This window comes from Saimiri boliviensis, chromosome 8 (assembly GCF_048565385.1).
Source record: "Saimiri boliviensis isolate mSaiBol1 chromosome 8, mSaiBol1.pri, whole genome shotgun sequence".
In the NCBI taxonomy this organism is placed as follows: domain Eukaryota; kingdom Metazoa; phylum Chordata; class Mammalia; order Primates; family Cebidae; genus Saimiri; species Saimiri boliviensis.
Window position 1 is genome coordinate 26,515,474 of NC_133456.1, and position 288,358 is coordinate 26,803,831.

Below are 288,358 nucleotides of genomic sequence, written 5' to 3' on the forward strand. Positions count from 1 at the left end.
GATTGTGGTGATGGTGGTTATAGAATGGTATATGCCAAAACTCACTGAATGTACACTTTAAAAGGATAAATTATATTCTGTGTAAATTATACTTTAATAAACCTGACTTTTTTTTTTTTTTTTTTTTTTTTTTTTTTGACACAGAGTCTTGCTCTGTCACTCAGGCTGGAGTACAGTGGCATAATCTTGTCTCACTGCAAACTCTGCCTTCCAGGTTCAAACGATTCTTATACCTCAGCCTTCTGAGTAGCTGGGACTACAGGCACGTGCCACCATGCCCTGCTAATTTTTGTATTTTTAGTACAGATGGTGTTTTGCCATGTTGGCCAGCCTGGTTTCGAACTCCTGACCTCAAGTGATCCACACAGCTTGGCCTCCCAAAATGTTGGGATTACAGGCACGAGCCACCACGCCCAGCCAATAAACCTAATGCAAAAAAAAAAAACAAAACAAAAAACAAAACTAAGGGATTACTTATTTGAGACAGGGTCTTGCTGTGTTGCCCAGGCTGGAGTGCAGCGATGCAATCATAGCTCACTGCAGCCTCAATCTCCCCAGCTCCAACAATCCTCCCACCTTCCATGTAGCTGGGACTACAAGTTTATGCCACCATGCCTGGCAAATATTTTTTATTTTTAGCGGAGATGGGGTCTCACTATTTTGCTCAGATTGGTCTTGAACTCCTGAGCTCAAGCAATCCTCCTGCCTTAGTCTCCTAAAGTGCTGGGATTTCAGGTGTGACCTACCCTGCCTGGCCCTAAGAGGTTATTTTTTATCACAATATTGCTATTGCCTATATTAATATCAGTTAATATTCACTGAGTATTTAATATGTACTAGTCATTGGTCAGCATATAATACACACACACATGTGTATTAATATATAAGATGATGATTTAAAATCTGTTAGATGATTATTATGTATATTAGATTATTTTATATACACATGGATAGATATTAGCATGATTAGCAGATGAAACTAAGACTCAGAAAGGTAGAGGAACAGGTCACAGAGGCAGAAAGGTAGAGGAACAGGTCTGCTCCAGGTCACAGAGGCAATAAGTGATAGAGCTGGGATTTGAGCCCAGTCTAATTCTAGAGCCATCACAGCTTGCTGCCTTTGCTCAAGGTCTAACTATAGACAACGCACATATAGCTAGTCAGGGTTTCTTAATCTTGGCACCATTGACACTTAGGGCTGGATAATTTTTTGTATGGAGGGTATCCTGTGCATTGTAGGATGTGTAGCAGCATCCCTGGCCTCTACCCACTAGATGCCAGTAATGCCCTTTCAGATGTAACAACCAGAAATATCTCCAGACTTTGCCAAGTATACGATGGGGCAAAGCAGTCTCCATGTCCAATTGAAAACACTGAGATTTTAACGTTTCTCTTGTGCGAGATTGCCCAGGAGAAGACTTGCATGGAACCACTGCGAATACCGAAGTTCCAGAGAATAAATATGGTATATTTGGGTAGCTGGGTCAATGACTTAATTGTGGCACTTGTGTCCTGGGTGAATCCCTGGAAGTTAATTAATTCTGCATAAAGCTTCTCTGAATAACTATATATGGACATGGACATAGAAACACAAAGACGAAACTATAATGTTTCATGAAAAATATCCATGCCAAAATTTATATTTTTTTCCTCTTATGAAGTCACGCTGGGAGGCTTTATGCTTCTGCCAGAGGTGCCTCATTGCTCAGGATGGTGCCAGGCCTACCTTTGGAACCAGCCTCTGCTTTGAGTTCTCTACCTGTGGCAAGTCTTCATCCTTCAGGAAACAACTAGAAGTTACTAAGGATGAAGAGCAAGGTGGACAATCAAATTAGGTGATCATGTTATGCTTTTTCACCCGGAGAAGACATGACGACGAAGAAATAAGATGGATCTTTCTGTGCGGTTTATTCAATGATTATTGTACATTGACAATTTCTTTTTTCTTTTTTTTTTTTTTTCTTTGAGACAGTGTCTCACTCTGTCGCCTAGGCTGGAGTGCAGTGGTGTGATTTTGGCTCACTGCAAACGCCGCCTCCCAGGTTCAAGAGATTCTTCTGCCTCAACCTCCTGAGTAGCTGGAATTACAGGCGTGCGCCACTACACCCAGATAATTTTTGTGTTTTTTGATGTAGAGATGGGTTTTCACTATATTGGCCAGGCTGGTCTTGTGACCTCATGATCCACTCGCCTTGGCCTCCCAAAGTGCTGGGGTTACAGGTGTGAGCCACCCTGCCTGGCCCACATTGGTGATTTCTTTAAATAAATCATACAGTAACAATTCTAGCTACCAATCACTGAGTGCCTACAATGTGCCTTGTAGTCTGCAATATTCATCTCATGGAATCATAAGAATTGTCTGGGCCGGGCCCAGTGGCTCACGCCTGTAATCCCAAGACTTGGGGAGGCCAAGGCAGGCAGATCATGGGGTCAAGAGATCGAAACCATCCTGGCCAACATGGTGAAACCCGGTCTCTACTAAAAAATACAAAAATTAGCTGGGCGTGGTGGCGCACACCTGTAATCCCAGCTACTCAGGAGGCTGAGGCAGGAGAATTGCTTGAACCCGGGAGGTGGAGGTTGCAGTGAGCCGAGATTGTGCCACTGCACTCCAGCCTGGCGCCTGGTGACAGGGTGACAGAGCAAGACTCTGTCTCAGAAAAAAAAAAAAAAATCATCTGACCTATCACCGTATAGAAAACTTAACTCAAAATCATCAACTACCTAAATGTAAGAGCCAAAATCATAAAACTCTTAGAAGAAAACATTAGTGTAGATCTTTCCACCTTGAATTAGGCAATGATTTCTTTTTTTTTTTTTTTTTTTTTTTTTTGAGATGGAGTTTCGCTCTTGTTACCCAGGCTGGAGTGCAATGGCGCGATCTCGGCTCACTGCAACCTCCGCCTCCTGGGTTCAAGCAATTCTCCTGCCTCAGCCTCCTGAGTAGCTGGGATTACAGGCACGTGCCACCATGCCCAGCTAATTTTTTATATTTTTAGTAGAGACGGGGTTTCACCATGTTGACCAGGATGGTCTCGATCTCTCGACCTCGTGATCCACCCGCCTCGGCCTCCCAAAGTGCTGGGATTACAGGCTTGAGCCACCGCGCCCGGCCCTGAGGCAATGATTTCTTAGATATGACACTCAAAGCGTACACAATTAAAAATACATAAATTGGGGCCAGGAGTGGTGGCTCGCACCTGTGATCTCAACACTTTGGGAGGCCAAGATGGAGGAGATCACCTGAGGTCAGGAGTTCAAGACCAGACTGGCCAACATGGTGAAACCTCATCTCTACTAAAAATACAAAAATTAGCCAGGTGTGGTGGTAGACGCCTGTAATCTCAGGTACTTGGGAGGCTGAGGCAGGGAGAATTGCTTGAACCCGGGAAGTGGAGGTTACAGTGAGCCAGACAGTGCCGCTACACTCCAGCATGGGTGACAGAGTGAGACTCTGTCTCAAAAAAAAAAAAGCAACTACGTAACTTGCTCAAGGTCATATAGTAAATAAGAGGGATAACATTTGAAATCAACCTCTAGGCCACTGGGTCTCAACCAGCAGCACCAACAACACCTGGAAATTTGACAGAAATGCACTTTATCAGATCCTCCCCAAGACCTACTGAATCAGATATTCTGGAGTTCTCAAATTGGGGTGGGGCCTAGTAATTTGTGTTTCAATTTGCCTTGCAGATAACTGAAGCAGCTAAAGTTTGAGAAGTACTGTGCTGTGCTAGGTGATACTGCCACTCAGAGCCCAAGCTAAGGCAGGTGTGTTAAAGATGAAAGCAGAAGACAGATTGGAGAATTATCTAGAAAGTTAAGAATTCTGGGGCCAGGTGCAGTGGCTCACACCTGTAGTCCCAGGACTTTGGGAGGCTGAGGCAGGTGGATAATCTGAGGTCAGGAGTTCGAGACCAGCCTGGCTAACATGGTAAAACCCCATCTCTACAAAAACCCCATCTAATACAAAAATTAATCAGGCATGGTGGTGGGCACCTGTAATCCCAGCTACTTGGGAGGCTTAGGCAAGAGAATTGCTTAAACCCAGGAGATGGAGGTTGCAGTGAACCAAGACTGCACTACCATATTCCGGCCTTGGCAACAGAGCTAAACTTCATCTCAAGAAAAGAAAGTTAAGGGTTCTGTTTAAAAGGCAGCTGAATAGGGATGTGTCACCATGCCCAGCTAATTTTTGTATTTTTAGTAGAGATGGGCTTTCACCATATTGGCCAGGCTGGTCTCGAACTGCTGACCTCAAGTGATCTGGCTGCCTTTGCCTCCCAAAGCGCTGGGATTACAGACTGTGAGCCACTGTGCCTGGCCAAGTTATATAGTTTCTTTTGGCCTGTTTCCTCTTCTATATAATGCTGATGCAAGCCTTACCTTTGAGAGTTGTATCAAATGACACTATACAGGTAAAGCTTTTAGCATGTTAAGCCTGGACAAGTAGGGGCTTAATAAAGAATGGTTTTTTAAAGCCGGGCGCTGTGGCTCAAGCCTGTAATCCCAGCACTTTGGGAGGCTGAGGCGGGCGGATCACGAGGTCAAGAGATCGAGACCATCCTGGTCAACATGGTGAAACCCCGTCTCTACTAAAATTACAAAAAATTAGCTGGGCATCATGGCGCATGCCTGTAATCCCAGCTACTCAGGAGGCTGAGGCAGGAGAATTGCCTGAACCCAGGAGGCGGAGGTTGCAGTGAGCCGAGATCGCGCCATTGCACTCCAGCCTGGGTAACAACAGCGAAACTCCGTCTCAAAAAAAAAAAAAAAAAAAAAAAAAAAAAGAATAGTTTTTTAGGCCCACATCATCTTTCTGGACTCACCACTGGTCTTCTCCATCTCTGATCACCCCACCCAAGTGATTCGTCTCTTACCCCAGCTATCTAACTTCCAGCTCTCTTACTCCATTATGCTCACCGTGCCTGGTTTTCGGTTGTATTGAGGGTTTGGCCCGTTTATATTCTCCTGTTAGCCCCATTCACTCCCGCACTCTGGATAGGATCTGTCTCCTATCTGGCTAGACCGCAGGTCTGTCCCACTTGCCAGTGCCATTGATTTCCTTGACCCATATTCTTTGCAGTGCTCACCTTAGGAAACCTTGACTCTCAGCTCATTGCGATTATTTGTTGGCCTTCCCACATTCCACCGGAGCTGCTGGATGCTGCTGGAGAAAGTGACATAAGCTGCCCCTTATGGGTCGAATCTCAGAGTCCTTAAGCTGCTCTTAATCTCCTTTTCCCCCCTTTGAATGCAGCCATTTCACATCTTCTCCAAACTCCTCCAACTTCCTACCACAGCACCTTCCTGCTTCCTCTCAGCAGGTGATCTCGTGGTTTACAGAGGAAATAAAACTGTCTATTGACTTCCTGCCACTCCTTCCACAGCTTGACCTCCATCTACCCTTGTCCTCTCCCCTTTGCCTAATACCTCTACAGTGCTTGGAGCCCCTTTCTTCAGGCCTACGACCACCCCACATACCTTTGTGAGTTTTTTTGAAACAAGGTCTCACTCTGTCACCCAGGCTACAGTGCAGTGGCGTGATCATAGCCCACTGCAGCCTTGACCTCTTGGGCTCAAGCAATCCTCCCACCTCAGCCTCTCAAGCAATCCTCCCACCTCAGCCTCTCAAGCAGCTGGAACTACTGGCTCATGTCACCATTCCCCACTAATTTTCTATTGTTTTGTGAAAATGGGATCCCATTATATTGCCAGGCTGGTCTTGAACTCCAGAGCTCAAGTGATCCTCCCTTCTCAGCCTCCTAAAGTGCTGGGATTATGAGTATGAGCCACCACACCCAGCCGGGCCTAGTAGGTGCTCTGCTAATCTTTTCTGTATCATTCTGATTTTAGGATATGTGCTGCTGAAGCGCACACCCTACTGCCTTTTGAAAATCTTTCTTTAATCTCTTTCTTTCTATGCATGCCTATACAATAACTTTTATTTATTTTTATTTTTACTAGTTTCTTTAGGGATAGGGTCTCACTCTGTCTCCCAGGCTGGAGTGCAGTGGTACAATCTTGGCTCACTGCAACCTCCACTTCCCAGGCTCAACTGATCCTCCCACCTCAGCCTCCCAAGTAGCTGGGACTACAGGTATGCACCACTATGGCTGGCTAATTTTTTAACTTTTTATAGAGACAGCATTCTTGCTAAATTGCCCAGGCAGGTTCTCAAACTCCTGGCCTCAAGCGATCCTCCCTCCCTGGCCTCCCAAAGTGCTGGGAGGCATGAGCCACCATGCCCAGCCCCCCATAACTTTTAAATGCATCTAAATCTCTTTCAAATTAAAAAAAAAAAATCCACCATCTGGCTTCAACTCCATTCCTTCCTACAACCACCCTATCGTTATCCATCCCTTCACATCTAAGCCTCTTGAAACAATTGTCTGTGCTGCTTCCATTCTGATTCACCCTTCAGACCTTCATCATCTGGCTTTGCCTCCACACTCTGCTAAGCCAGCTCTCTCTAAAATAACAAATGGTAGCTCCTCATTGCCAAATGTCTGGACCCTTGACCACTCTATGACTTTTAGCACTGCCGACACATTCTCTGTAGGAGGCTGTTTCGAAAGTGGCTCCCAGTGATCCCCATCTCCTGGTATTTGCTCCCTTTTTAATCCCTTCCTTTTGTGTGGGCTGAGCCTAGTATCTTGCTTCTAATGACTAGAATAAGACAAAAGGGAGATGGAATGACATAGCGCTTCCAAGATGAGGTTACAAAAGACACACACCCTTTCTCAGATTCTTCTTTTAGGTTTGCTTTGGTGAATGAAGCAAGCTCCCATGTGGTGAGGTGCCCTATAGAGAGATCCCCATAAGAAACATCTGAGACCCCCAGTCTAACAGTTCTTAGAACTCTGAATCCTGTCAACAATTGAAATAGTTTGCCAACAGTTTGGAAGAGGATCACTTTCTACAGAAGCCTGCAGATGAAACCACAGCCTTGACCTACACTTTCATTACAGCCTTTTAAGAGACCCTAAAATAGAGGACCCAGTCAGGTAGTGCAGGACCCAGTACCCACAGAAATAGCATGTGGTGTAACAAGAAATGTATTTGGTTTTGATCTCTGGTTCTTGGCACAGAGCTCCTAAAGCCCTTGGAGTTTCATGAGTTTCTTTTGTTATTCATAATGAACCCCTTTCAGTCACATCTGAGTTTACGTTAATGAGGTAAACCTGCCCCTAGATAGCCTCAGGATGGGGCTGGTCACCAGAAAGACCGAGTGATTATAAGGTCAGAACTGTCAGGCCTACCCACAGACTTCCTGGAAGGGGCTAGAGATTAAGCTCTTCGAAAACTCTTGCACAATGATAATAGTATGATCACAGGAGGGTGATGAACCCCAAATCCACAGGGACAGAGCTCCTGTTCTTGGGATCCTTTCAGACTACACCCCATGTATCCCTTTATCTGGCTGTTTACCTGTTCTGATAAAGAAACAAAACAAAACAAAACTTCATGCAGTGAGCCAAAAAAAAAAAAAGAAAGAAAGAACCTTTAGCCAAATTAAATTTTAAGGAATTTAATTGAACAATGAATGATTTGTGAATTGGGCAGCCCTCAGAATCACAGCAGATTCACAGAGACTCCAGTACAGCCACATGGTGGAAGAAGATTTATAGACAAAAAAAAAGAAAGGACATACAGAAATCGGCAGTGAGGTACGGAAACAGCTGTACTGGTTACGGGTTGGGATTTGCCCTGTTTGAACACTTAGTGGTCTATGAGTGGTTGAAGTATGGCTGCTGGGATTGGCCAAGACTCAGTTATTGTAACAGTCACATACTCCTCAGTTTTTCTTTCTTTCTTCTTTCTTTCCTTTTCTTTCTTTCTCTTTCTTTTTCTTCTTTCTTTCTCTCTCTTTCTCCTTCCTTCCTTCCTTTCTTTCTTTCGTTCTTTTGAGACAGAGTCTCACTGTGATGCCCAAGCCAAAGTGCAATGGCACAATCTTAGCTCACTGCAGTCTCCACCTCCCAGGTTCAAACAATTCTGTCTCAGTCTCCGAGTAGCTGGGATTACAGGTGCATACCACCATGCCTGGCTAATTTGTGTATTTTTAGTAGAGATGGTGTTTTTCTGAGTTCTGTGCCCCATTTTAGCAAATTATCACACATGAGGAGAGGGTCATGGGAAACCCCAATTTATGGTGGATCAGAAGTACAAGAGGCCTGGACTTGAGATTGGCATCTCAGATGGAAGCAGTCTTGTGGGACTGAGCCCTTCAGTAGTGGATCTGACCCAAACTCCAGGTAGATAGTGTCAGAATTGAATTGTAGGACATCCAACTGCTGTCAGAGAATTTTCAGTGTGGAAAAAATTCCTGTACATCTGGCAATAGAAGTGTTCTGTGTGACAATGTGGAGAGACAGAGCGTGTTTTATCAGTGAGATAATAAGTATGTTTTGCTTTCAGCCACTAAATTTTGGAGTAATTATTTTAAATTTATTTATTTTTGAGACAGAGTCTTGCTCTGTTGCCCAGGCTGGAGTGTAGTGGCACGATCTCAGCTCACTGAAACATCTGCCTCCTGGGTTGAAGCGATTCTCCTGCCTCCTGAGTAGCTGGGATTACAGATGCCTGCCACCACGCTCAGCTAATTTTTGTGTTTTGGTTTTTTTTTGAGATGGAGTTTCGCTCTTGTTACCCAGGCTGGAGTGCAATGGCGTGATCTCGGCTCACCGCAACCTCTGCCTCCTGGGTTCAGGCAATTCTCCTGTCTCAGCCTCCTGAGTAGCTGGGATTACAGGCACGCACCACCATGCCCAGCTAACTTTTTGTATTTTTAGTAGAGACGGGGTTTCACCATGTTGACCAGGATGGTCTCGATCTCTTGACCTCGTGATCCACCCACCTCAGCCTCCCAAAGTGCTGGGATTACAGGCTTGAGCCACCATGCCCGGCAATTTTTGTGTTTTTAGAAGAGATGGGGTTTCACCATCTTGGCCAGGCTGGTCTCAAACTCCTGACCTCAAATGATCCTCCTGCCTCAGCCTCCCAAAGTGCTGGGATTATAAGCATGAGTCATCACACCCAGCCTTAAAATGTATTTTTAACTGACACTTAATTATATGTAGTTATGAGGCTGGAATAAGTTTTATACAGGAATAGATAATGAATATACCTTCCTTCTTAAAACTACTCTCCCATGAACTTCCACAACTGCTTTTCTTCCTAACTCCCTGTCTCTTGCTCTCTTTCCTTCGTGAGCTCCTCTGCTGTTGGTGGTTTTCAGCTCCTGCTGTTTCTTCAAGGTCTTCTCTTCATCTTTCTAAACATTTTCTTGCCGATCTTCTCCATTCAAATGCCATCTATAAGCCAGTGATCCCTCCAGTTTATATCGGTGGCTCCTTGGAGAACCAGACCCATATATTCAACTGCCTAAAGGGAATTCCCACCTGGACATTGATCTCACAAGACACAGACTCAGCACATCCAAAAAGGAACTTGTCACTTCCCATTGCACCCTATCTCCTTCTGTGTTTCCTGCCTCATTGAGCCACAATTACCTGGTTGCTCAAACCAGAAATCTGAGAGTTGTCTTTGTTTCTTCAACAAATATTGATGGAGCACGTACAATGTTCTAAACTTCTCTAGGCTCATGGATAGTGACATTCTGTGGAAAAGAGACAATGAGGATAATCTATTCTAATAGTACATTAGAGTGCCACACACACTTACACACAAACACACACCCATACACACGTCTCACAATAAGTGTCGTGGGGGAAAAAATTGAACAAGCAGAAGAAGGCATGTCACGGTACATGAGTTGTAACATTAGGTGGTGAGAATAAACCTCTCCAAGGAGACACTTGAAGAAAGAGAGGTCTATGCTATGTGAATATTTGGGAGAAGAGCATTTCAAGAGGGGACAGTGAGGGCAAAGGCCTTGACCAGAGCCTTAACTGAGAATTTGGGGAACAGCAAGGTGGCCAGTGCGACTGGAACAGAGAGACACAGAGGGAGATTTTTAGAGATGAGGTTAGTGAGGTACCCAAGCCCCGGTCATGGGCAGCATTCTTGGCTGTTGTAAGGAGTCTGGGCTTTACTCTGAGTACAATAGCAAGCTGTGGGATGGTTTGCAGGGGAGAAATCACATGCTCACTCTGGTTACTATCTTTAGAGTAGGTTGAAGAGAAACCATTTCCCTTATTTTTTATTTCATAACCCCCAAATCCTACTTTTCTCACTAAATCCCATTGATTTTACCTCTTAAATATGTCTTGAACCCATCTACTTCTCTTAATTTCTATTGTAACTACCTAAGGCAAGCCAGCAGCGTCCCTCATTCATTCATTCAGTCATTCAACAAATACTTATTGAGCAGCTACTGTGTTCCAAGCACTATTCCTATACTCAGTGCTTGGAATACAGCAATGAATGAAAAAAGAATGGCCTGTGTGAAGCCTACATTTCTTCCTTGCATTGATTACTTTTTAGAGAACTTGACTTCTCATAAGTTGCCTTAGGAACTTATTTGGTTACTTGCTCATTGTGTCCTCTCCTCACCAAAGTGTAAATTTTGTGAGATCAGGCACATTATCAGTTTTGTTCACCAGCCGTATTCTCAGTGCTTAGAATAGCAACTGTTACATAATATGTACTCAATAAACACTAACTGAATGAACAAAATGCTGCAACAGCCTCCTAACTGGTCTGTTTCCTGTGACTCTTTTTTTTTTTTTTTTTTTTTTTTTTTTGAGACGGAGTTTCGCTCTTGTTACCCAGGCTGGAGTGCAATGGCGCGATCTCGGCTCACCGCAACCTCCGCCTCCCGGGTTCAGGCAATTCTCCTGCCTCAGCCTCCTGAGTAGCTGGGATTATAGGCACGCACCACCATGCCCAGCTAATTTTTTGTATTTTTAGTAGAGACGGGGTTTCACCATGTTGACCAGGTTGGTCTCGATCTCTCAACCTCGTGATCCACCCGCCTCGGCCTCCCAAAGTGCTGGGATTACAGGCTTGAGCCACCGCGCCCGGCCCGCTGTTTCCTGTGACTCTTAATCTTTCTTTGACTTTGACCCACAGTAAGAAAAATATTTTATGCTGTAACCTAGTAACATTTATATACATGCATACATGCTTACATGTATGTAAAATTAAAAGTATTGTTATGCATGATGCCATTTGACTGTATGTGAAGCTGTTTGATAATATTTATTGTATTCTATTATGTTTTACTGAAAAAACTCTGCCAGTTACAACTTTAAGAAAATTTAAAAAGAAATTTTTTTTGAGATGGGGTCTCACTATGTTACCCAGGCTTCTCTTGAACACCTGGCTCAACCAATCTCCCACCTCAGCCTTCCCAGCACAACTTTTAAGTTTGATTTCAGAATCCAATAATACGACTTAACCAGAAGTTTGGCAAGTATTATCCTTATCTATTCTCCACAACCAGAGTGTTCTTTCTAACCTAGAAGTATTGTTGTGTGACTTCCCTACATAAAACCGTTCCATGGCAATCTGTTGGCCTCAGGCATTTTTGTCCAAACATCAGTCATTCATGGTTTTTTGTGTACCAACTATAATATAGTTACTATTTTGTCTGTCAGTTGAATTACTTTTATCACTCGGCCTCATCCTAAGCAATAAAATAAGATAATTAATGTATTGGGTGTATGAAATACATATATATTTTCTATGCATGTTCACACCATTAACTACGAAAATAAAAAAAATAGTGTTCTGTGTCTCATCTCAGATCTTCTTGCTTATCATCCAGCCACACTTTGGAAAAGCCTGTTCTTGGGATAAAGGAAGGTCAGATGCCTCAACTGAGTCCACAAGGCACTCTGGAGCTTGCTGGTGCTTTTCACTGCAGTAGCAGTTTTGTCTTTTAACCACGTCCTGCACACATTCATTTGGAACGACTGGCAGGTCCCTGAACACACTGAGCTCTCTTTGGCACTAGGACTCTGCACATGCCATCTCCTTCCTCTGCTCAGGACTCCATCGGTACCACTCCCTTTCATGTCTCAGCTAAAATGTCATGTTGGGGAAGCTGTCCTGGCCTGGGGCCATCCAGCTCCCTCCTCCAGAGTCAGGTGCTCATCCCTACGTTAGAGTGTATCACCCTGCAGCCAAGCAGCGTATTCATCTGTTCTACTCCACCAACTGATTGTTGCAAGCTTCTGGGCTAGGAGAGTATTTTATTTACCGTAGTATTTCTGGTATTTAGTAGTACCAGACATTCGATAACAATTTGTTTGATGAATAGAAGAACAAATGTACAGATTTCTCAATGAACTGAATATCCCTGACGCTCAGCTAATTGACTGACACATACTAAATAAACAAAAAATACGACTGAGCAGTTGAAAGAAGTGAGGGCTCATCCTCACCCTAGCAACATTATATATTTACCTATTTATTTATTTATTTATTTATTTATTTATTTATTTATTTAATTTATTGAGCCAGAGTCTTGCTGTGTCACCTAGGCTAGAGTGCAGTGGTGATCAGAACTCACTGCAGTCTCTATTGCTTAGGCCCAAGCGACCCTCCCACCTCAGCCCACCAAGTAGCTGAGACCACAGGAATGCACCACCATACCTGGCTAATTTTTTTGTAGAGATGGAGGTCTCCCTATGTTGCCCAGGCTGATCTTGAACTTCTGGGCTCAAGTGATACTCCTGCCTTGGCCTCCTGAAGTGCTGGAATTACAGGTATGAGCCATTGCACCTGGCCATATTATCTTTTTAAGAAAATTATTTGAGAGGTGGTCTCAAGTTCTAATGTCTTTGCTTTTGTGATATTATTGTATCCTTTCTCCAGGTAAGAAGGCAGAAGTGAGATCAAAATATGTATCTGTGGCATAAGAGACTTTTGGTCCCTCCATAAACAAGACTGCTGTGACAGAAGACAGAGTCTGTAAGAAAAATCACAGCCCAGGTGGGATTATATCTGTTCTTGTTTTTCTTAATGTGCAGTTGCTATGAAGAGCCTTAAACATCTGAATTAACATTAAAATCCATACTTCATGTATGTTTTCAGTATTTTATTGTTACCATGTATTCAGATTTTGATGCCATTATCTTCCTTTTCTGAGGTTCTAGAATGCAACTTACGTGATTTTTAAAGACTGATGGGAACACTGTTTCTTGCAATGGTCTGTGCCATAGGTATAGATAATAAAGGTTTTACAGCAATTAATTTGTACTCAAAGACTTTTATTTTTCTTTTTTATAATAGCTCTCCTATCTGGCATTTTAGGGAATGTGGTATTTGGGATAAATGGAGCTTCCAGGATTAACTGACGTGTAATCTTGTTAACATCAAAACATTAAGAGGCTGGGTGTGGTGGCTCATATCTGGAATCCCAGCACTTTGGGAGGCCAAGACAGGCAGATTACTAAGGTCGGGAGTTTGAGACCAGCCTGACCAACATGGAGAAACCCCATCTCTACTAAAAATACAAAATTAGATGGGCATGGTGGTGCATGCCTGTAATCCCAGCTACTCAGGAGGCTGAGGCAGAAGAATCACTTGAACCCGGAGGCAGAGGTTGCAGTTAGCTGAGATTGTACCATTGTACTCCAGCCTGGGCAATAAGCAAAACTCCGTCTCAGAAAAACAAAAACAAACAAATAAAAAACCTTAAAAAACAAAAAAGATGGAAACTTTCTCAATATACTACACAATTCCCTGGCTTTTAAAACAAAATGCCCCCAATATGAACAGTCTTTGCCTACTTAGGGCTCTCCCTCAGGACATCAGTTATTTGGGTATCCTCTGTTTGTGCAGGAAGTTTAGGGGTGGGCACTGGCAGACTTAGATGATGTGTGCCCTGAGGCCAGATGGGTAATGACTAGCAGTGACAGTGAAACTTATTTTCCTACAAACAAAATGAAACCCCAAAACAGCTATTTTATGAGCTGTCTCCTATGCCTCCCCACTCTCCTCCCCCCCCTTTTTTTTAATAAGGGAAGAATGAAGCTTATGTAGCTGCCTAATTTTCTTTGACAAAGTGCAAAATGGTTGCCTTTAAGAAATACCAACTAGCGAAAGAAAAGGTAAAATGGCCTCCTCCCACCAGAAAATTATTGATTTTTATCACTAAATGCTATCATTTCATTCATTACCACTGCTGCAGACCATTTCACCTGATTTTCAACTTGCCTTCCTTTTCAACCTTACTTGCTTATATTTTGTTAATGGACTGTGGAGATTATTCTGCAATCATTTCAAGATATGTGTGTTTTGGAAAGGATTTGCCTCAAAGCTTACACATTTTTAAATAATCAGTAGATAAATGCTTCTTTCAATATGAAAGTCCTGTATAATATTTGATGTTTGTATAGAATTTCATGAGTAGATTTTTAGATGCATAAACATGCTGGAAAGTATTATTTTGGTATCAAAAAGATACACCAGTCTGTAGGCTACATCAGTGTGGGAGCTCAATGCACCCTTGATATCCTTCTATGGAATCACAGCACATCATGCTAAAATTGTCTCAATTTTTATCTGCCTCCTCCATTGTTTATGTTATTTCATTTCATTTTTAAAATTTTTCTTGAGCCAGGGTCTCACTCTGCATGCCCAGGCTGGAGTGCAGTGGTGTGATCATAGCTCACTGCAGCCTCAACCTCCCAGGCCCAGGTGATCTCCCACCTCAGCCTCCCAAATAGCTGGGACTACAGGCATGTGCCATGATGCCCAGCTAATTTATTTTATTTTATGTTATTTTTTTTTGAGACGGAGTTTCACTCTTGTCCAGGCTGGAGTGCAATGGCGCGATCTCGGCTCACTGCAACCTCCGCCTCCTGGGTTCAAGCAATTCTCCTGCCTCAGCCTCTTGAGTAGCTGGGATTACAGGCACATGCCACCATGCCCAGCTAATTTTTTGTATTTTTAGTAGAGACAGGGTTTCACCATGTTGACCAGGTTGGTCTCGATCTCTCGACCTCGTGATCCACCCGCCTTGGCCTCCCAAAGTGCTGGGATTACAGGCTTGAGCCACCGTGCCCGGCCCATTTTTTTGATTTTTAATCGAGATGGAGTCTCACTATGTTGCCCAGGCTGGCCTGAGACTCCTGGGCTCAAGTGATCCTCCCACCTCCCAAGGTGCTGGGATTACAGGCATGAGCTACTGTGTCCGGCCTCCTCCATTGGTTTACAGCTTCTCACGAGCTTAGAACATGTCTTAGTCTTCTTTGAACCCTACTGCTGTGTTCTTACATAGCTATACACTTTTCTTTAGGAAGTGTAAATGTTTGCCTTCCTGAAAAATCAAGTAGGAAAGAAAAGGTGAAAAACCTTAACCCCAGTACTTAATTGTTGTGTCTTTGCCTGTTTTGACATTTTCCTCATATCTTCACCTGAGTCCCTCCAAACCATAGTTATTTCACAGCTGATGGGCTTTAGGGCAACTATGTGTCTGTTTTACCCCTTTTGTAGTGCCATTTGTAGCAACTGATGTGAGTTTTACATAAATATTTAAGCCAAATATTGGCAAGTTAGAAAGAGCAATGTTGGGGGTGGGTGGGCAATGAACCCTCTTTCTCTGTGTTGAATTACTACATGTAACAGGGTAGTTCTGATATACTCTGATGAGTCCAGAATTCTCATATGCTTTTAAATTCATATCATATGAGGACAGTAAAAACAAGAAAGAAAAAAGTCATTTCTGCATTATATTGCACCATCTTGGCAATAAGCAAATTGTGAGATCTCTGAAAGCTCTGGGATGATAAAAAATTATCATTATCTTACGAAAACCATAGCTTTAATACATGAATAGTTGTCTTCATTCTGGTTAAACTTTGGAAAGAAGAGGTAGGTACTTGATTCGTTGGTGTTGGCTGGATAGAAAGTAGCAAGCATCCTTACAATAGACCAATGTCATCAGCCTTAAAAATTGTTCAGGCAAAGATTATGCTTACAAATAATATTTCTGAATAATGGCACATTTTTTTGTAGCTTAATTTTTTTCCTAGAGCCATCTACCTATTGTATACCATTTTCATTCCCCATGGTAAACATTCCGAGAGGTATTTTCCCACCTAAATCATATCTCTCATCATGTTCTTTTTTTTTTTTTTTTTGTCCTCATACAGTTTCTATTCTTTTCCTCACCCCAATCCACTTGTAGAAACTGATGCTTTTTCTCTATTGAATTTTATTTTTAGGAAATTTGGTTCAGTATTATCTTTAGGTTATAGAAATAATAGCAACTACAATATCAACACCATATATATCATTTAACTATGTGCCAGATATTGTTCTTACTACTTTACATTGCCAGGTTCATGCCTGTATTCCCAGTATTTAGGGAGGCTGAGGTGGGAGGCTCACTTTGAGGCCAGGAGTTCAAGATTAGCCTGGGCAACATTGCCAGATCCTATTGCTACAAAAAATACAAAAATAGTCAGGTATGATGGTGCACACCTGCAGTCCCAGGTACGCAGGAGGCTGAGGTGAACAGGATCACTTGAGCTTAGGAGTTCAAGGCTGCAGTGAACTATGAGTGTGCCACTGCCTTCCAGTCTGGGTGACAGAGACCCTGTCTCTAAAATTAATTAATTAATAAACACGAAACTACTCTATGTTACTAACATTTAATGGCCATAATATCCCTAAAAAGAAGATACTATTCTTATCTCCATTTGCTAGATGGGGCACTTGACACCAGAGAGAGATTAAATAACTAAGATTGCAAAGCCAGTAAGTGGTAGGGTAGGGATTCAAACCTTGTCTTTAGTTGGCTTTAGCTGCAGAATCTGTGGACTTAATCACCAGACTAACCTCTAGGCACTAGTAGATATTAGCAGATATTATCCTCATATTATTTTAGCTTTTCCTTACCCACTAATATCATCCTGGCCCAAGACCTCATTTTCATTCATTCTTATGTATCTTGACCTTTCAGTGGTGTCTTCCCTTGTGTCCCTCTAAACCTTAATTATCTTACAGCTGATGAACTTTAGTGCAACCCAGTACCTTCTTCAGATGCTTCCGAGAGGTGCAGGGTTATTTATTGTCCCAAACTCAAGAATTTATCTATACTCTGCATCCTAAATAGGAGACAGAAGGCTATTCATTAGTTTTGTGATTGGGATGCCGTTTGCACTCCAGCGGAGGGCTAGGTAAGAGAGAATAAACAAAAAAGCTAAGAAATTTCTGGCACATAACCCTTCCCCTAGGTCCCTAACCTTTCCATTTCCCCAGGCCTGAAGCATATCTGCAGCAGGAACTCATGGGGGAGATGTCCCAGGAAAAGAACTCCTTTAGCTACAGGAAGAGCTGTGTTTTTCTGGGTACAGTAGCAGTGATGCAGTAGAGGCAGGCTTTTGTGGATTAATTTGTAGCAAGGCTATGAATTTAGAGCTTTGCAAAGAAAAGGACAAGTTTATCCTTAAGGAAGAACCAGCTTGGACAAACGGCTAGTGCTGCAGGGAGCCGCAAGGATAGAGAAGACAGAACTTTAGTCCTGAGTCTGAGAATACTAGAAAAAAGAAAGAGGTTACTAGAGGACGGTCTGAAGACCTGATGAAGTCTTTGCAGGCAAGAGATGGAAGTACGTTCTTCTCCTGATGGAGGGCAAAGACCAAGACTCAGAACTAATTCCAGAGCCATAAGGAAGAAAAGAGGCCCTGGGAGTCCCTGAGAATCTCACCCATCACAACAGCGGTGCCAGCCTTGATGGATTAGGCCACATCAGAGAAGATGTACTGGGACTATGGGCTTAATCTGGCCTACAGGCATGTTTTGTTGACATGCTTTTGTGTTCTTAAAAACAAATGAAATGAGCTGTCAACATTTAATATTTGGGAGATTTCACCCCAAAACTCAGATTCCTGACTTCTCTTGATTTCCTGATGATCACATTCCCACTTGGAAACCATCAGCTGGAAGGGGCTGTGCTCTTTAGATTTGCTTGAGCTGTGGGCCTTTATGCTTAGGCTAAAACAGCAATCTCAATAGTTTACATGCTGTATGATTCCACTTACAACATTTTTGAAATTACAAAAGTATAGAGATGGAGAATAGATTAGTAGTTACTAGAGGACAGGCATGGAGTTGGGAGAGTAGTTGTAGTGGGGAGGGGGATTTGTGAATATAAAAAGGTAGTATGAGGGAGTTCATCTGTGGTGATGGTACAGTTCTATGTCTTGATTGTAGGCGTAGTTATAAGGATCTGTAAGTGAGGTTAAGTTGCATTGAACTACACACACACACACACACACACTCAGAACACAGGTTAAAAAAATGGCATATAATGAGTAAGTTCTGTAGTCTAGTAAACAGTAATGTACCATTGTTGATTTCCTGGTGTGAAAGTTGTCACAATCAAAATGGAGTCATTAATGTTAAGAAATCCTGACAAATAAGAGCTAGGGAAGGCTACGAAGAGGGGGTTCTTACATTTGTATGCCTGATAACAAAAACTATCAAAAAGGACTACAAAAACCACAACCTTGCACAAAGGCCATCACAACCTTACACAAAAAATACTTCTGTATAGACATCTGCCCAGCAAATGCCTGTCCAACCTTGGACTGGCGTCACCCTTGTTATTGATCTTTGTAGTCAAGGATAATTATTTCAAAACAATTATGTAATCCTTTCCATGTTTTCTTTTAAACACCTTTGTTTTCCTTTACCTCCCTGAATATGCAGACAGTTAACTATGATGTGTATATTTTCAGTGCAATAATCTATTCCCAAATAAACATTATTTTCTTTTAGAAAGCCTCTCTGTTATTTAGGTTGACACTGGCTTTGATGTCTTACTGAAGGTTTATAAGATGTCACCATTGGGGGAAGCATAGGACTCTGTACTATTTTTGCAACTTCTTGTGAGTCTATAATTATTTCAAAATAAAAAGTGAAAAAAAAAAAAAAAAGGAAAAGTAAGTAGGCTGAGTACCTACGGGTGGTGTTTGGGGAAGTGAACAAGAGGAGCATGGAGAGTCAACCTGAGGGTGAGGAGTTTTTCCAGTTTAACTTATAAAGAACCTAAACTTGCTCCTCACCATCACTTCTCTGTTACTATCCCTGTAGTGCTCTTTATTCTGCCCATTTTAGACAGCTGTTTCTCAATTGCTTCTTCGTTAGGCTGCTGAGCAGAGAACTACATCTATTTCTAACGGCAAACCAATCAATCCTAGCCCATTGGGTGTAACCTCCAGGCCTTGAGCCTGGAGGTTGTTAGTTTTCTCACTGCCTAATACTGAGAGTCTGCTTCCTTACAGTCAGAGGCGTTTTTTATTATGACATCTGGATTTGATGCCATTGTAGGTGCTAGAATTTGCTAGAAGGCTGTCTTCCAGATAATTGTCCCTTGGCTCTAACTTGTATCATTGTTTTGTTGCAATTAACATTCAGAATATGCTCAGTCATCTTATTAAAATTTATATTTTTTAATGGAGAAAGCACACAGAGAGAGTTGATTGTGGAGCTGCGTGGCTTATTCTTGCTCTTAGTTACCTGTGTCTAAATTAAGCTGAACCTATGGGCCTTAGCAATTTCTAAACAGGCATCACGATTTACTAAGGTTAATGCCTGAGGGAACATTAACCTTGCAGACACTAGTCTAATTCAGTGTCATCACAAGTGCATAATGCGGGAGTTTGGAGTTTTGCCAAAAAGCACTATTCAAATGAACATTCGGTTGGCAAGGGGTGGGAAGGTGCGTGTGGACAAGGAAAGAACACCAGAAATGGTTTTCTAGATATTTTCGTGCATTTTCTTTTCCCTTTACATTAAGTACTGCAGAGAGGTGCTAAATGGAATCTTCAGATTATTATGAAGAAATTGCAATGAAGGCGTTTTATCCCACGGCAAGTTCCGGATGCTCACAATTACTCAACATTCACTGAGCATCTTATGGCTGACCTTGTGCTAGGGTGAGTACACAAAGATGAGTAACTGTAAACGATGGCAGTATGCACAAGCACGTCTGGGTGCCTAACGTTAGTTGATGAAGGCACCATTAAGGAGGTCACAATCTGGCTAACGTTACCTAAAGGGCCCCCAAAGGATGAGACAACTGTGTAATTCTAGCTTTATAGGGATTATGACCAAGTTTTTGCCATACAAAGTTTGGGCTTCAGGTGAAATGAGGAGAAGGTTCTGCTCTAGAGGGTCCGGGGCAGGATCTCTTGATCTGTCTCTACGCCCACACCCTCCACCCAACTCAGCTTGCAGACACTAACGGGGTTTGCCAGTTTCAAGGACGCAGGGCTACATCTTCCGGGAAAGGTGGCATTTTAAGATGGTAGAGGCCAACGACTGGGGATGGCGGCGGACAGCTAGGTAAGAGAGAATAAATGAAAAAGCCAAGGAATTTCTGGCAAATAACCTTTCACCTAGGTCCCCGACCCTTCCATTTCGCCAGGCCTGAAACGCTCCCTAACCCCCGAGTCCTCCACTTCTCCGAGCGCTGGCACTGATTAAGGCTGAAGGAACGGGGGATTCCCCCCGCTCTAAGAGAGGTCGTCGGTTCCCATCTTTTTCAAACCACTTTCCTCCCGGGCCCAGCCTGGGGGGCCTGCGGCTCGGGTCCAGCTTCCACGGCCACCCTGGGCTGGTGACACGCAGGCGCCGGAATGGAAGCCACGCTGTGTCTTCCCAGCCAGGTCTCCGCGCCAAGCGAGGGCTGGCGGCGCGGGGCGCTTCCCGAGTACGGGGCTTCCCACAATGCACCGGGCCGGCAGTGGCGGCGACCGCGGCGGCGCTCTAGCTGCGGCATGTCTGCGTCTCTACTGCTCTGGGAGGAGGAAGAGAAGGAGGAAGAGGAGGAGGAGGAGGAGGGGGAGGAAGAGGAGAAAGGCGCAGGGGTGGGAGCTGTTGCCGAAGCTGCTACAGCAAAAGTTATCCCCCCTCCCCCCTTCCCCTCCTCTCAAGGTCCCTAGAAAGGTTGGAGCTGCCGCCGCCTGCAGTCGGTGACCGTGCGACTCGGCGCTCGCCCGCGGTAAAGCGCTCGGCCTGGCAGGCCCGGGCCCGGGGGAGGGCGGGGGAGGGGGAGGGGGCGGCGCGCGGGGGGAGCGCGCGGCGGTAACGGCCTGACCCCGGGGGGAGCGAGCCGTAGCGAGGCTGGGGGTGGCCTGGGTGCCGGCAGAGGCCGAGGGAATCGCTGGGGCTGGCCGGGGGACGTGAGGAAGCAGGGCGCGGAGGGTGGGTTGGGGGGTTGAGAAAGGATAATGACGGGGGTGGCGGAGGCGAGAAGGCGGCCTCCGAGGCTGGAGGGGGGTGTCAGAGGTAGGGGAGGAGGTGGGAGGTTTGCACGGGAAGGCCGGAGGGTGCTGGGTGTGGGTGTGAAAAGGCTAGGGAGACACCGGGGCTCTGTCCACCGTGCCTGGTGCAGTGCTTTATGCACCGCAGGCCTCAGTCTCTGTTGCTGCCGGAGTGTGCTCTTTGGGAGAAGGGAAGGGCAGGGGCTGGAGAAAAGGGAATGCTTGCAGGAAACGTAGTGGGAGTGCGAACAGGGAGAGGGGCCGGAGGAAAGATGCCGGAGAGGTGGAGGAATTCAGGGGGTGGCGGTGGAGGAGCCTTGAGGATCCTGGAGGGTGTTCATTGTGCAGATACGTTAGGTATTTCATTATGGAAAGAACTGAAGCGTTTCTCAGGAAAGGAATGAAGGGAGATAGGAGGTCCCGTGAATAGAAACGATCGCGTCTGAAGCAAGAGGGAGTGCTAAATAGTAGAGAAGATGCAGGGAATGCATAATAGAATAGACAGATGTAGTATAATTAATAAATATTGGCCTAAGGACTGAAGAGTTATTCCAGATGGGCCGGGATGGCCTAGTTCCGAACCCGTGTGGGCCCTTCAGTAGATGACAGCTGGTAAGTGTGGGTCTGGGCTGTGGTTGGGGTCACTGAGAATTAGATTTTAGTCTGTAGTTTGGTCTGTGACATTTTAGACATGCATCAATGAATACGAGAACCGCTGAAGCAGACCTTGAGAAAGGGCCTGGCCTGTGGGGATTCCTTAGACCATGGAGTTTCGATTTTAGAAAATTTGAAGTATTAACACTTACAGGGGTTGGGTGAATTCTATCCTGGCAAATGCTGGAATGGAAATTAATTGACTTGGTAGTTTTCTTCATTGCCCAGTATCTGGTCCAGAAGAATTGGTGCCATGTTATTCAGGCTGGATTGCAGTATACAAGATTATAATTAATGGTGGGGGGAGTACGTTTGGTGGCCCTTCTTTGGATACTTCATTTGTAGGTCAAATTAGTCTAGTTGGCTGGATTGGTTCCATAAGTCTGTAGCTGCTGAGAGATCTTCTGCCATTCACAGTTCCTGATGTGAACTGTGAGGGAGTTCTCCAGTGAGAGAATACTCTCTCATTCAGGCATGGAGGCATTGAAGAGAATTTATCAGCCAGCAAAGTGTGGGCCTGCAGAATGGAGGATCTGGAATATCTATTCTGGTTTTAGGTTGCAAGGAAGTCAGGACTAGTTATCTTAAGGTCTAGGGGAACCTAGGAGACTGGATGATTCTAGAGCCAGGTTGGAGGGAGGAGTAGCATCTCTGTATCAGGAAATGAACCAAGCTCTCTCTGGATTTGCTGAGCTCACACTAGACCAGATTTCCAAGAGGGAACTCTGGGCTAGAACCATACTCTTAAAATCTACCCGGATATTATTCACCTTTTATTAAGAAAAAACTATTTGTACATTACATGGTAGTAGTTCTTCAACTGAAGAGAGGTTAATAAACATGTTAAGTATGAAAAATGTTTTTATGGAGGTAGAGGTTGAAGGGATTAATGGGGAAGATGGAATGAAGTTTGGGAGAGGGAAAGAAAAATCCAATTGTTTATTCCTTTAGCAGATATTTCAAAGGAGAGTAATAATTTAGCGTTAGAATGGAGAGTGCTTTCTTTAATTATATATTTTCTTAATAGAAATAATCCAAAATTACTATTATTTTTTTGAGATGGAATTTCACTCTTGTGGCCCAGGCTAGAGTACAATGGTGCAATCTTGGCTCACCGCAACCTCCACCTCCCAGGTTCAAATGATTCTCCTGCCTCAGCCTCCTGAGTAGCTGGGATTACAGGTGTCCGCCACCATACCCGGCTAATTTGTGTATTTTTAGTAGAGATGGGATTTCACCATGTTGGCCAGGCTGGTCTCCTGACTTCAGGTGATCTGCCTGCCTCGGCCTCCCAGAGTGCTGGGATTACAGGCTTGAGCCACTGTGGTGGCCAGATTCACTCATTCTTTTTTTTTTGGGGATGGAGTTTTGCTCTGGTTGCCTAGGCTGCAGTGCAGTGGTGCTGTCTTGGCTTACTGCAATCTGCCTCCCAGGTTCAAGTGATTCTCCTTCTTCAGCCTCCCAAATAGTTGGGATTACTGGCTAATTGTGTATTTTTAGTAGAGACAAGGTTTCTCCATGTTGGTCACAGGCTGCTCTCAAACTTCTGACCTCAGGTGATCTGCGTGCTTCAGCCACCAAAAATTCTGGGATTACAGGTGTGAGCCACCGTGCCTGGCCCTTTTTTTTTTTTTTTTTTTTTTTGAGACGGGGTCTCCCTTTGTCCCCTAGGCTGGAATACAGTGGCTTGGATCATATCTCACTGCAGCCTTCACCTCCTGGGTTCAAGGGATCCTCCTACCTCAGCCTCTTGAGTAGGTAGAACTATAGGCATACATCACCATGCCCAGATAATTTTTTAGTTCTTTTGTAGGGAAGAGATCTCCCTATGCTCCCTGGGCTAGTCTCCAGCTCCTGGCCTCAAGCAGTCCTTTTGTCTAGGCCTTCCAAAGTACTGGGATTACAGGTGTGACATCATACCTGGCTACTCATTCTTTTTAGGACTTTTTTTTGCCCCTTCTCCTGGAGTCTCGCTTTGTCAACCAGGCTGGAGTGCAGTGGCGTGATTTCAGCTCACTGCAACCTCTGCTTCTTGAGTTCAAGTGATTCCTCTGCCTCAGCCTCTCAGAGTAGCTGGGATTACAGGCGTGCACCACCAAGTCCAGCTAATTTTTGTATTTTTAGTAGAGATGGAGTTTTGCCATGTTTGTCAGGCTGGTCTCGAACTCTTGGCCTCAAGTGATCTGCCTGCCTTGACCTCCCAAAGTGTTGGGATTACAGGTGTGAGCCACAGTGCCCGGCCAGTGCTTTTTTTTTTTTTTTAATCACAGTATGCTGTACTGATTTTATTATGATCATAACATGACAGGGCTAGTTTTCCTTCCCTTTTCTCTCACCAGCACTGTATATTATGTGTTTTTTTATTTTTGTAAGCAGAATGCACTTAAATATTGTCTTTCTATCCTTATATTGTCTTTATTATATTGTAATTACATTGTCTTTCTACGCTTTTTTTATAAAATTTCTCTGAGGGAACTTATTATGAAAAACAGTAGCCCCTGTCTCACCTGTCTGTTGCAATTCCACTTTACTGAGGCTGCTGTTTCTAAGCATTAATTTTTTATTTCTTAACCATGCTTTTTTCCATGTCTCCAAGTAATAGGCATATAATATCATTTCTTGATTTATGAAAATGACATTATCAGGAGTCAGAAGACTTCTATGAATGTGTCATTGACATTATCCCCTTTCTTCTCCTTTCTGACCTTTGGTAGTTAATTTAATTATTTTATTCAGTGTGTTTATGTTTTTTAATAATATGCATAAACCTTGATTTTGGAGTCCAACAGTCTTAGGCTTTATATCTTGACTTCCCCACTATATTAGATAAGAAATTAGCCTAGATAAGGCTTTCCTGAAGTATAAGGAGCATTGACAATTACAATAAAAATGCTGGATGAGATGATAAAGGGAAGTTTGGATGGACCTATCAAAAAGACCATGTTGTAGGAAATATCTAAGCATAAGATTTGCTTGTTAGCGTTGAAGAGGAGTTGCTTAATGATGATAATTGTTCATCCTCGAATTAGTTACCAGTTTGCAGTATTCTTTGACAGTCTTCTGGAGAGTTTTAGTGTGGGAAATCTGGAAATGCATTAAAATGGCCTTTGAATGTTCTTTCTAGGCTTCTATGGCAATTCTTTTTTTTTGTTTTTTTGAGGCAGGATCTTACTTTGTTACCTAGACCGTAGTGCAGTGGCGTGATTTTGGCTCACTGCAGCCTCCACTTCCTGGGCTCAAGCAATCCTCCCACCTTAGCTCCCCAGGTAGCTGGGAATACAGACGTGTGCCACCACTTCCAGCTGATTTTTTTTTGTATTTTTTTGTAAAGATGGGGTTTTGCCATGTTGACCAGGCTGGTCTTGAACTCTTGGGCTCAAGTGCTCTGCTTGCCTCAGCCTCCCAAAGTGCTAGGATTACAGGTGTGGGTCAGTGTGCCTGGCCACAGTTCTTACGTTTTTATTTTTAGGAGGGAATGGATTGATGTGGACACATGTTTTTTTCGGGGATGGGGGAAGGAGAGATGGGAAAATGTGATAGGAGGAGGAGAATGGGGAACTGGGTTTGATGGAGGTGGTGATACATTTTGAGGAGGCTAAAGAAAAGGTAAAGTATTTTGAGGGGATTTGGATATAGTTATTGTGATGGAATTTTACCTTATGGTGATGAGACTAGAATTTTTGTCATGTTTAAGGAAATTAGCATGTTTAAATTACTAATATGTTGGGAATGTGGTAGGAAAAAACTATACTGGGCTTGATCTCATATGTTAGGATAGAGTTGTAAAATATTAGTGTTTTTGAAATTTGTGTAGGAGATGCAAATCATTGTGGTGGATATTGGGAAAATAGAAAGATACTGTTATACTTTTTTTTTAGGAGCCTTTAAATAATGGCACCTCTTGAAAGTCTTTCTTACTTTCTTTTTTTTTTGAGACAGTCTCTTGCACCATTGGCCAGATTGTAGTGAGTGCAGTGGCGCAATCTCAGCTCACTGCAATCTCTGCCTCCTGGGTTCAAGCAATTCTCCTGCCTCAGCCTCCTGAGTAGCTGGGACAACAGGCAGGCGCCACCATGCCCAGCTGATTTTTTTTGTATATTTAGTAGAGATGGGGTTTCACCATGTTAGCCAGGATGGTCTCAGTCTTCTGACCTTGTGATCTACCCACCTTGGCCTCCCAAAGTGCTGGGATTACAGCATGAGCCACTGCGCCGGGCTAAAAGTCTTCCGTACTTTGAGTAGCAACACTATTCACATGTAGGTTATGTGCTGCTAAATTTTGTATTTGTGACAATTTTTCTCTTTGTTTTGCAAATGGTAGATGGTAACCTGTTCTAGAGCAGAAACTTCCTGTAGTCTCTAGGGAAACTCACAACAGGCTGATTCTGTTTTCTTTTTTTGAGATGGAGTTTTGCTCTTGTTGCCCAGGATGGAGTGCAATGACGAGATCTTGGCTCAACGCAACCTCTGCCTCTTGGGATCAAGTGAGTCTCCTGCTTCAGCCTCCCGGGTAGCTGGGACTACAGGCACGTGCCACCATGTCCAGCTAATTTTGTATTTTTAGCAGAGACGGGGTTTCTCCATGTTGGTCAGGCTGGTCTTGAACTCCTGACCTCAGATGGTCTACCTGCCTCAGCCTCCCAAAGTGCTGGGATTACAGGCGTGAGCCAACAGGTTGATTCTTAAGTGTTTAATAAATACCTGTTGAATGACTGATGGAAAGTAGGGTTCACTGTTAGCGATAATAGTGGGATTGTATGAAATTGCTGAGTACTGTGGGGGTATTAAAGACAAAAGTGTATGTGTGTGTGTTTGACAGCATGAAGGACAAAAGGGATATCTGACTGGAGAGGACCTTTAGATTTAAGGGAAGAAGGCAGACTGGGTTAGAATGGAACTGCAAGAGTTCTGCAACAACATTGAAGACCAAGGGGTCTCTTCTAAATTTGAGACTAGTTTAATCTGGAGTAAAATCTGGTCTGTAGCAGGGTGCTGTTTTAATTTAGATTTTTTTTTTTTTTCTTTAGGCATAAATGACTGTTTTAAGACTGTCTGATTTAATTCATTTTTAGGATAGTAAACAGGTAAGCTTCTTCCTCAAGAAATTTATAGCATTTACATCCTTTTTTTTTTTTTTTGGGATGGGGTCTCGCCCTGTTGCTTAGGATGGAGAGCTGTGGAACAATCTCGGCTCACTGCAACCTCCGCCTCCTGGGTTCAAACAATTCTCCTGCTTCAGCCTCCTGAGTAGCTGAGATTACAGCAGCATGCCACCATGCCTGGCTAATTTTTGCTAATTTTTGCAGTTTTAGTAGAGACAGGGTTTCACCATGTTGGCCAGGCTGGTCTCAAACTTCTGACCTCAGGTGATCTGCCTACCTTGGCCTCCTAAAGTAGTATTTACATTCTTTTGAGAGAGAAAGATAGTTGGAAAATAATTCAGTAGCAGTGTAAGATTTCAGAAGATTGATTTTTAAAAACAAATATCAAAATTATATCTCCAGGTAAGGATTTTTATGTTTGGGTGGTCATTTTCAGTAGCAGTGTTCAGAATATTTTTAGAACACCTTTTCTGAATTAATTTCTGAGTATAACTATGTAATTTACCTAAATTTATTGAGTACCTGTTGTGTGCTGTTGGAAGGGGTCTATAAAGTTAAGTAAAACATGGTCCCTATCTGCCAGGAGTTTATAATCCCTCCAAGAGGCACACTTTTTTTTTTTTTTTTTTTTTGAGATTCCAGTATTCTTTGTCTTCTGGAGAGTTTTAGTGTGGGAAATCTGGAAATGTATTAAAATTACCCTGGAATGTTCTTTTCAGGCTTCTATGGCAACTTTTATTTTTATTTTTGAGACAGGGTCTCATCTTACTCTGTCACCCAGGCTGGAGTCCAATGGCATGATCTTGGCTCACTGCAACCTCCGCCTCCCGGGTTCAAGTGATTCTCCTGCCCTAGCCTACCAACTAGCTGGGACTATAGGCACGCACACTACCACCCGTGGCTAATTTTTGTATTTTTATTAGAGACAGGGTTTCACCATGTTGGCCAGACTGGTCTCGAACTCCTGGCATCAGGTGATCTGCCTGCTTCGGCCTATCAAAGTGCTGGGATTAACAGGTGTGAGCCACTGCACCTAGCTTAAGGGGCATACGTTTGTTTGTTTGTTTGTTTTTTGAGACAGAGCCTCTCCCTGTTGCTTAGGCTGGAGTGCAGTGACGCGATCCTGGCTCACTGCTACCTCTGCCTCCCAGGTTCAAGCAGTTCTCCTGCCTAAGCCATAGCTGGGACTACAGGCATGCACCACCACATCCAGTGTATTTTTTAGCAGAGATGGGGTTTCACCATGTTGGCTAGGCTGGTCTTGAACTCCTGGCCTCAAGTGATCACTCACCTGAGCCTCCTAGTGCTGGGATTTCAGGCATGAGCCACCATGCCTGGCTAAGAGGCACACTTTTAAATAATACCTGGCATAAGCTTATTTTGAATGATCTCATTGATGACAAATCTTTTTACTCTGAAATTTTGATTTTTAGAAATGCTGAAGGTCAGTCAATATCAAATAGAGTGAATAAAGAATAGTTTTGCCTTAAATTCAGTTAATCACAGAAATGGGAATAATTTTCTTGGTTGACTTACTAGCTGATTTTGAAAACACTCCCAAGGAGGAAGTTGGAAATATTTTGAACAGGGATGATAGCTTCACATGTAGTTAGTTAGACACTAGATAAATGTTGGTTGAGTGCATGAGTAAGTGGTAGCCTTCCAAAGTAACTTAAAGAGGACCATACTGAATTGAATGTGTAAACAAATTCTTATTTAAAAAAAATTCAGTTTTCTCAGATGAAATAAATTCTGAGTGTATTTGTTAACAATTTTATTACCTGGAGCAAGATAGTTTTAAGTCCACAGATGAGTTTTACAGACAGTAAGTGCTGCAGGAGTTCAGGGAATGAAGAAATGAACATTGGCTAAGGTTTGGTGAAATTATTTAGGTGAACCCTACTTCAGCTTGATATTTGGAAAGATTCCTTAGGGACCTCAGAGAAGAACTAAATGACTCCAAATTTCTCTTGCAGCCCTAAAGTGAACCTAGAAGCTGGATCTATTTTTGTCTGAATGCTTTCTGCCTGTTTCATTTTAGCTACTCCTACTGGTTTGTTCCTTTTAAATTCACATTTGTTTGGTAGATGTTGAGCCCCCTGAAACAACTGTGGGACCTGTTTTCCATCGTTGTAGAGTGTAACTTTTAGTTGTTCTTTTATGAGCCTGTACCCCACAAATTACTTGGCCTTCATGAGTGAAGAGCATGAGTCAACTTGGCCCTGTTATCCTGGCATTTTCCTGCATGCTTTTCTCAAAGCTGCTTTCTGAATTACAGAATAGAATAGACAGAACTGAGGGCATGTGTCCAGTAGGCACAAGCTTGTTGAATGAATGAATGAATGATTGAGATATTTGAGATAATTTAGGAGATCTGAATTATCTATATGTTTTATGTTTCTTTTCATTTATTCATAACCTGCCTTTTTCTACAAAGGACTTAATGGGGCTGCCAGAATGTATGCACTAGCAATGAATTGAAATAATTCAAGAAGTCTGGTTAAAAAGATGGTGAAGAAAAGAAAGATTTGTTTAAAGAATATAGAGCAGTATGTATGGATGTTAGAGAACTAGGAATAAGGAAGATAAGCAGATGGGGAAGGAAAGGTGGTATCTGATGGAAAGGCTGATTTTGAAGGGAGGAAAAGATTACTGAAATATGACAGGCTGTGTTTAGGGGAGAGCATGAGAAGATGGAAGGTAAAGAGGATTATTTGAAAGGGCAATTTTGAGGAGGAAGATGGTAAAGCTCTTTGAAGGAAGAGTCAACAAGTTTGGAATATAGTAGAAGTTATTAAATTATGTTGATTTATAACTGAGGGTTTCAGAAAATGATGGGATAAGTTTGTTTAACAGATAATGCACATTTGTTATATGCAAAAGTATATAATGCTTTGCAGTCAGGAAAAAGTCCTCTGGGATTTATATTTTGGTAGGGGAGCTGGAGTTGTACACAAATACCTGTATTATAATCACAAATATATCTGTGATTCACAAATACACCAAATATTACTGAATTTAAAAGGCAGAAAATGCATTTGATAAGGAGAAAACATGGGGCAGCATTTTAATGGCATAAAAGGGGAATTTTAGTTAGTCTTTGAAGGGATTGATAGGGTGTTTTTTTTTTTTTTTTTTTAAGTTTTAGATTGATAGGATTCTGATCCGCAAAGATTACTGAAAGAGAGCATTCCAGCCTGAAAGATTAGCATAAGCAAAGGCTTGGAGGTGAGAAGCCCAGGAGATGTGGGGAATGGTGAGTTAGATTTTAAGTTTTAAACTATGACCTATAGTAAGAAATACATGTCACACTTCATCTGATATATGCATGTGTAAATGTTTATGTGTGTGGGAAAAACAAAAAGTTTCATAATACAGTAACTATCCTTACCATAGTAGATGCACTTGGATGTTATCTATTTCGTTTGATTAAAAAGAAAAAAAGCTGGCTATGGGGAAAGAAATAAAAGGTGGTTGTTACTCCTTAAACTGATTTTATGACCAACAAAATAATTGATCACAATCTGTAGTTTGGAACACAGAGAGTTCATGAATAAGGTATAACATAAGGTAGGAGAGTCAGTTGGGGTTGAGTTGAAAATGGATGGCCTTGAAAGCTAAGCGAAGTAGTTCGTATTTGATATTATGTAGTATTGTGCTTGGTAAGCAAACAGAAGCTAGGTTTTAGTCTGGGCTCTTCTGTTTGCCCACTGTATGATTATGGAGAATTATTTCCTTTCTGAGATTCCGTTTTCTCATCAAGTTGATAATCATACCTTCCTGGCAAGGGTTGTGGTGAGAATGTGAGAATTAAAGTATGTTAACATAGGATTAAAGTATGTTAGCATGCATTATTAGTGTCTATAGCTGTTGAACTTTTCTGAGTAGGGAATTGAGCCAAGGACTGCATATTAGATAGCTTCATCTGGCAGTAGCTATACCTTACCAGATAGATTGTGGATAATGTGGTGGTAGAGTAACATTGTATGTGAAAAGACCAGTTAGGAAAAAAAAAAAAAAAGACCAGTTAGGTGGCTCCTGGATAAATTAAAAAGGGCTTGAATTAGTTTGATAGCAGTAGGATTAGAATATGGGAGTGGGATGCAGTTGGAGATAGGGAAGAGGGGAAGATGAGTGGAAATGCACTATTTATTTGTTATTAATGAATGAATGAGTGAATGACAGGCTCTTGATCTGTTGCCCAGGCTGGAGTGCAGTTGTGTGAACACAGCAGCTCACTGCAGCCTCTACCTCCTGGGCTCAAGTGTTCCTCTTGCCTCAGCCTTCTGAGTATCTGGAACCACAGGCATGTGCCACCACGCCTGGCTAATTTTTAATTTTTTTCTAGAGATGTGATCTCACCATGTTGCCTGGGCTGATCTCAAACACTTGGGCTCCAGTGATCCCTTCCCTTGGCTTCCCAGAGTGTTGGGATTACAGGTGTTAGCCGCCCCATGCCTGGCTGACTGGAAATTTAGAGTTGTAGAAATATTCAAATGGCAGCAGCTGAAATTGGATTATATTTTTGGGTAGTTTAGTGGAGTATGTTAGAGTTTCAGTTTCTTTCATGTAGTAGGTGCTCAATTATTTGTTGAATGATAGAAGCTAAATATGTGAACTGTGGGATGAATTGTGAGTAGAGGCAGTGATGGATGAATATGAGAAGGAGGGTTAGGCTGAAGGATACATTGATGGACTGCCAGAATTTATTCATTCAGGGTATATTTTTATATTTACTGTGCACAAGGATCTATGGCAGGCAGTGTGAAGGATACATGTTTATATATGACACAGTCCATGTTCTTCAGGGATTTATCCAGGGACAAAATAAACGCATCTGCCCATGACACCAGTACTATGGCAAGTTTGATCAGGATTGGCTATGTGGAGAAATTGTTGTGTAGCTTAGACCTTGAGGGATAAATAAGGTAATAGTAGGCAAGATGGTGTTGGTTAGCTGTTCAAGAAGAAAGGGTGATATAAGTGACAGTAAGCCAAGTTCAGGGTATGTTTAGGGGTTGGTGGTCTAGGTTAGCTATAATTTAGGGTTCGTGTTGAGGAATGGCAGGCAATAAAGCTGAAAAGTAGGCAGACTCTCTCAAAATTCAGGCTAACCTGGTTTTTGAAAATTTATTAAGATATGTAGTAAAGTGCCCCAATCTTAAGGGTACAGATTAATGAGTTTTTCTTAGGTATAAATATATGTAGCCACCACCCAGTTCAATATACAGGACATTTCCAGCATCCAGAAGGCTGCCTTGTGTGTCATTTCCAAGCTGATAACTCATCCAACCAAAAATAACTATTATTCTGACTTCCCTCATAACAGAGTAGTGTTGTGTGTTTTTGAATTTTGTATAAGTGGAACCCTACTTCTTGTCTAGTTTCTTTTCTCAAGGAGCCTGTCTGAGTTTTATCCATGTTGTGTTTTTCATTGTGTGGTATTCCATCATATGAATATACCACAGTGTGTTTATCTATTCCATGATTGTTGGTCAGTTGGATGGTTTCAATTTTTTTGAAGTCTGAGGAGTTTTTTTTTTCTTTTTCATTTTCTTTTTTTTTTTTTGAGGCAGAGTCTCACTCTGTCAACCAGGCTGGAGTGGTGCAATGTCTGCCCACTACAATCTCCACCTTCTGAATTCAAGCAATTTTCCTACCTCAGCCTCCTGAGTAGCCAGGATTACAGGCAGGCAACACCATGCCCAGATAATTTTGTGTTTTTAGTAGAGATAGGGTTTCGCTGTCTTGGCCAGGCTGGTCTCGAACTCCTCACCTCACGTGATCCACCCACGTTGATCTCCCAGATTGCTGGGATTATAGGCGTGAGCCATGTACCTGGCTGAAGTCTGAGGGGTTTTAACTTAAAGTCAGTATGCAATGGAGAACCATTGTTGATTTTTGAATTGGTAAATAAGAGACTATTTAAGAATATTAATCCGGTGACCTTTTTTTGTAATGAAGAGAATCTGGTGACTGGGAGACAAAGTTAGGAAGACTATGGCAAAAGTGTGGAGTAGGCTGGACATGGTGGCTCACACCTGTAATCTCAGCATTTTGGGAGGCTGAGGCGGGCAGATCGCTTGAGCTCAGAAGTTCGAGGCCAGCCTGGGCAACATGGCAAAACTTCATCTCTGCAAAAGATAAAACAATTAGCCAGATGTGGTGGCACATGCCTGTAGTTCTAGCCACATGGGAGGCTGAGGCAGGAGAATTGCTTGAACCCAGGAGGCAGAGATTGCAGTGAGCTGAAATCTGCACTCCAGCCTGGGTGACAGAGGGAGACTCTGTCTCAAAAAAAAAAAAAAAAAAAAAAAAGTGTGAAGTATTGAGGATGTAAGTTGGGTAGTGGTAGTGGGAATAAAAGGAAAGGGATAGATACAAGAAATACCTCAAAGAAAGAATCGGTAGGTTTGATGGCATTTAGCGTTTTGGGAACCAGTAGAGAAAAAGAAAACTGAAGAAAAGCTCCAGGGCTTTTAATCGGGGTGACTGAGATTGATGGTGCCATTAACAGAAATTATTAGATCACTTAGCAGAACTGTTTTGGGGTTTTAAGACACATTGGCCTGTGTGTGAGGCACCAGGACTGGATTGGAGCTAAGAAAAGAAGTCTAGTATAGAGTTGAGAATACATACATAGAGCTGATAATTGCAGCTACTAATTCTGGATTTAGTTAGGACACTGATGGTTATGAAATTATTTGGACTGATAATTCAATTGTTAATTGAAGTAATAGTTGAAGAATCTAGTTAAAAAGAAATCATTATATATTTCAATTCTAGTTAAAAAGAAATCATTATATATTCTAATTCCTCAGGAGTAAATTGGATTGTAGGTGAGGATGATGGTTTAAAGATTATTTTGGGGAGCTGGGGGAAGACAGCCATATGAAGAATGAAAATGTTGAAGTAGTGGTGAGGGATGAAACCCTTAGTGGCTGAGAATAATAGGAGGCTCCAGGTCAGAACTTGGGTAGGAATTTGGGTAGGAAGAGGAGCAGCAGTGATTTCAGATAGAAGAAACAACCAGAGAAGTCACAGTAGAATCATGTGCTACAGTGTCATTAAGCAAGGTGGGTAGTTTAAGTGTCACTGCCAAAAAGAGGGTAAGGACTGGTCAGGAGTGGTGGCTCATACCTGTTATGTCAGCACTTGGGAGGCTGAGGTGGGCCTCCCACCTCAGATATTGCTTGATCTCAGGAGTTTGAGACCATCCTGGGCAACATGATGAAACCTCATCTCTACAAAAAATAACAAACTTTGCTGGGTATGGTGGCATGCGCCTGTAGTCCCAGCTACTTGAGGGAGCTGAGGTCAGAGAATCACTTGAGCTTGGGAGGTGGAAGTTGCAGTGAGCTGATACCGTGCCACTGCACTCCAGCCTGGGTTACAGAGTAAAAGCCTGTCTCAAAAAAAAAAAAAAAAAAAAAAGAGGGTAAAGACTTCGGTGGGGGATCACAGATGTTTTATTTATTTTATTTTTTTTGTGGTCTTCAAGAGAGCAGTTCAGAGACCAGAGTGCATGGTGCATGGGGGTTTACTGAGTGGGTTGGAAGAATATGGAAGCAATAAATATAGGAATTGAATTAAGTTTAGTTTGAGAAGGAAGAACAACAACTCTTATTCTCAAACCGGAGGCCAGAAGTAACAGATGGAAGAAGATACAGCATTTTAGAAGCTGTGAAGAGGATTTGATTACAGGTGGAGAAGGTGTGATTTGAGGGAATTTTATAGAAGAGTTTGAGTATTTGATGGGATTAGGGATTTAATATGAAAATGATTTGTATTAGTCAATGAGGCAGAGAGTTGTATTTAGAATAAATCTGTTGTGGAAGATTTCATAGCTTTCCGGTGGTGCTTAACACCCAGTGCGTGGGTGTGGAGAAAACAGATGGTGAGGATTGTCTATCACTGGGGAGATGCATAGTGAGAATGATGGAAGGTCATGGAATTCTGGAGAGGGCAGTGTTAAAATGGTTGATGGACAGGTTTAAATTATGTAGGGAGACAATAAAGCCAAGTGGAGTTAAAGTATAGGTCTACAACTAGAATATAAAGTGGTTGTGGGTAGAAAAGGGAGGCAGTCTCTGAAGTTACAATCCTAGTGATACAGCCCTTTTTTTTTTTTTTTTTTCCGAGACAGTCTGGCTCTGTTGCCCAGGCTGGAGTATAGTGGCACAATCTCGGCTCACTGCAGCCTCTACCTCCAGGTTTCAAGTGATTCTCCTGCCTCAACCTCCTGAGTAGCTGGGATTACAAGCATGAACCACCACACCTGGCTAATTTTTTGTATTTTTAATGAAGACAGGGTTTCACGATGTTGGCCAGGCTGGTGTCGAACTCCTGACCTCAAGTGATTCACCTGCTTTGGCCTCCCAAAATGTTAGGATTATAGGTGTGAGCCGTTGCAGTCGGCCTAGCACTTTTCAGTTGATGGCTCTGTTTTCAGTTTCTTTGTGGCTATCTTAAGTGCAGATGAAGGTTTTAGGAGCTTATGAAGGTCACGGTATAGAAAGTTCTTCAGCATCATTGTTGAAGTCATTGAGAATAATGGTTGAATTTGGGACCAAGTAGAATTGGAGTCATTGGGTAGGGAAAATAGGAGGGTCTTCTGGAGGTTGGTAGATGTTGCAGGATTGGTTTCAGTGAGTAATGTGACTCCCAAGCTATTTTTTAGTGATAGGATAATGGGGAGTGGTCCTGGGAAGCAAGAAGCAGCAAGTCCTTTTTTATCAAGCTGAAGAAGTAGGACAATGATATAGCTAGTCATGAGAGAAGCAGATTGTCCAGGAAAAACCAGGCTTGAGGTAAGACAAGGAGGCAGATGGTCACAATAATTGGGCAAGAATTGACAGTGATTGGAATTGTTGAGCCACGGGGATTGAGAATAGTAGCTAGATTTATTACATTTACCAGTTCTTTCAATTTTTTTTTTTCTTTTTGTGACAGGGTCTTCTCTCTTACCCAGGTTGGAGTGCAGTGGTCTAATCTTGGCTTACTGCAGCCTTTCCTCCTGGACTCAAGCGATTCTCTTGCCTCAGCCTCCTGAGTAGTTGAGATTACAGATTTGCACCACCATACCTTGCTTGGCTCCCCTCCCCTCCCTTCCCCTCCGTTCCCCTTCCTTCCTCTCTTTTTCTTCTTTTCTTTTCCCGTCTCTTCTCTTCTCTCCTCTCTCCTCTCTTTTCTCTTCTCTTCTTTGAGATGTGGTCTTCCTATTCGCCGAGGCTGGTCTTGAACTCCTGGTCTGAAGCGATCTTCCGTCCTTGGCCTCCCAACAGTTCGTTTATAAAATAAATGATACTTGCAAAATTATAACTGTTCATGTATAATATACTGATACAAATTTAGCTGAACGATAATTATGGGTTAGAAATGAGACATTGGAAACAAAAGAGGAGGTAGAGGTGTATTAAAGATAAGCTGAGCTGGGTTTGGTGGCTCATATCTATAATCCCAGCAATTTGGGAGGCAGAGGCAGGAGGATCGCTTGAGCTCAGGAGTTCGAGAACAGCTTGGACAACATAAGGAAACCTTGTCTCTACACAGAAATAAAAAATTAGCTGGGCATGGTAGTGCACACCTATAGTCCCAGTGACTCAGGAGGCTGAGGTGGGAGAATCACTTGAGCCCTGGAAGTCAAGCCTGCAGTGAGCCATGATTGTATCACTGCACTCAGCCTGGGCAACAGAGTAAGACTCTGTGTTTTTTAAAAAAAAAAAAAAAAAAAAAAATGAAGGTAAAAGATAAAAGTTGTTCTATTGTTGTTGACAGTAGAACATGGACAAGCTGAAAGGATCTGGTAAATAGATGGACTGGAAATGAATGAGGAGGCTGAAGTTGTAGGCATAGAAAAGAGGAGGGAGTAGCTTGCAGCCGAGAAAACATGGAGAGAACATATGGAAAGGGATTTAACCAGGCTGTGATTTGTAGGGGTGAGGATATTGGCAAGCATCACTAAGTATAATATTTTTATTAAAGAAACTGGGAAGTAGGGAGCCCCATATTCCCTGGGTTTTTGCAGTCCAGGCCCAATTGGGCCAGCTGTGCAGGCAGGTCTGTGCTGCTGCTGCACTGGGCAACTGGTGGAGCAGCAGCCTGGAGCTGCGTGGTGGTGGGTGTGCTGCTGCCTGCCTGGGTCTGTGCGCTCTTGGCCAGTGGTGGGGCGGGACGGTGGGCGCTCCCTGAAGTGAGCAGGAAATAACTGATGTCAGGAGTCTCTGCAAATAAGAACGGTTTATGCCACCCATAATAAAAGGTGGCAGTATGTCATGCCAGCTTTTAAAAAAATATTGTCAGTGATAGAGACATTGAGATGTCCCTTTGTGTCCTTCAAAACCACGTCACATCTTCTGTTTGCAAAAACTGGGAAGAACTTGCATAGGTAAAGAGGTTTAGGTAAAAAGTGGAAAGAATGGGGTACAGGTTAAGAATGAGATGTCTTAACGGAACTAAAATGGATTCTTTACTTTCTTTTTTGTCTGTAATGACTTTAATAATGCTGAAGTGCTGGAATTACAAGCATGAGCCACTGCACATGGCCCATATCAGAGTTTTTGATGTTCATGTTTCAGAGAGAGAGCGTATTTAATGTAGACACATGAAATGGCAGTGAGAAAAATATGACAAGGCACAAAATATTTAGTATTGGTGTTCCCTCCTACTGTAGCTTTGCCTCAGGATTAGTTCCAGCATGTAGCCCTGGGCTTTCATCACTTTCTTCCTGCCTTTACTGCCACGTCTATTTAGCCATCAAATTTAATAATGAAAGCTCTCTGGAGACTCAGAGTGTTGAAGGCCTAAGAGGGTCCAGGGTTCTCACTTTGCTCAACTCACAAAACTTGGCCGTACCATCATATAACAGCCCTGCCTGATTCAATCTAGAATTGTTTTTAGGATGTGCCTCAGACTGGACCTTGTCAAGGGGGAGCAATTCTGAGTATTTAGGTGGATTATGTGGGGTAGGCTAATGATGGATATCTTAAAGAAGGTGATGAGAGGGATTATAGTAGACATGGAGAGAGGTGTGTTTTAAATGGTAACTGTATTAATTTACATAGATAAATGACTTCACAATACAGGGATTGATCGACTTACGACCTGTGCAACTTACGACCATTCGACTTTACGACCACAATCACTAGCCACGACTGCTCTGCGTCCGGCAGCGCAAATGTTGCCCAGCTGAGCGTAGGACAGTGCGGACCAGCTTCTGGCAGCAGTACCATCTCCGCGTGCACCATTTCAACTGTACATATAGCCTACTCAACTTATGACCAAATCGTGTTACTACCGCTCCGTGGTCCCCACCGTGGTCGTAAGTCGAGCACTGCCTGTGTAGGGGTTTGACCTTTGAACATCTAGGATGGCATGGAGAAGTTTTCCTTGTAAATTTGAGAAGAGCCAATATCCAAGAGATTAGAATGAAATGTACACTTGGGGTTCTGCAGGCTGCTGTATATGTGTGCTCATGTACACACCTGTATGTGTAGATACATATTAGAATTTGTTCGTTTGATTAGGTTATGTCTTTAGGGAAGTGGGACTAATAGTCCAACTAGTTTTGAGTTATGAATGATTTAAGGGAATTGTTACAGAATATTTGGAAAGATCATTTCAAGGTTTTGAGGACAAGCCTAGAAATAGATTTTTCTGTAACTGTGAGGGCTTCTGGAATAGATGCACAAGCTTTGATGGCAGCTTGGGGCAAAGTTGTTTAAGTTGGAGAGTTTTAGCTTTGAGAAAATCAGAACAGACAAGAAAAATGTAGTGTTTGAGAAAGTTATTTATGAATTGATTTGGTAAGAACTGATAATTATAAAAGTTGCGGAGAGATTTTGAATAGTTAGGTGGGAGATATGGAAGTGATTTGTGAAGGTTTTTTTTTTCTTTTCTTTTTGAGATGGCATCTTGCTCTGTTGCCCAGGCTGGAGTGCAGTGGTGTGATCATGCCTCACTGCAGCCTCTGTCTGCCGGGTTCAAGCAGTTCTCCTTCCTCAGCCTCCTGAGTAGCTGGGATTACAGGTGCCCGCCACCATACCTGGCTAATTTTTTGTATTTTTAGTAGAGATGGGGTTTCACCATGTTGGATAGCCTGGTCTTGAACTCCTGACCTCAAGTGATCCACCCGCCTCAGCCTCTCAAAGTTCTGGGATTACAGGCGTGAGTCACCATGCCTGTCTGATTTATGAAGCTTGTTACTTACAAGTATTAGAAAAGTAAAATTCAAAAGTAAAATGGAAAGATAGTTTAGAGAAGACTTGTTTTGAGAACAGTACAAAACAGCAAGGCAAGGAAAAACTAAAATGAGTAAATTGGGGTGTGGAAAATTTAGAGTAAGGGGGAGGATTAAAGTAGCGGCTACTAAAAGATTTCTTACTGTCAGGCTGTGCGATAATACAAAGCTGTGTTCTGTGATGTTTTGTTGGATACCGTTGATAGGTTCATTAAAAAAAGGGGTTTAAACAGGCCCTGGTTTGTAGGGGTGAGGATTGTGACAAGCATCATTAAGTGTAATATTTTTATTAGAGAAACTGGGAAGTAGGGAGCCCTCATATTCCCTGTGCTTTTGCAGCGCAAGCCCAATTGGGCCAGCTACGCGGGCGGTACTGTCCTGGCGCTGTGTTGGGCGGCTGCGGAGCAGCAGCGTGGAGCTGCGTGATGGCGGGTGGGCTGCCGCCTGCCTGAGTCCCTGCGCTCTTGACTCGTTGAGGTTGTGGGTGTGCGCTTCCTGAAGTGAGCAGGCCTTGGGGCGGGAAGGACGAGCTTTTGCCTATCATCTGGAGAACCCCTGCACGCGGCCCCCATGGCTTCCTTTTGGATGTATGTGTTGGCGCATGAGTGTGCCTGTTTTAAGGGACCAGCACCTTACATGACTTCCTTTTGTGTGTACGTGCGTGCGTGTGTCCGCCCCTCTGCAGGGAGGAGGTGGAAGGGCCCGGAGAAGCTGGCGCATTTGGGGCCTCGGTGGGGTCGTCTGCCGCGTCGGGACCCTCTGGGTTTGCCTGGCTGGTGCAGTCAGGGCTCCTTCCCTCAGCGGGATGGGAAACTTTGTAAGTGGCTTCTTTGCAGCCATTAACAAGTGTCCGACAGATAGCGGGGCGGGCGGGGCGGGGCGGGGTGGGGGGGGAGGTGGGTGGGACGGTGGGCCGCCGAAGGCTGATAATGAATGGACACCCCGTTTTTCCTCTTATTCCTGTTTTACAAATTTTCTGTTGAACTGTGTTGTGTTTACAGTTTCATGTCTGCGAAAAGGTCAACAGGTAACTTGGTTTACTAGACAGCTTTTTACTGGGTATTAGGAGCAAAAAGTGTACATCTGTATCCTTATATTAGAAAACCCTTCATATTTAGTGGTAAGAATAATCCTAAGGCTTTTCCAGAGTTGGGATTTGGGGCAAACTTTTGCTCTCCAGACTTTGTGAAGCACCTTTTACTATGCCAGGAAAAAACTGCTTGTGCAGTAGACTGAAAGCTAGAGTTGCACATGCAAAAGTTGAAGCTCTTTCCAACAGCTTGAATTTAAAACAGCTTTTTGTTTTACATAATAATTGTGATTAGTTTACATACAGAATTCTGCAAAATTAGGCATGGTGTGATTTAAAAAGTGTTTCTTAATTTTACAGAGGGTAGTGGTAAAGGCACCACTTAGTTTGGAAGTTTCAAGTATGTTAAATGTTGCTATAAGTAAAATTCTATTCAGATTTTTAGATTTAACAAATCTAAAAATATGTGTGCAGTTGTCCTTTGGGTGCAGGAGGGAGTCCTGAGTTTCTCTGTACTTGTTTCTGGGCAGATTTTGAGTATTGTCAGCATGATATGGGTATAGAACCTTAATCTGAGCGAATAATTTGCTTGAGATTACCAGTCTGTTTTGGAGCTGGGAATAGACTCTGGGTCTCTTATGTTCAGTCTGGTGACCAATCCAAGAATAGACTAAGGAAACTGGGTATTTGTTTGGTGGAAAATATGGCTGAGCCAAAAAGTGAACGTGTGAACGTTAACTTTTCTGATATAACATTTAAATGTAATTTATCCATATTGGATTTCTTTGGCCTTTCTTTAAAAACAGAGGACTTGAGGATATTCCACAGTGTTACTTCTAGTGGAATTCGAGCCACATTTACATTTGATTAAAACAGATAGATGCTTATGGTATTTAACTGGGGGTAGATGCGTTTTTCATGTGAATATTCTCAGGGGTTAGAATAGGTAGTAACTAGAACTTTAAGCCTCCTTGAAATGCTAGGGAGAAGAGGAATTAAGTTAATGTCATTAATCTGTGTTAACCTTTGGACCTCTTTATTGAGAATTCTTAACAAGGTATGAATGGAATACCTATGGATTTCCCCACAGCTTATGTACTTTTATTTTCATTATTACTATATTAACCACACACAACAATATTTAATTCATGTTTTTCAGTAGGCCTCATGCAAGAGGGTACCTTTTTATAGTATATGAGTTGCAGTTGGCTCTTTTTAAAAAAAAAAAAAAAAGAAGAGAGAGACTAGGGTCTCACTGACCAGGCTGGTCTTGATCTCTTGGCCTCAAGCTGTCTTCCTGCCTGAGCCTCCTAAAGTCAAGTGTGAGCCACTGTGCCGAGCCCTACCTTTTGTTTTGCTGGTAAACATTCCTGTCCTTTCTTATGCCATTCCTCCTATATCACCAAACAAAAACAGCCTTTTTCCTTTTTCCCTTCTCCAAAAACCTCTGGATATTTTAAATCGAATACAGTAGTTCTCAAACCAGAGGTGATTTTGTCAAATGTCTGGAGACATATTTGGTCAGCACGCTGTTGGGGGTTCTACTAGCATCTACTGGAAAGATAAACCTCCTGCAATGCATATGACAGTCTCCATGACAAAGAAATAATCCAGTGCAAAATATCAGTAGTGCCGATGTTGACAAAACCCTGATCGGATTTATTGAGAATAACATTCTCCCAAGTGATTTAAACCTATGAAAGTTATTCGTCATGTAATTGATACTTCTATATCTGTAAATTATAAATCTTTTTCCAGTGTTGTCATTAGAATGATCATGAGTCAAAGGTTATGAAGTATATATTAGAACATTAGAATACAGGCTTGTGGAGCTAGAAGACTTAACAGCTATAACTCCTTCAGTACGTAGATGAAGAAACTGAGTTTTGGAGAGATGACGACTTACCAAGGATGGACAGATAATGCAGAGGTCTCTTGTTACTTCTATTTCTATTCTAATCAGGTCTCTTGTTACTTCTGTTTCTTAGTTTAAATCATTACTGAAGGAAAGAGTGTGATATCATTTTGCTTGATACAGTTAAATTTAATCAAATTAAAATTTTAAATAATCGAATTGTAAGAAATACTCTTTCAGTGAATTTCTGTTGCTTTTTCAGATTCACAGATATTTTTGAATTATTCAGCTTGGTGTTGTTACCACTGTAAACTTTTCAGTGGCTGCTTTTTAAGAAAATGTCTGAAAAATTTAAAAAGACCACATACAAATTTTAAAACAAAACAATTAACGTTAGTTATGATAGCTTAGGCAAAATTTTGAATGAAAACTCAACCCAGAATTATTGAAACCTTTTAGGGTATCCTGAACTTAACATATTTGTTCTGTTGTGTGAGGATCACTAAAGTAGTGAGTTATTGTGCTAATTGTAAAACCAGGTAAATCACTTGTAGCAAGTCCCCTTAGTTAATTTTAGAAAAAGATACTGGAACTTTCAGGTGAAATGTAATTAGGGAAATATAAATTGGATATTTAGATGAAATATTTTCAGATTACTGAAGCAGTGTATTGTCAAAAGAAGTATCAACAGGGTTCTTTTAAAAATCAATTTTTTAAAAATTGGGCAACACTTAATTCCATAAAATAGAATGTGTTCCCTCAGTGGGGTTCTTTCATATTTATTTATTTTTTTCTAAAAACCAAAAAGAAAAAAAGGTGAACTTTGTTTTCCAGGGTATGAATGTCTGAGTGTGATATGTCTGGCCCCAGGAGCATGGACATCTCCAAAAAGACGATTATGAGCAAAGATTACCTTAAAAATTTGTATAAGAAATTTAAATTAAAAAATTATTTTAAATTTAAATTTTATATAAGAAATTTATTTCACAGAAAAAACTTAAAATGTGTATTAGCATAAAGAAAAATGAAATCAAGAGAAACTGCTTTTAATATTTGGTATATGGCCTTCTTATATTTTTATTAACCTTTTATTATGGAAAAATTTAAATAATGAAAAACAATAATATTATGAACTCTCATAGAGCAATTAATGGCTAATCTTATGTCATCTGTACCTCTACCTTATGCCTCACTCCTCTCTCTTTTTTAGTTTTTATAGAGAGATGGGCTCTTGCTGTGTTGCCCAGGCTGACCTCAAATTACTAGGCTCACATGGTCTTCTCACCTTGGCCTCCCAAAATGTTGGGATTACAAGCATGAACCACTAAACTTGGCCTCACATATTAATTTTTTTTTTTTTTAACTTATTTTGGGCCTTGCACAGTGGCTCACGCCTGTAATCTCTACACTTTGGGAGACCAGGGTGGGTGAAATCTCTTGAACTCAGGAGTTCAAGAACATCCTGGGAAACATGGCGAAATTCTGTCTTTACTATGGAAAAGGAAAAAACCTTTATGTTGAAAAAGTTACAGACACACAGGAAGTGGCAAAATTAGTACAGAGTCCTATGTACCCTTTACCCAGTCATCTTAATAAAGTTCTAGTAAGACATCAAAACTAGGAAGTTGACATTAGTATATTACTGTTAACTACACTACTGAATTTACATCTTTTTAACTATTTTTTAAACCTGTGCTTATTTTTGTGTATGTATAGTTCTAGTAATTTTATCCCATATGTAAATTAACGTAACTACCAGGATGACCAAGATACACAATGCTATCCCTTTATATTCCCACCCATTCCAACACTTCTCCTTGTACCCTGGCAAACTGTTTACTAGCTGTAGTTTTGTTCTTTACAGAATGACATACTTTGTTTATGTATGTATACTTTGTATACATACTTTGTTTAGCCATTCACTTGTTGAAGAACTTTTCATATGTTGCAGTATTTTGTTATTATGAATAAAGAGGTTATGGAGATTTGTGTACAGGGTTTTTTTTGTAAATGAAAGTTTTCATTTATCTGAGATAAATGCCCAAGAGTGGGATTGCTGGGTTGTATGGCAAGTACATGTTGAGTTACTTAAGAAACTCCAAACTGTCCAAAAATCAGTTGAACATAGTTGTGTTGGTCTGTTTTGGGGTTTTCTAGTCTCTTCCATTGATGTGTGTCTCTCTTCCCTTTTGTACCACACTGTCTTGATTATTACAGCTTTATAGTAAGTCTTACCAAGTAGAGTGCCTCCTCTTACTTCATTCTTCTGTCAAGATTGTTTTAGCTCTTCTGTTTTTTTTTTTGCCTTTCCACACAATTTTAGAATAATTACGTCTTTATCTACAAAAAAAATCTTGCTGGGAGTTTGATAGGAATTGAATAAAACTATAGTTCAATTAGAGAAGATTTTTTTGTTTTTGTTATATAGAGGCATTCAAGCCATGACCACAGGATATTTCTCCATTTACTTAAATCTTCCATATTATTTTGAAGCAAATTCCAGCCATCATACAGTTTTTCTTAAATGGTGTTATTGAGGTATAACTTATATACCATACAATTTACCCACTTAAACTGTACAGTTCAGTTGTTTTCAGTATATTTACAGCGTTGTACAGCCATCACCATAATCTAAAATTGATTATGGTGACATTTTCATCATTCTATCTAGAAACTACCCATTAGTAGTGAATTTCTTTTCCCTCTTTCTCCCAGTCCCTGGCAACTACTAGTCTACTTTCAGTCTCTAGGACTTTCCCTATTCTGGACATTTTGTGTGAATGGAATAATAAAGTAGATTGGCTTTATGTCTGGCTTCTTTAACTTAGTGTAATGTTACATGATGTAGCATGTGTCAGCAGTTCATTCCTTTTTATTGCTGAATAGTAATCTATTATATGGACTTACATTTTTTTGTATCCATTCATCAGTTATTGGGTTTCCACTTTGTTTTTTTTTTTTTTTTTTTGCCATTATGAATAATGCTGCTGTGAACATCCATTTTTTTTTTTTTCTTCTTTTCTTATTCCTGAGACAGAGGGTCGCTCTTACTGCCCAGGCTGGAGTGCAATGACATGATCTCGGCTCACCGCAATCTCCGCCTCCTGGCTTCAAGCAATTCTCCTGCCTCAGCCTCCTGAGTAGCTGGGATTACAGGCACCCGTCACCACGCCCAGCTAATTTTTTGTGTTTTTGGTAGAAACAGGGTTTCACCATGTTGGTCGGGCTGGTCTTGAACTCCTGACCTCAGGTAATATTGGCCTCCCAAAGTGCTGGGATTACAGGCATGAGTCATCACGCTTGGCCCATGTGCAAGTTTTTATGTAGACATTTGTTTTCATTTCTTTTGTGTATATGTGTATGTGTCTAGGAGTGAAAAATTGCTGAGTCATATGGTACCTCTATGTTTAGCCATTTGAGGAACTTCCAAACTACATTCCAAAGCAGGCTTACCAGTTTACATTTCTATCAGCAGTATATGAGGGTTCCAGTTTCTCCATGTCTTCAGTAACACTTCATACTGTCTTTTTGATTGTAGCTATGCTGGTGGGTGTGAAGCAGTGCTTCATGGTTTAATTCATATGTCTGTTGGCTAATGATGTTGAGCATCATTTCATCTGCTTATTGGCCATTTGTATATATTTTTTGGAGAAATGTCTTCAGATCTTTTGCCTGATTTTTAGTTGAGTTGTCTTTTTATTGTTGGGTTTTAAGAGTTTTTTTTAATATGTTCTGGATATTAGACTTTTATCAGTTAGATAATTTGCAAATATTTTCTCCAATACTGTGGGTTGTTTTCACTTTCTTGATAGTGTCTTTTGAAGCATAACAGTTAAAATTTTTTTATTGTAATAAAAAAACATAATATGAGATCTACCTTTTTAACAAATTTCTAAGTGTACAGTACAGTATTGTTAACTGTAAGCACAATGTTGTACAGATCTCTGGAACATTTTCATTTCAGATAGCTTAAACAATACCCATTGAATAGCAACTGCTTTTTTTTTTTTTTTTTTTTTTTTTTTTTTTAAGACAAGGTCTCGCTTTGTGGCCCAGGCTGGAATACAGCAACACATTGATGGCCCACTAAATGAGCTTCTCACCTCAGCTTTTTGAGTAGCTAGGACTACAGCATCTGCCACTACTCCTGGCTAATTTTAAAATTTTGTATTATTTTTGTAGAGACTGGGTCTCATTCTGTTGCTCAGGCTGGAGTGCAATGTTGTGATCACAGATCACTACAGTCTTGACCTCTTAGCCTCAAGCAGTCCTACCACTTTGGCCTTGCAAAGTGCTGGGATTACAGGTGTGGGCCACCGCACCCAGCCTCAACTCCTCATTTCTACCTCTTCTCATCCCCTGGCAACCGTTGTTTTTTTTCCTGCTTCTATGAGATTGACTACTTTATCTTAGATCCTTCATAAAAGTGGAATCATACAGTATTTGGCCTCTTGTGACTGCATTATTTCACTTACGGTGTTCTTAAGGTTCATCCATGTTGTCAGCATTATAGAATTTCCTTCTTTAAGGGTGAATAACGTCCCTCTGTGTGTGTGTATGTGTGTGTGTGTGTGTGTGTGTGTGTGTGTGTGTGTGTGTGTGTAGAGAGAGAGAGATCATATTTTCTTTACCCATTCATCTGTTGATGGACATTTAGGTTGTTTCCACATCTTGGCTATTGTACAAAATGCTGTAATGCGGGGGGTCCCTAACATCTGGGCCATGGACCACTGTCAGTCCGAGGCCTGTTACAAATTGGGCTGCACAGCAGCAAGTGAGTGGCAGGTGAACAAGCATTATTGCCTGAGCTCTGCCTCCTGTCAAATCAGCAGTGGCATTAGATTTTCTTAGGAACATGAACCCTGTTGTTAACTGTGTATGTGAGGGATCTAGTTTACATGCTCCTTATGAAAATCTAATGTCTGATTATCTAAGGTGGAACAGTTTCATCTTGAAACCATCCCATCACTCATTGAAAAATTGTCTTCCATGAAACCAGTTCCTGCTGCCAAAAAGGTTGTCACCACTGCTGTAGTGAACATGAGTGCAAATATTTCCTCAGAAATCCATGGTGGTGGCTCAATGCCTGTAATGCCAGCACTTTGGGAGGCCGAGGCAAGTGGATCATTTAGTGGATCATTTGAGGTCAGGCGTTTGAGACCAGCCTGGCTAACATGGTGAAACACCATCTCTACTGAAAATATAAAAAAAAATTACCCGGGTCTGGTGGCGCATGTCTGTAGTTCCTGCTACTTTGGAGGCTGAGGTGGGAGAATCGCTTCAACCTGCAAGATGAAGGTGGCAGTGAGCCAAGATTGTGCCATTCCACTGTAGACTGGGTGACAGAGTAAGACTCTGTCTCAAAACAAACAAACAAACAAACAAAACCTATTATCAGTTCTTTTGGATAAAGATGCAGAAGTGGGATTTCTGGAACATACAGTAGTTACATTTTTAGTTTTGTGAGGAATCTCCAAACTTTTTTTTTAAAATAGTGCCTGCACCATTTTGCATTCCTGTGAACAGTGTGCAGGGTTTATAGTATCTCCATCCTTGTCAACACTTGTTATTCTTATTTTTGGATAATGGTCATTCATACAAGTGCATGTATCTTTTTGGTACAATGATTTATTTCTTTTGGATATATACCCAGTAATGGGATTGTGGGGTCGAATAGTACCTCTGTTTTAAGTTTGTTTTTTGAGACCGGTGTGGCTCTGTCACCTGAGCTGTAGTGCAGTGGTGAGATCATAGCTCACTGCAGCCTCAAACTCCTAGACTCAAGTGAGCCTCCCACCTCAGCCTCCAAAAGTGCTGGGATTACAGCTGTGAACCACCACATCTGGCCTGTTTTAAGTTTTTTGAGAAATCTCCAAGCTGTTTTCCATAGTGGCTGAACTAATTTATATTTCCACCAACAATATTTAAGTGTTCCCTTAAATAGCCATTCTTACTGGTATGAGATGGTATCCTGTTGTGATTTTGATTTGCATATTCCTGATGATTACTGAGGGTAAGCATCTGCTTATATACCTTTTGGCCTTTTATATGTTGTCTTTGAATAAATGTCTTTTTAGGTCCTTTGCCCATTTAAAGGCAGGTTATTTATTTATTTATTTTTGCTATTGAGTTATAGGAGTCATTATATATTGTGGATTTTAGCCCCTTAGCAGATGTATAGTTTGCAGATACTTTTTCCTATTCCATAAGTTGCCTGTTTCCTCTGTTGATTGTTCTCTTTGCTCTGCAGAAGCTTTTTAGCTTGATGTAGTCTCACTTGTCTGTTTTTGTGCTTGTTGCATGTGCTTTTGGTTTCAAGTCCTAGAAATCATGTCTGTGTTTTGAAGCTTTTCTCTCATGTTCTCTTCTTGGAGTTTTACAGTTTCAGGTCTTATTAAAGTTTCTAATCTTATTTTGAGTTGACTTCTATGTATGGTGTAAAATGAGGGTCACATTTGAATTCTTTTTCATATAGCTGCCCAGATTTTCCAGTACCATTTATTGAAGAGACTGTTCTTTTCCCATTGTGAATTCTTGGCACCTTTCTTGATGATCAGTTGCCTTTGTATGTTTGGGTTTATTTCTGGGCTTTCTGTTCTGTCCTATTGGTCTGTATGTCTGTTTTTATGCCAGTACCATATTGTTTTGATATGTTTTGAAATGAGGAAGTTTGAGATCTTCAGCTTTGCTGTTCTTTCTCGAGATTGTTTTGGCTACATTCAGGGGCTTTTTTGGTTCTGTTTGGGTTTTAGGATTGTTTTTGTGTTCCTGTAAAAAATGCTGTTGGGATTTTCATTGAGATTGTATTGATCTGTACATCACTGTGGGTAGTGTGGACATTTTAACATTAAGTCTTCTAATCCATGAACATGGATGTCTTTCCCTTTATTTGTGTCTTTAATTTCTTTTAACAGTGCTTTGTAGTTTTCAGTGTACAAATCTTTTGCCTCCTTGGTGAAGTTTATTCTTAAGTATTCTTTTTGATGCTGTTGCTGTTGTATAGCGCTTTTTTTTTTTTTTTTTTTTTTTTTTAAATTGAGATGGAGTCTTGCTTTTTTGCCTGGGCTGGAGTGCAGTGGTGCTGTCACAGCCCACTGCAACCTTGATCTCCCAGGTTCAAGCAATCCTCCAGCTGCAGCCTCCTGAGCTGTTGGGACGATGGCACATGCCACCACTCCCAGCTGATTTTTGTATTTTTTTTTTTTTTTTTTGGTAGAAACAAGGTCTTTCCATGTGGCCCAAGCTGGTCTCAAACTCCTGGGCTCAAATGATCCACCTGCATTTGTTGGGATTACAGGTATGAGCCACTGGACCAGGATTTTAATCTATTTAATGTTTGTATATGGAATGATGAAGATATCCAGTTTCATTCTTTTGCATGTAGATGTTCTTTTGTTCTAGCGCTGGTTTGTTGAAAAGGCTTCTTTCTCTATTGAATTGTCCTGGCATCAAAAAGTTGGTTGACTTAGCCTGGTGTAGTGGCACACTCCTATAGTCTCAGCTGTTTTCGAGGCTGAGATGGGAGGATCTTTGAGCCCAGGAGTTGGAGTCCAGCCTGGGTAACATCATAAGACCCCCACTTCTAAAAAAAGAATGCATAAAATTTAACAGAAAAGATTGACCATAAATGTAGGTATTTATGTCTGGACTCTAAATTCTATTCCTTGAAGATAGAATGAAGATGTGTTTATCTTCATTCCAGTACCACAGTGTCTTGATTACTATAGCTTTAAATGTAGGTATTTATGTCTGGGCTCTGAATTCTTTTCCTTGATCTATATATTTATCTTCATTCTAGTATCACAGTGTCTTGATTACTGTAGCTTTGTTAGATTTAAAATCAGAATGTATGGATCCTCTAACTTTGTTCTTCTCTTTCAAGATTGTTTTGGATTTTCTCTGTCCTTTGCAATTCCGTATGAATTTTAGCATTAGATTGTCCATTTCTGCAAGAAAAGATTCTGGGGTTTTGATATGAATTGCATTGAATAAGTAGGTTATTTGATGAAGTATTTTCATCTTAATATGAAGTTTTTCAATCCATGAACACTACTAGATGTTTGTTTCGGTCTTTATTAATTTCTTCCGGGGATGTTTTGTAGTTTTCAGTGTACAATTGTACTTGTTTTGTTAAATTTATTACAAAGCACTTTATTTATTTATTTTTTGCTGCTATTATAAATACTATTTTCTTAATTTTATTTTTGAATTGTTCATTGCTAGTGTATAGAAATATAACTGATTTTTGTAAACTGTTCTTGTACTTTGCATCCTTGCCAAACTTGTTTATTCTAGTAGCTTTTAGTGGATTCTGTAGGGTTTTCTATGTATATGATCATGTCATCTGCAAATAGAGTTTTTTTTTTTTTTATATTAATGCCATTTAATTCAGTTTCTCACTTAATTTACTGTATTAGTCCATTCTCACATTGCTGTAAACCAATATCCAAGACTGGGTAATTTATAAAGGAAAGAGGTTTAATTGACTCATAGTTGCACATGGCTGGGGAGGCCGCAAGAAACTTACAAATATGGCAGAAGGCAAAGTGGGAGTAAGGATCTTTTTCACATGTTGGCAGGAGAGAGAAGTGCAAGTAGTGGAAATTCCAGATGCTTATACAACCATCACATCTGTGAGAACTCATTCACTGTCATGAGAACAGCATGGGTGAACTGCCCTATGATCCAGTCATCTCTCTCCCTTGACATGTGGGAATTATAATTTGAGATCAAATTTGGGTGGGAACACAGAGCCAAACCATATCATTTACCTTGCTAGTACCTCTGCTACAGTGTTGAATAGAAGTAGTAGCAAGAGCAGACATCCTTGTCTTATTTCTGATCTTAGTAGGGAGCACTTATTACTTTACTTTTAAATATGATATTAGCTTTGGGTTTTTCATAGATAGCCTTTATCAGGTTGAAGAAGTTTCCTTTCCTAGTTTGTTGGGTGTTTTTATTGTGTAAGGGTATTGTATTTTGTCAGATGTTTTTCTTCATCTAAGATGATTTGCCAAAAATAAAGGTTTTTGGCCTTCGTTCTTTTGATGTGGTGTATTATACTGATTTTCAGATGTTAAGCCAACCTTGCATTTCTGAGATGAATCCTACATGGTCATGCATAATCCTTTCTATGTGTTGATAGATCTGGCTTGTTAGTATTTTGTTGAGGATTTTTGCGCTATTGGCTTGTCATTTTCTTTTCTTGTGATGTCTTTTTCTTGTGTTGGTAATAGTAATACTGATCTTATAAAATGAGTTGAAGAATATTCTCCCCAATTTTTGGGAAGAGTTTGTGAACAGTTGGTATTGATTTTTCATTAACTGTTTGGTAGAATTCACCAGTGAAGCCATCTGAGCCTGCAGGGTTTTTTTTTGTTTGTTTTTGGCAACAGCTAGGGGGACTTTTAAATTAAGAAGTCAATTTTATTTAATGGTTATGGGGGTTATTTATATTCTCTGTTTCATCTTGGTTTTGTTTTGCTAGTGTGGTTTTGAGAATTCGGTGTCAAATTTAAGACATAAAATTGTTTGTAGTATTCCCTTATATTCTTTTAAAATTGCTGTAGGATCTGTGCTGATGTCCTCTGTTAAATACCTGATGTTTTCTGTCTCCTGTTTGTCTTTTGTTGTTGTTGTTAGTTTTGCTAGAGGCTTGTAAACTTTTTGCTTAATTGATTTTCTCTATTTTCCTCTTTTTTATTAATTTCTCCTCTTTATTATTTCCTTCTTGCTTTGGCTTCATTTTGCTCTCTTTTAGTTTCTTTTGGTAATTTGGTTACTAGTTTGAGATCTTTTCCTTGTGTCTAAAGTAAGTATTTAGTACTTCTGATTGTTGTTAACTGCATCCCATGTATTTTGATGTGTGTTACGTTTTCATTTTCATTTATTTTTATGTATATTTTAAAATTTTATTTGAGGCTTCCATTTTGATCCATGGACTTTTTAGAAGTGTGTTGTTTATTTCTCTGTTTAGAGATGTTCCTGTTGTCTTTCTATTACTGATTTCTGGTTTGAGTAGATTATGGTCAGAGAATATACTGTTACTGCTTTCTGTTCTTTTAAGGTTTTTGAGGTTTGTTTTACGGCTTTGGTGAATGTTCCAGGAGTACTTGAAAAAAATGTATGTTCTGCTGTTATTGAGTGGAATATTCTCTATATAAGTTAATAGGACTCTGTCGGTTGATTGTGTTGTTAATGTAGCCACTCTGCTTAAAACAGTTTATTTTTATATCTTTCTCTTCTTGTGCTTTCAACTTGCTATGTTGCTGAATTTGAATTTCTTGCAAGCAACATATAATTGGGCCATTAAAAAGAAAAATCTACTCAGGCTGTTGTTACTGCCACCAGCACAGCTGTGCCAGAGCTGAGAGGAGATCCAGAGCGCAGAGCATCCAGGCCACTGCCCCACCTCCACTTGTGTTCCATCACCTGCCACCTGTATCCTCGGTCCTCTTCCAATAATCTGTTAAAACATAATGGATTACTATGAAGTTCTAGGTGTGTAGAGACATACTTCACCCAAGGATATTAAAAAAGCATATTGGAAACTGGCACTGATGTGGCACCTAGATTAAATTCCTGAGAATAAACAAGAAGCAGAGAGAAAATTCAAACAAGTGGCTGAAGCATGTGAGGTGCTATAAGATGCTAAAAGATGGTACATCTATGACAGATGTGGCAAAGAAGGATTAAATAGTGGAGGAGGAGGTGGAAGTCATTCCATTTGAGTTTTGTTTCACATTTTGTAACCCATATGATATCTTCAGGGAATTTTTTGGTGGAAGGGACCCATTTTCATTTGACTTCTTTGAAGACCCCCTTGAGGACTTTTTTTGCAATCAAAGGGGTACCTGAGGAAGCCAAGGGACAGAGTCATTTTTTCTACATTCAGTGGATTTCCATCTTTTAGAAGTGGATTTTCTTCTTTTGATACAAGATTTATTTCATTCAGGTCACTAGGTCATGGGGCTTCACTTCGTTCTCTTCCATGTCATTTGGTGGTAGTGGGATGGACAATTCCAAATTGATACCAGCTTCTACTAAAATGGCTAATGACAGAAAAATCACTACAAAGAGAATTGGTGAGAATGGTCAAGAAAGAATAGAATTTGAGGAATATGGCCAGTTAAAGTCCTGAATGATACATGGTAAGGAGCAGCTGCTGCACATGGGTAACAAGTAATTCCGTGCATACATTTAAAAGAAATGTTAAACTATATCAAGCACCATTTGAGGATTAACAGGACCTTTTTTTTGAACATTTCAAATGAACTCAACTTTCAGTAATTGTACCAAATCGAAACTATTTATAAACAGCTCAACAGAGCCCCCATTTGTCGTGGACTTACGAGTTTATTGTTGAGACCACATAATAGGACTGTTTTTTTTAATTGTATTTAAAATTGTAAATCTCTATATGGACTTTGCGTTTTTATTTAAGTGTACTCCAAGGTGAGCCTTGACACTTTAGTGGTTGGAAAAGATTGCACACTAAAAAACAAACAAACAAACAAAACACACATATAAAGGTGTGGATCCGCTTTTGCATCGTGGTTTTAAATGTGAGCCATATAGTGTTAGCCTGCTCTGAAGTTATGCCAGGATGAATCTTCTGCAGAAATAGTTACACTTCTGGTTTAATGTAAATTAAGAATTTTTCTGGTAGTGCATGATTCTTTTTCTTTGTATTCCTGCAGATTACTAGAACCTTTATTTAGGATTCCATCTTGACTTATTTACAGTGTTGTTTTGAGTCTATCTCTTGGTTTTGTAGTGGCTGTTTTGGTTATTGTAATATGCATACCTGGCTTAGTCTGTGGTATCAATATTTATACTTCAACAGAAGTGTGGAAACCTCACTTTAATTTACCTTTCATCTTCTCCAATTTGAAATATAATTGTCTTGAGTATCAGATAGTGTTATAACTTTTGTTTAAATCATGAAATGCTATTTATAAAACTAACGAAGAAAAAGATAGTCTTGTTTATACCTCTATTTCTATTCTTTTTGTTGTTTCTTCTTTTTTGATATATCGTCATTCCTTTAAAAAAAGTTTTCTTTCTGTTTAGAACATTTTCTTTAGCCATTCTTTATGGATTGGTGTGCTAGAGACATTTTTTTTTTAAACTTTTCTTCTTTTGAGAATATACTTTTATTTCCTCATTATTTTGGAAGGGCAGTTTAACTGGATATAGAATTCCCAGTTGGCAGTTATCTTTTTTCCAATATTTGAAAAATACTGTACCACTTTTATTTTTGGCCTCTGTGGTTTGAAATGAGAAATCTGGTGTCATTTGAATTGGCATTCCCTTATGGGTAATGTGTTTTTCTCAGGGTGCTTTCAAGGTGTTTTTATTTTATTTTTTTGTCTTTAGGTTTTGAATGTTTAATTATGCTGTTAGTGTAAATTTCATTAGGTTTATTTTCTTTGGATTTGCTTGGCTATTTGGATCTGCAAGTTAGTGTTCCTTAAATTTGAGAATGTTTCAGTCATCGTTTCTTCAGGTAGTGTTTGAGCCCCACTCCCTTTCTTCCTTCTTTATGGGATTTTGATGGTGTGAGTGTTGAATCTTTTTTGGTTTTTGGCCCTATGGTTTCCTAAAGCTATTACTTTTTTCAGTTTACTTTCCTCTCTTGTTCACATTGGGTGAAAGTCAACAAGAGAGGAAAGTAAATTGAAAAAAGTATTCTCTTCCCTGTCATTTTCTTTTTTTTTTCTCCTCTGAATCAGAGTGTGACTCGGTCCCCCAGGCTGGAGTTAGTGACACAGTTTTGGCTCACTGCAGCCTCCACCTCCCAGGCTCAAGTCATCCTCCTACCTTAGCATCCTGAGTAGCTGGGACTACAGGTGTAAGCCACCATGACTGTCTTATGTAGAGATGGGATTTCACTCTGTTGGCCAGGATGGTCTTGAGCTCCTGAGCTCAAGTGATCTACCTGCCTTGACTTTCTAAACTGCTGGGATTATAGGCATGAGCCACCATGCCCCGCCCATCTCTATGTTTTAATTGAGCCCCTCTTAAAAATGTTTTGTACTTTTTAGTTCTCTTAATTTTTTCTTCTTATTTATTTGCTTATTTATTTAATTTTTTGTTGTTGGCAGGAGTACAGTGGTGTGATCGCAGCTTACTGCCACTTTGACCTCACAGGCTCAAGTGATCTTCATACTTTAGCTTGGTGAGTAGTTGGGACTACAGGCATGTGCCATCATGCCCAGTTAATTTATAAAAATTTTTTGTATAGATGGGGTCTCACTGTGTTGCCCATGGTGATCTCACCCTCCCGAGCAGCAGTGATCCTCCTGCTTCATCTTCCCAAAGTGCTGAGATTATAGGTGTGAGCTACTGCAGCTGGCTTTGCTGCCTTTTTTTTTTTTTTTTTTTTTGAGACGGAGTTTCGCACTGTCACTCAGCTGGAGTACAGTGGTGCAGTCTCAGCTTACTGCAACCTCTTCTGCCCAGGTTCAAGTGATTCTCCTGCCTCAGCCTCCTGAGTAGCCAGGACTACAGGTGCGCACCACCACGCCCAGCTAGTTTTTGTGTTTTTGGTAGAAATGGGGTTTCACCAAATTGGCCAGAATGGTCTCAATCTTCTAACCTCTTGATCTCCCTGCCTCAGCCTCCCAGAGTTCTTTGATTACAGGTGTGAGCCACTGCACCTGGCCTTTTTTTTTTTTTTTCTTTTTCTGCAGTAGGTATCTGAAGACGATGCTTCTTTTTTATAACTTCTGTTTCTTTGCTGAGATTTTCCATTTTTCACTTGTTTCTGGGTAATACGTAATTGCTGAAACATTTTTGTTATGGCTGTTTGTGTTTTTTTCACTTGTTGCAGTAGAATTTGTTAATACATTGTTGAAACTTTGGCTTTAAAATTCTTGTCAAATTCCAACATTGGATTTATCTCTATTTTGACCTTGGTTGATTGTCTTTTCTCATTTATGGTATGATTATCTTAGGTGTTTTTTGTTATATCATGAACATTTTATCTGTTATCTTAGGAGGCTCTGGGCCCTATTTAAATTTTTATTTTAGGAGTGGGCTGTGATTCCAGTGGCAGTTTAATTTTTAGAGACTTTGCAGTCTATTTGGTTTGTTTGATCCTACTGGAGGTCCCACTGGAAGGGGTTTCCTCATGCTGGGTTTCTGATTGTCTACAGATGGGAGAGGATTATGGTGGGACCCACGTACTGGTCTCTTCTTTGTTTTCTCCCCTGTCCCGGTACCTTTGGGCAAGTGAAGAGGTTCTTGGCCCAACATGAGCCACTTCTTATGGCTGGGTCCCTGAATTTCACCTACTTGCCTCTGTATCTCTGGGTGGAAAACAGTCTCAGGCCAAGTAGGGAAGAAGAGTGCTTCCTGTGGTCTTTATTGTCATTTGGGCTTCCAGTTGATCTCCTCCTCCTGATATTTTCAGGACAACATCAGAGAGTTGTTGCCATTTGTTTTGGGAGAGGAATGTGACTATTGAGCTGCTTTCTGTTGCTAGATTGGTGCTTGGGAAGTGCCAGGTCTGGGTTGTCTTCTTCTGTTGGGTGTGAGGACATGAAACACTCTGCTGCTCTTTTGTTTCTCCAGTCCTGGGGTCTCAAATTGGTTTACTGCCTTTTTACCACCTTTGATTTTCCTTTGCTTGTTATGTCAGTGGTTTACAGTTGTGCTTCCTGAGCAGGGGCAGTAGGAGTACAGACCTAGGCCATTTTATCTGAACTGGAAGTTGCAGTCCTTGTATCATCTCAGTCTGGGGGGCTATTTCAGCACTGAAAATAATGGTATATAATTATGTGCTTTGTGAACTTAAAATTAATTTTTAATTTTTGTGGATCCATAGAGGTTGTATATATTTATGAGGTACATGAGATACTTGATACAGGCGTGCAATGCATAATAATCGCATCATGGAAAATGGGATATCCATCTCCTCCAGCATTTATACTTTGTGTTACAAATAATCCAATTATATTATTTTAGTTATTTTAAAATGTAAAGCCTTGTATACTTCTAAGCATTATATAAATTCTGCACTTCACTTATAAGCCACGCTATCTGACTCTCAGTAAGTTTTTGTGAGGTCAGTCATATCCAGCTGAAGATGTTGCTAGGGAATAGATGCATACTATTTTACTGTGCATCTACCCATAAACAGAAGTTTGTTACTCAGTTAATCTCAGTTTCCTAATCAGATTAAAAATGATTTCCTTAGCTCAGGGACTGTATGATTTCTTTTATGTTTAGGCACACCTCTACATTGTGTTCAGAGTAGAGGTGTGCCTAAACATAGAAGAAATCATACATTCCCTAGTGTATTTACAGTGTAAATACACTGTGAATTTCTGGGCATGTATTCTAGGCAGAGTATATTAGATTGGTTCTGGCATTGAATAAGGTGAAAAGTATCATTGAAATAGTATAATTATGGGCATGTATTCTAGGCAGAGTAGATCATACTGGTTCTGGCATTGAATAAGGTGAAAAATATCAAAAGATGGACTGGAAATGTATGGCTTTTTGTGGCTAACTTACAAGTTTTTAAATTACCATATTTAATTATATTTCCTATTAAAACCAGTAATTCCAATTCCTTCTTGTTATCTTTGACTTGTGATAGTATTTTTTTTTTTTTTTTTTTTTTTTTTTTGAGGCAGTCTCCCTTTGTCGTCCAATCTGGAGTGCAGTGGCATGATGTTGGCTCACTGCAGCATTTGCCTCCCAGGCCGAAGCAATTTTTGTGCCTCAGCCTCTGGAGTATCTGGGATTACAGGTGTGTATCACCACACCCAGATAATTACTTGTAATAGTATTTTAACATTTTTTTGTTCACAAAGAATTGACATTTTAAAAATCAAAGTTAAATGAAGTGTTAAACTTTATTTTTTAAATGGGCATTTCTATATTCTTTCTAGAGTTCCCTTCATTATTATGTTACAATAATTTTACGTAATAAAAGGGATGAGTTTTCTGATTATATACATGTGTACTTATCATTGTAGATACAGCATTTTTGTTTCGTAATTTATGTCTGTTGGTGTTACACTTAACTTTGAAGATGTTTGCTTTTTTCCTGACTCCTAGAAGATGGCTGAGAATAATGTTAAATGTATCTTAATTTGAAAATTATTTTTCCTGTGGTGTTATGTTAGAGTAGACATTTATTAGGAGGTGGAGGATCTGGTGGATGGCTTTTTTTTTTTTGGAACCAGAGTCTCGTTCTGTTGCTCGGGCTGGAGTGCAGTGGTGCAGTCCTAGCTCACTGTAGCCTCAAACTCCTGAGCTCAGGTGTTCCTCACACCTCAGCCTCCCTAGTGTCTGGGTAGCCGGCATTAATTAGCCATGCCTGGCTAATTAAAAAAAAAAACAAAAAACCATTTTTTGTAAAGTCTCACTATGTTGCCCAAGCTGGTCTAAAGTTCCTGGACTTAAGTGATCCTCCCACCTCAGCCTTCTAGAGTGTTGGGATTATAGGCATCAACTGTTGAAGTCTTTGTCTTGCCACTGAGTTGGTGTGTAATCTTGGGTTAACTTAACCTCTTGAACCTGTTTTATCATCTAAAGAACTGAGACAAACAATAATACTTGTCCAGGTAGTTGTGTGTGAGTGTTCAGGGGTTGAGGAATGAAATATCACATGTGAAAGCTCTTTGTAAACTCTAAAGTACTTTATCCGCATATGGTTGTATCATCTTTGAGAAGATTGTTTCAGAATTTGCCTGGGTGATCTTGATCGTCATAGTACAAACTTACGTACTATGCCCAGGAGTTTGAGGTTGCAGTAAGCCAAGATTGCACCACGGCACTCCAGCCTGAGCAACATTATCATGATTATTTACAAAATCAATGTTTATTCAGTAAAAATTTATGTAAAAATGCCAGGCACGGTGGCTCACGCTTGTAATCCCGGCACTTTGGGAAGCCGAGGTGGGTGGATATTGAGGCCAAGAGATTGAGACCATCCTGGCCAACATGTTGAAACCCCGTCTGTATTAAAAATACAAAAGTTAGCTGGGTGTGGTGGCGCACACCTATAGTCCCAGCTACTCAGGAGGCTGAGGCAGGACGATCACTTGAACCCAGTGGAGGTTGCAGAGAGCTGAGATGGCGCCACTGCACTCCAGCCTGCTGATAGAATGAGACTCTGTCTCCAAAATAAATAAATAAATATATAAATAAATAAACAGCTTTTTCTTAAGTTTGGTGGCTTACTAACCTTAAAAACTAATTTACATTACCTGGGGAAGGATTGCATAGTTGTTTGTTAGTGCAGCATCCTCACTGTGATAGGGTTAGTTTTGGAATGTTTATTCTAAAAGCAGGTGATTTAGATTTAAAGGTTCTATCTCTTCAGTGGTTTATAGTCTAAAGTTTATTAAAAAATGCTTTTGTGTTTTCTGATGTGGATGGACAGTTTCTTCAACAAATGTTTATTGATTAGTTGATTTGAAAAGGTCAAGGGCAGGTGAAAATTTTCACTTGATGGCTTTATTTTACTCCCTTTGCTCAGCCAACTTCTGTGTATCTGAGTGCTCCTTTGTAGGGTTTTTTTCCTCAGCTGAGTGCAATAACTACACTAATTGTAAAGTTTTAAAGATTTAGGCTTGGTTTTTTTGTGTGTGAGAGTGGAAATGGAAAGTGGTTTAAGAAAGGTGATTTTTGGGGTGGTTGATTTGAATTTATTTGGCTATTATTCCTCTTTGGGATAGATGTGGTTATGAAAAACATACTGTTAGGCTATTCAGATATTATTTAGTTAAAAATATATGAATTATAACTCCTTAGAGGGAGTCTTTATAACTTGAATTTTCAAAGCAGTTATTAAATTTAAAGAACACATATGTCCATTCTTTGCATTGTCATTATAGAGATTCAAGCCAAATTCACAGACATCTCTTGCCTGGAACAAATTTTTATTCTTTTTAAAACATCATTCAGAAAGCCTCATTAAATCATAAAAGTACAACTAATTTAAAAATATAACTTGACTAATATAATGTGTTAAATGTGCTCTAGTTAAAAGATGCTAAAGGACTGTAAGCATTTTTAGTTTCAGATTTTATGCCATGTGTGCTGTAATTTATCCTTACATTGCTTTGGGCTTTTGATTTTATTTAAAGGGCAGAGGTAGCCTTTTTATTTGGTAATGCTCATGGGAGCATAACTAGTTAAAAATGTGTAGGCATTACACATTTCTGTGAAACTTTAAAAGTGAATTTTTAGAAAGATAACCTCAATTAACCAAGAACTTTGTTCTTTATCAATGAATAGCTTTTCTGGGATGATCATGCTTAGGAGTAACGTTAAGATTTTATTTATTGCCTTAGAAATTTATATTCTTGACAGAATTTTTGTGGGAGTTTCTTCTAACACATCTTTTATCTGGATCTTGCTACGTTAATTCATAAAAACTTCATCTTTAGCAATCTTACTTTTCTAGGCAAAGATGACAGTTAAAACATAATTTGGTGGGCTAAAAGTATGCTCTGCAAACAACATAAAGATATACTTTGAAAATACTGTATCAGTGGAAACTGTCTACATGAAATGTGAAATATTTGAAAACATGAAATGTGAAATATTTGAAAATACAGAAGAAGCTCTTCCTATCTGTTGCAACATATATGCCATTTTTGTAGCTTTTCTGAGAGGATTACCTCTGAAATTTGTTATAAGCATTACTTTTAAACAAAGAATGGAAATTAAGTTAGATTGGACAAACCTTTATGTTGCTAAGAATTACCATGGTGCATTTGATAGAGTGTTTCATGAAGTTCATTGTAGACTTATCCGGAGGTTGAATCTCTTTATTATTAAGACAGTCAGGTCTTTTTCCGTAAAGTTTAAGGGTAATGTAATGTTGTCATACCCTGCTTAGGCTGGTTTTGAGACCAAGTTTCATCATTTTATTAGGTTAATGTGACCTTGGGTGACTTTTCTGCATGCCTGAGTTTTGTTATCTATGATTCCATAATTAGAGAGGGTTGTATGGTGGTTAAGTTTCTAGAGCCTGACTTTCTGGGGTGAAATTCCAGTTTTAATAACAATTAAAAAATATTGTGTCTGTTATGTGCAAGGCACTGTTTTAGGCACTTGGCGATATATCAGTGAATAAAACAGACAAAATTCTTTCTCTTTTGGAGCAAATCGTTGGGGGAAAAACATGAATAAGTCGGTTGTATATGTTAAGAGGAGGGCAGTGCTGTGCAAAAATGTATAATGGGATAAAAAGGGGATTGGTAAGTGTATATGGTGGGATGTTGCAATTTTAAATGGTGTGGCTGGAAGAGGGCTCAGTAACAAGACTTGAGCAAGACTTGAAGTAGGTAAAGGATTTAGTTACAAGGATCTCTCGAGGAAGAGTGTTCTAGATAGAGAAACAGCCAGTGCAGTAGATTCTGCTGCATGCTGAAGATTCTGGGAAAATATGGAGGTCAGGTCACTGCAGCTGGAGTGGAGTGAACAAGGGGGAGAGTATAGGAAATGAGGTCTGAAAGATGAGGAGTGGTGGTGGTGGTTGCTGATGGGTGGGGGATAAGCACAGCAGTGCGTGTAAGGCCTTGTAGACCCTTAAAAGGAGTTCGGTTCTGCCACTTACTAGTTTTGTATTCTTTGGTAAATTATATAACCTGTTAGTTTTCTTATCTGAAAAATGAGATGAGAAAATAACAATCTCACAGATTTCTTGTTTTAAGTGAGTTAATACCTATAGTGTCCTAGGAACACTACTGCATATAGTCCAAAGCATATATTCATTGCATTCTTACATGTGTAATCAACATTAAGAGATCACCTTCTAGGCCGGGCGCGGTGGCTCACGCCTGTAATCCCAGCACTTTGGGAGGCCGAGGCGGGTGGATCACGAGGTCAGGAGATCGAGACCATCCTGGTCAACATGGTGAAACCCCGTCTCTACTACAAATACAAAAAATTAGCTGGGCATGGTGGTGCGTGCCTGTAATCCCAGCTACTCAGGAGGCTGAGGCAGGAGAATTACCTGAACCCAGGAGGTGGAGGTTGCGGTGAGCCGAGATCGCGCCATTGCACTCCAGCAAAAAAAAAAAAAAAAAAAAAGAGATCACCTTCTTCCTTTTCTTTTCGTGAAAAGTAGCAAAGGGAGAGTTAATTGCTCCCTGCTTTGACTTTTCTATGATAAATTGCTCACGCTTCTAATTATATCACTTATATTACCATTTTTATCATAAATATTTACTGTATCTGTGCTTATCATCCTTGCTAAATTATGAACTCCTTTGGACAGAGACCAGGTTATTTTATTGTGTCTTAAGAAGCTTGATGTGTTTTAAATATATATCATGTGATTAAAAAAAGTTGACTGAATTAATAACAGAAATATTGGCTTAATAAATTGGACCACCTGCTAGTAAGTATATTGGAACATTGCCAGTCTGTCAAAACTAAGTAATGGAAAGGTGGTAGCTAATGGCCTCTGTAAAATATTTATGTATTTTATTTTTGTGTCATAATTATTTAAATTGGTATTAGCAGAAAATTTCCTTAAGTATTATGTAGGTATAAAAGTTTATACCATGTACAATGAAAAGTCTTTATGTGTATTATTGTATATCTATTAACATTTGCTGTCATTGGTTGATAAAAAAATGCCATCTTGATTGATAACACAGATATAATAAAACTCCTGCCTTAAAATACAATCTCTACTTACAGTGGTTTGATTTAGGATTTTTTGACTTTATAATGATGCAGAAGGCATAGGCATTTAGCATTAGTCATAAACTTGTGGTTTATTGGGGCATAACCTCATTGTAAGTCAAGGAGCATCTGTATGTTTTTAGTCTTAATCTGTTTATATCTGCCCAAGTGTTTATAATCAAAGGTTATTTAGCCAGCAAAATGTTAAAAGAAATTGCTAAGCAGGGATATCCACTGACTGCTGAAATGGGGGAGTAGGGCAAGGAAAGAGGAACATCTTAACTGACTGCTGGGTGAATGTCCAAGTAATTTTATATCTGTTTTTGTATTTGCATGGTTTTAGTTTCCAACTTAGTAGGTTCTCTTCTCTCCATTTTTGGTTGAGAGGAGTGGAAGAGGAGAAAGAAGGATAGAGGCTTGAAGAAGAAATGAAATCAGTAGATGATACTAAATGAATTAGGGCTCCAGAGACAGACTATGTGGCAGGTGACTTGGGGGAAATTGTGGGTTTACATGGTAGAGGAATGGTTGTGTGGGAAAGACATTCCACAATTTCTGTTTATAGATTTATACTTTGAGGTTATATTATTTTGTGTGTATGCATGTTTCCTTTTCCTTCTTGCTTCACTATTTTATTTTCATTTTCCTTTTACATATCTAAGTTACATTCTTTGATGTATGACAGCAATAATTTAGTGCTTTCAATAAAAAGTGATGCAAGAAGGTGAGTATTCTTTTTGTGAAAATATTTTCAACTGAATATTAAGATTACAAAGACATTTGTCCAATCTGCACATGTTACTGTCTCGTGATGAGATATGTAATAATATCCTGATTATGGAGTAGATACATCACATCAATTTTTAAAAAGACTCCTAATGTTAAAATATATAATTTGAAGACTTTTTCCCCTGTATATAGGCTTTGCAGTGTCAGTTTTATTCTTGTAATTAGCAATTCTAAAAGTTAAATATAGTAATGCATGTAGCAATGTATGTACAGAGTATATAATATTCTAATAGAATAGTGAACAGCATTGAAATGCAGATACAGTTAAAAAAGGAACTTCAGACAAATTAAATTTATCAGAGTGTATCTGTGCAAAGAACTATTCATAAATTGGGCAGCACTCTGAACCAGAAGAGTTTTGAAGAGCTCCACCCAGCAACATGGGCAGGCAGTATTTATACACAGAAAAAGCAAGTGACAAGCAGCACTAACTTGATTAGTTACCACTTGGCATTTGCCATATTATATGGACATAGTCTTATCAGGTGCCAGTCTGTGATTGGCTGAGGCTCGGCTACTGTGATTTCCTGAGACTCAGCTACTTGTTACAAGAATTTACTCTTAAATTGGGTAGTTTATTTACATAGTAAGTTATGTTTAGTTTGCCACCTACAGAGGCAGCTTTAGACCTAATTTAATTTCACATAATTTTGCTTTACCCATTTTTAATAGTATCTAACATAGTAATATAGTTTTATAAAGCTTTTATTATCCTTTTGGTACTATTGGTATAGAGGTATGTACTTAAAATAACTTTGCATAATTGCCGGGCGCTGTGGTTCACGCCTATAATCCCAGCTCTTAGGGAGGCAAAGGCGGGAGGATAGGTTGAACCCAGGAGTTCGAGACCTGCCTGGGCAATATAGCGAGACCCCATTCTCCACAAAAAGGAAAAAAACCAAAAAGACAAAAAAGAAAACTTTGCATAATTGAGAGGAATGACATATATATGCTTTTCAATGCTTGGCTACAAAATATTGAGGCAGACAATTAGGAGCTTAGTAGAAATAAAGTATTTTAAAATAGATTTTTTTGTTTAAAACTAGCTCAATAACAAAGCTACTGACTAGCTAAGGACTGGAAAGTGCTAAATTATCAAAAAGGCTGTACTCTTTGTAATTCCTTGATAAAGTATATATAAATACAAATTTGAATTGATGTACTTGGTTATTTTCTAGAGATTTTCAATTTCTAGAAAATATTCTGCTTTTACATTTATGGCTTTTATTGAGGTACAAGGTATTTATAGATCCTTAAACATGTATTAGGACTGTTACATAAAATGCTTTATCTGTTGTTTCTGAATGAAGTAATATTTGGCTTGTTCTTTGTTTCTGATAATTCAATTTTCAGTCTTCATTATCTTCATTTAAGGTAGTGAATTAAAAAATTCAGTTACATGAATAAAATGATCTGTGGTTGGTTATCAATGCAATACCAACTTAAAGTGTTAATTTTCTGTATTAGTCACAGCTAAAAAGTTGATTATAGCATGATGTTTCAAAAATATTTATGGACCATTTTAGCATATTAAATACCTTTTGCTTTGAAATTTTGAAATGCTTATTGTTTATATTTTCAAAAACTGCATCCTTAATATGTTTAGATTTTTCAGCTGAGGGAAATGTTACCGTTAAGAGCTTATCAAGAATTATTGCTGTTTGAGTGATGGAGAGTATCAAAATATGATTTTAATGAAACACATTTGTGCTTTCCTTCCTATTTTAGGATATTTAAGATGATTGTCAAGGTTATTATCCTGACTTTAAAGAAACCTTAATCCTTCACTAGAAGTTAAGTTTGAAAAAGTCCAGTTTGTGTCTCAGTCATTGTTGTGATATCATTCCGCATTGATGGGTCATTGCACTCGGACTAAGTGTTAGTTGTTACTGATTTTATTTACTCTAACAGTATCTACCATGGAAAGAATTTTGTTAGATTTAGCACACTTAAATATAACAATTTTATCTGACTTTAAGACTATGTTTAATCCTGATTCTTTTGGGGGATAATGTTTATTTGTGTATTTTTGCAGGATAGCGGGAGGAATCAGCAGCTTGGAAATTCAAGCAAGTGATCGGGTGGGATGGCCATTTGCCTGACGTATTTTATGGAGGTAATTCAGCATTGTTTGACTCAATCTTTAATTTTTACCTGTGGTAGATGCCCATCTTACTACACATACTTACAATAACTCTGCATTTACTGGCCAATCCCTTTTCCTTTTATACTCATATAAATAACATCACTATTATAAATATTATAAATAATGTGTATATATGGACATATGTACATGGAAAAGAATATTATTAATTTTGTAAGATGGAGTTCATTATCTTCTCTCAAGATTACTTGCATATCTTCCTTTAGGCTTCATTTCCTTTATGTTAGGAAGATAAATGACCCTCTCCTTTCTGGTTGGCCTGTGTTGGTGCATATATTAAACTTATGCTTTTATCTTTCACACAACATGAAAGAAAATATTTAACAGTTTTCAAGGAGTTTACATATCTGTTGGTGGCACATACTCATGTCAATTATTAATGATCATAAAAATTCTTCTATTTGTTGTATTTTAAATGGGACAGGGACTTAGTTATGTTGCCCAGGCTAGTCCTGAGCTCCTGAGCTCAAGTAGTCTCCCTGCCTTAGCCTCCCAAGGTGCTGGGATTATAGGTGTGAGCCACTGCTCCGGGCCTGATCATTAAAATTCTAAAGTTTCTCTGTGCATTCTAAAATTTGTTTGAGAATTCTTTTTTTGTTTTTTTTTTGTTTGAGCTAGGGTTTTGCTCTGTCACCCAGGCTGGAGTGCAGTGGCATAATCTTGGCTCACTGCAACGTCTACCTACAGGGCTCAAGTAATCTACATACTTCAGGCCTCCCAAATACCTGGGGCCATAGACACATGCCACCACACCTGGCTAACTTTTTGGTTTTTGCTTTGAGATAAGAGTTTTGCCATGTTGCCCAGGGGGGTCTTGAACTCCTGAGCTCAACCAATCTGTCTGCCTTGGACTCCCAGAGTGCTGGGATTATAGACTTGAGCCACTGTGCTTGGCCTGAGAATTCTTTTAAACCTTGTGGATTGAAATTATTTGGAGTTTTAGCTGCTATATTTTAGGATTTTCCTGTTTTTTCCATGTCTTTTGATAATTGTCATGTTCAGCATTTTCACTTCTTTACTCATGTTTATTACAATAGGTATATACATTTAGGCAATAATGTTATAACATCAAAAAACAAGGCTTTTCAACCCTTCCCCATTCAGTGTAATCATTGTATATCCTTCCATACAATTTCTATAGATATACAGGCATTTATATGTGTGCTTACATTTACACATTTTTTACACAAGTGATATCACCCCATACATATTATTCAGTAGTATTGAAAAATAAACTTCCACATTTTTGCAAATCATTCCTTATCACTTTATGCTGTGTAGTATTCTAATATTGTGACATATAATTTTTTAAACTAGTCATCTACTTGCAGATATTTAAGCGTTTAGTTTTTTTGCTGTTGTAAATAATGATAGAGTGAATATTCTTGGGTACATCTTTGTACATATTTAAAATTATATCTTGCCAGGCATGTTAGCTCACGCGTGTAATCCCAGAACTTTGGGAGGCCGAGGTGGGTGGATCGCTTGAGGTCAGGAGTTCGATACTAGCTTGGTCAACATGGTGAAACCCCACCTCTACTAAAATTATTAAAGTTAGCCAAGGTGGTGGTGGGTGCCTGTAATTCCAGCTATTCAGGAGGCTGAGATAGAAGAATCACTTGAACCCAGGAGGCAGAGGTTGCAGTGAGTCAAGATGGCACTACTGCACTCTAGCCTGCGCGACAGAGTGAGACTGTCTCAAAAAAAAAAAAAAAAATGACACACATACACACACACACACACACACACACACACACACACACACACACACATATTATGTATCTGTAGTATAAATTCCGAAGGGAAAAGTTGTTGAACTAAAGAGTATGTACATTTAACAGTTTGGTAGATAAATTGCCTAACTTAAAAACAATGCCAAACATCGGTAGTCTGTGAGTGAGGGGATCTCTGTATCTCTTTGACAGCATTAGCTAGTGTCATACTTCTTAAATATTTTTCAGCTTTTTGTTGATTAGCTTTTCTTTTATGAGTGCATTTGAGGATTTTCACCATTATTATTGGCCATAATGTATGTTTTTAGTTACTGATTTGGTCATGTGCTTTGCCCTTTTATGGATTTGTATATTAAGGAAAGGAGCCTCTTGTCATTTTTTAAAAAGTTGTTCCAGTTGACAATTATATACACTTATGAGGATATGTTTTTTATTTTTCCTTGATACATACATAGTGTGTGTTTATGGTAACATAATATAGTGTATATTTAAGTTTTATGCATTATATATATGCATAAATTTTATGCATATATACTATATATTCAAAACACACTTTTTATATATTTTGATACATGTTTTGATATATGTTTACATTGTGTAATGATCAAATCAGGGTAATTAAAGTATTTTCATTACCTCTTACCATTTCTTTGTGAGTTTCTTTTGTTAGACAAATTATTTTTGCTCATTTTTTGGTTTTATTATTTTGCCCTTTAGAAGTTTTCATTTTTGTTGTTGAATATAGTCTTTTCATCTTCCATGGCTGAGGTGGGCAGTGGAGAACAGTTCTGTGTTAGATTTAACAGGCCTTATCATTGATTGTAGGGCTCATTTTTTCCTCCAGATTTTAGCATCTCTGACATAAATCTCTAACTTATCATACTTTAACTTTTTTTCTTTTTCTTTTTTTCTTAAATTAGTTTGACCAGGTGTCTTTAGGAAGAAAATGAATATACATAAATAATTTATCTTTTAAAATACAAATAATAGGTATTAGGACTCATGACAGAAGAAGAGGTGTATCTTAATGATGACAGCTAAAAAGATAAAATGGGCAGGGTGCTCATGACTGTAATCCCAGCACTTTGGTAGGCTGAGGCAGGTGGATCACAGGGTCAGGAGATTGAGATCATCCTGGCTAACATGTAAAACCCCATCTCTACTAAAAATATAAAGAATTAGCTGAGCGTGGTGGCATGTGCCTGTAGTCCCAGCTATTCGGGAGGCTAAAGGCTGAGGCAGGAGAATTGCTTGAACCTGGGAGGCGGAGGTTACAGTGAGCTGAGATTGCGCCGCTGCACTCCAGCCTGGGTGACAGAGTGACACTTGGTCTAAAAAATAAAAAAGGTCTGGGAGCAAATTACTCAAAAAATTTTTGAAACTCTGTAGAAGAATAAGAAAGAGTATTTGAATCAGTTCACATTTTTTGATAGGAAGATATATATGAGACTCTTCTTCAAATATACATTTAAAGCTATACCTTTTAAGTATTACTTTAGCTGCATCCTGTTTTTCGTTTTCATTCAGTTAAAAATCTTCTAATTTCCCTTTACATTCCTTTTTTGTTTTTTAAAGGTTTGAAGTTTAATTTCCAAATGTTTGTGGATTTTTCAGTTTTTAACTTAATTGATATCAAATTTATCAAATTCAATTCTGGTATGGTTAGAGAACATATAAATGCATTTTTTTAAAGACAGGGTCTTGCTGTGTTGCCCAGGCTCGTCTTAAACTTCTGGGCTTAAGCAGTCCATCCACCTCAGACTCCCAAAGTGCTGGGATTACAGGCATGAGCACCTTGTCTGGCCTAGACAACATATTTTTATGACTTCAACCTATTTAAATTTAGTGAGATGTATTTTATGGCTCAGTATGTGGTCTGTCCTAGAGAATGTTTTAAAACAGTATGTATCCTACCCCACCTCAACTAAAAATACAAAAATTAGCTGGGCATGGTGTTGCACGCCTAGAGTCCCAGCTACTTGGGAGGCTGAGGCAGGAGAATGGCTTGAATCCAGGAGACAGAGGTTACGGTGAGCCGAGATCGCACCATTGTGCTCCAGCCTGGGTAACAAGAGCAAAACTCCGTCTCAAAAAAAAAAAAAATAGTATGTGTCCTAGTATTGTTTGGTAGTGTTTTCTGTATATGCCACTTAGGTATAGTTGGTTGATAGTGTGGTTCACGTCTTCTCTGTCTTTGCTGATTTTCTTTGTAACTATTCTATCACTTATTTAGAGTGAGACATTGAAATCTCCAAATATAATTATTGAATTTTTAATTTTTCCTTTCAGTAATGTTAGTTACTACTTCATTATTTGGGGACTCTTTTTAAGTACATATACAAGTACTATATCTTCCTGATAGTTTGACTGTTTATATTATGAAATGTCTTTCTTTGTCTCTATAGTCTTAAAGTTTGTTTTATCTGATGTTAATATAGCCACTTTATCTCTCTCATGGTTACTGCTTCTATAGTATATTCTTTTTTTTCCCATCTTTTTACTTTCAGTTTTGAATGTAAGATATATCTTTTGTTGACAGCTTATAGTTGGAATTTGTGTTTTCGTTCTTTCTGGCAGTTACTACCATTCCATTGGATTATTTACACCATTCATTTTTAATTAGGGATACGGTTGGATTTACATTTGCCATTTTGGTATCTGCTACACATATACACACTATATATATCTTTATATACATACATAAAAAGATATATATACATATATAAAGCAAGTATATATGTATATATGCACACATAAATAGTGTCATTTCACTATGGCTTATATATATCATCCTTTGTATATATACATGCATATCTTTATGTAGCTAGATAGATATCTCCTATCTTTTTGTTCCTCTGTGTGTCCTCTGCTGCCTTTTGTGTTAAATAATTTTTAGTGTGCCATTTTAATTACTCCATTGATTTTTTTTTTTTTACTGTATATTTTTAAAGATATTTTCTTTGTGGTTGCTCTCAGGATTATGCATTTTAACAGGCCGCTTATTATCAGTAAAATGAAGAAACTTCTTCCAGTGTGGGTCCATTTTCTCTTCTTTATTGTATCACTATTATAATATACATCTATATATGTTATAAATCCAGTAGTACAGTGTTGTGATCACTGCTTTATACATTCTTAGGTCTTTTAAAGGAGGGAAGAAATGAGAAAAACATGTTTATAGAGTCTTTTTAAAATTAACACACATATTTACCATTTCTGATGCTCTTCAATTCTTTCTGTGTAGTTAAGTCTGATGTCTTTTCCTTTCAGCTTGATGGACTTCCTTTAGTGTTTCATGTTTAAAGGCAGATCTTCTAGCAAAAAAAGATTGTCTCAATTTTGTGGTTGTATGGGAATGTTTTTTCATTTTTGAAGGAAAGTTTTGCTGCCTTCTTGGTTGACAGATACATCTTTTGGCTTTTTGAATATGTGATTTCACTGTCTTCTTGCCGCTATTGTTTCTTTTTCTTTTTTCTTTTCTTTTTTTTTTTTTTGAGGCGGAGTTTCGCTCTTGTTACCCAGGCTGGAGTGCAATGGCGCGATCTCGGCTCACCGCAACCTCCGCCTCCTGGGTTCAGGCAATTCTCCTGTCTCAGCCTCCTGAGTAGCTGGGATTACAGGCACGCACCACCATGCCCAGCTAACTTTTTGTATTTTTAGTAGAGACGGGGTTTCACCATGTTGACCAGGATGGTCTCGATCTCTCGACCTCGTGATCCACCCACCTCGGCCTCCCAAAGTGCTGGGATTACAGGCTTGAGCCACCGCGCCCGGCCCACCGCTATTGTTTCTAACTGGAAGTTAGCCACTAATTTCTGCATATGCTGAATCATGATTCTTTTCCTGCTTTCAAGATTTTTCTCCTTGTGTTTGCTTTCGACAATCTGACTGTGATGTATCCAGGTGTAGGTTGCTTTATATTTTCCTACTTGGAATTCATCATGGTTCTTAGATCTGTAGATTTATTTTCCTTAAAAAAATTAAATTTGGGTCCTGGCACGATGGCTCATGCCTATAATCCCAGCACTTTGAGAGGCCAAGGCAGGTGGATCACTTGAGATGAGGAGTTTGAGACAGCCTGGCCAACATGATGAAACCCCATCTCTAAAAAAATACAAAAATTAGGCATAATGGTGGTGCATGTAATCCCAGCCACTCTCCCGAGGCTGAGGGAGGCTGAGGCAGGAAAATCCCTTGAACCCATGAGGCAGAGATTGCAGTGAGCTGAGATCGCACTGTTGCCCTCCAGCCTGGGTGGAGGGCAACAGAGCAAGACTCCATCTCAAAACAGAAGTAAATTTGGGAAGTTTTTGGCTAATATTTTATTAATTTTTTTTTCTGGTCTTTCTCTTCTGTCCTGATACCCAAAATGTGGGTTAACTGAATGTTGTTCCACACGTCTTTGAGGCTACATATTTGTTTTACTTCCATCTTTTTCTCCTGTTTTTCGGAGGGGATGGTTTCTATTGATTTATCTTAAAAGTCACTGTTCTTCTTTTGCCATAAATCTGTTGAGCCCTTCTGATGAATTTTTTTTTTTTTTTTTTTTTTTTGAGACAGAGTTTCACCCTTGTTACCCAGGCTGGAGTGCAATGGTGCGATCTCGGCTCACTGCAACCTCCGCCTCCTGGGTTCAGGCAATTCTCCTGCCTCAGCCTCCTGAGTAGCTGGGATTACAGGCACGTGCCACCATGCCCAGCTAATTTTTTTTGTATCTTTAGTAGAGACGGGGTTTCACCATGTTGACCAGGATGGTCTCGATCTCTTGACCTCGTGATCCACCCGCCTCAGCCTCCCAAAGTGCTGGGATTACAGGCTTGAGCCACCGCGCCCGGCTCTGATGAATTTTTTATTTCTGCTACTGTATTGTTAAACTTCAGGATTTCCATTTGGTTCTTTTACATAATTTCTGCATCTTTGTTGAGAATCTCTTTGATTGCAGTTTTTCATAATTAAAAATCTTTAAAACATGAGTTTTTTATTTTACATATTTAACATGTGTATAATAGATACTTTACATAATATATTGCAACAACTCTGGATTGTGATGATTCCCTCCCCTCTTATTTTTACTGTTGTCATTTCACTATAGTTTATATATGATACAATCCTATTGCGAAAAAGAAATTTTATTTTGCACAAAAGATTATCTGGAAAGAGAGATATGCATGAATATCCAGGAAAATTCTGAAATGAAAGAGTATTGAGAGGTGAATAGCTCTGCAAGAAGTTTAACTTTTAAAAAAATATGTAAACTGTTGAAATGTTTTTTAAAAAATGAATTTATACTTTCAGAAGTTCAAAGAGGAAATTATTACTGATATGGCTATAGGTGGAAAAGACAGTTCTTTTTGCCTTTGTACCGTCATAAGCTGATGTAAAATCATAGGATCTTTCATGTATCATCTGTTGTCCACACTTCTTGTGAAGGAGTGTGTGCAAACTATTCTTAATAGATAGGAATCCAGTATTTTAAGAACCTTCAGAGTAGGAAATTCCAAACAGTCTTTAATCTGTTAACTATGCTCAGAATACTTACTATTGGGAAGTTTTCTTCTTGTGTATAGTCTATACTCTGTTTTTGTTTTCCATATGATTATATCTTTTTTGTTAGCTTTTCCCTGTCAATGGTAATCATGCTGATAATATTTAATCTGATTTTATACCCGTAATTGTTTCTATTGTAAATACCATATACACTCAGTACATGAGTATTTACAGTACGCATTGTTGTTGGCCACTAGAATTTTATGTTGAATTTATAAAATAGTTTCTTTAAGTTTTGGCATACCACTAGTTGTTCGTTTGTAAGGACCGCCATTGTGTTTCTTCTCTCTTCGCTTCATAGACTTTTAACAAAGCCGGTATGATTAGTGTTTGTAAGTAGTCTCTTAAGTTTTGTTTTTTCTAATCTTTTAGGTCTGTAATTTTCTGAATTTCCTTGAACATCCTGAATCTTTGAGGCTGTAGACTCCACATCTAGGCAATTATTCTTTATAAGGCCAAGGTTATTTCTCGTTTACTACCTACTTACCACTATTGTATTTTCCCCGTTTTAAATGTAAAAACAAGTCAGTATGTTGGTCATTCAGTCATAACTTACTGTATTTAGAAAGAATTTTCACTTCAATATTCATACCAATTTGCACATATTATATTTGTGTAGTATCTTTTCCTACCATAAATAATGTTTTGTTGTGTGTGTGTTTTATTGTAGGAATTGGATGGCATAAGTGATTAAGGTGGTATTGAGGGTTTCTGAAGCCTATGAAAGGTAGAAACTCAACCATGATTTCTTTTTCAACTCTGCAGCATTCCCTTCCTTGAAGTCTTCATTTTTACCTTAGTCTCAGGTAATTTTATTACTTATTGTTCATAATCTTGAATAAATAAGTTTTTTCAAATATGAAGTCCAGTTTTTTAGCAGCTGGAATTTTATATTGAATTTATATAATAGCTTCTTTAAGTTTTGGTATTCATATTTGGAAACTAGTTTTTTTCCTTGAGAAAACAATTTTAAGAGATGTATAATGATGTCGTTATTAGACTCTAGTTTCACACACACAAAAATGTATAATCTTATGTGAAATTTATCTGAGGGTTATTTTCTTGGTTTAACACTTTTTCCCTTATAGCATTTTTACCCCCCATCCTCAACACATATACACTCACATTAAATATCCTATAATTTTTCAGAGAAGCTCTTTTAATACTGGGGAACGTAAGACATGTTAGTCCAGTTTAATGGTGTTTGCTATATAATTTTTAAAATGTGAAAAAACGTATCAGTTTCTGTACATCTGTACATGTTGCATGTTTGCCTGCACTGATATAAGGAAGTAGTCTTATAGATAATTCAGTAGTCACTTAAATTGGATATGTTAGTATATAGACTTGGCTACTATGACAGAGGCTTTTAAAGGTAGAAATATATTTATATTTACTTGAAAGGTCCATGTAAACTATCTTGAGATTATATGGAGGCTGCAGAATCATTATGTCCCAGGGCTCCTTTGTCTTGCTCTTCTGTTCTTGTATGTGATTTCTATATTGTGGGCCAGGATGGTTACCATTGTGTCTTCTAATAAGAAGAAAAAGAAAAGGGCATTCTCTTTACCTTTAAGAGGAGTTTTGTGTGTATCACTTTCACTCATATCTCTTTGGCTCTAACTTTGTCACATGTCACAGCCAGCTGCAAAGGAGGCTGGGAAATAGCTCTTAGCTAGGCAGCCATATGTTGTGCTTAATATTTATTAGTGGATAAGAAGGAGAGAACAGATTCTGGAGAGAAAGCCAGCTATCTGTCACATGAAGATTTGAGTCATATTTATTTTCATTAAAAACAAAGTGCTGTTGACTTAAACAGTTAACCCTTTTGTTGTTGCTGTTCTGGAATGAGCCTTGGTTACTATACAGTACATATTAAAAATAACCGTTAGCAATCTAGCCATAGTGGTATGTGCCCAACCCTGTCTCATTTAATTAAAAAAAAAAATTTGGTGTTTAACATTTGTTCATAAGTATACAAGGAAATTTGTTTTAAGAAGTTTTTTTTTTTTAAATATTTCTTTTATTATATAAGACTATAGAAACATCATTTAAATATTAATGTTTGAATAATTGATACTGGCATAAAATGTAATGGATGCAACAACTAGATCTAACAGAATGTAGGATTCTGCTTTGTGTGGACTCTTTTTTTTTCAACCGTTTCCCTCCACCTTCCTTGTTAAGATAAATTATAGCTGTTTCTTAAACTGTTTGAATTTCCATAAATTTGAGTTTTGGTATTTCTAAATACGGCTGCCTTCTTGATGTTACATTGTTTTACAAAATTGGTAATAAATATTTGGAATGCAGAATATGACTAGATTCTGTTTTATTTGAGAGCGACTTTAGTGTTGTATAGAAATGCTTATTAACTTTGCCTTATTCAGAAACTTACAAATTATTTTTCTGTGGTGAAAAATAGTTTTTCAAAGTTTTTAGATTTTTAAAGTTGTATTGCAGAAAATGATTATTGTTAGCGTGTAAATTTTCTGATTATTGTGTTAGCAGCTGTTGAAATAGATATTTGTTTTAACATCCTTTATTCTTTTTAGCACTGATCAGAGAGACCATTTTGTCCCGTTACCATGATTATAAATGATGTAGGATATTTTGAAATAGTAGTACTTTAAAAAATAATGTGGTTTACAAGATATGTTTTATAGATACAAAATGGTAGTTATATAGAGGTATATCTGAAGAGGTCTTTGTACCTAGACAAAAAATATATTTTGTTTTTTAATAAGAGATGAAGTAGTTTCTGGTTAGATCAAACTATACTTTTCAAAGATGAAAACAAACACAAAACTTCTTCAGAGAAACAAATAGCAAATTTTAAAGGTTCTGGTATTGATTATGTGTTTCATCTTACCAAATGATCCAGAGGCTGCTTGGTATTTATATTTCTTTTTTTTTTTTTGAGACGGAGTTTTTGCTCTTGTTACCCAGGCTGTAGTGCAATGGCGCAATCTCGGCTCACCGCAACTCCGCCTCCTGGGTTCAGGCAATTCTCCTGCCTCAGCCTCCTGAGCAGCTGGGACTACAGGCATGCGCCACCATGCCCAGCTAATTTTTTGTATTTTTAGTAGAGACGGGGTTTCACCACGTTGACCAGGATGGTCTCGATCTGTTGACCTCGTGATCCACCTGCCTCGGCCTCCCAAAGCGCTGGGATTACAGGCGTGAGCCACCGCGCCCGGCCGGTATTTATATTTCTAATGCTGATATTTTTAAGGTATAATTTCTTACAGGCTGATACATAGGTTACAAATCTTAATATCCAAGTTAATGTAACTGGCCTCCTCCAAAAAGCAAAGTGCTTTGGATCAGAAGTAATTTGTGAATCTAGCTTTTTTCTTTTACCTGTTTTCTGGACGGGTTCCTTTGAGTGCTTCTCTTTTGGCTTACAAGTGAAGTTTCATTTTAGATTGAGTGGGTTCTGTTACAAAGTTGGGGAAAGAGGTATTATTGAATTTGTGAGAATATTTTAAGTTGGAAATTACTCTTTTTATACAAAAGACAATGATGATAAGATTCCAAAGCTTGCCTGTTAAAATCTGCTTTGACTCATATAGTTGAAGTTCTGCATTATTCAAAAAAATTTATGGAAAATAATATTACTACCAAGCTCAATACATAAAACAGAAACACAGATTCTCTAAGTGAGAAATATTTCTTTCATGCTTGAATGCAGATTAATTAAAGGTAATAAGTGGCACATGGATGTTCATGTACATTCTGAAAGGGAATTTGGTGCTTTAAAAAATTTTAAGAGTGTATAGCACAAGTCTTCAAATCTGTTTTCCTTTTAAAACTTACAGTCCTCTTTTTTGATGCAGGTGTATCATTAGCACTGACTGGTTTTACATTTATTAGCCATATTTAGGATTATTTTAAAATCTTCTGTTGGAAATGGGAAAGTAGAGAGATTTTCCTGGTAAGGCTTTCAGAAAATGGAGGAAAGAAGATAGTTTAGGAAGATATATTTCAACCGATGATAAAAAAGAATGGATGAGGAGAGATTCACTGAGATACGAGTAACAGATAGAGATTGGAAAATAGAAAACGTGGAAAGTGTCGGATCCTTCCACGGGAGAAAAGGGGATTCTGTGTCAGAAACTTCTCCCATGGTAGCCATGAGATGGAGTAGTCAGCTAAGGAGAGTTTGATTGCTTTGCCAAGCCAAGCAATGATAGAGAGGCCTTACAAGGTGAGAGGCGAATTCAGTGACTTAGGAAGTTCAATGACTTTCTAACGTGTCCAGGGTCTTTTTAAGTCAGAAAATAGTATGATAAGGCAAAAAGTGCATTGAGTCTGGTAAGTCTGGTTTGAAACCCCAGTTTACTTCTTAGCTATGCATCCTTGTGTAAGCTCCAATTTGTCTGTTAAATGGGGCTATGCTGTTACTGTCTTGAGGGTTATTGTAAATACTAAGTAGGGTAATGTATTTAAAGGTGCCCAGCACAGTGTCTTATATCTAATAGATTTCAGCACACATTAGTTGTCTTTCCTTTCCAGGTTTTCGTAATGTTTGGATTTTAGAATACAGACATAAACCTATTAATTTGGAAAGACTTAATTAATTGTATAAAACTTCCATAGAAAACCTCAACAAGCATTTTCCCCCAATTTTTATTTTATTTTTTTTAAATTTTAAAAATGTATGTAATTTATTTTTGAGACGGAGTCTCATTCATTCTGTTGCCCAGGCTGGAGTACAGTGGCAGGATCTCGGCTCACTGCAACTTCTGCCCCCTGGGTTCAAGCAATTCTCCTGCCTCAGCCTCTTGAGTAGCTGGGATTACAAGCACCTGCCACTGTGCCTGGCTAATTTTTGTGTTTTTAGTAGAGATAGGGTTTCACCATGTTGATCAGGCTGGTCTTGAACTCCTGACCTCATGATCTACCTTCCTCAGCCTCCCAAAGTGCTGGGATTACAGGTGTGAGCCACCATGCCCAGCGGTTTCCCAGTTTTTAATTGGACCTGACCTTGTAGAACAAGCAAGCATTTTTAAGAGCCTTGTATATTTGATTAAAAATGAGTAGTAGTACCCAACTTGTCCATTTGTGATGCTTCTGTTAACTTTGTCCTCTGAGGACAAGCCCAAACAGTTCCCCAAGTTTGGGAAATAATTGTCAAAAATGTTTGTGTTAAAAGCCTGTGTGTTTAATTCCTTATTAAAAGCCATGACCCAAAGCTGTTTACTCTGTTTCACCTTATAAATCTGTACAGCTTAGTTTTTAATTACTTACACATAGTTGATTAGAAACATTAAATTAGAAGATAACCACAGGAAGAGTCAGCTATTTCTTCTGGTAGACAGGAGAAAAGTTATGGCAGATAATTTACCTTCTTTTTAAGTACCCCCTCTGCCACTGGGCTTAAATGACTAGGGGTTACTTAAGGCACTACAGTTAGGCATTCACACAGCTGAAATGAACGTGTGTCGACAGGAAAGGATAGTAGATGTGTGTGGGGTTGGGAGTGGGAGTGGGGAGGGAAAATTTAATGGAAATGGAAGTTGTGTTGTGCCCCCCTAGATAACCCTGTAGCCAGTTTCTCTTGCAGAGGGTTGGTGATGAGGGAAGAAAAAAAACCATGGAAGCGGGGGTAAGAATGCAGAATTTGAAGTGATCTGTGAAAGGGACATTCAGGAGAAATTTGGCCCGAGTTGGTCGTCTCCTTCCTTTCTCGTTCCCGCTCTGTTCTAGTTGTCAGCATTCTCTGCTCTGCGTAACTTGAAGTACACAGGAAGGATTGCTTCCCATTCTTAGCTAAATTAGCCCTAGGACATCATTGTCCAGCCTGTCTTGGTTCTTAACAGTTCTGTCATTTTGTACCCTGTGGTGTCAGCTGCCTAAGGTCTCTTCACCTACAAGATAAAGGGTCTTCACAGGGAGCTCAGAGTGGCTTATTACTCCACGTATTTTCTTTTCTCTCCAGTTGGACAGAGGTTCCTTGGAGCTGAAATTGTTTAGTTTTGCTTTTTTTTCCCCTTCCAGATCAGTTTTCCATGTGAGTAGTATGGTTTAAAGGAAGCATTCTTTCTTTCTTCCTCACTTCCGTATGATATCCCTAACCCCTGACTTTCCATTAATTGTACACACATTTGGATCAGAAAAGCAGTTGGCTTTTCGAGGAGTTGACAAGAAGAGACAGTTAATGATTCACATTTTAGTGTGGCTTGATTACCTCAGTTTTCTCTCTTTACACTTGGCTGATTCTTCCAAAAAATACTGAAATTAGAGGGAGGGATATGGCGTGTGTTAGCTTTTGAGCATGGGACCATTGGTTGTATTTGGATTTTTGAATATGCAGTGAAGCACATGAGAGCTTTGACAGAGACCACTTGAGTTTAAGTGGGAAAGGTTAAAGCCGTAATGGCCTAGGAGGGAGGTGCAAGGACAATAAAAATGTATTTTTCCTACTTAATCTTTTTTTTATTATTAAGTGTAGCTTTGTCCTGTTCCCTTTTTCCGTGGGCCTGGTAAAATTTCCTGGCCAAAGACAGGTTGAGGTATATGATAGAGGTATGACTCACTTTGTCTTTGGAACATATTTTAAAATAACACTAAGTCTTTGTTTTAAAATAAGGAAGAAAAACAAGACCAAGAGTCATTTCTGTTACTCATACCCTGTTAGCTTGCTGTAACATTAAAGAAAGAAAAAATGTTGGTACATGAAAAAAGGAATAATGTAAAGTCGAAATTAGTCTTCTTTGTGAAGATCCTTCTTATTTTATTTTCCAAATTCCAGTTAAGTTTCTTTGCAGGAAAAAAAAATGTGTGTGTGTGTGTGTGTGTGTGTGTGTGTGTGTATTTCTGTACATACATCTGTCTATATATAGATAGATATATTTCTCTTTTTCTCTCTCTCTATATCTATATAGATATAGCTATTATGTATTAGAAACATTAAATTAGAAGATAACCACAGAAGAGATATAGCTATATATCGATAGATCTATATAGATATATATATATAGAGAGAGGTATCTATAGAGATCGATGTAGATAGATAGATATATAGAGAGAGAGAAAAAAGAGAGAGAAAAAAAAATATATATATATATAGAGAGAGAGAGAGAGAAAGGATCCTACTATTTACCTAGTTCTCCTTGATTTTTTTCACTTAACGTATCTTGGAGAACCAGCACATAAAGCTAACATCATTCCTTTTAATGGCTGCATGTATTCCATTGTATGGCTGGCTTATGATTAGTCTAACAAGTCCCCTGTCTATGGATGCTCTAGCTTGTTTCCAGTCTTTTGTCATTGAAGGGTTGTATCAAACATCCTTATACGTACTTACTTCTTTGGTGAACATCTGTGAATAGGCCATAAGGTTGTGTACTATATATCCCTAGCAGTGAAATTGCTGGATCAAGAGTACATACAGTTTTCATTTTGATAGATATTTCCAAAGATCGGTTTAAAACTTTGTCTTATTTAAAACCTTGTCTTATTTAAAACCTTGTCTTCATTGATACTGGAGTCTGTTCTGGTATTCTGGGGAAATTTCAGGCTATTTCAAAAACAGTTTCCAGGCCAGACGGTTTAACTCCAAGTATATGCCTTAATTTAGGGCCATAGGAATAAGGAAGAGAGATTTATTTTTCTTTGCATGTGGCCTGTTTATAGGAATATATTTGAAGAGGTCATTTGTTTTTCATTTGGAGTATTTCCACTTTCTCTTCAGTTTACAACTTCTATATTTACTACTTCTGTATCGAGGTGTGTTATCTTCCTGTTCCAAGTCTCTCGCTCTAGCACTTTATGCCTCTTTTCCAAAATATTATCTGTCCCCAGAGTACTACTACTTCCTCAGTACTTATTGTTTTGGCTTGATGCCAGCCATAAGATTAGTTAAAAAACAAGTTACATAAAGTTATGGCAAAGGATACAGTCAACAAAGTTGAAGAGACAACCCACAGAATAGGGGAAAATAGTTGCAAACTACCCATCTAATGAGGGATTAATAACCAGAATATATAAAGAGTTCAAACAGCTCTATAGGGAAAAAAATTGAATAATTCAATCAAAAAGTGAGCAAAAGATTTGAATAGACATTTCTCAAAAGAAGACATATTTGGCAGACAGGCATATGAAAAGGTGCTCAACATCATTGATCATCAGAGAAATGCAGATCAAAACTACCATGAGATGTTGTCTCACCCCAGTTAAAATGGCTTACATCCAAAAGACAGGCAATAACCAATGCTGGTGAGGATGTGGAGAAAAGGGAATTCTTGTATGCTGTTGGTGGGAATATAAATTAGTACAACTGCGATGGAGAAAAGTTTGGAGGTTCCTCAAAAAACTAAAAATTGAGCTACCATGCGATCTAGCAATCCCACTGCTGGATATATACCCCCCAAAAAGGAAATCAGTGTATTAAAGAGATACTTGCACTCCTATGTTTGTTGCAGCACTGTTTACAATAGCTGAGAATTGGAAGCCACCTAAGTGTCAGCAGATGAGTGGATGAAGAAAATGTGATACATACACACAATGGAGTAGCATTCAGCCATAAAAAAGGAATGGGATCCAGTCATTTGCAACAACATGGATGAAACTGGAGAGCATTATGTTAAATGAAAGAAGCCAGGCACAGAAAGACAAATGCATGTTCTCACTTACTTGTGGGATATAAAAATCAAAACAATTGAACTCATGGGCATAGAGAGTAGAAGGATAGTTACAAGAGGCTGAGAAGGGGGAGGTGGGGATGGTTAATGGGCACAAAAATAATAGAAAAAATGAAGAACTACTATTTGATAGCACAATAGGATGACTGTAGTCAATAATAACTTGATTGTACATTTAAAAATAAAGTGTAATTGGGTTGTTTGTAACTCAAGGGGTAAATTCTTGAGGGGATGGATACCCCATTCTCCATGATTTGCTTATTTCACATTGCATGTCTGTTTCAGAACATCTCATGTACCTCATAAATATATATACTTATGTATATATGTACTCCCGCAAATTAAAAAATGTTTAGCATGACCTAATATGTACATAATAGTTAAAACTATATTCCTATTGCATTGTGTCAATATATTATATATAAAAAACATAAAAATACAGTTATTTTATATATTAAATGATTGTTTCTAAGTTTTCTTTAGTGATTTGCCTGATAGTGTTCTCTGTCAATTTATTCTTTATTGAATTCATCTCTTTATTTTTAAGGTATTTTAATATATTAAGGATAGGGAGTCTTTGATGTTACAGATTTAAGGATTTCCAAAGAAATGGTCAGAATAATCAAATTTTAGCTTTAAGAGACTTGTTTCATTTAGTTTTAGAAGAGCTTATTTTCTAAGAAATGTAATAAATGAAACTTTTGAAGAAAGCAGTTATTTGGTGATATATTTAAGATCTTTGACCTTTATTTTTATTTATTTATTTTTGAGACAGGGTCTTGTTCTGTCACCCAGGTGAGTTGCAGGGGTACGATCACAGCTCACTGCAGCCCTGACCTCCAGGGCTCAAGGCATCCTCCTGCTTCAGCCTCCCAAGTAGCTGGGACCACAGGTGTGCACCACCATGCCCAGCTAATTACTGTGTTTTTATTTTGCAGAGATGGGGTTTTGCCATGTTGCCCTGGCTGGTGTCAAAACTTCTGGGCTCAAGCAATACGCCTGCCTTGGCCTCCTAAAGTGTTGGAATTACAAGCGTGAGCTACCACACCCAGCAGTCTTTGTAGATTTTAAGTTTGCTACCTTAAGATTTTGAAAAGTATTTTGTACAGATATGTATTCTAGGCTGATAATACCTGGTACCAGAGAAGACAAGATTAGCAAGTGTGAATTATACTTTTGTGTATTTCGCTGTTTATAAGGTTTTTTGAGCTGTTCATTTTAGTAAAAGTTTCTCTGTTAATGATAACCTTAGCAAGTGAAAGAGTATTCTGATTTCGGTAGTGTCTTGGAATTTAACTTAGGTATTTTACTGCTGAAAACTATGATCATAGTTGGTCATTGCTTATGTGATTAATTTGGGAAAGAAGTGACTAAACTGAAATATATGTAATATTTTCGTTATGATAATCACTGCTGTAGTGACTTTCTAGTATACCTTTGTTTACATTTTTTATTTCATCAAGATAAACTCCAAAATGTAGAATTCCTGGTTCAAAGATTATGTACATTTTTATGGCTTTTGATACACACTACCAAATTGCTTTTGAAAATAGTTGGTCTAATATGTACTTTTATTATCAGTAGATGAGTGGTTTTTTTTTTTAATACTAAAACATTGGATGTATTTTTTTTTTTTTTTTTTTTTTTTTGAGATAGAGTTTCACTCTTGTTACCCAGGCTGGAGTGCAATGGCGCGATCTCGGCTCACCGCAACCTCCGCCTCCTGGGTTCAAGCAATTCTCCTGCCTCAGCCTCCTGAGTAGCTGGGATTACAGGCACGCGCCACCATGCCCAGCTAATTTTTTGTATTTTTAGTAGAGACGGGGTTTCACCATGTTGATGAGGATGGTCTCGATCTCTCGACCTCGTGATCCACCCGCCTCGGCCTCCCAAAGTGCTGAGATTACAGGCTTGAGCCACCGCGCCCGGCCGGATGTATTTTTTAAGAGTCATCAGTTTGGTAGATGAAATATGATAGTGCTGTTTAATAGTAATTTCTTAGATTACTACTGTGACTTTTATATGTTGAATGACTATTTCTAAATTTTCTTTAATGATTTGCTTGATAATGTTCTCTGTCAGTTTATTCCTTATTGAATTCATCTATATATTTTATTTTTAAGACATTTTAATATTAATATATTAAAGAATATGGATCCCTTGACTGATGTTACAAATACTTTTCCTCAATTTGCTTTTATGTCAGGTTTATTTTTCAATAATAAAGTAGTTAGGATTTTATGCCTTTATATCAAGATGAAAATTTGTGTTTTATTCTACCAGCCTTTGGAAACAGATCTTGGTATTACAGTTTTAAAATTGGAGGCAGTTCCAAAGTACATGAATAAAATCTTTCTATTTGAATGTTCAAATTCTTAATTTGAAAATTAAAAAAAATCAAGTAGTCATATAAAACTGATTTAATATGTTTTGTTGCCAAACTTGGTCTTTCTAGGCAGTTATACTTAAGCATGAACATTGACGACAAACTGGAAGGATTGTTTCTTAAATGTGGCGGCATAGACGAAATGCAGTCTTCCAGGACAATGGTTGTAATGGGTGGAGTGTCTGGCCAGTCTACTGTGTCTGGAGAGCTACAGGATTCAGTACTTCAAGATCGGACTATGCCTCACCAGGAGATCCTTGCTGCAGATGAGGTGTTACAAGAAAGTGAAATGAGACAGCAGGATATGATATCACATGATGAACTCATGGTCCATGAGGAAACAGTGAAAAATGATGAAGAGCAGATGGAAACACATGAAAGACTTCCTCAAGGACTACAATATGCACTTAATGTCCCTGTAAGTAATTCCTTTATAAGATACTAAACTTAGAAACATAATTTTTTGTTAAGTAATACTGCAGGTTATCAAATTTCAGAAAATGTTTTAGGGCTAGTGTTCTTGAATAGATATACTAAAATATTGACATAAATCATATTTGAAAGGCAAAATTAAGTTCTTGTATTATTTTGGAAGCTTATCTCTTTCAGGATAACAATATTTCTCTGTCGGGATTACTTTAGTGTTAAATTTTATGTGCTTAATTTTTAAAGATATTTTATTTCTAGTTTTTTCTTAAAGAGTAAAACATTTGGATGTTCAACATAAGTAGAAAAAGATCACACATTCAAGGGTTTTTCCTTCAAATTCTGTAATTCCTGGGAATTTCTGCCTTCTTAAAGTTTTCTAATATGCTCCTATTCTCCTTTCTTTCTGTATTCTCCACTTGCTTGATCTGTTTATCTTTTTAAAGTATATTAGCTCTTTACTCCTTTCATCTACCCTAGACATCATTTAAGATGTTTTTAAGCACCTATATCTTTTTCCTTCTTCTACCTTTATTTTCACCCAGTAATCAATGAAACCACAACCATCATGTAATTCTTGTGTCTTCTTTCTATGATATTAAACCTGGGTTCCTTTCAGTTCATGTAACACATACTTTTTCTTTTGGTTTAGGACTTTAATATATTCTGCCTGAAATACTACCCTTGCCAAAATTAAACAGTACAGCACAAATGTTTTCCTCAATAATACTCCACACCTGTTTTATAACGTCTAAGATAGTGCTCCATCATCATCAGCCTGTCGCTTCTCTTGACTCTGTTGAGTCCCTCTGATAAGGACTTGTGATTACTTGTACAGTGTTTCTCTGATAGATTGTAGACTCTGTGAGGGCAGGAGTTTTATCTTATTTTTCACTGTAGTCCAGGTGTTGGCACATGGTGTGAATGAATGGATAACTACTTATAGTTGTGCTCTGATAAATATGTTCACCAGCTTTTACCTAGCCCATTGCAATCTTTTTTCTCTTTAGCCTGTTGATGTGATGGGTTACATTAATTGATTTTTGAATGTGAAAGCAACTTTCATATTAGAGTAAATCCTACTTATTGTTGGTGTATAGTTCTTTTTACACATGGTTGGATTTGATTTGATAACATTTTGAGAATTTTTACATTTGTGTTCATGGGAAATATTATTGGTCTGTAGTTTTCTTGATGTCTTTGTTTTTGGTATTAGGGTAATGCTGATCTCATAGAATGAATTAGCAAGTATTCTCTCTGCTTATATTTTCTGAAAGAGATTGTAGAGAATTGATACAAATTCTTTTTAAAATGTTTGGTGGAATGCACCAGTGAACCCTTTTGGGTCTGGTACTTTCTTTTTTGGAAGGTTATTGTTGATTCAGTTTCTTTTCTAAATACAGGTCTCTTCAGATTATCTAATTCTTCTTGTGTGAGTTTTGACAGATTGTGTCTTCCAAGGAATCGGTCCATTTGATACAGTTGTCAAATTTGTGGAAACAAAGTTTATAGTATTCTTTTATTATCCCTTTTAATGTCTAAGGGTTTATGGTGATGTCCCCTGTTTCATTTCTGATAATTACTAATTTGTGTTTTCTCTTTTTTCTTAGCATTTTCTTTTTTTAAAAAATTACTCTCTTAACAATTACTTTTATTTTTGGTGAAGCGGTGTTATTTATTGAGTTAAATAATACAGGTTTTGTGTGTGTGTCTGTAATTGATGTTGCATTTTGATTTTTAAAAAGACACTGTTTGCCTTATATCATGACAAAGCAGATTTACATACAACTATCGGTTGCAGAAAAAGTTTCTATGTGATCTAAACAGAGGTACTCTTCCTTGATCGTAAGAAAATGCAGTCTTTTTAGAAGGTAAAGCTATTAAGATTACAGAAGCTTTACCAGAATTCTTTAAGCAAAAACTCTTTAAGAAAAAGATATGAGTTCTCATTTTCTATTCTTGGCATAAATTTTAATTCTTTGTAGTAGAACCTAAATCTTCTGAATGCCTTTTAGCATCATCGAAAGCTTGAACTTCTTCTATTTCTGGATTAAAAATTCATTCACAAATGATCTGTGCAATACGATCACTTTTTCTGACTTTAAACTTTTCTTTGCCAAAATTAAACAGTACAGCACCAACATTTCCTCAGTAATCTTCATCTGTGACACCAGCTCCTATATCAGTAAAGTGTTTTGCAGCCAAGCCAGACCATGGAGCTAGTCTTCTGTAACATGCAGAAGGAAGAGCTATCTAAATGTCCATTTTCACTAGAGCTTTCTCCATAGGTGGTATTGTATCATAATAGGCAGCATCGAGGTCATAGCCTGCGATGGGCTGTGGCCTGCTCAAGAGAGCAGGGCAAAACAGAACTGCATGCTGCCCTCTTCCGCAAGCCAGACCTGTTTGCTGGTGGTAATGGTGGATGTCTCCTCAGAGTAGGGCATGGCAGAGCGAGAATGTGAGCAGAGGAAAGAGCAGTTTTTAAGTGTCCATTTTAATAGTGTAAACCAGGCATCCCCAAACTTTTTACGCAGGGGGCCAGTTCACTGTCCCTCAGACCGTTGGAGGGCCGCCACATACTGTGCTCCTCTCACTGACCACCAATGAAAGAGGTGCCCCTTCCTGAAGTGCTGCGGGGGGCCGGATAAATGGCCTCAGGGGGCCGCATGCGGCCCATAGTTTGGGGACGCCTGGTGTAAACCATAGTGACATTGTCACACAACAGATCTCTAGAACTTTTTCGTCTTGCAAAACTGAAACTGAAACTCACGTTTGAGCACCTCTGCATTTTCCCATGCCCAGTGGTAGAGGCTTGCTTATTTTATTGATATTTTCAAAGAAACAGCTTTTGGTTTCTTTGATTTTTTTTTTTTTTCTATGTATCCTATTTTGAGTCTCATTTATTTCTGCTTTAATTTTTATTAATTTTTTTTCTGCTTGTTTTGGATTTAAGTTGCCCTTCCTAAATTCTAGTTTCCCAAATTCCTTCGTAAATTCTTCCTAAATTCTAGTTTCCTAAAGTGGAAGCATATTCATTTTATATTTATTTCTAATATATGCATTCATGCTATAACTTTTCCTCTAAGTGCTGCTTTAGCTACATTGCACAGATTTTTATAGTTGTGTTTTTATTTTCATTTAGTTCAATATATTTTAAATTTTCTGTTAAGATTTCTTCTTTGAACTAGGTGTGGTGGCTCATGCCTGTAATCTCAGCACTTTGGGAGGCTAAGGTGGGCAGATCACTTGAGGTCAGAAGTTTGAGACCAGCCTGGGCAACATGACAAAACCTCATCTCTTATAAAAATACAAAAATTAGCCGGGCAAGGTGGTGCATGCCTGTAATCCCAGCTACGCGGGAGGCTGAGGCACGAGAATCACTTGAACTCAGGAGGCAGATGTTGCAGTGAGTTGAGGTTGCACTACTGCACTCCAGCCTGGGTGACAGAGTAAAACTCTGTCTTCAAAAAAAAAAAAAAAAAAAAGTATGAGCTTGAAAAGAATGTGGGTTCTGTTTTTGTTTGATGAAGTAGTCTATAAATTGCAATAGACTGACATTTTTATTGGACTGACAGTAACCTGAGCCTTCTCCAGTCTATCTTTCAGATAGTTTCTACAGTGATCTTTCTAAACGAGAGGTATGCATGCCATTCCCTTACTAAAACTTCTCCAGCGGTTCCTCATGACTAAACAGCTAAAATGTACTTTTTTTGCATGAGTGGAAATAGTCATCATAATCCAGTCCCTTCTTATGTAACTTTTTTTTTTTAACTGCAGTTCAGCCCCTTTCCCCACCATTTTAGGCTTTAGGCATGTCAAATTAGTTTAGTTGCCTAGGTCCACTGTGGTTTTTTTCTGTTACTTTTGTTCATGTCGTATATGCCTATAATATTATTTATTTGGCAATTTACTGTTGTTCACTTTTCACATTAAAAGATTTCTCTTTCTTGTGATTTTCATTATGGTAACTGTAATAACTCTGCATTTCTTTGCTTGCAAAACTGTCTTGCCATTATATTTTAAGGTCTGTTTTTCTGTGTCCTGCCTTTAAATTTTGTGTTCTCAATACCTGGGCTATAGTAGGCAGTCAGATTTTTTGAGTGAAAATATACATTCTGTTTTTAATGAGGAAAAGTTTGAAGTGAAATGCTCAGATTCTGAATTTGTAGTTCAGAGTTTTGACAACTGCATAAACTTGTATAATCCACAATCCATCAAGATACCATATATTTTCATCATCCTAGGAAGTTTTTTTTTTTTTGTGAATCTTCCCAGTCAGTTCCCTCCACAACAATTGTTCTGATTCTTTTTCTTCATAGATTGTCATTGTTCCCTGAGAAGTTCATGTAGATGGAATTATATGTATGTAACTCTTGTGTCTGGCTGCTTTTGCACAACATGTTTTTGGGATTCATCCATGTTGTTTGAATGTATTAACAGTTCATTCTTTTTCCCTGTTGATTAATGTTCAGTCATTTTAATTAATATCTTTAAAATTTGTTTATCCATTTTCCTTTTGTGGTTGTGGTGTTTCCTTTTAATTACTATAAATAAAGGGGTTAGGAAAATTTTTGTACAAGTCTTTTTTCATTTCTCTTGGTACATGTTTGTGTAAGTCTTATTTCTTTTGGGTTTTCATTGATGGATATCTTTAAATCAGCATCACACCAATCAGAATCTGTCTTTAAATCAGTATCACACTGTTTCGTTTGCTGTATCTTTTATAGTAAATCCTGAAATCAAGTTGTGCAAGTCCTCCAATTTTGTTGTTCTTTTGCAAGACTGTAGTGACTATGTTAGGCCCTTTGCACTTTCATATAAAGTATAGAATCAGCCTTTCAGGGTTTTTTTGTTTATTTGTTTGTTTGTTTTTTGCCAGCTGATTCTGATTGGGATTGCATTGATTCTATATATTGACTTGATACAAACCAATATCTAAACAATTATGGCTCCCAGTCCATGAACATAGTATACCTTTACTTTTATTTAGGTTTTCTTTATTTCAGCATTCTTTTGTAGTTTTAATTGTAAAGTTATGGGGCACATTTTATTTTATTTTTAAGTATTTCTTCGTTTTGGATGCTATTGTAAATGGTATGTTTTAAAATGTCCAATTCTAATTGTTGCTTTCTAGAATATAGAAACGCAGTTGGTTCTTTTTATATTGATTATGTATTCTGTGACTTTGTTATCTTTATTGATTATAGTAGTTATGTTGCAGGTACTTTAGGTTTCTTCACTATCATATTGTTCATATGTTTTACTTCTTCCTTTCCCATCTGTATTTCTTTTTTTTTTTTCCCCCTTCCTTATTGCACTGACTGGCCTACAAAACAATGATGAATAGAAGTGGTGCAAGTAGATATCTGCTTTGTTCCAGATCTTAAGGGGACTGCATTTACTCTTTCATCAGGAATTATGTTAAGGGCCAGGTGCAGTGGTTGATGCCTGTAATCTCAGCACTTTAGGAGGCCAAGGCAGGTAGGGAGATGGCTTAAACTAAGGAGTTCAAGACCAGCCTGTGCAACATGGGGAAACCCCATCTCTGTGGGGTGGGGGCGAATCTGGGCATGGTGGCATGCACCTGTAGTCTCAGCTACTTGGGAGGCTGAGTTGGGAGGATCATCAGAGCCCAGGAAGTGGAAATTGCATTGAGCTGAGATCACACCACTGTACTCCAGCCTGGGTGACAAAGTGAGACCCTGTTTAAAAAAAAGAAAAAATAATAATTAGGTGTAGGTTTTTCATAGATTACTTTTATTAGGTTGAAGCATTCTTCCTAGTTTGTGCTGACACTTTTTTAAGCGAATGGATATTTAACTTCATCAAGTACTTCTTCTGCATCTATTGAAATGATCATATGAATATTCTCTCATTCTCTTAATACAATGAATTGTGTTATTTTCAAATATTAAACAGCTCTTGCATTCCTGGGATAAATCACACTTGGTCATGATGTGTCATTCTTTTATCTTGTTGAATTCAGTTTACTAATTTAAAATTTTTTATGTTTATGAGAGATACTATTCAGTTTTCTTTTTCTTTTTTTTTTGGAATAGCTATGTCATTTTTAGGTATATTGGCTTCATTGTAAATGGGTTAGGAAGTATTTCCTTCTCTATTTTCTGAAAGAGTTTGTGTAAGATTGATATTTTTATCATACATATTTGATAGGCTTTACCAGTAAAGCTAATCTTGGGAAAGTTTTTTTTGTGGGAAGGGATTTTTGTTTTTCTTTGGAGACAAGTTTTTCTCTGTTGCCCAGGCCAGAGCACAGAGTGCAGGGGCGCCGTCACACTTCACTGTGACCTCAACCTCTTGGGCTTAAATGGCCCTCCCACTTTAGCCTCCCAAGTAGTTGGGACTGCAGGCACATGCCATCACACCAGGCTAATTAAAAAAATTTTTTTTTGTAGAGACAGGGTCTTGCTATGTTGCCCAGAGTTGTCTTGTCTCAAACTCCTGGGCTCAAGTGGCCTCCTACCTCAGCTTGTGAGAAAGTTTTAAATTACATATTTTATTTAAAAAACATAAATAGGCTATTCATACTAAATATTTTTTTCTTGAATAAATTTTGGTAAGTTGTATTTTTAAAGGAATTTGTCTATTTCTTAATTGTTTAATTGACCAAGACTCTTAAGATTTTCTTTTGTTGTTTTAAGGATCTGTGGTGATTTCTTTTTTCTCATTCCTGACATTGGTATAATAATTTTTCTTTTTTTAAATTAATCTGGGTATATATTTATTAGTTTTCTTTGTCTCTTCAAATAATGACGTTTTGGCTTTATTGACTTTCACTATTCACTGTAACTTTTGTTCATTTTTACTCTTTATTTACTTCTACTACTTTGGTTTTAATTTGCTCTTCTTTTCTTAGCTTTTTAAAGTAGAAAGTTTGGTGACTGATTTTAGATCTTCATTTTTTATCTAAATATGTGAAGCTCTAAACTTTTTTCTCAACATTGCCTTTGATATGTTTTTATCATTTTAATTCAATTAAACATACTGTTTTAACCTCCTTATTTCTTTTTGATTCATGAGTTAATTAGAAGTGTTTTGCTTAATTTCTGAATATTTTGAAAATTTCTGTATATCTTTTCATCATTGACACCTAATCAGTGTGGTTAGAAAATACATGCTGTATGATTTCTGCCCTTTTTAATTTATTTATTGAGACTTGCTTTAGTGCCTGGCATATGATCTATTTGGTGAGTGTTCTATGTATATTTGAAAAGAATGTGTATTCTGGCTATTGTTGGTTGGGTTATTTTATAAATATCAGTTAGGTCAAATTGTTTAGTTGTAATCACCTTTTCTTTCTTTTTTCTTTTTCTTTTTCTTTTTTTTTTGAGACAGGGCCTAACTCTGTTGCCCATGCTGGAGTGCAGTGGTGTGATCATGACTTAATGTAGCCTTCACCTCCTGAGCTCAGGTTGTCCTCACTCCTCAGTCTCCTGAGTTGCCTGGACTATGGGTGCACACCACCATACCAGGCCTAATTTTAAAATTTTTTTGTAGAGACAGTCTCACTATGTTCTCCAGGCTAGTCTCATACTTCTGGGCTCAAGCCATCCTCTTGCCTTCACCTCCTAAAGTACTGGGATTACAGGTGTGAGCCACAAAGCCCAGCCATTAATTGTATTCTTTAACTCTTATGTACTTACTGATTTACACGTTCTTTTAGTTACTGGGAGAGAACTGCTAAAGTCCAACAGTTAAAGTTTGTTAGCCAATAAGACTCAATTCAAAATTATATGTTGCATTTGATTGTCATGTTCTTCAGTTTTTGTTAGTTTGGGTTGGTTCATCACTTTTGGAATTTACATTTTATATTTATTTAGTAGAATGTCCCTCAGGCCTTACCTGATTTTTTTTCTCCTTATGAGATTTAAGTTAAGCATCTTTGGCAAGAATGTCATAGAAGTAATGCTCTGTTTTCTCCCCACTGTGTTCTGACAGGCAGCACCTGATTTTTATTTGCCTCATTTAGGTGATGGTTTTTGATTGACTTTGATCAATTTATACCTTCCAGGCTATCATAAAACTTGCTACTATGAAGTTACTCCTTATCACAATTTATTTATATGCATCAATATGAAAGTACGGTTTAAAAAAATTTGCTGGGTTAAAATCTATTTCTGTGATATTCTAATGGTCAGTTTGTTTAAGATTTGGCTAACAGGAGCCTTTTCAAGCTGGTTTTATGTTCTTTGACATATCTCTTCAGTCACTGAGTACTTCTTTGCTTTTTGGCATATGATGTCCTCAGCTTATCTTGCAGTTTTCTTGCTTCAGTTCTGGAGTCAGCCATTTCTCCAAGGATCCCGTAGTTCGTTTTAGTGGAGAATGGTATTTAGAAGTCAAGGCCTGGGTGCTCAACATGCTGCTCCTTGCAGTTGGGGTATATCTGCTTCCAGGCCTGTCAATGGACAGAGCTAGAGAATGTATGTATGTATGTATATAATTATATACATTTATATGTATATGTATGTCCATATTCCTTTCTATAATAATTTCCATATCAATATTGAAAACCATAAGTTCCTACTGATACCTCCCTTTACGGTCCAACAAACAGAGAGTACGTTAGACAGTGAGAAATCTGGCTTCGTTATCTCAGCATATTTACTTATTATCCTAACCCCCAGTGCAGATGCTCTTAGGCTTCTAAGGCTCACGGCAGTACTTGCTACCCCTGCCCTGCATGGATACCTTTCTCCTCCTGCGTGTGCTTTGACAACTTGAACTGGACCTTAGTGCCACTTGGACCCCCTCCTTATGGCACTCTTACTTAAATACACTGCACTGGTCCACACCCACTCTTTGATACCTTCTTCACCTCACTTCACCCCACATTGTACTCCAGGCTGCCCTTTTCCCACAATGTAGACTCTTCCTTGTGCTGCTTTGTCTCCAACACCTCATGTTGATCTGCCCTTAAATACGAAGAGCCACAGCCACCTCACCCTAGTTGGGCTTTGACATCCTATATTGGGCAATCCTCCCACGTAGATGCCCTCTTCCTTCTGTCTTGTACCTGACACCTTGTTCAGCCACAACTTATGGCTTTACAACTGACTGATTCATGAAAGATAAGAGACTAGGCAAGAGCAGGAAGGGCAACAGGACAAAATCTGTCTTTTTATTTAAAATATTGTAAAATTATGTAGATTTATGGAAGGTGGCAAAAATGGTACAGAGAAGACCCCTTGCATCCCTCACCCAGTTTTTTCCAGTTGTTACATCTTATATAAATATGCTGCAATGTCAAAATCAAGAAATTCACATTGCTACAGTATATGCCATGTTGAGTACTTTATGCAGCAACCCCTAACTGTTTTTGGCACCAGGGACCAGTTTCCTGGATGACAGTTTTTCCACGGATGGGGTGGAGGTGGAGATGGTTTCAGGATGATTCAAGAGCATTACATGTATTGTTTATTTCTATTATTATTATAATATATAATGGAGTAATTATATAACTCGCCATAATGTAGAATCAGTAGGAGCCCTGAGCTTGTTTTCCTGCAAGTAGACCGTCCCATTTGGGGGTGATTGGAGACAGTGATAGATCGTCATCAGGCATTAGATTCTTATAAGGAACAGGCAACCTAGATCCCTTGCATGTACAGTTCACAATAGGGTTTGAGCTCCTATGAGTTTTTAATGCTGATGGTGATCTAACAGGAGGTGGAGCTCAGGCGCTAATGCAAGCAATGGGGAGAGGCTGTGAATACAGATGAAGCTTGGCTCACTCACAGGCCACTCATCTCCTGCTGTGCAGCCAGGTTCCTAACAAGTCAGTCTGGTACTGGTCCATGGTCTGGGGGTTGGGGACCCCTGCTTTATTGCATGTGTAGATTTGTGTAACCACCAAAGCAATCAAGATACAGAACTAAACCAGGATAACAGATCTTCCTGTGCTACCCCTGTTGCCACACCTCTTTTCTTCCTTCCACCATTCCTAACCCCTGAATATCTCTAATTTGTTGTTTATCTCTAGAACTTTGTCATTTTTGAGAATGTTGTATCATTGGAATCCTATAGGATGTGAACTTTTGAAATTGACTTTTTTTTTCACTCAACATAATGCTCTTGAGAGTCATCCAGGTTGTTGCATATGTTAATAATTTGTTACTGTTTGTTTTGTAGTAGTATGGCATAGCATGATGTACCACAGTTTACCATTCATTTACTGAGGGACATTTTCGTTGTTTCCAGGTTTTGGTTATTAAAAGTAAATCTGCTGTGTACATTTGTGTGCAGGTTTCTCTGTGAAAATAGGTGTTCATATCTCTAGAATAAATACCTTACCCTACCCCTATCACCCAGATAAAGTTGCTCATAATATTTTGGTATATGTCCTTTATGCTTTTTTGATAAGCATGCCATACATAAGATCATATTGCCTTTTATCTAGTCTTTTCACTAAACAGCATATTTTGAACTTTTCTCAACTCTATTCTTCTAAAACAACTTCAGTGTCTGCTTGATAATTTTATTGTTATGATAGCAAATAGTTCAATTCTTACCTGACAGATAATGATAAATTTGAGTCCATTCTAAAAATGAATCAGTGAAAAGCTGTATCATGCCATATACCAGATGGGCAGAAATTAGGGATTGCATTAACATTTCTTTATAGTAGAACATAAGAGACATGAGAAATTCTATCCCTTACTTCTTATTTATGGGTTCCTGTTGATAAAGCAGGGAGGTAAAGGACAGATGTTGGTTTCGTGAATGTAATTTTTTTTTTTTGAGGCAGCATCTCATTCTGTCACCCAGGCTGGAGTGTAGTGGCATGGTCATGGCCCATGGCAGACTCAATCTCCTTGGCTCAAGTGATCCTCTCACGTTTGCCTCCACAGTAACTGGCACCACAGCTGTGTGCCATCTTGCCTGGCTAATGTTTATAATTTCTTTTAGAGATGGGATATCACTATGTTGTTCAGACTATTGAATTCCTGGGCTCAAGCGATCTTCCCACCTTGGCTTCCCAAAGAGCTGGGATTACTGGTGTAAGCCACCACACTCGGCCAAGAACATAGTGGTTTTCTTTTTGAGATGGAGTCTCACTGTGTCACCCAGGTTGGAGTACAGTGGTACAATCTCAGCTCACTGCAACTTCCTGGGTTCAAGCAATTCTCCCTGCCTCAGTCTTTCGAGTAGCTGGGATTACAGACACCCAGCACCATGCCTGGCTTATTGTTGTATTTTTAAGTAGAGACACAGTTTCGCTATGTTGGCCAATCTGGTCTTGAACTTTTGACCTCAGGTGATTTGCCCATGTCGACCTCCCAAAGTGCTGGGATTACAGGTGTAAGCCACTGCACCTGGCAGAATGTACATTTTTGAATTGAAGAGAGAACGTTGATCTAGAATAATATGATCCAGGTCCCCAAAACTGTAGAAACTTAAGTTAACAGTACTTTTACTCTAGTGTTTTACTAGATTGTGCTAAAGCCTTTTAATAATTGTTATTGAACATTTTAATGATTTTCTTCTTTCATTTGCTCATTTATGTGGAAGGTACAAAGAACTTCATTTTATATTAACCTTTTCGGTTACTTCGAAGCAAAATACTGAGTTTTTAGTGTTTTAAAATTGTTTTAAGTTTTGTAGCCTGTATAAACTTCCTAGTGTCTTGTGACAGTTGAAGTATAAGTAAGCATTCATGATAACTGCCAGTTTTCAGGATTTATGTTGGCTGTCTACTCTAAATCAGTTACTCAGATTTAGCTCAGTGGCCCTATTTTTTCAATAGCAAAGTGTAGGTCAACTGTTTCTTATTTTAATAAACTTTGTCAATGATGATGGGGTCTTGCTGTGTTGCTCAGGCTGTCCTCAAACTCCTGGCCTCAAGCAGTCCTGCTGGGATTGATTACAGGCATGAGCTACCATACCTGGCCTACACCAACTTTTGAATGTCTACATCTTTCTCATTCAAACTTTGTTTTCTAATAATTGAAATACTTAAATTTTAATAAAATTAATTTTTTAGTTTTTTGGTGACACTAGTCACATTTCACGTGTTCAGTAGTCACATGTAGCTCATGGCTTCTGTATTGGATAGTGTAAAGTATATTTTCATCATTTCAGAATATTTTATTAGATAGCACTATATTAGAAAACCTCTCAACTCAGAAACTAAGTTTTAAGTTAAAAAAAAAAAAGCGATTTGTCTTATCCTCTTTGCACTTCTCAAACCCATTCAGGAGGATTTAGCAAATCATAAATTTTTATGGTCTTTATTTTTTCAGTTTGGTGGCAAGCATGTTAAGAGGAAAGACATATTCTGTATTAGCAAGATAGAGCAAATTGTAATTTACAGTGATATATGCTTACACTGTAAGCATAATAATTTACAGTGATATATGTCTTCTAGAAAACGGTTGCATTGTGTCACTTGAGTGAAAGGATATTATAAATTAGAAACTATCTAAAAATCATGCTCTAGTTATATAATGATATAATAAAATATAAAATGTTGCAGGCATATATAATTCCTAAAAAAATGCTTCAGCATTCATGTAGCATTCATGTAGCATTGCTAGTCATGAATTTTTGTGCTGTAAAGCAGCGTGTATAAAATTGCAGGTATACTGTTATGCATTTTTGTGTTTATGATTTGTTTAATGGCCAGGAAACTCAAAATATATTTGGCCATTAGTATGAGACCTCTGTTTTGGTTTTTAGTTTTTAAATTTCCTTAAATCCTATCATTAGTTTAGGGAGGCTGGTATAGCTAATTCTCCCAAATATTTCATGCTCTAGTCAATAAAAACTTAATATACAGATGCTAGGGATTGGTGAATTTTTTCCTCCTAGAAAAAAAGAATTATTTTACCCGTTTCACTGGCTTTATATTTATTATTTTGCCAGATATTTTGTGTTTTTCTTTAATTGAATGGATTGCCTTTATTGGTGACAAATGATCTTCAGAATCATTCTGAAAGGTGACAAATCAGTTTGCCTTTCTATTTGTTGGCTTAAATAACCGTTGATAGGATATGTTTCTTTTTCTCTCTGGCTAGCTTCCAAATTGTTATTTATTACATTATGTACTTTTTCAAAGTCGTTTATAAGTTATACCCAATTCTTAGTTCCATTGCATTTCTTTAAAAGTTAATTTGAGGGATTCAGTAGTAGTTTTGTTTTTTTGCACTGGCTGTTGGATCCTTGTTTTTTGAAGTGATTGCATTGGTTTTTATTGGGGATATTATATTTCAAGAGGTGCTTCAAAAAATATATTCAGGCCAGGCATGGTGGCTCACGGCTCTAATCCCACCACTTTGGGAGGCTGAGGCGGGCACATCTTGAGGTCAGGAGTTCGATACCAGCTTGGCTAATGTGGTAAAACCCTGTCTGTACTAAAAATACAAAAATTAACCAGGGATGATGGCAGGCATCTGTAATCCCAGCTACTCAGGAGGCTAAGGCATGCGAATCGCTTGAACCCAGGAGGTGAATGTTGCAGTGAGCTGAGATCATACCCCTGCCCTCCAGCCTGGGCAAAGACAGCAACGACAAAACAAACATTCAAATCCATATTACTTCAGCATATTCTTTGAATATCATTTTCATAAGTAATTTAATATAGCTTGTTTTAAGGAGAATAGTTGGTAGCTAACTTCAACTCTAGTTTTTTTCCTATAAGATTTCACTCTCATACTACATGGTTCTTTAAAAAAGTATATTATCTACTAGCAATCAGTATTTGAGCAGAAAGCCTGGACTGAGTACCATTCTTCTGTAGTCTTTCCTAGTGAGAGTCATGTTTATTGGTTATTATTAATGATTCCAACTTAACAGGCAAGTAGATGAATCAGAGTATCTCTTCTAGTAGATTGATTTAGGGAGTTGACCCACCATGGTCTATTTTTCAGTATCCTCACTTGCTCTTAGGGTTGTTTGACCCAGTTTATATCTTTTTTCCCCTTAAGTGGACATAAATTGTTGGCAGAATATTTCTTTCTAGATGATTTTATTATTTTTATTTTTAAATTTTTTATAGAGATGGAAACTTGCTAGGTTACCCAGTCTGGCCTCGAACTTCCTGGCTTCAAATGAACCTTGTACCTCAGCCTCTCAGTGTTGGGATTACAGGTGTAAGCTACCACAGCCAGTTTCCGCTGACTTTAATAACATAACCAGTGCCCTAACACTCTTAGTATATTTCTCTCTGATCTTTGATGTCTAATTGCTATATCTGGAATTGTGAGACAGTGGTACTGAAGGAGAGTTATGCTCTTAGACTAGTAGTGCACAAATTGAAAATTGTTTAGGACGGGGTGTGTAGAGTCATCCTAGCTACACATCAGTTTCAGAGAGGTCCACTTTGGTGTTTTTATATTTGTATTTTATTATAAAAGAACTACATAGTCATTGTAAAAATTAAAACAAGGTAGAAGAAATGATAAAGTGAAAAGTAAAATTTCCTTGCCAATGTCTGTCTACTACTCTAATTCCAAAGAAATAATTACTAATATTGATACCTTTTTAGAAGTTTTGAATTTATAAAGAAACATTGTGTGTGGGTATTTATGTCTATATAATATGTTTTAGATATGTAATACATATATTTAATATAAATATACAATATTTTGTTTTACATAAATTGGGTAATGCTATGTGTATGCATTTGAAATTTACATTATTCAATTAATGACATGTCCTGTAGAGATTTCCATGTTATTGTATATAAACTGCCCTATTTTAATGAATGATTAAAGGGCATACCATAATTTATTTAATCACACTCCTCTGTTGATTAACATTTGTTATTACTGGGTTTGTTTGAATGAAATAATTGGAAAGGAGCATGTGTATGTGTGTGTGTATGCATGTTTATAGCATTATTGCTCTAGGTATATGTCTTTTTATTGAAATATAACATTTATACAGAAAAGTGCACAAATCATAAGAGTACATCTTAGTTAAATTTCTCTGAAGAGAACATCTCATGGAACCACTATCAAGATCAAGATATAGAATCCCTTTTGGTCACAGCGCTCCTCTAGTTCCTAAAGATTACTGCTTTCCCAACACTTTCATCAGAGTCTATTAGTTTTACCTGACTTTGAATTCAAAATAAGTAGAATCATAGATACTATATACTAAGCATTTGGTTTCTTTATTTTTATTGTTTATGAGATATACCCATGTTATTGCATGTAATTTCTGTAGAATCAGTTGTGTGAATTTCATTTATTCTAGTCTAATAGGTATTTAGATTGTTTCTAGATGTTTGCTATTGTGAAGAGTGCTGCTGTGAATATTCTTGGATGTCACTTGTGCATGTCTGTACTCATTTCTGTTCATTATATACTTAGAATTGAATTTACTGGATGTGCGTATGTTCCACTTTGCTACATACTGACAGACGTTTTTTAAATTGGTTTGCCAAGTTATAATAATTGCTCCTGTATCCTTGCAGTTTGGTCTTGTCAGTCCTTTTAATTTTAGCCATTTTGGTGGTATCGTAGTGGAATTGCAATATGACTTAATGTTTTATTTCACTGATAACTAATGAAATTGAGTACCTTTTCATGTTTATTGACAATTGGAATATTATTTTTTAGTAAGGTAGATATTCATCTTTTGCCAAATTTTCTATTAGGTTGTTTCTTTTTCTTAAAGATTTGTAGTCGTTTTTTATCCACTTGTTGGATATATGTATTGCAGTTAGCATTTCTGACTCTGGCTGGTCTTTTTATTCTTTTGATAAACAGGAGTTAATGAGGTTCAATTTATGGTGTAAGTCTGTTCCTTTTGCTATTTTTTTGTGTCCCTCTTTAGAAATTTTTGCATATCCCAACATTGTGAAGGTATTTTCCTTTTTTATTTTCTGGAGGCTTTATGGTTTTCTTTTCCCATTTAGGTCAGTATTCCACTGGGAATTGATTTTTGCTGGTGGTGTCACATGTGGAGATTAAGATTTATTTGATAGCTGTGGTTTTTTTTTTTTTCAAACATACCCATAGAGATTTTCTTTCACTTTGCTGGGTTAATGTTTCAGTTTTTAGAACAACTTAGTATATTAAGATAATAATGTATTTTTAAAATTAATGGTAAGGATTTATACTAGGACTGGATTTAATATCTTTTTAAGATTGAAAATGTAAAAATTTTAAAACTATAAAGAAGTGAATAAAAATTGTTATTACTCTAGGATAACTGCTCTTAACATTCCATTGCTAGCATTTTAATGTTTCTTTTTCTTTTTCCTTTGTAGGTATTTGTTTGCATAAAATTTGCTGTGTCTATATTTGTGTTTGTGTAAAGTTGTGAAAATGTATTAGCTACATACTTATTTACATTTATTACTTTAAACCGTGAGCATTTCTCTGTGTCATTAGTATTAATCAAAAGTCAGATTTCTAGTATCTGTATTATTGGTTATTAGGCATTTGCACCCTTTTCTTACTGTTATAAATAATATTGTGATGTTATATATGTGCTTTGTTCTCATGTGAAAGTATTTCTTCAGTATAGGTCTCTTAAGGCTTTTAATATATATTGGCCAAATTGTAAGTCTACCAAAGATGACCAATTTAGTTTCCCTCTAGTAGTGTATGAGAGTCCCAACTTAGTATCATAAATGATCTAAAGAAGGAAATACGAAATATAACTTCTAGATTTGTATATTATATTTAGGAAGAACAGCAACAACTAGACTTGGTCCCGGGTGGAAGGTAGAGAAGAAAACTAAAAGAATCAGCTGGGTATATGGTGGCTCATGCCTGTAATCCCAGCACTTTGGGTGGCTGAGGTGGGTGTATCACTTGAGGCAAGGAGTTTGAGACCAGCTTGGCCAGCATGGCGAACCCCATCTTTACTAAAAATACGAAAAACTTAGCTGGGCATGGTGGCACATGCCTGTAGTCCCGGCTTCTCGAAAGGCTGAGAAGACTGATAGCTTGAACCTGGGAGGCAGAGGTTGCAGTGAGGTGAGATCGCACTAGTGTACTCCAGTCTAGGTGACAGAGTGAGACTCCGTCTCAAAAAAAAAAAAAAATCAAAAGAATCTTTAGATAGGATACTGGGATAATATATTGAAAGGCAGGGAATTTGGAAGGAGGATCTAATATGAAAGGAAAGATTATTTTTTAGGCATATTGACTTTTAGATATCAAGATGTCTAAGTAGAGATATTCTATAGAAATTGCTAATCCTTTGTATATCCAAGCAATTACATACCTATTGTATGATAATTAATAACTATATATATTCATTTAGTGCTTTAAGGTTTTTAAGGTGCTTTTTATGTAATCTCATTTGATTTTCTGATGTAAGATGGATATCATTACTACTAGCAATTAACAGATGAGGAATTAATTATGATACTAAGTAGCATCAAGAACTGTTAAATACTGGTCTGTAATGTAGTTGGTACTTTACAGAGTTATCTTATTTAATTCTGTAAAAATCCTGTAAGATTTTGCCCTCCAGGTTATAGGTTAGCAATGTTATGCATGATTGAGTTTTAGTTGTTCAACTCACACTATTAGTATTCCTATCTGGAACTGGATTTTATTTTTTTGAATTCCCAAGCCTGTGCTTTTCTTGTTTTGCCATATTACCTCTGGAAGCCAAGTTCATCTAGCTAGTAATTGGAAGAGATGATATTAAAACCCAAGTCTTCTAAAGTTTCATCAAAATATTGTTGGCATTTTGTCCACTCTTTTTTTTTTTGACATGGAGTCTCACTCTGTCGCCCAGACTGGAGTGCAGTAGTGTGATCTCAGCTCACTGCAACCTCTGCTGCTCGGGTTCAAGCAATTCTCCTGCCTCAGCCTCCTGAGTTGCTAGGATTACAGGCACCTGGCTAATTTTTGTGGTTTTAGTAGAGACGGGATTTCGCCATATTGACCAGCTGGGCTTGAACTCCTGACCTCTTGATCCACCCACCTCGGCCTCCCAAAGTGCTGGGATTACAGGTGTGAGCCACTGTGCCTGGTTTATTTTTTTGTTTTTTATTTTTTTTAAGCATTTTGTTTTCCTATAGTAATAATCACTAGGTGTTCTAAAACCACTAGAAGTTTTTTTCTTACTTTGGAAGCAACCAAACTATGGTTCGTATATGGAAAAATACAGTATGTTTGTATAAAAAGCATTTTTAAATATGTTTGAATAATTTAGTTTTATTAAAAAGCAGTCCTGGACTGAAAGGTGTTTGATCTTGATGTAAGTCCTCGTTTTACAACTTATTAACTTGGGTAAGACACTTACTTCCCTGATATTTTAGTTTGTTTATTGGTAACACAAGGATAAGAAAGAATTCACAGATCCTGATAGTTAGGATCTTAGTCACTGGATTCAAAAGACTTTGGTTTAAATTTTGTCTTTCACTCTTAAATACTGTAATGTGTTTTTAGGCAAGTAACTCAACCTTCTTGGGCCTTAGTTTTCTATTTTTTTAATGAAAATTCTTAACATAGTGTCACTATAGGATTCAGTGCAATGGACTATTCAGGCCAGAGACTGCGTCTTCTCCATCTATTGTATTAATATCTTCAGCACCTAGGGTAGTGTGTGGCATATAGTAAATGTTTGATAAATCTTAGTTCACTATGCCGAGGAAGCAGAATCACAAACTCTTAAAAATGCCATGTAAATGCTGAGTATTTTTGGAGTTAGAAAAATCAGAGTCTAGTTTAACTTTTCATTTTGATAATTTTATACTTAAAGTTGCATAAGTAGTAGAGTTTGCATAAACCTTTCGCCCAGATTCCACTAATGTTAAAGCTTATGCAACCATATGGTACAGTTGTCAAGGTCAGGAATTTAACATCATTGAAATACTGTGAAGCTACAGACCTTGTTTGAATTTTATGTTTCCCTCCAAATGCCCTTTTTCTGTCGAAGATTCAGGCCAGGACCAACATTTCATTGAGTTATCCTGTTTTTTAGTCACCTCCAGTCTGTGGCAGTTGAACACAGACTTTTCCTTGTCTTTTATGACCTTGATACTTTGATGAGTGTTGGTGTGTTTTGTTGTGGTTTGTTTCTTAATTTGAGTTTCTCTGGTGTTTTCTCATGGTTAGATTGATGCCCTGCATTTTTGACAACCCCGCAGAAGTGATGTTGTGTCCCCCTCTGTGCATCATGTCAAGGATACATAACGTGGATAGGTCTTAAAACTGGTGATAGTAACCTTGATCCTTCCTTATTATGGTTATCTGCCAGGTTTTCCCACTGTAAAGGCACTATTTTTTTCTTGATAATTGACAGATATCTTGGAGTAGATACTTTGAGACTGTTTAAATATGCTGTTTCTCAACAATTTGCCCACTTAACTTTAGCATCTGTTGGTGGAGACCTTGCCTGTAATAGTTTTTTACCATAATGTTTACCTAATTGTGATTTTGTCTTTTCCTCATTCCTTCTTTCTATGTTTATGTTCCTTGTAGCTGTCCCATCTCCTCCTCTATTTATGTGTTGTTGTTTTTACTATTTCAGTTTGTATCTGTGGATATTTATTTTATTCTGTGGTTTATAATCCAGTACTGTTGTTGCTTACCTTCTTGCTCAGATCATTCCATCTTTGGCTGTTAGGAGCTCTTTCAGTCTGGGTCTTATGTCCTTTTGACATCCTCTGATCCTTTTTTGAACACTTGAGCTTTTGACATTATGATTTTCTAGAGTCATCTTATATTTTTCTCTGACCCAGCTCTGGGCTCAACAAAGATCTCTGATTCTTTTTTATTTGAATAACGGTATTTAGAAACTACATTAGAATTAATGGCATTAGAATGGGTGCTCGGTGTGTTGGGTGTCATTGCTTCTCAGTGACCTTAGCAGGCAAGCTAGGAAATACATGTATGTCTGCTAACCCACACATGCACACAACATCTATAGTAGTTTCTTTATATGAGTGGGGTCCAGGCATCTGTATTGAAAGAGACTGAGTAGAGGAGAGAAAGGGATTGTATAGTTCAGATATATCCAGATTAGCACCTCTCAAATGTTCTGATCTTGGGGCCCCTTTGTGCTCTTAAAAAATACTGAGGACTCCTAAGAACATTTGTTTATGTTGGTGATATTTATCAGTATTTACCGTATTAGAAATTAAAGCTGAGAAATTTAGAGTTTTATATATTAATTCATAACAATAAAACTATTTGTTAGCAAGTAACATTTGTAAATAAAAAATAACTATTTCTAAAACAAAACATTTAGTGAGAAGAAGGAAATTGTTTTTTTTAAATATCTGTTTATTGTCTGGCTTAATTTAACTAGATATAATGCATATCTGTGGTGTCTGTGGTGATATCACATTTTAATTAGCCTCTGAAATATGCCACTCTATGAGAGAAATAGAGTTTTAAAAAGTAGGTGCTATTATGAAAGTAGTTTTGATGTCATGAATGACCTAAAAGGGTATCAGAAACCTTCTCGAGTCCCTGCACTATGCTGGTTCTTTCTTGCGAGTTCTAAAACATCTCTTAATCACCCTGACCTTTTTCTTATTTTCAACCTTTCCCTTTTTATTCTCCCAACTTTAAACATAAAGAGTTAAGAACCACTGATGTAGATTTACTGAAACTGTTACAAAATACAGGCACATATTACTGGAAGGATGGATCCAGAAGAACTGCTATGAAGAGAAGGAGAGAACTTAAATTATGTGATTTTATGGAACTTGGAAGACTAGAATTTACAAGTAGGATAGGGATGGTCAGCACTGTTTCAGGTAAGGTAACTTGATTTGATCAGTTCATCTGGTTCATCTTTAGTTATATAAACTGTAAGATACTGATACAGTAACCAGAATTTACATTTATAGTGAAAAATGTAATAGGGAAATAGATCAGAATGTTTGTTTCCAACTGTGCTCTCTGAACCTTTTCAGAATCAAAGGATAGCTCTGGACTTTGTCCTCTGACAAATGTAGCTCCTTTCAAAATTTTGCATGCAATCATGGGTCAGGCAGAGGGGAGGGATATGGTTCTTGACTCAAAAAGGCCTGTCCATCAGTGTACTGCGTCACTTCTCTGTCCTTTTCTGGGGCTTTGTGAGCTTGGAATTTGAAGTCTTCCTGTTGACTAGTTACATTTAACTGTTCTTGCAGTTCTATCCTGGAAATATACATGCAAATTAAACTTAAATCTTAAATTTCTCCTTTTCTGGACTCCATAAATACTCCCAAATATTGCTAACATTCTTTCTTGTTACAGTGTATTTACAATACAGTAAATTGTGTTACATCTTTCTTTTAACATTTAAACTTGTTATACTTTTAGTCACCTTGATTCAACTTGGGTGTTTCCTAGGCAATATTTTGGAATAGGTTCCTTCTAGTGATAGTTAAACACATCTTTTTTTATACGGCTGTGTACTACTTTTACTCTCAGAACAACCATTTCTCTAAATTTGGGCACAGTTATTTTATCTCTGCATGCTGACTACAGATTATTTTTTCAAAATGTTTGGCCAAAAGAAGGAGTATAGTAGCTGGAAAAATTTTGGTCCACAAGAACTTATAGGGGAAATTTCAGTCTGCTTTTAAGAAGAGAAGAAGTAGCTGATGGTGTCAGGGAGACTATAAAATAGATAGTGAAGCAGCAGAGCTTTGGAAATGGGTGGGAACGGAATTAGTAGTAAAGAGTATAGGGGAAAACAGACCACCTTCCTTTTAGCTCCAGTGGGTTGGAAGGTGAATGAGAATACCAAAATTTGAAATTGAAAATTCATAGGAATATATGACTCCAGAAATGGAGAGGAGTGATGGTAAGGTCATAGTCTTCTGCCAAGTTCCTTACGTCTTTTCTGTAGAGTAGATCGTATAGAATCTTAAAAGCTGAGCTGGGGAGCTGATAATGGATACTAAAGGCAACGGGGCACTATTGCAGATTCCTCATTGAGGAAATGATAAGGGAATAGTTTTATATTAATTTATTTGTAGAAAAATGCATTGGGAGATGATAATGCTCTAAGTCAGTGAAGTTGATACAGTTAATTGGAAGTGGGTGTCACTGAATATGGGTATGGGATGTTGAGAATAAAGAGAAGGAAGAGTCTAAAATGTTTCAGAGGAGTCAGACAGCTTGTTTGGAAGGTGAAAAGAGGGACCAAATTTTGTATTTGTAATGAAATATTTATTCATTATATTATGTCTGGCAACATTAGTTTAGGTATATTTATACTTGTTATATCACTTACTACCATTATTGAGAATAGACAAAGTTGAGAAGAGTAGCAGCTTTGGAAGAAAAAATAAAAAGGGGGGATATATGTGATAAACTTGCAGTTCTCATGGTCTGTTGTTTTATCCCTAAAGCCTGTTGCAGTTATTTCACAGTGTCTTTATTTCTCCCTTTGAATTTATGTGCTTATTCTCGGTTACATTCAGTTAGAGTATGACATGTGCTGTTTGTATTAGGAGTTTTTTTGGTAATATATCAGAACTCTGCTTCTACATTTTAAGACCTTTGAAAAGGAAATCTCATATTTAGAATGGGCTCAGTATCTAGAATGGCACTTTGCACATATTAAAATCTCAGTAAATGTTTTTTTTTTTTTTTATAGTATTTTAGCCTGACAGAGCAGGCACTTAATAGCCATTGAATGAGAAAATTAATGACAGCTATTATAAGAAATAACAACAAAGAGTATCACACTTTAAAGTATCAAGACAGTATACATATACACAAAATAAATATAAAAGTGAGACTTCATTTTCGGGTGAAAAGTAAGTCTTGGTAAAGCAAGTCATTCTGGAGTTAATGATTAGAATTGAAGGATGTTTTTGGTATAGGGAGGACTCTTATGTTTAAAGTCAGGAGAATAAAGAGGGAAAGATTGAAAATGAGAAAAAGGTAATTAAGAGATGTTGTAGAACTTGCAAGAAAGAACTAGCGTAGGGAGTGGCAAGAGGAGAGGAAGCATGACGCTATAGGACTCTACTTCTCTCAACTTGGGGAAGAAGTCAGATGAGTGTAGAAGGGAGATAGGAAAAGGAAGTCATGTCTGACGGATTGTGTAGTTTCAAAGTGGGAAGCCCAGAGGGAGGTTGGTTTAGGATGAGCAGGGGCCTTAGAGTTTTAGGAGGAGAAGTGTCTGAGTTTAGTCAAATCTGAAGAAAGAAGGGCAGGTAGGGTGGTGGGGGGTGGTGGTGGTAGTGATGGCGGCGACGTTTCTGGACTGGTAGTAAGAACAGCATTGAAATTCAGGCCTGCACATAGGCATGAGGGTACTAATGGGACTAGGTGAAAATCATAGTATGAATGTAATCACTTTCCATGTATGTGGAAATAACAGGTTCATATATATGTATTAATCTTTTTATTGTTTGCACTTATAAAGGCTCTTCTTTGGTTTGTGAATTGCATTTAACAGAAGAACTTATTTATGAATTTATCTTACACTCTTCTTGACACTTTTGCTAAAAAGAGTTTCTCTTTTTTATTGCCGCGTGCTACATTTCCATGGTTTATTTGCAATTTACGTGCTGACAGAAGTGTTTGCACTACTTTTTGGTGCTCCTTCAAAATAGGGCAGCGAAATTCCACAGCTGCTTACATAGTCTGTTATCTCTCCTTGTCTCCTACACATTCCCAGTAATTGTTTTTCAGTAAATATCACTTCAGAGGTGATACAAGGTCTGTATTCCCAAGTCTTGTAGGTGGTGATTTTACCTTCCTATTTTGTATTCAAAATAATTGATACCAGTGAAGCCAGAAGAGTGATCACTGTACCGGTCTGTAACTTGATAGACTTACTAGCAAAGTAAATAATCGTTTACATCATGTTTTTGTGCCAAGGTTCTTCATTTGTGATTCTCACAGGGTCTGCATTTTAGGAATTCATGAGAACTTCCATTTCTTATTTCATCAGTCTGAATCCCTGGCTTAGATTGCATTTTTCTCATGAACCCCTTCTACACAGCTCTTTTGCACCTTTACACTGTGACTCTGTTAAGATGTTCATCATCTTTTGTACCATGCTTTTGAAAATGTAGCCATTAACACGTTGTACTTACTGAATTGTTCTCAAGGATCTTTACTGTATTTTGTAGCCTGAGTTGAAAGTTTCTTAGTTTTCAGGTTCTTGATTTACTTCAAGGTTAGATTAAAAATGTGGCAGTAAGGAGGGGATGATTGAACACCATCAAATCTGATGAGAACTGATGGCAGTACTTTTAATGATCTTAGAACCTTGGTTTTTCTTTTCTTTTTTAAAGGCCAGGTAACTCTGAGAATTGAGATCTGAAGATGGAAGAACATTGTTGAAATCTTAATGTTTCTTTTAATATTTCTCTGTTACGTAGTTAACATCATGTCCTGTACAGTGTAGCAGCCTAAAACTGTACTTATTTCTGTAAATACGTATTTGGTGATGGTTTGTTGTAGAGCCCAGGGACGTACTGTCAAAGAACTTGAGTCATATGACATAAGTGTTGAGCATGAAGATAGTTAGATTTTCACTGTTAATTTGTCTTATCTTTCTTTTGATATGATTATCTTTTAGATTTTGCGTGGTTCACTTGATTTTTTTGTAAATACAAAACCCATCAAGAAGTCTAAATTAAATGTCTTTTATTCTCCAATATTGCATTGGCTTTTGGAACTTAACTTTTCTGCTTTTAACTTTAGCATCAGTTTCTTTAAATGTGGGAATGAAATTGATATTATGCTTTCCTGACTTTTGCTAGATCTTATGACCATCTTTTTCCAGGACATTTTAAATCTTTTTTCTCAGGAAGACTTTTAAAAAATCTGTTTATCCCTCAGTTTATGTACTCTCAATTCTTATTTCTCACTACCTATTAATAAATTCTGTAGCACTGTATAGTTAGCACACACATACACGTAGATCATCATTCTGGGAGCACGTATATGTGGGTTTAGCAAAGGATTAAACATAAAATGGCTTTTTGTCACAATGAACTTTTTATTCATGTCTAAAATTGGCTTTTCTTTTTTTAAACAGATAAGTGTAAAGCAGGAAATCACTTTTACTGATGTATCTGAGCAACTGATGAGAGACAAAAAACAAATTAGAGAGCCAGTAGACTTACAGAAAAAGAAGAAGCGGAAACAACGTTCTCCCGCAAAAGTAAGACAATATGTTATGGTGGTAATCACAACCTCTTAATCCAAACTGCTGGTTAATCTTATAGGCAAGAACCTGGCTGGACCTTAAGGCAGATGTAAAAGTCTTGTGTGGTTTAGTAGGAAGGGGTGCATGCCTGCATGGTGGTGGTAGGCCTTGCTTTCAATTTTTGTGCTTCTTTTTAACCATGTTCCTTATTTTTCTAAAAATGAACTTTTCTTTTTCCATGTCTGTAACAGATGGCATGCATTACCCTTTCTTCTCATTTGTATTAGTTTTCCTTATCTTTATATTAAGGCTTCAGGAAAACGTAATACCAGTTATTCATCAGGAAAAGGTACAGGATCCATGTTAATAAGATGTAAACTTCATGAGGACAGGGACTTCATTTTGTTCACAGCTATATCCTAAGAACCTGGAATAGGAGACATAATTGATCCTCAATAAATATTTTATGGGTGAATGAATGGGTTAGTAAATAAACAAGTGACCCAGGCTGGAGTGCAGTAGCATGATCATGGCTCACTACAGCCTCAGTCTCCCAGGCTCCAGGGATTCTCCTGCCTCAGCCTTCTGAGTAGCTGGGACCACAGGCATGTGCCACCATAGCTGGCTAATTTTTGAATTTCTTATAAAAATGGGGTCTGGCTATGCTGGCCAGGTTAGTCTCAAACTCCTGGCCTCAGGCAGTCCTCCCACCTCAGCCTCCCAAAGTACTGGGATTACAGACGTGAACCACCACTCCTGGCCTGCTTGTTTCTCTTTAATATAGTGATAGCTGAATTTATGCAGCATTTTTGGTTATTAGAAATTATCTGAACTCTCTGCAGTGTATTTCCATTTTTATATTTAAGTCTTATTTTTTTCTTCCCTCATGTGGTGAGAAAGTCTTTTTTAAAAAGATCATACAGTAATATGATTTTTTAATGACTTTTTTAAAATTTGTGATTTGGAATCATAATAATCATTAGTATTTGTATATTTGTATACTTTTGGACTTATTGGTATGTTGGAGCCAGCCCTAGCTGGCTTGCAAGATTTGATTTGCAAACCAATTGCCGAAATCATTGGTAGCTTATAATTAGCTATGGTGGGAATATTTATACCCTGGACATCAGCAAATGCTTCTTTACCCCTTGATTCCTTAGCTGGTTGTTAAATATTTGCTAGCATACCACTATTGGGGATATATAAGTATGCCTACAATAGCAAATTTTGAAACCATAAAGACTAAAATAACACATAGTTGCATTTCCTAGAGATAACTACTTTGATTTTCTGCGACATTCCCTTTCTTTTTTCAAATTTGTATGGATAGATGTGGAGGCGTAATACAGATTTAATTAGCTGATTTTTAACACTTAAAGTATATGTAACCAATTTTTGTGCTTCAAGTGTTTAATGGTTTTTGCAAACATTAGCTACATATTTTTTCATAGATCATGTTGTATTTAATGATTGCTTGATTGGACATTATTATGTTGTTGGAAAGTTTTATTCCTTTTGTTTCTTTTTTAAATCATACTGCAGTTAAAATTTTTGTGTATGTATTTTGTGCACTATTGATCAAAGGTTGTGAACTTTTAGAAAGGTTTCTTGATAATATTACTCTTTCCAGAAATGTTATACCAGTTACATTTCTACCTGCACTGGACCTGAGGTATATCTATCTGCATTCTCACTGGTCTTGAGTATCAGACTTTGCTTAAGATGGGAGCCTCGTTATGGTTTAAATTTGAATTTTTTTAGTTTCTGGTCACATGAAACTTCTAAAATTTTTGTTGGTATTTTATATTTCATGTTTTGTGAAATTCTCCCTTTTCTTTCCTCTGATTCACTTATTTTCTTGGGGTTTTAATGTTTTTCTCAGTAAGTAATGGGATTTTTTTGGGTTCTTTACATTAATGAACAAATCAAGTTCTTCAACTATAGAATAATACCAGGTTTTAAGAAATTATTTCTAAAATTGTTTATAATAGTGATTGTGTTACTTTGGGTTCACTCTTGATCTATGGGGGATCTATTTCAAATATAATCTGTTAGAAATTCTGACTAAACCCCAGATTATCTTCTCATTGAGTGTTGGACTCTCTATTTGGTGATATGTTCTAGGTATTTGTAAATATAGATTAGATATTTATAGCCTTTAAGCTATTTTGCTCATCTAATTTGAGGTAAACTCATTTATAATGTATCATTTTAGAATGTTTCTAAAGGTATTATTTATTTATATACCATGACATAGGTAATAGTATTTTAATAGTAATTTAAGTATTTATATACCACTACATAGGTATATGAATATTTATAGGTAGAAAATTTCTAAAGGTATTATTTAAGTATTTATATACCTATGTAGTGGTATATTTATATATATAATTGGTAGTTTATAATTTGCTGTGATGGGAATATTTATACCATGGAAATCAGCAAATGCTTTTTTACCCCCCGATTCCTTAGCTGGTTGTTAAATATATACCTATGTAGTGGTATATTTATATATATTTATAAATTTATATATATTTATAAATATATATATATTTATATAAATATATATAAATATACCACTACATAGGTATATAAATAAATAATGCCTTTGGAAATATTCTAAAATGATAAGCCAATAGATAATAGGGTTGGCTTATTTTAAATCTAGTATATATAAGAAAATATTTTAGGATAGTCCTTTAGAGAAATTCTTAGGAAGATGAAGTGACTAGAAATAATATACAGCAGAGACAAGTGTAAGAATAACAAACAGACCAGGTGCAGTGACTCACACTTGTAATCCTAGCACTTTGGGAGGTTGACACAGAAGAATTGCTTGACCCCAGGAGTTCAAGACCAGCCTGGGCAAGATTGTGGAACTCTATCTCTGTTTTCTTCTTTTTTGTTTTAATAAAGAACAAACAATATATATATATTTTTTCAGTTGTCCTGGCATGTTACATGTAGTGGGACAGGGAATGGTTGCGGACTGTTTTTAACCACTGGTCTGCCATCTCCAGATGAATGGGTTTTTTGTGTATGGAGTCTTAGAACTTTAAGGTATAACCAATAAGTAATTTTACATTTTCTCAGGAGTGTGTATAAAAATTTATGCTTCAGAGCTTTTGTTGATTTGTTCTGCTCTTTGGTATGAAGAGAGAGATACTTACCCATGCTTATAAATCAGTAAGTGTTGCTCATTTTAAATTCCTTAAAAATAATTTCAAGTTCTTCAAATACTTATGATTTATTATGCCTAGAGGACTCCACTGTCCCCCAACACCTTTTCCAAATCTTAAAATCTTGCCATTTTGAATATTTCGAGTATGTGTCATCGTTGTATAGTATTAGATTGGAGATTTGCACAAGAAATATAAGGAATGTGATAGAGTTTTAGTAAAAATATCAGAGCTTATAAACATTCATATAACTGTGGCTCCCTTCATGATAAGTTTTGTGGGAAGAGGTACTGTGTTGTTATGCCATCTTTACCTGCCATGGATTTTAAGCAGTAATTGCCTTCTGAACCTTTCTCATATGGCAAAGCTGAGTCTTTTTTTTTTTTTTTTTTAAACTTAATCTTAAGGTAGGTTTTGATACTCGAAAATTGCCGAAATACACTTGGCAGCATGTCTGATGAGCTAGGGAACATCATCTAGGTCAGGCTATTTGTATCTGTTGTAGAGTTAGCTGTTTTATTAAAGTAAGTTTTCTACATAATAGAAACTTAGACCTTTTAAACATAAAATTTCATTTTGTTTTCACCCCTTTTGGGAAATCTTTAACGTATTGTTTTGCTTTTGAATATAGTGTATTTGAACATAATTCATCTTTTAATGTCTTGAGGCTGACATAAACATATAAAAAAAATCATGTATTTCAATTGAAGCCCTCTAGGAGAACAGAGATTTTAGGGCTCCCCCCCACCCACTGTACCCTGAAAATCCTCACTGCTAGACTTTAAGTGCTTATAATCAGTCACTTCACTTCTTATTCCTTGGTGACGTGCTTTTCATTTTTACATTGCTGTATATCAGTGTGGCCACTTCACATCGCTTTCCTTTACCCCTTTGAGTCTGTTTTCGGTGATTGTTATACTCTTAAGCTTGAAAACCTCAAATGTTGATGATGCTAGAAGTTTCTGAATAAATGGGGTATTACTCCTGGACTTTGGTATTCACTTGTTACATGAATTAGAAGGTAACATTTTCCATCTCAGAAGGGTTTTAGGAGGACTGTGGTTAACATGAACGAATTCTAAGATTTTTCAGTAAAATATAACAATATTAACTAAATCCCATGTTGTATATATTTTATAGGTCTTTTCAAACTTTTTAGTAACTGAATGAGAGGATATTTTTAGTAACATCTCTTTATTCTGAAATACATCTCTCTTTTCATTTATTCAGCAAATAATTTGAGTGCCTGTTACATGCCAGGATCTCTCATCAGGTACTGAAGAAAGGAACTGGATTTTTTGTTGTAACACGTTAGGTGATCTGAATAAAAAATTGATTATTCAAAGTTATGCTGAAATGAGGAAGAGCACTTTCCATACATCAAGTAGATACTAAATTATATAGAGAATCATTTCCTGGCAATTTATTATATGTTGTTGGTTCCCAGAAAAGATTTTAAATTTTGGTATCAAAAAGATTTAAGATTGAATGATGTAAAATAAGGAAAATTTAATTAAAAGAAACAGACAAATAGATGTACCAGACATTTTTCATGCTTTCTTCTCCATGTTACCTTGACTTAGGAACAAGTAGCTATAAAGATGAACTGATTATAAGACTGAGGATGAAAACAAAGTATGGAATAGTAAGAAAATGAAGGAAGAAGATTAGCAAAAAATAGGAATTGATTTATCTAATTTTCCCAGGTAATTATGTGTCTTGGGCAAATTGTTTTTCTATGGAACTGAACCCTAACTTTGAAAAAAAATCTGATGTAAACATTTCTTTAGAAAATCTCATATATTTCTTTGCCTAATATTCAGGTAACAGGAAAGAACCTTTTCTAAAACCCAGGATCATTACGCTGATCGTATTTGTTGTACCATGGTTATGATACATTGAATTTCTTGTTCTGGTGCTGTCAGAAGCTTGCCATTTAAAAATGGAATTTGGTAATGAGAAAAATGTAGTACCGAGAAACAATAAAAAATCTTGATGATAAAAGAAAGTGACGGCCGGGCGTGGTGTTTCAAGCCTGTAATCCCAGCACTTTGGGAGGCCGAGACGGGTGGATTACGAGGTCAAGAGATCGAGACCATCCTGGTCAACATGGTGAAACCCCGTCTCTACTAAAAATACTAAAAATTAGCTGGGCATGGTGGCGTGTGCCTGTAATCCCAGCTACTCAGGAGGCTGAGGCAGGAGAATTGCCTGAACCCAGGAGGCGGAGGTTGCGGTGAGCCGAGATGGTGCCATTGCACTCCAGCCTGGGCAACAAGAGCGAAACTCCGTCTCAAAAAAAAAAAAGAAAGTGACAACTCAAGAGTGGGTTATTAGCGATGACCAGGACAGTCAAGATGCCATAATGGGTATTGCTCTGGGTGACTTTTTTATTTGTATATCTTTGGATTTGTGCTATTTTCCGTTTCTCACTGGATTTGGAGAGTAAAGAGAATTGTCGCAGCTGTCATTCTCCATCCCCAGTTGCAGTAGAACATCTTATAATAGGTGGGAAATGTAAACTCTCTAAGTTGTCTTTTGGGTTTTGGTGGCTTCAGAGTTATTTTGATTGATTCAGGAATATATGATAAAAACCTGTAGTCTTTAGTTTAAAATGTGCTTTAATAATTTTAGTAGTACATATATGAATGTTAAAAATCATGTCTGCCTTTTAAGAAAACAGAACTTTTTCTCATTGAGGGATGTCAGGTTTCATTTATTCAGTGGCAGTGATCCTTACGGAGTGAAAACAGTCTCTGAATTTGAATAGGCAGACCTTATGGCTTTGCCTGTTGAAAATGGGCATATTTTTTAGGATAACCTTCACCATATGTGTATATTTAGGTAGCCAAACTGGGAATAGATTTGTCTTAAAACAGAAAATATATCTGCAATGGATATGAGATTAAGAAAGCAGATTAACTGAGAAATCCTATTTGATATTCAAATTTTTGTCTATAAAATCTTGTTTTAAATTTACTAAACAATACAAAAATCTAGTGTATGAGAATTATTTAGAGTATTACTAATTTCTCCACTTGCTAAAGCCTGATCACTTGGTCTATATAATATATCATATTTTCTACTGAAGTAGGAATAACAAGAGGCACCTGAAGCTGCTATAGCCAGGCATCTTAGAATTTAAAATTTTAAACTTCAAATTCTTCAATTATAATGGTGTTCATATGTTGGGGGAAAAAAGAAAAGTAAAAATATTTTATGATGCCAGTTGCAGGTAAGACTGCTAATCTCTAAAGCAAACAGTCTCAACTGATAGATCATAGTCTACTAAAAGATCTTGAAAAGGTGTGAGCAAGAAAAGAAGGCAAGTTATACTGGGGAAGAAAATTTTGCCTGCAATAATGTGCTATTTTTGTTCTGCTAAGGGAATCATTTTTTTTTTTTTTTTTTTTTTTGAGATGGAGTTCCGCTCTTGTTACCCAGGCTGGAGTGCAATGGCACGATCTCGGCTCACCGCAACCTCCGCCTCCTGGGTTCAGGCAATTCTCCTGCCTCAGCCTCCTGAGTAGCTGGAATTACAGGCACGCGCCACCATGCCTAGCTAATTTTTGTATTTTTAGTAGAGATGGGGTTTCACCATGTTGACCAGTATGGTCTCGATCTCTTGACCTCGTGATTCACCCGCCTCGGGCTCCCAAAGTGCTGGGATTACAGGCGTAAGCCACCGCGCCCGGCCCGGGGAATTACTCTTTGCCTTCCGACTTCTCTATGGCACTACTCAGTTATCTGAAGACTGAAAAATTGAAAAGCCAAACCACCATGGCACCACCTGTGTGTAACAAACCTGCCCGATCTACACATATAACCTAGAACTTACAAGTATAATAAAAAATTAAAAATTACAAAATGGAAAAGTATTGCTTTTTGCAACAAATTTGATAAAACAATGAAGTGGTAAGCTGGGAGGAGTATTTGATATGGACAGCAGGTGCCAGGTCAGTTGACAAGTACGGAGTCTCCTCTATGCTCCAGATACTATTTTGGATACTGAGATTATAGAGATGAATTAAAAAAAATCAATTGGGTATATTTAAAACAGGTTACAAATTGGAAGGGCCATTGGTGCTCATCTGCGTCAAGATGAGTTTACTCTGTGTCCTTTAAACAAAGATGTTTGTTACTCTGGCCTAAGGAAAGAAAGGAAAATATAAAATATCCAAGAATTTAGTGTTTCTGTCTTTGAACTTTAAAAAGCTAGATTTTCCTGTTTGTTTATCCACAAGGCAGTGGTAGCTGTTTCATCCACCAAGTTCACCTTGAATTAAGGCTTGAATCTACAATGAAAGGCAGCAGTACCTCCAGTGCCAGAAAACAATGACCTAGAACTCCTTAACTCTTCATAAAAGGGCTTTGTACAGTCAAGGATTACATCCGTTTCACATTAAGCAACTTGGGCCAGATTTGTTCCTTACAAAGCCTTTCCTTGCAATTGCTATGCCACAGAAAGCTATTGAAGTGCCATGTTTTTTGGCAGTTGGATTTTCTTACTTTTAGCAACATACATGAAAAAAATACCTGGTGCTGTCTTGTTTTTAGTTCCATTTTATGTAAGTATTTAACATCTTTTTGTTTGTTTTATGTTGAAAATATTTTGAGTCATGTTTTAAAAGATTTTGTGTGTTTTCCTTTTACACAGTGTTAACTTGCTTATTATTATGTGACTTGGAGGGGATGAAAAAATTTAAAAGTGACTGGCCCCAGGATGAAGCTTTCCACTCTCATTGACTCTCTTCAGGAAGCTGTGGCACCCACTTCCATTCTCCTGCCAAATGTTTCCCTTCTATGACTTTGGTGCACAGACTTTGAAGCATTGTTAACCACATTGGGCGGTTTGCCCAGAATCCAAATGCCCTGTATAATTTGCATAATAATTACCATTTATTTGCATATAGTATAGGCCGAACTGTCTTCTTGAATTTAAAGTAAAAGTGTTTTAAGGATTAAAGCCTTTTTCCCTTACCTACTACCCTTTCCTAGGTTTGGGAAAGGGTCAAAGCTGTGTGTTTGCAGGCCCTAATCAGTTTCCACAGTTCTTTGTATTTGTTTTGCAGATTTCTCTCTGTTGGACAGTTTCTCAGCTCCCATTCTGTATGCTCACACCTAGAGCATTGTTTTCCCTTTCCCTGGCCATACCCCACCTGATCAGATCTTCTAGTTTTCTTTGCTGCTTTAACATATTCTGCCTTTTTTTCCCCTTTCTTTCCTCAGTAATGAAAAAGGAATCATTATTTTTACTCTTCCACATGTCTGATGAAAGGCAGGTTTTTTGTTTGTTTATTTGTTTTTTGAGACAGGTTTTGCTCTGTCGCTTAGGCTGGAATGCAGTGGCATGATCATGGCTCACTGCAGCCTCGACCTCCTGGCTCAAATGATCCCCCCATCTTCAACCTCCCGAGTAGCTGGGAGTAGAGGTGCGTTTCACCACACCTGGCTAATTTTTGTATTTTTGTAGAGACGGGATTTCATCATTTTTCCCAGGTTGGTCTTGAACTTCGAGGCTGAAGTGAGCCACCCAACTTGGCCACCCAAAGGGGTGGGATTACAGGCTTGAGCCACCATGCCTGGCCAAGAGGCAGTTTAATGTTACAGATTGAACAAGTTGTTGGTAAATGGGAATCCATGCAGCCCAAGGTGAGTTTCTCTCTGGCACCATTGAGACCAGGCTCACAATACTCTTCATCTCAAGAAGCCCAGAAAGATACGATTGCTTTCTTTGTCCTCTTGTCTTCCTTCCTTTTACCCACTTCTATTTTTTTTAAGTTTTTAAAATAATTTTTTAATTCAGTACTTATGCCCCAGATGGAGCCATTTCTAATTTATTTATTTGACAAATATTCTTAGGAATATGTTTAACAATGGTTTAGTAGTTCTATAATAATCTTAGAGCTCCCAGACTGAAACAGACCCGAAATTCTACCATATTATAAGTTGAAAACTTATTTCTCTCTCTCTCTTTTTAAGTTATAAGTAACCACTTAACATGGTTCCAAAAAAATCTGTTAAGTGTACAGTGTAAAACCTCCCTCCCACTTTATCTCTTGTCTGCCCAGTTCCCCAGCCATTACAATCAAGGTACCTCTGTATATATGTATCTTTCTCAAGTAGTTTTTATGCCTATACAAATAAACATATATTTTTATATGTATCTTTTATATACAAAAGTTAGCAAAATTATACACTGGGTTCTGAACTTTCCTTTTTTTTTTTTTAACTTCACAAATCCTGATACCCTTTTCATATAATTATGTAGAGAGCTTTCTCATTTTATTTTACAACCACATAATATTAAATTGTATTCCTTTTCCATGATTTAATTAGTCCCATACTGATTGATATTTGCATCATGTCTAAAAGTTTTTTCCTGCATATATGAGAGTTTGAATTTGAAAATATACCTGTGCTCAACCTAATGGAAAACACTTAGGAACTCCATCACACATCAGCATTACATAGGAGAAGGCCGAGTGATGAGATCTTACTTAACCAGCTTACAAGGTTTTATTAGTGATTTTTACTCATTCTGAGTCACATTGTACTTTCCTACAGTTAATGATAACATTATTCTAATAGTCTTTTCAAGATTATTTAAGAACAAAATATTTCATAATCTCTGGTGACCGTTGTTTGCAATATCTTTTTTTAAAATTAGTATTTAATTACGTTTTTAAAACTTATTTCTTTTGTTTTTGCCTTTTTTTTTTTTTAAACTAGATCCTTACAATAAATGAGGATGGATCACTTGGTTTGAAAACCCCTAAATCTCACGTTTGTGAGCACTGCAATGCTGCCTTTAGAACGAACTATCACTTACAGAGACATGTCTTCATTCATACAGGTATTTCTTGAATTAAAATGGGCTTATGGCCATGAAAATTATTATCTTTGTTATCTTCATCTTCATGTAAACGTCCTTCATTCCTAAGACCACAGCTAATCTGGCATTCCAAACCAGAGATTTTGTAGGCCAGAGTGTCAGAAGGAAGCCAGGAAAAACTCGTGAGGAAACAATTAGCATGGGTGTTTAAAATTAATTAAATAGTCTTAATTGGACACTTGTTTGGCTTAATATGTTCCATTTAACTAGAGAGATGATTAAAGAATGTATTATTAAAAGCCTGCTTATTAACATTCATTGAGTTTAAAACATGGATTTGGAAATCAAATATAAATAAATGATAGCTAAGATAATGAAGTTGTAGAGAACAGTATTAAAGATGGCATACCTTTGGGTAAACCAACTAGACATGTAAGATGAACTGGGGAAAAAAACAGTTAGAAGGGAAATTTGATGAACTAGAAAAATAGTGTCCCAGAAGCTAGAAGAAGTGAGAATTCCAAGCAGGGTGTGACCAACAGTGCCACTGCCCTAGGGAGGATAGAGGTTAGAGAACTGAGAGAAAAAAAAGTAGCAAGGAGATCGCAAGTAGCTTTTCAGAAAGCAGAGAATAAGGGTTAAACCACAAGTGGGCAGTGAAGAATTTGAGACTTAGAGTAGACCTCTCTTTAAGGAGGTGTGGTGAAAGGGAAGGAGAGAAAATACTAAGGTACAAGTGTTTCAAGACTGAAATAAGGTTTCTCAGCATAGAGCAGGCCAGAGAATACTTTCCTTAAAAGGAAAAGCTCCAGCAAAGAGAGCAAATTTGAAGAGACAGGATCTTTTAAAAAAGAGATGTTTAGGAAGTTCTGAAGAAAATATGTAAAACAGCATAAATGGATGGTTAACCAGGGAGGAAAAAAGATGGGTACACCTTCTTCCAGCACAGGAAGAAAAGATATTTAAGACATATAAAACCTGTAGAGTTCTTTCTCACCTCATGATTTTAAAATTCAATTTTAAATTGCGTTACTCATTTCCTTCTCCCCCTTGAATATATTGATCAAATTTAATCTCATTTTTGTGTGATATGAGAATATGAATTTTTAAATCCTGGGAAAAAATCGAGAGGAAATAAAATTCTGTTAATTACAACATCAACAGTTTATATGGCTATTTTGTGATTTTCCAAAATTTGGGCATCTAAGATTTTTCTTTTGTCAGAAACAGTAACTAAAAACTGTTGTTTTATTCAGTAACTAATTTGTGGATGTGAAATTATTTTAAGGCGAAAAACCATTTCAATGTAGTCAATGTGACATGCGTTTCATACAGAAGTACCTGCTACAGAGACATGAGAAGATTCATACTGGTGAGTGTTACCACCCTTAGTAGGTTCATTAAAATGATTATTTCAAATGAAGAGAATAGTTTTTAATAAGTGGCAATGACTTGCTGTGATTTCCATTGGTTTAGACTATAAATCACAGGTTATCTTTTTTTTTCTTTAGTAAATCAGTGTTAACTGTTAAGACTTGACTTTAATGTCCAAGCCCAAGACATTACTTTGAAATACAGTTGCATAAAAACCTGAAATATATATTAACGTGACAAAAGGAAGGAAGATTTTCTGAAATTGCTGTTTCCTTAGGTGTTTACTAAATTTAGAGTGAAGTTATCATTAATTAGTTTGGGGTAGGAAGCAAATTCCTGACTCCTAAAGCAACAGTACAGTTCATTCTCTTCCTTTCTATTTCATGTATATGCCTTACCTGATCAGTGGACATGTAATCTTAAAAAGTTGAGAACTGCCAGTTTCTCAGTCAAGTTATTAATGATTTAGAAATAATATTCTAGAGCATCACTGTAAAGGTACCCATACCTTAAAAACCTAAGTCTCATTTTAGAGCAAATATTTATTTGCATTTTTTTTGACAGTGGTAAAACTAACTTTTATAAGTAGTCTGTTGACTTTTGACCTTTGTTGCCTCTAAGCATGTTGAAAAGTGTTTCTTTAGAATTGATTTCCAGTGTTACGCTTTTTGTGATGGAATAAAAGCAGAGTTGGTAAATGTGTATAACTTTGAATTTTACATTTGAATAGAATTGAGAACTATGGTGATAATATGAGAATATTGAAAATATTAAAGTTCTTTCGATTTTTCTGTTTTAAGTACTAAAGCAAGTTCCTGCCCAGTGTTGTTATTGAGATGTGTTCTCATGGGACCAGCACTATTTGTGAAAGGACAGTTTGTCATAGGGAAGCAACCTTTTCTGTCTAATAACTTTTTTTTTTCAATTTTCTTTGCCCCTAAAAAGAAGCATGAATTTGGCTGGAACTTTAACTATGCAGTACATCTGTATGCTTGGATATTCTCCTTTTTTGCAATCATTTTGCACATTACTCATTTAGGGTTTTTTCAGTAAACATAATCATCTTTTTCTGTTGGAAGGGGCTATGTTAGGTACTGTGGGAGAAAAATTTTTATAGATTTTTGTGTGACTTATAGCTAAATTTAAATTTCTATGTAACAATAAAACCTCATCAAATAAAAATGAAAGTTATTTTTTTGTGTTCTTAATACCTGTTGGGTTTTGATACTTATTCATTCAACAAAAATTTATGGAGCATCCATTGTTTTTCAAGCACCAGAAATATATAACGTAAGGCAGTTTATTTCTTTGAAGTTTACGTTCTTGTGGAAAAACAGACGTATAAGCAAGCATAGTGCAATTAAGTGTTGTAGAGTTTTTCTCAAGATACTATTGTGCCCTGAGGAAAAGACACATGTGCTGTCTGTTGAAAGTTACTTCGGGATGTTGTCACAGAAAAGCTGCGTGAGGCTAAGGAGAAATGCCAGGTATAGGTGATGGGGAGGAAGGCAGCAAGTCACACTGCCATGTGTGTACCTATGCAACAATCTTGCATGTTCTTCACATGTAACCCAAAACATAAAATGCAATTAAAAAAAAAAAGAATGTATGTGTGTGGATGGGTATGTATCTGAAAAAAATATTTTTGACACAGTACTTACCTTTATTGCACTGTATATTTTGTATGTGTGTGTATGAGTTATTTATTTTAAAGTGGTGGTCACAATCCTGTAATCCCACCGATTAGAAAAAACAACTGCACTAAACCATGGGGAATCTTGGATTTAGTCAGAGTATAATGAGTTATTAATGTTTATTGAGAATTTACTAAGTATCAGAAAACTGTTAAATATGTCATTTAGTCCTCACATGAATCTTGAAAGGCAGGAGTATTACTATCCCCATTTTATAGATGAGAAGGTAGTGGGAAGTATACAGAAGGTAAGGAACTTTTCCAGATTTATATATCTAATAAATGATGGAACCAAGATTTCAGCTCAAGCCTCTGTGATTCCAGAGTACACATGTGAAATCACTGGCTATGCAGAGTGGGACTAGAAGCAGAAAGTTATCTTTGGGCCTTTTTGAGTTTTTCTTGCTCTGCCACTAAGCCAATTATGGCTTAGCCTTCCTGTATGTATAGTAGCACCTAAAAGTGGTAGAAGCAAAGGTTGTAGTTCTCATGTTATAGAGAACAGCTTAGAAGAAGGTAAGGAGTTGAGAGGAACCAGGGCAAAGCAGTCACTAGGGTTCCTTAACAAAGAAAAGTTCTTTTGAAGAGAGACTCAGTTCTGCCCTGTTGTTCCCTTCCCACCAGGTAGAACTGATAGAAGGGATAGTTTTTCCTTCTTTACTTCATATTCTTGATTCTTTTTATAGATTGTTTTTAAAGACAGTAAAATGTTTTTTGTTAAACCTATTTTGGAATGTATATATCTAGAACCACAAATAGGTTCTCCATCACTTAATATTCTGTCTTTGCTGTTTCTTTCATTTTATGCATGGCTTTATTTTTGGAGGAGAGTAGTGCCCTGAAGTTTGCCCATGTCAAGACTTTCGTTCTCTGTAGGATCTCAGTTTAGAAGAATACATTTAAATAGTTATGGCATTAAAAAAGATTTTCCATATTTTTATCCATTTTTAAATTGTCAAGCGAGTGATGAGTCACTTAACTGACCCTCAAAGGTTGGTGGAAACCATCAGCCCTTAAAGGCTCTATTTTCCATACAGCCTTCTTTCTCTCTTTAGGTCTCATTATACTGTCTCCTCCTGGTCCCTCAAACCCCCAAGCCTATTCTCTGCTCCTTTGCCACATGGTTAAAAATCGTTACCTGCTTGGTAGCTATGGCCAACAATAAATAAATCTGTATCTTTTTAAAAATAAGAACATAATTGATTTGGTTTTCAAAACGAAAATTTTTTAACATGCCCTAGACAGGCTATTATTTAATTCCATTTCCTAAATTTGGGCTTGTCTATTTAGGGAAGAGTACTTTTTCATCCAGAGGCTGATCCCTGAAATCCTGGTTTAAAGTTTATTCCTTTAGACTAAGCCACTGAAAACTGTCACATTGTAAATATCCTCAGGACTGCTATTTTTGGCAATTATGGGAGATTTACCTTTTTTGTGAATATTATCTTTTTTTGTAAATATTACAGATCCTTTATTTAGGTGATATTTTCGACGTGAGAGAAAAGGCGAGGATTTGAGGATAAAGTCAAAGATAATTCTAATTGATAATTTTTTTTAGGGCCAGACTTACTGATCAAGTACATATTAAGGTTAAACATTTATCATCATTGGCAGATTGCCTTGTGGATCAAGTACTTTTGTCTGAGGTGCCTATTTTAAAAATGTGTATATAGAATAAATGTTATAATGGCATATATCCATAGTTGTGTTCTTTCTTCTCACTTTGTGAGCATTTTACTCTAAGAAACTGCCAGTCTTATCACCAAGAGGGATTGAGGAGTAAAAAACTTAAGTACCATTTTCAGTTTTATTTTTGTAAATTCCTCTAAATAGTAAGCCACCTATCCTGATGTTCTGGTATACAAATCATGGTTGCTTTTTAGTCATGCCAGTTTTCATAATTTATTTTTTATTTCAATTAGTAAAAATGTTATGAAACTATTTTTTCTTTCTTCTCTTTTCTTTTCTCTTCTTTTCCCTTCCCTCCCCTCCCCTTCCCTCCTGTCCCCTCCCCTTTCTCTTGCTCTGTCACCCAGGCTGGAGTGCAGTGGTGTGATCTTGGCTCACTGCTGCAACCTCTACCTCCTGGGTTCAAGTGATTCTCCTGCTTCAGCCTCCTGAGTAGCTTGGATTACAGGCACGGGCCACCATGCCCAGCTAATTTTTGTGTTTTTGGTAGAGACCAGGTTTCACTATGTTGGTCAGGCTCGTCCCAATGATCTGCCTTCCTCAGCGTCCCAAAGTGCTGGGATGATAGGGGTGAGCCACCACGCCTGGCCAAAACTCTTTCTATATATAGGGAAGTTTTTATAGATGATTCTCCTCCCAAAAACAAAAGAGATTTTTGAAGAAAACTAAATCACTCAGAATTACATATGTTCACTAGGTTTCTTTTTCCATAAGATTCTTTTTTAAGCCTTTAGTTCTTAGATTTATACAGTTCTCTCTATAAAAATACAAAAACACTGGAAAACCTGTCATCTAAGTGAGTGTTCTTCATGCCTGAAAACATGTCAGTCCTCTTTTCCTCTTTACTATGACTTTTATTCACAACTGTGTTAAATAGCTGAATAATAACAGTATTCTTATTTTTGTCAACCAGTTGGGCTAATGGGGTGGGATGAGAGGGAATGTTAATTTACCCTTGACTAGCTTAGCTTAACCCTTCATATTTCTTTTAGTATAGTTGTTATTGATAAAAATTAGTTTTCCACTTGTGTTTTTCAAGCCCTCATTCATAGTTAATTAGCTATAATAGAGAAGTCTTATGAAAGAAAATGTTAAATACCTACTTAGAGTTTACCTCTTAATTTGTGAGGATGAAGGAAATGAATACTGTTTGTATAACTGAGAATGTTGTGTGCACTACAAGCTCTTGGCGTTGTGATTGCTAAAGCCCAGACTGCTCTGTCATGGACAGATCTTGCCAAGGAAGTGTTAAGCAGAGAAGTAGGGATTGCTGGGACTGACATTTCAGCTTTAACAAAACTTTTGGAAACCAGATTTCTTTTTTTCATCTGCAAAGTTGTTAATAATTCATACTAAAAGATTTGGTTATACATAAAACATATAAAAGCTTAACATTGTATAATAGAACATCTCGGTAAATACCATAAAAAAATCGTGTGTGTGTGTGTAATTAAAGTATGGTGTAATTATATATATATACATATATATATATAAAACCATACTTAAAACATTTTTATTTACGAGGATAAGAGAAGTCATCTAGAAGATTGATTCTATTGTATTATTATTTCTTAGAACTGAAATATGGCAGATCAAAAGCTTTATAGTGCAAGTGCCCAGTTTTCAATTAAGTGTATGTATTTTAGGTATGATTATCCCTACTCCCCAAATCTTGTTTTTTAATTTATTTATTATACTTTAAGTTCTGGGGTACATGTGCAGATTGTGCAGATTTGTAACATAGGTATATACGTGCCATGGTGGTGGTTTGCTGCCCCGTCATCTACATTAGGTTTTTCTCCCAATGCTATACCTTCCCAATCCCCCACCCTCCAGGCCCCACTGTCTGATGTTCCTCTCCCTGTGTCTGTGGGTTCTCATTGTTCAACACCCACTTATGAGTGAGAACATGTGGTGTTTGGCTTTCTGTTCTTGTGTCAGTTTGCTGAGAATGCTGGTTTCCAGTTTCATCCATGTCCCTGCAAAGGACATGAACTCATCCGTTTTTATGGCTGCATAGTAATTCATGGTGTATATGTGCCACATTTTCTTTCTCTTTTTTTTATTGCATTTTAGGTTTTGGGGTACATGTGAAGAACATGCAAGATTGTTGCTTAGGTACATATGTGGCAGGGTGATTTGCTGCCTTCTTCCCCTTCACCTATATCTCTCATTTCTCCCCATATTATCTTTCCCCAACTCCCCACCCCCTGCTATCCCTCCCCTATTTCCCCCCCAACAGACCCCAGTGTGTAGGGCTCCCCTCCCTGTGTCCATGTGTTCTCATTGTTCAGCACCCGCCTATGAGTGAGAACATGTGGTGTTTGACTTTCTGCTCTTGTGTCAGTTTGCTGAGAATGATGGTTTCCAGGTTCATCCATGTCCCTACAAATGACACGAACTCATCGTTTTTTATGGCTGCATAATATTCCATGGTGTATATGTGCCACATTTTCCCTGTCCATTCTGTCATCAGTGGGCATTTGGGTTGGTTCCAGGTCTTTGCTGTTGTAAACAGTGCTGCAGTGAACATTCGTGTGCACGTGTCCTTATAGTAGAATGATTTATAATCCTTTGGATATATACCCAGTAATGGGATTCCTGGGTCAAATGGAATTTCTATGTCTAGGTCCTTTAGGAATCGCCACACTGTCTTCCACAATGGTTGAACTAATTTACATTCCCAAAAACAGTGTAAAAGTGTTCCTATTTCTCCACATCCTCTCCACCATCTGTTGTCTCCAGATTTTTTAATGATCGCCATTTTAACCGGCGTGAGATGGTATCTCAATGTAGTTTTTGATCTGCATTTCTCTAATGACCAGTGATGATGAGCATTTTTTCATATGTTTGTTGGCCTCAGGTATGTCTTCTTTTGTAAAGTTTCTGTTCATATCCTTTGCTCACTTTTGAATGGGCTTGTTTGTTTTTTTCTTGTAAATCTGTTTTAGTTCTTTGTAAATTCTGGATATCAGCCCTTTGTCAGATGGGTAAACCACAAAAAATTTTTCCATTCTGTTGTTGCCATTCACTCGACTGTTTCTTTTGCCGTACAGAAGCTGTGGAGTTTGATTAGATCCCATTTGTCTGTTTTGGCTTTTGTTGCCAATGCTTTTGGTGTTTTGGTCATGAAATCCTTGCCTACGCCTATGTCCTGAATGGTTTTGCCTAAATTTTCTTCTAGGGTTTTTATGGTGTTAGGTCTTATGTTTAAGTCTTTAATCCATCTGGAGTTAATTTTAGTGTAAGGTATCAGAAAGGGGTCCAGTTTCTGCTTTCTGCACATGGCTGTTCAGTTTTCCCAACACCATTCATTAAACAGGGAATCCTTTCCTCATTGCTTGTTTTTGTCAGGTTTGTCAAAGATCGAATGGTTTTAGATAAGTTGTGTTGCCTCCAAGGCCTCTGTTCTGTTCCATTGGTCTATATCTCTGTTTTGGTACCAGTACCATGCTGTTTTGATTACTGTAGCCTTGTACTATAGTTTGAAGTCCGGTAGTGTGATGCCTCCCGCAGTGTTGTTTTTGCTTAGAATTGACTTGGCTATGCGGGCTCTCCTTTGGTTCCATACGAAGTTTAAGGTGTTTTTTTCCAGTTCTGTGAAGAAGGTCATTGGTAACTTGATGTGGAATAGCGTTGAATTTGTAAATTACTTTGGACAGTATGGCCATTTTCACGATATTGATTATTCTAAACCATAAACATGGAATGTTTCTCTATCTGTTTATGTCCTCTCTTATTTTCTTGAGCAGTGGTTTGTAGTTCTCCTTGAAGAGGTCCTTGATGTTCCTTGCTAGTTGTGTTCCTAGGTATTTTATTCTCTTTGTAGCAATTGTGAATGGCAGTTCGTTCTTGATTTGGCTCTCTTTAAGTCTGTTACTGGTGTATAGGAATGCTTGTGATTTTTGCATGTTGATTTTGTATCCTGAGACTTTGCTGAAGTTGTTTATCAGTTTCAGGAGATTTTGGGCTGAGACGATGGGGTCTTCTAGATATACGATCATGTCATCTGCAAATAGAGACAATTTGACTTCCTCCCTTCCAATTTGAATACGCTTTATTTCTTTTTCTTGCCTGATTGCCCTGGCTAGAACTTCCAGTACTATATTGAATAGGAGTGGTGAGAGAGGGCATCCTTGTCTAGTACCAGATTTCAAAGGGAATGCTTCCAGTTTTTGCCCATTCAGTATGATACTGGCTGTGGGTTTGTCGTAAATAGCTTTTATTATTTGGAGATACGTTCCGTTAGTACCTAGTTTATTGAGGGTTTTTTAGCATAAAGGGCTGTTGAATTTTGTCAAAGGCCTTCTCTGCATCAATTGAGATAATCATGTGGTTTTTGTCTTTGGTTCTGTTTATGTGGTGAATTACATTTATGGACTTGCGTATGTTGAACCAACCTTGCATCCCTGGGATGAAGCCTACTTGATCATGGTGGGTAAGCTTTTTGATGTGCTGTTGCAATCGGCTTGCCAGTATTTTATTGAATATTTTTGCATCTGTGTTCATCATGGATATTGGCCTGAAGTTTTCTTTTCTTGTTGAGTCTCTGCCGGGTTTTGGTATCAGGATGATGTTGGTATCATAAAATGATTTGGGAAGGATTCCCTCTTTTTGGGTTATTTGGAATAGTTTCAGAAGGAATGGTACCAGCTCTTCTTTGTATGTCTGGCAGAATTTGGCTGTGAACCCGTCTGGACCTGGGCTTTTTTTGGGTGGTAGGCTCTTAATTGCTGCCTCGACTTCAGACCTTGTTATTGGTCTATTCAGGGTTTCGGCTTCTGGGTTTAGGCTTGGGAGGATGCAGGTGTCCAGGACTTTATCCATTTCTTCCAGGTTTACTAGTTTATGTGCATAGAGTTGTTTGTAATAATCTCTGATGATGGTATGAATTTCTGTGGAATCTGTGGTGATATCCCCTTTATTGTTTTTTATTGCATCAATTTGATTATTCTCTCTTTTCTTTTTTATTCATCTGGCTAGTGGTCTGTCTATTTTGTTGATCTTTTTGAAAAACCAGCTCCTGGATTTATTGATTTTTTGAAGGGTTTTTTGTGTCTCTATCTACTTCAGTTCTGCTCTGATCTTAGCTGTTTCTTGTTTTCTGCTAGGTTTTGAGGTTTTTTTGATCTTGCTCCTCTAGCTTTTTCAATTTTGATGATAGGGTGTCAATTTTGGATCTCTCCTTGCTTCTCATGTGGGCACTTATTGCTATATATTTTCCTCTAGAGACTGATTTAAATGTGTCCCAGAGATTCTGGTATGTTGTGTCTTCATTCTCTTTGGTTTCGAAGAACATCTTTATTTCTGCCTTCATTTCATTGTTTATCCAGTCAACATTCAAGAGCCAGTTGTTCAGTTTCCACGAAGCTGTGCGATTCTGAGTTTCTGAATTTTGAGTTCTAACTTGATTGCACTGTGGTCTGAGAGACTGTTAATGATATCCATTCTTTTGCATTTGCCGAGGAGTGATTTACTTCCAATTATGTGGTCAATTTTAGAGTAGGTGTGATGTGCTGAGAAGAATGTATATTCTGTGGATTTGGGGTGGAGAGTTCTGTAAATGTCTATTAGGTTTGCTTGTTCCAGGTCTGAGTTCAAGTCCTGGATATCTTTGTTAATTTTCTGTCTGGTTGATCTGTCTAATATTGACAATGGGGTGTTAAAGTCTCCCACTATTATTGTGTGGGAGTCTAAGTCTCTTTGTAAGTCATTAAGAACTTGTCTTATGTATCTGGGTGCTCCTATATGGGGTGCATATACATTTAGGTTCGTTAGCTCTTCTTGTTGCATTGATCCTTTTACCATTATGTAATGTCTTTCTTTGTCTCTTTTGATCTTTGTTGCTTTAAAGTCTATTTTATCAGAGACGAGAATTGCAACTCCTGCTTTTTTTTTGCTCTCCATTTGCTTGGTAAATCTTCCTCCATCCCTATTTTGCGCCGTTGTGTATCCTTGCATGTGAGATGGGTTTCCTGGATACAGCACACCGATGGGTTTTGGCTTTATCTAATTTGCCAGTCTGTGTCTTTTGATTGGGGCATTTAGTCCATTTACATTTAGGGTTAATATTGTTATGTGTGAATTTGATCCTGCCATTTTGATGCTAGCTGGCTGTTTTGCCCGTTAGTTGATGCAGATTCTTGATTGTGTTGATGCTCTTTACCATTTGGTATGTTTTTGGAGTGGCTGGTACTGGTTGTTCCTTTCTCTTTAGTGCTTTTTTCAGGAGCTCTTATAAAGCAGCCCTGGTGGTGATGAGATCTCTGAGTACTTATTTGTTCGCAAAGGATTTTATTTTTCCTTCCCTTATGAAGCTTAGTTTGGCTGGATATGAAATTCTGGGTTGAAAGTTCTTTTCTCTAAGGATGCTGAATATTGGCCCCCACTCTCTTCTGGCTTGTAGGGTTTCTGCTGAGAGATCTGCTGTGAGTCTGATGGGCGTCCCTTTGTGGGTAACTGGACCTTTCTCTCTGACTGCCCTTAGCAGTTTCTCCTTCATTTCAACCCTGGTGAATGTGACGATCATGTGCTTTGGGGTTGCTCTTCTTGAGGAATATCTTTGTGGTGTTCTCTGTATTTCCTGGACTTGAATATTGGCCTGCCTTGCTAGGTTGGAGAAGTTTTCCTGGATAATATCCTGAAGAGTATTTTCCAGCTTGGATTCATTCTTTTTGTCACTTTCAGATACACCTATCAAACATAGATTAGGTCTTTTCACTTAGTCCCACATTTCTTGGAGACTTTGTTCATTACTTTTTACCCTTTTTTCTCTAATCTTGTCTTCTCCTTTTATTTCATTGAGTTGATCCTTGACTCCTGATATCCTTTCTTCTCCTTGGTCAGTTCGGCTGTTGAAACTTGTGCATGCTTCATGAAGTTCTCATGTTGTGTTTTTCAGCTCCATCTATTCACTTATATTCCTCTCTAAGTTGTCCATTCTAGTTAGCATTTCGTCAGATCTTTTTTCAAGTTTCTTAGTTTCTTTGCATTGGGTTAGAACATGTTCTTTTAGCTCACAGAAGTTTCATATTACCCACCTTCTGAAGCCTGATTCTGTCATTTCATCACACTCATTCTTCATCCAGCCTTGTTCCCTTGCTGGTGAGGAATTGTGATCCCTTGTAGGAGGAGAGGTGTTTTGGTTGTGGGTGTTTTCATGCTTTGCACTGCTTTCTTCCCATCTTTGTGGATTTATCCACCTGTTGTCTTTGTAGTTGCTGACTTTCAGATTGGGTCTCTGAGTGGATGTCCGGTTTGTTGATGGTGAAGTTATTTCTGTTTCTTAGTTTTCCTTATAACAGTCAGTCCCCTCTGCTATAGGACTGCTGAGGTCCACTCTAGGCCCTGCTTGTCTGGGGATCACATGCAGCAGCTGCAGAACAGTAAGGGTTGCTACCAGTTTCTTCTTCTGCTATCTTTGTCCCAGAAGGATACCCACCAAATGTCAGTCTGATCTCTCCTTTATGAGGTCACTCTTTGTATATATGGGGGTCAGGGAGCTGCTTGAGGAGACAGTCTATCCTTTATAGGAGCTCAAGTGCTGAGCTGTGAGCTCCGTTGTTCATTCAGAGCTGCTGGGCAGGTACGTTTACGTCTGCTGCTGCAGAACACATAAAACCCTTTTTATCCCCAGGCGCTCTGTCCCAGGGAGTTAGGGCTTTATTTATGAGTTTTTGTTGTGCTGCTGCCCTTTTTTCAGGGGTCCCCTGCCCAGCAAGGAGACAGCCTAGTCACTGTCTGCCTGCAGAGGCTTTGCTGAGCTGCTGTGGGCTCCTCCCAGCTGCCGTGTGAACTTCCCTGCAGTCCTGTTTATATGAGTGTAGTTAGAACTGCCTTGGCAATGGTGGCCCACCTCTGTAATCATGGGCTCTCTCTGTAATGGCAGGTTGCCTCAGCAATTGTGGGCTGCCTCAGCAATCGCGGACTACCTGTGTAGCGGTGGAGTGCCTTGGTAATGGTGAACGCCCTTCCCCCACAGAGCTGGACTGTCCCAGGTTCAGCTGTGCTTGCTGTGAAACTCTCAACCCAGAGCATTTCCAATTGCTGTTTTTGTTTTGTGGGGGTGGGACCAGCCTAGCCTGATTACCTGACTCCCTGCCCCAGAGCCTTTTTTTTTTAGTTGAATGGTCGACTCTCCCTCAGGTGTTAGAGTCATCTGTTGAAAAGTCTCCGGGATCTGTGTGATTTCCTGTGTGGCGACTCAGTGCTGAGATTTGTGGCACTTTTTTTGCCTGGGAATCTCCTTGCCTGGCTCCTTGTTTCAGTCCCCTTTTTAATCAGGTGAATGGGCGACTCTGCCTTCCCGGGGCTCCAATCACCAGCTAAAAGGGCACCCGGACCAGTGTATTTTATACGGAGAACCGCCGAGCTGGGGCGCCGGCCAAGCAGCCATGCAGGCCAAAACTGCCTCGCCGGCGGCGACCCATGGGGCTCCTCCACCTGGGAATCTCCTGGTCTGTGGGCAATAAAAATCCGTCTGGAAATGCTGCGTCCACTCACCTTCTGCGCTTTCACTGGGAGCTGCAATCCTGAGCTGTTCCTGATCAGCCATCTTGGATCTTCCTCCCCCCAAATCTATATAAAATGTTCTTTGTTAGTTCATAGCAGCTGCATTTTAAAAAAGATGTTTAGCATTTGTTTTAACTAATCTTTAACAAATTGAGACTTGATCGAAGTGATCGCATTCTTATGTATAGTCATCGAGTGCATGAACATGTGAATCATGTGACTCAAAATTTGATGAAGCGTATGTCAGATTTCCAGCACAAATGGTGTAGACAACCTGTGCTTCACAAGTAGACAGGATTCAGATTGGTTCCCTCATTGGTGCACTCAGAACTTAAGTGACCCCAAGAGTGAATTTGATCTAGGCTTTGTAATCCATGTGTTGCATGGAAGTCAGGTGTCATCACAGGAACTGTAGGTGGCAGAGCAAAGGCATGATAGAAGCCAGGACCGGAAGGAAAATCTATAGTTTACTGAAGGAAATTGGGAATTACTGGGCAAGAATAGGTAATCAGATACTCAGATAAGGAATTCAGAAACACTCACGGTAGCAAGTTGAAACTAGGCAGACAAACACCCAGACAATTGCAGGTACTGCACAAGAGACCAAGCAGTGTGTCATATATGCTGACTTAAAAGAACCAGAAGGAGGCAGGTACTTCATTGTAGTTTTAAAACATGTAGCAATTCCCAAGAATTCATCATTATTATAAGCCTAATGATACTCAAGTAAATTTATCGAGTACCTGTTCTCTGCCAAGTACTATAACCTAATACATAAATTATCTCACTTTATCCACACAACAGTCCTGTGAGGAGGATACTGTTATTCCTGTTTTACAGATAAGATTCAAAATGATTAAGTCACCTCCCTCAGTGTGTGTAACTGATAAATAATAATTTAGCTATTCAAAGTTCATGCCCTTAACCAGTATGCTATAGAAAGGGTAGAGCAAGCACCAAGGAAATTTTGAAGTGACAGCAACTTTTGGTTTTAACCGAGGAGATTTTTATTTTGTGCAAGTAAAGGCAAAGCCAGTCCTGAAGCTGGCCTGTAGCCTGTATATATGTAGCCTTCATATGCTTCACTGAAATGAAGTCTGTGGGTGTAGGGGTAAGAACCGGATTTCACAATGGAGTGAGCAGAGGCAAGATCGGCATATAAATGGCATATAAATGGTTCTGAGAAGAGCAGGAAGGATGGGGAGAGTGGGAGTGACGAGGTAAGTCTGGAAGGCTTGATGATGGAATTGCATTGTCTAGCCTTGATGCTAAGCTGAGGAGTGTCAGATTTATTTTGTAAAGCATTATTACATACCAAGGCATTTAACTGCCATGTTAGAAAAATACTGTTTTATGAGGAAAGATGAAAATTTGGAAAATATGTTACTGTTTTGTTAAATCATAAATAATAGGAAAAAATTGTATAATTAATATTTTTATGCTAAAATATTTACTCATTTACAAATGTAGTAATCAAATTTAGGTATTTAAAATTTGTTAAATAAAACAACATAGTTAAGCTTTAAGGAATGTACTATTACTTTAGTTTTGGTCAGTTTGAGAAGCAGGAAAAACTTAAATACTTTTTTTGTTTTCAGAGATGAAGTCTCCCTCTGTGGCCTAGGCTGGAGTGCAGTGACATGATCATAGCTCGCTGTAGCCTCAGACTCAAACTACTGTAAGGAATATATTACATTCCTTAAAGCTTAACAGTGTTTGAGTTACCAGCATGCCTGGCTAAAGTTACTTTTGACAGTAGTTTGAGGCTAGTGTCTGTTGTTCCCATCTTTATGTCTGTGCATACCCAAGATTTAGCTCCCACTTATAAGTGGGAACGTGTGTTACTTGGTTTTCTGTTTTTTACGTTAATTCACTTAGGGTGATGGACTCCAGCTGCATCTCTGTTGCTGCAAAAGACATGATTTTGCTCTTTTATGGCTGTGTGGTATTCCATGGTGTATATGTACCACATTTTGTTTATCCGATCCACTGTTGATGGCTACCTAGGTTGATTTTGTGTCTTTGCTGTTGTGAATAGTGCTACCATGAACCTGAGTGCATGTGTCATTTGGTAGAATGTTTTTTTTTTTCGTTTGGGTATGTACCCAGTAATGGGATTGCTGAGTCAAATGGTAGTTCTTCTTTTGGTTCCTTGAGAAGTCTCCAGACTGCTTTTCACTGTGGCTAAAACAATTCACACTCCTACCAGTAGTGTAAAAGTGTTCTCTTTTCTGTGTAGCCTCACCAACATGTGTTATTTTTTTGACATTTTTATAATAGCCCTGCTTAAGGGGTGTGAGATAGTATCTCATTGTGGTTTTCATTTTTATTTCTCTGATGATTAGTGATGTTAAACTTTTTTTGTTTTATTGTTGTTGTTTTTTGAGACATATTGTAGTGTCACTTAGGCTGGTGTTCAATGGTATGATCTTGGCTCACTGTAACCTTGACCTCCTGGTCTCAAGCAATCCTGCCACCTCAGGCTTCCAAGTAGCTGGGACTGTAGGTGTGCGCCACCACAAATTTTTGCCTTTTTTTTTTTTTTTGGTAGAGACCCAGTTTCACCATGTTTCCCAGGCTGGTCTCGAATTCTTGGGCTCAAGTGATCCACCTGCCTTAGCCTCCCAAAGTGCTGGATTACAGAAATGAGCCACTGTGCCTGGCCTTTTTCATATGTTGACTGCTTGTATGTCTTATTTTGAGAAGTGTCTGTTCATGTCCTTTGCCCATTTTTTAATGGGGCTGTTTGGTTTTTGCTTATTGATATTCCTTACAGGTTCTGGATATTAGTTTCTTGTTCAATGCGTAGTTTGTGAATATTTTCACTCATTCTGTAGGTTGTTTGTTTACTCTGCTGATTATTTTGCTGTGCAGAAACTCTAGTTTCTTTAGGTCTTACTTGTCAATTTTTGTTTTTTGTTGAAATTTTTTGTAGAGATCAGGTCTTGCCGTGTTGCCCAGGCTGGTTTTGAACTCCTGGCCTCAGCAGTCCTCTTACTTTGACCTCCCAGAGTGCTCGGATTGCAGGCATGAGCCACCACGCCCTGTCAGGTTTTTTTGTTGTTGCAGTTGCCTTTGAGGGCTTAGTCGTAAATTGTTTGCCAAGGCTTTTCTGGAAGGATATTTCCTAGGTTTTCTTCCGGGATTTTTATACCTTTATGTCTTACAGTTTAGTCTTTAATTCATCTTGCATTAACTTTTGCATATGCTGATGGGTAGGAGTCCACTTTGATTCTTCTGGATATGGTTAGCTAGTTTGCCCTGCACCATTTATTAGGAGTCTTTTCCCCATTGATTATTTTTGGCAACTTTCTCGATTATCAGTTGGTTGTAGGTATGCAGCTTTTTTTTCTGGGTTCTCTATTCTGTTCCACTGGTATCTGTTTTTGTACCAGTACCATGTTGTTTTGGTTACTGTTGCCCTGTAGTATAGCTTGAAGTCCTGGTTTTGTTCTTTTTGCTTAGGATTGCTTTGGCCATTGGTGCTGCTTTTGTTTGTTTTTCGGTTCTGTATAAATTTTACAATAGTTTTCTCTGTTTCTGTGAAAAATGACATTGGTAGTTTGGTAGAAGTGTTGATGAATCTGTAGATTGCTTTGGGAGGTATGGACATTTTAATGATATTTGATTCTTCTAGTTAGTTCATTAACATGGAACAATTTTTATTTGTCATCCGTGATTTCCTTCAGCAGTGTTTTGTAGTTCTTAGAGAGACTGTTCACCTCCTTGATTAGGTGTGTTCCTAGGGTCGTGTATGTGTGTGTGTGTGTCTAGTGTAAATAGGATTATGTTCTTGATTTGTCTCTCAGCTGAATGTTATTGGTGTATAGAAACGCTGTTGATTTTGTATCCTGAAACTTTACTGAAGTTGTTTATCATGTCTAGGAGCCTTTTGGCAGAGTCTTTAGGGTTTCCTAGATATTGAATCATATCATCAGCAAAGTGAGACAATTTGACTTCCTCTTTTCTATTTGGATGCCTTTCTTTCTTTTGCCCGATTGCTCTGCAGTAGGACTTCCAGTACTATGTTGAATAAAAGTGATGGGAATGGGCATCCTTGTCTTGTTTCAGTTTTGAGGGGCAATGCATCCAGCTTTTGCCTGTTTAGCATAATGTTGACTGTGGTTTGTCATAGATGGCTCTTATTATTTTGAGGTATGTTCCTTTGATGCTTAATTTTTTGAGGGTTTTTGTAATGAAGGAATGTTGGATTTTATCAAAAGCTGTGCCTGTTTCTACTGAGATGATCATATGATTATGTGATTTTGGTTTTTCATTCTGTTTATGTGGTGAATCACATTCATTGATTTGCATATGTTGAACCAACTTTGCTTTCCAGGAATAAAGCCTACTTGATCATGGTGAATTAACTTTTTGGTGCGCTCCTAGATTCAGTTTGCTAGCATTTTGTTCAGGACTTTTGCATCTATTTCCATCAGGGATGTTGGCTTTTAGTGTTTTATTTTGTTTTGTCGTAGTGTCTTTGCCAGATTTTGGTATCAGGATGATACCTGTTTCATAGAATGAGTTAAGGAGGAATCCTAGATTTTTTGAAATAGTTTCAGTAGGATTGGTGCCAGCTCTCTCTTGTACGTTTGGTAGAATTCGGCTTTGAGTCCATCTGGTCCAGGGCTTTTTTTTTTTTTTTTTTTTCCCTGATTGATAGGTTTTTTATTAGTGATTTAATTTCAGAATTCATTATTGATCTGTTCAGGGTTTGAATTTCTTCCTGATTCAATCTTGGGATGTTGTGTGTTCATAAGAATTTAACTATATTCTCTAGATTTTCCAGTTTGTGTGCATAGGGTGTTCAAAATTATCTCTCTGGAGCTTTTGTTTTCTGTGGGATTAGTTGTAATTGCACCTTTGTTGTTTCTGATTGTGCTTATTTGAATTTTTTTCTTTGTTAATCTAGCTAGTGGTCTATCAGTCGTGTTTATCCTTTTGAAGAATCAGCTTTTTGTTTTGTTGATTGTTTGGTTTTTGGATCTCAGTTTCATTTAGTCCTACTCTGATTTTATTTCTTTTATTCTCTTAGCTTTGGGATTCGTTTGTTGTTGGTTTTTCTAGTTCCTTTAGATGTGATATTACATTGTTAATTTGAAATCTTTCTGTCTCTTAATATATGAATTTAATGGTACAAACTTTCCGCTTAACACTGCTTTTGCTGTATTCTATATATTTTGTTAGGTTGTGTCTCTGTTCTCATTTATTTCAAAGGATATTTTGATTTCTCACTGAATTTCATTGTTTATCCAAAAGTTATTCAGGAGCAAGTTGTTTAGTTTCTAGTAATTGTGTGGTTTTGAGGGTTCCTCTTGGTGTTGATACCTGTTTTTATCCCATTGTGGTCTGAGAATGTGCTTGGTATGATTTCCATTCTTTCGAATTTATTGAGACTTGATTTATGGCCCAGCATAAGGTTGATCTTAGAGTATGTTCTGTGTGCAAATGAGAAAAATGTATTTTCTGTGGTTGTTGGGTAGAGTATTCCGTAGATATCTGTTAGGTCCCATTGGTCAAGTGAGAAATTAACACTTGTCCAGAATTTCTGTGCATGTTTTCTGCTTCAGTAATCTGTTTAATGCTGTCAGTGGGATGTTGAAGTCTCCCACTGTTATTGTGTGGCTGTATACATCTTTTCCTAGATTTAGATGTATTTGTTTTATGAATCTAGGTGCTCCAATTTTAGTTGCATGTATATTTAGGATAGTTAAATCTTCTTACTGAATTGAACCCTTTATCATTATAAAATGACCTTCTTCGTCTTTTCTTACTGTCGGTTTAAAGTCTGTTTTATCTGATGCAAGAATAGTGACCCCCTACTCTTTTTTGTTTTCCATTTATGTGATTATTTAAAATTAAAGAGACATGCATTCATGAAAAAAATAAACAAAATGACTGCAGACACAAAAAGGACAACCTATTTGTTGCTGTTGTTTGAAGACACACAGTATTCTATATGGACCTATTGTGCTTATATAATGGTGGAACTCTGTTTTAAAATCGGTCATGTATATCTTTCCCACTTCATCTCTTTCACCTTAAAAATCAATCATATATGGTCTTGCCCACTTCATCTACCTTTTAGTTCTTTATCAATGGATAGAGGGGAGGATGTGGAGTTTAATCCACTGTAACTCTAGACTCCTGAGAAAGTCTAACCTTATCCCAAAAGAAAAATCTTGTGCTCTTCCTGTTCTTCAGACATTTAGTTTTTTTAAATGATATTTTGGAGAAATAGACAGTGGACCCATAGGAGCCTGAAAAGTATTATTTTAAAATGTTAGAATTCTGTGACAAATTCAAGGAGGTTTGGCTTATGTAGAAGCCTTCGACATAAATACTAGAGACTGGCCAGGAAACTTTCGAGGTGCTGTTATTTATCAATAAATCAGGAAGTTTTGGTCTTTTGGAGAAAGATGGGCAAATAGTGTTTTGTTTTAGCTGTCAGATCCAGCAATATTTGAAAATAATTTATCATGACAGCATCAACTTTTCAAGTATCAAAACTGGTTTTTATTCACAAATAAAATCATAGTCACCCTTAATTAAATTAAGGAGGGAAATTTTATCTCAGGTACATAGTAAACATTTGGTGAAATTTAATATCATCTTCTGATTAAATAAGTAATATCTTCAGTAACTAGAATAATAGGGGACTTATTTTATCTGAGTATGTATCAACCATCTGTAACAACTATTGAATTATTTAATGGTGAAATACTTAAATTTTCCCCGCTTGAGATTGGGAATGAGACAGTTGATGCCTGGTATCACCACTTCTGTTCAATGTGAGTAGGTCCTAGTCAGTGCAATAGACCAGAACAAAAAAAAAGGAAAGAAGGAAGCTATCATTCACAAATTATTTTATATACATAGAAAATTCAAAATAACTTACAGAAAATTTATGGTAAATTAATCATCACTGTATACAAGGTCAGTATTCAAAAATTAATTGTATACCAATAAATAGAACATGAACGTATTATGATGATGCCACTAAAAATAAAAGTATCAAATCGCCAGGAATAAATCTGACTTGATGTGTAAGACTTCTAAATTAACACTGTAAAGAAATAATGAAAAAAACTTGAGTATCATAATGTATTCATTGATTATGAGACTAATGTTAGTCTGTCCTAACTGATCTATGAATTAAATTCAATTTCAGTTAAAATATCAAATACGAGCAGATGTGTATGTGTCAGAGAGTGGGGAGAGAATGGGAAGGGAGAACTTTCAAACTGATTTTAAAACGTATATGGAAAAGCATGTAGCCAAGCTGGATTTTATGATATATTATAAAGCTATAATCATTTGAAACATTATATAATTGGTACAGTGAGAAACAGAGATCAGTTGGTCCAGAAACAGACCTGCATATATACGTATTCACTCCATGTACAGTAAAGATGACACGGGAGTGTGACAGAGGAAGGATGATGTTTTAATGAATGTTACTGGGTCTGTGGGGAAAAATTAATCTTGATTTTCTCTCTTACACCATGTGCAAAAATTGGTTCTGGAAGAATTGTAGATCTAAATATGAGGGTAAAATAATGAACCTTTTTTTTTTTTTTTAAATAATCAAACTTCTATTAGAAAACTTTAGAGAATACTATCACAACTTTGGAAGGGGGGAAAATCTTAAACAGGATATAGAAAGCACTGTTCATAATGGAAAAATTGATAATTTGGGTCACATTATCGTTCAGACCTTTTGTTCATTAAAGACACCATCAAGAGGGTGAAAAACCAGCCTAACAGATATGTACAGAATTGCTACAAATCTGTTAAAAGACAGGCTAGTAGAAAAAATGGGCCGAGTGCTTGAATAGACACTTCACACAAACACAAAAAGTATATCTAAATGGTTAGACGAATGAAAAGATATTCCGCTTAATTAGCCATCAGGAAAATTACATAAAATTGTAATCTTGATGCCCCTTGTATATACCCTGGAATGGCTAAAATGAAAAAGATGGGGTACAAAGTACCCGCAAGGATGCGGAACAGTTGGAACTCTCATACTGCTGGCAAGTCTGTAAATTGGTGCCTCCACTTTGGTAATCTGTGGAGGCTGAACATACGCAAACTCTATGACCTGTGATTTCCACTCCTAGCTATATGCCCTGTATAATTGCATATATATTTTCACTAAAGGATAAGAATATTAAAGCAGCCTTGTTAGTAGTAACCAAAAACTGGGGAACCAACCCAGATTTCCATCAAGAATCTACACAATGAATCAATTGTGGTATATGAATGGAATGAATATTGGACCCACATTGTGGGTAAATCTTAAAAGCATAACATTGACTAATAAGACATAAAAGAATATACGCTATATAATTCCATGTGAAGTTCATAAGGCAAAATTATATGTTAGAAATCAGGATAGTGATCATTGATGGAGAAGGGGGTGGAGGTGCTTCTGCAGTGTCGCTAATGTTCCCTCTTTATTGGGATATGAATTACACAGGTGTGTTCACTTTGAGTAAATTCTTCAAACAGCATCTACAGTTTGTAAACTTTTCTGTACATCTATTAAAGTTCAATAAGTTTACTTTTTAAATATAGTGAGGGTACCTTTTGTGTACTTTGTATATGCTTCAAATTTTCCTTGATAAAAAGGTAATTAAAAGAGAAAACTAATTTATGATACTAGAAACCTGGACAGTGCTTATTTTTTGAGAAGTTAGACCTTCTGATGGGGTGAGACTTCAAGAGGCACTTAGGAAATGCTCATAATGTTCTATTTCTTGATTATGAGTGCTGGTTACATGAGTTGATGGACTTTGTGGAAATTTAATGAGCTATGATTATGATTTATTTACTTTTCTCTATGACTGTTACACTCTAGTAAAAAGTTTGCTTAAAATAAGAAAGTAGTGATGAAAGAAATAATAGGAAGGGTTAGATGAAATAAAATTTGCTAAATATTGGTAATTATTGAAGCTGGGTGATAGGTAAATGAGGGATTTTCATGTCTTCTCTACTTTTGTGTATGTTTGAAAAGATCCATAATGATAATTAAGATAAACTATAGGAATAGAAAGCAGACAGTTTGTTCCTGGAGGAGGATGACAGAGGAGAAGAAGAAAGGAAATACAGAGAATGAAAGGAAATTTTGTGGTTTAAGATAAATTTATTGTCTTGATTGTGATGATGCTTTCAAAACTAACCCAGTAGTCAAATAGTGCACAAAACAAAAACAAAAAACCCCAGAAAACTTAGGTTCAACTCATTCCAGCTGCTGTTATCTACCTGGAAGAAGGAAGACCAGACACTGGCAACCACTTAATACTTGCTAAATGAGTCAGTGGCTGGGGTGCTATTTGGTGTTTTATTGGTCTGCATTTTTTTTAACTGTAGAAAATTTTGAGCATCAGTTTCTTACAAGTAAGCTACAGATTATTTAAAATAACAGTGTACATGTAATCAGAGGTCTGCACTCAGGGCTGCTCTGAGATAAGTTATCTTAGATGAATAAGGCACTGAAGCAGCTTTTCTGGAGATAAAAGGCAGCCAGCCAGGGTTCATTCCCAGGCTTGGTTTATTAGCATCATGACCTTGGGCAAAACTCTCATCACCTGGTGAGGATAATTTATTCCTCTCCCTAGCCTCAGCAAGGTATAATTGACAAATAGAAATTATATGTATTTAAGATATCCAATGTGTTTTGATGTATGTATACATTGTGAAGTGATTGCCACAATCAGACTAATTAACATAACCATCACTTCTCATAACGATCTTTTGTGTGTGTGGTAAGAACACTTAAGATTTACACTCAGCAATTCCATGTGTACAAATTATTACTATAGGCCCCATGCTATATATTACATCTTACAACGGAAAGTTTCTAACCTTTAACCAAAATCCTCCCATTTCCCTTTACCCTAGCTCCTGGTGACTACTATTCTGCTCTGTTTTTTGAGTTCTGTCTCTTTCTATAAGTAGGATCACAAGTGTTTGTCTCTCTGTGTCTGGCTTATTTCAACAAATATAATGTCCTCCAGATTCATCCACATTATCACAAATAACAGGCTTTCCTTTTTTAAGCTAATATGCACATGTACACACACACACACACACACACACACACACACACACACACACAGATTTTCTTTATCCATGCATCGGTTGACAGACACTTGGGTTATGTTTGTATCCTGGCTATTGTGAATAATGCTGCAGTGATACCTGAATGTGGGAGTTCAGATACCTCTTCAAGACAGTGGTTTCAGTTCCTTTGGATATATACCCAGAAATTAAATTACTGGATCATATGTTAGTTCTATTTTTAGTTTTTTTTTTTTGTTTTGTTTTGTTTTTTTATGAGGGAACTCTGTATTGCTTTCCCGAATGGCTCTACCAGTTTACAGTCCCAGCAACAGTGTGCAGTGGTTTCTTTTCTTCACATCTTCACCAACACTTGTTATCATTTGACTTTTTGATAAAAGCCATCCTAACAGGTATTAGATGACATCTCATGCTTCTGACTTGCATTTCCTTGATAATCTGTGATGTTGAGTACATTTTCATATGCCTGTTGGAAAAATGTGTGTCTTCTTTAGAAAAATGTATATTCAGGTCCTTTGCCATTTTAAATTAGGCTATTTATGGGTTTATTGCTATTGAGTTGTATGAGTTTTGGACATATTTTGGGTATTAGCTTCTTGATAGATATATGGCTTGCAAACATTTTTTCCCCATTCTGTGGTTATCTTTTCATTTTGTTGAGCATATTGAAACTTTTTAGTTTGTTGTAGTCCTACTCATTTATTTTTGCTTTGTTTGCTTATGGTTTTGTTATCAAATCTAAAAAAAATCATTACCAAGACTTACGTCAAGGAGCTTTCCCCCTATGCTTTCTTCAAGGATATTTACGGTTTCAGGTCTTACTTTTTTGAGTTGATTTTTGTGTATGATGTAAAAGAATAGAGTTGTGCTTTAAAATCAATAAGATTTTAAACCTTAAAGACAGAAATAAGACAGGTATTCTAGATTGAAATGCAATTTACACCTGCGTTTTTAGATGATACTTTAAGAAATAGAGCACTTGTAGCAGAATACTTCGTGTTCCTGGAACCTGTAGTGCTTGTTTATTCTCTTCAGATAGTTAATTGACAGCCAACTCCAGAAAAGTTAGCTGCTGAATTTGTTACTAATTCTGATTCTCTTGATTCTTTGCATAAAAGTGGTGTTAATGCTCTGTGCTCAAATTAGAGCACTTAAACCATATTTCTGAAATACAGTGTACATGAAATTAAAGTGTAAGTTGCAGCTAGTATAAAAAAAATCATTTTATTGTGACAGAATAATAGTGACATTGTATGGGTGGGCAAAAAGCCAAAGGACCCTGATTAGGAAAATGATTTTAGTCATGAAAAAGTATGCTTTCTGAGACAATCGTTCTTCATCTTTTATATCCTAGTTTATTTTTTTTTAACAGGAGAAGGCTGATGTGCATTTTTACAGTTGTGAAGAGTAAGCTGATGACAGGCTTTCTTTCTTTTAAGGGGATTCAATATAGAGTTATCTGATTTGATTAGCCCAGTGTATGGGCTTAAGGTAGCCTTAACTGTTGAGCTCTTATTATAGGGCACTTGTTTTCAAGAGGTAGTTGGACATTGGGGGATTTACATCAAGTTCAGAAATAGATATAACTAATTTAAAATGTTAGAAGTCAGGATACTTTTTACTAAACATTGTTTTTTAAAATCTGTTGTACATTTTGGGATTCTAACTCAAAATGTTTTTGGTAGGAATTCACTGATACCTACATACCCAGCCATTTTACTAATTTTACATATGTCATATTTAGATAGTATTTGCAATAACTATTGCTTTAATTTAGGTTTTGTACTACCTAGGTGACATCAATGGAACATCAGTTATTTCATGTTAATATGTTTTGATTCTAGTACCAGTTGTGTACTGCTTGTATAACTGGCTGATAGAAAAATGAGATGTGGAAGTGGTCGTAAATGTGTGGTGTTCAGCTGATTTTGGAATTAGGACAGTGTTTGGTTTGGTTTGTATTTTTCATATATGTCTCCTAATTCAACTGTCACATCTTTTAAGTTGTTCATAGGACTTCCTTAGGATGTTGCTCTTACTGAAGTTAATTTATCAGTTTTCACTGATGGCTGCCTCATAAGTAGAAGCTTAAGACCTAATCTATGAAAGCCATGAAACAGTTTCCCTCAGCTGGTCATGGTGGCTCACACCTGTAATCCCACCGCTTTGGGAGGCCAAGACAGGTGGATCACATGAGGTCAGGAGTTTGAGACCAGTCTGGAAAACATGGTGAAACCCTGTCTCTACTTAAAAAAAAAAAAAAAAAAAAAATAACCTGGCCTAGCGGTGCGTGCCTGTTATACCAGCTACTTGGGAGGCTGAGGCATAAGAATGACTTGAACCCAGGAAGCAGAGGTTGTAGTGAGCTGAAAGTGCGCCATTGCTCTCTAGCCTGGGTGACAGAGTGATACTCTGTCTCACAAAAAAAAAAAAAAAAAAAGTTTTCCTCCTCTCATTTGCTGTTTGATCCTAAGGAACTTGAGAAATAGACTACTTTAGATATTACAGTGTGTATAAATGTATAATTTCATAGCTCTGCAAAAGAAAACCTAGAAAAAAGAAAACATTTTTTACTTTCTTTCGGGGTGGGGGGCGGAGATAGTGACCCTAATCTGTTATTTTATAAGATGAGCAAACATTGCCAATGTTTCTTAGGTTTGAAATGCAGAATTTGAAGTTTCTCACAGCTCTCCATTCTAGGGGGAAAAAATTCTATACTAGAAAGGTGTTATTTAAAAAGCTTGCTACCCTGAAAAAAAGTACTTCTTTCATTAGTTATCTTAATGCCTTTGAGGAGTTTTTTTTGTTATGTTTTTTGTTTTCATATCTTTGTGTTAGTGTGGCAGCTTCTCAGTTTTTATATTCTGCTTCATTGGTTGTAACTTAGTCTCAGATTTCATATAAGATGTAATTTCCTGCATAGTATATGTGTTCCACTTAGCCTGGTAAATGATCTTTCTAACCTCCTGGAAGGACTGTATGCCAAAGATATTCTGATATTCTGTAAGGTTTTAAGCAAAATTATTGGGTATGTGGTTATTAGTCCATGAATTTATAGTAATTGTTGTTGTTTTACCCTTTCTCAAGTTGATTGTTCAGCTTACGGGTATTTTCATTCAGAATATATAGCCCAGACACTGGATTATAATTATAATCAGTATGTAAGTATGATAGTAATGATTTGTTATCAACCTCTCATTACCATCCTTAATAGCTAATGTTTTTTGAGCTGTCATACTACTGTGCTAGCCTTCATTCTTAAATTACTACTTCACATTAGTTAACTCGTTTAACATTTGGCTCTGAGGTATATTCTATTAATATTTCCATTTTGCAGATGAGAATATAAAGTCCTAGAATTTTAAAGACATGCTTATTTTCTCACAGTAAGAAATGCTGAGACCCTCTCATCTAGCTATAGAACCTGTACTCTTAAGTACTATTTTATATTGTATCACATAATAGTACATGACCTTTTTGGTTAGTATAATATTTATGATGCTTGTAAATTTTATTGTCTACCCTTTGTAATAACTTACTAAATATGGATATTTCCTTGTGTTGTCAAGTATGTATCACTGTGCCATGTGAACTTTGTCATAGTCTCATCATCAGTATTTTTGACCCAGATTTTATAAAGACTCTTTATTATTAAAACAATTTCCACATACATTCTGATAATACAACAATGAGTACTATTTTTTGAGTATTAAATGCTTTACATTTGTTCTCATAACAAAGAATTGATTTGGATAAGTTTTATAGAAAAATTTTAGCAGAAAATGATTATAGAGGTAAGAAAAAAGCATGGCAGTTTAGGAATCAAAAGAAAGTCACTTTGGTTAGAGCTCAGAAAGCGGAGCAGGGAATTGTGAAGAAAGGTCAGACACAAGAAAGGTAGAGGCCCGATGAATAGAGGACCCTGTTTTAACTTTCATTCCTAAAACTTTCATTCCTAAAAAGGCCATCAGTTGCTTTAAACATGATCAGATTTACTTAAATAATAGAGTCTGGCTGTAATGTGGAGTTAGAAGAAGATAATAGATCCCAGAGAGACTACTCATTAGGGGGATATTATGTAATAGGCCAGACCACAGGATGATGGCATCTTGACTGCTGGTGATGACAGTGGGAAGTAGAGAGAAAGGAACAGATGTGCTAGGTTTTTATTAGGCAGAATCGGTAGGGGCTGTCAGTTTGAATATGGAGAGAGGATAAACAAAAAGTTGTCGTTTTCGCACAGTTTAGGGTGGAGAGGAGTGCCATTTATGCTGTAAGCTACAAGTTGAAAATTGTATTACAGGTATTGATCGACTTAACGACCTATGCAACTTACGACCATTCGACTTTATGACCACAATCGCTAGCCACAACTGCTCCGCGTCTGGCAGCGCAAACGTTGCCCAGCTGGGCGTAGGACAGTGCGGACCAGCTTCTGGCAGTACTACCATCTCCACGTGCACCATTTCAACTGTACATGTAGCCTACTCAACTTACGACCAAATCGTGTTACGACCGTTCTGCGGTCCCGACCATGGTCGTAAGTCGAGCACTAGCTGTAGTTCATTCTCACATTGCTATCAGAACATACCCAAGACTGGTAATTTATAAGGAAAAGAGGATTAATTGACTCACGGTTCCACATGGCGGGGGAGGCCTCAGGAAACTTGCAATCATGGCGGAAGGGGAAGAGGCAAATCTTACATGGCAGGTGAGAGAAAGCGAGCAAGAGCAGGGAAAAATGCCCTGGAAAGCCATCACGTCTCATGAGAACTCACTATCAGCAGAATGGCATGAGGGAAAATGCCCCCATGATCCAATCACCTCTCACCTGGTCCCTTCGTTGACACATGGGGATTGTGGGGATTACAATTTGAGATAAAATTTGGGTGGGGAACAGAACCAAACCATGTCCAAGTTCCTAAGTTTATTGTGGGATATGATGTATTTGAGATCCTTATTACAGAAGTGGATATATTGTATAGGCAGTTTGGGTATGTGGTTCTGGAGCTCAGATTTGAGAGTAATAAAAATTATGGATAGATGGGCTTCCCTTCATGCCAAAGAGGAAACTATAGAATGAGATAAGCAGAAAGCTTGTTTGGAAGAACTAAAACATTTAACATTTGGAAGGAAGAGGGTGAGCTGCAAAGACCAAGAAGGAGCAGTCAGAAAGGTTGAAGGAGTATGGATGTTGTAGATGCCAAGGGAAAAGTGAGTTTCAAGAAAATGGGACCACTTTTATTGAATGCTGTTGATAGGACTAGCAAGATTTCTGGGCCAAGTGAGATGCCTCATGCTGTAATCCCAGCACTTTGGGAGGCCGAGGTGGGTGGATCACTTGAGGTCAGGAGTTCGAGACCAGCCTAACCAACATGGTGAAACCTTGTCTCTACTAATAATACAGAACTTATCTGGGCCTGCTGGTGCATACCTATAATCCTAGCTACTCAGGAGGATGAGGCAGGAGAATCATTTAAACCCAGGAGGCAGAGGTTGCAATGAGCTGAGATTACACCATTGCACTCCAGCCTGGGAGACAAGCGAAACACCATCTTAAAAAAAAAAAAGATTTCTGAAGAGACTTTGTTGTATTGGTGACCTGAATGTGATTTGCAAGAACCATTTTGATAGGGTGGGTCATTGCAGCAACTAGATGGAATGGTTTAAGAGGGAGAGGAAGGTTTGCAGTTGCCAAAAATCAGATTAATTGTCAAATAATAGTGAGCTAGATTATACATAAATCTTATGTCTTTATAACTCTGTAATATATAGTTTACCCTAACAGCTATCTATTATGGTAAACATTTTTATCTATAAACAGCTGATGGTGTGCAGTGTCAGAATTACCAAGGAGAAACATCACAGTGGGGTAAACAGTCTCACTGGATAACTGTTAGAAGAGAAACTTTAGGGCCCTTGGATAGGGGAAAATTACCATTTGAGGGACACCTTGAGATTGTTTTTTCCTTACTATGGTATTGCTTTCATGGATGTAAAATACATTTAAAACTCCTTGGTACTTCACAGGTAAGCAGGTAAGTTTTTTGTGTCAATCTTCAAATTACTCAAGGGCAGTATAGATTTGTCTTTCTTTTCCAATAGGGAGGCTTTAGCCTTCAAGGGGAAGAATGATAAAGGGACTTTCTTCACAAGGGAATTTTTCATTTAAGTGTTTTTATTTTTCCCAGGAAAAATGGATATCAGTCATTTATATTTTTATTTCAAGAATCAAGTAACAGACCAGGCGTGGTAGTTCGTGTCTGTAATCACAGTACTTTGGGAGGCTGAGGTGGGGAGGATCACCTGAGGCCAAGAGTTCGAGACCAGCCTGGACAATGTAACAAGACCCTGTCTCTATTAAAAAAAATTTTTTTTTTTTAATTAGCTGGGCATGGTGGTACATGCCTGTGGTCCTAGCTACTTGGGAGGCTGAAGTGGGGGAGGATCACTTGTGCCCATGAGTTCACATCTGTGGTGAGCTATGATTGTTTCACTCCACTCCAGACTGGGTGACAGAGTTTAAAAAAAAAAAAAAAAAAATCTCATAAAAGAATTGGAAACACCGAAGTACACACATCAGGAATAAGATATAGAGCCCATTATCACTACCACTTTTTAATTGAGAATAGTAGACAAGAAAAATAAGTTAAATATTTTTGGTAAGCAATATGATCATAAACTTGGAAAACCCAAGAGGTTCAACTGAAAAATTACTGCAAACAAGCAGATTAATTAAAATAGCAGAAAATCATCTCCTTTTTAGAGACGTGTGCGCGCACGCGTGCGCGCGCGCGCACACACACACGGAATAGAAGGTATAACAGAAGAAAACTCTCTTTTCATAATATCAACCAAATGGCAAAATGCATAGGAATGAATTTAAGAAGATGTTAACATAAACATTTCAGAGAACTCTCCTCCGTCTCTCCGATTCTAGATAAGCTAATTCTGAAATTTATTTGGAAAGTGGCCCAGCAAGACAAATGAGAAGAATGCAGAAAAAGCAATGAGGAAGATTAGCCTTACCAAACAATAGGGATATGATAAAGGCTTATGAATTAAAACATTTTGGTTCTGGCTTATGAACAGTCACACTAGCGGAACAGATTAGCAGGTCTAGGGATAGACCCATGGAACTTAATTAGTGTATGTTTATGATAAAGGAGTGGTAAGAAATGTTGATCAGGAAAAGCTGAACTTTTCAATAAATGGTGCTGGGGAAACTGGATAGCCATCTGAAAAAACAAAAGTTTTATCAATACCTCACATTCTGCCTCAAGATGAACTCCAAATATATGAGAGTTTTTTTGTTTTGCTTTTACTTTTGGAGACAGAGTCTCACTCTTTTGTCCAGGTTAGAGTGCATTGGGCCATCTCGGCTCACTGCAACCTCCACCCCACTGGGTTCAAGTGATTCTCCTGCCTCAGCCTCCCAAGTAGCTGGGATTACAGGTGTGTGCCACCACGCCTGGCTCATTTTTGTATTTTTAGTAGAGACTGGAGATTCCGTCATGTTGGTCAGGCTGGTTTCAAACTCTTGACCTCAGGTGATCCACCCTCCTCAGTCTCCCAAAGTACTGGGATTACAGGTATGAGCCACAGCACCCAGCCATATGAGAGATTTAATATAAAAAATGAAACTTATAGTTTAAACTTACGTGTCTGAAAATATGAGCAGATTGGAGTGGAGAAGTCTTCTCTAAATAACACTCAAAATCCAATATCCATTAAAGAAAAGATTGTTAAATTTAACTACATGAAAAGAAAGCCTCTACAAGCAAACACTCTACCCTTACCATTCAAGGGCAGGAGAAAGGGCAGGGAAAAAAATCCTGAATCTCATTATAGACAAAAGACCAACCTTATTAATAAAGCTCTTATTAAGTCATCAAACAAAAGACCTGCAACTACAAAAAAAAGTAGGTGGAAGATATGAGCAGACTTTGCAGAAAATGAAATATAAGACGACTCCACCTCCTACTGAGATAATGTTTTTTTCACCTATTAGGTATGTAGTCATCAGAAAGTTTGATGACATAGTGGGTTATAGGGAGACAGTAACTCATCCATGGCTGGTGTGGGAGTATAAATCCATAGCATCTCCTATGGACACCAGTTTGATAATATATTTCAGAATCATAAATATATGTTTTATTTGTCCAGAAATTCTATTTCTGGGTGTTTATTCCACAAACATACCTGCACATATCTGAATTAATATATTTACAAGGTTATCCATTTCAAAGTCATAATAGCAAATGCTTGGAAGTAATAGAGGATTGGTTAAATAAGTTGTAGGATGCCTTTCCATCAGTGAAAAATAAATAACATCAGCTGTCAGAAAGAATGAGCTAATTCTCTTTCTACTGCTAAGATCTCCAAGATACATTGTTAACGGAAGAAAAAAAAAGACAAGAACAGTGTATTAAATATGCTATCTTTATAAAAGAATGAGGGAAAAGTAGAAAAGAGACTGTGTATTCATTTTTGCTTATTTTGTATTGAGAAACCTGGCCAGGTGCATGCCTATAATCCCAGCTACTCAGGAGATGGGAATATCACTTGAGCCCCTGAATTCAAGACCAGCCTAGGCAATCTAGTGAGACCTTGTCTTTAAAAAAGAAAAAAAAAAAAAAAAAAGAAACTCTGGAAAGAAACTGGCACAAACATATGTAGTTGCATATGTGGGGGCAAAGATAGGAAAACATTTTCCTGTATACTTTTTTTAAGTGTTTTGATTTTTTTTTTTTGAACTCTGTAAATACATTCCCTAATCCATAAATAAACAGGGATCCTTAAGTGGCAAAACTTAAATTTTGAAAGTTTTTCTAGAATGGCTAGTTTTAAAAGGAAGAAATGGAGACAAGTATAAAAATGGGAGGGAGGAAAAAGTATATGAAGAAAGATGGTACAGTGAAAAAGGAAGGAAATATGTACTAAAGGAGAGCAAAAGACAGGAATAAAAATGAGAACCAATAAAAAAAAAATAAATGACCATGGCAGTGAATTTATGTCTGCATTAATCTTTGGCTGAGTTAGCCATCATAATTTTTCTATTTAGTTGGAAGGAGGATTGTTTTTAGCAACAAAAGAACATTTGTACAAATCTCTTTTAAGGCATTAATGTTTCTAGTTTTGTTTTGGTTGTTGTGTTTTTTGTAAGGCATTAATGTTTCTAGTTTTGTTTTGGTTGTTGTGTTTTTTTGTTTTGTTTTGTTTTTTTACAGACAGGACCTTGTTTTTGTCACCCAGGGTGGAATGCAGTGGCAAAATCACAGCTCACTGCAGCCTCAACCTCCCAGACTGAAGTGATCCTGCTGCCTTCACCTCTGAGTAGCTGGGTGCCACCACACCCTGCTAATTAAAAAAATTTTTTTTTGTAGAAACAGGGTCTACTGTATCACTCAGGCTGGTCTTGAACTCCTAGACTCAAGTGATCCTCCTGCCTGACCCTCTCCAAGTGCTGGGATCAGTGGCGTGAGGCACCATACCTGGTTGACTTTTTTGTTAAAGGAAATGTTGTAGTGTTGCTTTTAGTTAAATAAACTGTTAATCTTGGATCATCTATTAATACGTAGCAAGTGATTTAAATATGGATTTTCTCCAGTTTACATATGTATGTATGTATGTATGTATTCAGAGACGCTGTGTCAAGGGTGTTTTGCCATTTGGCTAGCCTGGTCTCGAACTCTTGGCTTCAAGTGATCTGCCTGCCTCATCCTCCCAAAGTGCAGGGATTACAGATGTGAGGCACTGCACCCAGCTTTCTCCATTTTATTTTTAATTAATTTTGAGTTCCTTGAGGGAAAAAAATAACTTCTCAGTCACTTTGCGTAGTATCAGTTGGGTCATCATGCATATTTAAAAATAACTTTATTGAGATATGATTCACAATGTCGTTGCGAAGGCTATTGTGATAGCATACATTACCCATGTAAAATGTATAATTAAGTAGTTTTTAGTATGTTCACAGAGTTGTACAACTATCACCACTACTTGGTTTTTAGAATATTTTTATCACCCCCAAAAGAAAACTCATACCTGTTAGTAGTCACTCCTCATTCTCCACTCCCTTCCAGCCCTGGTTAACCATTAATCACTTTCTGTCACTGTGGATTTGCCTATTTGGGGGCATGTTTGTAGCTTGTACTTTATTTATTTTTATAGTTGAGTAATATTCTATATATGGATATGTCACATTTTCATTCATTTATTGGTTGAGGGACATTTGGGCTGTTTCCTCTTTTGGCTATTGCGAATAATGCTGCTATGAATATTTGTGCATGAGTTTTTGTGTGAACTTACATTTTTAGTTCTCTTGGGTTTGTGCTTAGGAGTGAAATTCCTGGGTCATATTTAACATTTTCCTGGTCTGCCAAACTGTTTTCCAAAGCATTTAACACCATTTTACAGTTCTACCAGCCATGTATGAGGGTTTCAGTTCTCTACATCTATGCTTTTGTTATTGTCTTTTTAAAATTATTATTTTAGGCCGGGCGCGGTGGCTCAAGCCTGTAATCCCAGCACTTTGGGAGGCCGAGGTGGGTGGATCACGAGGTCAAGAGATCGAGACCATTCCGGTCAACATAGTGAAACCCCGTCTCTACTAAAAATACAGAAAATTAGCAGGGCATGGTTATGCGTGCCTGTAATCCCAGCTACTCAGGAGGCTGAGGCAGGAGAATTGCCTGAACCTAGGAGGCGGAGGTTGCGGTGAGCCGAGATCGCGCCATTGCACTCCAGCCTGGGTAACAAGAGCAAAACTCTGTCTCCAAAAAATATATATATATATAAAAATATAAATATAAATAAATAAATAAATATATATATATATATATATATATATATATATATATATATATATATAATTTTAGCCATCCTTGTGGGTGTGAAGTGGTAAAATCAAGTGAAATCATTGTGTTTTTGATTTATATTTCCCTAATGATCATGATGGTGAGCATCTTTTCATGTACTGATTGGTTATTTGTTTATTTTCTTTGGAGAAATGCCCATTCAGATCCGTTGCCTTCTTAAATTAGTTGTCTGTGTCCCGTTGAAGAGTTGTAAGAGTTCTCTTTATATTATGGTACACGTTCCATATCTGATGCATGATTTGTAAATATTTTATTCCATTCCGTGAAGTTTATCTTCACTTTTTAAAAACCATACCATGAAGTTTATTATTTTAATAATGTTTATGGGTACAATTCAGTGGCATTAAGGATATGTATAATGTTGTGTAACCAAATAGAAACTCTACCCATTAAGCAATAACCCTCCTTTCTTCTCTTCTCCGGTTCTGATAACCACTGTTCTACTTTCTGTCACTCTGAATTTTCCTATTCTAGATACCTCATATAATCAGAATCATTCCACGTTTTTCCTTTTGTATCTGACTTCTTAGGTTTAGCATAATGTCTTCAAGATTCACTCATGTGGTATAGTATGTATCATAATTTCATTTTTCTAGGTGAATAATACTTCATTCTTTGTGTATGTCACATATTTCTGTCCATCTGTCGATGGACACTTGGGTTACTTCTACCTTTTGTCTATTTTGAATAATTCTGTGATCAGTGTTGGCATACAAGCATCTGTTTGAGTCCATGTTTTCAATTCTTAAAAGATACGTACCTAGGAATGGAATTGCTGGGTCATGGGATAATTGTGTTAAACTTTTTGAGGAAGTGCCAGCCTCTTCCTCAGTCCCAGCAGCAGACATATTTCCTGAATATCTTTAATTATTTCTTTCTTTCTTTAGACAGTTTCACTCTGTTGCCCAGGCTAGTGTGCAGTGGTGTGATCTCGGCTCACTGCAGTCTCTGCCTACCAGGTTCAAGAGATTCTCCTGCCTCGGCCTCTTGAGTAGCTGGGATTACAGGAGTGCACCACCATGCCTGACTAATTTTTGTATTTTTAGTAGAGATGGGATTTTACCACGTTGGCTAGACTGGTGTTGAACTCCTGACCTCAAGTGATTCACCCACCTTGGCCTCCCAAAGTGTTGGGATTACAGGCGTGAGCCACAGTTCCTGGCCTGTCTTTTCATTTTTTTTTTTAAATTAGTGTCCTTTGAAGCAAGAAAGGTTTTAATTTTGATTAAGTCCAGTTTATTTATTTTTTTGTTTGGTTACTTGTGCTTTTGGTTTTATCTAGGAAACCATTGCCTAACCAAGTTTGCAAAGATTTATTCCTCTCTTCTAATATTTTTATAGTTTTAGTTCTCCCATTTAAGCCTCTGATCCATTTTCAGTTAACTTTTGTTTCTGAGGTGAGAAGTGTGAGAGTTTGGGGAGTCTAATATCATTCATTTGTATGTGGGTATTATATTTGTTGAAAAGACTATTCTTTCCCAATTGCCTTGGCACCTTTTTAGAAAATCAGTTGACCATAAATGTAAGGATTTACTTTTGTACTCTGAATTTTATTCCTTGATATGTTGTCCTTAAGCTATTACCACATTATCTTGGTTATTGTGGCTTTGTAGTAAATTTTGAAATCTGGAAATATGAGTCCTCCTGCTTGGTTCTTCTTTTTCAAGATAGTTTTGGCTCTTTTAGATGCAAATTTTAAGATTAGGTTGTTAATTTCTGCTTTGAATCTGTAGATCAGTTTGAGGAATTTTGCCATCTTAACAATATTAAGTCTTCCAGTCCACAAATATGCAGAATGAATTGAATTGTAATCAGTTTACTAACTTTTCTCTTTCATACTTTCTCACTTTGGATGAAAAACTAACTTCTCACTTTAATGAGCTCTATCATCTGCATTCTTTTTTTAATGTAATTTTTTTGAGATAGGGTCTCACTTTGTCACCCAGGTTGGAGTGCAGTGGCTCGAACTTGACTCTCTGCAGCCTTCACCTCCCAGGCTCAAACGATCCTTTCACCTCAGCCTCCCAAGTAGCTGGAACCACAGGCACATACCACCACACCTGGCTAAATTTTGTATTTTTAGTAGAAACGGAGTTTCCCCATGTTGCCCAGGCTGGTCTTGCATTCCTGAGCTCAAGCTATCCACCCACCACAGCCTCCCAGAGTGCTGGGATTACAGGTGTGAGCCACTGCACCCAGCCTTACACACTCTATTGCAAAATTTGCACGTGTTCTTTCTATCCCTGTCTAACAGTGTTACCTGAAATTTCCTTCCCTTCCCATCTTCATTTCTCTGGATTTTGTTCGATTGTGCACCATTTCAGTGGTATTTAGTATTGATAACCAATTTCTCTTCTTCACTGGTTCCTCTGCTTTCAGTCAATTCTCTGTTCTAAACAGTACTTATTCTGGAATGGATTGCCTCTCATTTCCCATCTCCATCTTCTCATTTCTTTCACTTCCAAACTTTCTTAATCAGTGATTTCCTCTCCCAGCTTTCATTGCTTTATTAATTAATGCATTCATTAAACCCTTAACCAAGTGCCTTAACTTTTCTGGCCTTCAGTATTTCCTTTCTGTAAAATGAGTGAATTGGTCTGGATTTGTTGGAGTAAGCTGTCTTTGTAGTCTCTGGTCTTTGGAACCCTTACTTGGAGCCCCAGTTTATAAAAGTGAGCTATTCTGTACTAATTTTTGCTGGTAAGCTTTGAGCCTTTTGCCACATCAGCAGCTGTCATGTGGGCCTCTGGAACTTTCAAGAGCTCAGTTCAAAAGCCACTGGAAACCCTTCAGCCCTAAAATTTGTTAACTCTACGGTAATTACTGAAGTTTCATTCCTGAAAGTTTTAAACAATTTACTTGTTGCCAAATTCTCTTCTTAGACATCATTTCTCCCGCACATCTTATAGTATCTAAGCACTTAGAGTACTGTTATTTCCCTTTCTCCCCACATTTTTTCCCCTTGGTTTTAATCTCTCTGCTACTCAGTTTAAATTTCAGCACTTCCAAGAAACCATTCCAAATCATACTAGCTCATAGTAACATTTTCCCCTTAATAATCCACTGTAGTGGTCACTATTTCTGCTATTTACTTGGCACTTAAAATTTTCACAAGGGGCCAGGCTCTGGCTCATGCCTGTAACCCCAACACTCTGGAAGGCTAAGGCAGGAAGATTGCTTGAGCCTGGGGTGTGAGACAGGCCTTGGGCAACATAGTGAGACCCCGTCTGTATAAGAAAAAAATTTTTTTTAATTGCATAAGGTACTTTGAACTACATAAGTATAATTTAGGCCTGGATTCTGACCTAAAGAAATATAATCTAGTAGAAGAATAGAGATATACGAAATAATTAAATAATTGTAATTATTTCAACTCAGTAATTTGAAATTTAAAAAAAAAAACCTCAATGGTTATTGAGTTAAAAGTAGTGAGTGCCATAGGAGAGGTGCAGATAGAATTCTGTGGAAACGTAAAGATACCTTTCACCTGGGAGAATAGAGCAGCGTATCCCAATGGAGATGGGTTGGGTCTCAAAGGGAGTATAGTATCCAAACACCCAAAGGTGGGCATTTCTGATCAAAGAGCAGCGTGAATCATGGCAAAAGTAGGAAATCATAAGATAGTAGATATTGTGGTTTGTCTGAATGGGTTACAAAGAGAAAGAATAAAATGTAAAGATGTAGAAGTATATCAGAATAGACATAGTGTTTTCTTTTGAAAATGTATCTATCTTGTTTTCCCAATTATGTTATAAAATCTGGAAACAAGTAGTGTGACTTATACTTTTAACCTCCTACAACAAGGGCTATGGGTAGAGTAGTAATATTTGGTAAAAATTTTGTTAAATGTATAAAAGGTAGAAACAGTAGTTTCTCCAACAAGCGTTATTCTAGGTAGCTTCTTGTCATGCCCTTCTGTTTACTCTTAGACTGTGGTTTTATCAGTAAAAACTATTTTAGAGCTTCATAGTAGTGGTTCTTTACAGCTTAGAAATGATTGTAGGGGCCAGTGGCACAATGAATAAAGCACCTGACAATGGATCATATGATTCTAAAAGTCATTAGGGGATTTTTTAAAATGGGGGTGAGGGCAGTTATATGTCTAATTAACAATAATCAGTTTAATTTACTCCCTAAATGACATGGGAAGTGCTGGCTTGAGTTGAGGAAAAGAATAAATATAAACAAAATTAAGACTCTAAGTTCTTTTTGTATTTTATTAAATTAGATTTTTAAAAATATTTTCAGGATTCAGATTTTATTTAACCACAAATGTTTTTAAAAAAGAAATTGAGTTAAAAAGCTGTCTCCAAGAATTGTGTTGTATTGTGCATGGGTAACTTGTTGTTTTTGGCTGTTATATAACATTTTATATGATTTAACAAAAGATTAGAAACATCAGCTAGTCTGTTCATGTTGTAAGAAATTCCTGGCACTGCTATTCTCCTTGAAAAGAGTATATTACATAACGCACATAACAAAAAGACAGGAAAATGGACTGTGCCTATATTCATCATTTTCTTTCCAATAACATATGCTAATTCTTTCCATTTTTATAAGGCAAAATATACTTGACAAATGAAATTGGAAGTTACAACTTTCGGAAGTCTTTTATTTTAAAGATTCTTATGGCAAAGCAATTTATTATTTTACAATATTTGTTTTGTTTTAAACTTTCTATATTATGTGCTAGGTGAAAAACCATTTCGCTGTGATGAATGTGGTATGAGATTCATACAAAAATATCATATGGAAAGGCATAAGAGAACTCACAGTGGAGAAAAACCTTACCAGTGTGAATACTGTTTACAGGTAAGAGAGATGGCTTGAAATTTTTCTATTGTAATTAAATTATACAATAATTATAAATTAAATTAGAAAATATTACTACTTAGAACTATTTGAGGGGCCTTCTCTTACTGATTAGATTTATAATAGAAAATTGGCTCAGTGAATTTGTTTGGAATTATGTCTGTTATTGCACTAATATATGTATTTATATTAATTGTTTTGTTTCTTTTTTTCTTTTCTTGGTTGACCAAAAATACAAATAAACAACCCACTACCATCTTCTGAATTCCACAGTATTTTTCCAGAACAGATCGTGTATTGAAACATAAACGTATGTGCCATGAAAATCATGACAAAAAACTAAATAGGTGTGCCATCAAAGGTGGCCTTCTGACATCTGAGGAAGATTCTGGCTTTTCTACATCACCAAAAGACAACTCACTGCCAAAAAAGAAAAGGCAGAAAACAGAGAAAAAATCATCTGGAATGGACAAAGAGAGTGCTTTGGACAAATCTGACCTGAAAAAAGACAAAAATGATTACTTGCCTCTTTATTCTTCAAGTACTAAAGTAAAAGATGAGTATATGGTTGCAGAATATGCTGTTGAAATGCCACATTCTTCAGTTGGAGGGTCACATTTAGAAGATGCCTCAGGAGAAATACACCCACCTAAGTTAGTTCTCAAAAAAATTAACAGTAAGAGAAGTCTTAAACAGCCACTGGAGCAAAATCCAACAATTTCACCTTTATCTACATATGAAGAGAGCAAAGTTTCAAAGTATGCTTTTGAGCTTGTGGATAAACAAGCTTTACTGGACTCAGAAGGCAATGCTGACATTGATCAGGTTGATACTTTGCAGGAGGGGCCCAGTAAACCTGTGCATAGTAGTACTAATTATGATGATGCCATGCAGTTTTTGAAGAAGAAGCGGTATCTTCAAGCAGCAAGTAACAACAGCAGGGAATATGCGCTGAATGTGGGTACCATAGCTTCTCAGCCTTCTGTAACACAAGCAGCTGTGGCAAGTGTCATTGATGAAAGTACCACAGCATCCATATTAGAGTCACAGGCACTGAATGTGGAGATTAAGAGTAATCATGACAAAAATGTTATTCCAGATGAGGTACTGCAGACTCTGCTGGATCATTATTCCCACAAAGCTAATGGACAGCATGAGATATCATTCAGTGTTGCAGATACTGAAGTGACTTCTAGCATATCAATAAATTCTTCAGAAGTACCAGAGGTCACCCAGTCAGAGAATGTTGGATCAAGCTCCCAAGCATCCTCATCAGATAAAGCCAACATGTTGCAGGAATACTCCAAGTTTCTGCAGCAGGCTTTGGACAGAACTAGCCAAAATGATGCCTATTTGAATAGCCCGAGCCTTAACTTTGTGACTGATAACCAGACCCTCCCAAATCAGCCAGCATTCTCTTCCATAGACAAGCAAGTCTATGCCACCATGCCCATCAATAGCTTTCGATCAGGAATGAATTCTCCACTAAGAACAACTCCAGATAAATCTCACTTTGGACTAATAGTTGGTGATTCACAGCACTCATTTCCCTTTTCAGGTGATGAGACAAACCATGCTTCTGCCACGTCAACACAGGACTTTTTGGATCAAGTGACTTCTCAGAAGAAAGCTGAGGCCCAGCCTGTCCACCAAGCTTACCAAATGAGCTCCTTTGAACAGCCTTTCCGTGCTCCGTATCATGGATCAAGAGCTGGAATAGCTACTCAATTTAGCACTGCCAATGGACAGGTGAACCTTCGGGGACCAGGGACAAGTGCTGAATTTTCAGAATTTCCCTTGGTGAATGTAAATGATAATAGAGCTGGGATGACATCTTCACCTGATGCCACAACTGGCCAGACTTTTGGCTAAAAAAAAAAAAAAAAAAAAAAGTGTAAATAATACTGGCACTTTAGAACAGATTAATCAAGAGTGGGGTTACTCTGTGTAAATGGAGTGCTGTACAGATTTAAGAGCAATGCGTAATAACAAGTTAAGCTGATATGAATAGCAAGATAATCCAATAACTGCATTTTGTTTGGTTAGTCAGCATTCTTTGAACTGCCTTACATGTTGTCACCTTTATAGAAGCAATGCATTACTTGTTTTAGATCAGAAACTTGCTATTCCACCCACATCAAGTTGAAAAAAAAAAAAAAAGACATTCGCACAATTGTTTCCTAACTGATAACATTGTACATTCTTAGAAGATTAGTAATTGTGTGAAATTTACTCATACTGTTTCTAAGTTTTTCAGCATAGTCATTGCACTTCAGCAGGGAATCTGAGTATACTTTACAGAGTGAACTTAAAAGTTTAATGTCAAGAGATTATGGCTTAAATAAATTAGTATGTCTGATAGGGGGAAACACAAAACCAAGAAACCATCTTTTAAAAAGAATGATATGCCATATACCCTTGATTTTCATTTTGCATTATATTGACGTGTTTTTTTTTTTGAAGAAAGAAAAAGTAATAAAAATCTGATAGTCTAAGACTCCACTATTTAAAAGCCTAATTACTTTAAAAATATGCATACTTTCAAAACTTTTACCAAAACACACAACTGTTGAAGCATTCACTTCTCTATGGAAGTATGCATATTGGTGTCAGTTTCTTTGTACAGTTGTACCTAGATATTTTTTATGATTTTTCATGTGCAGGTATCAAGGTTTTGAAGTTTTAGTAAAAAAAAAATTCTGTAGATTACATTCCCAAGAACATAATGCTTACACAAAATGTATATTCCACGTTTTAAAGCATAATTGTATTTTACTTTACATATACACTTCAGTTAACATAGAGCACTTAGAATCTATTTGGTATTTTTGATTTCTCAAAGTAAAAATTTAGATTTTTAGGTTTGATATGGTTGTGTCATAATCATCTCATAATTGACAATTTTAACTTTTGGCAATAAAAGGAAATTGGGATATCTTTGGAGCTGTAAAACCTGGTTTAATCTTTCTCTTTCTAGACTCTTGATAGATTGGATAATTAAACAGTATCCAGAGAAACTAAAGAAATGGGCATTTTAATTGCTTATTTTATCTTGAGTTACTTTTTAATGAACACTGCTCATTACAACTTTACAAACCAAAAGTGTTTACTAATTCCAGTAACTACCATTTCTTTTTCAGCTAGATGAGTGATCGGAAAATTTTTGTTGCATTTCAAATTCTAAATAAACTACAGACTTTATCCTTATACCATGAATGTTTTTTTTTTAATACTCTGTCTTAAAATAATACAGCATGGTACAATAAATAGTGCTTTTATACACACACACACACACACACACACTTTTCTGAAGAATGATGGTTACAGTTACACATTGGGCAATTTTGATTTTTGGAAATTATATTAGTTACTGACTATTCCAAGTTTCTCATTTTTACATTTTAAATTTCTGCCATCTTTGTCACAATGCACCTACTGTTATAGCACCAGTGAAAATCTAAAGTTAATACCCTTGGAAAATGAAACTGTTGTTAATTTCCATTTAGACTCTTATACTGGCCCTATAGATCTGCAGTCTTTGTTTCAATATAGAATGTTACCCATTTAAATTATTTTTTCTTTTATTTGTTATACCAAGACTATTATCATAAGGAAAGGGAAGAAATAACTATCCACCCTTAACATCCTTCATTTGTTTTTGAATATATTGGTGTTTTATGATAAGGAATATAAATTATATTTAATATGGTTTTCTCTATAGTTTGGTTATTAAGTTTTGCTTGAAGTACTAGTTTTCCCATTTGACAGCTTTCTTTGCTGCCAAAGTTTTCAAGAATTTTAGACTTCTTTGAAGTAAATATTTAAGTTCTGCCATTATTGACTCAAGATTGGTGTGTGTTGTGTTGTGCATTACATACTTACACAAAGGCTTCATTCAGGTGAGATGTTAAAAATGGAACTGTGCTCACCCTAGATAGGCATTGGCATTTTTCTCATAGTACTTTTGATGAGAGTAGGCATTTATTTCCTGAGTTGTGTTTTGGAGCCTGATCAAAAATTTTGTACTATTGAGAACTTGACGTAATTTTGATACAGTATAGAGGTTTATTCAGTTGTTATAACATCACCAGCACAGTATTTAGAATATGACTCTATTACTGAGCATTTAGGGTAAGCTAAGGAAGGAAGGCCTTTGAAAATGGTAGTTATGCCAGCAGACTTTCAGGTGTTGCATTCCTGTTTTCAACATATTTCTTTAAATCTACATAATGGCAGACTTTCCTACCAGGTTATAAGCATTTTTTAGATAACTGACACTCAGCCAGCATAACTTACTGACTTACCATTTATGTATAGTCATCACTCTCTTACTGTGAAATTCCAAATGCCTACCAGAGTTACCTTGTTCTATCATCATATGATAAACATCTCAATAGTTTTGGGTTTCCCCACTTTGGTTCAGAAAGTTACTTAATTTCTATCTGGGCATTAATGGAGAAAATAAGTAGCATTGTGTGCTGCTTTAAATTGAAACATGGAGGATACAAGATACTCTTTTGCAATTCGTGTTTCTCATTTCTCAAAATGAGCACATTGTTCTACAAAAACATGCTGGTACACCCTTAAACTTCTGATCAATCTGAGCGAGGTGTGCTTTTTCTCTTGGGACGTACTCTCACGTTTGAAGATTGGAAACATCATGTTAGATGAGGTAATATCTCTTGAACATCTTCTAAAGGGTTTTTTAAAAAACCTTATTGCACACATATTTCATTTGTTTTGAATATTTAAGTGGATCTTAAATGTTTTGGGTCTACCTGCAAATGTGGTACTTGATAAGGTAGGAATCCATCTTCTTAGCTCTGGCTGAGGGTGCCAGCCATCGGTCGGGTCATTTTTATCTCAAGAGGCAGAAGGCAGTTATGTCAAGAATTGTGCTCAGGGCAGGATTTTGTTTCCACAGAGGAGAGACACTTGCAGAATACCAGCTAGGTTAGCTCTTTTGCCACTTCTTTCATTTGATTAATTTCGGTTTTTAAAGGGCTGTTTAAAAAAAAAAAAAAAAAGGCCGGGAAACTTTAAAAGTAGGCATTACTGTAGTACTGCATTTCTTAGACTTAGAACATTTTAAAGTAGAACTCATTTTTTTCACAGTATATTTACTTGAAGAAGCACTATAATAATCAGTGATAAATATTTTGAGTCTGCAATTTAATTTAAAACCTTTTCCATTTCAAATTGCTTTATTTCAGGGAAATAATTTTCCAGTTGTTTTGCTATGTTCTGCAAATAAAAACCGTGTTTCCTTTTTTCACTTAAACTTTGGTAGGAAACAAACTAAAGCAGACAAACATTTCTTGTTATGTTTGTTGCTTTCTTTAATCCAATGGATAAAAAAGTAAAACCCTGTAAACATTATTTTATTTTTTTATGCAATACCATGCTGTAAATATGGTTCATCAAATAAGGATGTACCAATGATTGAATCTTTAATTCTGCACAGTTAGAGTTTATATATAAACGTGTCTTGACAATCAAGGACTTTTATGTGAGTCTTCCTTTATGATGTTTATTAATGTTATGCATTCCATTTGTTTTGAAGTGAGTACCAATGTGCTAATTTGTATTGTCTGAAAGTATGTAATGTTTTTACAGCTTGTTTTTAAGAATCTGTAAATATGTACAAACAAATCACAGTACTGCTTTACGTTAGAAGGCATATGATGTTGTACTGTATGTAAGCAATAATACATAGCAGTGCTAACTTTACAAGTAGCATCAGGAAAGTTCTAAAAACATTTCAGAGTTACTAATTATCCTTATTTCATTTAATAATGATTATCTCTAATCAGTTTTTATAAGCAATTTCCATTGTTCCTCCTATTGGAACATAACACTGTTTACACAGCATAATTGAAGTTGCAGGGGAGACAGGCTAAATCTGACTTCATCTGTACTCACTTTCACTAAGCATTGAATGGCCTTACCACTCTTCTGCAAGATGGAGGAAGACCGCAAAACTTAGTGCCCATCACACTGAAGGAAGGGATGTGGTTTTTTTTCCTGCTTCTGTACTGCTACCTAACTTTGTGATTTGCTTTGGATTTTAATATTTGTTTCTGTTTTAGATTCAAGCCCGTAAGTTTTGAGGTGACTTCAGCTCCATTGTGAAATAGATAGTTCTCTTCATATTTCATAATTACATTTCAATAATTCTAAACTTTCTACGTTGATTTTTAGATACTTATTTTTCAAGCTTGATTTCTCAGCTGATCAGATGAATTTATTCAACTTCAATACAAAGAAAGACAAACCTATTATAGTTTAAAGTGAGTAGATATTATACTGTACAGAACAGCTATTTGAACACACACATCACTGCTTTAGAAATAAAACCGCCAATTTATAAATGTATATGACCTACATTTTATAGGAAAAAATGTTTTTAAATGCTAGTCATTTATATAATGTGCTTTGAAGGATTTGCTAGTCCACTTCTGTCACTTTTTAGTACACTGGTATCTTTTATATGTAATGTATGCTTTTTATTATTGTAGCAAAGCATTTCAGTAGAAAGAATTTTGCAACAATATGGGGAAAATTTTTCATTGTTGGATTTGAATTATACTGGATTTTATCTGTGTAGTCTTACTTGTCTTTATTTTAATGCTGTCTGAAGGGAACTTGGTATCCAAATAAAGCAGGTAACCTCATTTTACTTCAAGGGCATACTGTGTAGTGCTGAATTGAATCTGAAAATCTGGTGATTTTTAAAAGAAAAACAAGTTTATAAACATTGTACAGAAGAAATTAAATGTGTGATGGAAATCCTGATGGTGGAGCACGTTGAATTTTCTGATACATAGTGTTATTTTCCTGGGATCCCCTATGCCTTCTTTGTATTTCAACTAATAAAGGAAAAACCCTGTCATTAAAACTAGTAAGATAATAGGATATTCTGATTATACAGTATTACTATTCCTATCCCATTTTCTGACTTTTTCTCAATCGCTGTAAATTTTTATTTTCTATTTCCTATTGATAATTAAATATGTACATAATATAGACACTGTTGTATAGAACTGAATGAATTGGGTTGCTATGCTTGAGTGGGTAGTGAAATGGAAATATTTGATGGATACTGAGAGTTCCTAAAATGCCAGAGCAAATATCTGAGGGAAAGGGGGCATCCTGTGTCTTGGGAAGGTTGCAGCAGGTTATTTCTTCAACTCCCTAGAAATCAATGTGAAGGACTCAACTGCAAACTTGGGATCAGATACGAAGTGGGTCTTTCCTTCCCCTCTCTCCCCAAAAATAGGAGCACTAAATTTTAAAATCTACTCAGGTGAAAATCGCTTTGCAATGAAACTTATCACATTGAAATTTTCACTGTTAGATAAAAAGATATTTGTGATATTTTTAAATACGAACTTTTACATCAGTAGTTAGCAGCCTGACAGTTGAAACTTGGTAAGTCAATATGTTTTAAAATATATTTTGGTCTCCAAATAGAATCATTTTTAAACAATTGGGAGGATTTTTTTGTTTGTTTCTTTAAATACGTTTTTATTGTTACTGTAAAAACAATCTTGCTTGACCCTATATTATGCCATGAATGGATTGCTGAGCCTTTATAGTACAGTGAAAGCTTGTTTCATGCATAGTCATGGAACACAGAAATGTTCTTTAAACTGACCTATTCATAAGAGGTTTAATGAGTTTCACGGCTTTCAACACTATTGTCATATAGTTGTCTTTGCCATTTGGAGTTTATAAAACCATTTTATGTATTGTGATACTAAAGGAAGTTGTTTTGCTTTACTTTGAATTATTCGACTAATACTTGCAAATTCTGCATTTTAAATGTGGACACTGGCTGTTTGAAAAATAAAAAAAAAAAATACAGTTTCATGGATAATTTTGGAGCTGAATTTTTCACAATATTCTGAACCAAATAACAAATGTTAAATATGCAGAAATCATGGTGGACAGATTTAACAGTAAAGAGAAAAGAATGTGTGGAATTAACAGTTACACAAATTGGTTAACAATTATCAGGGCCTTTACTATAGTTTTATGTGGAATGGTATTTATTAGACAGTTCTATAATGCGAGAGTCATAATGTTACTGTCATTGAATATTTTAGACTTGAAACGTGTTTATCATAGGGCTAAGAAAATATGTGTGTTTTTTTTCTTTACAGATAAAATTTTGTTAACCCACTGTCAGCATACGTGGGATTTCTTTTCTTTTTTTCTTTCATTAGTGGAGATCTGTTTTCATCCATCTACCACCTTGCCAGTATCCTAGCTTGTGACCAGTGGGATGCATTGTAAGAAAGCTGTCTGCGGTTAGGAGTGCAGTCTGGGTCCATGGAACAAATTTAAACTAACTGGCCCTTGCAATGATCAGTTCTAGGACCCTGGCCTTATTAGCATGGTGCTTTAACCAGTTGTACATAATAATACCACTGATAGTCTACTAATGCATTTCCTAGATCCCAGTTTTTCTTGAATGATTAGGAATGGAGGGGAGAGGGGTGGGGAGATATTCCACATGATACTTCTCCAATCTTCTAAAGGTTATAAGAAAAAATAAAATTGAAGTCACATGAATTAATGTGTTGTCATTGAGTCTTACTTGACAATTTATCATGCACAAAGTGAGCATGAAGATTTTTCTGATTATATGTTTGGATTGAACTTAAAAAATTTTTTTCAGAGTGCTGGCTGTTCTGTTTCTTCTCTGGTGAACCTGATAAGATTATATTCATATGATGCATGAAGAATAAATGGAGGTGAAAAGTTTTAAATGAACTAAAACTAAAATTTGGGTCTCATAATTTTCGTTCTTTTGTCATTTTCAAATGTAATTAAAAGGAACATTTTGCCCACACATTCACAGGGCTGAATATGCATATGTGTAAGAGCTGGGATGTAAAATGTGATACTGTAAATTAGAATGGCATTTCAAAGAGATTTTCAAGTGACTGGGAAAACTCAAATTTAGAAATGGACTTGAATTGTTAGAGAACATTTGAGCATTTGCATATTTACCTACTAATACAGATGAACTTACAAAGTCAACCTTAATTTTCCCTATCTTCTCCCACTCTTAATAAAACTCAGGAAATATGATGCTGTGTCAAGGTGGGGGAAGGGAGCCAAAGAAATGCCTTGCCCATGGAACTGTGTTTTCTATTGATTTGAGTCTTACTGGGGCTGACTTCTTTGACCCTGCGTTCATTCAGCACCAATCACTATTTAAAAACAGGCATTGTGCTCCATGCAAATAATAGATGGTTGAGGCCATTAGCATCTCTATTTGACCATGTGAAAGGTGTTTGAAGTGTTATCAATTGCAGGTTGCAGTATTGTACTTTAGATTATTAAAGCAGACAGAGTGTTAAGATGTGTCGAGTGCTGTGCTCAGTAATTTACATCTCATTCCTCAAACTTGTAAGTACATGCATTCCCTGTTTTAGGATAGGATTAGAAAATATAATTCCAGAAGATAGAAACTATACACAGACCAATAAAGTGGAAATAGAGAACATTGTCCAAAATTATCCTCTACCTAAAATAACAAAGTTATGGATAGGATTCATGCCTGTATTGTGAAAATGAGAAAACAGACTGTTTTGAGGGAACTGACCTACCACAGGACTGAGGTTCACACAACGTGAGAGTGAAAATACACCAGATGGTCACCTGTACCCCATTGCGGGCTTGGAAATGGATGGTGAGAGATGCTTTCCTGGAAGTGCAGAAATAACTGAACCAAGCTAGTCATTCTAGTGCAGTCTTCATGGAAAGGTATTAATATTTTAAACACCTTGAATTCATATGCTACTGGTTCAATCCTCCCAGACTATGATTATGGTACTCTTCATGTTAAATAACTTCAGCTGTATGTATGATTCTCTCTCTTCCTTCAAGGAATAGAAGGCCATTTCCTTCAAGGTGTTGTGGCCTCTGAAACTTACCTTTTAAACTTCCGGTATGGTAGTTTCCCCTAAGGGAAAACTATGGGAGTTTCAGCACCATCACCCTGTCACAACTTTTGTCAAGACAATACGAGGGTTAAGACTGATTGCTAGATCATGAAATGGCTGAAAGAGGACACAGCAGAGTAAACACATGCAGAGTAATTTGGGAACCTCACAGAAGATGGCTGAAAGCAGTTTTGTTCATTGTGTGTGTTGCGGGGAGGGGAAAATATACACAGAGTCTACCAATGTGTGTCTAAAAAATAGGGTTTTCTTTTTTTGTGGGTTGTTTAATGGGTTTTCTTTGGGGGAGAAGAGGATAGGGTCTTGCTCTCTTGCCCAGGCTGGGATGTGATGGCATGATCACAGCTCACTGCAGCCTTGTGCTCCTGGGCTCAAGTGATCGTCTGGCCTCAGCCTCCCAAATAGGTGGGACTACAGGCATGTGCCACCACGCCCAGCTAATGTTTATTATGTTGTGTAGAGGCAGGGTCTTGCTATGTTCCCCAGGCTTGTTGAACTGGTCTCAAGTGATCACCCTACCTTAGCTTAAAAATATATATCCTTTAAGAACGTACTTCCAAGGCAGCATATCTAATGCTGCATGGGACAACTTTAAATGAGCTATGCATGTTTTTTGTTCGGGACGATTGTGAGACAGTAGAGCTGTAGTTTGATAATATTCTATAGGCTGCATGGGCAAATAAGGGGTAATGAAATAAGCAGAGGACTTAGGATTAAATCACTGCTCTGCCTTGATTTATCTGTGTAGTCTTGTTCAAGTCTGAGCCTCAACTTTTTCATCTGCAAAATAAGGATAAGAAATGCCTATGTGAATTGCTGTGAATGTCAAATCACTTGAGATAATTTGCAAACTGTAAAATATTAAATACCCTATTCAGATTTTATTTTCTTGAGGGCATCTTGCTCTGTTGCCCACGTGGAGTGCAGTGGCATGATCATATCTCACTGTATCCTTGAACTCCTGGGCTCTAGAGATCCTCCTGCCTCAGCCTCCTGAAGAGCTGAGACTACAGGCTTGCTCCACTATGTCTAGTTAATCTTCGTTTTGTTTTTTGTAGAGACAGGGTGTTTTTTTAATGTTACCCAGGCTGGTCTCAAACACCTGGACTGAAGCAATTCTACCACCTGCCTTGGCCTTCCAAAGTGTTGGGATTATAGGTGTGAGCCACTGTGGCAGCCTATCCAGGTTTTGAAGCGACACAAAAGCAAGATAGAACAGAGATGGACAAATGTTGGAAACCTCATTTCATGTAAAGCAGAACATATAACTTTCATTTGCAGACAATATTATCTTTCAAAAGACTGAAGAAGATGACAGTCTGTCTGGATTTAACTGACCAACAAAGAATAACTAGTTAATGAGGTAGAAGTGATAGAAATTTCGTAGATAAGTGATTACTTATAATTTGTGTTCACTGACAAATGGAGTGCAGGATATTATAAAGCACAGGCCCTAAACCTTAGGAACACATAATTCAGAAAGCTTCATTAAAAAACTATGACTCCAGCCCGAACAACATACAGAGACCCCATCTCTCCAAAAATGTTGAAAAATCACCCAGGGGTGGTGGTGCACCCCTAGTGCCAGCAACTTAGGAGGCCAAGATGGGAGGATCACTTGAGCTCTGGAGGTTGAGGCTGCAGTGATCTGTGATCCTGCCACTGCACTCCATTCTGAGTGTCAGAGGGAGACCCTGCCGGAAAAAAAAAAAGTACAATTTCATTATCACATACCCTGAACCGGATGGAACATTCTGGATGAAGTCTAAACAGTGATACATATTGCCACAAATAAGAAACAAAAGTAGAAGTGTCATCCTACAAAAGTGAGGGATTATACTGAGCTGGAAGTCCTCAATTTCTCACTCCTAAGCTGTTGGTTAATCATAAATGGGAACCTGGCCGACCCATGAGGCAAAAGCAAACTCTGGACAATGAGGTTAGGATACTGGAGTATTAAATACCCTATTCAGATATTTTTCTCTTACATTATTTTTCTTCTACTATTTCTGTCCCTTCTTTGCTATTCTTTTTTTTTTCTTTCTCCTGAGTGTCTATACCATCACAGGTATACATCAAATAGAAACAACCAGAGGATGGTATCTGATAAGATTTGAAGCCCTGCCTTTCATGTAGGTTAGATTTATTTTTTATTTATTTATTTTTTTATAAAGACAGGGTTTCACCATGTTAGTCAGGCTGGTCTTGAACTCCCGACCTCAGGCGATCTGCCCGTCTTGGCCTCCAAAGTGCCTGGATTACAGGCGTGAGCCACCATGCCTGGCCTCTGGTTAGGTTTATTTAAGTGTTTTTTAGTATTCATATTTCAGGAACATTCAAAATGAAATTGATCACCAGCAGAAGATTGTGAAACCCCCTGGATGAGTTTGTAAGCTTCTTAAAGGCATTAAGTTCAGAGAGCATGAAGCTACCTGACACGATGAGCGAGCGTGAATGAATGACAATGCTGGGGGGTTCAGGAGACATTCGGGAGATTGTCAGAAATATGGTGGAGATTCAGTGGCATTAAGATGATGCTACGATCCAGGAGCCTGGAAATGCCAGAATTCTGCACTCAACCACAACTTGCACTTGCCACAATCCTCAAGAAAAAAAAAAAATCCCAAAAGTGGCACACAAGAATCCATGGCCAGTGGGAAACAAGGCATCCTCTTAATATAATATATGCTGGGCCCATTTCCCAAACAGAGATGTGCGAGAGGGTATGGCTAGAACTATAAGGCCTCTAGAGCCACTTTTTCCCCTTGGCACCTCACCACCTCGTGCTGACCAGGGCATCGCAGGATATGAGAATGGGGTGAGTAAGGAGTAGGCTGGCCAGGACTCATCGGTGAGCAGGTGGCCCAGCCCTTTTCTCACTGCTCCAGTTGCAAAGGAGCAAAGAAAGGAAGAAGCAAAAAAGAGACGTGTCCACATGTGCAGCCTAGTGATGAAAAATGCTCACTGCTGGATGGAGTTCAGTATTCTATCATCTGATCAATCAGGCAACTCCTGGAGGGCCGGGCCTGTGAATATTTCTCAAATTCTTTGGAACCCTCCTTCCCTTTACTACTACCTCAGCCCAAACCACCACCAGGTCTTGCGTGGGTTTCTGTGAATTCCTGTACGTGCATTCTTGTTGGCCTCCAGTTCTTGCTCCAGATAACAGCCATGCAAAAACTCTTCAGAAGCTTCCCAGTTATTCCTTGGAGAAACTAAGAAAATCCTTACCTTGGCCCTGTGCAGTCATCTGCTGCCCGCAGCCTCCACCTTCCCTACAGTAAGCCTCTCATCCTCTCTGCTCTTTCACCGCAGGACTGCTTTCAGCTTTGAATACGTGGTCATGCCCTTTTGGGCCACAAAGGCACTATTTTCTCTCTACTCTTTCTTAAACCTCCTACTCCCACCCCATGTGTCCTTTGGATTTCAGTCCTAGCATAACTTCCCCAGAAAAGCTTACCCTGATTTTCCTGATTAGGTCATGTTAACCATTTGAGAGTTTCTAATCACGCTGTAGTTTCTCTAGCTTCTAGGTGGCTGTTTGAAATGTGTAGGAATTTGATTCTTAGTGTGAGAATCTGATGAATGTCTGTCTTGCCCACCTGCCCGGAGTGGTTTTGCTTCCTACTGTATGTTCTGTGTTGGCCACAGTCCTTGGTGAGTAACAGATGTTTGGTGAATGTGAGCGAAGGAGAGGATGCAGGTCTGGTGAGTTATATCCAAGGAGGCAAAGAGAGCTTGCCGGTCCTGCAGAAGAATCACTGCCAGGGAGTTTGAGGCTCTGGATAACCACAGTAAAACCAGAAAACTGGACATGTGTTTTGCAAAATGGGAGGGAAAATAGTGGATTGTGAAAACAACAGATAGCTGGTTTAGATTTTAGTCCCCAGTAAAATTCTAGAATGTTCATAACCACTCTGCCAGGTAGGCTCGGCAGTTCTTATCATTAACTCCATGCTACAAGTAAGAAAATGGAGGCCTGGACACACCGAAGGCCTTGGGCAAGGTCCCACAGTGAAGAGGGGAAGCAGGCCTCAGATCCAGACCTGACTTCTCTCACCTACGCTCTGGACGGCCTGTCGCTGGGTCTTCTGTAGATGATGCTTGAGTAAAAGTTAATGCTAATTACTTAGTTGTCATAGTCTAGTGAGGCTGCCCCTGTCATCGTAAAATAAACTGGGCCCTGTTTCTCAGGCTCCTTGCTGCATCAGCTATTGTTCTGTGCTCCCACCAGGTCCTAGCCAGTAACAGATGCCAGGTGGCTGATAGAGGGAGAATGACTTTCTCTTGTCAGGGCAAACCCCCAGAATCAACAAATAGCCTAGATCCTGGAGGAGAGACCCGCCCAACAGGAGCTGAACACCCAACACCAGGAAAGTGGCAGCCTCTCCCTCTCCCTCAGCCCTACCAGGGAAGCCAGAGCAAGAGACTGGCCCGCCCCAACATCCCTGGGAGCCAGGGGCTCTCAGCCTGCATGGGGGGCTTGTTCTTAGTTCAGGCCTGCATCTCCCTAAGATCCCCTCAACTCCTGGATGCGGGGCTGGCCCTCTTGCAGGACACCCTCTTGGATCTGGGGCTCTTGGGAGTGCATTTCAAAGTCCAGGAAGAAGGATAACCTTTTCCTGTTTTATCTCTTCACCTGGATTAAAGAGGCTGCATTGTGTAGGAGAGAGAGCCTGGCATTGGAATGAGACCTAGGTTGGAATCTCGGCTCCGCCCTCAGAGCTGGCAAAGCCCTGTGAGTGTGTGCAGAATTCCTGTGATTTTTTAAATAGGCAGGCTTGCCCTAGGGAGACGCATCACAATGACCAACTAAAACGTATATATGCAGTTTATACAATTACTCTCTTTAAATAGTATATTACTTGGGCTGCCTCAGTGATATATACACTTTCTCCTTGTCACTGAAAATTGTAACTACAGTAAGACACCACTGCCAACAAGATGTATTCTATCTCTCAGGTGTTTTAAAGAGGGGAAGAAACTATCAGGTAAGAAGTCTCATGACTTTAAAATCTTGGCTGAGTGTAAGAATCATCTGAAAAGTTTAAAGAAAATGCTGATTTCTAGGCCCCACCCCAGACCAATTCAGTAATTAAGTCAGAATATCTGGAGGTGGGTCTCCCAGGCTTTGGTATTTTCTGAAACCACCCCCAGGTGATTGTAGAAAGTACACCACACTAGCTGAGCCACCTCTCGGGGCACTTTTGACTATGGTTCCAGGGACTAGGCTATGAGATAGTTATGTTTTTGTGTACATACCTATTCACATCATGACTTAATGTTTTCCATCCGCTTTCCCATTCCTATTCTGGTTGACTTTGTCGGAGCCCTGATCCCTCTCCAGGGTTCAGACTTTCTGACAAATGACGTCATCTTTCAGGATATGATTTCGTTGCCAGCCGTCACACAGAAGGCAGTTCTCAGCGCCTGCCACTGGAAGGAAAGAGGTGAGGGAGCTGCTGCCTGTTGCTGAGCTGGGCGAGATGCACAGAGCAGTAGGCTCGCTATTGTGTACGTCACCTTGACCTTGAGTTGTCACGGAATAGAAAAAAAAGGTGAGTTTTATAACAATATTATTCTTTTAAAAATATAACTGGGCTTCAAAAACAGTGAATTCAAACCACGAAATAAATAGAAATACTTTGAAAGAAAATTAAATGTTTTGTTTTTTTTTTTAAACCTTGATTGGATGCACTAGGGATTCACTATCACTTCGTAACAGATTAACCCAAACCTTAGTGGCTAACAACAACAATCATTTATTTTCTCCTATGGTTTCTGTGGGTCAGCAATTCAAACAGAGCCCAGCAAGGACAGCTTGCTTTACTCTCCAATACCTGGAGTCTCCGCAGGGGGCTGGAATCATCATCAGGCTTGTTTCACTCACATGTCCATGTTTGACACTGGCTATTGGCTGGAACACCCACATGCGGCCTCTCCATGTGGCCTGGGCTTCCTCACAACATGGTGGCTGAATCCCAAGGGTAAGTGTGCTGACAATGGGGAAGCCAGACTCCCTATTGTCTTTAGGACCTGGCCCACAAAGTCATGTAGTGTCGTTTCTACCATTTGGTTGAGGCACTTAAAAAGGTCCACTCAGGCTCAGTGGGAGGGAATATAGACCCACTCTCCTTTAGAAGGAATCCCAACATCATATTGCAAGAAGAGCATATGGCAAATACAATCTGCCTCACATTGTTTTTTAATTTTCTTATTCACCCCAACCCCTCCAGATTCCAGAGTAACATATGCTAACTACAAGGAAAAAAAATTAAATAAAAATCCAGAATGGACTGGTTTGGTGGCTCACGCCTGTAATCCCAGGACTTCAGGAGGCTGAGGCAGGAGAATTGCCTGAGACCAGCCTGGGCAACAAAGAGAGACCCTGTCTCTACCACAGCAACAACAAAAATTCAGAATTTATACACCAAAGTCTATACTCGCTATCTCAATCACTCCCTGGAGATAACCACTATTAACAGATCAATCTGTATTTTTTATACAAACCATATACATATATATATATATACACATATATATATATATGTATATATATACTCTCTCTCTATATATATGGTTTGTATGTGCATATATATATATGTATATACACATATATATGTAAAAGCAGTATATGTATATAGTACTTTTTAAAAAACACTATGCATTATTCTGCAATTTGCTGTGTTTATTCATTATTATGTGATGAACAGAGTTCCATGTCAGTACATATAGAAATACCTAATTCTTTCTTTCTTTCTTTTTTTGAGATAGAGTCTCACTCTGTCACCCAGGCTGGAGTGCAGTGGTACCATCTCGGTTCACTTCAACCTCTGCCTCCTGGGTTCAAGTAGTATTCGTGCCTCAGCCTCCCAAGTAGCTGGGATTACATGAATGCTTTTTTTTTTTTTTGGATTTTTATTAGAAATGAGATTTCTATTTTTTGTATTTTTATTAGAAATGGTGGCCAGGCTGTTCTCAAACTCTTGCTCTCAGGCGATCTGCCCCCTCAGCCTCCCAAAGTGCTAGGATTACAGGCGTGAGCCACTGCGCCTGTCCAGAAACACCTAATTCTTTCTAATGCTGGCTGTCATGGCGTGGCTGTACCATCACTTCTCTAAGCAGTCTTCTGTCGTTGGACATCTAGGTTGTTCTCATTGTTTAAAGTATTATAAATCAATAATGCAACAAACATGTTTATACTAGTTCATATAGGGCAGTATCTTAAAAATGGCAATGTTTAAAGGATAGGCAGGATACTATTTTTCTTTCTCTCTCCCTTTTTTTTTTTTGAGACACAGTCTCACTCTGTCACCCAGGCTAGAGTGCAGTGGCATGATCTTGGCTCACTGCAACTTCTGCCTCCCAAGTTCAAGCGATTCTCCTGCCTCAGTCTCCCGAGTAGCTGAGATTACAGGTGCCCACCACCACCCCTGGCTAATTTTTTCCATTTGTAGTATAGACAGGGTTTAACCATGGTGGCAAGGCTGGTCTTGAATTCCTGACCTTAGATGATTCACCTGCCTTGGCCTCCCAAAGTGCTGGGATTATAGGCATGAGCCACCTTGTCCAGCCAGGATACTATTTTTTAACATGAGTGTTTTTTGTTAAAGGTTAGTGTCATTGTTGTAAGAAAAAAATCAACATTAAGGAGGATTTTTTTTTTTTCTTTGCAAAGGGCAGGTTTCTCTAGCCTTAACACAAAAGAAACAAGTAAATTTGTTCCTGGGTTTAAAAGATGCTTTTAAGCTTTGAAGGAAACTTGTCATTTATTTAGAAAATGACGAGTGAGAGGAAGTAGGTGGTTATAAAGCGAGAGGTGGATTTCCTTTTCTAATGTTAACTCAGGCTGATATGTAATTGAATGCAGATTCTTCAAAATTCACGTTGACACTTAGAGGGAGGCTTACGAGAAGGTGATAGTGAACAGGAAACCAGCTTGAGACCAAAAATAAATAAATAAATGTCATATATGACCCCCAAAAGTGAATAAGACAAATGGCCTTGCTGGTCATACTGATGAATATATAGAAGTACATACAGTCAGACCTTCATATCTGTGGATTTGACCAATGGCAGGTCAAAAATATTTGGTGGCTGGGCACGGTGGCTCCTGCTTGTAATCCCAGCACTTTGGGAGGCTGAGGTGGGCAGATGATGAGGTAAGGAGATGGAGACCATCCTGGTTAACATGGTGAAACCCTGTCTCTGCTAAAATACAAAACCTTAGCCAGGTGTGGTGGTGCACACTTGTAGTCCCAGCTACTTGGGAGGTGGAGGCAGGGGAATAACTTGAACCCAGGAGGCAGAGGTTGCAGTGAGCTGAGATTTTGCCACTGCACTCCAGCCCAGTGACAGAGCAAGACTCCATCTAAAAAAAAAAAAAAAAAAAAAAATTGTTAAAAAAAAAGATGGCTGCATTTGCACAAATTTTTCTTCTAAAATTATTCCCTAAATAATATAGTATAATAATGATTTACATAGGTTTTTTTGTTTGATTGTTTGTTTTAATACAGGGTCTCACTCTGTCACTCAGCACTCAGACTGTAGTGTAGTGGTATGATCACGGTTGACTACAGCCTCAACCTCCTGGGCTCAAGCAATCCTCCCATGTCAGCCTCCCAAGTAGCTGGGACTACAGGCATGCACCACCATGCCAGCTAATTTTTAAAATTTCTTTTGTGGGGATAAGGCTCTCACTATATTGTCCAGCCTGGTCTTGAATTCCTGGGCTCAAGCGATCCTCTCACCTTGGCCTCCCAAAGTGCTGGGATTACAGGTGTGAGCTACTGTGCCTGGCCTTGAATTAGGCATTATAAATAATCTGGAGATGACTTAAATATATGGGAGGATGTGTATAGGCTAAATGCAAATACTATATCATTTTATATCAGCGATATAAGCATCTGTGGATTTGGGTATCCATCAAGGAGCCTGGAACTAATCTACAGGTGCCAAGGGGATCCATCCACCCATTCATCCTTGGTTCACAGATGGCTAATCTCTAATTTTTTTGGGGGGGGGGATCTTTTTTTTTCTGGCAGAGATGGGGTTATTAAAAACTTCTTTGCTGGGAATGAAATACTGACACATGCTGCAAAATGGATGAACCTTAAGGATATTATGCCGAGTGAAGTAAGCCAGCCACAAAAGGACAAATATTGTATGATTCCACTTACATGAAGTATACAAAATAGGTAAATTCATAGAGATGGAAAGTCGATGGGGGAGAGTTACCTCTGTGGGTAGACGACATGGGGAGTTAGTACTTGGTACAGAGTTTCTATCAGGGATGATGAAAGTTTCGGAAATAGTGGGGGATGATTGTACAATACTGTGAGTGTGATTAATGCTGCTGAATTGTATACTTAAAATGGTAAAAATGGCAAATTTTATGTTCTATATCTTCACACACGTCTTTGCTGGAGCAGAAGGGAGAGGTGAGGTTCTGTCAGTGTTCCCATGGCTTTGCCTTCCCTTTTGTTTTTAAAAAAACAACCTCTATTTTTAGGGATTTTCACGCAAAGGCTTGTGGGCGTGGGAAGTTCTCCCAGCTGCCCTCCTGTTTCTCAGAAGCCCACATGGAAGCCTCGAAAGTTATTTAAGACTTAGGAACTACGCCAGATTGGGAATGAAGATAATTTAATCTCTCTGTATGTTAATTTCGTTTTTTTTTTTTCCTGCAACGTGAGGCCCTGGAAACCTTACTTCACCCCTAGGAAGGCAGTTCTGGATTTTGCTGAAGGGGGTTAGGGGAATTCGCCCTACACAGCATGCCCAGAACACTTTCCTGGCAAAAGCAGTTCCACCCTCAGAGTCTGGGGTCACCTGATCACGCAGCCAGGTGCACACGGAGACCCCCGGTGCGGGGGTCTCCGTCAGCTTGTCCAGATGCTTCTCGGCACATGCCCAGGAGGCTGCAGGTTTCCCTGCACCCAGGGCGTTCTTAGTCCGGCGTGCAGTGCTCACAGCCATTCCTCAGAGGCGCACAGGGTCGCTCCTGTCCCTGGCCTCCTGGTCCCGGGGCTGCGCATCTCCGCTGGTGGCACTGTCGAGGGGGGAGCGGCCGTGGCAGGTCACGTCGAGCCCGTGGGCTTGCGGCCCCTACTCCGGGTTTCCCCGCGGCCCCGCCCTTACCCAGGTGGAGGTTGTTTTCCAGGCAGGCGCGGAGGCCCGACCCTTGAGGAGGGAAAGCTGCTGCAGCCGCTCCTCTCCACCTGGACCCGAGACTCCCGGTGCTGGCGTGGCAGGGGTGCGCCCGCCCGGAATGGACAGCTGGGACCCGCGCAACCGAGCCGGGGCAGCCACGTGGCGGCGGGGCGGGGACCGGGCGGGCCCGGCGCTGGAAGCCGGCTGTCCCGGGAGCAGGTGAGGACGGAAGGGCTGCGGGGGGTGGAGAGGGTGGTCTCCGGACTGTTACTCTCCCCGGGAGGGTCCCCGGCCCGCGTTAGGGGCAGGTCTGGGGTCACCTTTGCCCCCATCTGCCTGCCTAGGTGGAACCTCTCCTGCCGCCGGCCACCTGCGTGCCTGCACACGGGCCTGGCCCCCGAACTCGGGGTGAGGGTTCGCGTCTGCGTAGGGTGTCAAGGGGCCCGGGTCCCAGCGCGGCCCAGACGGGAGGGTCGGGGCTCCGCGGGGCGGCGGGAAGGGCAGGCGGAGGCCTGGGATCCCTTGCTCTGTGCGGCGCGGGCAGCCGGGGACACCCGGGCGCTCTGGGCCCCTACCTTTCACCCTGTCAGGAATGCAGCCCACCAAGTCCCCCAGCTTCCCACTGGGCAAACGCTGCTCCTCCAGCCCTCAACTCTTAGTGCTCCGGGAGCCTTCCCTCCTCGCCAGCGCCGGCTGCTGTCTTCAGTGGCCTTCTTCCCAGGACGACCAGCTCTACCCCTCAGCCTTGCTCTCTTCCTCCCCCTTCCTCCTCCTCCCAAAGTGTCCTGAGCCCAGTCTTGCAGCACTGTGCTGGGGAGAGGGGCCACACAGATCAGGGGGCAAAATCCCCGCCCCAAGGGAAGCCAGGTCCAGTGCGAAGCGGGGAGTGCCTGGGGTGGGATGGGGAGCTGCCCTGGTCCCGACCAGCCTTTTCTCGCCCACCCTCTTCACTCCCCTGCCCTTCTCCGGCCCTGCTCCAGAGGGGCCTCAAGACAGCCTCCTCATGGTCCCTCTTGCCTCTGCTCATGGCGCAGCTGCATTCACTCACCACCTGCAGCCAGGTCTAGTGAGTCATGGTGCCCTCGGCCTAGACAGCCAGGCCCAAGAGGCACCTAGAGGTGGGAGAGGAGTGTGACTCTGTGTCCTCCAGGGCTGGGCAGCCCAGCAGCTGGCTCTGACCCTCACATGCTGAAGAAGCTCAAGGAAGGAGAGAGCTGTGTGCCTGAGGCTTTAGGGCAACAAGGTTCCAGCACAGGTGGGCTCTATTCTACCCACAGGTGGGTACCAGAAAGGTAACCTGGCCAAGTTTCCCGATGAGGTAGACAAGGCCCCTCCTCACTCAGCCAGGTAGTTTGAACAATTCTGGTAGAGAGAAAGAATGGACAACAAGGAGAGAGGAGAAAAGGAGCCAGCCTGACCGAGGATGGTGTTACCTTCCAGAGGGGTCTCCCCGCCCAGACCGCCAGGATCCCCGTTTGCTGGAGAATGACCCAGATGCCCCAGGTGCAGGAGCTCTTCCATGAGGCAGCCCAGCAGGTAGGCCCGGCATGTGTGTGTGTTTGTGGGGGGGTCTGTGATGGAGGCCTGTGAGCATGGGGTCCCCAGACAGCGGGCTGGATGCAAACATCACAGTGCCCTTTAGATGTGATTATCCCCAAACTCTATTGTTGTAGTCCAGTTTAATGAGAAAATAGTATAGCCAACCCTTAACCGTTCATACACAGAAAATCTTTGGCATTATTTGCAGTGGATTTTGAACCCTGGGCTCTCCCACAATCCCAAACCCTGTCTTGAGAGGTCTTCCATGGACAGTCACAGTGCGGACTCAGAGAATATGAACTCATTTTAATTCTGAATCAAACCAATGTAAGGTGATAAATTTATTTCTGAAAATCTCTTATGTTCTGAAGCCAAATGGATTTCTGGATGCCTTGGTATTTTGTTTTTGTTTTTGTTTTTTTTTTCTTTTTTCTTTATCTTCTCCCTGCTGATCATTAATTACAGTAAATATGTATTCTGTTGATAAAGAATTGAAGTGGTTCTCCCCAGAAATAGAGAGCTGATCCCTTAAGAAATAATAATAATGAAAAAAAGCTGGGTACAGTGGCTCACGCCTGTAATCCCAGCACTTAGGGAGGCCGAGGTGGGTGGATCACAGGACGTTGACCATCCTGGCCACCGTGATGAAAACCCGTCTCTACTAAAAATACGAAAATTAGCTGGGCATGGTGGCACACACCTGTAGTACCAGCTACTCAAGAGGCTGAGGCAGGAGAATCACTTGAACCCATGGGGGCAGAGGTTGCAGTGAGCCGAGATCATGCCACTGCACTCCAGCCTGGGTGGCTGGGCATTTTGAGATGAGGGGGAGTAAAAACATACTAAGGTGTTTATCCAGAAACTACGTGCACCCAGGGTCTTTGCCATCTGTGACGACTTGACACGAAGTTTTCACCGTCCCTTGGACTTCTGTCCTACTTTCCAGAGAGGAGCAGGAGGGTTTCCCAGGCTTATTATAGGGGAACAAGCCCCTCCAGAGAGGAGAGAACCAACATGAAAAAGAAATGGAAAATGTGAGGCCCCAGGGATTCCCAAAGGAGAGACAAGTAAGACATTCTGGGGTCTCCTCTGTGAAAGAATCTGTTCCTCTCTCCCCTGTTTAAAACATTCCATGTCTCCTCATGTGCACCACTCAGGGCTCAAACTCTTCAGCCGCAGCCCTACATAGTCTGACCCCTTCTGAGTCTCAAGCTGGGTTCCCCACATCTTCCAATCACACCTTCCAGCCAAACCACACCATTCCCCAGGGCTTATATCTTTCCCTTGATCTTTGCTGATGCTTCTTATCAATGATTCGCCATTGAAACCTTCGCCCAAGGCAGTACCTGGTGTTTAAGTGGACAGTAAATGTTAGTCGATTCACCACATGAACAAACAACAGATAACTACAATGCAAGTTAAATTGTCATAAGTGCCATGCAAGAGTTGATTCCTAAAATGTGATGGATACAGTGACCTCTGTGTTGCCTCCTTCTCCCTTAATATCGAAACAGTGAAGAATTGGACACTGCCCAACACCCAATTTTAAGGTCTTTCATGTTCATAATTTAGAAATCCATCCTTTCAGGAGTTCATGTCCTTTGCAGGGACATGGATTAACCTGGAAACCATCATTCTCAGCAAACTGACACAAGAACAGAAAACCAAACACCACATGTCCTCACTCATAAGTGGGTGTTGAACAGCGAGAACACGTGGACACAGGAAGGGGAACATCACACACTGGGGTCTGTTGGGGGTGGAGGGGTAGGGAGAGATAGCAGGGGGTGGGGAGATTGGGAGGGATAGCATTAGGAGAAATACCTAATGTAGGTGATGCCGGGTATGGAGGCAGCAAACCACCGTGGCATGTGTATTTCTATCTAACAACCCTGCAATATCTGCACATGGACCCCACAACTTAAGGTATAATAATAATAAAAAAAGAAATCCATCCTTTCTTTCCCTCTCCCTCCCCTGCACTGTCTTGTTAAGGGTACCATTTCCTGATTGGATGATTCATACTCTCCTAACTTCTTTTTCTACATTGCTACTAAAGTGATTCTTTTATGAAGCGTAAGTCTGTGCATTTGACCCCTCTGCTTAAATTCCTTCAGTAGTTTCTCACTGCCTTCAGAATTCAGCTCAGACTCCTCATCTTTGCCCCCAGGACCCTCAGTGATGGTTAACTCACCCCTCCTGTTCCCACAGCATCTTATATCCCTGCACTTATTGAAGTGAGCTGTTTCTTTTCTGTTTCCCTTAAGGCTGTGAACTTAAATTCAGGGGCCTGTCTTATTTATTTTTGTATCCCCAATACCTGGTATGGTGGGTGGTGCATAGCGGATGCTCCGTTGGCATTGGTTCTACTGAACTGAACTCACCTGGCTAGGAACTGGGTGAGTTGCCACTTGCATTAATTAAGTCTTAAAGTAATGGTGGAAGTGGAACATATGGTGGACTTGGGAAGCATATTCCGGGTGGGAGGGTGAGAAAATGATAATAGCTACCAATTATTGGGCACTTACTGTATACCGAGCACTTAATATACGTTACCTCATTTATCTCCACTACAGCATTCTGAAGTAGATATGATTATTTTGGTGTAACAGATGAAGAACTGCAGCACTGTAAAGCCAAGCACATTTGATGCCCAGGCCCAGGCTTATCATCCTGTTGGCTATGTGCCTCCTGCTCCAAATGGCATAAGCAAGGCCACCCAGATGATAAATCAAGGGCCTCTGTGGGGGAACAGAGAGTAGGTTAGGTGGCTAACATGCTGGAAGCTGAACTCTAGGAGTGGCTGTCCCTCAAGAAATTTTCTGTGAACCTTTTAAAAATGTTATTTCAGCCTTGGGGATTGGGAATTCTGCCAGGAGATTTGAGGCCTGCAGAACACAAGATTAGGAGGCAGTGCCCAGTGGGAAGACAGGCTAGTGGGTGTCATACCACCTTCAGTCTTGACCTGCTCTTCTCTTGCTCACAGTGGTTATAAAGTAGCTCACAGGAAGTTTGGCAAGGGTGGGGTCACTTGGAAGTTAGGTGGAGGGGTGAATGAATGGATTCTTGGCTTGGCTTTAATCATTTTAGGACCACATAGGGTAGCTCTGTATGTGTATATGTGTGTGTGTTTGTGTGTGTGTTTGTGTGTGTGTGTGTGTGTGTGTGTGTGTGGTGTAGACTGGTCAGTAATAAGTGGACCATCTGGGAAGGAGCTGTAGATCTGAGTGTTAACGGTATGGTTGTCCAGGCCACATGTGCTGCCTGGGTCAAGTCCCGGCTCTAATGCTTTGTAACCTTGAACAAGTTTTGTAACGTCACTAAGCTTCCATTTCCTCACCTGTAAAATGACTGCCCAGTGATTGAAACTACCATAGAGTATGAAGACAATTAAAAGAGATAATTTGTATAAATACTTGGTATAGTGCTTGGTTCCTGGTCAGCATTCAGAAAACAGCTAATCATAAAACTAAGGTGGGGAGTATGTACTTAATCCGTTGGGTACTGGTACAAATGAGCAGAAGGATCCATTGGCAAATAAATGCATGACTCAGCACAGCTGAGTCAGACAGAAGACCTAAGGCAGGAGTCTCAAACCTAGAATTATACCCTTGGCCAACACCAGAATGGGAGATACTGTTCTGGACAACCTGCTGGGTGGGCAGTCTTGAGGAGGATGGGTGCTTTCTAGGCCTGGGTGAGTCTGGAGTGGTTTGGGGATAAGAGTGTGTGTTTGGAGACCCACGGAACTGCTGGCAGGCTGCGTCTTGTTCCAGGGGCCTCTGTCTGGAGGCACTTTACTGAGTGTGCTTTGGTGGTAGACTCAAACCTGGGTTCCAGGTTCCTCATTGTGACTGTGCCACTGGATAGGCTGGGCCCTTGGGCAAGTTACCCACAGGCTCCCAGTCTATTTCCACAACTACGTGATGAAGTGAGTGGACCTGATTCTCAGGGTTTTTACGAGCCTAAAGGAGATGCCGTATGTGGAAGGGTCTGGCCCAGTGCCTGTCACGTGACAAGCACTAAGTAAAATGCTCCTTTGATGATTGGCTGAAGCTGACTTCACATGGAAACCCAGTGGAGTAGGCTGTGAAATGTGCAGCTGGCAAACTAAGAAAGGAGCAGCTGTGCAGAGGGAGGTGAGCTGAAGGCTAACGAGCCGAGATTGCGTGCTTGTCTCTGCCAGGTACTGGACAGACAGGACTGTGACGATCAGGGTGTTTCAGGAAGATGATGTTGGCAGGATAAAGCAGGTAGCCTGAGACAAGAACAGATGGCAAGCTGACAAGCTGTGTGGAGGTCTGAAGTCCAGCAGGATCTCATTCTTTTAGCATCGGGAATAGGGAGAAAATTTGGTTTCATTTACCAGGTGTTTATTGAATGACAGTTCTTGCCAGGATCTCCAGCTCCTGCTGGAGATATTAAAACAATTACAAAAACAACAGCAATCTCCTAGTTCGTATGGAATAAGAAGTGCCTCCAGCTAGCCAGCTAGTCTTCCTCCTCTCAGGGTTGGAGGGTCTCAATAGGAAAGGGAAGCTGGCCTGAGAATGGGAATCGCTTGCACCCGGGAGGCGGAGGTTGTGGTTAACTAGCACACGGGATTCATGCTCTTTCTTCTGCATTCTGCTTTACTCCAGAGACTTGAACTCTAGCAGTAGTGGGTCCATGTAGGCCCTTATCTAGGAGGTCTGCAGGCCAAAGTCTGGCTAATTGCTCTAGAAAAAACCCGCTGCAGACCATGGGTGTGGGCGTCCCATCAGAACCATTGTGTCTGGCCCCAAGCGCAGGAGCAGGTGTTTCCAGGTCGCTGAAGCCTGCCTGGGTTCTGACTCTGCTCCCTGTCTTCTTGTACAACATCCCAGCTCTTTTCCTCTGTGTCCTCTCCTCCCTTGCTCTCTCGTGGTTTGGATCTGTGTCCTCACCAAATCTTCTGGTCAGTTGTAATCCCCAGTGTTGGAGGTGGGGCCTGGTGGGAGGTGATTGGATCATGGGGGTGCTTCTCATGAATGGTTTAGTACCATCCCCTTGATGCTGTTCTGATAGTGAGTTCTCGTGAAATCTGGTTGTTTAAAAGTATGCTGCCTGGGCACGGTGGCTCACGCCTGTAATCCCAGTGCTTTGGGAGGCCGAGGTGGGCGAATCACCTGAGGTCAGGAGTTTGAGACCAGCCTGACCAGCCTGTCTCTACTAAAATCACAAAATTAGCCGGGCATGGTGGTGCATGCCTGTAATCCCAGCTACTCAGAGGCTGAGGCAGGAGAATCACTTGAACCTGGGAGGTGGAAGTTGCTGTGAGCTGAGATCACACCCTTGCATTCCAGCCTGGGCAACAAGAGTGAAACTCCGTCTAAAAAAAACGAAAGTGTGCAGCACCTCCCATGACCTCTTGCTCCTGCCCTGGCCTTGTAAGATGTCTGCCTTCCCCTTGTCTTCCACCATGATTGAAAGTTTTCTGAGGCCTCCGCGGAGGCAGAAGCTGCTATGCTTCTTGTACAGCCTGTGGAACCGTAGCCAATGAAACCTCTTTTCTTTATAAATTACCCAGTCTCAGGTATTTATAGCAATGCAAGTGCGGACTAATACACACTCTTTGTCTGTCTTTTCCTCTTCAACTAGGGGCTTACCTGAGTTAGCTTGGCGTGGTAAGACAGAGTCTGGTCAAGTTTTGGGGCAATGGTGAATAGGGAGGTGGCACCAGTGAGAGAGGCAGATACAAATAGAACCAAATACATCAAGACACAGAGGAGTCCTCAGAAGTCCTCTGGCCTATCTCTTTGCTTATCGTGTCAAGAAGCAAGCCCAGAGACTGGAGTTCAGCAGTAGTGGGTCCAGGAGGACGCAAATGTTGAATGACTTACCTAGAGCCACACATAAACGTGGCAGAGCCAGGTTAGAGGCAAGGCTACTGGCCCCAGAAAACAGCCCGGGGTGACCCTAGCACGTCCAATCTGTAGGCTGTAATTTTGAGTGTGGGTGTCAGGCTTCATTGCAAAAGCTTGGCTCTTATTTTCTGAGTGCTCATTAGCCAGTGTATGGTTAAGAACTGACTTTTATTTTTACTATGCATTTTTCGGGGCTGTTTTAGCATCTTTAAAAAGCCAATATGCAAAGTGAGCCTCAGCAGCCATGTGCCAGGCAAGAGCACACTGCTTTATTAGTAGATGATTAGAAGGTATAGAGAAATGAATGTGGCTGAGACGGAAGGAAAAGGGAACATGAGACAAGATGATCTTGTTAGCCCGCCCTTTTTTTTTTCTTTAAGCATATTTATATCTCTTGAAGCTCTTCTTTTGACAGTAAAGATGAGGACACTGGACCCCAAATGGTTGGATGGAAGAGCAGGGCTCACTTCTGGGATTCCTAGGGCCATGACCCCCTCACTACCCCAGGTTTTATAGGGCATGAAGCTTATACTAATTTTATGGACTCTCTTTAGTAACAAGGATACATATTGCAAATACAAAATTCGGCATAATCTTTGGAAGGGGCCAAATGCCAAATGATGCGTCCTGACGCTTAAGCTGTGAGCTTCACCATAAAACCACCTCTGGTCAATGGACAGAAGCAGCTCTAAAGGCAGGAGAAGACAAGAGGCTTATGCTCCTGGAGTTAGTAGGAGGGAAGAAATGACAGATCCTGTTCTCAGGACTGAGACGCAATGGAAGCATTTCGTGCGGACACTGACATTCTTTCCTTCTCTTTCTCCTGTTGTTCCCCCTTTCCACTTTACAGCCCTGTTGGTGACTTGGCCTGAAAATGATAACTGGACCCCAAATGCTGCATGTTTGTAAAAGGTAGAACAGGGACATTTTTCTGGATAAAAGTCTCCTATCTAGAAACTGGAGTGAAAGTGTTCTCCACTGAAATAAATTAGGCAGGGTTCTGTGACGCGTTTGTACCTGCGGGAGTTTAACTTACAGAGGTGAGAACATGGAGAGGTCAACGCCACTGAAAGAGGATTTTTGTTACTTACCTTGCTTGAGAAAAGAGAATACACCACACCAGCCAAAGGGGAAGCACCAGGGATACCCAGGGGGCTGAGGACAGGAGTGAGGGGAAAGTCCAGCCCAAAGGCTTTATTGGGGTTTCTACAGGAGAAGAAAGGGGGGGCATGGTGGACAGCTTAGGAGTGGCAGTTTAAACAATTCTAGTGGGCTCTGAGTTTTAGGGGTGGCCTCTGGTTGCCGGTTGCCAGGTGCTTGGCTCTGGGATGATTTAGGTCAGGGGAAATCTTTTTTTTTTTTTTTTTTTTTTTTTTTTTGAGACGGAGTTTCGCTCTTGTTACCCAGGCTGGAGTGCAATGGCGGGATCTCGGCTCACCGCAACCTCCGCCTCCTGAGTTCAGGCAATTCTCCTGCCTCAGCCTCCTGAGTAGCTGGGATTATAGGCACGCGCCACCATGCCCAGCTAATTTTTTTGTATTTTTAGTAGAGACGGGGTTTCACCGTGTTGACCAGGATGGTCTCGATCTCTTGACCTCGTGATCCACCCGCCTCGGCCTCCCAAAGTGCTGGGATTACAGGCTTGAGCCACCGCGCCCGGCCTAGTCATGGGAAATCTTGACTTGTTGTGTGAGTTAGATGAGGATGTGGTTTTTGGAGGTATAGACTCAGCATTGGTTGGTTTGCTTAGGAAAGGTGTGTTAGTGGCTAAGCCTTTTGCTATTTCTGACAATTGGCTAGGTTTGGGAGGGTCAGTCTTTCCTAGGCCAGCAAGATTTTAAAACAGTTTTAAATTGATATATAATAATTATACATATTTATGGGGTACATGTGATATTTTGGTATATGTATACAATGTGTAATGATCAAATCAGGGTAATTGGAATATTCCTCACCTCAAACAGTTGTCTTTTCTTTGTTTTAGGAACATTTCAAATCTTCTCCTCTAGCTATTTTGAAATATACAAGAAGTTACTGTTAACTATAGTTACCCTACTGCACTATAGAACACTAGAACTTACTCTTTTTATCTAACTATACAGTTGTACCCATTAACCAACCTCTCTTCACCCCCCCAATCCCTTCCCTAGCCTCTGATAACCATCATTCTCCTATTTACCTCCATGAGATCAACTGTTATAGCTCCTGCATATGAGTGAGAACATGTGATATCTGTCTTTCTGTTCCTGCCTGGCTTATTTCAATTCACATAATGACCTCCAGTTCCATCTATGTTGCTGCACTGACAGGATTTCATCCATTTTTATGGCTAAATAGTATTCCATTGTATACGGGTACCACATTTTCTTAATCCATTATCCTTTGGATAAGTACGCACTAGTGGGATTCCTAGATCATATGGTAGTTCTATTTTTAATTTTTAAGGAGCTTCCATATTGTTTTCTATAATGCCTGTAACAATTTACATGTTCACTAACAGTGCAAAGGGTTTCCTTTTCTCTGTATCCTCACAAACACTTGTTATCTTGCATTTTTTGGACAATAGCCATTCTAACAGGTATGAGGTGGTATCTCATTGTGGTTTTGATTTGCATTTCCCTGATGATTAGTGCTGTTGAGCATTTTTTTTCATATGCCTGTTGGCCATTTGTAGGTCTTCTTTTGAGGAATGTCTATTTAGATTTTTTTGCCTGCTTTTTAATGAGATTCGTTGTTTTATGCTGTTGAGTTGTTTGAGTTCCTTATATGTGCTAGATATTAGTCCCTTGTTGCATGAATATTTTGCAAGTATTTTATCCCGTTCTACAGGTTGTCTTTTCACTCTGTTGATGGTTTCCTTTGCTGTGCAGAAACTTTTTAGATTAATATGACCCTATTTGTCTATTTTTGTTTTTGTTGCCTGTTCTTTTGAAATCTTAGCCATAAAACTTTTCCTAAACCAATGTCCCAAAGCTCCCCCTGCAATGTTTTCTTCTAGTAGTTTTATAGTTTGGGTCTTACATATATGTCTTTAATCCATTTTGTGTTGCTTTTTGTATAGGTTGGAGGTGTCTAGTTTCATTCTTCTGCATGTGGATGTACAGTTTTCCTAGTACCATTTATTGAAGAGGATGTCCTTCCCCAATATATGTCCTTGGCACCTTTGTTGAAAATCAGTTGGCTGTAAATATGTGGATTTATTTCCAGATTCTCTATTCTGTTCCTTTGGTCTATGTGTCTGTTTCTACACCAATACCATGCTGTTTTGGCTACCATGGCTTTGTAGTATATTTTGAAGTTGGGTAGTATGATGCTTTCAGCTTTGTCGTTTTGCTCAGGATTGTTTTGGCTATTCTGGCTCTTTTTTTGTTGTTGTTCCATACATATTTTAGGGTTGTTTTTTCTATTTATGTGAAGAATGTCATTGGTATTTTGGTAGGGATTGTATTGACTCTGTAGATTGCTTTGCATAGTATGGTCATTTTAACAACAGTAATTCTTCTCATTAATAAGTCTAAGCATGAGAAGTCTTTCCATTTGTTTGTGTCCTCTTTGATTTATTTCATCAGTGTTCTGTAGTTCTCATTGTAGAGGATTTTCATGTCCTTGGTCAGCAAGATTTTTAAGTTGTCATAACATCATTAGATACAGATTAAAAAAAAAAACATAGTTAATACATTCTACCTAGCTTTGAATGATGGGACTAGGTAACTTCAAACCTTCTTACTGCCTTAAGTTAAATTTCATCTATGGCCAGATACAGACAAAACACTGCATTTCCCATCATTTAATTGTCTGGGGTTTGTAAGGAGATGCCTAGATGCTATGGTAATGCCTCTGCAGTACTATTCTTGTAATCTGAATAAGGAGCCATTAGGTAGTGCGTTTACTCTGGTCTGGTCTGATTGAACACCCTGTCTTCCTGTGGGAGAGAGAAACTGAGCTTTAGCTTACTTTTCCATTCATTTTGTACTTTCTCTGACCAAAATATATCTCTTCAGAGTAACAGTTAAAACATTAAATAGTTCTGTATTTATAGAACATTATCAATTAATTGTAGTAAAATTAAGAGAAATATACATACAGCCAGGCATGGTGGCTCACACCTGTAATCCCAGCACTTTGGGAGGCTGAGGCGGGCAGATCACCTGAGTTCAGGAGACTAGCCTGGCCACCATGGTGAAACTCCATCTTTTCAAAAATACAAAAAAAAAAAAATTAGCTGAGTGTGGTGGTGGGTGCTTATAATCCCAGATACTCTGGAGGCTGAGGTGGGAGAATTGCTCCAACCCAGTAGGCGGAGGTTGCAGTGAGCCAAGATTGTACCAGTGCACTCCAGGCTGGGTGACAGAGCGAGGCTCCATCTCAAAGACAAAACAAAAAACAAACAAACAAACAAAAAAACACATACTTCAGTATAATTCAATTCAATATCTCTTTGTGCTCCTCAATAATCATCAAGTATAGTTTAGTCTAATTCCTAAATTTTTTCTTTTTGAATTTTAACACCTTAATCAAAGGGTGGGTGTGCTTGACATGAAGTCTTTAGAGGTAGTACCTATTCGAGCTTTGATGCTTTTTTTTTTTCCTTTTTACAATCATGGCTAACTGCAGCCTCAACCTCCTGGGCTCAAGCAATTCTCCCACCTCAGCCTCCTGAGTAGATGGGACCACAGGCGCATACCACCATGCCTGGCTGTTTAAAATATTTTGTAGAGACAGGGTTTTGCCATTTTGCCCAGGCTGGTCTTGAACTCTTGGGCTCAAGCAATCCTCCCACTGGCCTCCCAGAGTACTGGGATTACAGGCATCAGCCACCTCACCCAGCTTTGATGCATTTAATACAATAATGCTTTAACATATACTGCCACTTGGGAGAAAGGTCCTATTTACATTTCCTTTGTTTTCTGTTGTTTTGTTTTTAGAGACAGGGTCTCACTTTGTTGCCCAGGCTGGAGTGCAGTGACGCGATCATAGCTCACTGCAGCCTTAAACTCCTGGGACTCAAGGGATCCTCCCACCTCAGCCACCCAAGTAACTAGGACCACAGTGCATGCCACCATGCCCGGCTAATTTTTAAATTTTTTTGTAGAGATGGGGGTCTCACTATGTTTCCCAGGCTGGTGATGAACTCTTTGCCTCGCCTCAAGAGATCTTCCTGCCTCAGCCTCTAAAAGCACTGGGATTACAGATGTGAGCCACCACGTCCAACCTGTTTGTTTGTGATTTGTGTTGTGAATATCTTCTTCCCCTCATGAACAGCCAGAAAGAAAGAAAAAAAAAGTAGTGTGGTAAAAACCACTCACCTGTGTAAAAATTCTAGGATGTTCTTTTCCCAGTCTGCAGATACCATGTAAATCACATCCATGGTCACTCTCCCTGATTACAGGGTTTAGGGGCTTACTGATTAACTTGAGGCATCGGCGGCCAAGCAACCCTCACTAAGCCAAAAATAGTCGTGTTCCTGCTCTACCATGAGTCTCAGTGTTCACAGAACTTGAAACAGAAAGCCATGACTCATTTTGAATCACTTTCCTTTTTAATTTTTAGGTAGTTATTAGTAAAGAATAACACAAAGCAAAAACGAATTTAAAAACTTAAAGATACACAAAAAATTTTGAGGTAGACATTGATTTTGCAAAATGGTTCACCGTCTTTAAGTATTCCATTTATTCAATACATTTTAAAACGTGATTGAAATTACAGGAATCTTTTGGTGAATTCATCGACTGAATAAAATGACGTATAGCCATAAACGGTATTCCTAATGCTAGGTCAGCCAAAAAACCCATCCTGTTTTAAAAATGTTTCTAATAATGTGGTAATTTTTTTCTTGAAATATAAAGTAAGTTAGTTTTTGTTGTTGTTGTTTTTCTTTGAGACAGGGTCTTGCTCTGTTCCCAGGCTGGAGTGCAGTGGCACAATCATGGCTCACTAGAGCCTCAATCTCCCAGGCTTAGATGATTCTCCCACCTCCCCTCCTGAATAACTAGGACTGCAAGAGCACACCACTACGCCCAGCTTATTTTTTGTATTTTTAGTCGAGATAGGGTTTCGCCATGCCCAGGCTGGTCTCAAACTCCTGGACTTAAGTGATCCACCTGCCTGGGCCCCCCAAAGTGCTGGCATAATAGGTGTGAGCCACTGTGCCAGGCCTACGGTTTTTATCGTAGAAGTACTGTATGCCTGCAGTGGGAAGGAGTTACGCAATACAGCATGGCATGGAATGAAAAGCCTTCTTTCCCTCTTCCTTCGCTTCTATTCCCCAGTGGCAGTTATTTATAATGGTTTCTGGTTTTCATGTCTTCTAATTGTTCTCATTGTAACTTTAAATAATATTCTTATACCTCAGTTTCTTAGGTCACCAATTTGTTATCATTTTGCTTCCCATTTCCCATATGAAACATAGGACATTGGCACTCTTACCCTTTCTTTCATTTCTCTGATTTCATTTCCACTTTTTCAGTACTTGCTTTATTATTTTTACATTGTCAAGGTTTTTACCATTTTTTTGGAACTGTATTTTCATGTTTATTATAGTTGGTTATAAAAACTTATTCTATTTTATCATTTTTTGGAGACAAGGTCTTGCTCTGTTGCCCAGGCTGGCGTGCGGTGGTGTGAGCATAGCTCACTGCAGATTTGAACTCCTGAACTCAAGTCCTCCCAGCTCAGCTCCCAAGTAGCTGGGACTACAGGCACATGCCACCACACCTGGTCTTTCTTTTTTTTTTCTTCTAAAGAAGGGGTCTGGTTATGTTGCCCAGGTTGGTCTTGAATTCCTGGCTTCAAGTGGTCCTCCTGCCTTGGCTTCCTAAAGTGTCAGAATTACAGGCATGAGCCATTGCCCCAGGCCTGCCATCGTAACCATTTTAATGTGTACAGTTCAATGGTATTAAATACATTCATACTGTTTTGCAACCTATTTATTTACTTTGATATAATTGTATGCTTATAGAAAAGTTATAATAATACAATGAAAACCCCACATCCTCTTGACTCACTTGATTCCGACGGACCACTTGTTAACACTGTGCCTTTTTGCTTTATCATTAGACCATTCTCTCTATATGTATGTATATATTTTCTCTAAATGATATAAAAATAATTTGAAGACATCATGTCGTCTTATCCGTAAATACTTTAGTGTCTATTTCCTAAGAACAAGAATGTTCTTTTACCTAACCACAGTATCTTTTTCAGGATCAGGACATTTAACTGAACAATCCTATTGTCTAATCCGTAGCTCTACATTAAAATGTTGCCAGTTATCCCACTAACATCCTCCAGCTTCTCTCCCAGGCCTCCTTCCAGGATCCAGTCCAGGATCACGCGCTACACTTACTCGTGATCATCTCTTTCGCCTCCTTGGCCAATTGGGAGCATCCCTTGGCCTTTCTTTGTCTTTCATGACCTTGACATTTTTTTTTTTTTTTTTTGAAGGACACATGTTGGTTATTTTGTAAACTTACCTCAGGTTTTCTTTTTGTTTTTTGTATTTTACAGGCAGAATAGGGGGTGATGTCCCTCAGTTTGGGGCGTGATCTGTCACAGTTAGATTTAGGTTTTCTATTTTTGGCAGGGACGCTGCAGCAGTGATGCAATGCTCTTCCCAGGACAGCATAGTAGGAGCTACACGATTTCCGTTTGTCCTCTTATTGGTGATGTTAACTTTGGCTATTTATTTAAGGTGGTGTCCACTAAGCCATTCTAAAGTTACTAATTTCTCTTTGAAGTTAATAAGTAATTTGTAGAGAATGCTTTGAGATTATAGAAATACCCTGTTCCTCATTAATCCTTCCCTCACTACCATGAGCATCCGTGGATGATTCTTGGCAGAACTGGCTATTGCTGTGATGGCTGCAAAATGGTGATTTTTCTAACCCTCTAATTCTTCCACATGAATCCACTGGTTTTCCACTATAAGGAAAGGCTTTTCTTCTTGCTGCTACACAGGAGTGATACCTTGTCCAGGTTGGCGTCAACATGCAAGGGGATGTATTTGGCACTACAGCAATTCCAGTTGCCCTTCTGGCCCTCAGCCTCCATATCCACTCAGTGGCAATGAGCAGGAATAGATATATTAAGATTAGTCATGGCTGGATGGGGTGGCTCGCAACTGTAATCACAGCACTCTGGGGGGCTGAGGCAGGAGGATCACTTGAGCCCAGGAGTCTGAGACCAGCCTGGGCAACAATGCAAGACTCTGTGTCTAAAAAACATACAAAAATTAATTGGGCATCATGATGCATGCCTGTAGTCCCAGAGACCCAGGAGGCTGAGACAGGAGGATTGCTTCAGCCCAGGAAGTTGAGGCTGCAGTGAGCCGTGATCATGCCACTGTACTCCAACCTGGATGACAGAGCAAGGCCCTGTCTCAAAGAAAAAAAGAAAGAATGAAATCAGTTAATTTATTTCTTTATGTCTGTATGAACTCAGATTCTTATTCTATTCCTTGAATATTCTATTGCTATTATTGACTTATTTGGCTAGTGGGAGCCCCTTTAAGCTACCTGTTATGTCCTTTTGACACATCCTTGACATTTTTTTTTAGCACTTCCCTATTTTCTGGTACAAGATATTCCAGACTTATTTTGTACTTTTTCTGCCCCAGCCTTGAATTAGCAACTTTCACAAGGATCCCTGGTTCCTTAAAGTGAAGAATGATATTTAGAAAAGTAGCAGCTTGTATGTGGGCTATGGCCTGTGGAGCCCATGGCCATGCTGGCCCCGGCCCAGCTCTCAATCCCTGTGGTCCAGCACACAGGGTGGGTTCAGAGGCAGGGGAAAGGAATGAAGCTCCTTAGTCTGCCTATTGGATGCAGTTCAGCAGCAGCTTGGGCATATTCTCTAATGTTTAATTAATAATCCAATAATTAACTGTCAGTAAGCCAACTGCTGGTTTGCATGCATGTGTAATCTGGGTTGAAACCAGTCTCTGCAGGTGCACTTTGGGAGAAAGAGGCAGGCCAGGTCTTGCTTTGACCTACCCCTGACCTGCATTGGACAGAAGCAGAATTGCTCACCTGGTTGCTTTTTCTCCAGCTGCCAGAAAGAGACAGGTGTCATCTCACATTGCAGATGTGTTCATGAAGACTTAGCTGGTGACTATGAGACAAAAGCCTTCAGAGCCTGAGCTCATGTCCCTGCCTCTGGCAGAACTTTCCAGCCTCTTACTCAGCTCTGCTTGCTGGATGCAGGACTGAGAATATTTCCCACTCAGGTGCAACTTCCCATCTTTCTAGATCCCTGCACCACTCCACCCGACCCCCTACACTCAAGTATGGAGATTATTCACAGGAGAATGACTTCCCCTTCTGAATTAAAAACACCCACCAGGCAGTCATGGCTTTTCCAGTGTGGGGTATAGGCCCCTCTGCTCAGAGGGCTTTTTGTCTTGGAGGCTTGGGAAGGAAGACCCTAGAAATGAGGAGCATGGCAAAGGGATCATCCTGGGCCAGGCACCAAGTCACGACACCCCTGGAACCTGCCAAGCTGGCCCCTGCCAGGCTGAGGGTCTTCAGGGATGAGAGGACTCTTGCCCTTGGGCGTGTTTTATGCTGCCCTTTCTGAGGGACTGATATGCTCTTTGCTTTTCTTATCCCTGCCCCATCCTCTATCTCTACTTTGCAGTAGGCCTGATGCTGGGTACATTCCATTTCCCCAGCATCTATGTAATAGGATGTTGAATGCGATTCATGTTACGCTGGAATTGATGACTGGAGCCCAAATCTGGGACACCAGGTCCTTAAGAGAGCTATCCATAGTTGGGACCAGACCTCTGTCCTGGGATTTCACAAGAGAGCCCAGAACTGGTCTAACCTTCAGCAACCGTCACCCCAGCCCTTCCACCCCCTCCTCCCCTGGGCAACAGAAATGACTGGGTGATGACACTCAGAGAATCTTAGCATGGACTTTGTGGGAGAGCATGTTTGCAGTGAGGGGATTCCTTCCTTCTGCCTTAGGGGAAGGAGGTGGGGATGAGAACTCAGGAGCATCAAGTACTTCGCATGCACGTGGAGGGGAGCCGACATGCTGTCCTCCTGTTGCATGTCTGCCTGTATTGCAGACCATGGCCCTGCCTCTCAGCCAGTCAGAGCAGGAGCTGAAGAGAATGAAGGAGCACGCAGGCCAGAGCCAGAGCTGGGTGGGGGAGGAGGCAGCTCCCCACCACTTGCAAAACTCACGATGCAAGGGAGCTGCTTTGAGTTGCCCAGCCAGTCCTCTCCCAAGAGGCAAGCTCTGGGGACTAGTTAAAGTCTGAATGGCATCACACATGTGGTGAGGCTGTATAACAGCCCTGTGAGAAGAGCAGGACATACAAGCTGCTACTTTTTTTTTTCGAGACAGGGTCTCACTCTGTTGCCCAGCCTGGAGTGCAGTGGTACGATCTCAGCTCACTGCAACCTCCGCCTCCCAGGTTCAAGCGATTCTCATGCCTCAGCCTCTCAAGTAGCTGGGATTACAGGCACATGTCACCACTCCTGGCTAATTTTTGTATGTTTTAGCAGAGACAGGGTTTCACCATGTTTGCCAGGCTGGTCTTGAACTCCTGGCTTCAAGTGATCTACCCCTCTTCGGCCTCCCAAAGTGCTGGGATGAGCCTCCGTGAGCCACTGTACCCGGCCCCAAGCTGCTATTTCTATGTGGATGCCTGGGAGGCAGCGTGGCATCTGGGAAATATCCCTCAGCGGCTCTATTTGGCATTTTATTCTGGGGCTTTCCATCTCATTCCCTTCCCCTTTCTCTCTGTTTTGGTTTCTTTTCCTTCCTTCTCTCTCTCTCTCTTGCTGGGCTTACACAGTGTCTCTCCCTTTCTCCAAGAACATCAGGGTTACACCCTCAGGGTCAAACCTAGGCTCTCCCACCCAGGCTCTGATGAGCAGACTGTGGGAAGACTTAGTTATGGTTTTTTGTCACGTGGTGAGAAAAGGTGAGCACACGCCCCCAAATATCCTGACACAAGCTGTGAGTGCTCAGTCACCAAACCCATTTTAAACCAGTTATATTTCCATTCTCAGGGTAAAGGGTTTCCTCAAGTTTCTACCCTTGAGGCTGATTTACCAGTCCAGTGAGATCAAGGAAATGAAGGACATTTCATACAGTAGCGGTAACCAAACACATCTGCAAACCAGCCTTCAGAGTGGGAGAATGAAGGCGCGCATGAAAGAGGAATAAGGTTTCTATCATTACAAAGGCATCCATGGCTAAGACAGTGGTATTCACTGTTATGCAAAGTCCAGAGTCTTCCAATTTGAAACCTGAAAGACTTAAATTTAGGGGCAAAAAGATCAAGTAGGTGAGTGTGGTTCAGGGAAAAAGCACAGATCTTACAGGGGCTGCGGGAGGCTGGCTGGTCAGATTTCTCCTCTCAGCCTGGTCGCCTCAGCCCTAGCGCGGCCCCTCTCCATGTCTGCCTCACGGGGATGCTGTGAGGAGCAGAGCACAGGGCTTCTGTGGAAGCTGAAGGCACTCGCTACACTATCAGTCCTTCTGTTGCCGAAAGTTGCTGCTCTTATTGAGGGGCAGGAGGCCTGTCACAAGCCATGACAGGAAGTGAAACACAGGCAGAGACAGGAAGTTGGGACCTGTCCTGAATTTCGAGATTAGGATCATAGGAACCTGTCCTGCATTCACCACACAGGTCCCTTGGTACCATTTGCTCAAGGACAAGCCTAGATTGGCAGTCTTTGTTCCGAACCACGAGGACTGTTCTGACATTTATTGACTTTCAGGAGATGGCTCATTTGTGGTTTGTGACGGACAGCTCAGCAGTCATGTGCATGCATAAAGGAAGCTTACGGAGTTGGAGACTGATGGGGTCCCCAGGGGTCTCCCGGCCCATCGGTCCCACGTGGCTGAATAGAGATCCCTGAGTATTTCCTGAGGCCTCTTCTTGATCTGTGGATGAGATACAGGAGGTGGAAGAGGAGCAGGGATCCTCCCTTTTGGTTTTGAGCACGTGCCCTTGGCTTCAGCCTTTGGTCCTAGATTCTGGGCACACCCATTGTTCTCAGCCATTCAGGAGCCGTGCCCTGTGGACTCTGGATCTTAGATTTTCCCGCCTTCTTACTGTGTTTATGGATAACATTTGCTCACCAGGTCCAAATTCATTGCACATGGTGACTCTTAGTTTTGGGTGCCTCCCTCTCCCCACCCACTCCACCCAGCGGAGAACCATAATCACTGCTGTCGTCTTTTGAGGGCGCTGGAAGACTCGTTCACGCCTGAGTTTAGATCAATTGCCAAACCTGCATAAGAGCATTTACAGTGTGAGTTGCTACTGGTTTTGTTTAAGATCATTTTAGTGTATCCACAAAGTTACGCTTTTTTCAGTAAAATGTTTCCATTTCAGTGTTTATAAGTGCCTTTGTTATTTGTGAATTGGAAAAATGAGCAAGGAATCTGTTTACGTGTTATTAGCCTCTGATTCCAAACGATTGTCCAAGAATGTGGTAGGATCCTGGACTGTCAGCAGAGATCTCTGTATCAGTGCTCAGTCAGGAACACAGGAATGATTCCAGTCATTTTAAACAGGGAATCTCATCCAAAGGGCTGATCACAGAGGCATCAGAAGGGCTGAAGGAGCAAAGAGTGTCCACTAAGGTTGGCCAAAGGTTAGTAGCTGCCGGAAGCTGCTGTTCCTGCTAGGACTGGAGGCTGAGGGCTCATGACCACAAGCCCCAGGAGTTGAAACCAAGACTTTCACACTCACTTAGAAGCGTCATCTGTTGCTTCTGCCTGCATTCCCTGGGTTAGAACTCAGTCACACAGCCACGTCTAGTTGCAAAGCGGCTGGGAGTCTACCTGAGTGGTGACCAGAGGAAAAGGACTAGGCTTGTGAACAATGAGTCTCTGCTACATATGGGCACGGGAGTCACTGTTGTTAGGAGAGAACAGTCGTCTTTTTGTAGAGGGATGCTTCAAGATGTGTGTGCGCGTGTGTGTGTATCTGTGTGTGCGTGCATGTATGTGTTGCATGCATGCGTGTGTGTGCGCATGTGTATGTGTGTTGCATGCATGCATGTGTGTGTGTGTTTGTGTGTGCATGTGTATGTGTGTTGCATGCATGCACATGTGTGTGTGCATGTGTATGTGTGTTGCATGCATGCATGTGTGTGTGTGCATGTGTATGTGTGTTGCATGCATGCATATGTGTGTGTGCGCGCATGTGTGTGTGTTGCATGCATGCATGTGTGTGTGTGTGCATGTGTATGTGTGTTGCATGCATGCGTGTGTGTATACACACATACCTGCCCTGGCACAATAAGATAGGAATAGGAGTGTTTTTAAGCTGAGTTCTCCTACCTCCCTCCTCCCGTTCCATTCTCACTCCCTTCCCATGCCGTCCCTGGCCATCCCAATGGCCCCTCAGCTGATTTCTGTGTGTTCTGTTTGCAGGAGGCCCTGGCCCAGCCTCAGCCCTGGTGGAAGAGCCAGCTGTTCGTGTGGGAGCCCGTGCTGTTTGGGACCTGGGATGGTGTGTTCACATCCTGCATGATCAACATCTTTGGAGTTGTGCTCTTCCTGAGGACTGGCTGGCTGGTGGTGAGTGCTGAGTTAGTGGTCTGGAGCCTCTCACAGGTCCGAGATGGGAAAGCTCTGCCACTCTTGGCATTCTGCAGTGCAGGCCACAGATTCCTGAAGCACAGATGTTCCCAGAACATGAAACAGAAGCAAGCACGGCTAACAGCTAGCATTGCTTTTTAAATGAGCATCCTGCAAACATAGGCTTTGGAAGTTCTGATGGAAGCCTCACACCATAGATTTAACTATGGAATAGGAGCGCAGAAGTCAGGGCTCATCGTGGGCGGGACTCAAGGTGGGTCAGAGATCAGATTGATGGCAATTTTGCCTCCAGTTTGTGGCCCCTGCAGTTTTCCTGTATTCTTCACCTCGTCTTGGACCTATCCACGTGGTTGCCTTCCCGCACTGCACTGTGACCCTGTGAGTAAGACTGTGTGTGGGGCTGCTTGGCCAGAGGTGTGGGCCGCCTACCTCTAGGGATGGATTGCCTAGGACGGACTCTGCTGTGCGAGATCCTGGGTGTCAGTTCATCTCCCTCTGTGGAAGAAACAAAGGGCCTCTTCTTTAAGCCTCATGCAAAAGCATCCTAGGACCTTCCAAGCAGATGTGTGTCTGGAGCAGGGGTTCTCAGTCCCACACACACTGCCATCTTGCACAGTGGGACTTCGGTAGTCCACACAGGTGCTCCGAATAAAAGGCAAGCCAGTCTCCATGTAAACATTGTGAGCACCTGCTGTGTGCCAAGCACTATTTAGTGTCAAGAGGATTACGAAAGACAAGACATGACCCAGGCCCTCATTCCCTCCACTCCTCCCCTCAACCATGAGCTAACAGCCATGGCGGACGGATGTCACATTGGGAGAGGTCTCAAAGCAGCATTAAGTCCCTCAGGGGTGGAACGAACCATGAGTGCTACAGTCACTGAGGTGTCCAGGAAGGCTTCCTGGAGGAGATGCAGTTGAGCCAGGCCTTGAAGGGTGAGCTAGACTAGATGGGTGAAAGTGAGGAGGCCATTCAGGGTGTAGAATCTCCTAGTCAGGATTCTCCAGAGAAACAGGCCAATGCCAGCAGGAGCTGTAAGTATGTGAGGTATATGTTAGCAGGTAAGGAGTGATGCTGTAGCCTCGAGTCTGAAGCCTGGAAATTCTGAGTGGCAGCAGCCTGGAGGCAGAATTCCTTTTTCTTTAGGAAATCAGTCTTTGCTCATAAGGCCTTCAACTGATTAGATGAAGCCCACCCGTACAGTGAAGGGTAATCTACTTAAGGTCAACTGATTGTAAATATTAATCACATCTGGAAAACACTTCTGCAGCAACATTTAGACTAGTGTTTGACTGAACAATTGGTTGCCATAGTCTAGCCAAGTTGACACATAAAATTAACCATTACATGGGCAAATTCCAGGAGATGTAAGCCCTTTATAGTGAGATACACGGGATTCTTAGCCCCCATAAGAAGCCTGGGCAAGGTCAGACTTCCTAAGCTCTCATTCTCCTCCATATGCAGATCCTAAGCTCAGGGTTCAGCCTTAGCCACAGGCAGGGCGGGTTTCAGACCAGCAGTGGAGCCCCTGGGCATCATATTATGAACACCGGAACAGAGCACCACCGACCTCCAGGACAATTTTCCAGCTTGTGTTAGGCCACCCAGCTCTGGCACTGGCTCTGCCCACTCCTAGTTCTCTCTCCAGCATGTGGAATGCATGGGGTGTTGCCTGTCGGGGTCTTCCTTGCTTTCGACTGCAAAACATGTGACATTACATCTCCTTCTTAGATGTGCTGTATCTGTTTCCTCTCTGGGACTCTTGCTTTCACATTGAAATGTGTCTATCTACATGTGTTTATCTCCAGGCATGCGTGTGTTTGTTTATTCACTCAACAAGCATTTAATGAGCACCTATTTTGTGGAGGTTATGCTAAGCACTGAGAATACGAAGAGGAAGAAAAGATGATCCTCCTCTGTATTAGTCCATGTTGCGTTTCTATAAAGGAATACCTGAGGCTGAGTAATTTATAAAGAAAGGAGGTTTATTTGGCTCACAGCTCTGCAGGCTGTACAAGAAACGTGGCACCACCATCTGCATCTGGTGAGGCCTCAGGAAGCTTTCACTCATGGGGAAAGGTGAAGAGGGAGCAGGCACACCACATAGCGAGAGAGAAGGCAAGAGAGATGCTGGGCTTTTTTGAACAACCAGCTCTTCTGTGAAAGAACAGACTGAGAACTCACCCGTTACTGTGGAGGACACCAAGCCATTTGCAAGGGGTCCGTGCCCATGATCCAAACACCTTCTACCAGACCCCACCTCCAACATTGGGGATCACATTTCAACATGAGATTTGGAGGGGTTCCAAATCCAAATGTCTAAACCATATCCTCGCCTGGAGCTCACAACCTGCTGGTAGAAACTGGCTTGGAAACACTCAATATGACAAGTCCTGTGGCAAGTTCCAAGCCCTGGCACTGGAGGAGCCCAGAGAAACGGTTACAGGGCCAGCTTCCTGGCGAGGAAATCCTAAACACTGAGGCCTAAAGGATACGCTGGAGTTAACCTGGCAAAGATGCAGAATGAGCAGGAGACGCCTTTCAGGCTGGGGAATCAGCGTGGGGAAGGGTGGGGTGGGGAGAGCTCTTGTCGCTGCATGCTGGGCACAGAGCGAGATTAGGAGGCGCCTCGTGAGGGCATCAGCAGCTCTGACTGTACCCTCTAGGCGTGGGAGTCATGGAAGAGTTTGCAGCCAGGATGCTTCCCCTCACTGAGAACTTCCTCCTGGCCATGGCTCTTGTGGTGCTTGCTTTGCCCTTTTTAGTGGTCCTGCCTCTGTGCCCCCATCCCATCCCCCACTCCAGTGCTGTGGGAGGAGGGGAGGTAGTCAGTGCTCCCAGCAGGGAGCTGGCGGGATCTCCTCACCTAATCCGACCTTGCTCCTTGCTATTCTACTACAGGGAAACACGGGAGTGCTCCTGGGCATGTTTCTGGTGTCCTTCGTCGTCCTGGTGGCCCTCATCACGGTGCTGTCCGGCATTGGTGTCGGGGAGCACAGCAGCATCGGCAGCGGTGGCGTCTACTCTATGATCTCCTCGGTCCTGGGCGGGCAGATGGGAGGCACCATCGGGCTGCTCTATGTGTTTGGACAGGTGAGGCCTGCACCCGGGATGCTTCCCCTGCCTGGCTCTCTGCCACTTTCTTCTTCTCCATTTCTTCACTTGACCTGGTGAGAGGGCAGGGTGGGGATGGTTGCCCCACGTGATGAATGAGCAGGCTGGGGCTCTGAAGGCTCTCAACAGAGAGCCAAGCCACCATCCAGGGCCTGACCCCTTAGTCTCGCACTCTTTTCCCTCCGTTGCTCCCGCCTCCTGGATGCCTGATGTGGCCAGCAGGGCCGGTCCTGGCCAGCACATTCTTGCTGTTGGATCTAGGGACCGGCATGCATGACAGTGGCTGGAGCCCAGGTGGCAGCTGGGGTGCTTTTTTACTGAAGAGGGGTATTTGGCTGTGCCAAAAGGGCTTTCCTAGAAGCAGGCACTTCTCCAATGAGCTGGAGCTCCCAGGCACATTTGATAGCTTGGTGGCCATCACAGGGAGGCCGACAGCCCCTTGTGTGGACGCCCTGTCTGAGAGGGAGAATGTTAATGAGGAGGCTGCTTCAGCAGAATGGACGAAGGCACTTCTAAAACGAGCGAGCAAGGGGAAATCCTGAGGCTTTTTTAGCTAAAACACAGGCTTGGTGACTTAATGCTGAGGGAACAAAGTACAGACATTAAGAAGCAGTTCTTTGTCAGCGTTTCTTGGATTGAAAAAGGCTTTTATGAGAGTGCAAGTGGTGGTGGGTGGTTGAAAAAACGGTTTAAAGAAAAGAATTTGTCTAAGTAAGAGTGTGCAAGAACCTCCCAGAGAAAGCTTCGGTTTTGTTTCTTTTATTTTTAGGCAGCAGGAGCAGGGTGCTACGGCATAAATACATCTGATTCTCAAACAGCACAGAGCTGCGTGTGTGCATGTGTGGGCGGCGGGGTGCGTGTGTGTCTAGGACAGTGCAGGGAAGGCAGATGGATGGCCTCAGCGCTCTTAAAAAGCACTAGCCTTGACTGCAGAAAGGTCTTTAAGTACAGTAGTTTGAGAGGGGAATAATAAATGGCCAGTTTATTTTATTACCCTAGGGATTTAGTATACAGATTTTTTTTTTTTTAACTTCTCTGCTTTTTTATAGCCAACTAGGCTGCAAGGTAGGCAAAGTCCTGTTTCCCCCTCTCGGGGAAGACACCAAGTGAGCCTCTAGAAGCAGATGCCATGGGTGGGCACTGGCATGAACACTCCTGGACAATGAGAGGGAGCCGGGCTGCTGAGAGACCCCCTTACGTGGGCTGATTTGGAAAAGAAGATGGTCACAAGTAAGATGTTTTCTAAGTGCTGACAGCCACAGCCTGAGGCGCCAGTGCACCCGCATCCCAGCTGTTACGCCTTCTTTCCACTTGGGCCTTGGTCCGAAACGTTCGAGTCACCCTGGACTCCTGGTCCTTGTCTCTGGAGTGCCTGTGCCTTGTTTGTGGCTGGCCCAGGTCGGGAATCCCTGATCGGGTGTGATGACTCTGTCATCCTTTTTCTTCTACATTGCTGTATTTGGTTTGTTAGCATTTTGTGGAGGATTTTTGTGTATCTATTCGTGAGGGATATTGGGATGCAGTTTTCTTCTGATTCTTTGTCTGGTGTTGGTGTCAGGCTAATTCTGGCCTCATAGAGTGAGTTGCAAGTGTTCCCTCCTCCTCCGTTTTTTGGAGGAGTTTGTGAAGGATTGGTGTTAATTCTTTAACCATATGGTAGATTTTTTGCCATGAAGCCATCTGGTCCTGGGGTTTTTTTTTTTTTTTTTTTTCATGGCAGGAAGGTTTTTGGTTACTTATCGAATCCCTTTGCTTATATAGGCATATTCTGATTTTCTACTTCTTCTTGAGTCAGTTTTGATAGCTTGTATCTTTCTAGGAATTTGTCCATTTCATGTAGGTTATCAAATGTATGGGCATATTAATTGTCTACAGATTTTCTTATAATCCTTTTTATTTTTGTAAAGTCGGTGGTAATGTCTCCCCACTTTCATTCCTAATTTAAATAATGTCTTCTCTTTCTTTTTTCTTGGTCAGCCTAGATAAAGGTTTGTCTGCAAAGAACTAATTATTGGCTTTGTTGATTTTCTCTATTGTTTTTCTGGTCCCTCATTCATTTCTGCTCTGACCTTTATTGATACCTTCTTTCTGCTTGCTGGGGTTCACCTTGCTTATCTTTATCTAGTTTCTTAAGGTGGCAGGTTAGGTTGTTAATTTGAAATCTTTCTTTTTCAAGGGTGCAGTTGGGGTTTTGAGGTTCCCTATTCCTGGTTCTTATTATCTCCCTTACCCATCATCCCGGGGCATGCATGCATTCATTTATTTTTAATGATTGTCAGAACAGATTCCCTGATTTTACCCCTGAGTAGGGGTCAGCAAACTTCTGTAAAGGGCCAGATCATAAATATTTTGGGTTTTGTGGGTCCGATGACTTTGTCACAACTATTCAATCCTGCCATTGTAGCGTGAATGTAACCAGATAAACAGCATAAAAAAAATGGGTATGGCTGTGTCCCAGTAAAACTTTATTTACCAAAATAATCAGCAAGTAGGATTTAGCTAGTAAACCAAAGTTCGTCAAACCCTTCCCTAGAGCATCAAAATTAAGGAGATATAAACAGCTAAAGTAACGATTTTAAAAGCTTGCAGGCCAGGAGCAGTTGCTTACACCTGTAATCCCAGTATGTTGGGAGGCCAAGGCGGGTGGATCACCTGAGGTCAGGGGTTCAAGACCAGCCTGACCAACATGGTAAAACTCTATCTCTACTAAATACAAAAAAATTAGCCAGGCAGGGTGGCACATGCCTGTAATCCCAGCTGCTTGGGAGGCTGAGGCAGGAGAATTGCTTGAACCCAGGAGGCAGAGGTTGCGGTGAGCTGTGCACCACTTCACTTCAGCCTGGGCAACAGAGTGAGACTCCATTTCAAAAAAAAAAAAAAAAAACAAAAGCTTGCAAAGGCTCATCATTGCCCTGCATTCTACAAAACCCTTTCCCTTTCATCTCTCTCAGATGTTGGTGGCAGAGCTTGCTCTGTGGGACCAAACTGTTTGGCAGAGGAGCAGATGACAGACTAGAGACTCCCCTCACTCCCTACTCCACTTACCTGTGTGGTCCTGAGGGTCCTTGGATACTGTTTACCCTGAACACCAAAATGTTTATCTTCAGCTGGTGCTGAGGAACATTCATTAGCGGCTCACATGCTTTGTGCTGGACTCCGTACAAAAACAATGAATGACCGGAAAGTTTTTACGGACCTGATTTGGCCTGGGGTTTTTGTTATAGGAGTTAACACATATTCAGGACATATGTGTTAATCTACCAACTTTAACTTTAAACCAGGGAGTTTGTGTCAGAAGGGGAGGGGTGCTGAGGAGCAGTTCTGGTCCTCCAGGTAAAGTGGAAGGAAAATGCCTGTGATTGTGAAGGTACAATTTTGCTAAAACAATTACCTTGGAATAGAAGCTCCCTGAAGATAGGCCACCTTCTCTCTTTAAAATGGTGAACAACACCCCCTGTGTCTTGTGAGAAGGAATTCGAAGTTTCTCTGCAGAGTATGAGGAAAGAAAAGGAAGGCCTGGTCTAAGATTTAGAAGGAAATAGAATACTTTTAAAATATAATAAACCCTTAAGACATTTACTCATTAAACAAACCACCAGGAATGTTTTTCCAGGAAGAGCAGCATTCAGGTTGGAAGGGATGCTGCCTCCAGGGTGGCTGGATTGCTCTAGGGAAGGTCTGGCAGTTGCTGAGTGTGTGGACAAAGGCCTTGAGTCCCGGGCTGCTTCCCTAAACCTGGGCAGACTGGGCTGATGTACCCTGATTTAGTATTTGCATAAACATATGGGTACTTTTAATATGTTTGCTTGTATCTTTTAATAAAATTATTTGACAGTTACAAAATGCTATTCATTGTAGTCAGTTAACACATTGGAGACAATGAAAAGAAAGAGTTTTCCCCACAACCTTCAGGTGATCCTAGTGTTCTTTTTCGGAACATTTCCCTCTGCTTATACTCCTGTATTTATGGATTTTGAAGTGCCTTCTTGTGTTTACAAAAATGGAGACAAGGCTGGGCGCAGTGGCTCATGCCTGTAATCTCAGCACTTTGGGAGGCCGAGGAGGGCAGATCACGAGGTCGGGAGTTCAAGACCAGCCTGGCCAATATGGCGAACCCCCGTCTCTGCTAAAAATATGAAAATTTGCCGGGCATGGTGGCACGCTTTTGTAGTCCTGGCTACTCGGAAGCTGAGGCAGAAGAATCACTTGAATCCAGGAGGTGGAGGTTGCAGTGAACCAAGATTGCACTGCTGCACTCCAGGCTGGGTGACAGAACAAGACTCCGTAGCAAAAAAAAAAGAAAAAAAAAGAAGAAAGAAAGAGAAAGAAAAATGAGGACAAATTTCATACATTATTCCGTGTCTTGTAGTTCTCACTTAACATTGAGTAATAGATATATCTCTTGGTCATTGTTTTAAACCAATGCTTTTTAAGTGGTTACTTAATATTGTATAGCAGAAATGCACCATAATTTATGGCTCATTTCTGTTCTCCATTTTGTTTTTTTTGAGACGGGGTCTCAGTCTGTTGCCTAGGGTGGAGCGCAGGGTGCCATCACAGCTCACTGCAGCCTGGCACTCCTGGGCTCAAGTGATCCTTCCACCTTAGCTTCCCAAGTAGCTGAGACTACAGGCATGCACTCCCATGCTTAGCTAATTTTAAAATTATTTTTGAGGGAAACAAGGTCTTGACACGTTACCCAGGCTGGTCTTGAACTTCTGAGCTCAAGCAATCCTCCCACTTGGGCATCCTGAATTGCTGGGATTACAGGCATAAACCACTGCACCTGGCACCTGGCCTTGTATTTTTTGTAGAGACGAGGTTTTGCCATGTTGACCAGGCTGGTCTTGAACTCCTGGACTCAAGGGATCCTCTTGCCTTGGTCTCCCAAAGTGTGGGGATTACAGGCATGAGCCACCGTGCCTGACCTTCTATTTCATTCTTGTACTTTCCTCTGTATGAGTAGTTTTTTCCTAATAGTCTATATTTTTGTACTTTCTCTTTTCTTTGTAATCAGGCTAACAGAGACTTATCTATTTAATTGTTTATTTTTTTAAAAAGATCAGCGTTTGTTTCTTGTATTTTTCTTGTGTTTTATTAATTTCATATTTCTTTACATAAGTACTTCTATTATCTTTTTATTTATGTTGATCTTTTTGTGACTCAATACTTTGTTCCTTTATTTTTCTTTTTAACTAATAAAAACATTTAAGACTATACATTTTTCTTTTCTGAACACACGTTTATTTATGGTTCTTGAGTGTTTGAATAAAACATTCTCTTTTTCATTACTTTGTAGAAAATTTAAAATTTTATTTTTCATTTCTCCTGACTTTGCCAACATGTGTCAATTATTTTTCCATTGCATTTTTGCTGGTTTGGAAGTTGTCCTGTGCTGTTAACTCTTCTAGCAGTGACAGTCTACCTTCGGAAGTCATAATTAAACTTATCTTTTTCTATGATAATTTTCTATACTTCTCAGCCAAGACACATTATTTACTGGCGCCTCTACCAGCAAATATGAAACTTCTATGATACATTGACTTTCCTACTCTCCATAAACACACCTGCTTCTACTCCCAGACTCATTTTGAGAAGATGGTTTAATTTTAGACTGTTACTACTTTCCTTAAAGTAAGTCTATTTGGTTTCAAGCATCCTTATTTACAACTTATATTGCAAATTTCCAGTGATATTACCATCATCTATTTAACATCAACAAATTGTCTTATGATATTCATAGCTGACTACTATTTCCTCTTCTTCAGCAGTGAAGAATAACAAAGTCATAATGACAATGATAGTAGTGATTATTATTATTTTCTGCCCAGGCTGGAGTGCAGTAGCATGATCTCAGCTCTCTGCAACCTTGGTCTCCTGGGTTCAAGTGATTCTCCTGCCTTAGCCTCCCAAGTAGCTGGGACTACAGGTGCGCAGCACTGCGCCTGGCTTATTTTTATTTTTAGTAGAGGCAGAGTTTCACTATGTTGCCCAGGCTGGTTTCAAACTCCTGGCCTTAAGTCATCCACCTGCCTCAGCCTCCCAAAGTGCTGGGTTTACTGGTGGTAGCTATTGTTTCTATAACTCTACGAGCCAGATATTGTTCTAGGACTTTATATAAATCATCTCATTTAGTTCTCACAGTAACCTTTTAAAGGTTACTATTATCATCTGTGTTTCACAGAGAGGTTAAAACACTTTCCCAAGTCAGCCAGGATTTGGCCTTAGATATTTTAGCTTCGAAGTCCATGCTCCTGACCACCATGCCCTTATAAGCATCCCAGAGAGCTTCCACTGCCCCTACCCTGCCCTAACCCCTGTTGCTGGCATCTTTGGGCTAAAAGACAATTTTAGGTACAAACCAGAAAGATGAGCTCCACTGGGGTTACTGGGAATGAAAGACAGCATTTACAGCTTGGCTCACTTTGCATGAGCAAAGTGTTCTACTTCTAGGAAAAAAAATCAGTTTGGAAGCTTCAGATGCAAATGGTCCCATGACATCATCCATCCTCTGCATGTCATAGACACTAGATACCTGGGAAGGTGATGCCAATAGAAATGGTATTTCTTGCTATATTTTTGTCATTTATTTGTTTTTTAAATTTTTATTTATTTTGCTCAGATAATTTTGACCATGAAGAGTCCTGTTGACCTGGCCAAATACTGATGAAATAACTTCATTATCATATGTCACACTCTCGGTGTTTAGTAAAGAGGAAGTTTGCGTTTTAAGATGAATATAGGAAAACAGTAGTGTCTCTCTCTCTCTCTCTCTCAAAGATGATTGTATTTCCCTCACATTTCTTGGGCTTTCCACCTCACCTTAATATGAACAGAAATGTTTATCATTATGGGATGCTAGAATAACTGTTTAAGTTAAGTGTGTAAATTTGGGGAACACTGACAAAAATGATATGCTTCTAGTTGCAAAATGAGCCGATCTCATTGAAGAATGGGGCCTTGTTCACAAGCTCCTCTCAGATCCAGAGTTGTATTACCCTCTGGCCTTTGCATGAAACAGCTGGAACCTCATGGAGACTGCTTCCCAGAGCACCTTTTATATGATCAGCATATCACAAAGTATTTATTGAATGCTTGCAACATACTTAGCAAATGCAAGTGTTTGAAAAGGTGCAATCAGCATAAACAATTTTTTTTTTTTGAAAAAGAAAGAAAGAGAGAAAGACGGAAATGAATGAAAGAAAGAGGAAGAGAAAGAGGGACAGAGAACGAGAGTCTTGCTTTATTGCCCAGGCTAGAATGCAGTCTAAAAATGGGTATTAAAAACCTCTTTTATGCTAACAATTGTGCTTAACAATGGAGACAGGAAGGAATAAGGGAGGAAGATAACCAATATTTCAGTTAAACCTGTGAAATGCTATGCGATTACTGAGGAGTGATTTACTTCCAATTATGTAGTCACTTTTAGAGTAGGTGTGATGTGGTACTGAGAAGAACGTATGTTTTGTGGATTTGGGGTGGAGAGTTCTGTAAATGTTTATTAAGTTTACTTGTTCCAGGTCTGAGTTCAAGTCCTGGATATCCTTGTGAATTTTCTGTCTCATTGATCTGTCTAATTGTGACAATGTGATGTTAAAGTCTCCCACTATTATTGTGTGGGAGTCTAAGTCTCTTTATAAGTCATTAAGAACTTGCCTTATGTATCTGGGTGCTCCTGTATTGGGTCCGTATATATTTAGGATCGTTAGCTCTTCTTGTTGCAGTGATCCTTTTAGCATTATGTAATGTCCTTCTTTGTCTCTTTTGATCTTTGTTGCTTTAAAGTCTATTTTGTCAGAGGTGAGAATTGCAACTCCTGCTTTTTATTTATTTATTTTTGCTCTCTGGTTGGTTGGTAAGTCTTCCTCCATCCCTTTGTTTTGAGTCTTTGTGTATCCTTGCATGTGAGATGGGTCTGGATGCAGCATACCGATGGGTTTTGGCTTTTTATCCAATTTGTCTGTCTGTGTCTTTTGATTAGGGCATTTAGTCGATTTAAATTTAGGATTAATAATAATATATGTGAGTTTAATACTGCCATTTAATGCTAGCTGGCTGTTTTGCCCGTTAGTTGATGTAGATTTTTCATTATGCTGATGCTGTTTACCTTTTGGTATATTTTTGGAGTGGCTGGTACTGGTTGTTCTTTTCTACGTTTAGTGCCTCTTTCAGAAGCTCTTGTAAAGCAGGCCTGGTGGTGATGAAATCTCTGAGTACTTGTTTGTTCACAAAAGATTTTATTTTTCCTTCACTTGTGAAGCTTAGTTTGGCTGGATATGAAATTCTGGGTTGAAAGTTCTTTTCTTTAAGGATGTTGAATATTGGCCCCCACTCTCTTCTGGCTTGTAGGGTTTCTGCTGAGAGATCTGCTGTGAATCTTATGGGCTTGCCTTTGTGGGTAACCGGACCTTTCTCTCTGGCTGCCCTTAGCATTTTCTCCTTCATTTCAACCCCAGTGAATCTGACGATTATGTGCCTTGGGGTTGCTCTTCTTGAGGAATATCTTTATGGTGTTCTCTGTATTACCTGGAGCTGAATATTGTCCTGCCTTGCTAGGTTGGGATGTTTTCCTGAATAATATCCTGAAGAATATTTTCCAGCTTGGATTCATTCTCTTCATCACATTCAGGTACATATATCAAATGTAGATTAGGACTTTTCACATAGTCCCATATTTCTTAGAGACTTTGCTCATTCCTTTTTACCCTTTTTTCTCTAATCTCGTCTTCTTGTTTTATTTCATTGAGTTAGTCCTTGACCTCTGATATCCTTTCTTCTGCTTGGTCAATTCGACTATTAAAACTTGTGCATATTTTGTGAAGTTCTCGTATCGTGTTTTTCAGCTCCATTAATTCACTTGTATTCCTCTCTAAATTGTCTATTCTCGTTAGCATTTCGTCAAACCTTTTTTCAAGGTTCTTAGTTTCTTTGCATTGGATTAGAACCTGTTCCTTTAGGTCACAGAATTTTCTTTTTCTTATTATCCACCTTCTAAAGCCTGATTCTGACAATTCATCACGCTCATTGTCCATCAGGCCTTGTTCCTTTGCTGATGAGGAGCTGCAATCCCCTGAAGGAGGAGAGACATTCTGATTTAGGATGTTTTCAGCCTTTTTGCGCTGGTTTCCTCCCATCTTTGTGGATTTATCCACCTGTCGTCTTTGTCATTGCTGACTTTCAGATTGGGTCTCTGAGTGGATGTCCAGCTTGTTGGTGATGAAGTTATTTCTGTTTCTTTGTTTTCCTGTCTCAGACGCCCCTCCCCCACAGAGCTGGACCTTCCTGGGTTCAGCTGTGCTTGCTGTGAAACTCTCAACCATCAACGTTTCCTATTGCTGTTTTTTTGTGGGGGTGGGACAAGCCGAACCTGATCACCTGGCTCCCTGTCTCCGAGCCCCCTTTCTTTCTTTTCCTAATTGAATGGTTGATTCTCTCCTGGGTACCCCAGTTGCCCACCAAAAAGGTGCCAGGATCTATGCAATTTCCCATGAGGTGACTGGGCTGGCTGAAACAGCGGCGCTGAGATTCGTGGCGCTTTGCTGCCCAGGAATCTCCTGGTCTGGCTCCCCACTTCAGTCCCCCTTTCAATCAGCTGAATGGGCAACTCTGCCTTCCCGGAGCTCCAAATGCCAACCAAAAGGGCACCCAGTCCCGCATACTCTGCACTGAGAACTGCCAGGCCGGCCAAAAGAGTCGCGCTGGCTACCCGTGGGGCTCCTCCGCTGGGAATCTCCTGGTCCGTTGGCAACAAAAATTCGTCTGGAAGTCTGGCATCCACTCACTCCCTGCGCCTTCATTGGGAGCTGCAATCCTGAGCTGCTGCTAAAAGGCCATCTTGGATCTCCCTCCCATAAACGATTTTTAAAGATATGTGTATTCTTGGTGGAGGGATGGGGAGACAAACTGATGTGCAAGACATGATAACAGAATATGGAACCAGATAATTAATTCTATGGCCCTGGCAGTTAGCTTACTATTTATCCAGAAAAGGAGGTTGAAGAAAGGTTTCATGAAAAAGGAGGGACTTGAACGAGGCCCTAATAGAATTTGTTTCTAGAGAATGGCAAGGACAGGGCTACAGTGCTGAGAGTGACCAACTGACCTTGGGGACAGTGACGGGACAAACCCGAGGAGAGAAGGAAGCTGAGGCTGAAGAATTAGGAAACCTGAGACTGATGTTATTTTCAAGTATTTAATTTGAAATGATCTTTCAAATATTTCCTGCAAGATAAAATCATGATACTCAGGCAAATATAAAACAACATGTGCCAAGGATTTCATTTTATTTTTTAAAGATTATATATCAAATATGCATAGGAAATCTCACCAGGGATTTTATTTAATTTATGAATTAATGGAGGAGCCAGTAAGAGGTTAAAGAGCAGTTGTGAAGGATGCTGGATGGATAGACATCAAATTTGTAAATTGATAGTTAGGCAGTTGAACGAATAAATGTTAGGATAAGATTGCTGGATTACATACGAAACCAGTTCATGTCTTACGGGACAATAAATCCTAATCTTTTGGGTTATATGTTCCACTGGACAGAAGTTATTTGCATCTGTACTGGAAAAAAAATCCCTGAGTTAACATGTAACTTTACTAAATCTGGGACATTTAATCCATAGCAAATAGTGAGTAAAATGAAGTACATTCACCTAGATAGTCCTTGGGTAGCCTTTGTCACATGACATTGAAAAAGATGTGCCACTCACTTTTTTCCTTTTTCTATTGCTAACTTTTAGATAATTTAAAAAATAATACTGACCTACAAAGAAATGAAGAAAAATCTGGTTTACTGCAGTGCCCTTTTAAGGCTCTGTAGATGGGACCCCCTGTGTGTTCTTGTTCTATATTTAGTTCTTGAATAACTCGGACCGAGAAATCCAGAGGCCTCTTTGGCCCAGCGTTCCGTCTTCTTTTCCCATAGTCTTTTCATCTTTGTTACCACTGACAGCCAACTCTCGGCTTGGGTTCCTCCTTCATTCTTTCATTGAGATGTAGACAAGTAGAAATGGGGCCTGAGGCAGGTTCACAGATGGGAAGGGCTGGTTTAACCCTGCGCTGGTCCAGACACTGAGGCTTGGTGCCCGTGAATGTGTCCGATGGGGGAGCAGGGTTCTCAGCGTGGGGAATTTCTGCCTGTGAGCCCTTGCCTTTCTGTCTTGCTGACTCTTCTACCTGAAATCGCATGTCAGTGTGTTGCAGGTGCCATGTACATCACCGGCTTTGCTGAATCTATCTCGGATTTGCTGGGCCTCAGGAATATCTGGGCTGTGCGAGGAATTTCAGTTGCGGTGCTTCTGGCCTTGCTGGGCATTAACCTAGCAGGTGTCAAATGGATAATCCGCCTCCAGCTGCTGTTGCTGTTCCTGCTGGCTGTGTCAACTCTGGACTTTGTGGTGGGTTCTTTCACCCACCTGGACCCAGGTAAGCCTTTTGGAGTCCAGTATGTGGCCTTATGGATCTGCACTGCTTCAAAGATGTTTGTGAGTGTGTTTGCCAACTTCATCTCCCCCTAACTCTCATAGGCCTTACCTACAATTGGCGTGGGCTGTTCCTGGATCAGGTGAATGGGTGTGTCTTGGAGCAGCTTCATGGGGATGGAAGCCCCTCTTCACAGAGACAATTGCCTAGCACATTTTCTATGTGTCCTTTTATTTTCTTTCTATTAAAAAAAACCAGGCTGGGAGCAGTGGCTCATGCCTGTAATCCCAGCACTTTGGGAGGCCGAGGCAGGTGGATCACCTGAAGTTTGAGATCGCAGGAGTTTGAGACCAGCCTGGCTAACATAGTGAAACCTTGTCTCTATTAAAAATACAAAAATAAGCTGGGCATGGTGGTAGGCACCTGTAATCCCAGCTACTCAAAAGGCTGAGGCAGGAGAATTGCTCGAGCCTGGGAGGCGAAGGTCGCAGTAAGCCGAGATTGCACTGCTGCACTCCAGCCTGGGCAACAAGAGAGAAACTCTGTCTCAAAAACCCAAAAACAAACAAAAACCCCCAGAAAATTTAGGTGAAACAAATAAAAAGCAGAAGTGAGTGGATAAAGATCAGATTCATAACAGTGATGGGTACAGTAGGCAAGAAATCAAGATGAGAGTAGGGAAGAAGACTTTAAAAGACTTTTAAAACAAAATAGACTTTCACAGTTTTTTCCTTTTTTTTTTTTTTTTTTTTACAAAAAAAGGAATTGATATAAATATAACATGTTAGCAATTGTCATTTTTGGGAGATGAGGGCAGATATATGTTTGATTATTTGTAGTTTTCTACATATTTTTTTTTCAAAATATAAAAATATTAACCACACTTAAATAAACCACCAGATCTAGTTTTACAGCATTTGCAAACGGTATTATATATTTGTAATCAATCACTATTTAATCTAATCCTGGGTTTTCCCCACCCTTGAGGATGCTTGGCAACTCTAATCCTACATTCTTATGCCTTGAGTGAGGAGCTACTGCCCAGAATGTTTATAACTTTGTAGCTGTGTGATTTGGGTAGGTTTGGCACCAAGTCTTTGCTTCTCTCCAGAGTACAGAGCTAGTCCTAGGAAGTGTTTGGGAAAAAAGGCCTGGTATTTCACACTTCAGGGAACTCTGTCTCTATGTAGCAGTAGTGACCAGGCATCTACACTGGAATATGGACAGGAAAAGGGAACTGTGTTTTGAAAAGACAAACCTGCAGCCCAGAGAATAACCTCTGGAGGTGGTGGCAGTAAGGGTGACGATGGCCGCTGCGTTTGACGAAGCACCTGCTGTGCACCAGGCATTGTGTGTAGTCAGTCAGCTCAGCACTTTACATGGTGCGTCTTACTTCATCCTTACCATAACCTCTTGAGATAAGAACAGCTATACCCCTTTCACAGATGAGGAAACTGGGGTTCAAAGATGATATACTTTGGGGTAATGCACAGCAGAGCTGGGATTTGAAGTTAGATCTGTTTGATACTAAAGCCGTTCCCTGAAAGGAGAAGTGGGGCCTGTTTGTGCACAGTGACATGCTGTCTTTTTGTGACAGCAACTCCGCTTTTCCCCTTGGAGGTCACCCATGATGTGTGCCTACACAGCTCTGTCTTTTAGAAAAATGTTGGTTGTGGGAAGATCAGCATTCAATTGGCATCCACTGATCGGGCCTTATTACTTCTGAGCATGTTAAAATATTCTGTTGGAAAATTGTCACTCCCCTGAGCTCCCTGAGTATCTCCTACTCACTGGCATCCTAGTCCCTCCCAAGAAACCTTCAGACAGCCTGACAATCTGGCACCTAAAGGGTTAACCCGGGGGCCACTCTAGTGCCCAGGGCCAATGTGGTGTCCACCCTGATCACCTGGAGCCCAGGCCTTGCAGATTGCTAAATATCTGACTCATCTCCAGGTAGGAGACAGTGATCTTTTTTTCCCCCCGGCCATGTACCACCCTGCAGAGATGGCTCACATATGGAAGGAGACTTGGTGGCCTTTGGCCATCAAACTGTCAGTGAAGGAAAGACAGAGTCAAGTACCCTGATTCCTGGTACTTCCACTTCCAGCGACACAGTTGCTAGAAGAGCTTAATTAGTTAAATTGCAAGGCGATACTGGCTTCTTTGAAACCTCACACTGGCCTGATGTATTTTCCTTCTTCTTGATTAGAAGTTTACTTGGCTGCTCTTCTAAGTTACTCCAAATATTTTTCCTTCCTTCTGGTCAATACATTAGTAGAGTGTAGTGTGAAATGAAATTTATTTTCAATCATTCCCATAGCAACTGGCCCCTCAAGAATCTGTTTTTGGTATCACTGATGTTATGGGATATTTTCTTTGTGGTTAAAAATCCAAACTGAAACCAAACTACAAACCTTCAGAATGAATTTAGCAGAGTGACTTCAACTCTTAAAAAAAAAAAAAAAAAAGAAGAGGACATATACATAAATATTTGAAAAAAAGACTGGAAGGAACTATGCCTAACAGTGACTATCTTTCTGTTGAGATTATGTGTGACTGAATTATCTTATTTCTACCTTTCCTTCAATTGTCTAGTGTTACTTATTTTTTTTTGAGACAGAGTTTCGCTCTTGTTACCCAGGCTGGAGTGCAATGGCGCGATCTCGGCTCACCGCAGCCTCCGCCTCCTGGGCTCAGGCAATTCTCCTGCCTCAGCCTCCTAAGTGGCTGGGATTACAGGCACGCGCCACCACGCCCAGCTAGTTTTTTGTATTTTTAGTAGAGACGGGGTTTCACCATGTTGACCAGGATGGTCTCGATCTCTCGACCTCGTGATCCACCCGCCTTGGCCTCCCAAAGTGCTGGGATTACAGGCTTGAGCCACCGCGCCCGGCCTAGTGTTACTTTTTTAAAAAATTAATAGATTTGCTTTTAGAGCAATTTTAGGTTTATGGCAAATTAAGCAAATAGTATAAAAGTTCCCACATACCCCTTTCAACTTTCCACACCACAGTTTCCCCTATTATTAATAACTTGTATTAATGTGATGCATTTACTGGAGATGATGAACCAATATTGGTATGTTGTTGCCAATAGTCTAGGGTTCACTCAATGTTATGCATTCTGTGGATTTTGACAATGTACAATGTTAAGTATGCAGGATTACAGCATCATACAGATGAGTTTCACTGCCCTAAAAATTCCCTGTGCCCTGCATATTGATGCTCCTCAACTCCTGGCAACCGCTGATCTTTTTACTGTTTCCGTAGTTTTGGCTTTTCCAGAATGTCGTATAGTTGGAACCATATAGTATGTGGCATTTTCAGTTTGGCTTCGTTCACTAGTAATATGCATTTCAGATTTCTTCATGTCTTTTTCTGGCTTGACAACACATTTCCTTTTGTCACTGAATAAAAAGAAACTGGATGTAGCACAGATTGTCCATTCACCTACTGGAGGACATCTTGATTGCCTCCAGTTTTTGGCAATTATGAATACAACTGATGTAAACATCCATGTTCAGGTTTCTGTGAGGATACATTTTCAACTCATTTGGATAAATACCTAGATGTGTCATTGTTGGAGCATATGGTAAGACTGTGTTTGTAAGAAGCTGCCAAACTGTCTTCTAAAGTGGCTGTACCATTTTGCATTCCCACCAACAATGAATGAGAGTTCCTGTTGCTCCACATCCTCATCAGCATTTGGTATTGTCAGGGTTTTTTTGTTTTTGTTTTCGTTTTTTTGTTTTTTTTTTTTTAAATTCTAATAGATGCACAGTAGAATCTCATCATTGTTTTAATTTGTAATTCTCAAATGACATATGATATTGAATGTGTTTCTGTATGCTTATTTGCCATCCATATACCACCTTTGGGGAAGTGTTAAGATCTTTTGCCGCCCAGGCTGGAATGCAGTGGCACGATCTTGGCTCACTGCAATCTTTGCCTCCTAGGTTCAAGTAATTCTCGTGTCTCAGCCTCCTGAGTTGCTGGGATTACAGGCGTGAACTAGCACACCTGGCTAATTTTTTGCGTTTTTATTAGAGACGAGGTTTTGCCATGTTGGCCAGGTTAGTCTTGAACTCTTAGCCTCAAGAGATCCACCTGCCTCGGCCTCCCAGAGTGCTGGGATTACAGGTGTAAGCCACTGTACCTGGCCACTATTGAGTTTTAAGAGTTCTTTGTATATTTTGGATTCAAGCCCTTTATCAGATGTGTGTTTTGCAAATATTTTCTTCCTAGTCTATGGTTGGTTCTTTCATTCTCTTAACAGTGTCTTTTGTGGAGCAGAGGTTTCAAACTGTAGTGGAGTCTAATTTATCAACTTTTTTGCATGGATCATACCTTGGGTGCTGTACCTAGAATCTCTTTGCTAAACCCCTAGATTTTCTCCTTTGTTATCTTCCAGAAGTTTTGTTTGACACTTAGGTCTATGATCCAGATTGAGTTAATATTTTGTGAAGGGTGTAAGATGAGTGTCCAGATTACTCTGGGGTTATTTTTGGCACATGAATATGCAGTTGTTCCAGCACCAGTTACAGAAAAGACTCTCTTGTCTCCATTGAATTGCTTTTGTGTCTTTGTCAGGTAGCAGTTGACTGTATTTGTGTGTTTCTACACTCTCTTTTCTGTTCCATTGCTCTGGCTATTCTGTCTTCAATACCATACTCTCTTGATTACTACAGCTTTATAGTAAGTCTTAAAGTTGGTTAGCATCTGTCCTCCAACTTTGTCCATTTTCACCAGTGTGTTGTCTTTTTTCTTTTTTTATTATTGTGCTTTAAATTCTGGGGTACATGTGTAGAAGGTGCAGGCATGTTACATAGCTACACATGTGCCATGGTAGTTTGCTGCACCCATCAACCCATCATCTACATTAGGTATTTCTCCTAATGCTATTGCTCCCCTGTCCCCTTCACCCCGTGATAGGCCCCAGTGTGTGATGTTCCCTCTCCCTGTGTCTATGTGTTCTCATTGTTCAACTCCTACTTCTGAGTGAGAACATGTGTTGTTTGGTTTTCTGTTCTTGTGTCAGTTTGCTGAGAATGAGAATCTGGTTTCCAGATTCATCCATGTCCCTGCAAAGGACATTAACTCATCATTTTTATGGCTGCATAGTATTCCATGGTGTTTATGTGCCACATTTTCTTTATCCAGTCTATCACTGATGGGCATTCGGGTTGGTTCCAAGTCTTTGCTATTGTGAATAGTGCCACAATGAACATAATTGTGCATGTGTCTTTAGAGTAGAATGAAGTATAATCTTTTGGGTATATACCCAGTAATGGGATTGTTGGGTCAAATGATATTTCTGGTTCTAGATCCTTCAGGAATTGCCACAATGTCATCCACAATGGTTGAACTAATTTACACTCCCACCGACAGTGTAAAGCGTTTCTGTTATTCCACATCCTCTCCAGCATCTGTTGTTTCCTGACTTTTTAATGATCGCCATTCTAACCGGCATGAGATGGTATCTCATTGGTTTGCATTTCTCTAATGACCAAAGATGATGAGCTTTTTTTTCATATGTTTGTTGGCTGCATAAATGTCTTCTTTTGAGAAGTGTCTGTTCATATCCTTTGCCCACTTTTTGATGGAATTGTTTTTTTTTTTCTTGTAAATTTGTTTAAGTTCTTTGTAGATTCTGGATATTAGCCCTTTGTCAGATGGACACATTGCAAAATTTTTCTCCCTTGCTGTAGGTTGCCTGTTCACTCTGATGACAGTTTCTTTGCTGTGCAGAAGCTCTTCAGTTTAATTAGATCCCATTTGTCAATTTTGGCTTTTGTTGCCCTTGCTTTTGGTGTTTTAGTCATGAAGTCTTTGCCCATGCCTGTGCCCTTAATAGTACTGCCTAGGTTTTTTTTCTAGGGTTTTTATGGTTTTCAGTCTTAGATTTAAGACTTTAATCCATCTTGAGTGAATTTTTGTATAAGGTGTAAGTAAAGAGTCCAGTTTCAGTTTTCTGCATATGGCTAGCCAGTTTTCCCAGCACCATTTATTAAATAGGGAATATTTTCCCCATTGCTCGTTTTCTTCAGTTTGTCAAAAATCAGATGGTTATAGATGTGTGGTGTTATTTTTGAAGGCTCTGTTCTGTTCCATTGATCTATATGTCTGTTTTGGTACCAATACCATAGTGTTTTGGTTGCTGTAGCCTTGTAGTATAGTTTGAAGTCAGGTAGCATGATGCCTCCAGCTTTGTTCTTTTTGCTTAGGATTGTCTTGGCTATGCAGGCTCTTTTTTAGTTCCATATGAAATTTAAAGTAGTTTTTTTCTACCTCTGTGAAGAAAGTCAATGCTAGCTTAATGGGTATAGCATTGAATCTATAAATTACTTTGGGTAGTATGGCCATTTTCACGATATTGATTCTTTTTATTCATGAGCATGGAATGTTTTTCCATTTGTTTGTGTCCTCTCTTATTTCATTGAGCAGTGGTTTGTAGTTCTTCTTGAAGAGGTCCTTCACATCCCTTGTGAGTTGTATTCCTAGGTATTTTATTCTCTTTGTAGCAATTGTAGCAATTGTTCACTCATGATTTGACTCTCTATCTGTTATTGATGTATAGGAATGCTTGTGATTTTTGAACATTGATTTTATATCCTGAGACTTGGCTGAAGTTGCTTATCAGTTTTAGGAGATTTTGGGCTGAGACAATGGGGTTTTCTAAATGTACAATCGTGTCATCTGCAAACACAGACAATTTGACTTCCTCTTTTCCTATTTGACTACCCTTTACCTGATTGCCCTGGCCAGAACTTCCAATACTATGTTGAATAGGAGTGATGAGAGAGGGCATCCTTGTCTTGTGCCAGTTTTCAAAGGGAATGCTTCCAGTTTTTTGCCTACTTAGTATGATATGGGCTGTGGGTTTGACATAAATAGCTCTTATTATTTTGAGATACCTTCCATCAATACCTAGTTTATTGAGAGCTGATAGCATGACGGGGTGCTGAATTTCATTGAAGGCCTTTTCTGCATCCATTGAGATAATCATGTGTTTTTTGTCATCGGCTCTGCTTATGTGATGGATTACATTTATTGATTTCTGTATGTTGAACCAGCCTTGTATCCCGGGGATGAAGCTGACTTGATCATGGTAGATAAGCTTTTGACGTGCTGCTGGAATCAGTTTGCCAGTATTTTACTAAGGTTTTTTGCTGAAGGATACCTATCAGGGATGTTTATCAGGGATACTGGCCTGAAATTTTCTTTTTTTGTTGTGTCTCTGCCAGGTTTTGGTATCAGGATGATGCTGGCCTCATAAAATGAGGTAGGGAGAATTCCCTCTTTTTCTATTGTTTGGAATTGTTTCAGAATAAATGGTATCAGCTCCTCTTTATAGCTCTGGTAGAATTCAGCTATGAATCCATCTGGTCCTGGAATTTTTTTGATTGGTAGGCTATTAATTACTACCTCAATTTCAGAACTTGTTATTGGTCTATTCAGGGATTCAACTTCTTCCTGGTTTAGGTTTTGGAGGGTGTATGTGTCCAGGAATTTATTCATTTCTTCTAGATTTTCTAGTTTATTTTCATAGAGACGTTTATAGTATTCTCTGATGGTAGTTTGTATTTCTGTGGAAATGGTGGTGATATTCCTTTTATCATTTTTATTGCATCTATTTGATTCTTCTCTCTTTTCTTCTTCATTAGTCTGGCTAGTGGTCTATTTTGTTGACCTTTTCAAAAAACCAGCTCCTGGATTCATTGATTGTTTTTGAAGGGTTTTTTGTGTTTCTGTGTCCTTCAATTCTGCTCTGATCTTAGTTATTTCCTGTTTTCTGCTAGCTTTTGAATTTGTTTGTTCTTGCTTCTCTAGTTCTTTTAATTGTGATGTTAGGGTGCTGATTTTAGATCTTTCCTGCCTTCTCTTGTGGGCATTTAGTGCTAAAAATTTCCCTCTAGACACAGCTTTAAATGTGTCCCAGAGATTCTGGTACAGTGTGTCTTTATTCTAATTGGTTTCAAAGAACTTCTTTCTGCCTTCATTTCATTATTTATCCATTAGTCATTCAGGAGCAGGTTGTTCAGTTTCCATGTAGTTGTGTGGTTTCGAGTGAGTTTCTTAATCCTGAGTTTTAATTTGATTGCACTGTGGTCTGAGAGACTGTTATGATTTCCGTTCTTTTGCATAAGGAGTGTTTTACTTCCAATTATGTGGTCAGTTTTAGAATAAGTGCAATGCAGTGCTGAGAAGAATGTATATTCTGCTGATTTTGGGTGAAGAGTTATGTAGATGTCTATTAGGTCTGCTTTGTCCAGAGCTGAGTTCAAGTCCTGGATATCCTTGTTAATTTTCTGTCTTGATCTGTCTAATATTGACAGTGGGGTGTTAAGGTCTCCCACTATTATTGTGTGGGAGTCTAAGTCTCTTTATAGGTCTCTAAGAACTTGCTTTATGAATCTGGGTGCTCCTGTGTTGGGTGCATCTATATTTAGGATAGTTAGCTCTTCTTGTTGCATTGATCCCTTTATCGTTATGTAATGCCCTTATTTGTCTCTTGATCTTTGTTGGTTTAAAGTCTGTTTTATCAGAGACTAGGATTGTAACCCCTCCTCTTTTTTTTTTTTTTGCTTTCCATTTGCTTGGTAAATCTTCCTCCATCCCATTGTTTCGAGCCTGTGTCTTTGCACGTGAGATAGGTATCCTGAATACAGCACATTGATGCATCTTGACTCTTTATCCAATTTTCCAGTCTATGTCTTTTAATTGGGGCATTTAATCCATTTACATTTAAGGTTAATATTGTTACATATGAATTTGATACTGTCATTATGATGCTTACTGGTTATTTTGCCCATTAGTTGATGCAGTTTCTCCATAGTGTTGATGGCCTTTACAATTTAGATGTTTTTGCAGTGGCTGGTACCAGTTGTTCTTTTCCATGTTTAGTGCTTTCTTTGGGAGCTCTTGTAAGGCAGGCCTGGTGCTGACAACATCTCTCAGCATTTGTTTGTCTGTAAAGGATTTTATTTCTCCTTCGCTTATGAAGCTTAGTTTGGCTGGATATGAAATTCTGGGTTGAAAATTATTTTCTTTAAAAACGTTGAGTATTGGCCCCCACTCTCTTCTGGCTTGTAGGGTTTCTGCAGAGAGATCTACTGTTAGTCTGTTGGGCTTCTCTTTGTGGGCAACACGACCTTTCTCTCTGGTTGCCCTTAACATGTATTCCTTCATTTAGTCTTGGTGAATCTGATGACTATGTGTCTTGGGGTTGCTCTTCTTAAGGAGTATCTTTGTGGAGTTCTCTGTATTTCCTGAATTTGAATGTTGGCCTGTCATGTTAGGTTGGGGAAGTTCTCCTGGATAATATCCTGAAGAGTGTTTCCCAGCTTGGTTCCATTCTCCCTCTCACTCTCAGGTACACCAATCAAACACAGATTTGGTCTTTTCACATAGTCCCATATTTCTTGGAGGCTTTGTTCATTCCTTTTCATTTGTTTTGTCTCTAATCTTTTCTTCTTGCTTTATTTCATTAAGTTTATTTTCAATCTCTGATATCTTTTCTTCTGCTTGATTAGTTCAGCTATTGATACTTGTGTATGCTTTATGAAGTTCTTATGCTGTGTTTTTCAGTTCCATCAGGTCATTTATATTCTTCTCTAGATGGGTTATTCTAGTTAGCAATTCGTCTAACCTTTTTTCAAGGTTCTTAGCTTCCTTGCATTGGGTTAGAACATGCTCCTTTAGCTCAGAGGAGTTTGTTATTATCCACCTTCTGAAGCCTACTTCTGTCAATTCGTCAAACTCATTCTGTGTCCAGTTTTGTTCCCTTGCTGGCAAAGAGTTGTAATCCTTTGGAGGAGAAGAGGTGTTCTGGTTTTTAGAATTTTTAGCCTTTTTGCACTGGTTTCTTCCCATCTTTGTAGATTTATCTACCTTTGGTCTTTGATGTTGGTGGCCTTTGGATGGAGTTGCTGAGTGAACATCCTTTTTGTTGATGTTGATGCTATTCCTTTCTGTTTGTTAGTTTTCCATCTAACAGTCAGGCCCTTCTGATGCAGGTCTGCTAGCATTTGTTTGAGGTCCACTCCGGACCCTGTTTGCCTGGGTATCACCAGTGGAGGCTGCAGAACAGCAAAGATTGATACCTGTTCCTTACTCTGAAAGCTTTGTTCCAGAGGAGCACCTGCCAGTTGCCAGCTGGAGTTCTCCTGTGTGAGGTATCTTTTAGCCCCTACTGGAAGGTGTCTCCCAATCAGGAGACACAGGGGTCAGGGACCTACTTGAAGAGGCAGTCTGATCCTTAGAAGAGCTGGAATGCTGTGCCAGGAACTCTGCTGTTCTCTTCAGAGCCATCAGGCAGGGATGTTTTTGTCTGCTGAAGCTGCATCCTCAGTCACCCCTTCCCCGAGGTGTTCTGTCCCAGGGAGATGAGCGTTTTAGCTGTAAGCCCCTGACTAGGGCTGCTGCCTTTTAATTAATTCATTTATTTTCTTTTGAGACAGAGTTTGACTCTTGTTGCCCAGGCTGGAGTACAGTGGCGCAATCTTGGCGCATTACAACCTCCACCTCCCACGTTGCAGTGATACTCCTGCCTCAGCCTCCCCAGTAGCTGGGATTACAGGCTTGTACCACCACATCCAGCTAATTTTTGTATTTTTAGTAGAGACAGGGTTTCACCATGTTGGCCAGGCTGGTATTGAACTCCTGAGCTCTGCCTCCCAAAGTGCTGGGATTCCAGGATTAAGCCACCACACCTGGCCTAATTCTTACCTTTCCAATGGAGAAGCGTCAAAGAATCTGAAGGCACATAGTTAATTTTAAAATCAGAAAAAAGTTATAAATACACTTGAGTCAAACTGTATTTTTCTCTTTATTTTTAATTTAAAGACAAAATAAATGTCTTTGTTTTATAAAAATTAAAAAGCCCTGAAATTTATCAAGTGAAGAGTGAGTTTCTTCCCTTTGCTCCATTTTCCCACTCCTGCTCCCCAGAGGGAGAAGGACATATAGCTTCCCACTCTATGTCTATACATGTGCAGGCTCACGTGGACACATGCATGAACATAAACACAGCACAGTTCTTTGTAAAAGTGTAATGAAATTCCACATTGTTTTGCTACTCTCCACTCTTTAACATATCATGGATATCCTTAAGTGTCAGTACATTTAGGATTCCTTCATTCTTTTAAAACACCCACAGAGCATTCCATATTAGTGATTTAAAATACTTTCTATTTAAAGATTAACTTACCAACATGGTGAAACCCTGTCTCTACTAAAAATACAAAAATTAGCCAGGTATGGTGGTGTGCGCCTGTAATCCCAGCTACTCAGGAGGCTGAGGCAGGAGAATTGCTTGAACCCAGAAGGTGAAGGTTATAGTGAGCTGAGATCACACCACTGCACTTCAGCCTAGGCAACAGAGCAAGACTCCATCTAAAAAAAAAAAAAAAAAAAAAAAAAAGAAAAGAGTTTAACTTACTGATGAATATTTAGATTTTTCCAGTTTGTTGCTATCAGAAACATTACTGATGTGTACATCCTGTACAAAAGTTGGATCTAATTTCTGTAGGATCATTGCTTATAAATAGAATTCACAGGACAAAGGTCAAGAACTTTTAAATTTTTGTTAGGTTCTACCAGATTGTCTTCCAATAAAGTTGTTGCATTCTGAACAACTGCTAACAGTAGCTAAGAGTTACTGATTCCCCATACCTTGGAAAATATTGAAGAGGCTCAATTTTTTAAATCTCTGTCATGTGATGGGCAAAAAATGTAATTTTTTTCTTTTAATTTGCCTTTCTTGAATCATTTTAATGAGGATTCTTTTTTTGGTATTTTATTCCCACTTGGGTTTTTTTTTCTTTGAATTGTCTATAATCTTTCACTGTTTTTGCTTTCTATTTCCCCTATTTTCTTTTCCAGGTTTCTTTCTTTTTTTTTTTCCTACAATTTTGTTTTGCTCTCCCTATCGGTTGCTGCCAGCTTTCTCCAAATGTCTGGTAGTCCTTGGCTGTCCATCCATTGCTGGTAATGAGGCACCACAGCGCTGATTGGGAGTTCCATGCACAACCCAAGTGGGTGGCAGTTGTGACAGGTGGGCCTCGCTGTAGGGTGATTGGTGGCAAACTGTGTTGTTTGATTGGAGGATTCCCAAATGTCTGTTTCTGCATGTCTTTCTCTAGTATAGTTCGTATTCTCCAGAGAAGAATTCCCTCATCTCCTGCCAGAGACATGCCCAGGTGCCACAGTTCGGGGAGCAAAGTGGAGGTGGGAGAAGGAGCTGGCAGCCTCGCATCAGATGCTTCCCCTGGAGCACCCTTCCGTCCCCTGCATCCTTCCATGTCAAGGTGTCTTCCCCTGTCATTCTCACTCAATGTCTTGTCTCTCATTTTCTCTCCAAACTTCCCATAACAGTGGGTCCTCCTTGTCACCCTCATTTCCTCATCTCCTGACTTCTACAGCCTGGCTGCCTGGTCCCTCTTCCTTTCTTCACCTCCTGTCCCATTCTTCCAAAAACAAGCATCATTGCACAAGGCTTTTTGAAGTCACAGAGCTTCTTTACTGTAAAAAGTTAAATAGCATGACAACTTAATTTAAACAAGACCCTCTCAAGCATTTGTTGGGCTTAAAGCTACAAAAATGCCATTCTGTTGGCTCATATTTTCATTTATGTAAGATGAGTGTCATGCCAAAATGATTTTATTGCCATAGAAGTCAGGCAAATATAGAGAAAATACATTTTAGAAAATAAAGTGACATGTGGCACATTTGAATTCTATGTTCTGTATTTAAAAATGAAATCATGCCTCTCCAAGCTTAAGTTTTTGGTTATCTAGGAAGACAGTAGCCTCGTCTCTACAGGGTTTTCCACTCCAGAGCCCACACTGCACACTCTCTGCCCTACTGTGGCATTCTGCCATCTGCATGAGGTGGGTCATTTGGGCCAAGCCAGGCACAGGTCCATCTCATGCTGAATGCAGCAGACGGGAGCTGCTTCTGCTGGGTGAGGGAGGGGGCTTGTGCTTGGCTGTGAGGACAAGGTTATGGCTTCGGAGCTGTAAAAGTGTTGGGGCAAGCATGCCTACCTCTGCTTTTTGCTGAGATTCCTTTATCTGAAGTCCCCATAATCTCCTGATCTTCAACCTCAGGACCTGGACTCATTTCTTATTCTTGAACCTTTTTGCTCTGTTGACCACCTATGCCAATCTGGAATGGTCTCTTCCTATTTATTCCACAACACAGCAATGTTTTGGCTCTCTTCTAGGTTTTCCTGTTCCCTGATGTAGGCAGGGAGGCCACAGAGCTCAGTTCTCTGTTGTAATGGCATTTTTTTTGTGCCTTCCTCCTCAGAAATAACCTTCCATTATCGCTGCACCAGTGGCTCTGCCCTGCTTCTCCAGCTTTCTCCAACGTAGCTCTCGTATCGCCAGTTCCTGTTAGATCTCTACCTGGCTGGCTGTGCACCATCTTGAATTAAAGGCAGACAAAGTGAAAGCCCTCAATTTCTCACTGCTCTCTTCACTTACCCTCTTCTTCCCCAACTGCCCTTTCCACCAATGAATCAACGAGGAAGTCATCAGCTTATCATCTGAATGTCGATCCCCGTTTCTCCAAGCCTGGACAACTTAGAAAAGAACTTTTACTTCTCTGTCTAGCTTAAGCTCTTCGATCCTTTGCAATCCCACAGTTCCCACCGTAGGTCAGCCGATGCCATTTCCTCTGTAGGCCATTTAGACAATTTCCAAATCCAAATTTATCTCTTGAGGATCTTCCCTTTGGTCGTCCCCAGCTATTCCTAAGGGCAACCGACACCCCCGATGCACTGAAGCCAGATCACTTTTCCTAAAACAGAGCTTTGTCTCCGTCGCTCTCCAGCTTCCACAGCATCAGTGGCTTTCTGTTGCTACAGGACAAAACCCAAACCCATTCTGTTTGCATGCAAAGAACCACATGGTCTATCCCTAAATTACCCATTTGGTTGTATCTCCAACTCTGTCCCTTTCTAAATAACTCCCCCAAAAAACGTGTTTACTCACTGATTTATGAATGCATATGACTACAGCTCTGCTTCTAATTCTGGAATTCTCTTCGCCATGCTCTGTGGGACTTAAGTTTTTTATGCTTGGATGAAGTAGTTCATGGAAATTGTCCGTGAAGAAGACATGGTCTGAAATCCAGGATCCTCTGTGTGGTCTTGTGCCCTGTTAGATGTTCTGAGCCTTGGTTTTCTCATTGGTAAAAACAAGGATGAAAATCACATTTACATCTCTATGCTGCCTGCCTGCCTGTCTGTGTGGCTGCCAGGTCCAAGGCCCATGGAGATCCTCTGGGTGAGGGCCTGTAACAGTCTGCTCGGGCCCCCAGGGACTTTAATGAGGGCATTTGAGACTCTGGTTCCTTGTTAAAATTTTTAAGGCTGGGCACGGTGGCTCACCCCTGTAATCCCAGCACTTTGGGAGGCTGAGGTGGGTGGATCACCTGAGGTCAGGAGTTCCAGACAAGCCTAGCCAACATGGTGAAACCCCCTCTCTACTAAAAATACAAAAATTAGCCAGGCATGGTGCATGCCTGTAGTCCCAGCTACTTGGGAGGCTGAGGCAGGAGAAATCACTTGAACCTGGGAGGTGGATGTTGCAGTGAGCCGAGATCATGCCATTGCACGCCAGCCTGGGCGACAGAGGGAGACTTCGTTTTTTTAAAAAAAAGTTTTTAAAACGTACTGATGATCTATTTCAAGTATACAGGAAAGAATATAACATAATAATTTATCTACCACCCAAATTTAATGAATAATATTTTGCCAGTTTTGCTTCAGAGAGCTATTCAATATAAAAATAAACAAATCATTGCAGATGTAGTTCAAGCTACACCTTCATCCACCCCCTCCTGTCCCCCAAGGGACCACTGTCCGGAGGCTCATCTTCCCCCTGTGTTTTATTTTTCTACTGTATGTAGATGGCCCTAAGTGATGTCTGCTATTGTTTAGTGTTTGAAAATTTTATATACATTGTATCATATTGCATGGATCCTCTCGTTGGATAAATAATTTGAATGGTGAATGAATGACTTTGCAATTTGCTTTCTTTCACCCACCATACTTTTGCGATTTATCCATGTTAGTACATGTCATGGCATTTCATTCATTTTAACAGTTCTCCGTGTAAGGGAGACCCAGAAAAGTTACTGAGTGGTGACAAGTTCTGTGAGACGGGTTTGCACAGGGCAGCGGGGCTCCTGGCACACTCTGTGCAGTCGGAGAGGCACACAAGATGTTTTACAGGAGATTCTCTGGGAGCTGAGTGTTAAGCGAGACAGATGCAGAGGCCTTGTCTGCCACCCGGGGGGGCTTCGGCTTTATTTTGGGGCAGCGGGAAACCTGACTCAAGTTTATGTTTTAGAAAGATTGCTCTGGTCCCAGTACGGAAACTAGCCAGGGATAGGGATGAAGGAAGGAGGCAGGACTCACTTGAGAGGCTGCTACAGCAACCCAAAAGAGCCAGAAAGGACGGGAAAGAGACCAGACGGGGCGGGGTGTGGGGTGAGGCCAAGAAAAGGGTTAAGGCTGACACCCGGCTGGCTGGCTGGTGACTTTGTGTTCTGGGAGGAATATGGCAACTGGAACAGGTGTGGAGGAAATGGCGAGGCCAGTGTGCAAGGTCAGCTGAAAACGGTGGCCCAGAGCTCGGAGGTGCGGGCAGGGCTGGGGTGGAGCGCCCCGCAGCGTGGGAGCAGGAGAAGCGGTGGGCTGGGCGAAACACGTGGGCAGCGTGTGCTGGTTTGGAAGCAGAAAGAGCCGTAGTTGTTGAGACAATTTAATTTACCAGAAGAGGCATTTTCACTGTTCTATATACATATTTTTAAAAACCTCTCTGACAAAGTTCCAAACATACAAAGTAGGTAAGCTAAAAATTAATATTCTCTACCCAGAAACACACCCAGAATCTCCCCGGGTGGCTGTTCCGTTTGGGATGCAGGGAACACATGGATGTTTTGGCTGCTCTCTGGGCCTGGCAGCTGGCCTGCACTGTGGCTGCGGAGGGCCAGGCCTGGGGTCTTCCTAGGATGCACGGTGCTGGCCTGTCGTAGGCATTCAGGAAATACTTGTGCAAGGAATGAACACACTGAGCGGAAGCTGGCGATGCCCGACTCCGCAGCCTCTTCTGCCCGGGCGGGTGAGGATGGCTCATCCGTGGGTGCCTAGAGGGAGCCCATCCACACCCCCTTGGGGAACGTCTGCCTGCGCCCCCTTGGCTGAGGTTCTGCTATCCTCCTGAGATGAAGCCAGCAGTTAGCTATCACTAGAACTCTGTAGAATCGTCCTCCCAGAGGGGCGTCTCCCCGAGTCTCCCTCGTGGCTCCCTTCGCCCTGTAGTGGAAGGGCACTCGCATGGCTTTGCCAGGAAGGGTCTACTGGGCTATGGAGAGCTAGGGCAGCCTGGAAGGGCCCTGCAGTGCCCAGGATGGCCTCTGTGTGGAGTTGTGATTCTGACTGTTGTTTTCTGACCTCATGGCTTAAAAGGCTCGTCCCAGGACAGCTGGCTCAACCCTCCCTCACTGCCCACAGAGGTACTAAGAGGAAACACTTTTTGTATGTGAAATGGCTGTGGGGTCCTGGCATTCACATATTCCTTCTGGGTTGGAGGGAGGTGGGCTGGGTTGCTTTCCCCTCCTCAAAGATGCAGCAAAAGTGACCTAGAGAGGTGAAGTAACTTCCCAGAGCCCAGGCCTCAGTCTCCGGCTGCCTTCCCAGCCCAGCAAAGAGGAGCAAAGTCTGGGAATAGCTGATGAGCAGTTTAAGTGTGGGCCCCAGCCTCACAGCCTGGCCTCTATCCCTGGGATTCTTAATCCTGTCTGCACATCAGAAGCACTAGGAGAGCCTCAGGTGGGGAAAAAAGAATCCCAAGCTTCACCCTAGACCAAATAAATCAGCACTCCGGGGTGGGCCTGTTGGTCTGTGTTTTCAAGAGCTCCTGGTGCTACTGTGCAGCGAGGGTTGGGCACCTTTGTCTTGCAGCCTCTACTCATGCAGGCTCTGCTCTGCTATCTGCAGAGATGGGCATCCAGGCTCTTGGAGGAAACCAAAGCAATTCAGGCCAAGCAACTCAGTGCTCAGGCTGGCAAGACCCTGAAGACAAGACCGCCATCCCCTTTAGACTAGGCACAGGCTCAGGGCCGGGACTGGAACTCTTCTTCAGTTAGCTTCTGATGCAAGGACTGGCTCCTCTTCCTCCTGTATTTCCCGCTCCATCTGCACTCAGCTGAGGGCCACAGTGACAGCAAACACCTGCTTAGTTAGGGGTATCGATAGTGCGATGAAATGGGAAGGAGCACCAACTCTGTGTCAGGCACTTTGCATAGATTATCCTATTTGTCTTTGAAACAACTGAATGAGATGTGTGCGACGATTATTCCAGTTTTGCAGACAAGGAAGTCAAAGCCCCAGAGGGGTTATACACCTTTCTCCAGATTGCATAGCCCATGGGTCAGCCAGGATTGGAACCCAGAGGCACCTGACCCATGATTCCCTGGTGCTTCCTGGCACCTCCTGGCTCTGGGGTGCCCTTGGAGGAAGGTGGTGAACTCCTTACTGCTCCCTTTCTCCTTTTGGATCAAGGGTGTCTGAGAACCTGCCAGTCTCCACTGGGCCCGCTCATGCCTGGTCAGTACTATTAGGGCTGAGCCTCTTGAAGGGGAAGGAGGAGATGAGGTGTGGACCGTGAGGACCAGGGGCTGAGGCGGCTAAAACACACCTCCCCAGTGCCACCAGGAACACAGGCTGTAGACACCCTCAGCCTACCACGACCAAATTCAAGTCCCAAGTCAGGCAGGGAATGGTGTCCCGCTGGGCAGGGGCGCTCCCAGCTCGGCCCACTGCCCCTCGCTGGGGCCTCAGCGGCACCTCCTCCTGGCAGGCCAGCTTGGGAGCCCAGCTCTTCGCCCCAGCCCTCCGCATCCTTGGCCTCAGGCAGCCTGACCCCAGCGTCAGGGAGAATTTCTGCCCCTTTCTTGGATGATTCCTTTGAAGATTGTGTTAATGAGAAGTACAAAGGGATCACAGAGCTCCTGGGGGTGGGGGGCAGCAGACCTACTGGAATTTGTGGCCACAACGAAAGAGATGGGAAGCACCAAGTAGCATTTCATTTTCTGTTCTGTTCTTTTTTTTTTTTTCTTGACTTTTGGGACAGGGTCTTGCTCGGTCGCCTGGGCTAGAGTGCAGTGGTGTGATCTTGACCCACTGCAGCCTCGACTTCTCAGGCTTAAGTGATTCTCCCACCTCGCAATCTCCTGAGTAATAGAACTACAGGTGCACACCACCATGCCCAGCTAATTTCTGTATCTTTCGTAGAGACAGGGTCTCGCCATGTTGTCCAGACTAGTCTCACTCCTGGGTTCAAACACTCTACCTGTCTCAGCCTCCCAAAGGGCTTGGATTACAGGCATGAGCCATCATGCCGGGCCCCAAGTACCATTTCAAACCCTTAGTTGACATCTCCTGTCTTTTTTTTTCTTTCTCCCCATCGCTTTCTGACTCTGTTTCCTCTTCCTCTTTTCCTGGTTCTGAACTCTTTCCTTCTGCCTCTATCCCTAGCTGGATAGAGGCAGAAGGAAGTGAGGAAACAGAGGCAGAAAACCCCATCCAGTAGCGGGATGAGCTACTGGATGGGGGTTTCTGGCCAGGCCTGGGATCCTTTCTCTTACTGCTCTCATTCCTCTTTGTGAATCACCATTATGTATATGTTAGTTACCACCCAGGTAGGTACTTGTTGTATTACAGATGCTGATAATGAGCAGGTGTTTGGAGGCCCCAGAGTGGGTAGCATTGATGATTTAGTCTTGAAAAGTTTACTCATTTGCTAGGTCTAAGCGCAGCATATGCCAGTTACCATGTCCCACCTGCCACGTGGCTGTGACAATCTGAATCTGGAAGTCCTTGCTGGTGCTAAGGGAGGAATGACACTCAGGAGGTGGGGCTGGGGCTGCTGTATCCACACTGTGCTCCTGCCGCTTCCACCCTCTGTTGGCTTTGTCTCTGGTGATGTGATCTAAGCGACCCTGCCGGTGGGGTAGATACTGGGATTGCAGAAAGGTGGTTTCACTGGGGGGCCCAGGAGTCCCAGGAGTCAGGGATGCTCCCCAAGTGGCCTGTCTCATCAACATGAGAACCTTGAGGACAGGAATCTCTCTCAGCCAACTCTGTGTCCCCCAGCACCAGCATGGAGCTTGCTCTGGGCGTGAGCGCAATATGTTTGCTAAGTGAACGCGTGAAGGATGAATCAAAAACAGTTAAAAAAAAAAAAAAAAAAAAAAAAAAAAAAAAAAAAAAAAAAAAAAAAAACAAAGTACAAGAGAAAGGTTGTGAAACCTACACGGAGGTGTGGAGAACCCAAGCCTCTCAGCTACTTATCTGCCGCCGCCTGGGTGATGGATACTCCCCAGGCCTCCCTCCAGAGAGGCGCCGACCTTCCTGTTGGCAGCAGTTCCCAGGTATTCCGTCTGCACAGAATGGCAGATGATCGCACAATGCCTGCATGGAGGCCCAGCCCAGGGTGGGGCCAGCTTGCAAGCCCAGTCAGACCTTCTTGGGAAGAAGGAAGGAAGGAAGGGTTGCAACTGAGAAGAAACTGTGGCTTTGAAAGTTTTCCTCCAGGGTTTTTTTGTTTGCAAGGAGTGGAGATGCTTAGGGAGGCATTATATACTTGACAAAAGAGTACAGCTGGGGCAGTGGTAAAATCAGAGAGCATGTCTTTCCCACAGCAGGTCAGCAGGGCTAGCTTTGTCTGTGAGTGCCCATGTGCTGGGAAGATGTTGCACCCTATGGTAATAACAGCTCTCTAGTCCTTAGAATTTTTTTTTTCTTTTTTGAGAAAAGTACATGTACTTCCTATTACCTATGTCCGCAGCACAGATCTAAGTGAGTAACATTTAAACCAGGATCCAGATAGCTGGGACTAAGCCTCCCGACCTGTTCTTTCCGAACTGTGCAGGTTTGAGAGAAAGACTGGGGATCTGGCAGTGTTGACCAGAAATTCCTGCAGGTCTGCTGAAATCTGGGTGGGGATTCGCTGACGTGAAACACACATGGACAGTCACACAATCCAACTTATGGGGCCAAAAAGCAAGACTGACTTGACCTTGAACAAAATCCTTCTTTGCTTCTGAACTACGCACCAGGCAAGACACATTTAGGGACATAGGAATATGGATTTGTATTTGTTAAAAAATGGTACAGTTGTTTCTCATCAGGCTTTTCCAGTTGTAGACATAGGATTACAGTGACCTCATTTTTGATCAATGGCCAATGCATTCAACTGTCTGGTGGAATAATCTATTAACTGGGCACCTGCCAATTGTCTAGAATAGGAACTAGTATAGGCATATGTTTTAAAAAGTGATAACATTGTTATGAGCCCTGCAGAGACAAGGGGATGGAAGCCCAAGCAGGTCAGCACTGGCTCTGAAGTCAGTTTGGGATGATGGACTGCGTTTTTCAGTAGACTCGCTGCCCTGTGACTGACCTCCCTCTCTCCCTGCATTAATTATACGGTATTTAAAGGCAAACCAACAAACCACTTAAGAGTCTTGGCACCCGGGCATGTGGAATCTGGATGAGTGACCTTCACTGGGTCACACACAGCCACTATTGGAACATGGTTCTCCCAGTTCCCGATCCAGTGCCCCTTGCCCCTTGTCCCCACAACTCCCTCCAAGTCCCTTGTGACTACCTGTGTTTTTGATGAGTCATCACTCACATCCAGGTGTTGATTCTACTGCGCAGAGGCCCCTTATGGCACTGGCTGGTGGAGGAGGCAGTTATACTGTTAGACAGCCCACCAGCAGGCTAAGTTTCAGACTTTCAGGGATCCATGTCTTAATCCCGAGTGTAAAAAGACTTAAGGCGTTACAAGTGCCACGTGCGTGCGTCATCTAAACGCGCATCTGCATCCAGTGTCTGACTGAGAGGTGGCAATGGCTGTGGACACCAGGAAGCCATGAGGAGAAGGACCAACCTCAGCAGGCCCAGGACTTGTGGGCCTTTGGATGGACAGAACTTCACTTGCAGAGAAGTTATCATGTGTGTAATCAGACACTGCTTATCTGTAACAGTGAGGATAGTGGCAGCCAGCCCTTGTTGAGCATCACCATATGCCAGAGACTGTTTTTTGTACTTTACATGTATTAATTCATTTAAGCTTTTGCAAAAGAAGCAGATACTACTATTCCCGTTTCACAGTGGGGAAACAGAGGTGGTGAGAGGTAGTACCTCACCTACAATAGGTAGAGTTGAGAATCAAGTCACACTGGGCACAGGGGCTCACTCCTATAATCCCAGCACTTTGGGAGGCCGAGGTAGGAGGATTGTTTGAGACCAGCCTGGGCAACACAGTGAGACTTAATCTCTACAAAAGGATTTTAAGAATTAGCTGGGTATAGTGGTGCATGCCTGTTGTCTCAGCTACTCAAAAGGCTGAGGCAGGAGGAATCACCTGAGCCCAGGATTTTGAGGTCACGGCTGTGCACTCCAGCCTGGGCAACAGAAGAAAAACCCTGACGAGAGAGAGAGAGAGAGAGAGAGAGAGAGAGAGAGCGAGAGCGCAAGCATGCGAGAGAGAGCGAGAGAGAGAACAGAATATTATCAGTACCATTGCTTCTCCCCAGTTGCATCTACACAGCAGTCACTCTTAGATTTTTGGTTATTTATGTCCCTGCTTTTGTTAGTAGAGTTGATTCTGAGTTCCAGGCTGTGCCAGGAAAGGGCATGTGTCTGGGCAGCCAGAGGGGCCATCATAGGCATGGGTTTCTAGATGACTGGAGGGAGTGCTTGGGACAGTGAGCTACACTGTATTTTGCTTCTAAGCTCCTCAGTGCCTACCTCTAGCCCTCAGGAGTGGGTCAAACCAGAAAACTGCCTGGGGGCCGGGCCGAGTGACTCACTCCTGTAACCCCAGCACTTTGGGAGGCCAAGGCCTCCGTCTCTCACCTCCACATCCAGAAATACCTGGTGCTGCCAGTACCTGAAACCTCTGAGAATTTGGAGGGCTAAATCAGATTGGTTCTCAGATTTTCCCTCTGCTGACTCGACGTTCCCTTTTCTTGGGTCTGATATCTGCACCACTGGACCATCTACTTTTTAACTTCTAAAATTTTATTGCTGTGTTCTCCTGTTTTCCCCATTCTTATGGATTTATATCCTTTTAAAAATTTCTTTGATGGGTGCGTGGCTCGCCTCTAATCCCAGCACTTTGGGAGACCAAGGTGAGAGGATCACTTGAGTCCAGGAATTTGAGACTAGCCTGGGCAGCATAGTGAGACCCCACCTCTAAAAAAAAGTTCTTTGATGTATATTGGTGGGATATGAGGAGGAAATAAAATTAGTTACATGTATTCAGTCCACCATCTTAACTAAGTCTGGTATTCACATTTTTCAATGACAAACTAACCATACTTAAACATTTTTTTAATTAGAGAATTTTATTATTTCCATTCCAAAAAGTATCATTTTTCATCTAGAAAGGCGTATTAGTGTACCTTTTTGTGAGAGATCATTGTCTCTCTTGCCCTGGTAAACTTTACAGTCCTAGATTTAGGACTGTGATCACTGTGGATTCTATCCCTGATTCTAGGGACCATTTGTGGAAATCTGAATAGTGCTTTCTAAACGGATTTCTGTCTTTTTGAAGTCATTTGGGATGATATCATGGAAGAGATATGAAAAAGGTATTTTCTCTTGGTGGATTGCAGCAATATGATTTCTGACTTAGTGTCATAATAAATATTTGAGACTGCTCGTTACTTTCAGTAGGTGTTACCTTCTGGGTTGATAATTACAGCAGTCAAAAACTGAATTTGCATGGTGACACCCTTCCAAAGTGACTGTAAGAGCTTTCTTCTCTGACTTTTGAGGATTTGCATACAGCAGAGAAGCAAGTTTTAGGTATCGCTCCAGGGAAAATAGTGATTTCATGCTTGAAATATGTGGGAACAGTATCTAAAGAAAAAGCTTAAGTTTTCTAAAGAAGATCTTATAATAGTTGGATACACTTGTAATTAGAAAAGCCCACTGAGGGGCCGGGTGCAGTGGCTCATGCCTGTAATCCCAACATTTTGGGAGGCTGAGGCGGGTGGATCACTTGAGGTCAGGAGTTCAAGACCAGCCTGGCCAACACGGTGAAGCCCTGTCTCTACTAAAAATATAAAAATTAGCTGGGCGTGGTGGCTTGTGCCTCTAATCCCAACTACTTGGGAGGCTGAGGCAGGAGAAGAACTTGGGAGGCAAGGGCTGTAGGGAGCCAAGATCACTCCAGCCTGGGTGACAAATCGAGACTCTGTCTCAAAAAAGAAAAGAAAAGCTAATTTGACATCAGGGTTTACTAGGAACAAATATAAGCAGAGAAATGGTCCACAGGTATTGATTGACTTACAACCTATGCAACGTACGACCATTCGACTTTACGACCACAATCGCTAGCCACAACTGCTCCGCGTCTGGCAGCGCAAACGTTGCCCAGCTGGGCGTAGGACAGTGCGGACCAGCTTCTGGCAGCACGACCATCTCCGCGTGCACCATTTCAACTGTGCATATAGCCTACTCAACTTACGACCAAATCGTGTTACGACCGTTCTGCGGTCCCGACTGTGGTCGTAAGTTGAGCACTAGCTGCACTTAGAAATGAAACCTTAGATTGAAGTGGGAAAATGTATTTATTCCTGAAAAGATTTTTCCACAGTGCGTCGTACAGTTGTGTCTTGCTGTCATTCAGTCCCTGACTCCTTCATTTCTGCCGTCCTTCCTTGGCCAGTTTGTCTCTTTATCTCTGTATTTCTCTGTCTCCTCCCCACCTTGACTTCCCTCTCTCCTCCACTCTAATCAGTTCACTGAAAAACTTTTCCTGAGTCCTCCAGTGTGCAGACCCAAAGCTAGAAATTTAGGATACACACAAGAAGAAGGCACAGTCTCTCCCCTAACCAAATCATCACCATTTCCTAGTTCAGTCTTTTAAAGGAAAATATGCAAGTTGCAGGCGGAGGAGAGTGGAAGACGCTTGACCTTGGGGTTTCAGAGAGGTCGTCAAGGAGAGAGTGATGTGAGTGTACCTGCGAGGTCACACAAGGGTTCGCTTGGTAGAAAACTGGGGATGGTGATCCCAAGAATGGGAACAGCATATGTGAGGACTCAGCACATGTGGAAGAATTCAGAAAGTGCAGGAAGGGAGGTGTGCTGGAGCTGAGTGTGCTGGGGCAGGGTGCAGGGAGAGAGGACCAAAAGCGTACAAGGCCTTTTCAGGTTCAAGAGAGAGTCCTTCCTAGTTCCCTGAGGTGACGGTGCTTCAAAGTGAGGAGGCAGAGGAAGGCTGAGGGAACTCTCAGCCTGGAAGCTTCTAGGGCTTCCAGGATCGGCTTGTATCACAGGCCTTGGTGAAAAGCAGAATAGTAGCTTGTCTCTGTTCAGATCACAGCCGTTATTTTTCACTTACAGTTTATCAGGACATGGCTCCATTGAAGGTCAAGGGGCGTCTGTATTTCTAATTAGTATATTTCCTTCCTGTATTCTTGCCTTGCTTATTTCTATTCATATGTGTGAGTAGATAGTACCTACTAAATTATAATTTTAACTTAGTTTTATTAAGAATAATACATGTTTAATTTTAAAATATGATGTCTAAGAGCTATTTCTGTATAGCCTTTTTTCCATCCTTTTTCCTTTTACAACGTAATTGAGCTCACATAGTATATAATATTTTTCAAGTTAAAACTAATGTAGCAACATTCAGAAGTCCCAGATGGAATGTACTGTAAACAGAGGCTTGATGACATATCTTGAGAATTCTCTTAGTCTTTCTCGTTAGAAAAGCAAACAAACAAACAAAATAACCAGGAATAACTTTAAAATTCAACATGAGTTTTAAAGATACAGAAATCATAAAAGCTGAGTAAAAGGTCAATAGGCTTTTCTTCGAAGCGGGGAAGGGGTTGAATCAGATTTGCTCTCTGGAGCCCTGCTTGGGGTCAGGGTGGGCACAAACGGGGAGGGACTGAGGCAGGGGACCTTCAGAGGCAGTTGCAATTGTCCAGTCTAGAGAAGACACAGTCTGGACCGATGCAGTCGTGCTGGGGCAGCAATGAAGACCAGATGCAACTTGAGAGACAGTTTTGTGATCTCATTCTCTTGACTTGTTTGTACATGCCTCTTAAGTGTTTCCATTACCGCCCTTCTTACCCCACCTCGCATCTCGTCTTTTGTCCACCACCCCCATCGGAAATGTACACACACTTGTTAAACTCAAACAAAATTTATTTTAATCAATGAAAACATTGGTTGATTTTTTTGTCCCATTAGTTTACAATCCAAAATAATGATGAAAAAATTTAAAAAGGTCCAAGATCCTGCCGTAAGTATTTCCCTTACCTGAACCACCGGCCGTGTGAGTGGGTCCACACGTAGACCCATGCATGATCCCAGGCACTGATGGCCTGGCCCTGAGATACTGGAGAGAAAGCAGCCAGCACCATGTCTGGCACGTGAACTCAAACACTTCACTGCCGCTGGTAAATCTTGGCCAGCCCCCTCCATGATTCAGTGACGAATGCCTTCTCACTCTGAACTAAATTCATTTGCATGGTTTCCAGCATCTTTTGTATTTTTAGTCTTTTTCCACACATGGCCTCTCCCATTGAATGGCAGACTCCCTCATCACAGAGCTGCAGCTCAGCCACATGTCCCAAGAGAGCATGACGAGGCAGCCGGCTGGGGTCTCGGCCTGGCCCGGGGCCTGGATTATCTCTGTATGTGGCCACCATTTGCATGTGAAAATCACGTCTGGCTCTCAAGTCTGTGGCCCAAACAACAGTCTCTTTCACCCTGAGCATACGGTCTAGGGATGTGAAGGGAAATTCCCCTTGCTTCTCTGAGAATATGTGCCACTTTTCTGAAAAATTAAAAATAATTAGAGTTACGAAACTTTTTTTTTGCGAGAGTAAGCAATAAAGATTAAGAAAAGTGGTTCATCAACTGCTACCCAGCTTAGTCCTTTCAAAGTTATTTCTTTTTTTTTTTTTTTTTTAATTGTACTTTAAGCTCTGGGGCACATGTGCACATCCCACAGGGATTAGGTACACACACACACGCCATGATGGTTTGCAGTCTCCGTCCCCCTGTTGCCTACAGCAGACATTTCTCCCAGTGCTTTCCCTCCCTAGACTCCCTGCCCTGCGCTGTCCCTCCTCTAGCTCTCCACCCCACAACCTACCCCAGCGTGTGATGTTCCCCTCCCTGTGCCCCCATGTTCTCATTGTTCAACACCCGCCTGTAAGTGAGAACATGTGTCAAACTTACTTCTGATAGGCCGTCGGATTTTTATGTCAGATGTCTACATCTATTCCTGTATCAGAATCTCACAGGGCCCTTACCACACATTCTTTAGAAAGATAAAAAGGATAAAATTAATACTTTTTGAAACACTGAGTATATTTCTGCTTGTAAGCAGAGAAGAAAGTAAAGTGGAATAATTTATTAAGATGAGAAAAAAGTTCTGGGTCAGTTCACATTGCTGCACATTTCTTGAATGTAAGATCTGAAGGTGGTGTGGTGAGGAAGGAAAGCAGCAGAGTAGCCCCCAACCCACGGTTTTGCTTTCCGTGGTTTCCATTACCCGTGGTCAACCGCAGTCTGAAAACATGAAATGGAAAATTCCAGAAACAAACAGTTCGTAAGTTCTAAATGGACTGCCATTCTGAGTAGCATGATGAAATCTTGTGCCGTCTCGCCCTGGATGTGAAGCTCCCTTCGTCCCGTGTAGCCACACTGTACACACTACCCGCCGGCAGTTGCTCAGTGCCCGGCTTGGTTATCAGATCAACTGTCAAGTAGCGAAGGGCTTGAGCTCCAGGCCAACAGTACCCAAGTGCTATGTCACAGTGCCTGCGTCATCCGCCTCACTTGATCTCGCCGTGTAGGCATTTTATCGTCTTCCGTCATCACAAGAAGAAGGGTGAATACAGCATGGCAAGCTATTTTGAGAGAGACACGTCCACATAACTTTTATTATAGTATATTGTTAGAGTTGTTCTATTTTATTATTAATTATTGTGGTTGATATGTTACTGTGCCTGATTTATAAATTAAACTTTGGCCAAGCACGATGGCTCACACCTGTAATCCCAGTGCTTTGGGAAGCCAAGGTGGGCAGATTACCTGAGGTCGAGAGATAGAGACCAGCCTGACCAACATGGAGAAACCCTGTCTCTACTCCAAATACAAAATTAGCCGGGTATGGTTGCTCAAGCCTGTAATCCCAGCTACTTGGGAGGTTGAGGCAGGGGAATAACTTAAACCCAGGAGGTGGAGGTTGCAGTGAGCCGAGATTGTGCTGTGGCACTCCAGCCCAGGCAACAAGAGCTAAACTCCGCCTCAAAATAAAATAAGTAAAAATAAATTAAACTTTATCATAGATATGTATATATAGGAAAAAACATGGTGTATATAGGGTTAGGTACTATCCATGGTTTCAGGCATCCCCTGGGGGTTGTGGGATATCCCCTGATGGATAAGGGAGGGGAATAGTGTAATAGCTAATGTTTATTGAGCATTCTCTATGTACCAGGTGCTGCACTAAGCATTATACATCTTGTTATATCGTAACAATACCCTGGGGTCCCTGTGCTATTACTGTCAGTGTGATAAAGATGAGATAAATGAGGTTCAGAGAGGTCATCTTACCTGGCAGTTATCCAGCTGGTAAGCAATGGAGCCAGAATTTGCGCCCTGGCTTCTGACCTCAGGGTCCATGTCCTTAACCATCGAGCTCACACTGTTTCCAGCTGCTGGGCACCTGCTCTTCACCTGCTTTTCACTGACTGAATTAGAGAACAAGCAGGACACATAAGTCCCATGAGGGCATGGCATTTAAAATGCATTTTGTGAAGTTACTAACTAGTGAGGTGAAAGGGGACGGTAGTTAAAGTAGTTTACACTGGGAGGCTTGAAGTCAGCCTCCTCTCTACCACTGTCTGTGGGATCCTGGGCCAACACCCTAATATCTGTGGGTGTTCAGTTTCTTCATAGTAAATCGTGACTTTAAAATTCATCATCTGGCCAGGCACGGTGGCTTCTGCCTGCATGGAGGCCAAGATGGGCAGAACACCTGAGGTCAGGAGTTCAACACCAGCCTGGCCAACATGGTGAAACCCAGTCTCTACTAAGAACACAAAAATTAGCTGAGTGCGGTGGTGCACACCAGTAATCCCAGCTATTCGGGAGGCTGAGGCAGGAGAATCGCTCAAACCTGGGAGGCGGAGATTGCAGTGAGCAGAGATCACATCACTGCTGCACTCTGGCCTGGATGAGACAGTGAGACTTCGTCTCAGAAAAAAAAAATACATACACACACACACACACACACATATATATATATGTATATATATATACACACACACACACACAGACACATAAATTTCATTATCTCTTAGAAGCCGGCGGGCTGCCCAGCCCGGGACAGACCTTTGTGCGACACTTGCTCAACTCCTTGTTTTTGTCCTGTTCTTCCCAGTGTGGGAGATGTGCCCTGAATGAAGCACAAGAACATGCTGTTGAGAAGAGTCCTTCAATTGGGACCATCCTTTGGTGTCTCTGAAAGTAACAAAACAAGGCATCAGAAATTGCAGAAAGCAGCACTGACGGTAGCTGAGAGAGTCTGATAGGCAGCTATAGAAAATCCCCCTACCTTGGATGTTGAGGGCACCCAGTGCTGAGTGGCAAATGCAGAGGTCGTTGTTTTCCAGGCTGTAAGAACCTCAAGCACAGAAATCCCATCTGACTGCCATTTTATCCCAGCATCTTGGAAAGTAATGGGCACATGGTTGGCTCTCTGTAGCACCGTGCTGAGTGACTGACTGGGAAACACACCATAGTGGATCAGCATCCAGTGAGGCAGAGGGATGGACACAGTCCTAGGAAATCTGCTCATACATTATCAGGGAAGAAATACTGGAACCTGGATTTTAGTCCTGGCTCTGCCTCTTCCTCAATCCTTGACCTTGGTGAAATCACCTAAGCATCAGTTTCCTCCTCTAGAAAACAGAGAATAATATCTGCCTCACTGATTATTTAGAGATTAAATGAGGTAATGAAATATATTTCCTCAATTCCAAGTCACCATCAATTTTAAGTCACACCAAATTTTCAGGTGGAAAATACCATTACATTAAGTCTTCCTGCTGCTTGTAAGACATCCAAATTTCAGAAAATCAAAATGTTTTTAAAAAGTTATGCTCAAAATGAGGAACTACTATAAATAAATTGCCTTGGCAAAGGAAGACTCTAAATCAATGTAAGACAGTCTTATTGTGGTGGCCATCCACTCAGGGCAGAGGATCTGCAATCTGTGGCTGGGTTTCCCTGTCACCACCACTCTGCTAAGCAGGGCTGCCCCTTCAGCATTTCTCTTGAGACCCACCCACAATCCCAAATCAGATGCCAAAACCAGTATGGATTGGACACCAGGATGAGCCCAAACCAGTCCACGCTGGCCTGGAGTCTGACTTGGGATTCTGTACCTTGCAGAGAATCAGAAAGTATCTCCACGATTTCTTTTGGATGGGGCTGTTCTTCCCTTTCCACGAGTTTCTTTTACACCTGACCTAGAGCCTCTCAACCATTTTCATGTCACTGCACAGCCAGAAAATGATAATATTTGTACAGCACTCCAGGGAAAAGGGAGGAACGGTTGGGCCAAGAGGCCAGTGACTTCACCATCTGGAACCATTCCGTCAGGGGATTCCAGTGTGGCCCACCTTCTCCAATTAGTCTCCTCAATGAAAAAGAGAGGAGAAGGAAGAAAACAAAGTACTAGATATTTTTTAAGGTGTGATACTTTAGAATCCTGATTGCTAAAAATGAAAACCATTCTTAAGTAAATAAAATAACAAATTCAAACGGTAAATCTGTAATGACCGAATGAGCACCATTTTAAACTTAACACATGCCAGAGTGATCATGGCATGAGTAATGAACATGGTACATTCTAGAATAAATATTTTAAACACAGAGTCCTTGAGCCCCTGAAGTCATATGCAAAACTGTATGTATATAAGGAGGAAGAGGAAGAGAAAAGAAGATAACCCTGGTAATGTTCACTGCTTTTCGCTTTTTTTTTAAGGGCACTTTCGTTTTTTGAAGCGTCTTTATAATAATGGTCTGGTATTATGATTAAAATTCCCTTGGGCCTGAAGTGCCATAAACAAACAGGTCGTGATACTTGTGTATGCATCAGAATCCTTGAGGACACTTGGTGTGTGCGTGTATGTTTCCTAATAGCCCGAAGCCTGGGAGTCTTGATTGTAAGAAGTGCTCCAGATATGTTTTTTTTTTTTGAGACGGAGTTTCGCTCTTGTTACCCAGGCTGGAGTGCAATGGCGGGATCTCGGCTCACCGCAACCTCCGCCTCCTGAGTTCAGGCAATTCTCCTGCCTCAGCCTCCTGAGTAGCTGGGATTACAGGCACGTGCCACCATGCCCAGCTAATTTTTTTATATTTTTAGTAGAGACGGGGTTTCACCATGTTGACCAGGGTGGTCTCGATCTCTTGACCCTTGTGATCCACCTGCCTCGGCCTCCCAAAGTGCTGGGATTACAGGCTTGAGCCACCGCGCCCGGCTGCTCCAGATAGGTTTTTATCATGATTTTTAAGTCAGATCTGGCTGTCTTCCAGGCCCTCGGGAAGTTTCACCTGGCACTATACCTTTCCTGTCCTGCACGTCTCATTCTGCTTTCCCCTGTAAAGGTAGCCTTTTTGATGCAGTAGTCCAAACCTGGTCTTGCCATGCCCTTGTCTGTGTGCTCAGTCCTGCCCCCTAGTGTACAAGAATCGCACTGCAAGGAGTAGAGTATCAGCTGACCTGCAGGACCAGAAGCTCTGCCTCTCAGGCTTGCAATTTTCTCTAGAACAGTGTGTCTCAGCGTTTGATTTGGGAATTTCCTGTATCAGAATTATCTAGAAACTCGTTAGAAAAACAGCCTGATCCATATTCTCAAGTTTTGGACTAGTAGTCTACATTCTAAATAAGCATACTGGTAATTCCTATGTACATTCAGATTTGGAAACTACTACATATATGGGATTTATGAATCCTAGAGATCTGTAAAGGGTTAATTTGACTCACACATTGTTACCTGGGTCAAAGGCCTTTTACTGCATAATAACCATCCACATACACAATGGGACCCTTGGAGGAACCAGCCTTGCTTCCAATACCACTGTTGGAGTAGTAACCAGAGAACGGTGCTCACGTCCCCAAATCCTGTCAATGAATCCAATGGCACAATTAAAGCTCGATGTGATGACTCGAATACACATGAAATTCTACACATCCCACCCTCATTTTAATTTCATCTGGCAGTTGAAGTGTTTTTGCTTTGGCCATGATGGGCCTCCCAATCAAAATGGAGCTTCTAGATTAGTATTTTTAACACTGAGTCCTTGAGCCTCTGAAGTTGCATGCAAAACTGTATTAAATAAGTCTCTTTTTCAAGGACTGGGTCCAGAACTACTGCCAGATTCTCAAAGGCATCCTTGACTTGAAGGGGGAGAGATTCAGGATTAGAACAGAGGCATTTTTAAGGGTTAGAAGAGTGAAGACTTATAAACAAAGGCTCACGTCCCGGTAAGGATTTCCGAGCTGCTGCAGACCAAGCCTGACTAATCGTCAAAATCCACCTGCTCTGCCTCCTCTTCTCTTCCTGCCTCATCCTTTCATCCTTTATGCTCGTCTGTCGCTGTCTTTCCTCCCCAATCCTTTTGTCTCTCTTTTTCCCCTCTGCCCTCACTTGGCCATCTCCCCATCCGTCCTTGTCTTCCATGCCTTCTCTTTCGCTCCCTTCCTGGCCTGAGTAGGAAGCAAAGCACGTTCTTCGACTTGTTCCACCTGTTGAATATTTTCAATATTCCACCTATTTTATGTTAATGGTTCTTGTTTGTAAAGTTATATGAGTGGCACGTTTAGTATTTCTCTGGTTAGGTCAGAAACTAATGCTTAAGGCATCTTGTTCCCTGACTATTTGGATCCAGTCCTTGTTAGAAGGCTTTCTGTGGACTGTGGTCCCCATCACCCCTGGCCAACAGCAGGCATGCCTTAGGCCTCCCTCTTGTTCTGAGATTGATTCCGATGAAGAGAAAATGACTGACCAGAATCCCAGACCCCTGACTCCAAGCCTCCACCCTGATCCCACAACCCAGCTGTCTCTATTGGATTATTCTCTTTTGCTGGCTTTGGCTTTGACACCAGAGAAAGGAGCTGTGGGCTGAGGAAGCCATGGGACCTGGTCGAGGTTGCAGAAGGAAGTGTGAGCGAGTGCTGCCCAGCTTCGACCCCTGAGTCTGCTCCCCTTCTGTGACTCTGAGCAGGAGGGATGGGCTGGCCCGGCTCCCTGCTGGCTGGGCGTTCCAGGGATGGATGCCTGGTATATGAAATCACCAGCTGGGGAGGGCCCTTCCATACTTGTGAGCCTCGCCCACCTCAGCCCTGAGCAGCTCCGAGTTCCGAGGAAGCGGAGGGTGACCGCTGAGGGGTGGGCTGATACATCCCACCTGTGTCCCCACTGCTTGTTTGTGTTCCTCTCACTGCACGTGGCAGGTGTCTCCTGGCTGTGGGGAATTCGAAGATTCCACATGGGCCCCTGGAGGCACTTCCGGCTTCACCATTTTGGGGGCATCTCCTGGGGTGGGAGGCAGGATGGTGGGTCTGTATGAGACACAAAGTGGCAGATGTGCCCTCAAGTCACTCACATTTGGGTGGGGAGCAAGGTGGCCAGCTGCAGACCCAGAGAACAAGGTAGGCAGTCCTGGGCTGAGAGTGGACGAGGAGCCTGTGAGTGCTGGCCTAGGGTAGGGGGTGAGAGTTGACCCAGAGGTGGAGCTGGCAGGAGAGCACCACCTCCTGAGGCTGGCAGGAGATGATGCCCCAAATTGCAAATTCGAAAGTTAAATTATGTACAAAGGACCCATGTGAGACCCCCTTGCTCTTCTCCCCTGTACCCTTACTCCGTGTCCCAGACAAGGCCAGTGCTAGAGCTTCCAGGCCTGCTCACCATCCAACTTTCATGTCCCTCTTACCCTGGACCTTCCTGCTCCCTGGGGAGTGAGGCCTGAACCTTCATCTTTGGGGTTGTGTTTTGAACTGTAGAGACCTCTACCATAGGGTTGACCTAACTCCAGCACATAGGTACCCATACCCCAGGCTAGCACTTAGCAATGGCGCAGCCTCTAGACATCTCCCTGGGGATTGCATTTGCCTTTAAATCTCTGGACCCCATAGAGAGTTGGCAAGTGGCTGTCACCGTTGACCTGATGTGTAAGATTGCATTACATATACTGCAGTTGTCAGAGACATGGCTTTGGAGTCAGACCTCTGGGTTCAAGTTCCAGTTCGGCTATCACTTGCTGCATGAATTTGGTCAAGTTAGGTAACCTCTCTGACCTGCTCTCTTTGTGTCTGAAAAGCAGTTAATAATGCCTGGCTTGCTGGGTTGCCAAAGCATAAAATAAGATGATGTTTGTAAGAGGCCTGGTGTCATGCCTGGCACAAAGTAGGTGCTCAATAAATCATTATTATAATTGCTTGTCCTGGAAGAATAGGTCCCTGGAGGCCCTGGGTTATACTCTAAGACAGTGCTTCAGGATCTGGGGATCTTGTTAAGATGAAGTTTCCAGTGCTGCAGGTTGGGGACCATACTTTGCATAGCAAGGGAGTTTCCTGGGGCACCTCAGTCACGTTCAGCCAAGAACATGACTCCTCCTCTTGCTCGCCCCTCCATGCCCTCTGGGTTGATCAGTCATCAAAACACTTCCCAGGCTGTGCAGACAGGATGTATGGCCACTGGACCCATCCAGCACCCCGTGACTGTGGCCACCTGGGAATGAGAAGGGGATCCACAGGGAGGAGGGAACTGGTCCCTAACCTTGAGGATTCCTAATCTGATGGGGAGATGTGACAGACACAGCTCACTCTCCATGAGCGCCTGCAGAAAAGGCACACAATGGCTTACAAAGGAACACACAGAGGCACATGCAGGGGCCACTTCTGGTTTCCTCCTCTCAGAGTCAGAAGATTGAGAGCAGAGCGCCCCTGCCAGCCCCCTAGAGGGAAGCGGGGTACAGCATGAAGCAGCAAGGTCAGGTGATACGGCACTTGTCCAGGGCAGCCTGGGTTAACCGCACACTCATTCAAGGCCAGCTCTCATTTAATGGGACCGCAGATGAAATGCGACTCCCAGGCCTTGGGTCCCAGTGACCAGGAAAGTTTTGCAAATGAGAACATGTGCTGACAGTAGGGCTGGAGTCTGCCTCGGGAGTTGGGCATGCTTGATATGGAGACGCTGTAGTTTGTGTTTCTTGACAGCTTTGCGGCAAATTCTCACACGCCTCGCCCCTGAGTAAAACTCCATGGATTCAGCAAGCTCCTGAGCACAGTGGTGCTTTCCACTTAAACCCTGAGCACACAGGGATTTCTGCCTACGTTGGTGACTGGTGATCAAATGGCTTGCTGGGGCAGCTTCCCCACCTTGCTTCTCCTGGAGGAAGCAGCTCTCTGTGGTAGGAAGAGTTGGAGGGAGGCCACAGCTAGTAGGCAGGGCCTGTGGCTCTGTCCTCACCTTCCACCAGCCTTGGCTAGGAAGCCCTCTTTATCTTCTATTCCCACATCTGTACGGCAGGGAGGAGCCCAGACCTTAAGCAAGGATGCAGGGTGCGATCTCAGAGGATCGCTGGGGAGGGTGCTGTGGAAAGAAGTGGCTTGTGTTATTTTTTTTATTGTAGTAAAATATCCGTAGCCATTTTAACCATTTTCACAGTACAATTGGTGGCGTTAATTACATACACACTGTTGTGCAACTGTCCTAACCATTTACTTCCAAGGCTTTGTCATCACCCCAAACAGAAACTCTGCCCCCAGTAACCTCTGTTTTATAGTTCCTTCTGCCGCTCTGAATTGGCCCCTTCTAGATATTTCACATGTAGTGGTTCTTCTTAGCTACGGGTTCACTTTCTGCAGTTGCAGTCATCCGTGGTCAACAGTGGTCCAAAAACAGACGAAAATGGGACAGTACAATAAGACATTTTGGGCCAGGCACAGTGGCTCATCCCTGTAATCTCAGCAGTTTGGGAGGCTGAAATGGGAGGGCTGCTTCAGCTCAGGAGTTTGAGAGCAGCCTGGGCAACAAAGTGAGACCCTGTCTCTACAAAAAGTATTTAAAAATAGCTGGCCTTGGTGGCACCAGCCTGTAGTCCCAGCTAGTTGGGAGGCTGAAGTGGGAGGATCATTTGAGCTCTGGGAGGTGGAGGCTGCAGTGAGCCATGATCGTGCCACTGCACTCCAGACTAGGTGACGGAGCAAGACCCTGTCTCAAAAAAATAAAATAAAATAAAAAAGGTGCTTGGCAGGAGGGTGGCTCTGCCAACATATCTGAGTGTTGATACTGACTGCCCCTTCCCTGCAGGGGCCACTTGACCTCCCACCGCTTCTCAGCTGCCTGCCTGGAGAGGGTAGCCAAGCAAGAGTGGGGCAAGGCAGACTTCTTGACCAGCTTGGAGATGTGCAGGGGCAGCTGATTTGAGGGGCCCATGAGTTGAGTTAGGATTATTTGGGGGTTGTTGGGGGTCAGGAGTTTAAGCATGGGAAGCGGGATGCCAGAGGCAGAGATGGCCAGAAGGAATATGTGGGTGGCTGAGAGGAACCCACAGCCAGGGTGGAGACTTCCCATTAAAACAGCCCCTTTATCCTGGCAGCGGGGAGAGTGCACTCCTTTCCCCCAGGAGATAAGGAGGCCAGATTTTCCTTTCTCAGGGCTCCTTTCATGGCAGGCTGGTGGGGGCTCTGTGGGCTGGGCTGGAGTGGGGTCTCTCTGGACCCGTCTGCAGGGTCCCAGCCTGACCAGCTGGAGCCCCTGGCACTCATCCAAGACTCCCTGCAGCCTTGGATGAGCACCGCCCAGCAGTGGCAGCACAAGGTTTGAAAGCCAGTTGCCTCTCCGTGCCTCAGTTTCCTTCCCTGAAAAAATCCATCTACATCATAGGGTAGGTGCGAGGCTTCAATGAGTTCATACGGTAAAGCACTTGGAATGGTGCACAGCGGAAGTGGTCAGCACTGTTCTCACCCCAAGAAGCCTCTTGTTTCCTGGGGCCCAGGTGAGAACCTAGTGTCTCCTCAAGTCAGAATCTTTTCACATTCTTGGGCATTTGACAGCTCTTTCTGCTATGGGCCTTTCTAGGCAAAGATCTCATCTCAGCTACGGATCCCAAGGCCATTATGAGAAAAGGTTCATTAAGCATTTAAAAATAGAGCCTGTGTTAGCAGATGGAACAATTTCTTGGTTATTAGAAACCATTCTTCATGAATAAAAGGCCTATCTTTCCTTTCACAAATGAGGACTCCTTAGCTCCGAAAGAGTCGGGACTGCCCTCCTAGACCGCAGGGATTGACAGGAGCTGCTCTTGTTTGGGGACACTCCTCCTCCCAGCCACTCCCCAAATAGGCCAGGGAGGCTGCCCTGACATCCCCCAACCTGGGTGCTTCGTCCCCTGGGTTGCCCCGCCCTGGGGGCTCTTCCCACTGTTTCCCAGCAGCCAGTCGTCCTGCAGGATGGAGGCCCTCCCCAGGGCCAGGCAGCGGCTCCAGGCTGCTCCTCCCTGGGCGGGCTGGGTGGGACACCCCTGGCTCTCCGGGCAGGCCCAGCCCCACTTCAGATTTCCCTTCTGGCCACTGCTGGAATGTCCAGCCCTCCCTCTGTGTATTTTCTCTCTGGGTGGGGTGTCAGGGCTGGAAACCCTGTGCACATCCTCTCTCCACCCTCTCTTTGGAGGACCAAAGTCAATAGGGCTGAAGCCAGAGGACACTGTGGTCCAGGGAAGGCTCCAGACTTACGCCCAGAACTCCTTGGGGGCCTCTCTGAAACCTATCATTATTTCCTCTTCCAAATCTTCAGGCCATGATCAATACAAAGCAACACAGTCTGATTCAGTTCAATTTCAAAACAGTCCAATGCAGTACAGCCCAATTCAGTTCTATTTCAAAACACTTTTATTGAACACCGATAGTTGTACCAGGATTGTTATGACCCAGTTCAATGGGAGAGCCTAACAGATTGGGACTTGATAGTATCTGGACTCCAAACTAAACTGTAAATTAGGGTTAGTGTTCCCCTTTTGACTTTGCATGTCTTTTAAACAATTGGCTCCAGCTCTACACTTGAGTTTCCTCAGTTGTTAAAATAGGCCAATGAATTAGACCATGAAGGTTTCCTCATCTCTCTGCCCTTCCATGTAATCTCTTATCATCGGCCAATAAGGGTTTTGTTGGAAATACACGCTTGGTGCCGCAAAGAATAATTAGCACTGTTACAAAGGATCTTTCAGCAATGTAATTTTTACTTCCTGGACTGCAGGAAGGGCACTCTCGCTAGCCATCTTGGCACAAGAGTACAATGAAAAAAGGAAAACACACAAATTTATTCCTTACACATTTGGGGGCCGTCCTTACTGCTCCGTCTGATCTCCGTTGGCTGCAGCCAGATGGCACAATCTAACTAAAACCCGATTTGCTAACAATTTCAAACTTTTCTAAACAGGTAAAAGCAATGGAGAGCTGGGACATGCCTGTGAGCACGTCCAGCACAGATATCTTGGTTAAACTACAAGGACATAGGATGTACTACGTGCCTGTAAGCATGGCATGTCTAACAGCTACATAGGACAGGGCATAACAAAGTTATTAGCACACTTATTCTTTAACAAGAAAGGCAACTTTAAAAGGGAACTTTGCTATTTCCCACGGTTTTATTAACATATCAAACTGTGGTAATGAGTTTGTTTCAGGTTCTGGAGCACATTCTGTATCAACAACCACAGAGTTGGGGAAGGGACTGGAAGTTGGGTTGGGGTTTTACCTCTGCCATTGTAAACCAAGTGTGTATTTGGACAGAGTGTCCTGAGAGGCCTGAGAGTGGGCTTCTGGCTGGGCAGACTGCAGAAGTAGAAGGGTTCTGAAAAATCATCTTGTACCCTGCTATTGAGAGCGAGATCTGCCTGGCAGGAGCGTGGGATCACCGGGGAGCTCCTTAGGAAGGCCCATGCCAGTCTCGCTGACTCAGAATTTGCATTTCAAAGCTCCAAGGGAAAAGGGCTTGCCTAGTGCCTGATTCCTGTTTGCCACTGTTCGTGCCTCCCCCCACCCAGAGATCTTCAGGGTCCTTGTGCCTGGAAGAGGTCCCTGTGCTCCAGGCGAGGAAGGATTAGCCTGCCGGGGACTTCTCCCATATCCGTGCTCAGTCAAAACTGAGCTCCTCCCTGATAACTTACAACTGCTTCCCCCTTTGCAGCTCCCAGAAGAAAAACCCCACCCCCCAGCCCAGGCAGGCCGGCCTGCGGTGTTTAATTGCCCATCTCTGTGCCTCTTAGCCCATCTGGGTCTGGGCAGTGTCTGAGTGAGTGTCGCGGTGAGGGTGGGACTGCTTGGGAAGGAACTTTTGTGGGTGACAGACGGCAGGATGGGGCCCGTGGACACTCCCTTTCCTCCCCTTTCCGCGGACACCCTGACGTGAGGCCGCTTCGGCGAGGTGCAGGTGGGAAGGGGCGCTGGGCGGCGCGCGAGGCCGGGTGTGCGGTGTGCGGTCCGGCTTGCGCGCCGCACCCACTTCCTCGGCCGAGGAGCCTCGCGTGGTCTCCGGGGGCCTCCCACCTCCCCCGCCGGCCCTGGGGCGTTGCGGCGCGGGGCCCTTCCCAGAAGCGGCCTCTCCTTTCCCTTTCCTCGCAGAGCCGCTCTTCCTGCGCCCTCCCTGCCCCGCCCTCCTCGCTCCGGCCCGAGCCCTTCCTCCGCACGGGCTATTCTCGGTTGCGCCAGCCTCTCCCATTGTCCGTTCCCAGGAAAGGACTGTCTGGCTGGTCGCCGGTCGCTGGTCCAGGGGTGGGGAACCCAGAAGAAAGCCAGTGCCGCCGGAAGCCCCCGCCAGGAAAAGCAGCCCGCAGCCCCAGCATCATTTTTGGAAATCTCGGTTTCCGACGCCCACAGGGAGGGGTATGACTTCCCCACTCCCTCTTCTAATTTCAGCAGCCCCAGCGGCGGAGACGGCTGGGGACACCGCAGGTGCCACCCAGAGCCCGCCAGCAGCCACCTTCCCAGGCCAGGGGCCGCCTGCCCGCCTGCTGGGTACCCAGCCAGCCCTGCTGGAGCAGCTCTTGGTCCCACTGGTGACCCCAGCTGCCTGCCTTTGGCTAAGGGGAGAAGGGTAGACTCCCACGAGCACCCCTTGGGAACAGATGGTGGGCCCTGAAGAGCCACATCACAAGAAGCCCGAGTTACCCGAATTCCGGGTGGAAAGACCAAGCCTTTCTGTGGACAGAGCTTCAAGGACTTTCCCTCTGCCCGTTCCTGGGTCTTGTGGTTTTTTTCTCTCTCTCTTACCCCTCCGTCCCCTGCCCCCGCCCCCCGCCCCGCCCCCGCCTTGTTTTTGTTCTTCCTGAAAGCATACAGCTCAAACCGAACCAAAGTATTTTTATTCCATGGATGCAGGAACAGATGTTCAGGTCAAATTCACACGCAGCAGCTGCAGGCCCCAGGCATCCCAGGCCTTTGACAGTTGGAAGATGTCAGATGACAGGACCCCAACCCACAGCCTTGGTCTCACCAGCAGAGAAATCGAAAGCCCAACAGGGAGGCAAAGAGACTCTTCTGAGGTCAAGAAACAAGCGTTGGAAATCCCTGGGGAGGCCAGACGTGGTGGCTTACACCCGTAATCCCAGTGCTTTGGGAGGCCAAGGTGGGAGGATTGCTCGAGGCCAGGAGTGTGAGGTTGCAGTGAGCTGACAGTGCCACTGCATTCCAGCCTGGGTGATAGAGTGAGACCTTGTCTCTTTAAGGAAAAAAAAAAAAGAAGAAGGAGAGAAAAGAAAAGGAAAAAAAAAGAAATCCCTAGGGAGTGACTTTGGGATGAATTACAGAGGGACAGTGCGGTAGATGGAGACCTGAACTCACAGATGTAGGGTCCTCCCAACTGTGTAGGCTCCAGCCAGTCACGTGCCCATTGGCACATGGTATTCCACAGGATAGGACCCCTGCCTGCCCCACACAGACGGGCCTGGGGAGATGCCGTGATCTCTGTGGGCATGTTTCCGGGGGCTGAAAGGCAGCCTGTGCTGTAGTTATCTCTCTGTGAGGGGGTGCAGTGCCAGGGCCTGGGACCCACCCCCTAGAGAGAGAGGCCTGGCTTCTGCCACAAGGAGAGGCAGTGGGGGAAATACAGGCTGATGTGGCTGTGTAACCTCAGACAAGATTCTTCACCTTCCGGAGCCTCAGTTAGTCATGAGGATCACGTATGACATTGTAAGGTCTTGGTGCTCGGTGGCTGGCACATAGGAAGGGCTCAGTCAGTGGTTACTCAGCATTATTTTCAGAGGTGGGGTTGCCCTGTGGTGTCCTTGGGGTGACTGCATAATCTCTGGGCACACAGTCTCGGTCATTGCTTGGCAAGGATTGCGCTAGGAAAACATTATTGGCTACATCACTCTCAGGGCTTCTGTCCACTCTGAGGCAGACAGGGGTTGGGAAGTTGTGTGCCTCCTGGCAGGATGGTCTCAGGTGCAGATGTAGCTGCTACAGTAGAAGTTTTGAACCTTAAGGTCCATGCCCTCCAGAGAGGCTTCAGAAATCTGTCCTCTCCCAAAATGGTATGCAAAATGTGGTGTCTGTGGGGACAGGGACCATGGTTTTCATCAGACTCTCAAATGGGGCCACAACTAAAAGAGTTAGGAATCTTTGGTCTGGGCATCAGCAAGTCAGGCGTTAAGAGCCACTGTTGGAGGGCATGGCAGGTGGCATGGACCTCAGCCCTAGCCCTGGGTGTGACCTGCTGACCTCACACCGTGCTCAGCTAGCTAGTACTGGCCAGTCAGAGATACCAGTGCCTCCCCTGGGTACCCACTCTCCACAAGCCCAACAGAGAGTCAACCATGCCTCGGGTCTGGTGGGCCACCAGGTTCAGGGTGTAAGAGAGACCCAGGCCCCAGCAGGCAGGATGGGAATCAGTGAACAAGACTCTTTGGGGACTGGCTCAGGACTGGGGACCCTGAGGTGGGGTGGTGATAGGTGAGGTGCAAGACGTAAGGGCCTGGGAAGATAGGGACAGAGGAAATGAGACAGGGTCCACTCTGCCAGCCTTGGGGGCTTCCTTCTTGTCCACTTGTCCCAAGTGGGGCTGCCTGAGTGGGCTTCGTCAAAACAGTTAGAAATTTCTCTCTGAATAAGGCCTCAGACTGTGGGTCATGGAGGTACAGCTGGGGGTGTTCTCACCCTCTCTCTTGCTCAGTTTCTTTCTTTCTTTGATTTTTATTTTATTTTCCCCATCTTGTTTATATTTTTCTCATAAGCCACTCAAGTCACTTTGGGAAACAGAGTATAAATGGAAAGAAAGAAAAGCTATTCATACATAGAAAAGCTGCCTGGAGAAAGTGGGCTTTCAATTGTGAGATGTTTTGTTTGTTTTCCTAATAGATATTTTTTTATGGCAAGTAGATTATGTTCATTTAAAAAGATTATTTTCTCACCCAAGCTGGAGTGCAGTAGCACAGTCACCTCTGACTGCAGCCTGACCCTCTGGGGCTCAAGTGATCTCCTACCGCAGCCTCTTGAGTAGCTAGGACTACAGGTACACGCTACCATGCCTGGCTAATGGTGTATGTGTGTGTGAGTGTGTGTGTGTTTTACAGAGGGGGTCTTCCTGTGTTGCCCAGGCTGGTCTCAAATTCCTGGGCTTGAGTAATCCTCCTGCCTCAGCCTCCCAAAGTGCTGAGATTGCAGACGGAGCCACTGTGCTTGACCCATTAACTTAAATGTGGATGTTTTGTAGAAACAAACAAAAAAAGAAGGTAAAATAATTGCCTGTAATTGCATTATACAAAGAACCACAGTTAATATTTTTGTGTGTATTTTCTTCTATATGTATAAGCTATTTCTTACATATATAGATTAATACATGTTTTTTGTATTTATGCCATACATGGTATCCAGTTTTCTGAATTAACATATTTCATATATAACATGGACAGTTTTCTCTCATACTAAAAACTCTTTATAAGCATTTAAAATGTCTCAGTCCCCCGTAATTAGACATTTAGAACCTCCCCTGATTTTTAAATTTTTAATTTATTTTTAAATTTTTAAAAATTGAGATGGGGTCTTGCTCTAACACCCAGGCTGGACTGCAGTGGTACAGTCTTGGCTCCTTGACTGGGGTGGTGCAACCTCCACCTCCCAGGTTCAAGCAATCCTCTCGCCTCCGCCTCCAGAGTAGCTGGGGCTGCAGGCATGCCCCACCACACCTGGCTAATTTTTGTATTTTTAGTAGAGATGGGGTGTCACCTTTTGGCCAGGTTGGTCACTCCTGACCTCAAGTGATCCACCTGCCTCGGCCTCCCAAAGTGCTGGGATTACAGGCATGAGCCACAGCACCTGGCCCCTCCCCTGAGTTTACATTATTGTAAACAAAGCATCGACACATGTTTTTTTTTTTCTGTCCGGGGTTCTTTGCAAAGTTAAGATTATTTCCTTGAACAAGATTCAGAACAGGGCTTGGCTCCAGCCCAGAGCAGGCTGGGCCAGCAGTAGTGTTAGCGTGAGTGTGAGTGTGCACTCGTGAGTGTGACAGCGTTCCATTTCTCGTTTGCCCTGCGAGAGAGGGCAACTGAGGCAGGCCCACGAGGGAGCCAAGTGACTCATTCTCTCAGCCTGTGGGTCTTGTTGAGGGGACAGGCAGAGAAAAGGCTTCCCAGTGATTCATCTATTAGGCCTGAAATCCCTCTGAACCTTTGGGCTGGCCAGGGCAAAGCCCTTCAGTCCTAATGATCAAATATTCCCCTGTGTCAGGGCCGCCCTTGGGCCCTCGAAGAAGAGTGCGCCTGATGAAGTGTTTTGTGTCCTGTGAGGCGGGCCTGCCGGCCACGCACAGCCCTCCACTCAAATCTGCTTTCCGACCTGCACGTCAGTCCAGCTTGGCTGAGCTCAGTTCCAAGGCAGGCTGGGCTGGTTTTCTCCTCCTTAAGACTCATCAGTGAGGTCAGCCAGCGGATAAGCTAAAGTTAACTTAGCTATTATTGCTTTTTGTTAATGAGGGGAGGGCCAGCTGTGAAGAAGCCACACCATTCAGAAAACTTGTACAGTACTTAGGATTTAATATGCCAGAAAAAATTCTGTATCCAGGCAAAATAAAGCAATTGACAATGATTTAAGTCCTAACTGGACTCCCAAGGGTCCCTTGTGCTTCTCTGAGCTTTCATTTTATTATTATTTTTTAAAATATTTTTCTTATGAAGTTATGAATCTTGGAAGTCGTGTGAAGCGCGGGCGACCTCACTGGTCTCATCAGAGTAGCAGGAGCCTTCTTTTGTGGATGGAAGCTGGGCTGTAATTACACTTTGAGTGGGTGGAGGATGAGGCTTGTGGGAAATTGTGTTACCAAAACCCTAGGGTTGGCAAGGGAGTGATGGCTGAATACCCATCCTACGGGACTACAGGAATTGAGGGAAAAGGAGCAGAGATTGGCTTTTCTTGGACGACGGTTAATAGAAACAAACCAACTCCTTCTCAGAGACAAGATTCAAAAGCAGAGGCTGAATATCCTGGGTGTTCCTGAAACCAAGAACACTTGACTTGTGTCTTAAAATTCCATAGCCCACTAGCATGTTCACAGATGCTGTTCAAAGTGACCTCTTTTGACAAAGAAGCAGTGTTCCTGCAGGGTTGAAACCACTTGAAAAAACTTTGTTAAAGTTGATGTACAAAAATGTTTAAAATGCTTTGAAGAAATGAGATCTGAGATGTTCCTGCTATAAAGTCGTCTGTGAACAAGTCAAATTGAAAGTCTGGAAGCGAGATGTGCTTATAGGCCGAGAGATCTAAGAGAAAGTTTCTTTTCAGCGTGACCCATGTTTGCAACCTACCTACTGTGCACCATTGTAGCTTGGCTCTAGAGGATAGAGACCTGTAGACCTGTATTTCGTGCCTCAGGGAATCTAGTTGGGGGAAGCCCTACTGTGGCCAGACCTAGCGCCAGGAGCAGTGAGGAAGGAGGAATAGATTCTGATTAGGGAGTGCTTATAAAGCCCAAAGGAGCATCATTTGAGCTGAACTTGAAGAGTTGGCCCACTACGATGCTTAGAGATGTGGGAGAAGAGTCTGGAAGGGCAGGAGACTACCTAATGAAGGCACAGGGATGCGTGTGGGTGGCATTCTTCAGAGTATGGCTGCTGGGGAGGAGAAAAAGCAAGGGATAAGTAGGGAGTGGTGGCTGTTGGCAGGTTGTGGAGGCTTTGATAGGAGTTTGGACTTGATTCTGTAGCTATTAGGGACTCATGGAAGGTTTCTGAGTAGGGAAGTAACTTGCAAATATCGATTAATTTTTAAATGGAAAACAAACATATCCATACATGCTCATTGAAAGACATTTCAGCAATATTAAAGGCTATGAAGCAGAAGATGAAAATGCTCCCCTTCCCAGAGGTAACCACTGCTTCTTTTCACGTTATTTCATCCACCTGTATCTATGGGATCGGCACATAAAAATTGTTGGAAACAGATGCTCAGTGCTGCAAAGAAAAATTAGCACTAAGACAAAGGATCTCTCAGCAAGGCAATTTTTACTTCCTGCAGGAAGCATACCTTTGCAAGACATCTTGCTATGAGAGGACAATGAACAAAGGAAAAGCAGACATATTTTTTCTTTACACATTTGGGGTTGTTCTTACTGCTGTGTCTGATCTCCATTGGTTGGAGCTAGACCTCACAATCTAAACTAAAACCTGATTGGCTAATAACTTAAAACTTTTCTAAGCAGGTAAAAAGCAATGGAGAACAAAAAGGAAGTGCAAATAAGGAAGGGGCATAGGCTGCAAGCTGGGACATGCCTGTGAGCACGTGCAGCACAGATATTTGGTTAAAGTACAAGGACAAAAAGCAAGAATGCTTTGAAGAAAGTCTTTACAACAAACTATTATTTATAACAATTATGAAACTTTAAAGAGGAACTTTTCTACTTCCCATAAAAGTCAACTCTAGAAGTGAGAGGGAAGGCAGTTCAGACCTTCTCTGTCTCTGTGCCATGTACATGCTCCTACCTTTCCAATATTTAAAGTGATACATGAAATACAACTGTAATCTTGGGAAATGTGTGCTATGTCTTCTCATTGAGCTCATGTTGCTCTCCATTGCATTATTTCAGAAAATGGTTTTATTGGATATTCACCCGAACTGCTACAGAACAACTTGCTGCCTGATTACAGCCCCGGGGAGTCTTTTTTCACTGTCTTTGGGGTTTTCTTCCCAGCGGCTACAGGTATTGTAATCTGCATTGTTTTTTACTTTTAAATTAGAGGTGTAAGTGCTTGGTTCCCAAAATTCAGCAGCATAATTGGCCCGCATGTGCTCTTGGTATGTATATCCAACTTTAGATGTGGGCTTAGCTTCGACTAAAATTGTGTTATTTTATGTATGTATGTATGTATGTAGTTTGTAGAGACAGGGTCTCACTATGTTGCTGGTCTCAAACCCTTGGCCTCAAACATTAAAATCGATAGTTTTAACAGGGAGTTTACTGAAGGCCCTCAATACGACTTAATCCTCCTCACTCCTTACACGTTGACACTCTTGTTCATAGAAGGGACACATATCTCATATGGCTGAACAGGACGGAGTCCTCAGCAGGATAAGCTGCTCTTTTCACAAGTGGAATAAGTACATGCCTGGTCTAGAAACTTCCCTTCTCCCTCCCCCTGCGTCTTCTCCCAGAGGGCAGAGAAATGCTGTTGTGTGTCTTGTCTTTCCTTGCTATATCAGGTATGAGCCAAACCAGTGTCCCAGGGATGAGGAATGAATCTCTTTACCCTCTGTTCCTCAAGTTCCTGCTCTACAGTGACTGTAGAGGAGCCTCCCAAAGCCAAGGTCCCTGTAGGAATCCTGCCCCATGCTTGGGTCTCTGGTCTGGAAGGCAATAAGCTAACATGTTGACCAGATGATCATAAAAAATAACATTTGCTAGTGGCTGGGCTTGTCCCCAGGGAACAGACTTTTAATGAAGAGAGAAAAGCATTTCACTCTTGATCAACAGAGTGTTGATGGCCTGCAGTGTATCTGCCTTGTCTCTCTCTCTCCCCTTTTCCCTCTGCCCTCCTACATGTGGCCATTTCCTTACTTCTTGTCCCCGCCCCAAAAGGGATAGGGAGAGAAAAAGAAGGAGAGGCTACTAGAATGTCTAAGATTGAGACGATTGTCCACGCAAGTGTTAGCAAGGATGTGGGGACACTGGAACCCTCGTGCACTGCTGAATGGAATGTAAAATGGTGCAATGACTTTGGAAAAATGTTTAACAGTTTCTTAAAAATTACACCCAGCTATTCTACACCTAGTTATCTAATGCAGAGGATCAAAGGCATGTGTTCATATGAAGATTTGTACATTAATGTTCAAAGCAGCTTAAATTGTAATAGTCTCAAACTAGAAACAGCTTGAATGTTCATCAACAGGTGAGTGTATAAACAAACTATGGTGTAGCCACACAATAGAAAACCACTCAGCAATAAAAAGAAATAACTGACCCGATGTGTATCACACCTGTAATACCAGCACTTTGGGAGGCCGAGGCAGGTGGATCACCTGAGGTCAGGAGATGGAGACCAGCCTGGCCAACATGGCAAAAACCCCATCTCTACTAAAAATACAAAAGAATTAGCAAGGTGTAGTGGTGTGTGCCTGTAATCCCAGCTACTCCGGAGGCTGAGGCAGAAGAATCACTTGGACCTGGGAGGCAGAGGTTGCAGTAGGCCAATATTGCACCACTGCACTCCAGCCTGGGTGACAGAGTGAGACTCTGTCTCAAAAAAAAAAAAAAAAGTTAGCTGGGCATGGTGGTGTACAACTGTAGTTCTAGCTACTTGGGGTGGGGGCGGGCAGCGGGAGGACTGCTTGAGTCTGGGAGGTCAAGGCTGCAGTGAGCCTTGTCATGCCATTGCACTCCAGCCTCAGTAACAGAGTGAGACCCTGTCTCAAAAAGAAATTTTATATATGTGTATATATATAAATATATAAATATGTGTGTATTTGTGTGTGTGTATTCCTGATTATAGTGATGGTTTTACGGGTATATTCATGTATCAAAGCTTTTCAAGTTGTTACACTTTAAACAGGTACAGCTTATGTAGTATGTTAGTTATACCTCAGCAAAGCTATTAAAATGCAGAAAAAAGAACTTTAATCATCTTTAGTTGCTTTCCTCAGTCCCACTTCTCCTTATAACAATAGCCTTTCCCTCTCCTCTCCACAGCCAAACATAACTGGCTCCCCATCTCCATTCTTTTATCCCCTGCTCAACTCTCCCAGTCTCTCCTTTGGGAATTGCAAGCCTGTCTCTCCAATGACATGGATGTTTTCTTTTTTTAAATTAAATTAAATTAATTTATTTTTTAAGACAGGGTTTCACCATGTTGGTCAGGCTGGTCTTGAACTCCCAACCTCAGGCGATCCACCCACCTTGGCCTCCAAAGTGCTTGAATTACAGGCATGAGCCACCAGGCCCGGCCTGACATGGCTCTTTCACTAGTGACTTCCTTGTTACTGAATACAGTGCACAGTTTTAGCTTCTCACTTTATTTCACCTCTCAGCAGCAACCCACTTCCCCTTGCATTTCTCTTGCCTTCCACGATGCAGCCTTCTCAGCTCCCTCCTACTCTCTGACTTGCCTTTATAGGTGCATCCCCTCTGCCTGCCCATGCAGTGTTGGGGATCTTCAGGCTATTCCTAGGCGCTTGCATCTCTTTCTCAACTATTTTCCTTGGAGTCTCATCCATGCGCATTGTTGAATAACCACCCTTGAAACTGATGACTCCAAAGTTTACACTTTCAGCCCCAACTTCTCCTCCAAACTTCACATCATACATTCAGTTGCCTGTGTGACATCTTCTCTTGGGTATCTTAGACTGTACAAGTTTGAACCAAACCCATCTCACCAACCCCTCAACTCATCCTCCTCTGCTACTCCTGGTGTCAGTAAATGGCAGCTCTACCCAGCCAATTGCTTATGCCAGTGATCAGACCTTCGTCTTTCTTTCCATTGCCCTCTAAGTCTTGCCAATTTTACCTCCTAAGAGTTGCTAGATTCTCTACCACCTGACAACTCTGGTCCCACCTTCATCTATCACTTGTATCACTGCGTCAGCCTCCTGCCTGACTTTTCTTGAGGCCTGGCCATGGAAACGAGCCTGGAACTAGGGCTTGGAAGTGACAGGTCAATAAACAAAAGAAACAGAACCCCCCCTGCCCCCCAGAAAAAAGACAAAGAAATTTTTTAAAAAAGAGAGAGAAATGGAAGTGACAGGTCAAATCCTGGTCCACAAATCCAGATTTGCCAGAAATGTGTGTTGCTTTCATTTTTATAAAACAAAAAGATTCCGTCTCTGACTTTAAGCCTTCATTCTCCCATGATGGCTTAAAAGTGACATCAGTAATTCAGCATGCCTCCACCCACTCCTGCCATGCTGTGTACTGTTCCAGGGGCTCAGGGTTTTATACGGAACCCAGGCATGTTTGGGTGGCTTTGCAATTCCTCCTCTGTAAACAGAACTCATTGTCCTGTCCACAGGGCCTTTCAGGTTTGTGTTGCCTCTGAGCCACGTTCAAAGACCAGAAATCTGCTAAGACTGGGAACCCTATGCTTAGGGTCTATGTCTGCCCCAAACCTTTCCTTCTGGCGGGTCTTACCGGGTCTTCCAGGGATTGGCGGGGTTGGGGGGGGGTGTCTGAGGTCCTCATTCCCTCAGAACCTGTGAACAGCCTCTCTCTCTTTCTGTCCCCAACTCCAGGACCAATCTCCTGTCAAATATGGGGGACATTCCTCTCCAGGGCCACCTATGCATTCACACTGGGCCGGGCACGGTGGCTGACACCTGCAATCCCAGCACTTTGGGAGGACGAGGCAGGCAGATGACTTGAGCCCGGGAGTTCAAGACCAGCCCGGCCAGCATAGTGAAAACCCATCTCTACTAAAAATACAAAAATTAGCCAGGCATCGTGGGACATGCCTGTCACCCCAGCTACTCAGGAGGCTGAGGCAGGAAAATCGCTTGAACCAGAAAGGCAGAGGTTGCAGTGAGCCGAGATCATGCCACTGCACTCCAGCCTGGGCGACAGAGCAAGACTCTGTCTCAAAAAAAGAGAAAAAATTCTTACTAATTTTTGATTCTGCATTTGTATTTTTAGGTGGCCCCACAAACTGTGTGACAGTTTTTGTCCTTGTCCCCACATGTTTTCCCCAGACATTCTACTGCTGCTTTTCTGTTTCCCTCCAAAATCTTCTAAGGACCTTGGTTTTTGAGAAACAGAAGTCAAAACAGTACACAGGCAAATTCTGCTTCCTCTCTGCCTCCTGTCTCCCACAAGGCAGGAGAATATAGGTCAGCTTCCTCTTGAGTGGACAGAAAAGGCAACGGGAAAACAGAGGAAATTAAAAAAGTTAACATCTGAAAATGTTTCCCAGTCTTTCTCCTCTCTCCTTCCACACACAAATTGAAAACCATCTGAGGCCAGGCACGGTGGCTCATGCCTATAATCCCAGCACTTTGGGAGGCCAAGGTGGGTGGATCACAAGGGCCGGAGATCGAGACCAGCCTGGCTAACATGGTAAAACCCCATCTCGACTAAAAATACGGAAAGTTAGCTGGGTGTGGTGGCACTTGCCTGTAGTCCCAGCTACTTGGGAGACTGAGGCTGGAGAATTGCTTGAACCTGGGAGGCAGAGGTTGCAATGAGCCAAGATCACACCGCTGTACTCCAGCCTGGGTGACAGAGGGAGACTCTGTCGTGGAAAAATAAATAAATAAATAAAGTAAAAAAAAAAGAAAACCATCTGAGCATTCCCTGAGGCCTGGCAGTGTCCTCCCTGAGTGAAGACCCGTGGGCCAAGATGCCAGATTAGCAGTTACCCTAGAGGCAGGGGCAGAAGGTTTCTTTGCCTGGTCACCCTGCACACCTGCCCTGCTAAGACAACCACCCTGGTGGTCCTCAGGTGCACCAGGGGGTTGTCTTGGCGATGTGGACCTTATGTGCCCCTCCACCCTGCTCCCATGGCTGGCTTTCCTAAGAGAGAGGATGCCTGGTCTGAGTGGGGGCAGGGGATGGTGAGCCTCCCCTCTGGCTTCTTCCCCCAAGCAGGAGTTAGCAGCAGCCTGAGGCTTGAAGGGGCCACCCAGTAGCCCAGAGTATGAACTGGATTAACATGTGAGATCAGCTAGCCCAACTCTCAAGCTTTTGTCTTTTTAATCCATATTTCCCCTCCCCCTCTTCTTTTTAAAGACAAAATCTCGCTCTGTTACACAGGCTGGAGTGCAATGGTGTGATCTGGGCTCACTGCAACCTCTGCCTCCTGGGTTCAAGCGATTCTTGTGTCTCGGCTTCCTGAGTAGCTGAGATTACGAGAGCATGGCTCTACACCAGGCTAATTTTTGTATTTTTGTAGAGATGCAGTTTCACCATGTTGGTCAGGCTGGTCCTGATCTCAAGTGACCCACCCACCTCAGTCTCCTGCCTCCCAAAGTGCTGCGATTGCAGGCCTGAGCCACCATGCCTGGCCTAGATTCCTCTTTGATAATGTTGCTAAAACCTCACAGACCCTGGACGTTCTGGCTCAGAGATGGAGTGTCATCCTTCCTCTGAGAAAGCTACAGCTACCTAAGACTGAGTCAAGATTTGTTTTCTGTGGTTTTAGTTATGAGTACTATTTTGTAAGATTTCAAATAAAATGATAATACTGCATAGATTGTAACTACAGAGGCCTCTCTACCCCACCCCTCTTAGGGGACCTGCTTTCCTGTCCCTCCCACTCTCCTTTGGCCCAACTGCGGTTAAGAATCATTGATCCAATCCTTTATTTTACCAGTGGGGGAAGAGGAGCACAGAAGAGCTTATGAAGGACCCGACAGAGGTCACGCAGCTGATGAGTAGCGGGCATTGGGCCCTCACACTGCTGTGGAGAGCTGCCCTCCCTGTCTCTGTCTCTCTTTTTCAGGGCCCCAGATGTAAACACGATAGGCAGGACGAATGGTCTGTATGACTTGCTGTCTCCTGGCAGATGTTCGGTTAAGCTATGAAAAGCATGGATGATTGGCAGTTTCCATGGTGATAGATTTGCCAAGGATTAGCTCTGAGTGAGTCATGGCTGGGGCTCCCTCCAACACCATCCTCTTCTGGAACAAGAGAACCTCCAGGCTGTGGTGAGGGGAGAGTTTTGAAGAACAAACCCTTCTGTTCCCCAGACCCCTAGCCTCCCATTGGAGATATGATATTCAAGTTACTTCAGGTATTTTATCCCAAGGGCTGGCGGCTTCCTGGGAAGAGCAGCTGGAGATTCAATCGGGGGGCTCCTCTGGATGTAGGAAGCCATTTTCCTGCCCCCTCACTTTACTCTGCTCCATTACACCCTGTGCTGGTGACTGCCGGGGTAGAGTGGGGGGCTTGGAGTGGACGCTGGACTTGCTTTGCTTCTTAAAGCGCTTTCCTTCTCCAAGCTCCACTACCAAACTTTCCCTGAGAAACAGACATCTCCTCTCCAGGGTTTCACACACACCCTGAGGATGCAGCTACTCCAGGGATCCAGGAGCACGATTCACAGAGGAACTAGGAAATGGAAATTCACTGAGAAGAATATCAGTCATGTGAAGCCCTGTAACCCTTGTTCCCAGATTCCAAACTCTTACTGGAAGGGATAAGGGACTCTTTGGCCACAGCCAACACATGGGCCTGTGGTTGACCACACCCAGCATGAAAAAATGTGGTAGGAAACCTACAGCCTTTACCAAAACGTCCACAGTCACCTTCCTTTTCAAGAGCCCAGCTATTTCTGTGATGCCCTTTGACCTCCCTGGGCCTGACTCCCCTCTCCTGCTCATATGCACACCCTGGGAAGCTCTGGGAGTTTGCTGGGCCCCCGAATTAGCTGGCTGTCTCCAGGCCCCTTAGCCCGGCTATTAGTGCTGACCTGACCCCTCCTCTGGCTACTTCCCCCATTCTCCCCGCTCCCAGGCATCCCCTGGGTCTCCTCACACGTTATGTGTCTTTGAGTGAGAGGACAGGGACCTGCTGGACCAGAGTGGGGTCCCCATGTTTAAGGACTGGAAAGCCCCAAATAGGGACAGCCTGAAGATGGGAGCTCACTCCACTCCTTTTTTCTGATGGACTTGTGAGCAGAAACAGGAGAAAAGAAAGAAGCTTTGGCGAGGTGCAGTGGCTCAAGCCTGTAGTCCCGGCAGGAGAACTGCTTGAACCTGGGAGGCGGACGTTGCAGTGAGCCAAGATTGCGTCACTGTACTCCAGCCAGGTAGACAGAGTGAGACCCTGTCTTTAAAAAAAGAAAGCATTATAATTATTATACATGTTTATTTTTTATAATTTTATTTATGGAATTAATTTATAATCATTTTATCAAAATAATTATAAATATTGACAATCCTTATTATCATTGCAATAACCTATTATGTCAGGCACTAAGCACTTTTTATGTATAGTTTTTCATTTAAACTTCTCCGCAGTCTGACTGGTTCCATCAGACACAGGGCTGCCATGAAGTAGACGAAGCCTGGGCTTCAAGGTCCGTCACTTGCGTGAGCGCCTTCCAAAGCCCTGTTTCTAATTTTATATTCATAATTTTGTACTTTCAAAAAAATTTCAGGCCCCATAGAACCTAGATCCTCCCACGGGTTCTATTATTTACCCATTTTACAGATGAGGAAACAAAGACACAGAGAGGTTGTTTCCCCAACACCTCCCAGCCAGCAAGTGGTAAGTCCCGTAGCTTCCCACATCCTGAGAGCAGATGCTGGAAGACAGAACACACAATGTCGGTGCCTCCCCTCACCCAAAAGCCAAAAATCTTGCTTGGGTCCTGGAGTTGGAAAGTTTCATCATTTGACACTGTCTGTCCCAGCAGGATCTCTAAAATATTGAGAGGGAGGGAAACTCACAAGTTTTGCTCCAAGAATACAGCAAGAGAGGTTTAGAGATTTCTGCAGAACAGCTAAACAAACCAGCAAGCCAGGCATGGGAAAAGAAGGAGGTTTGGAAATCAGAAGGAAGGTAAGGAGAGGCAGACCAGTCTTTAGGAATCTGAGGGATTTCTGAGTAAGAAGCAAAGCCCGTCTCTCCTGGGTGAGCATTTATTTCGTACCTACAAGGTGCAAGTCACTATGCTAAGTGTTTATGAATATCTGTTCCCACTTCACCACAGCCCTGCAAAGCAGATAGTATTTCATGAACTAACAGGAACCTGAAAAGCCTAGTAGAACTGTTGGATTTTTCTTTTCCTACTAATCCTCAATTTTCAAGAACAAAAAAGAGAATGTGGGTGAGAAGTGGGTTTGTGGTAATTGGTTGTAAGTAAAGACTTTGATCTATGTGAGCCGTTGGGTGATTCAGGGGGCAGGGAAGGAAAGAGATGACCTGCCAGCTTGTAAATGTTGGTAAGTGGTCATTGACGTTTACACTGGTTATTTTACCCAAGGATATATTTTTGAAACCTATAAGGGGTTGGTTCATCTTTTGGCCATCTCTGTCTGCTGTCAGATCAGACACTGGAACCAGGCACTGACCCCAAGCCCCCTGTTCACCTGGCACCGTCCATCAAAACTGTAGGCATAATGTCAAAGTCTAGGTGGCTGTGGACGCCACTCGAGGTGTAGCCTCATAAACTTAAGCTGGTCAGGTGATAACTGACACCATCAGACTTGCATATTAAAGCAGAGACCATAAAGATGTGCCTGCAGGCCCCAGGACTGTGGTGAAAGACCAAGCCAGAAGGCCTTCCCCATATTCAGGAAGCTGTTTGCCTAAGTCACATGGTAACTGTGGGGACCAGATAGATCATTGTTGTGATGCAGGGAGAAAATACGTTTTTGGGTAAAGCAATTAACTGCTTCCTGGAACTGGCATTTAAAACCCACAGGAGGGGAAATGCCATCAATCTGGCGCAGTCTAGAGATTAGGAACTCGTGATGCAAGTGCCTGTGGGCAACCAGTGCATAGTGCCGATCATAACTGATAAGCTCAGCCTTCTTGTGGGTATGTAACCCCACATGAATCATGCAATTACTGTTTCGAAAGGGGAAATCTGCAAAGAGCAGGGGTTTTAGGCAGAAATGGAGAGGTTGTGTGATACAGTGGGAAGAACCCTGACTTGGAATCAGGAAACTTGAGGATTAGTACTGGTTCTGTTAGCAATCGCTTGGGACACTTGAATCAAATGGCTTCCCTTCTTTGGGCCTCTATTACCACATGGTGAAATAAAAGGTTGAAGTAGACAATTGCAGGGTTATCATCTAGCTTTAAGAGTCATTGATTCTAAATAGCCATTTTATTTATTTATTTATTTATTTATTTATTTATTTATTTATTTGAGACAGAGTCTTGCTCTGTCACCCAGGCTGGAGTGCAGTGGTGCAATCTCGGCTCACTGCAACCTCTGCCTCCCAGGTTCAAGTGATTCTCCTGTCTCAGCCTCCCGAGTAGCTGGGACCACAGGTGTGTGCCACCATGCCCAGCTAATTTTTTTTTATGTTTTTGGTAGAGACAGGGTTTCACGATGTTGGTCAGGCTGGCTTCGAACTTCTGACCTCAGGTGATCCATTGCCTCAGCCTACCAAAGTGCTGGGATTACAGGCATGAATCACCACATCCAGCCCTCAATAGCCATTTTAAACAACTTTTGGAAGCCTGCCAAGAAAAATGTCAAGACCAAATGGTAATTATAAAACAGGCACTGAGTGTTTCCCAAATTGTGCTCTGTGGAACTTTAATAACAAACAAAGTGTTTCATTTCTGTAAAAAAAGTGTTCAATGTCAAATAAGTTTTGCGAAACACTGTGCTGTATTTCTCTTCTTAGAGATGGACAATGAATATTAGCATATTTTTCCTACTGACCAGCATCTTAATGTACTGCACATCAGGCACTGAAATAGCCCAGCACTAAAAACCTCTCTAATTAAGGTTTCCCAACCTTATTTTCAATTGTGGAACTTCTAAAAAAAAAAAAAAAAACATAATGTTTGTAAAACATCTGGGCACTAATGCTCTAGGAAATAGTATTTGTTCTAGTACACCAACCCTAAATGTAACTAAGCTTAATGATAGTATTTTAAAAATTGCAGTGGATGCAGAAGGAAAGCAAACTAGAGAATCTCTGTAACACTTAACAAAGATGGGCAAAAAAATGCTAAGTCAAAATAATTTTTCTAGCTCTAACTAACAAGTAAGACATTTATAATTCACTAAAGCTAGAGAACGTTACCTACGAATCATATTGTAACACAGAAGTAGAATTCTGGAAATGACAGTTACAATGTGTGAGCCCATATAACAAATGTGCAGGCCAGGTGGGGTGGCTCATGCCTGTAATCCTAGCACTTTGGGAGGCTGAGGCAGTCGGATGACCTAAGGTCAGGAGTTTGAGACCAGCCTGGCCAACATGGTGAAACCCCATCTCTACTAAAAACACAAAAATTAGCCAGGCATGGTGGCAGGTGCCTATAATCCCAACTACTTGGGAGGCTGAGGCAGGAGAATCACTTGAACCAGGAGGTGGAGGTTGCGGTGGGCCAAGATCACACCACTGCATTCCAGCCTGGGCAACAGAGGGAGATTCCATCTCAAAAAGAACCCCAAACAAACAAACAAAAAAAACCCAATGTACACTTTGCCATGGGAACTACCCAGATTGCTGCAGCAGGAATCACCCATGAGACTTCTTTCTGCAGTCCCAGCTGCCTGCATCTCCTTGTCTCCAGCCCTTTGCATCTGTGATATGATCTACTTTCTGGCTTCTCTGTTTTGTCTCAAAAGCCAACTTTCTGGCTATATCTGGGCCTGGCTCGTTCCTGTGTCATGGTCAGTCCTTCTCCTACTGACCAGCATCATCATGTACTGTACATCAGGCAGCCTACACAGGACCTGAGGGAGGAGGACAGGGGGTTTATTATGGAGATAGAACATGTTTGGAAGCAGGGAGCAATTAGGATGAATCAGTCACTTCCTCCACAGAAGCATGTGTCACCGGGGCATTCTCAGGGGTCTTCATGGATTAACTTCTGTATAAATGACCGGAAGGAAGGTGTCCAAAATGACCTGACAAACTGCAGGAGGTACAGCAATGGTGAGGAATAAGGAGCACCGTGTCATCTCACAAAGCTGAATGAGTGGGCATGCAGTTGCCAGGGGCTGGGGGAGGGGGCAGAAGGAGCAGAGGTGGGGAGGCGACACGGCCTGGGAGGTGAGGCTCAGCACCTAGGAAGCCTGGTGACAGGTGAGAAACTTGGCCTTGGTAGAAGGCCAGAATTTGGAAGGTGCAGGAAGGGGTGGCATTAGTGGATAGAATTGGAGTCTGATAAATATGGAGATGCCACCAAAGATTATTCTGGCAGCAAGCAGTGATGCCCCAGTGCACGAGAAGTCTTGGCGACTGGACTCAGTCACAGGAGCACTGGGGAGAGTAAGGCAAGTGATATGGTTTGGCTCTGTGTCCACATGCAAATCTCACCTGCAATTGTGACAATTCCCACATGTCATGAAAGGGACCCAGTGGGAGGGAATTGAATCATGACGGTGGGAGTGCAAATCATGAGGGTAGTGAATAAGCCTCACGAGATATGATGGTTTTATAAATGGGAGTTCCCCTATGACAGCTCTGTCTTGTCTGCCACCACGCAAGACGTGACTTTGCCCTTCCTTCGCCTTCCACCATGATCGTGATGCCTGCTCAGCCATATGGAAATGTGAGTCAGTTAAACCTCTTTCCTTTAGAAATTATCCAGTCTCAGGTATGTCTTTATTAGCAGAGAGAGAACAGATGAATACAGCAGGTCCTGGGCTTTCCTTTTTTTTTTTTTTTAAATCCAAATAAGACCCGTACATGATACAAAATAAAATAGTCCAGGGGCTTGCAATACAAAGCAATAGTCTCCCACCCCACCTATCACTATCTCCAATACTCCTCCATAGGGACAACCGCTTTAATCATTTTTAGTACTTTGAGAGCTGTGTATAACCAAGCAACATGTGTATACCTATAATTTGGTTAATCAAAGTCAGACGTCATCTGTTGACGTCATGCTAGGAAATATGAGACTTAGCTTTCTTACATGCTCCCTCATCCACTTTCCAATGTTTGATAGCTATATTTTTATTTTTAGGTATTTTGATGATTACACTGATAATTTTAAAGAATATACTTAAATCTCTGCTATTCTATCAATTCTAGGTTACATCCCTTCAGTCCTTGCTCTCGGTGTGGGAAATTGAGATTCTGTGTTGTGTTTTAAGAGTAATGTATTAAAATTATATTTATTTTATGTGTGTCTTTATTTTTATAAGGAATACTTTAGTTATTGTCCTAATTTTAAGGGGATCTGCATAATCCTTTTCTACTTGAGTTTTTAGAGCCTTATCAGGAAAGTTATATAAAACAAGTTGGTTATTAGCAGGCAAGTGGGCAAACTCCCATGAAAAATGTAGTTTACAACTTTAGCTGAACAAATAGAGTTTCTCTCTCACACACACATGCGTGCATACACACGCACACACACACACACACACACACAAACACACAGGCACTTATTAGAGGTATTTTTTGCCTTAAGGTTACAAGTCAACTGTCTTTGGAACTATGAAAACAAACTGCTTCATATTATTTGACATTTCTTTGCTCCGCTTAGTGAACACTTAGAAGCTCAACTTTATGATAACAAGATACAAAATAATTAACTTAAAATTTATTGCAAATGCTATATAAATATTTGCTAGTTTTTTCCATAGCTGCCTCCCACATTCAATGGGTAGCTCAAAAGGATGGCTTGGATGACCTTTTAAATTTGTTTATTAGGCCGGGCACGGTGGCTCACACCTATAGTCCCAGCACTTTGGGAGGCCAGGGTGAGTGGATCACAAGGTCAGGAGTTCAAAACCAGCCTGGCCAAGATGGTGAGACCCTGTCTCTAATAAAATACAAAAATTAGCCAGGCGTGTTGGTGGATACCTGTAACCTCAGCTACTCGGGAGGCGGAGGCAGAGAATTGCTTGAACCTGGGAGGTAGAGGTTGCAGTGAGCCGAGATTGTGCCACTGCCCTCCAGCCTGGGTGAAGAAGCAAGACTGTCTCAAGAAAGAAAATTGTTTATTAAGCTAATTGAAGCTTATAAGATTCAAGTCAGGACTGGTGAATGAACATGGGGCTTACATATTTTTTGTTTTCTACATTCCTGTGATGAAAATATTGGTGCTTTTTCTTTTCCCTCTCCTCTTTCCTCTTTTCACTTCCTAATATCAGTTAGCCATAGCCTTTTACATTGTCAAGATAGATACTATTTGTATTCTGTTTCACAACTCATAATTGCATTAGTTCATTCTGGCACTGCCATAAAGAAATACCTGAGACTGGATGATGTATAAAAAAGAGATTTAACTGGTTGGTGGCTCTGCAGGCTATACAGGAAGCATGGCAGCATCTGCTTCTAGGGAGGACTCAGGGAGCTTTTACTCATGGCAGAAAGCAAAGGGAGAGCAGGCGTCCTCACACGGCAGGAGCAGGACCCAGAGAGAGAGGGGAGGTGCCACACACTTTTGAACAACCAGATCTTGTGAGAACTCTATCACAAAAGCAGCACCAAAGGGATGGTGCTAAACCATTCCTGAAGGATCCACCCCCAGGATCCCATCCCCTCCCACCAGGCCCCACCTCTAGCATGGGATTACAATTGAACGTGAGATTTGGGCAGGAACACAGATCCAAACCATGTCAATGGTTATGTCCTTTGTGCTCTGCGAATAGGCCAGTTTTAGAAGTTAAAGAACAATAAGCAAATACAGGATTATGACTCTGCAGCTGTTGCTCACTGAAGAGCAAAGCGGGGGGGGGGGGGGTAGAATTTCATTTTCTTCACTGTGATTCTCATATGGTTCTTGTGCCATTTAGGAGAGAAAGTTCCTATACCACGGTCAAATGAGAGAATTTTTCTAACATTCTATTAGTTGTTTAAAATCATGTCACATTTTGGTTTGCTTCATACTTACACCTTACCTTTCTTTTTTTAATTCTTAACTTAAATTTTTATTTTTTAAATTTAGATTTAAAATTTAAGATTTTAATTTTAATTTTAAAATTTTTAAATTGAAACATAACAATGGTACATATTTTTGGGATATGTAGTCATACATATAGTGTATACTGATCAGATCAGAGTAATTAGCATATCCATCAACTCAAACATTGACCATTTCTTTGTATAGGAGACATTCAATATCCCCCTTCTAGCTATTTGTAAACCTTAACTTTCTTGTTCACTTTTCCTGGAGTTTCAATAACTTTTCTTTTTATGTTGTTGCCAAAATGTGCAGTCAGTATATCCTAAAAATCATTTAGTTTAATTATATTGCCCATTGTGCGGAAGGCATTTCCTCTCCAGAGGCATCCCTCCTGGAGCCTACATTTTTTGCTTTAATCCCTGGTAGTTTCTCTGCCGTACAGCCCTTAATTCTGGAACTTCACTGCATTCCTCATTTATCACCATTGATTTCTAAATCTCACGTTTTTCTCCTTCATGGTTTACATCCTCATTTTGCTGGAAAACATACTTTAGTATCTTCCTTAGAAATGGTATGGGAGAAGTAAATTTCCTGAACTCTTGTCTGTTTAACCACTCAATTGGTAATCTAGCTAAAATACAGTCTCATAATTTTCCCTCAGAATTTTAAAATTAGTACTCCATTGTTTTCTAATGTTCAGTGTTGCTGATAAGTCTGATGCCAATCTAATTTTTGTTGCTTTGTAAATGTTTTAATCTTTGGAAGCATTTAGGATTTCTCCTGAAATAATGGCACAATGATGCATTTAGGTATAGATTTTTTTTTTTTTTTTCATTCTTTGTGCTGGATACTTGGTGGGATATTTCAATCTGAAGACTTCTATCTTCAGTTAGGGGGAATTTTCTATCTTCAGCTAGGGGGAATTTCTTTTGTCTGTCTGGTTATTTTCTTTTTTCTCTGTTCTCTCTTTCTAGATATCCTGTTAGTTGGTTGTTATAACTCCAAAATTTCTCCTCTATTTCACCCGTATTTTCTATTTCTTTACTTTTCTGTCTTAAATACTGGGATATTTACTTAACTTTATCTTTCAAATCTTTGTATTTGTTTGTTTGTTTTAGAGACAGGGTCTCACTCTGTTGCCCTGGCTGGAGTACAGTGGTGTGATCATAGCGCACCACAGCCTTATACTCCTGGGTTCAAGGAGTTCAAGATCCTTCTGCCACAGCCTCCTGAGTAGCTGGGATTACAGGTATCTGTCACCATGCCTGGATAACTTTTTTATTTTATGAAGAGATACTGTGTTGCCTAAACTGGTCTCAAACTTGTGGCCTCAAGGGATCCCCCTCCCCCCCCTCCCCTTTCCCCCCTCCTCCTCCTCCCCCTCCTCCTTCCTCTTCCCCCTCCTCCTCCCTCTTCCTCCCTTCTCCTCCCTTCTCCTCCTCCTCCTTCCTCTTTTCTCCTCCTCCTCTTCCTTCCTTCTTTTCCCTCCCTCCCTCCCTCCCTCCCTCCCTCCCTCCCTCCCTTCCTCCCTCCCTTCCTCCCTCCCTCCCTCCCTTCCTTCCTTCCTTCTTTCCTTCCTTTCTCTTTTTCTTTTTCTTTGTCCTGAGACAGAGCTCTGTCACCCAGGCTGGAGTGAATGGCATGATCTCTGCTTATTGCAACCTCCACCTCCCGGGCTCAAACGATCCTCCTACCACAACCTCCCGGGTAGCCAGGATTACAGGTGTGCACCATCATGCCTGGCTAATTTTTGCGTTTTTAGTAGAGACAGAGTTTCACCATGTTGGTCAGTCTGGTCTCAAACTCCTGACCTCAGATGATCTGCCTACCTTGGCCTCCCAAAATGCTGGGTTTACAGGTGTGAGCCACTACACCCAGCCATAAGTGATCCTTCTGCTTTGGCATCCCAAAGTGCTGGGATTATAGGCACGATCCACCACGCCTGGCCCTTAAATCTATTGCATTTTAAATTTTAGTGATCGTATTTTTCATTTCCAAAAGTTCTTTCTTGTTCTTGGATTTTTTTTTTCCATAACACCTTGTTTTATAGATAGAATATTCTTCTAGGATGTATCTGGAGCTACTAGTTAGTATTTTCTTTTAATTCTCTCTGTATTCTGATTTATACGTTTCTTCCAGTATGGGTTGTTCTATTTCTATTTGTATATATATTTGTTTATTTGTTGCTGGTTTTCATCACACGTCGGGTGACCTTGGTTGCGGGCATGGATTTCCCCTGCTCTCATGCGTTTAGGTCTGTCTCCATGCTGGGGCCCTACCTTGATGAGAAGAGTTTGTGAGTGCTGTTGATTCTTGAGCAGGGATTCATTTGGAGTGCAAACATCCAGCCCTGGTTTTCCTCACTACATTCAGATCTTGTAGAGAAGCGTTCCAAGGCTTGCTTTCCTTCCCTTTTCCTCTGTATCATGTTCTCCATTTTCTGTGTTCTATGTTCCAGACATCTGTGGGAACCTTCCATCTGCTTAGGGTCTCCCTCCCAGCTTTTCTTTGCTTATAGGAATTTATCCACTTTTCTCCTTTACTATGCTTTTAATAGGGTCTTGGAGAGGAGAGGAATAAAAGGAAAGAGAATGTGCCTAACATGGCGTTAAAAAAAAACAAAACAAAACCTTAAAAGTTAGTTTTCCTATGTTTCAAAATGATCATTGTAGAAAATTAAGAAAATACAAGCCATCAAATAAAAATGATGTGTTATTTTGTCACCCAGAAATAACATTGTTAATGTTTTAAAACATGTTCAAGTTCCTTTTTCTATATACTTTTATAACAATGGGCTCATACCATATGTGTTCTGTATTCTAACATGCTTCTTAAAACTAAGCAAAATCTTCTAAAGATCTTTCCATGTCACAGCATATCTCTTACAATATTCTGAGACCTAGTATTTATTGAAAGCTGTATCATCACTTATATCACCAATCCTCTATCTTTAGACATGAGGTTGTTTCTCATTTCCGGTACTCTAAACAAGCATTTATAAACATGCTGGGCTAAATCTTCACTCATAGCTTTGACTATCAACTTTGGATAAACTCTACTACTTTATCCAAAGTCGATAGTCAAGGCTACGAGTAGTAGAGTTGCTGGGTGATAGTATGGGCAGCCGCATCCGTGGGCCAGCATTCAAGCTTCTCTCTGAAACACCTACCCTCTTTTCCCTGCTGCCACTTTCACTTTCTGGTTCCAAACTGTCACTTCACTGTGCTTTACTTGGATTCTGCGAAGCATTATAGCAGAGGCATTAAGAGCATAATTTTCAGAGTCAGACAGACCAGGGTTGAATCTTAGCTTTGCCACTTATTAAATGTGTGACCTTAGGCTGTTTTAATTAACCTCTTTGAGCACTTTTCTGTAATATGAGGAAATAATTCTACTTTTTTGATGAGGTTGTCATGAGAATTAAACAGGATTTTTAAAATGCATGTAAAGCACTTGACACAGGCCCAGGCAGGTTGAAAGTGTTGACAAATCATGGTGTTAGATTCATTCCTATCCCTAAGCCCATTTGAATCTCTCTTTCAAGGCCACATTCAAGATGCACCCCATCTAGGGGGCTTACCTGACCAGGGCAGCCCATCACTCTGAGTTGTTAGGGCACTTGTGGGCTGGATCTTCACCCGATGTTCAGAACACTTTGTCTTGTTGCTTTCATATATTTGTTTGTATGGGAAGAAGAAACATCCCCACCTCACCTCACCATGCAGCACTGTGCTGTGGGTCCCTCACTGGATGAATTCGTTTTCATTCGTGTTCTTGCAGAAGAGAGGTGATGATGAAAAGGAGCTTGTGACTCCATGTCAGTGGCATCAGAATTGGGTTTTTTTGGAGTTTATTTCAAACCCTCGGGTAGCTCAGGGGCTTGGAGGGTGGCACCTGCCCCCAAGGACACAGGACACTCCCATGGAATCAATCAGCAGGCAGCAGAGGCAGGGAAAGCCGCTGAGCAGGAGGCTGCCAGACCTCTGTAATGCTGAGCCTCTCCAGGGCATTGTCCCAGCTCAGCAAGCAGCCCAGGACCTCTGTGTGCCTTGCAAGCGGCCTTCCTCCTTCCCTGGTTGCTTTGCTCTGAGCGGTAGGATGCTTTTGGAGCTGGGAGGGCCTTCCTCTTGAGCCTCCCCTAACCCACAAAAGTCCCTTTCACACCACAGGGATGCCTCCCTGGTTGCCAGGGGAGATTGAGAAGCAGCCTGCGTGCAGAGCTGCAGCTGGTGGGCTTGCCGTGGGACAGCTTCCAGGAGAGGGTCCCGGAGGAGTGGAAGGGGCGGCCCTGGGGGAGGCGATGCGTGGAGGAGGCTGCGTCACCCCATTCCCCATCTGGGTGTCTTTCAGGAGTCATGGCCGGCTTCAACATGGGGGGCGACCTCAGGGAGCCTGCCGCCAGCATTCCCCTGGGCTCCCTGGCAGCTGTTGGCATCTCGTAAGTTCCCCTCATGGCAGTCAGTTCGAGCCAGTTCGAGCTGGAGAGTGGGAGAGAAAACCCCAGGCAGAAGCGGAGATTGCCCCTTTTGTTCTGAGAGTGCCCCGACTGTGACCAATGTATTTCATATTACGATTCTTCTTTTAACACTCGGTGGGCTGGAAAATTCACGTCTGGTGGGTTCAGACACTGCCCTTTCATGCGCCCTGCCTGGGAATGCTGCCGAGGAGGAGTGTCAGGACCCAGATCACAGATCGAATCCTTTCTTTCCTTTCCTCAGCCTTCCACCCCCATTACCCTCTCCACTCCCCCCACCCCCACTGGTTGAACTTGGGGATTTTTAACCACCAAGTTTCCAGGATCATTGGAGGGAGGATAAAGATGAAGAGTTTTGCAATCAGATGAATTCGGGCTTGCATCTCAGCTCTGCCGCTGATTGGCTGCATGACTCTGGACACTTTTCTGAGCTCTCTGAGCCTCCATTTCCTTTCCCATGAAATGGGGATAATGACAGTGTATGTGCTTCATAGACTGTGGGGGAGAGAGTAGAAGGCACACAGTGGAAGCTCAGCACCCAGCTCTCCTTCCCCCAGCGAGCGTCCCCTCCAGCTGCCCCAGGCCATCAGGCCTCTGGGGCTTTAGTTCACACTGTGCCACCCACATGGGCAGGCTGGGTAAACTTGGGTCTATTTCTGACCTTTTAGAATCTTCTGTTTCTCTCCGTACCACAGGAAGAAACTTCTCTGCCCTTCATTGGGTGAGTGTAAAGAGGCAATGAGATCAGAGACCAGAGATAATGAGTTGAGAAGTGAAAAGGGCCTGTGTTATTCTAACCACAGTATTTAGAAAATATTAATGTAGCTGTTTCACAAACACTGAATTTGCTCTTAGCTCATTGCAGTGACACCATTGCTATCAGCCTGATGCAGAGTATCAGGCTATTTTGTGCAAAATAAGGCAATCACATTGGGAAGAAAATAAAGACAATGGAGATAGACTTGAGTGTTGGGAAGGAAATAAAGAGGGTTCTGTATGAGGATCCTGTCTTGTTTCTCGTTCCAGCTGGGAGGTTCTAGGAGGAACCCCTGGCCCACCCTGGGTCAGGATGGGAGTGAGGAGACCACAGGAACCTGTGTCTTTTTCAGGGTTACAGGGCATATTGGGGACAGAGCCAGGCCACTGCTTTCTGCCTTGTGACTTTATTTTTCCTCTTTATTTGATGCAGCGGGACTTAGAGGCCTGACGGATCATCAACTTGTTCTTTTGCTGTAGGAGGCTGGGCTGTGAGGCTGCTGGGCAACCCTGGCCTGAATCCTGGCATCCTAGAGGCAACTGGGCCTCCTGATTTCCTACTCTGAATGCCTTTGTGTGTTTTTCTTTTTTAATGTAAGAATGAGATAAAATAGCACTCACTTCAGCATTACGTATACTAAAATTAAAACAATAAAGAGATTAGCATGATCTCTGTGCAAGGATGACATGCAAATTCATGAAGCCTTCCACATTTTTATATATGTACATTAAAAAAAAATGGTACCCCTTTTTTGGTAAGAAATATGCCAGAAGAGAAATAGTACAGAAAGTGTCCTCCCAAGCCAACTGGGGAGGCTTCATGACTGGCCTTTCTGTCATTCGGAGGCAGGTTCCCATAGGAAATGGAAGGTTGAGTGGGGGGAGTGGATGCGGCTGGGTGAGGCGAGTAGGGGGCAGCTCTGCTCTGCTCTTGGGTTTTGCAGGTGGTTTCTGTACATCGTCTTCGTCTTCCTCCTGGGCGCCATCTGCACTCGAGAGGCCCTTCGCTATGACTTCCTGATAGCCGAAAAGGTGAGTGAGTCCTGTGCTACTCAGAGGGCTCAGTCTGTTGCAGTCATTTATTTGTTCTCACCTACAAATGGCCACCTTCCCCTTGTGGTACTATCTGGGAAATCATATAGTCTTATAAACATTTAATTAATTGATTATTTGAGACAGGGTCTCACTTCGTTGCCCAGGCTGGAGTGCAGTGTTGCAATCTCAGCTCACTGTAGCCTCAACCTTCCGGCTCAAGCGATTCTCCTGCCTCAGACCCCCAAGTAGCTGGGACAAACCATCATGCCGGGCTAATTTATTTTTATTTTTTGGTAGAGATGAGGTCTCACCATGTTGTTCAGGCTGGTCTCAAACTCCTGGCCTCAAGTGATCCTCCCGCCTCAGCCTCCCAAAGTGCTGGGATTATAGGCTTGAGCCACGGTGCCGGGCCTACATATAGTCTCAAGCCCAGGAATCAAGGATGGGGTTGTGGTGGGGAAGAGAGATGATGGAGAAGGTACAGGCTCGGCTTGGGGATCTCTAGAAACAGATAACGATGCCCAGAGAGACTCACAAATACGAGGGGCTAGATAATGGGGACATCTCTTCCTGTCGAAAATTAGGATAGAAACAGAAGAATCTGGTTGCCCCAAATTCCCGGCTAAGCAAGTTCCTTGCTTTTGCTAACAGCGTCACCTTCCAGGAAGAAGAGAAAGTGCTGCTCAGAAGCAGCAAGTGGAGAAGGAGGCTGGAGACAGGCAGAGGTGGAGGGAGCGGGAGGAAGCCCAGGACCTGGGTGAGCGCCAAGGCCCTCCTTGTCTCTGAGGCCCTTGACCCCTTTGGCTTTCCTGAGAATCTCGGACGCTCCAGGCTGATTTGGCTGCAACATCTTTGTTTCTAGAGTCCGCACCCTGCCAGGAGAAGATTAGTGAACCCCTGGCGTTCCACCACAGTTAGCAGGCTGGAGGTCATGTGACATCAAGGACATTTATTTGGATATCAGGTTTTATTAGTTTCAAGGACATCCTAGAACCCATATGAGTAAGATTTCCAGACATTTTCTGGAAATTCCCAAAAACTCCTACCCTCCTTTAAGTTCTTGGAGAAAAAGTAGACCCTGAGATTCCCGTTATTTTTCAGAGAAATGTAGTTGGCTAGGGAGTTTTTCTGTTAACTCCTGAGTAGCGCTGCTTATATTTTATGTATTTTTTAATTTAAAAATTTAACTTTTTCAAGACAGAATCTCACCCTGTCACCCAGGCTAGAGGGCAGTGACTTGGAGATGGCTCATTATAGCCTCAACTTCCAGGGCTCACTCAAGTGATTCTCCTAACTCAGTCTCCCAAGTAGCCAGGACTACAGACACACATCACCACACTCATAATTTTTTTAAAAATGTTTTTGTAGAGATGGGGTTTTGCCATGTTGCCCAGGCTGGTCTTGAACTCCTGGCTTTAAGTGATCCTCACACCTCAGCTTTCCAAAGTGTTAGGATTACAGGCATGAGCTCCTATATTTTAGGATAGAATACCATTTTCTCTCCGTGTGAGGCTTTGCAAAGCAGCCCTGCCGATCTTCATGGAAGGCCAGTGCCTGGGGCAACCTGAGGCAGGAACCTCTGAATTTTCTTTTGAGAGATACATTTGAGCTTGGTTTTCACAATAGCACAGGTTCCTTTTTAAGGCTTGTAGGCATCCATGCAAAGGTGATTATTTGTTTTCAGGGGTCTTGACCTTAGTATAAAGGCACGTTTTTTGAAAGGCGGTGCCGTTCAGTTAGTGGGAGAACGGATACCCACCTTCCATAACCCAAGGTCACAGACCCCCAGGTGGCAAGGTTTGCTCTTAGGCAGGAGTATGTAGCCCTCATTTGTATCTACATGTGTGCTTCCGTCTGGAGTTTCACTCCCAAGGGTCTGTTCTCTAGCTATGGAATGAAAAGCCTGGCTGCATTACAGGCATTGAAGGCCTCAGGGAGCAGCCTGGGTGAGGCTGGTTTGACTGGGGGAAGTGCTTCCTGCTGTCGGCAGCTTGCCAGTGACCGGCCAGCTCTGCCTGCTTCTAAAGCTCCTTTCTCCTGCTTTCCTTCACCGAGGTCCCTCCACCTTTTAGAGACTCTGACCTGATGATCCTCTGGGTCGTAGCACCTCCTTCCTCTCCTTCCCCTGCTTGGCAAAGGAAAGCTCAGAGTGGGTATGTGGGAGGGCAGGCAGCTTTGTATCTAAGTAAGGGTAAAAACAGCCCAGAGACAGCACGAGAGCACATTTGTGGGTGGAAATCACACACCCAATAATAGGCACACGGACGGGGGGAGCCTCCTTTGGAATGCCACCTGTCCTGACCGTGAGCAGCTAGGCAAGCACTTAGCCACGTGGGACCACCTGCTGCATCAGGCCCAGCAATAGCACGTGGGAATGTAACTCGCACACTGGGATGAAAAGTGGAGATTGAGTTCTTGGAGAGGACAAGAGACTGTTTCCTGGAATAGGCCGTTGTAAAGCCTATAAAGGAGCAAAGCTACTGCTCTTGGTTCTCAGTAGAAACGGGTGGGTGCAGCAAGTCAGTGAGCAGTGGTGGAATCACCCCTGATGATGGCAAAATAGCAGCACCTCGGTCTTCCGCTTCCCGCCATCTACCCCTAAAGGAGGCCACACAGGAGTTTCCTCCCACACCTTTTCTCCTTCTGACTGACTCTGCTGCGGTAGCAGGTACCGTGCTCGGGCAGTAAACTGGGCCACAGATGTTTTTACTGGCAGTACCCAGAGAACGGGAGGGGAAAGCTACACAGGGGCCAGTGTGGAGTCTCTTTCCTTGGTCACTTGACACAACTTGCCACCCCGATAACCTGTTCATCTCAGCTTCCTTTCTTAGCTGTGGCTTCAGTTCGGAGCCAGCACATTTCTGGGCTTTCCTGGGCCTGAAAAAAGCAAGGCCTCGTCTTTCTTCTCACCTCTGGCCGCTGAGACAGGGCAGGTCTCTGGCACACTCTCTTTGGCGCTCATTCTCAGGCAGCTCTCCAGTGCACTCCTCTTTCTTTCTCTCGGGGGCTTTCTGCCAGAACAATGATCTTCAATGGCTGCAGGCTGCCCTGGATTCCTTTTTACTGATCGGCAGCTGATCAGTTAATCTGTTTCTTTCTGGGTTTCCTGCAGCTTCTCTGCTCTATTTCTAATTATTTAGCTTCTCAATTCAGTTTCTCTAAGAAGCATCTTTTTACTTTCAATCCCCTCCCCAGAGGAACTTGCTGTCAGATGTATGGGCATTCTTAAAAGCCTTCTATATGGTTGTGGCTCTGAGATAACCCATGAAAAGCATGTAGTAGGTGCTAATTATAATAAATTTTGCCTGGCACATAGTAGGTGCTAATTAAATTTTAACTCCCATAGTCCTTATGGGCATACCCTTACAGATCAACACATTTATTTTAGGAACACATTTTCTCCCCACAAATCCACCATATTTAATTAAATATTAAAAGCCAAAATAGTCAATCTCAGTATTATTTAGTTATAAAAAGAATTGTACAGTGTTAGTTGGGGTGAAATTAAATAGATTAAATGTTTTAAAATAAACTTGTATACAGTCCAGGAAACAGATGTTTCTTACAAATAAAAAAGACCAAGTACCTTAGCAGCCCTGAGGCTTGCTAACTAGCAAAATAAGAGCAATCTAAGAAGGAAAAATATCCCAAAAGCATTGTTATTAAAACTAGGGAATCTGGCTGGGTGCAGTGGCTTATGCCTCTAATCCCAGCACTTTGGGAGGTCGTGACAGGTGGATCACCTGAGGTCAGGAGTTCAAGACCAGCTTGGCCAGCACAGTGAAACCCCGTCTCTACCAAAAATTACAAAAATTAGCCAGGCATGGTGATAACACACCTGTAGTCCCAGCTACTCAAGAGTCCGAGGCAGGAGAATCGCTAGAACCCAGGAGACGGAGGTTGCAGTGAGCCAAGATTGAGCTACTGCACTCGAGCCTGGGGAACAGTGCGGGACTCGGTCTCAAAACAAAAAACTAGGGAATCCGCCAGAGCAACGTCTGATTCCTGGATTTAATAGTCATGGTTCCACGTATTCAAGAGGGACCTTGGAAGCCCATGACACAAGCTGTACAGGGAAGATGGGAATGGGACGGCACTGGTGACAGGGGAGTGAGTCTCCTGGGCCGCTTGGCACCTGTGAGTGGGCCAGCCTGAGGGTCCTCTGTCCTCCATCGTGAACACAGTCGTGCCTCTCAGGAAAGGAAGCAGTCTATGGAAAATGGCTCTCAAGTGAGAGGTAAAAGTTAACCGAAAGTTGAGATGTTGGTCAATTCATGGAGTGTGGAGTGTTAGGAAACTGATGACTCTGCGGAAATGAGATGTGGGAGAAAAAAACCATAACGTTGTTGAGACATGGCCTTATTAATACACTTGGGATTGTGAGGGTTTCGGGATGTACTCCTCAGTGATGTCAGGGGGCCACTGGAATTAGATGAGACAGAACGGGCCCCTTGCAAATGACTTTAAATCCAGCCCTTCAAGAGAAGAGAGCAGCCAGTGAATGAGTGGAGTCCCTCAATGGCCGAAGCTCGAATGGGAGCTGGGAGAAAATAATAAGAGCAGAGAGATGGAAGTAATTGTTTTCATCAGTAGTTACTGAAAAAAGAAATCAGGGTAATTCACGCTCCATGGAATATTTTGGAAAGAATTTTTTTTTTTTTTTTTTGGTGGGGTGATGGCTCAAACAGGTGGATGCCAGCAGGGAATCACTTTTTATTTAAAAAGAACTGTTGACACACCTCTTCTCAAATAAATTCTCACTTCTACCTCCACTGGCACGTTTCGCAAGTTTTCAGTCTGATATGAGTAGCGAAAACGATTAAGCTCTGTGAGGGCTGGGAGCAGAGCTGCATGGTTCGCCATTGTGTCTATAAGCCTTGCTCTGCCTAGCACCATGCCAGGAACATAACCTGTCCTCAGGAAATGCTGCTTAAATGGATGGATGGGTGGATGACAAATGAAAGAAAGATACAGGATTTAGGCAGGAGAGAGAGGGAATGAAGTTTTTATAATTTGTCTAGATGTGGGGACAAACATTTCATGTATTATTCAGCAAACAGACTGAATCATAGTTTATATTTTTAAAAAGTGGTGAGTGATCAGATCATGTTACACAATTGACAAATGGGACATAAACCAGTTGCTCTACCTGGCCCTGTCTGACCCCAGCTGCTAGAGTTCTGGAGGAATCCCAGGGTGTATCTCTGGGAAGGCTGGTCAAAGATGGAAGCCACCGTATCGTGTACTGATAGTGCCAGAGGTTCACCCAGTTCCTGAGGTCAGTCCAGCATTAGGAGGATGCCAGGTTGGGGCATTTCCACTCATTCTTGTTCTGAGTAAATAGGCTTTAAATGAAAAAGAGTTTTAAAAAAATCAAATATATGTAATCTTTTAGGTAAGAAGAAGTGAAATTTCTGCAAGGAGATACCTTGCCTAACTTTCCCAAAGAATTTTTTGAGGGGAGAATGCAATATATGCCCAGTGGTTCGCGACATCTGCCATACATTTGAACCACCTGGAGAGCTTTCTAAACATCAACCACATCTGTGTCTCACTCTATACTAATTAAATCAGAATTTCTGGGCGATTCTTACATTTAGAGTGGAGAACTACTGACTTAAATTTTCAAAAGGCTCTTTCTTGTTAAAATTTTGTTATAGAATCTACTTTTTAAAAACCAGTCAACATAGGATGCATTTGGTAGAGAAGACAGAAATAAAGGTCACAGATACACATCTCAGAATGGATTGAGGATTGATCATGGACCCAGCGTATCTAACAGTTTTGTAAGGTACCTGGGGCATGATCACAGCGAAGACCTGAGGCTGCGTGGATTCAGCGGCTGAGCTCTGTTTGCCAGATTCTGTATGAGGTGCTAGAGGAAGGGAGCCAGGATGCATGATACAGTTCTATCTGTGAGGTGCTCAGGGTGCTGGCAGGGTAAGCCATGAGCATAACTAACTATCCCACAGGACAGAAGGTAACAAAATGCCATCAGATCACATAAAGTGCTGGAAACACTAGACAACATTGATTTCTTGTAGTAATAAAATGGTGAGTGGGGTGGGCCGGACAAACCCAAGAAACCTGTGACATGGAAAAAAGAGACAGGTGAGATTCTTTGGGGATAAGAGTGAGATGATAAAGTTAGGGGAAAATAATCAACACTGAATTAAAGACAAGGTGGACTCCACAGTGGACCTTATTCTTGTCCGTCAAGCCTCTGACCTTCCTGACCATTTGGGGATTATTCCACCCAATGGTCTTGAAGGGAGTACCCCCCATTTTGCATAATAGAAGCCCAGTGGACCAGACCTCTCTTGCTTGTCCCTTTGCAGCCCTGATAGGGCACATGACCTACACGAGACCATTGCGTGCTCACACTGTAACCAATGAGGCAGAGATGAAGAGCTGGTGAGAATTCGTCCACAGGGCAGCTGGGGTGCTGGCGGTGTCTTGGCCAAGCTGTTCCTGGGGAAGAGGCTGGGTATGCCTCCAGATTTGGCTCTGCCCTTTCCTGAGGCTCATCCTTTAGTCTCCTGATGATTCTATGAACCTTGAGCATCCTACAAATATATTCTTTTTTAAGCAAAGTATTTTTTTTTTTCCCCAATCAGCTGTCCTGACTGATGTGAGATTCATCAGTTAGTCAAATTGTTCCAGTGATAATTTATGAGCCAGGAGAGAGGTCTAGCCAGCGGCTTGTGTTCAGTGTAGCTTGATGACACGCATCCAGTGCTTTGCTGATGCAAGGAAGTAAAAGATGGGGCGAGGAGAGCCTTCATCAAGAAGGGTTCAGGTGACAAAGCTGAATGTTAAATCTAACCTGTCTGTAAGCACTGGACACATGAGTACTTGGAATGTATAGTTCTGGCCCCTGTGCCTAAAGTAAAGTAGAATGGAGAGGGCACCTCAAATAAGAAAACAAAGCTGCTTCCTTGTGAGTACAGATGAGGTCTGGCCCAGAAGGGTGAATTCATGGCAAGCAGCCATGCAGCCTCCCAGCCCCTTAGCACTTTTAGCACTGGGTTAGCTGACGAGTCCTAGTAAGGCCTTGGACCCCAATCTTTTGCAAGTTGGCACCAAGAACAGCTGTGCCCTGTTATTCTATCTGTTGGTGCCTTGTGGATCATGGATATCATTCATTCATTCAGCATTTATATTTCTGTGTTGGGCACTAAGAATTCTAGGGTAAACAAGACAGAAGACCTGCTTAAAGGAAGCCTCCAGATTAGTGGAGGGGGCACCATGATAGGCGCTGTGGTAACATCACATTTGGGATGCTGTGGAGCACTGAGAAGTGGCTACTGTAGTCAGGGGAACTGGGGATGGCCTCACAGTGGTGGTGAGGTTTGCGCTGAATTTTGAAGCACATTAGGAGTTTAACAGACAATGAGTAGATTAGTGGGTGTGGACAGAGCCTTCTTACAGGCAGAAAAATCATGCTGATTAGACTCTTAGTGTGCAGGGTGTGGGGCTAAAGAGATCACAGACGATGAAGAACCTTACATGTCAGGGCAGGGGGAGCCTTTGATAGGTCTGCAATGGAGACAGTGTGATCAGATTTGAGTTCAGAGAGGTCACTCCCGCAGAGGCTTATGGGATGATTCAGAGTGAATCATCTGAATGATTTAAGCTCATCTTTAAGGGTGAGCTTAAAGGCAAGAGGCCAATGAGCATTGTAGTTGGCCAGTTTGTTCTCAAAGTGTGGTCTCTGGGAACACGCGGGGAATCCAAATTTCCAGGCCCCACCCCAAGCCTACTGAACCAGAAACTCTTAGGAGGGGGCCCAGAAATTTGTGTTTAGCAAGCCCTGCAGCTGAGTCTGGCAGACACTTCATTTGAGAACCACTGTGCAGTCCATATGAAATGTGGTGGTGGATTCAGCTGAAATCATGGAATGAATGGGGGTGAGGCTGGGAATGTGGAAACTGTATCCCAGAGATCGGATCTAGAGGACTCAGTGGATGATTGCTTGGGGTGCAGGTGGGTGGGTGCTGGGGGAGTAGAAAGCCACAGGAACAGGCTCTGGCACCGGCTAATAAAACCGCTTCCCACATAGGTATCCCTCGTGGGCTTCCTGTTCCTTTTGGGCTTATACATCTCGTCCCTGGCTTCCTGTATGGGAGGACTTTATGGAGCTCCCCGCATCCTGCAATGCATTGCTCAGGAGAAAGTGATCCCCGCACTTGCCTGTCTGGGACAAGGGGTGAGTCATCCGCCTTTTTTTTTTTTGAGAAACATGTTTGGCTGCTAACTTGATTGTTGGCTCATAATTGGTTAAGCTTTTCTGATCTTAGCTTCTGATCTTCTTTGGGGTGACACAGAAAAGAATGCAGAGGTCATTTCTTTCAGCCCTTTCCTCTGGCTGGCTTAGGTTAGGGCCAAGTAGATGAAGCATCTTAAATGTCACAGCCACCCAGCCCCTTAGCCCCTTTAGCACTTTTTTTTTTTTTTTTTTTTGAGACAGAGTCTCATTCTGTCACCCAGGCTGAAGTGCAATGGCACGATCTCACTCGCTGCAACCTCCACCTCCGGGGTTCAAGTGATTCTTCTGCCTCAGCCTCCTGAGTAGCTGGGATTACAGGAATAGGCCACCATGCCCGGCTAATTTTGTATTTTTAGTAGAGACATGGTTTCTCCATGTTGGTCAGGCTGGTCTTGAACTCCTGATCTTAGGTGATCTGCCCACTTCGGCCTCTCAAAGTGCTGGGATTACAGGCAAGAGCCACTGTGCCACTGTGCACTGGTTTAGCTAACCAGTCTCAGCAACATCTTCAACCCTGAGCAGCATAAAAATGCAGTGC

At 41.0% G+C, this 288,358-nt stretch overlaps 2 protein-coding genes, 1 non-coding gene and 2 pseudogenes across 10 annotated transcripts in view; 4 read left to right on the forward strand and 1 right to left on the reverse strand.

The window, feature by feature from the left end:
- The first annotated feature begins 20,704 nt into the window (after positions 1-20,704).
- ZNF148 (zinc finger protein 148) lies at positions 20,705-167,110 on the forward strand. Of its 7 annotated transcripts, XM_074404204.1 has the most exons (12): positions 21,814-26,329; positions 26,873-26,929; positions 30,090-30,203; positions 38,032-38,267; positions 65,556-65,636; positions 73,635-73,770; positions 84,068-84,416; positions 109,364-109,489; positions 119,386-119,509; positions 120,777-120,860; positions 158,415-158,533; positions 158,807-167,110. In XM_074404204.1, exons 7-12 carry the CDS (start codon positions 84,084-84,086, stop codon positions 160,403-160,405), a joined length of 2,385 nt encoding a protein of 794 aa, XP_074260305.1. In that variant the 5' UTR covers positions 21,814-26,329; positions 26,873-26,929; positions 30,090-30,203; positions 38,032-38,267; positions 65,556-65,636; positions 73,635-73,770; positions 84,068-84,083; the 3' UTR covers positions 160,406-167,110. The 7 variants fall into 7 exon arrangements, with proteins under 7 accessions (XP_003941718.1, XP_074260308.1, XP_074260303.1 ...); XM_074404205.1 differs by lacking the exon at positions 38,032-38,267; XM_074404207.1 differs by lacking the exons at positions 21,814-26,329; positions 26,873-26,929; positions 30,090-30,203; positions 38,032-38,267 and adding exons at positions 20,726-20,929; positions 21,728-21,803.
- LOC141585350 (dnaJ homolog subfamily B member 6-like) lies at positions 45,327-55,170 on the forward strand (annotated as a pseudogene).
- Positions 86,396-86,871, reverse strand: LOC120367165 (deoxyuridine 5'-triphosphate nucleotidohydrolase, mitochondrial-like; annotated as a pseudogene).
- An 11,133-nt stretch (positions 167,111-178,243) lies between the features above and the next one.
- SLC12A8 (solute carrier family 12 member 8) overlaps positions 178,244-288,358 on the forward strand; it is a 135,311-nt gene continuing 25,196 nt past the window's right edge. For both annotated transcript variants that reach the window (XR_005581602.2, XM_039477392.2), the window contains exons 1-9: positions 178,244-178,875; positions 180,097-180,192; positions 199,482-199,628; positions 202,551-202,742; positions 213,962-214,193; positions 259,400-259,513; positions 277,637-277,724; positions 279,461-279,548; positions 287,614-287,760. Coding sequence is in view for 1 of the 2 variants with exons in the window: in XM_039477392.2 (XP_039333326.2) it covers positions 178,399-178,875; positions 180,097-180,192; positions 199,482-199,628; positions 202,551-202,742; positions 213,962-214,193; positions 259,400-259,513; positions 277,637-277,724; positions 279,461-279,548; positions 287,614-287,760 (1,581 nt within the window). In the remaining variant the exon portion in view is untranslated. The remainder of the gene's footprint in view (positions 178,876-180,096; positions 180,193-199,481; positions 199,629-202,550; positions 202,743-213,961; positions 214,194-259,399; positions 259,514-277,636; positions 277,725-279,460; positions 279,549-287,613; positions 287,761-288,358) is intronic.
- Positions 279,130-279,233, forward strand: LOC120367240 (U6 spliceosomal RNA). The gene has a single exon (XR_005581665.1). It is a non-coding gene; the product is annotated as a U6 spliceosomal RNA (small nuclear RNA).

Excerpts from the sequence above, each read along its gene's own strand:
- ZNF148 (XM_003941669.4), top strand. The coding sequence starts at position 84,084 with ATGAACATTGACGACAAACTGGAAGGATTGTTTCTTAAATGTGGCGGC. Across the intron at positions 119,510-120,776 it reads ACATGTCTTCATTCATACAG|GCGAAAAACCATTTCAATGT; the intron begins GTATTTCTTGAA and ends AATTATTTTAAG. Across the intron at positions 158,534-158,806 it reads AGTGTGAATACTGTTTACAG|TATTTTTCCAGAACAGATCG; the intron begins GTAAGAGAGATG and ends TGAATTCCACAG.